This window comes from Rhinoderma darwinii, chromosome 4 (assembly GCF_050947455.1).
Source record: "Rhinoderma darwinii isolate aRhiDar2 chromosome 4, aRhiDar2.hap1, whole genome shotgun sequence".
NCBI lineage: Eukaryota > Metazoa > Chordata > Amphibia > Anura > Rhinodermatidae > Rhinoderma > Rhinoderma darwinii.
The window spans coordinates 359,973,871-360,218,545 of NC_134690.1; the positions used below are offsets into that span (position 1 = coordinate 359,973,871).

Below are 244,675 nucleotides of genomic sequence, written 5' to 3' on the forward strand. Positions count from 1 at the left end.
CTGAAAGGCTTCCTAGCTCCACCCTGCAAAATCAAACATATAAACCCATAGTCTTGTGTCCTAGTGAGTGAATGGATGCCATGACTAAGAGCACTTGCCGTGCTTGAAACGCGTAGGCGCTGAAATATCCACCTAATACTGCCTTGATGCCCATATGCACCTGACATCGAATTTTTAATCTTTTGATACAATAAAATTGGGAATACGTTCCTTTTTAACCACATACCTGCAGCGCTGGATCAACTTTCTTTACACTTCTATTGTTTGCCGTGGACCGTCGCGGAGATCCGAGCGAGGCCAAGGTGTCAGGCGTTGGACTGGTGAGCTGGAGGTTTCCTCCCCCCATTCTTGTTTATCACGGTCATATCTCTCGTGCTTACCAGTATATACACTAAGAGTAACTAAATGCAGCATATATTGTTCAGCTGAACAGCCGGCAATCACAGTTACCATACAAGGCAGTATTTCTTATGTTATATCAAGTAACCTGAAATAAGGAAAACTAAAGTCATTTGGCTACAATTCAAGTTACCTAAGTGGAAACAGTAACATCAACTATCATGTCACAAAATCAGCAGAGCTCGAGAGCGGAATTAGCAGCCTCGGTCTTCTCAGACAATGGTGATAATTATAGTATGGACATTTCACTACAAAACCAATTCAGAGAATTGGAAAAAGTGTCGACGCAAGAGACCAAAATTTGGTGGGATCTCACCACACTACGAAATTACGTTACTAAGGAAATGATCCCACGAGGACTGCGTTTAAAGAAAATACCAACGTTTGCATATTCCCCCAATTTCATAGTGGAGTGGAACAAAACACTATCGAAGTGCTCTCTGAGCTTGATGAATCTTATTATTGAACAAGAGGAACAAAAATTAGCAGAATTACAGGTGGATATCAAAACACTGAAGGAGGAAATACAGAAATCCTCCACTTTACCGGATTTTAAGAATTTGGAAACGAGAACATCAAAATATTTGGAACAATTAGGGCATGACCACACATGGCGGAATTCCTCCGCAACTGTCCGCATCAATGCCGCACCTAATCCGGGTTGCGGATTACGGCTGCGGATCTGCACAAAATGTGCAGAAAATTGATGCGGACTGGCCGCTGCGGACTGCAGGAAAAGTGCTTCCCTTCTCCCTATCAGTGCAGGATAGAGAGAAGGGACAGCACTTTCCCTAGTGAAAGTAAAAGAAATTCATACTTACCGCCCGTTGTCTTGATGACGCGTCCCTCCTTCGGCATCCAGCCCGACCTCCCTGGATGACGCGCCAGTCCATGTGACCGCTGCAGCCTGTGCTTGGCCTGTGATTGGCTGCAGCCGTCACTTCCACTGAAACGTCATCCTGGGAGGCCGGACTGGAGACAGAAACAGGGAGTTCTCGGTAAGTATGAACTTATATGTTTTTTTACAGATACATGTATATTGGGATCGGTAGTCACTGTCCCGGGTGCAGAAACAGTTACTGCCGATCGCTTAACTCTTTCAGCACCCTGGACAGTGACTATTTACTGACGTCTCCTAGCAACGCTCCCGTCATTACGGGAGCCCCATTGACTTCCTCAGTCTGGCTGTAGACCTAGAAATACATAGGTCCAGCCAGAATGAAGAAATGTCATGTTAAAAAACCAATACGCTCCGCACCACACATAACATGTGCATGACAGCTGCGGACTTCATTGCGGAACTTAGAATCTCCATTGAAGTCAATGGAGAAATTCCGCCATGAGTCCGCAACCAGTCCGCCACTGCTCCGCAACAGACAGAGCATGCTGCGGACACCACATTCCGCTCCGCAGCCTATGCTCCGCAGCGGAATTGTACGCATCGTGTAAACGAACACTGCGAAATTAAAGTGAAAGTCAATGGAGAAACGGCTCCGCTGCGGATTAACGCTGCGGAGTGTCCGCAGCGGAATTTAAGTGAAAATCCGCCATGTGTGAACCCGCCCTTAGACAAATCCATAGCCGAGATTTAAAAAAACAAATTCATGAGAGATATGAATGATTATGCCAAAAATGAAGTGTATAATTGGAATCAACGGGAGAACAACAGACAAGGAACAAAATCCATTCTCAAAAAACCAAGGAGGTTCAAAAGACGCAATTTCAGTCCCCACAGAGTGAGCTTCAGCTCAACGGAATTGGAAACCTCGGACGAAGCCACAGGAGGATCGGATATGGATTTTCCAGCAAGTTCCCTTACGCAAAGGTTCAATTATAGAGAAACACGAAATATGTCAAAAAACGGGGAAAAAGGGGGGGCAGGAAACATAAATCCAGCGGAAAACATAGTACCTCGAAAATTGAGGAATCAGAGGTACTGAACCCCACAAATATGGACGTTATCAACTTGTCCTCGACTATACTAACACAAGCCCAAACGGAGGTATTGAAGCTGGGGCTAAATTTCGTGCCAACCAAGGATTTTGACATTTTTACCACACTATTGGATATAAATAAATTCATCAGGAATCTGACAATAAAGAGACATTTCTTACCTCAGACAGAAATAGATACACTATCGGCAGTCACGGACATGTCTCAAACAGAGAAGAACCAGAATGAATATCGACAATTCATGTTCCAGGAACAGATGACGCTCATCAATTTGGAAGAACTTACAGAAAACAAAGAAGGAGAGTCAATCTCAAAGTTGAAGGACTTTACGACATCTAACCCAACATTTTATCCCATCAATTCGAGAACTGAGTCCATGGATAAATTCCAGGCCACTATGGAAAGAGAATTACAACATCTACAAGAATCTAATAGAAGGGGCCAACACAAACATAATTTATCCTTTGTACACAAAAAAGCCATCAAGTCATTACAAGATAATAGGGACATAGTCATACGTATGTCTGACAAAGGGGGCAGCGTGACAGTTTTAGATAGAGACATATACGTCAAACAAATTACGGAGTTGCTCATGGATGCGGAAACATACATAAAATTAGACCATAATCCAACCCAAACTTACCAGTTAAAATTAAAAGATCTATTAAACACTGGCTTAGATAATGGGGTTATTTCCCAAAAAGAATTTGACTACATACTAATCGAGCACCCTACTATATCAATTTTTCATGCACTGCCCAAAACCCATAAGGGCATAGTTCCACCCCCCATGCGCCCAATAGTGTCGGGTATTGGGTCTCTCACAGAGAGACTCTCCGAATGGCTTGATCTTTTATTACAACCCTTGGTGCAGAGGGTTCCAGGCCACCTCAGGGACACAAAAGACGTCCTCCGAATATTTTCCAATAAAATGTGGACAGATAGTTTTACCTGGCTTAGTTGTGATGTGATCGCATTATATACGAGCATACCACATATAATTGCGGTCAAAGCCTTAAACTTTCATATATCAAAATATGGCACATATGATAAGCACTTACAAAATTTCGCCAACAATGCCCTCATTTTTCTCACGTCTCACAACTACTTTAAATTCAATGGTCAATACTATCTTCAGAAACGAGGGGTTTCCATGGGGGCAAAATTTTCACCATCATTAGCTAACCTCGTAATGGCTTGGTGGGAGGAGATCACTATTTTTTCTAATTCCAATCCTTTCAACAAATATATACATTGGTATGGCAGATACATCGATGACCTCCTACTCATATGGGAGGGAGATGTATCTGCCATACAGGATTTCCTCACATATCTCAACAACAATGAATTCAATCTGAGATTTACACACAAAATAGAAAAGGATAGTATCAACTTTCTAGATTTAAATCTCGTTGCTATAACGAATGAAGTAATACACTCAGAAATTTACCAAAAACCAATTACAGGCAACACCATATTACACGCCAGTTCAAACCATCCGAAACATACAATTACATCAATACCTGTAGGCGAATTTACAAGAGCGAAAAGAAACTGTAGTACAGCACAAAGTTTTGAAAAAGAACAACAAAATATGAGCCAAAAATTGAGTAAAAGGGGGTACAAGAAATGGATGTTGAATAGGGCTAAAGAAATAGTGAAGACTAAAGACAGACAGAATTTACTGATGGACAAACAGAATGCAACTACAAATAAAATCAACACCAATAAAGCAAATAAAGAAATTCCCACACTAAGCTTGCAATATAGCAACCAATTCTCCACCATTAAAAACATGGTACAAAGATATATTCCATTACTGTACGAAGATACCAAATTGGAAGACATATTAAAACATGGATGCAGAATAGTAGCACGTAGAGGGTCAACTATAGGGAATACATTATCCCCCTCACTATTACCACCCAATATAACTAAAACAACATGGCTGGAGCAGCTGGGTTTTTATAAATGTGGATCCCACTCATGCAAAATATGTAACTACACTAAAATGGTAAAGAGATTTGACGATTCAAGTGGTCAGCAAAGTTATCCTATAAAGTCATACATTAACTGCAACAGTGACTTTGTAATATATATAATAGAATGTACCAGTTGCAACCTGAAATATGTAGGGAGCACTTCCAGAAAATTTAAAACAAGAATTTTAGAACATCTTGGTTACATTAGGAACCCGGCAATTACCAATATATCCAATGCCGCACGACATTTTATCACTTGCCACGATAGAAATACCACATATTTGAAGACATATGCTATCGAAAGAATCAAAAATACGGTACGGGGAGGAGATCTCAAGAAGCCACTCCTGACAAGAGAGGCTTTTTGGATATTCAATCTAAAAACAAGGTTTCCGCACGGACTCAATTTAAGAAGGGAATTAATGTTTTTGTATTGGAGAAACAAAGTGCTAAAATGTATCTTCTATAACACACAGAGAGATAAAATCTGTATACTCCAAACTCCAAATAAAATGTGAGTGTTTTATAGGGACATATACTAAATAATTCTCCCCCCAAATAATAAAAATTATTCCACTTAAAAGAAACACCAACAGATTCACCTATATTGCTTTGAACCAAATAGGATCAGTGCATGACATATATTGTTATACACGAGCCTATGATCAGCTATACAATATATAGAGGATATATTCCAACTAGGCTGTAACAATATACACGGGTGTATACTGATGCATGAAACAAGAGTCAATTTGAAGTACATCTATTCAATGGGGAATTGCCAATCCTTCTGGTTCCATCTCTATTATAAATGTAGTTCATACATCGGTTCCATATCTCTATCAAATGCGTTTAAGATATGAACATATTAACACATAAACTCTGCAGGAATAAGTGACAGTCAAAATTGGGTATATATGATAATCTACCAAATAACGTGCATGCATGAACATTTAGGTAGAAACATCAAATGCATGTTAGTAATTCAGCAGCTATATATATATTTGCACATATTATTATCCTTTCCTTTAACCATGAGGACAGGAACTAGTAATATCTCTTACCCAAAAAATAAAGTAAAATATATGCATGTATACTATTTTCCACCACTTTCTAGAGAGAACAATGTTGTCGCAATACAACATAAAGCCAATTGCTTATTTTACATTCTTAGTTGCAATATCCAAGATTCATTCTTTTTTATTATGTTAGATATGATTAGATCCCAACCTATTATGTGTTGGTTCTTGCAAGCTCGATTTTAAATGTCTCTCTTTTGTTCTTTTTGAATGTTTATTTTTTATATATGACTTTCTTATTTCGAAACAAGATGTAACATTGGTTTAAGCTCAGGAGCCATTCACACACAGGTACACAAGCCCAATAAGAGTTTAAAAGTACTCATACCCAATGTGGATTATTGGAATCGCGATTTTAACGCAGTTCTCTGGGAAGCCGCAGCTATATAACAGTCTGCCCATTTCATCTAAGGGGACCTTTAAACCGAAATTTAATGCAGCAAATAACTAATACAATCTTGATACAGGAAACAAATGAACACGGTTTTCATTATGGTTCCTGCATGTATTATTAAGAGTTTAATGAGTTATGAACATTTATTCTAAGCAGAGAACATTACACTCAGAGAACAAGAGGCAGGACAGCCCTGTTTTCTGTTGGTTCAGAAACACACAAGCTGCTAGCAATTATTTAATCTGAAAGGCTTCCTAGCTCCACCCTGCAAAATCAAACATATAAACCCATAGTCTTGTGTCCTAGTGAGTGAATGGATGCCATGACTAAGAGCACTTGCCGTGCTTGAAACGCGTAGGCGCTGAAATATCCACCTAATACTGCCTTGATGCCCATATGCACCTGACATCGAATTTTTAATCTTTTGATACAATAAAATTGGGAATACGTTCCTTTTTAACCACATACCTGCAGCGCTGGATCAACTTTCTTTACACTTCCAATGTAAAGTTGCTTCACTTCCGCATCGCCTCAAACCCTCCATTATTTTGAGGGATACAGTCCTAGCTTGGAAAGCAGTCCGTAAACTCTTTGGACTGCCTCACTTAATGTCCAAACACATGCCTTTATGGGGGCATCCGGAATTTTTACCGGGAGCAGAGAGAGGTGGTATTTTTACCTCTTGGGAAGCCAGGGGGGTCAGGGGGGTCAAATGTGCAGGTGACCTTATACATGCAGATGACAAGAGATGGCTTACCGCATCTGAAATCGTGGACAAACTAGGGTCCTCCGAGGGTAATTTTCTCCAAGTTCTCCAAGTGCGATCGTTTTGCACATCTGGGTTAAGGGATTTATCTAAAGACGCCACCATACATACACTAGATGAGGTCATAGGCCCAGCGACTCATAGGGTGACTATTTCAGTACTTTACAGAGCACTTAACGACTGCTTTCTACCAATCAGACCCAGATCTATGTTCAAAACATGGGGAAGATGGACTCAGGATCTGGACATAGGGGAGACCATACTAGAAGTTTTGGAAACGATATGGAAGGTCATAATCAATGAGAGATGGAGGGAAACCTACTTTAAATTAATGCATTCAGCTATATATGGCTTTGATATCTTACCTTCTCCATCATTCCCAGATCGTATAACTGCCTGCTCCAAATGTAATACCCCATTGACGAATCTTTGGCATGGGATATGGGGATGCACTCATACTAAACGGTATTGGTTGATGGTTTGCACATATATACTAGATCATTGGAAGACGAATCTTCCTATGTCTCCCCAATCACTGTTGTTTCATCAGGCTAGACCACCGGAAGAGGAGAAGAGGATGATGTTCGGGAAACTAGATCTCCTCCCTCCCTCCCTCCCTGATACACACAATTTTACTAGTGGCCCTACGGTGTCTTCTCTCTAAATGGCTGGAGACCGACACACCGGGTATTGATATGATCGTGTTACAGCTGAAAGGGCTATTAGGTTTGGAACGTGTAGACGTGGAGAGACGGAAAGAATCGGGTGCCGAGAAACTATTTACTAAATGGAGAATCTTTATTGAATCACATTTTACAGCTGTTGAGATAGCGGGGATTGTTACACTATTTAGACACACCACCTGGTACCATAGGGAACTTCTGAAAGGCACTCTTGGGGGGTTGCAACTTGTATCTTCATTGGAGACTGCTGGTGGGGATCAATCGTTCTGATTAATTTTATGTGCTGTATAGTTGTATTTGCCGGAGTCGTGATCTGGGGAAGGGGGAAGTATTGTTTTTCTTTTAGGATCTTATGATATGGAACAGGTTATATGCCTTGTATCTTTTCTGTTCTTTATGTTGTATTCTACGTGTTGCTCAACCATGAGCACATTCTATGTGATCTTTTTGTCTGATACAAAAATTAGAAAATTTGTCAATAAAAATGATGTTATAAAAACAAAAAAGCAACAAGGTGATAAAGATTAATCTGATATTTGATTTTAGCATAAAAATCTCAACATGACCATGTGTTAGACTGTCATCCGTTCATTTGAATGGGCGCTGTGTAATACTATATTTCCCCTGCAGCGTCCACTGAAGGAGAAAGGAGTGGCTGTATGGAGATTCCTCTGGCAATAACAATTGATCACTGGGGGTTAGAGAAGCCAGACTCACGATGATCATTTAATTGCCAGGACCGCTTTATTCTAAGAAGGTGTTGTCCAGATGGGACAATGCCCGTTAAGGTAAAAAAAAAATGGCTTTGTGCTTAAGGGATTAAACATTCCCTGACGCTTATAAATATTTTCCAAATGGACAAAATACAAAATGAATGACCAATATTGTTTATATTGAGCAAATTATGGTTGGTCAGCTTTAGATGAGATAACATCTTTACATGTGTAAGACTATTTTCTTTCAGGGCCTATGTAATACCCCAATGCTGTGATAACCATCATTCCCTGTCATGTTAATAATACTGTCTCTTCCTATAAATAGAAAGTGGCAACTCACTGCTTGAGCTGTCATATTAGCTCTTTGTCAATCATGTACAAACACTAAAGAAAGTGAAAAAAAAAACATTCGCATAGCAGCCATTTTTTTTCTGTGTGCAGGTTAGAAGAAAGACTAAGTATGCTATGTGACTGAAAGTATGCGGACACCTACAGTATGTGAGCTTGTTGGGCATCACTTTCCAAAACCAAGGGCATTATTATGGAGTTGGTTTCCCCTTTTGTAGATATAACAGCCTCCACTCTTCTGGTAAGACTTTCCACAAGATTTTGGAGTGTGTCTGTGAGAATTTGTGCCCATCTAGCCAGAAGTGCATCTGTGAGGTCAGACACTGATGTGGAACGAGAGGCCTGGCTCACAATCAACGTTTCAATTCATCCTGTGCAGGTTACTCTAGTTCCTACTCATGAAACTTATCAAATCATGTATTTTTGAGCCTCGTTTTATGGATCTCACTTTATGGATCTCGCTTTATGAATCTCGCTTTGTGCACAGTCATACTGGAAACAGAAACGGCCCTTCCCCAAACTGTTGCCACAAAGTTGAAAGAGATCCAATCTACCTCTGGAACCTCCTACCTCCAACCTACCTCCTTTCTACTACAAGAACTGTGCGTAGAAATTAAAATGGTCGAGTAGCTGCCTAAGATCACCATGTGAAATGCCAAGTGTCGGATGGAGTGGTGTAAAGCACGCCACCACTGGACTCTGGAGAAGGGTAAACTTGCTCTTTGGAGTAATCAACCAGATTTCACTATTTAGCAGTCTGAAGGACAAATCTGAGTTTGGCAGGTGCCAGTAGAATGCTACCTACCAGAATGCATAGTGCCTAATGTAAAACTTAGTGGAGGAGGGATAATGATCTGGGGCTGTCTATCAAGGTTTGACAAGAGAAAGAGGAACGCCCTCAGGCGACGAGCCAAATTTCCCAACTACCCAAATAAATTTTTCTTTTATATAAAATAATTAATCTTTATTCGCTACTTGTAGCAAGACAGACCACACAAATAGTTTTAAAATTTCCACTATCATAGATCCGGACGACAGTGATTTGCCTGTGTGTACAAGCAATAGATAGATGCCGATCAGGCATATATGAATAGGTTCAGCAATTTGATTTTAATGTATCAACTAGGTAGATAGTAAGTCCGGACACAGATAGGATTTAAAATACGATTAAGAGCCCCCCCGACATGTTTCGCTACAGAGTAGCGTCCTCAGGGGTACACGGGGCTAAGATCAAATTGCTGAACCTATTCATATATGCCTGATCGGCATCTATCTATTGCTTGTACACACAGGCAAATCACTGTCGTCCGGATCTATGATAGTGGAAATTTTAAAACTATTTGTGTGGTCTGTCTTGCTACAAGTAGCGAATAAAGATTAATTATTTTATATAAAAGAAAAATTTATTTGGGTAGTTGGGAAATTTGGCTCGTCGCCTGAGGGCGTTCCTCTTTCTCTTGTCAATTAATAGTGTGCCTGCCAACTACCTGGGGTCTCCCCTTCATTCTTTTTGTGTCTATCAAGGTTTGGGCTAAGTCCCTCATTTCCAGTGAAGGTAATGCTACGGTATACAAAGACATTATACACAATTGTATGCTGTAGTGAATCATACAACAGAGAATAGGTGATTTTTACAGCCCATGCACTCAGTGAGTTTACGTGGACAACTACTTAGTGGCTGAGCTGTTGTTACCCCTAGACTCTTCCACATTACAATAATAACACCTACAGGTGACCGGGGCAAATCTAGCAGATTAGAAGTTTCACGCACTGACATGTGGTAAATGTGGCATCCTATGACAGTGCCAGGTTTCAAATCACTGAGCTCTTCCGTACGAACCACACTACTAGCAATGTGTGCTTATGGAGATTGCATGGCTGTGTGCAACACCATGCAGCCATTAATACGCAATATGACAAACAGTGCGCCATCGTGGGTTTTGGCCGCATTGCTGCCACGTCAGTTCCACCATGAGGGGCCTTACCCTGCGTGTAGGTTTTGTGAGGGGGAGGGCAAGGTAAGTAGGTTTTCTGATGTCTGGTGGCAAATGAGGGTAGATAGTCTAGCATATGTGCTTATAAAACACAAGGAAAGTCATTGTTTTCATAAGGGTGCATTGACACATTTGTTTTTAGGAAAAACACCACATTTTTTGCAGCATTTTTCCTTGCGTTTTTAAAAAAAATGCTGCAGCCAGATGTTTTCTGAAAGTCAATAGACAAATATGAAATGCACTACATACATTGCATTTTTTGTGGTGTTTTTTTTGGACACTATACCACTAATGAACACAAACTACATCACTAAAACACAGGACACCAGACACTAGGAAACCAAACAAGTGGACATTAGGGACTGAAGCATAAAAATATTGCACACGAGGAATGAGCCACTAAACCAATAAATATTAAACATTAGGGCACAAAAGCGTTGAACATATGAGACAAATTATGGGCAAGTGCATTTTCTCAGCTTTACTTAAAGGGGTTGTCCACCTTCTGATAACTGATGACCCATCCACCCGGACCCCACCCCGATAAGCCGCTCCGGTGGCCTGCGGGCACCGAATGTTATGGCACATAATGCTATGTACGGAGCCTGGAAGCAGTTGGCTTCGTACATAGCATAGCGGCCATGCTGCAGAACTGCAGGTCTGCTCCTATTTACTTGAATAGGAGCAGAGTTGCAGTACTGCTGCTCGGCCGCTATTCCGTGGCCGGAGCTAACTGCTTCCGGCTTGTACGTCTGCTGCACGGAGGCACCGGACCAGCTGATCTGTGCGGGGCCCGGGTAGGTCATCAGTTGTCAAAAGCTGGAAAACCCCTTTAAACATCTTATCATCACTGATCAGTACGAGCATTTCATACAGTGTCTACAATGAAAAACTGTTAGATGGAGAACATGATAATTTGCCCACTTAGGTCTTGCTTATACAGTGCAGATTTGTACTTTTGGACTTGGATTTTTTTTAGCCAAAAGTAGGAATAAAACCTAAAAATGGCCTTATTGGTCTGCTCCTCTGGATCCAATTCTGGTCTGGGCTTTAAAAATAAGTGGAAAATCTAAATCTGCACTGTGTGAACAAGGCCTAATCGCATTAACCCCTTCAAGACCAGGCCATTTTTTTATTTTAAATTTTTGTGTTTCACTAACCCGCCTTCTAAGGGCCATAACTCTTTTCTTTTTTTCATCAATGGAGTGGTGTGAGGGCTTATCTTTTGCGGAAGGAGTTGTAGTTTCTATTAGCATCATTTAAAGTACCATATAATATACTGGGAAACTGCAAAAAATTATTTGCAGGCTGAAATTGGAAAAAAAACTGTGATTCCTCCATTGTTTTTTGGGTTTTACAAAGAAAAAACTTTTAATTAAAAAAAAATTGTTGTGTCACCACATTCTGAGAGCCATAACATTTTTATTTTTTCGTCGATTGAGCAGTGTGAGGGCTTATTTTTTTTGTGGGACGAGCTGTAGTTTTTATCGGTACCATTTTTTGGTTCATACGACTTTTTGATCAATTTTTAGTACATTTTTCTTATAACTAAGTTGACCAAAAAACTGCGATTTTGGCGTTTTAAATGTTTTATTTTTTACGGCAGTCACTGTACGCATAAAATAATGGTATATTGTAATAGTTCAGACTTTTACGGACGCAGCAATACCAATTTTGTTTACTTTATTTTTTCTATTACTTTAGAGGAAAAATGGGAAAAGGTTTTTTTTTTAACTTTTAATTTTTTCCATTTTTTTTTCACTACTGAAAACTTTATTTCACTTTTTTTTGGATCGCCGGTACAATACACTTAGTGTTGTTTTTACAGGCTTGTTAAGCCCTGCCGCAGGCCCTGTTCGCATTGCAGGGGGGCGATGAGCTGTCAGAGGGGGGTGCCCCCTCTTTCTAATGCCTCAGATGCTGCAGTCACGATTGACCACAGCATTTGAGGGGTTAAACAGCCAGGAACAGCGCAATCAATGTTCCTGGCCATCCGTCCCGGGTGTCAGCTGTAATACACAGCTGACACCCGCAGCATATGGAGCACGCTCCATACTTTTCCCCCTGCATCAGGACGTAATGGCATGTACTTTCGCGCTAAAGGGTTAAACTAGAATGTGGGTCATCTGGGAATATATGTTGCACATTTTATTCACCTGTTTACATCAGCGTTGGTTTCCGTTGTGGGGTTCTGTCGGACCAATACCTCAACGGAAAGGCAAACAGAAACCATAAGTTACGTTTGCATTACCATTGATTACCAATGATTTCTAGTTTAACCCTAACCCGAGCTGCTCGAGTAGAGTATAAGCAAAACACGGCTGAGATGAAACTAGACGGGAAACCAGACTTCATAAAGGTAGTATGCATCATTTCCCTATTGACACGGTTGAAAGCCTTTTCGGCATCCATACTGAGAAGAATCAATGGTACCCTACCTGGAATAAATCCCATTTGTTCTGGACCGATCAGCTCTTTTAAGAACTCTGACATCCTGTCTGCCAAAAGCTTAGACCACCATTTTAAACCAGTATCAAGAAGAGAAATCGGACAGTAACTAGGGCAAAGTTCTGGATCCCTCCCTTCTCTTGGGATAATGGAAATATAAGCCTCCAAAACCTGAGTAGGCCAAAAAGCACCCACCATGAGGGAGTTACAAACCTTATACAACTGACAAAATACCTCCAAACTCAAAACAAAAAAGGGGGCCTCTTCAATAGCAATTTATCACCGCCTGAAAGAATGATTAAAATTCACTTTATTAATTGGTTTCATTAAAACATGGCTCAAAAAGCCCACTTATCCAGAAACAGGCAAAAGGAAGTGGTCAGAACAAAGAGAAGCGTCAGTGGGTGATAGTGTGTATTTACACCCAGAGACCGCAGTCTCTCCTTATATCATAGACATTCACTGAACCCTTGCCATTAATTGTCCATGTAATCCTACGCGTTTCAGTAGCACCTATCTGTGATACGTCATCAGGGATTATTGAAACATTAATCAAACGATCGGATAGCACTGTTTTTGTGCTTATTAAGCCTCCTGGCGCGTGTACAACTTAGATGTAATGGCCGCACATGTGCCGGGGAAACACCGGACCTTTAAAGATTTGAGCCAACCTCTCTTTTGCCGTTATAGCGGCAAGCCGCCAATCCGCATTCAACACGTCATTCCTGACGTCCCGGAGGGTGGCGAGCCTCCATTCTGACAGCCAATCAGAGCACCCGGACGACGAAGCATCCCTAGTAACCCTGGTGAGCTAAAGGCGGCTTCATATACATAGTCCAATCACTCACAGATGATAGCCGATCCAGATCAACAGTATTCCATATAACTTCTCCCAAAATAGGCAGCAAATGCGGTCAGCCAAACGGGACCAGAGCCCCGCATTTATTGATGATGTAGTGACGTAGTCACATTGTCATAATAGGGCACATAGGAGTATGTTATGGTATAATACACGTTGCCTAGGTAACGGCAACCAAACCCAATAGGGACGAGATGGCATCCCTGTGTGTCCCTTCCCATATATCCATATCCCTTGTTCCGTGGGACATCACACTACACTGCATAACAGTGCAGATATAGGAAATCCCAAGCTGGAACGAAACTACACAGATGCAATTACATAATGTCACAGCATAGCAACAGAACTTGAAAGTATAGTCAGATGAAGCAGAAATAGGAAATTTGCTCATTCAACCCATGTGGACTAATCGTCTGCATTCTAAAGATCCATTCTGCCTCCTTTTGCAAAATCTTTTTGTCCAAGTTTCCACCTCTCAGTGACAGTCTGATATGTTCAATTCCCTGAAATTTAAGGACCATGGCGTCCCCTTTGTGGCATGCCCACACATGGTGTGACAGCAGGGTGTCATCTTTCATCCTAATATCTCCTACGTGATCACGAATTCTTCTCCTGAACTTGTTTTACCAACGTATTGCATTTGACATCCGCATGTAATAAGGTATACAATCCCCTTGGTTTTACAATTGATGTAGGACCTGTTCTCAAAAGTCTAACCAGTCTTTGAACTCTTAAAGTTCTTACTACACAGAATTGACACGCAAGCCCTGCACGATCCGCACCTGAAAGTACCTTTTAGACTGCTATTAAGCCAAGTAGTAGGTTTAACCTGTGGTTTGAGGTGTCACGTAGGGTTCGTGGACCCACTGGGCCGTACCGTCTTGGCGGTAAGGCAGCTGGCCAACAGGACGCAGGTAAAAGTCTATAGTTCGTATAGGGTACCTGTGGCAGCTCGGACAGTAGCAAGGCAGGCTTGGCAGGAACTTGGCAGCAGGTGGACGTCAGGCGTGGAGAAGCAGGACAGGCGGGGTATACAGCACAGCACGACTACAGCTCGGCACTAGATCAGGATACAAGTATAGGATACAGGAACAGGAACAGGAACAGGAACACTGGGAGCAGGAAGCACTAGGGGGCCATATGCAAGACAGACTAGGAATACACAACAAAGCTCAGGCGTGGGAAGGTGGGCTGGAACCTTCTTATAGCCCAGGGTACTCTGGAACAATTAGCTCAATCACAAACATGCTTGCGCTCTGGCTTCTCAAGTCTGGACTGAACTCATGACCGCACCCTGGTGGTCACTGTGGAGCGGGACGGCCGTATGTGCAAACATCTCTTGAGAGAAGGGCGTCGACTGGATGGAAAGAAGTTTGTGGTCAGAGACCACGGACGTTACATGAGATGGCTATGAACAAGCCGATCTCTCAGATTACGTCCCCTTCTGTATGTAATCATGGGAGAGTCCCCCACCAGGCTAACCACATCTGGGTCAGCTTTCAAAATACCCCAGAAGCGTTGTAAAATTTCCTTGATCTCTCTATTAGCCGAGTCAAAAGTTCCAATGACCCGGATAGATTCCTCTTCAAGTTTCTTGGGTTTTGGATTCAGTAGGTCATTCCTGTTGCAACCAAGGGCGCTTTTATATGCCACCTTCAAAACTCCCTTGGGGTAACCCCTACGCTTGAACCTCTCTTCCAAATCTCGTGCAGAGGTTTTGAAATCAGAGATAGTCGAACAGTTTAAATGCGCCCTCAGGTATTGACCCTTAGGTATCCCACGACCTAAGGCCCCATGCCCACTTCAGTTTTTTCCTTCAGGGTGCTAGCCGTTTGTCTGACGGCTAGCACACTGACCCATTCATTTCAATGGGGCCATGCACACTTCAGTTTTTTTGACGGTCCCGTTGCTCCGTTCCAATCCAAAGTAGAGCATGTCCTACTTTGGTCCGAGATTCCGTGACCGTGAGGCCCATGCAAGTCAATGGGGCCGTCAAAAAAACTGAAGGCACACGGAAGGCATCCGTGTGCCGTCCGTGTGTGATGGAGCCGTTGCCTAGCAACAGCCGGGCAGAGATACATTACAGAAATATTACACTAATCGGCAGCCACTTGTCTCTATCAATCACTGATAGAGAAAAGGGGCTGCTGATTAAAAATAAAATAAAAAGCAGTTCATACGTACCCGGTCGTTGTCTTGGTGACGAGTCCCTCTTCTTCCTCCAGTCCGACCTTCCTTTCTGACGCGGCAGCCTGTGATTGGCTGCAGAGGCCGCTGCAGCCTGTGATTGGCTGCAGAGGCGGTCACGTGGGATGAAGCATCATCCCTGGAGGCCTGACTTCTGACGTCAGCCTGACGTGCGTGACCGCCACTACAGCCTGTGATTGGCTGCAGCGGTGACACGGATGAAACGTCATCGCTGGAGGTCAGACAGCAGGAATGTAAGTATGAACTTATTATTATTATTTTTTTATTACATTTAAATTTTATTTTCCGAGCGCCGAGCATCGTACTGTCCAGGGTGCTGAAAGAGTTACCGCCGATCAGTGCAGCCCATTAACTCTTTCAGCACCCTGGACAGTACCATGCTCGGCGCTCGGAAACGGAAACACGGAGAACACACGGCCGCTAAAACGGGCACACGGATCCGTCACAAACGGCCGTGTCGGAAGTGTGCACAAGGCCTAAGGGTCATCGGCTGCCAGCTTTCCCAGCGCAGCAGACTATTAGTAGCAGTCTTTTTACGATACATATTGGTTTGCATAGTTCCCGAGTCCGTCTTTGAAATCATAACATCCGGAAACGTGATCTTCCTTTCATGGATTTCTGACGTGAAAAAACAATCCTAACTCATTAGCATTAAGGATGCTGACAAACTCATCAAAATCGCCCTTTGTTCCTGTCCAGAGGATCAAGACATCGTCAATATATCTAATCCACAGAAGGATAAACGATGTCCATTTCTCCATTAGGTCACTGAAGACAACCTCTTTTTCCCATCAGCCCAGGTACAAATTGGCATAAGTAGGGGCTGATGACCTGAGCTGGTGGTAAATCTTTTGATCAAATAAGAAGTTGTGCTCCAAGATGAATCTGAGTAGTTCAGTGACAAACTCGTTATGGGCCTGATATTGCATTCCTTTATCGTTCAGGAAGTATTCTACAGCTGTACATCCATAGTCATGAGGGATGGAGCTATATAAGGGTTCTACATCAAGAGAGGCCAATAAGACATCATGATCACATCGTATATCCTCTAATTTTCTCAGAGCGTCCATGGTGTCCCTCACATATGATGGGAGGGAGACCACAAACGGTCTAAGAATTTGGTCAAGATATAGGCTGGCATTCTGTGTTCCCGATACGATAGGGCGACCTTTAAGAGGGGTCACCCCCTTATGTATTTTGGGGAGACCATAAAATGTTGCACTTTGTGGATATTTAACAAGCATGAATGTAATTTCCTTTTCACTGATAAGGTTAAGAGATTTGGCAGGACCAAGAATATTTTTTAATCTATCTCTGAAAATCGCAGTGGGATGGCATTCAAGCACACTATAACAGCCTCTGTCGCCTAAAATTCCTTGACACATTTTACTGTATTGTGTGCGGTCCCTCACCACAATATTTTCGCCTTTCTCTGAAGGCTTAATAATAATTGTGTCGTCACTCTCTAGAGATCGTAAACCTGCCATTTCTCCCCTAGTAGTATTGGAGCTATAGTCTCCCGGGTCAACTAATAATTTTAATTGATCCTCAACCACTTTAACAAAGACGTCAATGGGGGTATTGTCACTGAGGGGTGCAAATTTGGTTGAGGGGACCCTCAATGGAATAAAGGGACCCTTCCCAGCCTCCCTATGACTTTCCTCCCACAAACCCTTTAACAGTTTGAGGTGTGGTAGGTCCTCTTCCAAAATACCCAGCTCAAGACACTGTCGTTTATCATGTGTTTTGAAAAATTTCCTCCACTTAAGCTTGCGTGCAAACAAATCCTTGACCCACGTAAACAGGTTGAATTTATTGGTGGGAACAAAAGACAAACCCTTCCTTAAAACATCAATTTCCTCCCTTGTTAATACCTGTGTGGAGAGGTTATGAGAACCATTGGGCCCCCTGAACCTGATTAAAGAGATCAGGAATCAAAGGAAGGGGATACTGGTTCCTTACAGTGACCTTATTCAAGTTACGGTAGTCAATGCATGACCTAAGACCACCATCCTTCTTCCCTACGAAGAAGAAGCCAGCACCTACCGGAGAAGTAGAGGGGCGAATGTAACCCTTGGCCAGGCGTTCCTGGATATACTCTCTCATGGCTTCACCTTCGGGACAAGAGAGATTAAATATCCTACCCTTAGGGAGCTTAGCTCCTGGTACCAAATCGATAGTGCAATCGTATTCTCTATGAGGAGGTAACACTTCGGAGGCCTCCTTAGAGAAAACATCAGCGAAGTCCTGAACAAACTCAGGTAGCGTGTTCACCTCCTCAGGGGGAGAAATAGAATTAACAGAAAAACATGACGTCAAGCATTCATTACCCCATTTGGTAAGATCCCCAGTATTCCAGTCAAACGTGGGATTATGCAACTGCAACCAGGGAAGGCCTAAAACCAAATCGGACGATAATCCCTGCATCAACAGTACAGAGCACTGCTCCAAATGCATGGAGCCAACAAGGAGTTCAAAAACAGGGGTATGCTGTGTAAAATAACCATTAGCAAGAGGAGTGGAGTCGATACCCACTACCGGGACAGGTTTAGGCAAATCAATCAAAGGCATAGCTAGAGACATAGCAAATTCCACAGACATGATATTAGCAGACGACCCTGAATCCACGAAGGCACTGCCGGTAGCAGACCTACCACCAAAAGAGACCTGAAAGGGAAGCAAGATTTTATTACGTTTCATATTTACAGGAAATACCTGTGCGCCCAAGTGACCTCCCCGATGATCACTTAGGCGCGGAAGTTTTCCGGCTGCTTATTCTTACGCCTAGGACAGGTGTTCACTTGATGCTTGTCATCCCCACAATAGAAGCAGAGACCATTCTTCCTGCGGAACTCTCTATGTTGCTGGGGGGACACGGAGGCCCCAAGTTGCATAGGTACCTCCGAGTCTTCCGTGGAAGAACGAAGCAACGGAACCTCGGGAGGCATCATGGGGGAGTCAGAGGAGAAAACACATAAACGTTCACGTTGTCGTTCCCTGAGACGTCGGTCAAGTCGTACCGCTAAAGCCATAACCTGGTCAAGGGAGTCAGAAGAGGGATAGCTAACTAGCAGGTCTTTCAGGGCGTTCGACAGACCCAACCTAAACTGGCACCTTAAGGCAGGGTCATTCCACCGAGAAGCTACGCACCACTTCCTAAAGTCAGAGCAATACTCCTCAACAGGTCTCTTACCCTGACGTAAGGTCACCAGCTGACTCTCGACAAAGGCAGTCCTGTCAGTCTCGTCATAAATGAGTCCGAGAGCAGAAAAGAAAAGATCAACGGAGGAAAGTTCAGGGGCGTCAGGAGCCAAGGAGAAGGCCCATTCTTGGGGCCCTTCCTGGAGCCGGGACATAATTATACCCACCCGCTGGCTCTCAGAACCTGAGGAGTGGGGCTTTAAACGAAAATAGAGCCTACAAATCTCCCGAAAGGAGAGAAAAGTCTTCCGGTCCCCTGAGAACCGGTCAGGCAACTTGAGGTGGGGTTCAATAGGTGAGGTGAGGGGCACTACCATGGTAGCATCAGGCTGGTTGACCCTCTGAGCCAGGGCCTGGACCTGTAGGGAGAGACCCTGCATTTGCTGAACCAGGGTCTCAAGGGGGTCCATAGTGGTGTGAGGGACCAGGGTAGAGTAGGTATATGAGCTTGTGATTATGTAATGACAGGGATAGGGAAACAGACAAGTGAGCCCTAATCTACCCGCCACTCAGTCCCTGCCTACTTGCAACGACCCGCCCTAGGTGACGGGGTACAACTGGGCGACGGTCCCTACACTCAGTAAGTGCACGACAGACAACCAGACAAGGAAACACAGAACAAAGGGAAACGGGGCAGTTGCCCACGGCAACACCGTGAGCAACAAGAGTAGTAAACGAGCCGAGTCAAACCAGGAGAGTACGAGGTGCCAAACGCAGAGCAGGAGAGTAGTGAACAAGCCGAGTCAAACCAGGAGTGTACGAGGTACCAAACGCAGAGCAGAAGAGTAGTCAGTAAGCCAGGATCAATACGAAGCAGGGACAAGTAGTTCAAGAAGCTGCAGCAGGGCCAGGAAACCAAAAAGAGAAGACTCACAAGCAAGGAGGAACAGGAAAGGCAGGTATAAAAAGACAGAGGGCGGGAGCTAGCTCCGTCTGGCCAGGCTGTGATAGGCTCTCCCACTCCTAAGCCTGCCATCCTGAGTGGTGGAAGATGGAGTCAGTCTCACAGACATAGAAGCAGGTGCAGACTGATTACCTATGGGCGTGGATACAGAAGCTGTGCATGACAGATCATTAACACCGGAGAACAATTTTGTTTTTAATATATGTCTCAAGAGTTTGTATTTCCCACCATGATCTGATATGGTCTTTGTATATTTTAGTAAGCTGACGAAAAGAAACAGTAATACTAAGGTTCTGAGATTGGGATGCAAACTAATTTTCAGAGAACACCTCCCTAGCATCATTAATCCATTTCTCTGTGTTGATGTCTCCTGTTAGAAATCCTGCCATCCCCACTTTAGTAAATTGAGAAATTATTTACTGTATAAACTGATATTGAATGTCGTTCAATATAAATATTTATCACTGCCTGAATGTGGATAAGTGGGCTTTTTTGAGCCATGTTTTAATGAAACCAATTAATAAAGTGAATTTTAATCGTTCTTTCAGGCGGTGATAAATATTTATATTGAACGACATTCAATATCAGTTTATACAGTGAATAAACTCCAATAGCAAGTAGACAACCTATACACAAACACAAAAGCCCAAGAGATAGCAAAAATAGTAACTCTTTATTATCTTATCTTATGATCAAAATGACAATATTAAAACAGGACCATATAGGGACCATATAGGGACAAGGATACAGCAAAGGCAAGATGAAAACATGCCATGTGGTATACAGTACAACCACCCATAAGCACCACACAGCCAATCTTTATGAAAGTAAAAACAGAGCATATATATAGAGCACCCACATATACTAATAAATAGATGTAAAGATTAAGTGGGCACAGATTTATACAAGGCAAACTATGTAGAACTACAAAACACAAGTCAGAAAATATTGATCAATGTGTATAGCGGACCCTAGAATAAACAAATAAGTGGCAAGTACATAGGATATATGATGCAAAGAAAAGCCCTTATAGGGCAAAACGATTAGCATACCCTAAGACCCAGTAGCAGGCGGTGGTGTGGGTATGCACAGAGACCACGACGCGCGTTTCGCCAAAGAAAGGATCGGGATAACGAGCGCTCGTCCCTATACATAAGCAATCATTGCAGAAAAAAGTGGGACATAGAATAAGATTAAAAACACAAAAAAAGGCCATACTCACAAATTGGGCAGGTATAATCCCAGCAGGACGCAGACAGGTCAAAAATGCTGCTGAAGGAAAGTACTCAGGTGTGTTAAATAATAATAGCCACTCCCACTAGCCTTGAGGGGAGTGGCGTGTGGTGCATGGGATGTGTAGTGAAAAATAAATGAATTGTGTATAATGTGCAAGTAGTAATAATATGTGGGACTTTTTTCTGTGCTGTAGCTTCAAGTTTAGAATGAAAAGTTCCAATTAGGGACTCGCAAGTATGGGGATCCGTGACGAGGATTGCGAGCTTGCGTTCTTTTGGCCAAAATTACTACCAATACCCCATGTATTTTCCATGGTTACTTGCATTATATTTACCACTTTTTGGACGCAGCCAGGTCTTCAATGCTGGGAGAGCATAGTGTGTTGCTGTTTGGCATAGCAAGCAGGGCAGCCCGCTCTATGTATTATCATGGTGTTACAAATAGGCTGCTACCTGGCTATATACACGCTACGCCTCATGATTTACGCATTATCCCTTTGCACTATACTCAGTACTGCCGCCTATATTTTACATATTTTACACATGTTATTCACCACTTGTACATTATTAACAATTCATTTCTTTTCATTTATGCACTATACTCAGTACTGCCCCCCATATTTCACACATATTATTACTACTTGCACATTATACACAATTCATTTATTTTTTACTACACATCCCATGCACCACACGCCACTCCCCTCAAGGCTAGTGGGAGTGGCTATTATTATTTAACACACCTGAGCACTTTCCTTCAGCAGCATTTTTGACCTGTCTGCATCCAGCTGGGACTATACCTGCCCAATTTGTGAGTATGGCCTTTTTTTGTGTTTATAAGCAATGATTGCTCCGTGTGAAATGAAATTACGGGCCCATAGACTTCTATTGGCCACGGGTACCTCCCCGTATGCTTACGGGAAGGTGCACGTGCCGTTGAAAAATATAGAACATGTCCTATTTCAGACCGTAATTACGACACGGGCAGGTCCATAGAAGTCTATGGAGCTCCCATAATTACGGGTGACTACGTGTGTGTGCACCCGTAATTACGGGAGCGTTGCTAGGCCAGAGGCGTAGTTAGGTTCTCCAGCACCCGGGGCAAAGATTCAGTTTGGTGCCCCCCCCCAACCTCTTTCCGGACATCGCCTTCCCCCTCGCCGTGTTTGTTTTCTCTACCAATTGACGTGTCATTTCTTTCCCACATTTCTTTTTATGTAACGCGAGCATAAAAACATTTGTACATTTTACAAGCAATATGGTTCTATACACAACACCAGAACCAAGCTCAGTACATATATACAGCACCAGCACGAATACAGCTCAATTTAGTGCAACCCCTGCCGTATAGGTATGTACGGCGTAAAACTACAGCTCCCAGCATGGCCCGAACAATGGTGAGGATATGCTGGGAGTTGTTGTTTCACAAAAATAAATCCTATCAATCATACCACCATCTCGCTGCAGATCATACAGTGACTACAGTGCTGATTAGAGGCAGAATGAACATTTACATTAGGTGACTCACCGGTGACGTCTCATATTCTGGTTCTTTTTCTCCATCCGGTCCAGACCTCTATGATGACTTCTCCCGGTCACAGCCCATTTCTGCAGTTTGCCGCTCACATGTCTTCAGCGTCTCACTTTTCCAACATTTCTGCACCTATAAATAAAGATAAAGTTATCATTATACCACATACTACGCCCCTAAATATAATAGCGCCATACACTACACCTCTAATTATAATAGCACCATACACCGTGTCCCACACACACACTGTGCCCCCTGTAGATAGTGCCTGCCATAGAGCCCCCTGTAGATAGTGCCCCTATATAGCCCACCCCTGTATATAGTGTCCCACAAATAACTCCCCCTATAGTGCTCTACAGATAGCCCACCCCTGTATATAGCCTCACTGTAGATATAGCCCACCCCTGTATATAGTGCTCCACATATAGCCCAACCCTGTATATAGCCCCCTGTAGATATAGCCCACCCCTCTATATAGTGCTCTACAGATAGCCCACCCCTGTATATAGCCCCCTGTAGATATAGCCCAGCCCTGTATATAGTGCTCCACGTATAGCCCAACCCTGTCTATAGCCCCCTGTAGATATAGCCCACCCCTGTATATAGTGCTCCACGTATAGCCCAACCCTGTATATAACCCCCTGTAGATATAGCCCACCCCTGTATATAGTGCTCCACAGATAGCCCACCCCTGTATATAGCCCCCATGTAGATATAGCCCATCCCTGTATATAGCCCCCATGTAGATAGCCCCCCTGTAGATATAGCCTACCCCTGTATATAGCCCCCCTGTAGATATAGCCTACCCCTGTATATAGTGCTCCACAGATAGCCCAACCCTGTATGTAGCCCCCCTGTAGATATAGCCCACCCCTGTATATAGTGCTCCACATATAGTCTACCCCTGTATATAGTGCTCCACATATAGTCCACCCCTGTATATAGTTTTTCACAGATAGCCCACCCCTGTATATAGCCCCCCTGTACATATAGTCCACCCCTGTATATAGTGCTCCACTAGATAGTCCACCCCTGTATATAGTGCTCCACAGATAGCCCACCCCTGTATATAGTATATACAGGGGTGGGCTATCTGTGGAGCACTATATACAGGGGTAGACTATATGTACAGGGGGGCTATATACAGGGGTGGGCTTTCTGTGGAGCACTATAGGGGGAGCTATTTGTGGGATACTATATACAGGGGTGGGCTATATCTACAGGGGTGGGCTATATCTACAGGGTGGGCTATATCTACCGGGGTGGGCTATATCTACAGGGGTGGACTATATCTACAGGGGTGCTATATACAGGGGTGCTATATACTATATAGCCACCCCCCTGTAGCTATAGCCCACCCCTGTATATGGTGCTCCATAGATAGCCCATCCCAGTATATAGCCCCCCTGTAGATAGACACCCTCCGTAGATAAAGTCCCCCCGTAGATAAAGCCCCCCCGTGTAGACAAAGTCCCCCCTCCATAGATAAAGCCCCCCCGTGTAGATAAAGTCCCCCTTGTAGATAAAGCCCCCCCCTCGTGTAGACAAAGTCCCCCCCATAGATAAGTCCCCCTTGTAGATAAAGCCCCCCCCGTGTAGACAAAGCCCCCGCCCGTGTAGACAAAGTCCCCCCGCCGTAGATAAAGTCCCCCCCGTAGATAAAGTCCCCCCGTAGATACAGCCACACACTTTTATTACAATTTAAAAAAAACAACAAAAAACTATTCAAACTCACCTTAATCCCGTTCCCACGCCGTCCGGCAGCCATGGAGACCTGCTCTCTTCTGCGCAGGTCTCCTGGGGGTTGAACGTAGGGTCTATGAAAGGCGCTGATTGGCTTGGCAGGATGACTTTCCCTGTCACTCAGCGCCTTTCATCGACGGAAGCTTCACTGGTACAAAATGTACCAGTCGCTTCACTCGTGGAAAGGCGCTGAATGGCCGGGCACGGATAAGTATGAATTTCTTTTACTTTTACTACGGAAAGAGCTGCCCCTTCTCTTTATCCTGCACTGATAGAGAGAAGGGGCTGCCGATTAGTGCTGTGCAATTTTGCAGCGAAAACGTGCCCGTAAATACTGGTGTAATACGGGTCGAATACGTGTGACCAAGGACCCGTATTTACGCCTGTATTTACGTGAGAAAAAAGTATGTTCGTGTGCATGGGGCCTCAGACTGCAATTAGCCAAGAAATATAATATTAGGGGAATATAAATTGACAAAAGTAGACTTTTGATTCGCTATATTCCCTTTAAGAAACAAATAACGCCCATTAGTGTCTTGGTGCATTGATAGTATTTTAACCCCTTGAGGACACAGCCTGTTTTGGCCTTATGGACCAGGCCAATTTTTTCAAATCTGACGTGTCACTTTATATGGTAATATCTTTGGAATGATTTTATTTTTTCAAGCGTTTCTGAGATTATTTTCTTGTGATACATTGTACTTTATCTTAGTGGTAAAATCTGACAAATACATTCAGTGTTCATTTCTGAAAAACACCAACATTTTTAGAAAATACGCAAGAATTTGCGTATTTCTAAATTTAAATGTATCTGCTTGTAAGACGGATAGTAATACCACACAAAATAGTTACTAGATCACATTTCCGATATGTCTACTTTATGTTGGTATCGTTTTTGAACGTCCTTTTATTTTTTTAGGATATTAAAAGGTTTATAACTTTAGTAGCAATTTCTTAAATTTTCAAGAAAATTCCAAAAACCAATTTTTTTAGGGACCGGTTTAGGTCTGAAGTGGCTTTGAGGGCCCTATATATTATAAATCCCCCATAAATCACCCCATGTTAAAAACTGTAGCCCTCAAAGTATTTAAAACAGCATTTAGAAAGTTTCTTTACCGTTTAGGCATTTCACAGGATTTAAAGCAATGTGGAGGTAAAATTTACAAATTTATTTTTTTGGGCAGAAAATCCATGTTAATCCATTTTTTTCTGTAAGAAGGATTTACCAGAGAAACCCAACTCTGGTGTGCTAATGGACTGAACAACAGGCCTCAGAAGCAAATGAGCACCAAGTTGATTTGTGGGCATCCTTTTTATTAGAATATATTTTAGGCACCATGAAAGGTCTTAAGAGATTTTGTGATGCCAAAGCAGTGGAAACACCCCCAAAAATACATGATTTGGCAAACTAAAGCCCTCAAAGAATTTATTGAGGGCTATAGTGAGCATTTTGATCTCACCATTTTTTTGCTGAATTTAGTGAAAATAGGCCATAAAAATTAAAACCTAAATTTTTTTCCAATGAAACATAGAAATGTTCACATTTTGCAAGAAATAAATTAGAAATAGCACATTTATCAAGGGGTATAATGAGCATTTGAACCCACAGTTTTCTTGCTGAATTTATTGGAATTAGGGCCTGAAAATGAATTTTTTTTCATTTTCTTAAGGGATAAAGGAGATAAAGCACCCCAACATTTGTAAAGCAATTTCTCCCAAGTCTGCCAATACCCCTCATGTGATCATAAACTGCTTTTTGGGCACACGGCACGCCTCAGAATGGCAGGAGAGTGCAGATTTTTCTGCATTGGTTTTTGGGCACCATTATGCATTTGCAGAGCCCCTGAGGTACCAGTATAGGGGACACCCCTTAAAAGTGACTCCATTTCGGAAACGACACCCCTCAGAGCATTCATCTAGGGCTGTAATGAGGATTTTGACCGCAACAGTTTCATAGTTTTTTTTAGAATTAAGCAGAGAAAAATAAAAATTTAATATTTTCCACGAATATGTTTTAGCTCCCAATATTTTTTTACATCGGGTAATAGGTGTCAAGGAATCAATACTTGAGCAATTCCCCTGAGTGCAAGTTTATGGGATTGCTATACGAGCAATTCCCCAAAGACAGCGGGAGACTGTCTAGTTTAAGCGTGCAGGTAAATCAGCTACCTCAAGTCCGTCACCACTCTGGTCAGCAGAGTCTAAGGCTACACTTTGGTCTTCACCAGAGCAAGGCAGGTTGGATTTGGCTGCATAGAACCCGGGTTGCTTTTACAGAATACGGTGTTGGACAGGAGGTGCAGCTGCAGGCAATACCAGAACGGATAACCACACAAGCCAGAGTGGTAATCAACAAGCAGAGTACAATACCAGGAGATACTAAAAGTCTAAATCAGTGAGCAGAGGGTACATTCAAAGACAAGCTGAAGTCCAGCCTGTGGCACTGCTGAGGTGTTATGGAAGCCCAGGTTGCTATGATAGCAGCCTTCAGCTCATCTGCATTGTTGGGTCTGGTGTCTCTCATCTTTCTCTTGACAATACCGCATAGATTCTCTATGGGGTTTAAGTCAGGCGAGTTTTCTGGCCAATCAAGCATAGTGATACTGTGGTTAATAAACCAGGTATTGGTATTTTGCCAGTGTGGGCAGGTGCCAAGTCCTGCTGGAAAATGAAATCAGCATCTCCATAAAGCTTGTCAGCAAAGTGGAGCATGAAATGCTCGAAAATTTCTTGGTAGACGGCTGCATTGACTCTGGACTTGATAAAACACAGTGGACCAACCCCAGCAGATGACATTGCTCCCCAAACCACCACTGACTGTGGAAACTTCACACTGGACCGCAAGCAACTTGGATTGAGTGCCTCTCCACTCTTCCTCCAGACTCTGGGACCTTGATTTCCAAATGAAATGCAAAATTTACTTTTATCTGAAAACAGGACTTTGGACTACTGAGCAACAGACCAGCCCCTTTTCTCCTTAGCCCAGGTAAGACTGTAGATAGAGCCCCCTGTAGCATCCTCTGTAGATAGTGTCCCCTGTAGATAGTGCCCCTTGTAGTGTTCTCTGTAGATAGTGCCCCCTGTGGCGTTCCCTGTATATAGTGCCCCCTGTAGCGTTCTCTTTAGATAGTTCCCCCTGTAGCGTTCCCTGTGCCTCGTCAGGACAGCGCTAGGCAAATCAATTGTAGTGCAGGGGACTGGTTTAGGTTTCCCGCTTCACCCCGGTTCTGCGAACTAGCTGTAATTTCAACAACTGGTTCGGGAGAAGCGGGGCGAACCGGCCAGATCCCACCCCTGCTTTGCCACCATACAGTATAATGCCCCCTTAGCCGCCCCATACAGTATAATGCCCCATAGCTGCCCCCATACAGTATAATGCCACCTTAGCTGCCCCCATACAGTATAATGCCCCCTTAGCTGCCCCTAGTGCCAAAGCACACATATAAAGTGCCAGTGCCCACATAGTCAGTGCCACAGTGCCTATGTAGATAGTGCCACACACAGTGTCCATGTGGATAGTAGTACTCCCCCCTTGAAGATAGCGCCACCCTCTTTTATATAGCGCTACCCCCTCGTAGATTGCACCATTGGGACTCCCTCTAGGAGTGGAATGCCCAGTCAGAGCATCGGTGAAATCAGGGGCTACTCTTGGACCGGAAATCATGGCCAGGGCATTGCCGACGCTCTTGGAACCCCTGACGTCACTGCCCATATATGGACAGTGACGTCAGGTGCTACTCCTGGAGCGGAATCCCCGACCAGAGCATTGCCGACGTTCTGGCCATGGATTCCGCTCCTAGAGGGAACCCCTGACATCACTGTCCATATATGAACAGTGACGTAAGGGGCTCTTCCTGGAGCGGAATCCCCAAACACAGCGTGGCCGATGCTATGGCTGGGCATTCTGCTCCTAGAGGGGTGTACCAATGGCGCTATCTACAAGAGGGTAGCGCTATATACAAGGGGGTGGTGCTATCTTCAAGGGGTAGTACCACTATCGACATGGGCACTGTGGCACTATCTATGTGGGCACTGGCACTTTATATGTAGGCACTTGGGGCAGCTAAGGGCGCATTATACTGTATGGGGCAGCTATGGGGCATTATATTGTATGGGGCAGCAAAGGAGGCATTATACTATATGGGTGCAGCTATGGGGGTATTATATTGTATGGGGGAAGCTATTGGGGCATTATTCTGTATGGGGCAGCTGTGGGGGCATTATACTATATGGTGGCAGCTAAGGGGGCATTATACTATATGGTAGCAGCTAAGGGGGCATTATACTGTATTGGGCAGCTATGGGGGCATTATACTGCATGGGGCAAGCTATTGGGGCATTATACAATGCTCTGGCATGGAATTCCGCTCCTGGAGGAGCCACTGACCATATATGGACCATGACGTCAAGGGCTTCCCCATGCTCAGTGCTTAAAGTAGGGCTGTGCGCGTGGAGTCCTTGACGAGCGGTGGAGCTCCCTCTGCTCCTCCGCACTTTACTAATGCTGAAGCAGAGAGCTGACGGTTCCCTGCTTCAGCATTGGGTTCAACTGTATCTGCGTCCTGAGGACGCAGATACAGTTAACACCAAGATGCCCCATCCCAGCACAGTAGCCAAAACCAGAAACAGAAGTCATTGGTCATCAAGAAGAGGAGGGGACACAGCAAAGGAGAGGAGGGGGACATTCGACTGCCTCTTGTGCTAACAATGGAAAAAAGGAGGGGGCGTAGTCAGTTTTCACAGCACCATAGAGAAGATTACAGTATGTTGTATGGAATAGGGGCTGCAGGGGCAGAAGAAGTAATGTGTACAGGGCAGCCTATTTGTACAGGAGGAGTGATGTGCCCTGTTAAGCCACACAGGTCGCACACCCCTAAGACCGGCCCTGACTCCTGCCCACTGCAAGGAGAAGAGATGACTGGTTAGCTATGGCCATGCATCATCGACAGGAAACAGGAAGAAGTCTGGAGGAGATTCAGTAACAACAGCAGAATTCACAGGGCTAAGAAGATTTGTGATTGTCACGCAGTGCATTCTTTGATTGTTGCTATTCAACCGCCAAGATAAATGTTGTCTGATATTATTATTCATAGACCTACAAGAAATAACAGTAGCATCCATCATCATGATTACCATTGAGCATTCACATTTGTTACTATCAGTACCAAATTTACATCTCAGGAGCCTGTAGGCACAGACTGTCTGGCAATTTAGACTCCACTCACCAAGTGAAGTCGTATACACCTTTAACCCTTTCCCGACATCCGCTGTATAAATAGGCGCTGTCGGGAAGGGGTTCCCGCAAAGCGCAGTACAGTTACGTTGCGGTGATAGTGCGGGCTCAGGATCTAAGCACACACCATCACCGCCGGGTGTCAGCTGTATGTTGCAGCTGACACGCTGCCGTAACAAGCAGGACCGGAGCTAGCCTCTGATCCGGCCAATTAACCCCTCAGATGCTGCGCTCAATAGAGATCGCAGCATCTGAAGGGTTTTTTAGCCACTGGCACCCCAGCGATTGGTGCCGGTGGCCGCAATGGCAACCGGAGGCCTACTACTGGCCTCCTGGTCTGTCGGCTATGGAAGCCTCCTAGGATACCCACGGAGGCGGGGCCTAAAAAGCTTCCATAGCCGACGGAAAGATGGTGGTGGCTCAGGAGCTGAGCCGGTGTCATTAGCGGTGGGTGTCAGCTGTATGTTACAGCTGACACCCTGCTGTAATGGCAGGGACCGGAGCCAGCTATCCCTGCCTTTAACCCCTTAAATGCAGCGATCAGAAGCGATTGCCCCTAACAATGGCCTCCTGCTCTGCCGATTACGGAAGCCAATTAGGCCCCGCCCAGAGGCAGAGCCTCATCGGCTTGCTGTCTGTGAATGACCAACCTCTCTAATACATTACACTACATAGCTAGTGCAATGTATTAGAACACCAATCAAACAGTTGGACCTTCAAGTCCCCTAGTGGGACTAAAAAAAAAGTGTAAAAAAGGGGAAAAAAAGTTGTAAAAAATAAAATACAAGTTGCAAGTAATAAAATAAAACGCAATCGCTCTTTTTCACTCTTTTCGCTCTTTTTTTTGGGAAAAAAAAATAAACCATACATATTTGGTATTGCCGTGTCCGCAACGGCCTGAAGTATAAAAATATTGCTATTTATCCCGCGTGGTAAACGCCGTAAAAAAAACCACCTAAAAAAACAATGTCAGAATGGCTGTTTTTTGATCACTATGGCTTCCAAAAATTGGAATAAAAAGTGATCAAAAATTTGCATGTATCCAAAAATGATACCTATAAAAACTATAGCTCGTCTCGCAAAAAACAAGCCCTAATACAGCTCCAGCGACAATTTTTTTTAAATTATGGCTTTCAGAACATGGCGACAGAGAAAATACATTCTTTTTACGTATAAGTAATTTTATTGTGAAAAAAGTTGTAAAACATAAAAAAGTTGTATAAATTTGGTATAGCCGTAATTGTACTGACCCGCAGAATAAAGTTAAAATGTAATTTATAATGCATGGTGAACGCTGTATAAAAAAAACCCTAAAAACTATGCCAGAATTGCTGTTTTTTGGTCACCTTGCCTCCTCAAAAAAAGGATAAAAAGTGCTCAAAAAGTCTCATGTACCCCAAAATGGTAACAACCCTCATACTACTACATCTAAGAAAAAATTTAAATAAGTTAAGGCTCCCATAAGTCAGGAAAGAAAAATATGCAGTTGTGCAGGCCCGAGGGGAAACATTTCTTCTGTTACAAGAGGTGATTTATCAAGGCCCTAAAATTAGAGAACCAGGAAGGGGAGGGCCCAAACATATCTGCTGGAAGCGAGGAGAACTTCGGGTGACTTTCGGTCCCCGTTCTCCTTATCGCTGTGGGTCCCAGTAATCACACATGTATCCCCTATCCTGTGGATAGGGGATACACGTGTTTTGTAGGAGCAACCCCTTTAATGGCAGAGCGGGGTCATACCTCCCTGCTCTGCCGTAGTGTTCAGTGGCATCGCGCTGTAGCAGCCATAGCAGCTGCTAGCAGAGCCTCCGGCCATGGGGGGCCCGTGACACACCTCATGCTGCAGGCTCCGTAGCAGCCGCTATGGCTGCTACAGCGGTAGTTACGCCCGTGCTTCTGACTTTCCCATACACATGCACGCTCGGTTTGTATAAATACCTAATAATGATAATAAATGGGGTGTTTTACTAATGAATTTACGCCACAATTTCTTCAACAGGCTGCACTACCGTCTCACCACTGGCTCACCACTTGGACGCTGCGCCAGTCTCTTTATGTTTATCTCTGTAAAACTATATACACAGCTTCTAGTTGACTGGCAATGCCTGAATATGTGAGTGTTCTGTGATGGTACTGTAACTATCACCCTCTCACGTGTAACCCAGAGCAATGCTCTTATATCAATATTTACTCAAATCTAAATATCTAGATTAGATTTAGCCCAAGAATAATTGCATAATAAAAAGGCATATGCAAAAAAGTAGTAATATTTATTTTAAACGATGCGTGATGTAACCTTTTTCTTGCCAAGAGAACACAAAAAAAAAGCTGAACAAAAATAGAACTTAAACTATAATGCCAACTTTCTGCCCACTGGCTGCATGCCATTATACAAATACCCAGCCCTGAGCATAAGCCAAATAAGTACTGCTTGGGCGGCAGAAGTGCTTAGGTGAGCACTGTTCCGCTTAGTTTCTGATCGGCTCTGCTCGGCTCCCGTCTGAAAGCCAAGCGAGCGGTGTACTGGTTCAATAGAAAGTCTGAGTCCATGCACCACTCACTGGGCTTTCCGAGAAAAGCTGAGCAGAGCCAATCAGAAACGAAGTTGCTTAAATAACCTCCTCTTTCTCTGATCACACGATACCTTTTACTCCGGCCTTCTTTCTGCTTCATCTCAGCGTCGTTCCTTTTCCAATATACAAATAGTCTATTCTTCGACACTTAGTTAACAGTGCTCGAGCTTGTATACCTGTCCTGTGGAAAAGTAAGGAGCCTCCTTCTCTCAGACTCTGGTTTCATAAAATAGAGGAAATTAAGCGCATGGAAGACCTTACATCTCAGTTGACTAACAGACCTGGCAGCTTCTCCTAGACTTGATCCCATTCGATAGTCTATCAGGACTCTCCAGAATGTCGGACCATCATGGCCAGCTGAAATTTCAGACGTTTTTTAACTGTATTCTGGATACTATACCTATGTGTTGTGTTCCCCTCCTCCTCCATACCCCCCCCATTTCCTTTTTCTTTCTCTCCCCTGTCCTTACGCCTCCTCTGTCCCTAATGTCGCATATATGATTTTGTAAATTGTTTGATGCAATATCTTGGGCCTATGTGCCCTTGTCCCTTCCCCCCGGTTTTCTTTTTTGTTCCCTTACTTGATATGTTCCTTGTTTGAAAAAGCAAATAAAGAAAGAATTTACAAAAAAAGAAACAAAGTTGCACTGCGCACACTTCAGTGCTTCATTTTAACGATCAGTGGTGGTCTCAGTTCTCGGACCCCAACTAATCAGAACTTCTGACATGTCAAAAAGGTTATGAAAGTATGGTTACACTTTAATTTATACAATTTGTCATGATACCAATTCAATACAATCTTGCACCATCCAGTAAAAAACTGTATATGTTAATGTATACTTTTTTTAAAATGGGAGACCAAGGCTTCATACACACGACCGTAGCCTTGTGCACGGCCGTGATTTTCGGGTCGGATGGCCGCGGATTGTCACACGCGGGCCGTCCACAAATTGCGGGCCGCGTGCATTAATTTCTATGAGCCTGGACCGCAAAACACGCCCGTAATAAGAAATGTCCGTTCTTTTTGCGGTCCAGGCTCCTGGGCCATGCACGGACCGTGGAGACCATGGTCCTGTGCATTGGCCCATTTGCGGGTGAATTGCGGCCGCAAAAATACGTTTGTGTGCATGGGGCCTAAGGGCGATGGGTGGCCAATGGATGGCATCCATCAGAGTCCTCCGTCTCAGCCCTCGAGTAAAAAACGTAAACGTTAAACATGTACGTTTTTTTAACATGGGAGTCCATGGGTGACAGATGGCATCCGACGGAGATATACGTTTTTTTTTTACATGTTTGTTTTAGCATCTCACACCATACATGTCGGGATATGTCGGGTTCAGGCTATAATTTTATTAGACAACAAGATTGTATAAACACACAAGTCAAAATGTTTTACTCCCACTAACTGTGTGGTAATAGTTTTATAAAAACAAAAAACTTTATTGACATCACTAGTACGAAGATATATTTAATTGATGTATTCACCACATACAAGACAGACAGTTGTGAGTTAAAAAGTATCCATGGACTGCCAATAATTGACAATATTTTTACAGTCTTAATAATAGGGTAACGGAGGATAAATATTTCGGACAAAACCCCTACTTCAAAATCTCTCCTGAAGAATTTGATGAATTACTAAATAATGAATGGAGGCATTCCTCCCAAAAGTACCATAAACTGATACACTAGTGCCATAAACTAATTGAATACTAAAACTATTACCACACAGTTAGTGAGAGTAAAATGTATTGGCTTGTGTATTTACACAATCCTGTTGTCTAATAAAATTATGAAATAGTTACTCCCCGTGTGTTGTAAAAGACCCATCCTGACTAAATAGGTTTTGGCTATGTTCATTGTACGTTTTTTGCCTTAGTTTGGCGTATAGGTTGGGAAAAAGCTCAGGACGTATATGTTAAGCGTAGGATATGACGGATGTCTAACAGTAGCATCCATCACCATAGACTTTAATGATATCCGTTAACTGGATACGTCATGAACCATTATAGTCTATGGGTGATGAATGCCACTATTAGGCTTCCATTTAACGTACCAGTCGCCAATAGACTATAATGGCTTCCGCTTAACATATACGTCATGAAAAGCTATTGAAAAACCCATGGCATATACCATAAACGAAGACCTGTGACTTTTGCCATACAATAGCACACACAGGGTCCCATATTTAAAAAAATGGAATAGTGTAGTCTATTATGCTATTCTATCCTTCAAAAATATACACTTATGGCCTTCACCGGGCTAATGGTGCCCTATGGACATACAAAATGTCACTTGCTCCTATATTATTTGCATGCAGACACTGGTTTCGAGAGCTCGTGGCCCTCTGCTAAGTTTTATATAAAGTGATTAATTTGCCGTACATCTATAGCCGGAATCTGTGTGTGTAATTACTGTCCTCTTCTTATCTTCACTACTAAAATCCTTTCTTCTCCCCTAGGCAGAACTGCTGGTGTGCACCACTACTGAGCTCGTCCCAGCACTATCAGTAAACTAATAGTGTCGGGATTTGAATAGACATCCCGTCCTGGTTGGACGCGATGTCTATTCACTGTCAAGACACTTCAGTAACGTTAATGTGTGTGTATGTGACTGCACATAGTGAACAACGCAGGATCACTATGTGCAGAGTAAATGAATGGAGAGAAGTGTATGACGCTGATTGGTCACTGATTGGTCAGCGTCATACACTTCTCTCCACAACGCCCACTTGGTCTAAAGTAAAAAAACACGCCCAGTTGTCTATTAAGAAACTCATTAGCATAAAGCTAAAATAGGTCATAACTTGGTGAAAATAGATCGTTTTTCTAAATAAAAACCACTGCTGTAATCTACATTACAGCACCGATCTCATGTACAAGATAGGGCACTTATAATGTGGTGACAGAGCCTCTTTAACGACAGAGGACAGTATGAGAGTGCCCGTATGAGGCTTTGTTCACACATAGCAGAATTACTTCAGATTTTTTCATCTAGATTTGCAGGCGGAACATCCACAGCGCATTTCGGTATTTCTGCAAGTTCCATTTAAGTGAATGATTCTGATTTTCAGTCGCCTAAATTTCTGCAACAAAATCTGCTGTGTGTGACGGCAAGGGTCAGTGACTGATGGCTTCAGCTGGACAGACTTCTGGCTTTGTCATGCTCTTATAACCTACTGGGGGTACAGGAGGGCTCATTACTTTCCGAAGACTCACAGTGAATCCGGATGGGTTGGTAAGTATGACTTTAGGGTGATGCCCCAAGTAAAGTTTTGCATGTAGACTCAAGAGCTTCAAGCCAGGTCTCTGCAGGTTTCCTAATATTATAAAAGTTCTCTTCCACTCCTATTTATGGCTTCTAATCTAAAAACATGAGCATCTTCATTTATAAATGGTGACAATACCTAAACTATTGACCTAACCTCACACTTATCCAAACACAAACATGGAAGCTAAACATGACTGGCAGCTGTTGCCTGACAACCAATAACAATAGAAATTCACTAGCATTTGTTTGCATTTGCAACGGCAAAAAATAAACCAAGAGAAGATTATGTCGCAAAGCACCATGGTAATGTTAGTTTCCACTCCCACACGCAGTGAGCAAAATACCGGTAAATTCCACAGTTGAACACTACATCACCCATAATGCTTTTCGAAGATATCGTTACTTCCAGATTTGCAATTGAGCAGCTGGTTCCCGCCCGCTTGGCGTCGCCGTTTCCATGCAATGTCTCCCCTGGTTACTACGCTCGGCCGTATTCTAGGACCTGACTACGTCTGAATTTCAGCGTAGTTAGTGATGGGATAAAAGCGCATACGCTACGGTGCCTCCGCCTACTGCCTGTGATTGAGGATAGTGTATTATTTCACCCCCAGTGGTTCATGCAAAGATTATTGGCCGTGCGGTGCCTGTCATGAGTCCTGATGCTGCGGCTCATTAGTTTAGCATTTTATTTACCCACATCTCATTTCCCCTGGGAGCAATTGGCTGCATGCAGATGATCCATAGAGCCATTTATCGCTCTATCTATAGTATATCCATCATATGTCCCTTTTATCGTAGACGCTTTTGCTGTATCTATTGCATTCTCCCTCCCTGATCTGTGCTGCTGAATGACAAGATTGATTCTGCACAAGTGGAGATGCTGCAATGAGGAATCACTGCTGCTGCAGGCTGGACCTCGCTTGTTAAACAGTCATTCCCCACCCATCAATCAGCCGGAAGCTTCCTCCTGCATCCCACCTGTTTGTGGAATAAACTTGTATGCAGCACTGGGCATAATCTGTGGGCAGTGCATGCATTGGCAGCAGAGATACATTTGGAGATATGTTGCCATGAAGGAATCCGCGGACGCACTGTCAGTCCTCCTCTCCCTGCAAGGGCTATCTGGCAGCTAGGGGATTATGGTGGCACTAGATAGCTGCTGTGCTGTCATTAGCTCTCCTCTGCCACTGAATAGGGACATCAGGTGCTGACAGCAGAGGTTTCCCTTGTGGAGGAGGAGCAGAGCCCGGGAGAGGACACCCTGCCAGGAGAAGACCTTGTGCCACCCTTTCTGTCTCCCCCTGTACACATACAACAGTGTCCTTGTTATATCATGGCGGATAGGACTGCTCCTGGATGCCAGCTGCGCCTGGAGTGGGTATATGGCTACAGGGGGCACCAGTGCCGCAACAACCTGTACTACACAGCCGGCAAGGAAGTGGTATACTTTGTAGCTGGGGTAGGGGTGGTCTACAACACCCGGGAGCACAGCCAGAAATTCTTCCTTGGGCACAACGATGATATTATCAGGTAAGCAGCAGCTGGCAACATATAATAATGATGGACACAACATGCATGTCCTTGTGATGGGCATCACTGGTGCCCCAGAGAATGTGCAGTGATTCTGCTCATTGATGAGAGGCACTCACAAGAGGATTTCTGAATGCAGAGTAAAAGGCACCAGGGTGCCCACAGGATGCCCATCATTTTACATACAAAATCATTCCCAGTCATCAGTGTGTTTTTCTTTTTGCAAGGTTTCTAGCCATTTCCAATACACAATGTTTTACCAGCATTGAATATGTTACTAAGTAGCACCTGTTTGTCATTGCCACTTCTACTGGTTCAGTGCCACAACTTATCTTTAGTTATCCACAGGCACTTTTGTTTCTTGATGTCTATCAACTTCCAGATAATGGATTTCCTTATTAAATCTGTTTTTACTAGGCTACAAAGAGCTGGAGCTGGGCTTATACATAATGATCCACCGTCACCAGAGACCAGGCATTGTCCAGTGATTTCTGCCACATTGTTAGATTGAACCACCATAGTACAACAACCAAGATGTCACCATTTTTCTAAATTCTGGAATACTCCAGTTAAAAATGTGATTTTCCGGTAGAATTGTCCTTTTTTTCCCCCTAAATTATGAACCCCAAATTTATACTCTCCAGAGCCCCCCCCCCCTTTCAGAATTCAGAGATAATTTATTTTTGACAATGTTTAACAACTGATGAATGACAGCCCATTCTGCCATAGGCTGGTCGTCAATCTTAATTTTCCCTATCTCTGCACAGGGATCTGGTCAGCAGAGTATTAGGCCCACTGCACATCCCAGTCCTCGATTACGGCTATGGATGGCCTTGTACAGTCGTCCGCATGTGCGGGCCGTGCTCCCATTTTAAAGTATGGAAGCACGGTCCGTAAAAAAAAAAAAATGGCCTATTTTTTACGGAAGCTTTTAATGGCCCGGACACTTTCCCCTAGATATACTGGAAGGTGTCCGTCGGCCATAGAAATGAATGGGTCCGTAATTACGGATAAAATCTACCTCGTGTGCATGGGGCTTTGGTGGGTGAGATATAGTTGCATTTCATTTTCCCAAATGTGGGGGTCATTAAATAGGTTACCCACCTAGGAAAACCCCTTTCTCTAGACCGCTCCTCCAAGTGTGCTCTGAAGTCAGTGAGTGAAATGAACTTTCCATTCAAAGAGAGTTTTATAAAACAGGGGTCCCCCTCTATGGCATCAATATGCCCTAATATAGGTTGAAGGCCTTGTTCACACTAGATGACAACATGTCGAAAAGAAGACAGCACGGCACTCACCATTTGCAAAAGGTTTCTCTTTATTCCAAGATTGAGGCAGGCAACACGGGATTCAATAGACAATAGAGCGGCTCTGTTGTCTTTTGAATCCCATGTTGCCTGCCTCAATCTTGGAATAAAGAGAAACCTTTTGCAAATGGTGAGTGCCGTGCTGTCTTATTTTCTACATGTTGTCATTTGCTGAAACTAACTTCAACACGCACTGAGCACCGCCAGACAAAGGCTGTCGAACCACAGGTCCCAGAGAGCTGAAGCACAGAGTCTGTGACATTGCAAGCTAAGGCAGTGCCAACCATTTTTCATTTCTACATGTTCACACTAGAGTTGCAATACCATACAGTATTTTTTTTGCTAGTAACTGACATAACTGCTGCACTTATTGCACTAGTTCTGATATCCATAGTCTATTGAGGATACATAAAAATACTTAAACTGCTAGCCAATGATTTCTGGAATTTTAGCGAATGGACAACCCCTTCCCACATGAAAGGTCCCCTGATAAGGAGCTGATAGCAATGGTCCCACCAGTCCATGACAGTACATGACAGTTCTGCTAAAAAGCAGTAAGGCCTCATTCACACGACCGTAGCCATGTGCATGGCCGTGATTTTCGGGTCGGCTGGCCGCGGTGTGTCACCCGCGAGCCGCCCGCAAATCGCGGGCCGTGCACATGGCCGCGTCCATTATTTTCTATGAGCCTGGACCGCAGAACACGGCCTTAATAAGATGTCCGTTCTTTCTGCGGTCCGGGCTCCTGGGCCATGCATGGACCATGGTAACCATGGTCGTGTGCATGGGCCCATAGAAATAAATGGGGCCACAATTCTCCCATCGATTTTCGGGGGAATTGCGGCTGCAAAAACATGTTCGTGTGCATGGGGCCTAAGGGTATGTGCACACTGTTTTTTGCCAAGCAGAAAAATATGCCTCAAAATTAATTCTGGATTTTTGAGGCATATTTTTAATTGCGAGCATTTTTATGAATCTTTTTGAGCCCTTTTTTTTTTAGACGATTTTTGGCGCGGTTTTTTTAGGCATCTTTTAAATTTAAGCAAATACTAAAACTGCTAAAAAAAAATGCTCCAAAGGAACAGCACATATTTTTTTCTGCCTCCCATTGATTTCAATGGAGGTTTAGAGGTGGAAATGGCTCTAAAAATAGGGCATAACACTTTTTTTTTCTGCAAGCGGTCAAAAAACGCCCAGGCAAAGAAAACCTCTACCTCCCATTTAGGGTGTTTTTTGGCGCTGAAAATGCTGTGTGAACTGGGCCTATGAGTAATTGTGCTGAAAGCAACTGCCTTTGATGTTTTGGTGTGTTGGTCTCCTTGGTGGAAATAGCAATCTAAATATGAGTAGACTGAAGCCATAAAGGTATGCACATGGTCGGCAGCAATACTCAGGTTGTGATATTTAATTGGCGCACAGTTTATGTTAAGGGGGTTAAAGAGGGTTTTCCAGGCTTCTAATTTCTTATTTAGTCCTCTTATTCTTAAAGCTCCTAGTCTGTGCAATCTATGGAACAGGGTGTCCCTACTGCAGCCATCACAAAGTGTCACAACTGCAGCATGGACACCCGTACATTGCATAGACTGGGAGGGAGGGGGAGGTTATGTATGCACTTGAGCGCCACTTTAATGTTTACTTGCAGTGACGCTTAGTTCAGTGGGCGCCTTAGGGAGGGAGGGCATTTTTTAATAATGTGATGAAAAAACCCTCTTATTCTTCCCGAGGGAAATGCATACGCAGAATGGCTGGACTTTCCAGTCATTTGCATGCGCTGCAGATCAGCATTGTCTGTAGCATTGTAAGTTGAATGTGGTTTTGAGTTACGATGGCCCATTGTAAGTTGAACATATTGTAATTTGAGGGTATTGTAACCCACTGTATATGGACACCAACCAACCAAGTGCACAATTTGAGCTATTTTAAATTCTTGCATCTTACAACGCTGTTGATAAATCTCCCTTATATATTAGAATATTCACACATCTGAAGAGGCCAGACCGACCAGCAATTTAAGCATTCGATTGCTGGCAGCTAATACCTGTAGTAGAGCACTCATTAGTCAAAGTTCACATTTGGCATGCCACTTCAGTTTTTCCTCTTTTGTTTTTCAAGCGGTCATATACAAAGCTTTAAATCCTATTCATAGGCATATTGTTAAATGAGGAACTCCTGACTGCTTGTCGCTGCCGCTAGACAGAGCCTAGGAGCCTACTGCATACATTTTATACATTGAACTCAATTATAACACAGTAAGCAGTGAGCTCTTAAGCTCCCTCTAGTGGCAGCTGCAGGAAGCCAGTTTATTATTTAAACTGGTTGACTCCTTTAAACAACCCCTGTCCATATGCCTTATTAGTGCATATGGATGTCATAGAGGGGGGCGGTATTTCGTACAGTACCGAATTTTGGTCCTAAAAAACAACCTAGATTTAAAAGGTGGACATTCACTTTACAGCATACATTCACTTTTGTTGAACCTATATTTTATCAATATATCACTGATCTACATTATGCAAAATATTACCCCAATCAATTCATATTCTGTGGGATTGTCCTGATGTCATCAGTACATTGCCACAGTCTCTTTCATTCACAGAATACAGGCCTGCATTCTGAGGATGATACCAATAGAGCAGCCCAGGAAATTTTAAATCCACATATTTGACTTACATTATTACTTCTTATTGCTTATGCTTCTAAAGGAAGCAATTGGAGTAACAGGAGTGTATTAGGAATAATATAATCTTGCTGCATAATGCAGTGCTGGTTTCTGATGCAATCTGGGGTCATTGTGATGCTATAAGGCCCCATGCACACGACCGTAAAATCAACCCGTAATTACGGTCCCATTAATTTCTATGGCCGACGGACACCTTTCCGTATGTCTACGGGAGGGTGTCCGTGCTGTAGAAACCTGCTGAAAAAAATAGGACATGTCCTATTTTTTTTATTTTACGGACCGTGCTGCTATACTTCATAATGGGAGCACAGCCCGTAAAAACGGTCGACCGTCCGCGCCCGTAATTATAAGAACAGAGCAGAATACTTTATATTGTGGAACATATAGGCCAGTCCCTCATTGCTGTTTGATGTAATGTTGATGAGTTGATTAATACAAGGGTTTACCCCTTTCCATACATATTAGATGTGTATTTTACAAACATGAGCATTGATATATTAGATTCCCTGGGTCGTACAAACTAAAAAAAAAGATGTCCAAACCTGACAACCTATTAATATAAATTCTGTGCATTGAACTAGCTATATAAAAATTATGCATTTCCCTATGATCCTATGGTAGTTTTCTTCTTCGCCTCCTCTTCAGATGCAGGTTACACCATTGGAAACAGCTGGTTTGGGAAAGAAAGTTTCCTTCGGACTTATATTGTAGTAAATTTAGTTTTAAATGGTGGCCATTTAAGTGATTGGCCTTCAATGTAATATATGCACAGTTCAAGTCCGCCAGAGTGAGAGCCGCTGTTTGTTTGCGGCTCTCCGCTCTGTCTCATTGAGGGAGGTCCTAAGCGGGGGGAAGGGGGACATTCTCATCAACGGCGTTCATATTCCCTTATAGGATATATGGGCTGGGGTTGTCTGTGTGAGGCAACCCGTTTAACACACATATACATGTAGAACATATTGTACTGGTAGGAAGTTAGGGTATAAAGCGAATCCACAAAAACAGAAATTACTATTGTGTTTGAGTCTGTAGGCAAATGGTTGCAATATTATTCGTATAATAATAATACCCAGAGTTTGTTGGAACCCAAATAGTCAATGTTAGGCCTTGGTACACATCTGTGTTGGAGACTTCCTTAGGTGCCTCCGTCACAGATCAAACCGAAAATACTAAAATGCTGAGCTATTGTTCCTGGTAAAATTATGGACACCCAACAGAAACCACTAAAGTCAATGGGTTCTGTTGGGGGCCAATGGTGTCGGTCGTACAACAAAACCAGTGATTCTTGTATTTTCGCTGTTCTGCCCCTTTGACAGAGCAGAACAATGGAAACACCAACGCAGGTGTGAATCTGCCCTAAGGCTCTGTTCACACCACTTTTTTCATCCTGCTTATCCAAAATTATAAAAATGGTACCATTAAAATAGAATGATGCCTATCCTGTTGTCGTTGACTATTGGAAAAATCAGATCAGTCTGGATCTTGTTCTTCAACAGGATAGAAATAAAGAGTCTGCATCATTTTTGTGTTGTGTTACATCCTATTTTAACTGTAAATTTGACAAAAAAATAAATCCCAGTACCTTCCAACAGGTTGCAAAAAGGTGTTGTGAACGTGAAGTGAAGCTAGCCGTAATTATTCTTGCAGTACATGACCTTTATGTAACATTTATTAGCACCCACCAGGGTATTAAAGTAATTGGTAGTGTAATAAAGCTTAATGGTGGCATGCCGTGCGGTCTAGTCTGGAGCCACTGTGTGAGTCCGGCATATACCTCTGTGCGCTTTTGTATCAAGCCAATTTAATGTCTGCCAAATGACCTTCTATCTGTGCGGCGTTCTTTCTTTCCCCTGCTGCAATGGCTGCACATGTATAGGCATCTATGCACCTCATTACACCATTAAACATTTTTTAACATTGAAAACACAGTCCATGTATCCAAATATACTATATCCTCAGCAGGAAGCATGACTTTTTTTTTAAAATTGAATTATTTATCCCCAACCTTTTACTATATGTTAACGCTTCCAAATTTAAAGGGGTTATCCGGTTTCAGAAAATGTATGTTACTTTTTGTATAATTAAAAGGTATACCATTTTCCAATATACTTTCTGTATTAATTCCTCACGGTTTTTAAGATCTTTGCTTGTTTTTTTTGTAGGGAACATTCATTGTTTACTTCTAGTGGATAAAATTCTGTCCATGGTCATGTGATGGACATACAGGTGCACAGCTCGTTAGTTACAGTATGTGTATCAGAGCTGTGTCTTCTAACGATCCCAGCACCTGTGTCCATCACATGACCATGTAACGATCCCAGCACCTGTGTCCATCACATGACCATGTAACGATCCCAGCACCTGTGTCCATCACATGACCATGTAACGATCCCAGCCCCTGTGTGTCCATCACATGACCATGGATGGACAGAATTTTATCCACTGGAAGTAAACAATGAAGGTTCCTACTGAATATCAACAAGCAGAGATCTTGAAAACAGTGAATAATTAATACAGAAAGTATATTTGAAAATTGTATAACTTTTAATTCTATAAATAATAACATTAATTGGCTGAAACCAGACAACCAATCTTCATTTCATTTAAAACTTAAAAACTCTGGTGTGACTGTGGTTAGCTCCATTATCCCTTTCCCTCTAATAAGGTTTTTTTCTAAAAAATAAAGTCATTTATGTGTTATTAGTTTGTTATCTAATAAATGGCGTTTTACGAGGACATAGGTACCAGTCCCTTCGGCCTCATGCACACGACCGTAAAAACACCCGTTATTGCGGGTCGTAATTACGACCCGCAATAACGGGCCCATAGACTTCTGTTAGTCACGGGTACCTTCCCGTTTTCTAACGGGAAGGTGCCCGTGCCGTTAAAAAAATAGAACATGTTCTATTTTTTTCATTTTACGGGCCGTGCTGCTATACTTTATAATGGGAGCACGGCTCGCAAAAGCGGCCGGCTGCCTGTGGCCGGCCGTGCTCGTAATTACGAGTCGTAATTACGAGCACGGTCGTGTGCATGAGGCCACAACATAGCTGTTTATGTATCGACCATTTACTACAATGGAGGAGCAACTTCTCTGCCTAGAATTGGGGATTGGTCCCCCCCCTTCATTGATCAGGGCGAACTTGTGGTTGTAACCCCGACGATTAGACATTTATGACATATCAAATCAACATGCCATAAATATCTTATGTGGTGAAACCACTTGGGCCAAATGTTCTTAAAACGTTCCTATTTGATTCCTAATGTTACATTGACATTCCTTTGACTGTGAAGGTGCACTTATACATGTGTGAATCAGAATGATGTACGTATAATTGCTAGTCATTTAGAAAACATCAGGGATAAAAAGATAAATAAAACTAAGGCCTCAGGCACAATTTAGGGCCTGTTCACATCACCGTTCATTTCCATTCCGCGGTTCCATCTGAGGTTTCCGTCGGGTGAACCCCGCAACGGAAAGTGAAACTGAAACCACAGCTTCCGTTTCAGTCACCATTGATCTCAATGGTGATGGAAACATCGCTAATGGTTTCCGTTCGTCACCATTCCGGCAGGTTTCTGGTTTTCCGACGGAATCAATAGCGCAGTCGACTCCGCTATTGATTCCGTCGGAAAACCGTAAACCTGCCGGAATGGTGATGAACGGAAACCATTAGCGATGTTTCCATCACCATTGAGATCAATGGTGACTGAAACGGAAGCTGTGGTTTCACTTTCACTGGTGATGTGAACAGGCCCTTAGTGATATTCTCCTGTGTGCTATCCATTTTTTAAACGGATAGCACACTGACCCATTCTTTTCTATGGGGCCATGTACACATCCGTTTTTTTTGCGGATCCGTGTGTCCGTTCCACAAATTATAGAACAGGTCCTATTTCTGGCTATTTTTGCGTATCAGTCTCGGCCATTCTATTCATTGGTCCGTTAAACCTTTAAACCGCACATGGAATCCATTCGTGTGCGGTCCGTGTTTTGCGGATCCGTGATCTGCGGCCGTATAAAGGGCCAAGGATGTGTGCTTGAGGCCTTAATGTAAACAATAAAATTGTATAGAAACAATCAAATTAATTAGCTAACATGCCGAAAGGAAACTTCATTGGTTGCCAAATGTCTTCCCTGTTTCCAATAAGTCATTAGGGTATGTTCAGACATGGCAGAAGTCTTCAGATTTTTGTGCACCTTGGTTGTGGATTCTGCGCATATATTAGGGCATGCTGCGGGTCTTCAAATTTGTTCTTTGTGTCCATACAGGGTATGGTCAGGTATCTTTATTCTTGGGGTCAGTCGGTCATGCTCACCTTCTCCCCTGCTGTTCAAGCATTTATAATTCTGCCCATATGCCAACTACTGAACGTATGGGGCTGATAATCCATGCCTGCATTAATAATGAAAAAATTTCAGTGGAAAATTGGTCTTTTTAATTTGACAATTTTTTTTGCACTGGTCAGTATCGAGTCAATTTTTTGTTTTCTGATCATATGTAAAAAAAAATACTCCAACAATCTTCCTATAGCAGAAAAATAAAATAAAATAAATGTATCTAAATGGAGAAAACATCTCTTGAAGGCTTAGCAAACCATTAAAATGAAAGCGAGGATGGCCTGCTGGGACTTGTGGTTATGTAACAGCTGGAGAGCCATGCACCATGTAAGCCTGCATTAGATGATATTTGTAAGCCTATCACTGGCTTAAAAGGGGAATTAATATGTTTGTATTTGTTCATATTCTTTGGAGCAAGTCTATTAGTTTTTGCTGATCTGGCACCAATATATCAGCGTTGTATCTGAGAGGTGTCTGACTTGAAAATGTGTTAAATATATTATTAAAAAAAAAGGTATAACCAGCTGTCTTCTCTGGCACATCTTCTCCATAGGCAGCTATTCTTCTTGCCCGTCCCAGTGGACTTGTGGGACCATATATTTACTTCCAAAAATAGGATCGGAGCATGTATGGGAATTTGGGAAAACCTTTACCAACTAAAATGAAGGAAGGTCTTTCTTAATTCTCTTGATGGGAGGCAATCGTGTGTTTGGAACAAACTATACGTCTTTCATAGAGCTGTTATACGGTCGAAAAACATGGCTGCTTTGTACCAAGAACAGCGCCACACCTCTCCATAGGCTACGTTTATTATTGCAGCTCATCTCCATTGAAGTGAAGAGGGTTGAGCTGCCTGTCCTACAGTTTGCCATTTTGCATTTTGAGACAGCGGGGTTGGGGTGGGGGTGATTGCACCAAAGTTTGCAAATAGTGCTCCATGTAGTAGTTTTCCCCTATCAAATATAATATAAAAATCTCATGACCGCTAATACCATTATTCTTGTAATAAATCAGGAAGCTGAGCTTCAAGAATACAGGCAGGCAGACGGGGTAAAGCATTTGTAGACATATTTTGAACACACATTTTGAGTGATGTTATGGAAGAATTTGCAAATGATAATTGTTTTTGGAAAAACTTCAAAATTGTGATGAAGTGTTTATCGTAAAAGAAGCTGCATCAAGATATTTTTGGGTGGCTAGTATTTTTTAACTGTGCCACAAATCTATATTTACATGTTTTACAGGAACCATTTTAAAGGTCGGAAGGTCGGTAAATATTTCTGTTATTTACATAAATTTGCATATGATAAAAACGACTATTTTCTTTTTTCTCTTTTTACGGACAGGAAACACAAGGGTAGGGTGTGCAGGACTAAAAGGAGCCTAAAAGCCCATTAAATGAAGCAATTTACAATTCAAGCGAGGCCTACAATTTGCATGTCTCCGCTAACTGTCCTAGAATCCGGAATCATTTCCTTGTTATGTGGATATGTGCTGGAAGAGAGCACGTTAAAGGGAATGTATTGTCAGAAAGTGACATATTATTGAAATCAGGTTTTTATTATATACATTTTTTATTTTTTAAATGTTCTTTTTTACGTGACTACTCACATACAAAAAAAATCATAAAATATTGCAGTTTTTTACACTAGAGGAGTCACTATAGGCTGATAGTGGGGCTGTACATCATTTCCTGAAGACTAAAACGTACACGGGCCGATGATCGGGGGAACGGAAAGCCTGCTCCTGATCATCGGCCTGTATAAAAGGGACCAGCGATTAGGCAACAAACGAGCAAATGCTCATTTGTCGGTTATTGCACCTTTCATGTTGTCCTAAAGTTCATCATTGTCGGAAGCACATCCACCCCATGTAAATAGGTCATGTTGGATATTACCATGCTTGATCATTTGTTCATCCGAGAGAAAAGCGGAGCCAGAGGTGCCTAGCAGCTGCTTATCTTCATTTTCCTATAGCAATTAAATTGCACCACTACATTTTTTTTTCTAGTAAGCAGTTCCGACAGATGTATTATGTTGGAAGCCCACTTTAAATCTTTGCAAACATCTATGTCTTGCTTCTGGGAGTGTTTTGGAAGAGCTAGAGGGACCTGGTTGTTCGGCACCTTCTAGGTCTCCAAGGTGGTGGAGGTTCCAGGACTTGTGCCCTCCCTATAATCCGGCTCTGACAGTGCTATCTTTACTATAGAAAAGAATTCCAAGTCCTGAAGGTCCCTAAGCTGTGGGTTGGAGGAAGTAACGGTGGGAGAGCTCCCGAAATCTAGGTCTATTCTGCCGGATCCAGGACACTTGGAAGCTCTGATAAGAGGGCTGCAATGTGAAAAAACGAGACCTGACACACTTAGGGTATGTTCACACGCAGTGGTTTCAGCCGTAATTTGGGCGTTTTACGCCTCGAATTACGCCTGAAAAAACTGCTCCATTGCGCCTGCTTGCAATGGGAATTACGATGTTCTGTTCCCACGTGCCTTTATTTTACGCGTCGCTGTCAAAATACGGCGCGTAAAATGACGGCTCGTCAAAAGAAGTGCAGGACACTTCTTGGGACGTTTTTGGAGGCGTTTTTCATTGACTCCATTGAAAAACAGCTCCAAAAAAGGCAGCGAAAATCGCGAGTTGTTAAAAAAACTTCTGAAAATCAGGAACTGTTTTTGCCTGAAAACAGCTCAGTATTTTCAGATTTATTTTGCTAAGCCGTGTGAACATACCTTTCGGGTATGTTCACACGCAGTAGCAAAATATGTCTGTTTTTCGCTGCGTTTTTTACGGACGTTATTGGAGTTGTTTTTCAATGGAGTCAATGAAAAACGGCTTCAAAAACGTCCCAAGAAGTGGGACAGCGACGCGTAAAATTACACCTCGTGGGAACAGAACATCGTAAAACCCATTAAAAGCAATGGGCAGATGTTTGAAAGCGTAATGGAGCCGTTTTTTCAGGCGTAATTCGAGGCGTAAAACGCGTGCGTGTGAACATATCCTTACCCTCAAGATTTACTTCAAGGGAAAACAGCTACTCATTTTCAAACGTTTTAAGCAACTCGCGTTTTTCGTGGCGTTTTTTACGGCCGTTTTTGGAGCTGTTTTTCTATAGAGTCAATGAAAAACGGCTCCAAACATTGCTCAAGAAGTGACATGCACTTCTTTTTCGCAGCCGTTTTTTTACGCAGCCGTTTTTCTAATTTTTCAACCGTTTACGGACCGAAAAACGCCTGAAAAAAAGCCGTGTGAACATACCCTAAGGGACAGTTCACACAGAGTTTTTTGGCACTGATTCCTGAAGATTTTTTTTGCCTGCAAAATACTCCGTGTGAACTAGGCCTGAGAGTTTGCATTTCTAGTGCTATGGGCTTGGTTGGGGGCATTCCTACCTCAGTTTAGGAATGCCTTTTCTTTACTAATTTATGTAGACACATAAAGCCAGTGGCGGATTAAGTAGACCATGGGCCCTGGGCTGTTACCCAAACTTGGGCCCCCCTTCCTCACCGCCGCCCTGCCACGCCGTAACTATTTTTAACACTACCTTTTTGGGCAAGCATTAACAGTGTAAGGCTGGGTTCACACAAGCACATTAACGTCCGTAATGGACGGACGTATTTCGGCCGGAAGTCCCGGACCGAACTCAGTGCAGGGAGCCGGGCTCCTAGCATCATAGTAATGTACGATCCTAGGAGTCCCTGCCTCTCCGTGGAACTACTGCCCCGTACTGAAAACATGATTACAGTACGGGGCAGTTGTCCTGCAGAGAGGCAGGGACTCCTAGCATCGTACATTACTATGATGCTAGGAGCCCGGCTCCCTGCACTGAGTTCGGTCCGGTACTTCCGGCCGAAATACGTCCGTCCATTACGGACGTTAATGTGCTCGTGTGAACCCAGCCTTACGATTTCCCTTGTCACAGGGCTGTGTCCATACATACTGAGAGTATCACACTGTGCAGGGACACAACCTCCTGACAAGGGGAATTGTCTATCAGTCCTGGACTGCAGAAAGACTTTTTGTGAAATACAAGGATTCCTATAATAAACATGTCAGGAGAGGTGACAGATTCTCTATAAATCTAGTGACTCACAGGTGACGACGTCTCAGATTCTAGTAGTTTTCTTCCTCTTTTCTTCTCCATCCGGTCCAGCGCTCATGACGACTTCTCCCGGCCATGACTCATTTCTGCAGAATTTGCCACTCAGACGTCTCCTCACTTTTCCAACATTTCCACACCTATAAACGAAAATAAAGTTATCATGGTGCCACATACTGTGCCCCTAAATATAATAGCACCAAATACTGCGTGCCTGAATATAATACCACACACTGTAAAACGCCACATACACACAGCCCCCTGTACATAGTGCCACACACAGCCCCTGTAGATATTACACACCCCCATATATATTGCCATACACAGCCCCCTCTATATATCACATCCCCCCCGTAGAGAGCGTTACACACAGCCCCATATAGATAGTGCCATACAGCCCCCTGTAGAGAGCGCCACACAGCCCTCCCCCTCTTGTAAATAGCACCAAAAAGCCCCCCCCCCTATAAAGAGCGCCACACACATACCACTGTGGATAGCACTACACAGCCCCCCCTTGTATATAGTGCCACACAGCGCTCCCCCTTGTATATAGTGCCACACAGCGCCCCCCTTGTATATAGTGCCACACAGCACTCCCCTTGTATATAGTGCCACACAGCGCTCCCCCTTGTATATAGTGCCACACAGCGCCCCCCTTGTATATAGTGCCACACAGCACTCCCCTTGTATATAGTGGCACACAGCACTCCCCCTTGTATATAGTGGCACACAGCGCTCCCCCTTGTATATAGTGGCACACAGCGCCCCCCTTGTATATAGTGGCACACAGCGCCCCCCCTTGTATATAGTGGCACAAGGTTATGTACACAGTTAAAAACTTTATATCATAATTTTATATATATATATATATATATATTAGCATGTGTGTGATTGATTGATTTTATGAAAAAATATTTTCACTTTTTGAGATACAGCTGCTTTGTATCCTGTATCCGTCAGGTCAGCAGGACTGACAGGATCAGTGACACGCAGGATCCACCTCAAATCTATCACATCTAAGATTATAATTTAGCGCAGGGCCCGTTTCACTGATCCCGTCAGTCCTGCTGACCTGACGGATACAGGATACAAAGCAGCTGTATCTCAAAAAGTGAAAATATTTTTTAATAAAACGTAATTACAAAGTTGCACCAAACACACATTTTTATAAAAAATAAATTAAAACGACGGGATTTTTGCGACGTTTTTTCCGTAGACAATGCAGGTTTCGTTTTTTATCGTTTTTATGCACACCTTTTTTGCTATTTTAGAATTTTTATTCATAAAGTTTGAAAATAATAGTAAAAAAATAAGCTTTTTTACGTTTCAGCTATTTTTTCTTGGTAATAATATAGTTTTACCCTAAAATAGACCTTTTATTTGTGATCGTCATTGTCTACCGGAAATTTTTATATATTACATGTCTATATTAGGGTAATTGGGTCAGCGCTAGCGTTACAACAATGATTGGCGGGGGGAACGTTTTTTTTTGGGGTGGGTATTTTATGTGTATTTATTATTTAATTTTTTTTTGCACTTTACTTTACTATTTTTTTATTACTGTGGTCTGATCCTCAAAGGTCAAAAAAGACCTTTGGGGAACTTTATATATACTTTTTCTTTCTTTTACACCATGTTTTTCCACTGTAACTGGAGCTGCACAGCAGCCCCAGTTACAGGGGAAATCAGCCCTCTCATAGTGACGATTGTCACTAATAGGGCTGTGCTGGGTCTAGTTAGACCCAGCAACAGTCTGCCACTAACGGCACCCGGCGATCATGTGACCAGTCACATGATCACCGGGAGGAATAGAGACAGCGCCGCTGTGTAAGACATCGGAGAAGACAGAAGCAGAATAGCTGCTTCTGTCTTCTCCTCAGGGTCCCCGGCAGTCACTGACAGCCGGAGACCCGACATTCAGCTGCCCGATCGCGTGGGCAGCAAGTTAAAACCCGAGCCGTAGAAAGTCTATGGCTCGGGTTTTAAGGACCCGTCCCTGACCGCTGGCCGTAAAAATACAGCCAGCGGTCGGGAACCAGTTGGGCAGGAGGATAAGCCAACTAACCTCAGCGCCGGTGACCGCCCGCCCGGCTCTTCTTGCAGCTTTGGAGTAACAGAACAGCCGTCCGTCGCTGTTCTGTTACTCAATGGCGGCGCCCGCACTTGTCAGGGAGGCGTGTCCTACCCCTGGATCCCGGCCAATTCTCTGCTCCTCCCCTCCTCATCTTTGGCTTGTAGCAGCGCTAGCGCGCTGAATAGGTTTGTAAAATGATGTGCGGTTCGGGCTGCCATGGGCCCCCTGGGAGCCTCGGGCCCCGGGCGGCCGCCCGAATCGCCCATATGATAATCCGCCACTGCATAAAGCACAGGGGTGTTACTGTGAGAGTAATATACATATGATTGGCAGAATAATTCAGATAAAGGAAGAGGAAAGAGATTGAGCAAGCGGAGTCTATGTATACATGTTTGCCAATAGATGACTGACTGACAGACCAAGGGACCATAGCCTCAAATATGGTTGACTAGTTGCAACTTCCGGTGTCAAGTACTGGTAGGAAGAGCAGCTCTAGAGTACAATATGCTGCACTAAAAAGTGAAATACTGAGAAGACTAAGGCCGGATTCACACGAGCGTGTGCGTTTTGACTTCAATGGGTGCGTGCAGCGCGAAACACGGCCGAATATAGGACATGTCATGCGTTTCACGCAGCGGACATACGCTGCGTGAAAATCACGGACAGTCTCAACGGCCCCATTGACTAACAGGTCCGTGCGACGCAAGTGAAAATCACGCGCGTAGCACGGACGTATTATACGTTCGTCTGAATAAGCCCTAAGAGGAATGTTCATTAGCAGATGTAAGTTTTGTTAATTGCAAGGGGACACTATTACTAATCATTTATCATATAATGATATTAGTGACTCTCTTTTTATGTATACTTTATGGATAAAACTTTAGTTTTGGGTGATGACAGAAAATTTTCATAACACTGCAATATCATTGAATACTAAGGGTATGTGCACACGATAGCAGGCATTTACGTCTGAAAAGACAGACTGTTTTCAGGAGAAAACAGCTGCCTCGTTTCAGCCGTAAATGCTCCTCCTCGCATTTTGCGAGGCTTCTCTGACAGCCGTAAATTTTGAGCTGTGCTTCATTGAGTTCAATGAAGAACGGCTCAAATTACGTCTGAAAGAAGTGTCCTGCACTTCTTTTGACGAGGCTGTATTTTTACGCGTCGTCGTTTGACAGCTGTCAAACGACGACGCGTAAATGACAGGTTGTCTGCACAGTACGTTGGCAAACCCATTCAAATGAATGGGCAGATGTTTGCCGACGTATTGTAGCCCTATTTTCAGACGTAAAACGAGGCATAATACGCCTCGTTTACGTCTGAAAATAGGTCGTGTGAACCCAGCCTTAGGCCTCATTCACACGGCAGGGTTTCCCGGCCGGGTGCCGGCCGTTCATAAATCGGTCGGCACCCGGCTGCATTAGGAATAATAGACCCCTAATGGGGCTATTCACACGACCGATTTTTTGACGGCCGGAAAAATCGGGCGTCAAAAAATAGGACATGCTCTATCTTCGCCCGGGTACCCGGCCGCCCGGCTCCCATAGAAGTCTATGGGGCCGGGTAATACACGGCCATCACCGGGATGTGTCCCGAGTGATGGCCGGGTTTTCCGGAGCCTGCGCTCTATCTCCTCCTCCTCACAGCGCAGAGTGAATGTGAGGAGGAGGAGTTGATGCCATTCTGACGAATGGCATCGCTGTACACGGTGTGGCAGGGTCGGGGTGTACAGCAGGTGGAAGGGAGCGCTGCGTTGGCTCCCTTCCCCTGCTTGAAAAGCACCCTGGCCCGGCGACACCTTCGATGGCGCCGCTAGCAGCTGCGGCTGCTACTACTGCAGCGACGCCACTATAGCAGAGCGGGGAGGTATCTCCCCGCTCTGCTATGTGCTAGCCGCACTTTAGCTCCTTGAAGGAGCGGAATCCCCGTGTTTTCGGGGATTCCGCTCCTGGACAGAGCGCTTGATGTCTCTGTCCATATCTGGGCAGTGACGTCAGGGGAAACTCCTGAAGCGGAATCCCCGAACACATGGGGATTCCCCTTCAGGAGTTGCCGCTGATGTCACTGTCCGGATCTGCCCGGCCCGGCACGGATGCAAAACTTTATGCAAACCGGCCGGGCAGAATGGCAGATTTTACCGGCCGGCACTCGGGCTCGGGAACGACCCGTTCGTGTGAATCCCGCCTTAGGGTATGTTCACAGGTCACAGATTTGCCATAGGCAAATCCAGCGAGAATTTTGTTGAAAATTTGCAGAAAACTGCAACAGATACTTGGATTTCTGCCGCTGATTGTCCAGCGTATCCGCAGGTGGGTTAGCCCAATTGTAATTCAATGGCGCTAATATGCCGTTTTTCAGTGTGGAATCTGTGGCAATAACGAATATGCTTCAGAATTTGAAATCCATCCGTAAACTATTCTGCGTGGATATTTTCCTGAGCATGTGAATGGGGTATGAAATACATAATTTAAATGCATCTTCGCTGGAATGTGAGCGGATTCTGTGAGGATTTCTGACACAATCCGGAACGGGTGAATAAGGGTATGTTCACACGGCCTATTTACGGACGTAATTCGGGCGTTTTTGCCCCGAATTACGTCCGAAAATAGCGCCTCAATAGCGCTGACAAACATCTGCCCATTGAAAGCAATGGGCAGACGTTTGTCTGTTCACACGAGGCGTAATTTACGCGCCTCTGTCAAATAACGGCGCGTAAATAGATGCCCGCGTCAAAGAAGTGACCTGTCACTTCTTTGGCCGTAATTGGAGCCGTTATTCATTAACTCCAATGAATAGCAGCGCCAATTACGTCCGTAATTGACGCGGCGTTCAAGCGCCTGCACATGCCGGTACGGCTGAAATTACGGGGATGTTTTCAGGCTGAAACATCCCCGTAATTTCAGCCGTTACGGACGCCCTCGTGTGAACATACCCTTAGGGTATGTGCACACACACTATTTACGTCCGTAATTGACGGACGTATTTCGGCCGCAAGTACCGGACTGAACACAGTGCAGGGAGCCGGGCTCCTAGCATCATACTTATGTACAATGCTAGGAGTCCCTGCCTCGCTGCAGGACAACTGTCCCGTACTGAAAACATGATTACAGTACGGGACAGTTGTCCTGCAGCAAGGCAGGGACTCCTAGCATCGTACATAAGTATGATGCTAGGAGCCCGGCTCCCTGCACTGTGTTCGGTCCGGTACTTGCGGCCGAAATACGTCCGTCAATTACGGACGTAAATAGTGTGTGCACATACCCTAAGGGTATGTTCACATGCTAGCTGTCATTTACGGCTGAAATGACAGCCTGTTTTCATAAGGGTATGTTCACACAATGAGAGGCATTTACGTGTGAAAAGACAGACTGTTTACAGCTGCCTCGTTTCACACGTAAATGCTCCTCCTCGTAATTTACGAGGCGTCTGAGACGCTCTGAGACGCTCGTAAATCTTGAGCTGTGCTTCATTGAGTTCAATGAAGAGCAGCTCAAATTACGTGGCAAAGAAGTGTCCTGCACTTCTTTGCCGAGGCAGTCCATTTACGCATCGTCGTTTGACAGCTGTCAAACGACGACGCGTAAATTACAGGTTGTCTGCACAGTACGTCGGCAAACCCATTCAAATTAATGGCCAGATGTTTGCCGACGTATTGCAGCCCTATTTTCAGACGTAAAACGAGGCATAATACTCCTCGTTTACGTCTGAAAATAGGTCTTGTGAACCCAGCCTAAGAAAACAGCTGCGTCGTTTCAGCCGTAAAAGCAGCTCCTCGTAATATACGAGGCGTCTGTGACGCTCGTATATCTTGAGCTGCTCTTCATTGAGTTCAATGAAGAACAGCTCAAATTACGTTGCAAAGAAGTGCCCTGCACTTCTTTGCCGAGGCAGACAATTTACGCGTCGTCGTTTGACAGCTGTCAAACGACGACGCGTAAATTACAGGTCGTCTGCACAATACGTCGGCAAACCCATTCAAATGAATGGGCAGATGTTTGCTGACGTATTGTACCCCTATTTTCAGACGTAAAACGAGGCATAATACGCCTCGTTTACGTCTGAAAATAGGTCGTGTGAACCCAGCCTAAGTATTTTGTACCCACTGTTTTTTGCCTTGTTTATTATCGAGGCAGATAATTGAAACTCATTACCCTCGATACTGCTGATTTATTTGAAATTTTTTCATCCATTTTTTTTATTTCATTTTAATGAATAATTTAGGATAAGAGGCAACTGGTTTTATTGGAGCAGCGTCTATAATGTAGAAAGAAACTACATGTCTATAAATAGCAGCTAGTTATTTTGTCTGACAGCGCTCATAAATTTAGTGTGGAAAAGTTCTTATAGCTAGACTCTTCCTCATCTAAGCTTGGAACATCCAGTTTGTCTGTCATTGTTTGCTTGTCTATTATGAAGGTGCCTCTCAATTGTATTTGTGACAGCGGGATCGTTGTGAGAGTCCATTAGCCTATTCCAATCTGTAACTGTTGTCATGATGCTACATAAACATGACTTATATCATCTGCATGGAGACAGACTCGCAACCACACAACTACAATCATAGGAAAGTGCAAGTGCTGATAGGGAGAAATGAGTAAAAATATCAAGTGAAAGTAATAAAACCTAAAATATTTTTTATTTCCCTATAGGGACTAAGCTTATTTGTCACTGTTTTGTGATTGTTGACACCAATTATTTTCCTGAGAATTGTTATGTTTTATATAAATATATACATACATATATATATATATATATATATATATATATATATATATATATATATATATATATATACATACATGTGCACATTTCTAATGTAGATCTCTAAACAAAGGGGCTACATCTCTCTTTGCCCCGGTGCAGCCATTGGGCTCTGCTGACGCCTCTTTATTTTAACTGTTTTACGGAGGCCCGGCGGTCTGTGCCTTACTTAACACACATTTAGGACATATTATTTGGGAAAATCCCTTTAAAACTAGTCTGGCAATGATCTTTTGATGACATATGTTTTTTGGTCAGTCGTCGCTCATGACCTGAAGTTTGTGGTGCAATCAGTTCTTATAATAGGGTTGCTTTTTATGGCGCTTATGGGGCACATTTTCAGTGGCACTTGTGTGGTTAATCTGGCTTCCAATTATGTGGACACTGGCTAGTACTTATCCTGTAGCTGTTACTAAGATGGGGACACTGGCTGTCTGTCATATGAAGCACCTACAGTACTGTGCAAATGTTTTAGGCAGTTGTGGAAAAATGCTGCAAAGTAAGAATGCTTTAAAAAATAGAAGTGTTAATAGTTATATTTTTATAAATTAACAAAATATAAAGTGAATGAACAAAAGAGAAATCTAAATCAAATCATTATTTTGTGTGAACACCCTTTGCTTTAAAAACAGACTTCAGAAAATTCTTCTAGGTACACTCGCACAAAGTCGTGGATTTTATACCAAATAGGTGATAATGACCATCATTTTCATATGTAGGTTAAAACACAGTAATTAAATGTAACAGAAACAGCTGTGTAGGAGGCTTACAACTTGGTGAGGAAAACTCTGCTACAAGGGTGAGGTTGTGGAAGACAGTTTCATCTCACTGGTCCACTATGGCACGACTGAGCACAGCAAGAAGACACAAGGCAGTTATACTGCTTTAGCAAAGTCTCTCCCAGGCAAAGATTTCAAAGCAGACTTGGGTTTCAAGATGTGGTGTTCAAGCTCTTTTGAAGAAGCACAAAGAAACGGGCAACGTTGAGGACGGTAGAAGCAGTGGTCGGCCAAGGAAACTTAGTGCAGCAGATCAAAGACGCATCATGCTTACTTCCCTTAGAAATCGGAAGATGTCCAGCAGTGCCATCAGCTCAGAACTGGCAGAAAACAGCGGGACCCAGGTACACACATCGAACTGTTCAGAGATGACTGGCCAGAAGTGGTCTTCATGGAAGAATTGCGGTGAAATGCACGAAAACAGGAACTGGGGTACAGAAAAATGGCAGCAGGTGGTCTGGATTGATGACTCAAAATTTCAAATATATTGGCTGTAACAGAAGGCAGTTTGTTTGCCGAAGAGCGGTACAATAATAAGTGTCTGCAGGCAACAGTGAAGCATGGTGGAAGTTCCTTGTAAGTTTTGGAATGCATTTCAGTAAATGGTGTTGGGGATTTGGTCAGGATTAATGGTTATTAATGCCGAGAAATACAGGCAGATAATTATCCATCATGCAATATTATCAGGGAGGCGTATGATTGGTTTCACATTTTTTCTGCAACAGGACAATGACTCCAAACATACAGCCAATGTGATTAAGAACTATCTTCAGCGTAAAGAACAAGGAGCCTTGGAAGTGATGTTATGGCCCTCACAGAGCTCTAATCTCAACATCATTGAGTCCGTCTGGGATTACATGAAGAGACAGAAGGATTTGACATCCACAGAAGATCTGTGGTTAGTTCTTCAAGATGTTTAGGACAATCTCCTTGCCGAGTTCTTTCAAAAACTGTGTTCAAGTGTACCTAGAAGAATTGATGCTGTTTTGAAGGCAAAGGGTGGTCACAACAAATATTGATATGATTTAGATGTCTGTTCATTCACTTTGTATTTTGTTCATTGATAAAAAAAATATATTAATACTTCTATTTTTGAAAGCATTCTTACTTTGCAGCATTTTTCCACAACTGTCTAAAACTTTTGCACAGTACTATACATTGTCACTGTCAGTGTGTACATAATAGAGAGGGGGTCTCATAGCAAAGATAAAATTGGGACCCCAATATGTTGCAGGTTTTGCCAACTAGGACAGAAGGGTCTGGTGTTTGTTTCCCCTTCACAATCTTTCCATCAACCTTAGGACGATTTCCAACCCCCTTGTTTGCTAACAATGCATTTCCTCCGGGGAGGAGAGCCCCGCACAGATTCTTGACACTCAGTATCTGAAGGGTTGGAATGAAAAAGGGCCCTTCTCTAACTTTGCCATAGCAGAGGCAGGGGTTGCCACTATGGTATGAATGTCCTTGGTTATGAGGACACTAGAGGGCACTGTTAATATGGCCTTAGCCTTCCGTCATATAACTGCAGTCATGAGAACTATAGCACTTAGTAGATACCAATTACACGGCTTTGTTGCTGGCAAGGGTGATGGCTGATGGACAGGAAATTCACTTTTTTAATTCAATGTACACTGTTTCCGAGCAGTAGCTTTCACTGTGTATGATTATGTGTAATGTCAAGCACTCTTTTCATGTATAATTCTTCTATTTTCTGAGAACTGCCCTAGATTCTTTGTTTGCCTTTACAACAAGCAAAATCCTGACATCCCAAATTAAGGGCTAGACACATGATATATTTGATTAATTAGAGAACTATAAAGCCAACTGCATTCTGCTATTTTAATTATGGAAGACTTAATAATAACAAGTTTGGGGAATTCCTCTGCAATTAATTACTGGTTTAGCTAGGGGAGAATACCGAAGACTGTGCGGCCACTCACATCATCTATTCCCAGAAATTGTGTTTCTACTTGACTGGTAAATGATGCCAGAGGCATCCTTGCCCTCGTTCCTGGCAGCACAGATGACCAGCCCATTCCTGCTTGATTTATAGTACGGTTGCGCCTTAGGATAGTGCCTGAAATAGAGTATAGCATGCATCTTTTCTTGATTAAAAGTATGAACACATTATTATGAAAGGAGATAATATATAAGAAATATATACGCTTGTTGCGTGTGTAAAACCCTAGTCTCCTTTCAAGTCATTTGAAACATTACATTGTGTAAGTCTATAATCTCTTCATAATTGAGATTGGCTGGAAGAACATTTTTTACCAAATAATGTAGTAAAAGGCTTTAAAAGCTATTTCCACTGTAGTAGCGGCATATACACGTGTTGTTCATATTACATACATCTGCAGATTCTGTTTTTCTCTTCTTATAGCTTTACATAGTGTATTTGACAGTTTCGGGCACTCCAGGTTGCCTAGCAACCACTTGACTTCCTGCCTAAGTGACCACCTTTTTCCTTTATGTCCTATTATTATATTGCTGAAGTCAAATCTCTGGGAGGTATAAGAAAGGGAATAAAGTTGAAATCATTGAGCAACTGCTTGAGTGTTTAGTTCAAGACAAGGATATGTTCGCACGGATTGAAAAATTCGAGGTTAATTTAAAAAGAAAACAGCCTCTGAATTGAGGCGTTTTTGGAGCTGATTTTCAAAACGTTTTTGTTTTTTGCAAATGTATTTTGAAGCATATTTTTTTGATGCATTATTTGTAGTGTCAATGGAAAATCAGCTCCAAAAACACCTCAAAAAGTGACATGCCACTTCTTTTTAGGAGGCATTTTTTGAATTCGGCAGTGTAAAAATATGCCTCATATGAACAGCACAGTGTAGTTCTCATTGAAATCAAGGGGAAACTGTTTGCAGGTGTATTTCAAGTGTATTTTTGTGCGTAATACGAGCATTTTAAGGTATGTTCACACGCCCTATTTACCGACGGAATTCGGGTGTTTTACGCCTCGAATTATGTCCGAAAATACGGCTCCAAAGCGCCGGCAAACATCTGCCCATTGAAATCAATGGGGTTACGATGTTTTGTGCACACCGGCTGTTTTTTTACACACCGCTGTCAAAAGACGGCGCGTAAAAAGACGCCCGCGTCAAAGAAGTGCATGTCACTTCTTGAGACGTAATAGGAGCCGTTTTTCATTGGCTCCATTGAAAAACAGCGCCAATTACGTCCGTAATTGCAGCCGCGAAAAACTCAGAGTACGAGCAATTACGTCTGAAATTCAGGAGCTGTTTTCTCCTGAAAACAGCTCCGTAATTTCAGCCTTAATGGACGTTGCCGTGTGAACATACCCTTACTCTCCAAAATGCACCTGAAAAGAATGCGTGTGAACATACCCTAATGGTGGAGGTTTATCAAATACAGTGAAGGGAGAGTGGAGGAGATGCCCATAGCAGCCTGTCAGATTTAAGCTCTCAACTTTTTGGGAATATAAGAGTAGTTATCTGGTTTCTATGGGCAACTGTTCCACTTTTCCTTTGCATCAGTTTTGATATATCTCCCCCATTATGTCTTGAACTAAACAGTCTGGTCGTAGTTGAATAATTTCACCTTTATTCACTTTCTTGTTCCCCCCAGTGATTTAACCTAAGCAATATCTGATTAGGACTTTGCACAAAATGTCCTACTAACCCCTAACTAGTACTACTATGTAACAACATATAATGGCCACCCAGACAAAACATGGTCTCACAAACCGAACGTGGGATGTTTGTGGGTGAAACCTGCACAATTCAGAGAATACAACACAAGACGAAAAACAGGGACTGAATGCAATGCCTGTGATCGTAAAGGATTGTCCAGCTGGGTGGAGGGTTGTTGGACTTGTACAGGCAGACAGATATGCAACAGTCACATAACAGGGGGCAGATTATTACAACATATGGTTATGGACAAAAGGTTTCCCAAAAAAGTATTAAATGGTTTAGATAAGATTAAAAAAAATAGGTATTAAATAGGTACTTCATTTTTTATAATTATTATTATTTGCATATTTGTTTTCGCTTCCGATTAAAGGATTAATGATGTTTTAACTTGATATTTATCCAATAATGTATTGCCAAATGTCTGCATGCCAGTATACACGGTGTCATTATAAGGGTATGTGCACACACACTAATTACGTCCGTAATTGACGGACGTATTTTGGCCGCAAGTACTGGACCGAACACAGTGCAGGGAGCCGGGCTCCTAGCATCATAGTTATGTACGATGCTAGGAGTCCCTGCCTCGCTGCAGGACAACTGTCCCGTACTGAAAACATGATTACAGTATGGGACAGTTGTCCTGCAGCGAGGCAGGGACTCCTAGCATCGTACATAAGTATGATGCTAGGAGCCCGGCTCCCTGCACTGTGTTCGGTCCAGTACTTGCGGCCGAAATACGTCCGTAAATTACGGACGTAATTAGTGTGTGTGCACATACCCTAACTGTTATAAGCAATATGGAAAGACAGACCTGGGGTTATTTCAAGGCCCACAAGGCAGAGTTGCCAACCGTCCGTAAATTCCTGGACACTCCGTAAAAATAAGGGTCTTTTTTCCAGTGTCCATTTTTTTAATGAGTTTGTGACAAATATTGGGATTGTAATTACAATTGGCTCAGAGGTCACAGTACATGCTGCTAAGGTGTTCATATCACTATTCTCTGCTACAGATATATATTATGTATAATTTTTATGATGCATTGTGCTTTTCCAAATTGTCTGCAAATTTTTTTTAATGTCTGTGATTTTTGGATAAGTTGTCCTGAAAAAAACCCAACATATCAGGTTGTCAACTTTACCCCAAGGCTGAATGTTCATATATGACAAGGTCCCAGATTGCATCACCATTATCGTTAGGACAGAGTTGACAACAGTGGTCAATGACAACCGCCCTCCCACTATTAATCATCTTGGTGAAAATACTGTACCACACGATCACATCGCTGTACATTTATGGACGATTGACAGTATATGGCCCGTGTTCAGCCCCCCACCGATCATGACATGTTACAAGTTAGTTGAAATTAATAAGGTGTGCACGTGCTAAACCCTTAGTAACATACTTTAAACATTAAAACACATCAGTCTTAAATTGGCAAGAAAAGTGTGGCATGCGCCACGATTTATTAACAAACATTAACCATAGGCAATACAGCGCAGGAGGAGCCTGACATCAATCGCGACACGGCACTCCCTGAGCTGGGGCCCGCCTGCCCCCAGCTCGCATCCTGTAAACCAGGACAGCCGTGCCCCCTGCCACGGCTGTCCCCCCAGGCAGCCGCCGGACCGCCGTCCGGCTTTCGTGACTGCCCAGGCCCAAAACATCCTGGGGACCTGCCGTATAACTAGTGTCCCCCCACGTGCGAGTTCACCCCGCCGTATAGCTAGTGGTAAACTTGCCGTGGTACATCACCGAAACCGCTCTTAGCAGGAGTGCAGTGCCACGATCCGCCACCATAAAAGGTAGGCTCCCCTTGCTGATGTAACCTTTTTTTACCCCATAAAAGCTCCTTTCCACCAGTCCTTCCTGCAGATTGTTGTTGAATATGTCCAGTCCCACATCTGATAAGTGTACGCCATCCTTCCTGTACATTCCTTTGCACCTAAAATCAATGTCCTTGTGCTGAATAAAAAAACTCCTTCCAGCTTGGGTGAACCCGACCAATTGCGGCACCTCACGTGATGGGCCGGGGCCCGCCTGCCCCGGCCCTCCCAAGGACTAAGAGTCAGCGGTGCACGCGCACCTCCACTTGCTCCCCCTGAGCAACCGCTGGCTACCCTGACCAACGTTCGTTGTTGCCCAAGTCCGTCCGAACCGGGGACCAGCCGTGTAGCTTGTGTCACGAACCGGGGACCAGCCGTGTAGCTTGTGTCCCGATCCGGGGACCAGCCGTGTAGCTTGTGTCCTGAACCGGGGACCAGCCATGTAGCTTGTGTCCCGAACCGGGGACCAGCCGTGTAGCTTGTGTCCCGAACCGGGGACCAGCCGTATAGCTTGTGTCCCCCCACCGACGAGAAACCCTGCCGTGTAGCTCTTGGTTATGTCGCCGTGGCCCATAGCTACTCCATGCCATTCTTTCATGTAGGTCTTCCATGTGTTTGGCGCCAATGATTTTTCCACCAGTTTTCCTAGAATCGGGTCAGTACCTGCCAAATATTGTTAGGGCACACATATCCTGTTCGCTCAGCATTTGGTACCAATTGGAAAAATACCTCCCACTTCCCCCTTGACAAAGCATCTGCAATCGAGTTATTGACTCCTGGGACATGTTCAGCTCTGAAGTTGATATTTCACTCCATGCACTTCCCTACCAAATGCCTTAAAGGGAATGTGTTGCCAGCAAAACATGTATTTTTTTTTTTTAGTTAAACATTTAGTGTGTAGGTGATTAAACATTGTTCAAATTTTTTTTATTTTTTTCACGAGTTAAATTAGATTCTAATTTATAATATTTCCCAGTGCTGGTCACTAGATGGAGCTATTCCCAAAATTGCAGCATTGCATGTGGTAAAGCAACCACATTGCTTTTTCTGCAAAATTGGGAAAAAAGCACTCGCTCTAGTGAGCTCTGAGAATCCCCCCCTCCTTTATCCTGGCTAGTGCCGGGATAAACGAGGGGATTGAACGGTCTAACCTCCTACACTGTGTGTCGCCATTTTTTGAGCTAACACACAGTGTAGTAGGTTTACATACAGTAGTAAACACACACAAACACGAACATACATAGAAATCTCTTACCTGCTCCTGCCGCCGCGGCTCCCTCCGGCCCGTCCGCTCCGTCTGCTGCCGCTGGTCCAAGTGCACAAGTCCGGAAGCCGCGACCGGAAGTAGTAATCTTACTGTCCGGCCGCAACTTCCGGTCCACAGGAAAATGGCGCCGGACGGCGCGCATTTCAAATTGGACTGTGTGGGAGCGGCGCATGCGCCGTTCCCACACAGACGGCGTACACAGAAGTGGATGGGACGGGCCCCGTTCGCAGTCCCTATGGGACTGTGGCTGCCGTATTCCATGTCTGTATGTGTCGTTAATCGACACATACAGAAATGGAAAAAAAAATGGCAGCCCCCATAGGGAAGAAAAAGTGAAAAAATAGAAAAAAGTAACACACAAACACACAAATAAATAAAAACGTTTTTAATAAAACACTAACATAAAACTGACATGAAAAAAATAATTTTGGTGACACTGTTCCTTTAACAGCGCCAACACAGGGGGGGAGCTACTGGATAGATTGTTCACAGCCGACACCACACTCATATTGTCTGTCCAAAAAATTACCCACCTGTTCCTCATCTGTTTCTTCCATAATTCCACTGCTACCACTATTGGGAATAGTTCCAGCAATGTCATATTCCTCAACCACCCCTTTTCTGCCCAACCGTCTGGCCACCCCCTGCACACCACTTTCCGTCAATAACGGGTCCGAAGCCAACTGACCCTGAAGCGTCTGAGAACAATCTCAACTTCTGATTGGAGCATGGTTCCCGTAGCCAAACCCGCACTCCATTAAAGTTCACCAGGAAACTCTCCCAAACCTGCAGGTCCTCTCTTAATGCCCTCGTTTTATGTTGTCCTGCCTTCACTCCTGCCGTACTCAACTGTAAACGCCCGGAAAATACTTTGCCCATTGGAATCACCCTACATGCAAAATTAAGGGAACCCAACAGCGACTGTATCTTTCTTAATGTCACCTTCCCGCTGGCGTTCACCTCCTCCAACAATGCCTTCACCTTCTTGACAGGTAACCTACATTGGCCTTCTAATGAGTCTATATCTATGCCTAGATATGACAACTTTGTTACTGGCTCCACTCTCTTTTCTTGTGCTATGGGGACCCCCAAATCTTGCAGTAGCGCTATAAACTTTTGCAACATTACCTGGCAAATTTCTGACCCTGCTGGTCCTGCTAACAAAAAATCATCCAGGTAGTGGGCAATTGGCTCCCTCCCGCACGCCCTCTGCAAACACCAATGCAAAAACGAACTGAAAGCTTCAAAATACGCGCATGAAATGGTGCAACCCATGGGTAAACATTTATCTACAGAAAACTTTCCGTTGAAACAACACCCTGTGTATTTAAAACTCTCCGGATACAATGGTAACAATCTAAAAGCAGATTCAATACCTACCTTGGACATCAATGCCCCCTTTCCACATTCTCTTACCCTTTCTACCGCTGACTCAAATGACTGATAATGTACCTCCCTCACTTCCTTCCCTATTGAATCATTGAGTGACCCCCCTCTTGGGTAAGACAGGTGCTGAATCATCCTGTACTTACCCCCCTCTTTCTTGGGAACCACCCCCAACTGTGATACCACCATGCCTTCAACTGGTGGAGCATCAAAAGGCCCCTCTATTCTCCCTAACCCCACCTTCTTCCAAAACTTCTCCTCCAACACTCCTGGTAATACATCAGCCGATCTCAAGTTTCTAAATTTTTTGGAACCTTGCACCTCCCCCTCAACAGGTAATTTAAAACCAAACTTAAACCCCTACTCCAAAAATCCAGCCTTTTCTTTATAGGGATAATGCCTTAGCCACTCACTTAGCCTGTTTATGTTCACTGGTGACCGCGCCTTTTGCAAACCCACGAAAGGAATTACTGAGCTTACCTTCAAATTTTTCCCCCCGAACTCTACCTGGGAGTGCCCTGCCCCACACTTGGAGCATGCGTGTCTAAATCTACATGCAAACACCTGATTACAGTTCCTTTCGTTATATGCCCAACAAATCATTCTGCCCTTGCTCACTTGGTTGGATCCCTTGGCCCCTGTTCCCACCTGCGCCCTCTCTCTCCCCATCAATCTGGACCATAAATCCAAATTCTTCTGGCCAAAACTCAAAATCTTACTTCCTACTATCTTTTTCCTAAAAGCCCTATCGTACTCCAACCAGCCCAGACCCCCGTAAAAAGCATGCGCATCAACCACCAAGTCCATGTACTTTAAGATGTTGGTGCATTGTTCCGGTCTGGATTCCACCCATACACTGGCGTAAACTAGGAACCCCTTAATCCACAATAGTCCTCCACTGTTTCCTATCTGACTGACCGCTTCTCTCCTCCTTTGCCGCTACCGCTTCCTTTGATAACTCAAAAATATCTATGTACTTCCCTTCCCTAATACGTTTCAAAACTTTCTGTGGCAAATGTGCATATGTCGGGGACAATGAGAATGCGTAAGTATCCTGACCGCCCGCCGCTAACACTTTTTCCACTAATGAGCTGTTCTTAGCCTGACCCCGCACCCTTTCTTCTCCTGTCTTACCTTTACTTTTTACCGCCTTCAAACATTTTCTTAAAACTTTAAGCATCCTGCCCTCGCTGCTGGTATCCTTCCCCTCTGACCACAAGTCCCCTTCAGATGAATCAGACTCACCAAGCTGCTGTACCTCAAAGACTCCCATCTCACCATGATCGCCTTCTGCGTTGCTGCTGCCCGGTATCTCTGTCCGACCTCCGTCAGCTGCTTGTTGTGGTCGACCGCTGCTCTGTTCCCTGCAATGACAAGCACTGTGCGAGTATATGCTGCCTGATACAGTTCTATCACCACATGCGCCCACATTAGCCCCGGTTTGCCCCTGTTGTTGGGAACTATGCCCAGGGTTGGAGTTTTGGCCCCACCAAGGGTTGGAAACGGTCCATGAGGGGGGGATGGGTGGGTTGTTAACTTGGTGGGGGTTTAGCATGCCCATAGGGGCACATTGAAAATTACCCTCCTTAAGAAACTATGCCCGATTAAACGAATATTAAGATATTTTCTTCTCCTGGTAAGTAATGCATTATCTCCCTCTGCTTTCTGGTCTTATAAACCCTTATCTTGCTCTCCCTCCCCTATCCTCATTACTTATGCGCTCATCTAGCTCTTCCCACTATCACTCTCCTTTCTTTCACTTATCTCACAGTGAACAAAGAGTTCACCCTCCTCCCCCAGCCATGCTGGTGCCATTGGCCATGCGGCCAGCACCATTTTATAACCCCTGCTTCCTCTAACCATCATTATCAGGGACGCCCTGGCCCCCCTTATGCTTCCTCGGGCCTAGTCGTCCCTCGTCCTAAAATCTGTCCATATGCCCTTTTAGAGCAGTTGGAGAAATGTCTGGCTGGCTGCGACTTCTGCCAGCTAAGGGCATGTTCAGACGTGGCAGACTTTTTTTTCTGTGGTTTCTATTACTTTTTATGTAACTTAGTGCAGATGTTGCGGAAAATAGCTTGTGGTGCAGAATTTACATTCTGCAGTATGCACAGTTTGTTGCGGAAAAGCAGCGAATTTTCACTGCGGATTTCAGCCTTTGCAATGCGAGGTCTGAAATATGTGGCAAGTCCGCTGCAAAATCCATCACATCTGAACAAACTGTCAAATATGCACATTTTGCAGCAGATTAGTTGCGTAATTGTAAATTTCCGTCCCGTATGAAGGTGCCCTAAATCAGCTGTTTGCTGGGGGTGCCAGGAGCAGGACCTCGGGCGATCACACGGGCTACATTCTGAAAGGGGTTGTTTCTGATGAGACAACCCCTTTTAAGTTTCAGGACAAAGTTGAGAATGAGAGTTCCTCCCACAGTGCGCTACTCAGCAGTGTAAACAATGGGGGCAAGAGAGCAGTGGCCAGTGTTTTTACTTTGAACACACAGTTGTCCTTTTATTATACTATGCTATAATAGAACATGCCATATTTAGTTTAGATAATTAAGCCAACTTCTGATTTATTGAAAAAGAAACAAAGCAACATAATATTAAGGTTCTAATCCTTTGCTGTGTTTTATGGCACTTATAAAACTTGTTAGGAACAATCTTTTCACAGGTTCTTCCTAGCGATGTGTGATATTACTGTATCTTGAAACAGTACTTTGCATTACTAAAATAATGTTTTGTCATCCCCGGAGCTGATTATTCATCCCACCTTATTCCCACATTCAGTGTTCTTCCGTGGAGCTGTGAGAATTCCCCATGCATAGATAGATCCCCATTTTACGTTGCTGTGACTGCACACATAGACCTAAATCAGTCAATTTCTATCTATGAATAATAATTATCGTATTTCTGGAGAAACAACTGGCAGTCATTTTATTTTTCACTTTTCTCAATTGTTTTTGCCAATGTAAACCTAACAATTAAAACTTTGCAACTGGTATAATATAGTCATTTATATTTTGATCTTTGTATTTACAAATATGTGTTAAATATTATAAATTAAAAAAATGAATTATTATACATGGGTACTTTAAATGCTACAGAAGGCCTTGTTCACACGGCATGTATTCAACGCATTTTCCCCGCATTTTTCGCTTGCATGTTTAAATAACACGTAGTGTAACAAAAGAAGCGTCAGGTGAATTCTTGGCGCATAAAAAACGCGTCGAAAACGCACCTAATTCCCATAGTCGATGGGAGTCCTAATTATGCACCCAAAAAACGCAACGAAAACTCGTCAAAGACGGCCGTACTTTAAAAAGCGCTTTACAAAATTGCTAGCATTTTTGATGCGTTTACACGGCAGCTTTTTTTTTTGCGCTGTGTGAACAAGGCCTAATAATATGGTTTTCTTAGTAGTAATACATGAAGCGTCAATATTAACACAAAAACACAAATTGAAAGACCCAGGTAGCTGGTGGGCTGCGATACGAACAAAACACATCAATATTGCCAAAGGCAAATAGATTAACCCTTGTTTCCCAGGTTTGAATGTTTATAGTATTAAACGTGTAACTTTATTTATGAATGACTATAAAGCATACAAGTGAAAATCAAAAGCGCAATGTTAACTGAAAGTCCCTGTGGCAATGCTGTTATTACTCAGTAGTCTGTTCTATCTGAGTGCAGGGTCAAACTAACACTTCTAATGACCACACTGCCTGTATGAGATACCTAAAATAGCGGCTGCAGTCTGCTTAGCAAAGGAGTTAGGTTTAACAGGATACATTGAATTTAAAACAAGAGAAGCCCCCCCCCCCCCCCCCCAACATGTTTCACCACCACAGTGGCGTCCTCAGGAGAAAATGGGGCTAAGGAGCATTCATTAGCCCCATTTTCCCATGAGGACGCCGCTGCGGTGGTGAAACATGTCAGCATTCTGTAATAAACCGCCATTCTATAATAAATCAGCATTCTATAATAAATACCTTGAAAAATATATTTATGAAGCCTCTGCTCCACTTTTTCCAACACATACAAATGTGTCAGAAAATGTGGGAGGAACCGCAATATTGAAGTAAGTGCTACTTATTTCCAAAGATTTTCAGTTTTGACCTGGTGTTGTTTTTAGGCTATGCCAGATCTATTTGAATCTATTGAATATATATATATATATATATATATATATATATATATATATATATATATATACTACCGTTCAAAAGTTTGGGGTCACCCAGACAATTTTGTGTTTTCCATGAAAACTCACACTTATATTTATCAAATGAGTTGCAAAATGACTAGAAAATATAGTCAAGACATTGACAAGGTTAGAAATAGTGATTTTTATTTGAAATAATGATTTTCTCCTTCAAACTTTGCTTTCGTCAAAGAATGCTCCATTTGCAGCAATTACAGCATTGCAGACCTTTGGCATTCTAGCTGTTAATTTGCTGAGGTAATCGGGAGAAATTTTACCCCATGCTTCTAGAAGCCCCTCCCACAAGTTGGATTGGCTTGATGGGCACTTCTTGCGTACCATACGGTCAAGCTGCGCCCACAACAGCTCTATGGGGTTGAGATCTGGTGACTGCGCTGGCCACTCCATTACAGATAGAATACCAGCTGCCTGCTTCTTCCCTAAATAGTTCTTGCATAATTTGGAGGTGTGCTTTGGGTCATTGTCCTGTTGTAGGATGAAATTGGCTCCAATCAAGCGCTGTCCACAGGGCATGGCATGGCGTTGCAAAATGGAGTGATAGCCTTCCTTATTCAAAATCCCTTTTACCTTGTACAAATCTCCCACTTTACCAGCACCAAAGCAACCCAAGACCATCACAATACCTCCACCATGCTTGACAGATGGCGTCAGGTACTCTTCCAGCATCTTTTCAGTTGTTCTGCGTCTCCCAAATGTTCTTCTGTGTGATCCAAACACCTCAAACTTCGATTCGTCTGTCCATAACACTTTTTTCCAATCTTCTTCTGTCCAATGTCTGTGTGCTTTTGCCCATATTAATCTTTTCCTTTTATTAGCCAGTCTCAGATATAGCTTTTTCTTTGCCACTCTGCCCTGAAGGCCAGCATCCCGGAGTCGCCTCTTCACTGTAGACGTTGACACTGGCGTTTTGCGGGTACTATTTAATGAAGCTTCCAGTTGAGGACCTGTGAGGCGCCTATTTCTCAAACTAGAGACTCTAATGTACTTGTCTTGTTGCTCAGTTGTGCAGCGGGGCCTCCCACTTCTCTTTCTACTCTGGTTAGAGCCTGTTTGTGCTGTCCTCTGAAGGGAATAGTACACACCGTTGTAGGAAATCTTCAGTTTCTTGGCAATTTCTCGCATGGAATAGCCTTCATTTCTAAGAACAAGAATAGACTGTCGAGTTTCACATTAAAGCTCTCTTTTTCTAGCCATTTTGAGTGTTTAATCGAACCCACAAATGTAATGCTCCAGATTCTCAACTAGCTCAAAGGAAGGTCAGTTTTATAGCTCCTCTAAACAGCAAAACTGTTTACAGCGGTGCTAACGTAATTGCACAAGGGTTTTCAAGTGTTTTCTAATCATCCATTAGCCTTCTAACACAGTTAGCAAACACAATGTACCATTAGAACACTGGAGTGATGGTTGCTGGAAATGGGCCTCTATACACCTATGTAGATATTGCATTAAAAACCAGACGTTTGCAGCTAGAATAGTCATTTAGCACATTAACAATGTATAGAGTGTATTTCTGATTAATTTAATGTTATCTTCATTGAAAAAAACAGTGCTTTTCTTTCAAAAATAAGGAAATTTCTAAGTGACCCTAAACTTTTGAACGGTAGTGTATATCTGTCTATAAAATTGCTAAACTGTTAAGGGTGTGTCTGTCAGCACAGTGTTGACAGATTTTAATTTATAATGGCAAAGCTGTGAATATAATATCCTGCGCTATAGAACATGCTGTTGCTCAGGTTTAGTAAAACATAGGTAAACAATTAATTTTCAAAGTTTCCTTAACCGCTTAGTGACCACTAATACGCCTTTTTACGTGATTCACTAATGGGCTTTAGGCTAGGCTGACGCCTTTTCACGTCTGCCTAGTCTAAGTCCTGCACGGGTCTCCCGTGCAGGCAGGAGCCGGGGCTCTGCTGTCTGATGACAGCTGAGCTCCTGCTCCAACGCCCGCGATCGAAGTTTACTTAGATCGCGGCCGTTTAACCCGTTAAATGCCGCCGTCAATAGCGACCGCGGCATTTAACTTTGATTACAGAGGGAGTGCGCTCCCTCTGTCACCCATCGGCGGCCCGCGAATGCAATCGCGGGTCTCCGATAGGGTGTCATGGCAGCCGGGGGACTGATAAAAGCCCCCAGGTCTGCCCTGGACATATGCCTGTTAGGACGCGCCGGAGGCACGTCCTAACAGATTGCCTGTCAGATTTACACTGACAGGCAATAATGCTCTGGTATACGAAGTATACCAGAGCATTATAGCAGCGATCGGAACATCGCACAGTAAAGTCCCCTAGTGGGACTAATAAAATCAGTCATCAAAGTGAAATAAAGATTATTAATAAAAAGTACAGTAAAAAAATAAATAAAACCATTTTTTTCCATAAAAATCGGTTTTATTTAGTAAAAGTGTAAAAAAAAAAAAAAGTACACATATGTGGTATCGCCGCGACCGTAATGACTCCATTAATAAAGTTAATATGTAATTTAAACCGCAAAGTGAACACCGTAAAAAAAAAACGCAAAAAACTATGGCGAAATTGCAATTTTTTTCCATTGCCCCCCAAAAAAGTCATAATAAAAATGAATCAATAAGTCCCATGTACCCCAAAACAGTACCATTCAAAACTACGTCTTGTCCCGCAGAAAACAAGCCCAAAAAATCACTACATTGATGGAAAAATAAAAAAATTACGGCTCTTGGAAAGCGACGATGCAAAAACAAATAATTTTAGTTCAAAAGTGTTTTTATTGTGCAAAAGTCGTAAAACATAAAAAAACCTCCACATATGTGGTATCGCCGTAATCGTACCAACCCATAGAATAAAGGTCACATGTTAATTACGTCGCACAGTGAACGGCGTCAATTTAAAAACGCATAGAACAATGGCGGAATTTCAGTTTTTTTTTATAATCCCCCCCAAAAAGGTTAATAAAAGTTAATATAAAAATTATATGTACCCAAAAATGGTGCCATTAAAAAGCACAACTAATCCCGCAAAAAACAAGTCCTCATACAGCTATGTAGACGAAAAAATAAAAACTTTATAGCTCTTTGAATAGCTTGGTCATTAAGGCCTAAAATGGGCTGGTCACTAAGGGGTTAAACTGTAAAATAATGTTGTGACTAACACTTAAAAAACAATAATTTATTCACTTGTAGAAAGGAGATTTATGATATGATTTATACAATCTATTTTTTAATTTAATAGTAAATCTAGTAGAAATATGATAACGTTTTTTTCTGTTGTGTTTTATTGCCTGCAGCCTTGCTTTACATCCAGACAGAACCCTTGTTGCTACAGGACAGGTTGGAAAAGAACCTTATATATGTATATGGGATTCATACACTGTACAGACCGTTTCCATCCTCAAAGATGTGCACACACATGGAGTAGCTGGTTTGGCGTTTGATTCAGAAGGACAGGTTTGTATGTAATAAATCTTCTTTATTCCACATTGCCGGAGAAGGAAGTCCATATAACTTAGATTATTACTGTGATAACAAAATATTATCTATAAAATGAACCGAGGACGCACAGGATAACTAGATGTCATTATAAATCATAATGGCTCAGGCATAGACAAAAAAATCTTCCATTAAGTATCAGAAATTGTGTGCAGTGGCGCCAGGAAGAACAGAATTCATCGATTGTGCAGCCATCTCAACATGTTAGACAAGATACGTTTGGAAAAGTGCATTTCCCCAAAAAATCTTGTTCATCTCAAAATCTCGCCCACACACAGTAGTGTCATACAGTATATTGCCACACTAATAATGTCACGTAGCAGATTGCCCACACCAGAGCTCAAAAAATGATATTCTCCCTACATCGATGAACCACCTTTTACATTGCCAAGACCAGTAGTTGCCAAACTTGTATTTGCAGCAGGATCTCAGGGTTTCCATGAGCCTTATCTCGGTAATGACAAACAAGGAACCGTAGTTTCAAACCTCAGACTGATCTTAAGAACCACTGAGCTACACAACAAAGCCACAAAGTACATTGCATAATATTTTGCCACAATAATGTAGTGCCACCAACATACTGCCCAATGACTTATACTATACTGTCCCAATACCATAGATAAAATATTTCAGAGACGAGTTAAGAGTGCTTGAGGAGGCAGACTTTTTAGTAGCTCAACATTGCCCACATTAGTGCCACTTCATCATGATGATATCCAGATGACATTCTCACCCCAATATATTGCCCACATTCAACATAGCAGCCATATACAAATTCACACAGAACATGGTAATTAATGGGGTATATATATTAGTTATTAGTATAAACTATGTATTCATATACAATATTGAAGTGCGATGAATATCGTGGATTATGTATGAGAATAGTATGTGGACTATTACTTTTACTATATATTGTTATTTATATATTTTTTTATATATACACTGATATGTTTTTGCTTCTCTCTCTCCATAGCGCCTCGCTTCTGTGGGACTGGATGCCAAAAACACTGTTTGCATTTGGGATTGGCAGAAAGGAAAAGTTTTGGCAACCGCTACTGGCCACTCAGACAGGGTATTACAAGTGTCCCATATTTTTGTGTTGCAGAATATATGTGTGATTCCCTGCTTGGGAGTTGTATTCCGTGCATGGGAGTTGTAATTTCCAGAATGCTTACAATGTGTGTTCGGATGTAAGATGAAAGAGCAATTCTACTTTTAAAACAATTTGGATTTGATATAAAACTTGCAGTCACTGTTTTTGTACTGAGATGAAAACATCATGTAGCTAAAAGTGAGTACAAGATACAGTATTTACACAGGTTCCATGACGGTGAGATATATACAAAGATCCCAATGGACATATTCAAAGCCTTCTGATAAATAAATAAAAAAAAAGCTAAAATACATCACTTTTTCCCAGGACATATGACATGGTGATGGATAAACATATATGTCTCTTTCTGTAGCCAGGACCCTTGGGATTGCATTGGAGGACTACGTTTTAACGACAACTATATTAGAAGGCTAGAACATGTCTACCCTCCTGGTTTGGTAGAAGAGAAATAAGATTGTCTGGCAATCACATCTGCCCGTGCCTATTATGGAAGAAGCGGTAGTTCCAATTATATTAGACATTCGGTGAGGGCGTGACTGCCTCATAGACATTAGATTGCAGACCAACAACAGGCAGCTCCACAAATGAATATCCAATGTTTATTTGTGGATTCCCACCCAAAGAACATTAACAATTTATCTTTGTTGGACTGATCATGTGCTTGTAGATACAAGTGCTCAGAGAGAACGTTCTCATGCTGTGCTCCAAATGGAAAGCAATGCAATTAGGCGTCTCTGAAAATAGAGTATTGCAGGCGCTCATTGATCACGGCGCACATCTGCTAAACACATGAGATGTAGTATAAACTGCATAGCAAAATGGAAAGTTTGAAATATAGAGAATAAATTATCCCAATACTCTTGTCTGAATGATTAGAAAAAGGATGTTAAAAGCAAAGCTGAAGTGATGATCACCCTTCATAAGGCTTCTATGACTTCCTTTAAAAACAGCAACAATATAATAGAGGAGAACATTCAGATACCAAATACCTACGCCCCCCCCCCCCATGTTCTCCGAAGTCTAGCATGATAACTCTCACATGGACTATCATTAATTTTTGTCCCCTGTCCCTATTTTTTATATTTTTAATACATACACCCCATTTTCACCACACATGTGCGTTTCTGAAAGCACAACTAGGGTTATAGGGTCTGCCAGATCCTGCAGCTCTTCTACCTGCTCCATTCATTACCTCTGCACTAAAAGGAAACACTGATCATACTTTAGCACCTACAGCATTATCATTAGCTCAGACACAGCCCCCAACTAGTTGTACAATGATATATAAAGGTAGGGTGGTGTTTTTTTTTTAAATCCATAAATTGTTCTTCCTAATGGCGCCCTGGGTGGTTGACTATGCTGCCTACCGAGTGTCGGACTGACCCACCTGAGAACCAGAGGATCCTCCTGTGGGCCCAAGAGCTAACATAATAATGGGCGTTAAAGGTACAGAAGAAGACAACCCCATTTAGAGCTCTTTGGAGCCAATCCCTTGCCACTAGGCTCTATTTCTTATAGGATGATTCACAATTACCTATTAGACCTTATTGATAATATATCCTATGTGTGCAATGATAATAACAAGGACTATGATGAAATGAAAAATGGACATGTACATGTTCTATATAGATGGAGGGTGGGCCCTCAGAATAATCTCCTCTGGTGGGCCCAGTCCGACGCTGCACCTACCTCTTATCCCAGTCCTGCTACTGACAGTACCAGGAGAGAGGGCACATGGACTGTATCATTGATTTTCTTGTGGTTGCTCTTACCCATTATGCAAATCCCTTGTGCTTGTAATGGTTAATAGAATATATACTATATACTATATAGTGAAGCTGGTAATGCATTTGACTTTTATACAAGTAATGGATGAATTATTTTCAAAGTGCTGCTGTAAAACAGAGAAGCATGTAAATAAATAATTCCGTGAATACTGGTATTTTGTAGTTAGTCCGATAATTATATATATTTTTTTCCTTACAGATCTTTGATATCTCATGGGATCCATATCAGCAAAACAGATTGGTCAGTTGTGGGGTCAAACATATAAAGGTTAGTTGTTAGACAGTTTTCTTAGAATTTTAGGGTTTCTTTGTGTTTTTATTACTTAAAGGGAACCTGCCACCAGCATTTCACCTATTAAACCAGCAATACCTGGTGGAAGTGGGTGAAAAATAATTTTGATGTAGCCTATAATTATCCTCTACGTAGGCTCTGCAACTTTAGTATTTCATTTTTTAGTGTTCCCGTGCTAATGAGCATAAAAGTCATATCCGTTCGAAAAGTTTCATATCTTCATTCCTCAAGCCTTTCCGAGTTAACCCCTCCTCCTTACTTTTGATTGACAGCTCCTCGCCTCCCCCCAGCACAAACGAAATCCCACGCTTGTGCAGCGATGTCCTGTTCTGGTGCGTGCACACAACGGGACACCGTAGCGGTGCATGCGCAGTAACTAGATTTGAGGTCCGGACGAAGCAGGGAAGGGCGTCGGACCATACATGACGGGGGCATGTGCGCTATCTCAGATGAGCGGTGGGCGGGCATAAGAAGAGGAATGAACGAGACTGCCGGATTATTAGCATAAAAGGCGCAAAACGTTTACAGACCGTTATTTACGGCCGGAGAAGGAGTTTAGGAGAGGGGATAACGGCAATGAACTTTTGACAGCAGCGGCCAGCGAGGGATGAGTAGAGTTCAATAGGTGAAATGCTGGAGACAGGTTCCCCTTAAGAATACATATGTATTTACTGCTTTGATTACACTTTGTGATACATTAGTCATGTGATACACTATATTTTCTAGATTCTATTATAATATCCTGGTGCAAAACATAAAACAAAAAGAAAGCACACTGGAAATAATATAGAAATAATACGATAAATACACTAATCTGGATTGAATATATGGTACAGAGGATAGTGGGCGAGGTAACGGAAAGATATCTTTATGGCTGTTAGAATATTTATGTTACTAACTATATAATTGATTATGGCGATTTTTGGAATGAATTTGTAAATTTATTAAAGTAAAAAAAATTTTAATTAAAAGAAAATATATATGGTAAAAATAACTCACATGTCTGTACTTAGGGGAGAACTGGCCATTTGGCATTAGGTCCTGCCCAAGAGCTCATAGTCGAGGGGGTCCATAGCCCCTTTTTTTTAGGTACAAGGCTCCTTAAAGTACAGGGCCTGCAAAAATAAAAAAAAGTACAGGTAATAAGTGCTCCCTAAATGCAATTTATTAAAGATGTTCTCTCATCATAAACATTGGTGGCATACTACTAGTATATGCCACCAATGTCTGATCACCGCAACGTCTGAATGCTGTGACCACCCGCTGTAGCAATAGGTCTACATAGATTTGGCAGTATTGCATTAGTAAATTGCCCCCACAAAGTAGATATATATGAAAAATGGATAGCGTTAAGGCCGGTCTTAGGGATATGTAACTTGAGCATCAATTGTCATTACTGAAGGGTACGCCACTGGCCCTGATGGCTTGGGCACTCTGAGTTTTCACTCTTGATAGCATACTTGGTGTCGGTAACCTAAGAAAATTCAGCAGCACTGGATTTAGCTACATTCCCCAGTTTATTAATTTGGCAGTGTTATTTAGGCAATTGTCTGGTCATGTTATTTGGGCACTGTCATGTATGGTTATTTGTACACTTTATTGTTATGTTATTTGGGCACTATAAGGTACACCAAAATGGGGGGCTGTCAATAGACGGTACTGCACAGGACACCATCCAACCTGGATATAGTATCATTTACTGCAGCATGAAAGTAATAAAATAAAACGTATAAAATAGTTACTCAAGTATATAGTACCTATGTTCTTCATTCAGTATGTTTAATCAAATTGGATCTATTGTATTGTTTTTATAGTTCTGGACTTTATGTGGAAATGCCCTGACAGCAAAGAGAGGGATTTTTGGGAAAACAGGAGATTTACAGACCATCTTGTGCTTATCATGTGCAAGAGATGATGTCACTTACTCAGGAGCATTAAATGGAGACATCTATGTTTGGAAAGGTCTGACGCTGATCCGTACCATTCAAGGAGCTCACAGCGTAAGTTTTAATGGGGTATGCTAGTAGGCACTCTGTGCTATGTTTCAGACAGAAATGTGAATGTACTTTGGAAGATTTTATGTATTCAACAAATCTTGTTCTTTTTCTTCTTTGTACATCAAAGGCTGGAATATTTAGTATGTATGCCTGCGAAGAAGGCTTTTCTACTGGTGGAAGAGATGGATGCATTCGTCTATGGGACAATGACTTTAAACCAATCACTAAAATTGATCTCCGTGAAAGTGAGCAAGGTTATAAGGGTAGGTTATATGTTTTTATCAGTCAGTTTATACAATATACAAATCAGTTCTCTTTGGTTCCTTCTGAACCCTCAGCTGTTCTACATTCCCTTACTTAAAGGGAACCTGTCACCAGAATTTCACCTATTAAAACAGCAATACTTGGTGGTAGTGGGTGAAAAATCATTTCTGCATAACCTATAATCGTCTTCTTAGTCGGCTCTGTAGCTTTAGTACTAAGCTTTTTAGTGTTCCCACACTGTATGCTAATGAGCATAAAAGAGTCAAATCTTGGTTTGAAAAGAGTCAAATCTTCATTCCTCAAGTTTTTCTGAGTTTACCCCGCCTCCTTAATTTTGATTGACAGCTCCAGGCCTTCCCCCCGCACACAAAATCCCACACTTGTGCATTGAGGTCCTCTTCTGGGGTGTGCGCACAAAGGGACACCGGATTATTACGATAAAAGGCGCAAAATGTTTGCAGACCGTTATTTACAGTGGGAGGAGGAGATTAGGCGAGGGGATAACGGCAATGAACTTTTGACAGCAGCGGCCAGCGAGGGGTGAGGAGAGTTCAATAGGTGAAATGCTGGTGGCAGGTTCCCTTTAAAGAGGACTTGTCACCTCTCCTGATATGTCTATTTTAGTAAATACTTGTATTCCCCATTAAATAAGTTTGGAACATATTTTCTTACAACTCTGCGTTATACAATGCCTCCCTTTTTTTATTTTTCCTAGAAACTTATGAATAAATTGACAACTAGATGTGACCATTACCCTAATCAAAGGGGTGTGCCCCTACACAGTGGCACTGTCAGCACCGATTGGACATTGTCAGTCTGTCTAGGGACACACCTCCAACTGGTAACACCCAGTTATTAATTTATTCACACATTTCTAGAAGGAATAACAAAGGAACGACACTACAGATCAACATAGATCAATAAGAAAGGATTCTCCATAATTGTTGTTTTATGGGGAATACAAGCATTTACTAAAAGAGACATGTCAGGAGTGGTGACAGGTCCTCTTTCAAGGGGTTGTACAGGATTAGAAACACATGGCTGCTTTCTTTAAAAAAAAATAGTGCCACACCTGCCCACAGGTTTTGTGTGGTATTGCAACTCAGCATTATTCATTTCAATGGAGCTAAGCTCCAATACCAGATGCAACCAATGGACAGGTGTGGCGCTGTTTCTGAAAGAAAGCAGCCATGTTATTCTAATCTTGTACAATCCCTTTAAGCATGTATCACTAGCTAATAATACCAATTACTAATATGCTCAACCACTTCAATGTGTCATCATTATGTATCCACATGTAAAACCTTAAAGGGGTTTTCCATCTAAAGACATTTATGACAGATCCACACGCCATAAATGTGTGGTAACTTGGGTCCCTGTTGCTAGAATAGGGGACCCGTGTTTCACCCACAAATATGAGAGCAGAGGAGAATAACTATCTGCACATATACATGGCTCTCTTTAATTAAGTCAATGGGTCTCAGGGAAACAGCTGAGCGTCATCCACATTGCAAATCAACTCCCTTCAAATGTGAGGGGCCTGTGGCGCTCCTAAGGACAGTCCATCAATGTTAAAATTTGGAAAACATAAAATAGAATTGTTAGCAATAAAAATTTAATTCACGACACACAATTGTATAGTTACTGAAAACATTCCTTGCCTGTATCTAATAGAAATAGGAGATTCAACTTTAAAATGTCCTCACACCTATGCTAGTAATGCGGCTACTGGTAAATGCTAGTGATTACCACCATTTTGAATAAATTAAGTGACTTTGATGGTGAAATAGATCTGTCCAGAGGATCTTGCTGACAGTTTCAGTACCATGTGAACACAATTCCATGAGACCATCTGCCTTTCTGAGAGTTTATAGCGTCGGCTGCGGTCTCAAGAGATTTCTGCATATCCCCATATCCATCACTGGAGAGTGTAGTTATTTATATAGAAAATATTACAACTTCTGAGTTAAGAATACTGTGGTTAGACCTTTTAATTTTGAATGCATAAATGATCCATAGCGCATTTTTTACCAAATAAGTACTTTTTAGGCCTCGTTCACATTTTCGTTTGGTATTTCCGACGCTCTGCTCCTTCACAGGAGCAAAGCAACGAAGATACTGGAAGCACCAGATCCGTCGCAGGACGGACACCATCGGCGCCAACGTTACCCATTAAAGTCAATAGGTTCTGTGATGGTGTCTGTCGTTTAACTGCTGCATTCTGCACTTTTTTCTCCGCCATTTTTGACTGAATCTGTGACGGAGGCCCCTACCCGAGCCTCCCACACAGATTGTGAATGAGGTTATGTAATCCAGGATAAAGTTGACATCCTATTTTATTATACAGTACATTATATATTTATATGTTATATTTTGTGCATTTGGCAGCCCCATCATAGAAAAACCCCATACTTCCTAATGATCAAAGAATCTGTCCTACAGTTTACAATTAACAAGCCCAGTCTTGCAATTATTATTCTTGTTACCATCTGTTAAGTGATAGAGCAGGTGGCTGGTTAAAAAATAACCCACTAAGAATGATGTATCTCTTTAGTGTTTGTGTAAATGTGTTCCATTGTTAATCTACAGTGCTGAAGATTACATCGGTTGTCATGCTTCAGGAAAATGACATAGCTCTGCCATGTGCATTATATTGTGTTTAATGGCCTATAGTATGACTTTTGACGGATTCTTTCATGCTACATACACACAATTTATATTATTCATTGCACCCAGTGGATAACCGCACATTGTATTAAAGCTTTTGAAGGAAATGCAATATTTTTTTGTATTTATGAGTCATGTGACCACCCCCCCCCCCATTCATCCCTCTAAGTTATAATCGGACAGGTGTATCCCTCAGCATAAATATCTAATAAATAAGCATTATTGCTCAAATCAATGAACTCTAAATACATGGCAGCAAAGATAAAACTTAGTTGTGCAAAATAAAATTGAAGGTCTTATTGTTAAACATGTTTGACATCGGCACTAGAATGGAATAGCGGGACCGTTGGGATAGTAGATCACAGGGAGTTATTACATAGTTGCACTTGATGGTTTGATGTATTTTCAGTCTCTTGATTATGCAGCAATGTACTTAAAAAAAAAGCAAAGAGCTTAAAAGGTTCTATATTTGTTTCCATTATTTATAAAATGCTGACGTCTTCCATTGAGGTTTACAAAAATTGTATTCACATCAGTCCATGGCCTGAGTAGGGCTCAAACTCTTATTTCATAGGAAGCCACGTGACCTACCAGTTAGGAGAGGAAACCTAGTAAATATAATTTAAATTGGTTATATAAGAGTAGAATTTTTTTTTTTTCATTTTTCTTTTCTAGAAACCGCACCATCTTATCCATGGGCTGTGTCTGGAATTACAGCTTGACCCTATTCACTCTCATACAACCCCTTTAATACAGCTCATACAACCAAATCTTGTAATGTTATAATTTGCACCTCAAACCCTCATGTTGGGGACCAGGACTGCAGAAGAGTGGTGAAGGAACACTATGTGATACCTTTGTGAACCATTTTAATATAATTTATAGCATGTTTTCAGTCCTTCTCTCTTTCACAACAAAGGTTTTCCAAGATACTAGAGGAACTTATAATTTGTTGGATATTTTGTTTCCTTATATCTATATCCTCACTTTTCCCCCTTGGTTGAACTTGATGAACATATTGTAAAGGATCTGCCAGACACAACTTCTGTGTCGACGCCCATAGGTAATCAGTCTGCACCTGCTTCTATGTCTGTGAGCTGACTCCATCTTCCACCACCCAGGATGGCAGGCTTAGGAGTGGGAGAGCCTATCACAGCCTGGCCAGACGGAGCTAGCTCCCGCCCTCTGTCTATTTATACCTGCCTTTCCTGTTCCTCCTTTGCTTGTGATTCTTCTCTGTTGGTTTCCTGGCCCTGCTGCAGCTTCTTGAACTACTGATCCTCTGCTTGTGTTTGACATTGGCTTTACTGACCACTCTTCTGCTCTGCGTTTTTGTACCTCGCTCATCTCCTGGTTTGACTCGACTCGTTCACTTCGCTTGTTGCTCACGGTGTCCCCGTGGGCAACTTCCCCATTTCCCTGGCTTCTTTGTACCCTTGTCTGTTTGTCTGTCGTGCACCTATTGAGTGTAGGGACCGTCACCCAGTTGTACCCCGTCGCCTAGGGCGGGTCGTTGCAAGTAGGCAGGGACTGAGTGCGGGTAGATTAGGGCTCACTTGTCTGTCTCCCTTCTCCGACATTACATAATCACAAGCCCATATACCTAGTCTACCCTGGTCCCTGACACTACTATGGACCCCCTTGAGACCCTGGCTCAGCAATTGCAGGGCCTCTCCCTACAGGTCCAGGCCCTGGCTCAGAGGGACAACCAGCCTGATGCTACCCTGGTAGTGCCCCTCACCTCACCTCTTGAACCCCACCTCAAGTTGCCTGACCGGTTCTCAGGGGACCGGAAGACTTTTTTCTCCTTTCGGGAGAGTTGTCGACTCTATTTTCGCTTAAAGCCCCACTCCTCTGGTTCTGAGAGCCAGCGGGTGGGTATAATTATGTCCCGGCTCCAGGACGGGCTCCAAGAATGGGCCTTCTCTTTGGCTCCTGACGCCCCTGAACTTTCATCCGTTGATTTTTTATTTTCTGCTCTCGGGCTCATTTATGACGAGACTGACAAGACTGCCTTTGCCGAGAGTCAGCTGGTGACCTTACGTCAGGGTAAGAGACCTGTTGAGGAGTATTGTTCTGACTTTAGGAAGTGGTGCGTAGCTTCTCGGTGGAATGACCCTGCCTTAAGGTGCCAGTTTAGATTGGGTCTGTCGAACGCCCTGAAAGACCTGCTAGTTAGCTATCCCTCTTCTGACTCCCTAGATCAGGTTATGGCTTTAGCGGTACGACTTGACCGACGTCTCAGGGAACGTCGACTTGAACGTGTTTGTGTTTTCTCCTCTGACTCCCCCATGATGCCTCCCGAGGTTCCGTTGCTTCGTTCTTCCATGGAAGACTCGGAGGTACCTATGCAACTCGGGGCCTCCGTGTCCCCCCAACAACGTAGAGAGTTCCGCAGGAAGAATGGTCTCTGCTTCTACTGTGAGGATGACAAGCATCAAGTGAACAACTGTCCTAGGCGTAAGAATAAGCAGCCGGAAGAACTTCCGCGTCTAAGTGACCATCGGGGAGGTCACTTGGGCGCACAGGTATTTCCCGTAAATATGAAATGTAATAAAATCTTGCTTCCCTTTCAGGTCTCTTTTGGTGGTAGGTCTGCTACCGGCAGTGCCTTCGTGGATTCAGGGTCTTCTGCTAATATCATGTCTGTGGAATTTGCTATGTCTCTAGCTATGCCATTGATTGATTTGCCTAAACCTGTCCCGGTAGTGGGTATCGACTCCACTCCTCTTGCTAATGGTTATTTTACACAGCATACCCGTGTTTTTGAACTCCTTGTTGGCTCCATGCATTTAGAACAGTGCTCTGTACTGGTGATGCAGGGATTATCGTCCGATTTGGTTTTAGGCCTTCCCTGGTTGCAGTTGCATAATCCCACTTTTGACTGGAATACTGGGGATCTTACCAAATGGGGTAATGAATGCATGACGTCATGTTTTTCTGTTAATTCTATTTCTCTCCCTGAGGAGTTGAACACTCTACCTGAGTTTGTTCAGGACTTTGCTGATGTTTTCCCTAAAGAGGCCTCCAAAGTGTTACCACCTCATAGAGAATACGATTGCGCAATTGATTTGGTACCAGGAGCTAAGCTCCCTAAGGGTAGGATATTTAATATCTCTTGTCCCGAACGTGAAGCCATGAGAGAGTATATCCAGGAATGCCTGGCCAAGGGTTACATTCGCCCCTCTACTTCTCCGGTAGGTGCTGGCTTCTTCTTCGTAGGGAAGAAGGATGGTGGTCTTAGGCCATGCATTGACTACCGAAACTTGAATAAGGTCACTATAAGGAACCAGTATCCCCTTCCTTTGAATCCTGATCTCTTCAATCAGGTTCAGGGGGCCCAATGGTTCTCTAAGTTTGATCTACGAGGGGCTTATAACCTTATCCGCATCAAAGAGGGGGATGAGTGGAAGACTGCGTTTAACACGCCCGAAGGTCATTTAGAATACCTCGTCATGCCCTTTGGGTTGTGTAATGCTCCCGCGGTCTTCCAGAATTTCATAAATGAGGTTTTAAGAGACTACCTGGGGGTATTTCTTGTAGTGTACCTTGATGACATACTTGTGTTTTCCAAGGACTGGTCCTCCCACATTGAGCATGTCAGGAAGGTACTCCAGGCCCTTCGGGAAAACAAACTGTTTGCTAAGACCGAAAAATGTGTGTTTGGGGTGCAGGAGATACCGTTTTTGGGTCAAATCCTCACTCCTTATGAGTTCCGCATGGACCCCGCCAAGGTCCAGGCTGTGGCGGAATGGGTCCAACCTGCCTCCCTGAAGGCGTTACAGTGCTTCCTGGGGTTCGCTAATTATTACAGGAGATTTATTGCTAACTTCTCGGTCATCGCCAAGCCTCTTACTGATCTCACTCGCAAAGGTGCTGATCTCCTCCACTGGCCTCCTGAGGCTGTCCAGGCTTTTGAGGCCCTTAAGAAGTGCTTTATCTCGGCCCCAGTGCTGGTTCAGCCCAACCAAATGGAGCCATTTATCGTGGAGGTTAACGCGTCCGAGGTGGGAGTGGGGGCTGTCTTGTCCCAGGGTACCAGGTCCCTCACCCATCTCCGCCCCTGTGCCTACTTCTCCAGGAAGTTTTCGCCCACTGAGCGTAACTATGATATTGGCAACCGCGAACTCTTAGCCATTAAATGGGCATTTGAAGAGTGGCGCCACTTCCTGGAGGGGGCTAGGCACCAGGTAACGGTCCTTACCGACCACAAGAATCTGGTTTTCCTAGAATCTGCCCGGAGGCTAAACCCGAAACAAGCTCGATGGGCGTTATTTTTTACCAGATTCAACTTTTTGGTCACCTATAGGGCTGGGTCTAAAAATATTAAGGCTGATGCACTGTCGCGTAGCTTCATGGCGAGCCCTCCTTCGGAGGAAGATCCTGCTTGTGTTTTGCCTCCAGGTATAATCATTTCCTCTATTGATTCTGATTTAGTCTCTGAAATTGCGGCTGATCAAGGTTCAGCTCCCGGGAACCTTTCTGAGAACAAGCTGTTTGTTCCCCTGCAATTCCAGCTAAGGGTACTTAGGGAAAATCATGACTCTGCACTATCTGGCCATCCAGGCATCCTGGGTACCAAGCACCTCATTGCCAGAAACTATTGGTGGCCTGGGTTGCTCAAAGACGTTAAGGCCTACGTCGCTGCTTGTGAAGTTTGTGCTAGGTCCAAGACTCCCAGGTCCCGACCAGCGGGCTTACTATGTTCTTTGCCCGTTCCCCAGAGACCTTGGACCCATATCTCCATGGATTTCATCACCGATTTGCCTCCATCTCAAGGCAAGTCGGTGGTGTAGGTTGTAGTAGACCGCTTCAGTAAGATGTGCCACTTTGTGCCCCTCAAGAAACTACCCTATGCTAAGACGTTAGCTACCTTCTTTGTCAAACACATCCTGCGTCTCCATGGGGTTCCTGTCAATTATGTTTCTGACAGAGGGGTACAATTTGTTTCATTGTTTTGGAGAGCCTTCTGTAAAAAGTTGGAGATTGATCTGTCCTTCTCCTCTGCCTTCCATCCTGAAACTAATGGCCAAACTGAGAGGACTAATCTGTCTCTAGAACAATATTTAAGGTGTTTTATCTCTGACTGTCAATATGATTGGGTCTCATTCATTCCCCTCGCCGAATTTTCCCTTAATAACCGGGTCAGTAACTCGTCAGGGGTCTCCCCCTTTTTCTGTAATTTTGGGTTTAATCCACGATTCTCCTCCGTTTCACCTGGTAGTTCCAACAATCCCGAGGTAGATGTCGTTCATCGGGAACTGTGCACAGTCTGGGCCCAGGTTCAGAAGAACCTTGAGGCGTCCCAGAGCATACAAAAGACTCAGGCAGATAGAAGACGTCATGCTAACCCCTTGTTTGTGGTCGGGGATCTGGTGTGGCTATCGTCAAAAAATTTGCGCCTTAAAGTTCCGTCCAAGAAGTTTGCTCCCCGCTTTATTGGGCCATACAAGGTCATTGAAGTCCTTAACCCTGTCTCTTTCCGACTGGAGTTGCCCCCGTCTTTTCGAGTACACGACGTGTTTCATGCCTCCCTCCTTAAACGCTTCTCCCCGTCCTTGGCTCACTCGAGGAAACCTCCGGTCCCTGTTCTCACCCCTGAGGGGGTAGAATTCGAGGTGGCCAAGATTGTGGACAGCAGGATGGTCCAAGGCTCCCTCCAGTACCTGGTCCATTGGAGGGGATACGGGTCTGAGGAGAGGACTTGGGTACCCGCCCGGGATGTTCACGCTGGGGTATTGCTCAGGAGGTTCCACCTTAATTTCCCCAATAAACCAGGTCCACCTAGAAAGGGTCCGGTGGCCCCTCATAAAAGGGGGGGTACTGTAAAGGATCTGCCAGACACAACTTCTGTGTCGACGCCCATAGGTAATCAGTCTGCACCTGCTTCTATGTCTGTGAGACTGACTCCATCTTCCACCACCCAGGATGGCAGGCTTAGGAGTGGGAGAGCCTATCACAGCCTGGCCAGACGGAGCTAGCTCCCGCCCTCTGTCTATTTATACCTGCCTTTCCTGTTCCTCCTTTGCTTGTGATTCTTCTCTGTTGGTTTCCTGGCCCTGCTGCAGCTTCTTGAACTACTGATCCTCTGCTTGTGTTTGACCTTGGCTTTACTGACCACTCTTCTGCTCTGCGTTTTTGTACCTCGCTCATCTCCTGGTTTGACTTGGCTCGTTCACTTCGCTTGTTGCTCACGGTGTCCCCGTGGGCAACTTCCCCATTTCCCTGGCTTCTTTGTACCCTTGTCTGTTTGTCTGTCGTGCACCTATTGAGTGTAGGGACTGTCGCCCAGTTGTACCCCGTCGCCTAGGGCGGGTCGTTGCAAGTAGGCAGGTACTGAGTGCGGGTAGATTAGGGCTCACTTGTCTGTCTCCCTACCCCGACATTACACATATGTCCTTTTTCAACCATGCTTACTATAGAGAGTGCATTCCATTCAACAATATTAAAGGGGTTGATTTTTACTTAGAAGGGTCCCCCAAATTTAAGCTGATCACACGATTTCCCACTACTGGGACCTCCAGTGATCAACTCTAATCTGTTTAGGAACTCGGCAGCAAGTATTCAATTCATCGTCACTGGAAGGGAAATTAAGTATTACATGATGTAGATTAAAATCTAGGAGCTGTCCATGTAATGCATGAGCCCGTCAGGTCCACCTAGAATGAGAGACGCTCTTTGTAGACACTCTCTGCTCTTGCTAAAAAATTAGGGAACCACTTTCAGGTGATTTTTGATAAAAATGTGAAACAAAAACACCAGGCTTAATGCATGCTGTTGTTGTTGTAGTAAGAAAAGGATAGTTGCTTAGGATTACATAATGTGCCATTACACTGTGCAGCATAGAAATTCATAATTCAGAAGAGCATTGCATTAAAACTATGACACCCCCTTTTTGTGCCTGCTTAACCTTATAACGTTGTCCTTAAGTGTAGGGCCACCTGGAGCATCAGCCAGATGGCCTAGACACAGCCGCTATGTAGCCGAAAACGCGCCAGAATACAATTTTACCACAAATTAGCATGATTTTCAAAGGGATTGGTAATGATTTTGAAGCTTTACAGCCGTTTTATTGTTAATGGCCACGTGGTTTTGTGGGTAAAACTGTAATTTAGCTGTGAAATTGTGTGACCCTTTACACTCAATGTAAATACGCACAAATTTGTGTAAAGGCTGCATGCTGGCGCAGTTTTGGCTGCATTGAGGAGTTGTCTTTGGCGCCCGGCGGCTGCTCCATGTGGCATTACCCTCAAAATCTGATCTTCCTTTCACTTGGTTAGTCCATCTGGCAAGTGGAGTAAGTTCATGACAAGTCAGCGTACCACGTATAATGATAGTATCAGCCTTGTCCTGAAAAGGTCATCAAGTAAAGGCAAAAAGCTTGGAATAAACAGTGGAATGAGCATATACGTGTTTACAGGAATGCAGAAGGTCTATACATTTATTGATTAAGTCATTAACATAAGAATTTGTTAAGCCTGGCCATGTTTTACTACTTGTTACAAATGATTATAAGGCCAGACGACGGTCTACTGACAGTGAAGGATTATTGCGCCAAAATTTCATTAGTTCCTAACTATTTTACTACCTTTTGTGTTTATACAGGACTCTCTATCAGGAGCGTGTGCTGGAAAGGAGACAGAATTCTAGCCGGGACTCAGGATAGTGAAATCTTTGAAGTGATGGTGCGGGAACGGGATAAGCCGATGTTGATAATGCAGGGACATTGTGAGGGAGAGCTCTGGGCACTTGCCATGCACCCGAAGAAGCCTTTAGCTGTTACCGGCAGTGATGATCGCTCTGTAAGGTATGCGAAAAAGTGATCAGATTAGGATATTTGGCTAACAGCTGTCCTATCACTACATAGAACTATGGCAGATCCATCTACTAATGTGATTTTCTTGGCATGTCTTCAGATGGCCATAGATGCGCTAATGTATCAATGAATAATTGATATGTGTATAGAGATTTATTGGACCTGCTCTGTTCACACATTGCCATTAAAAATCCAGCGTGTATTTCCGCAGCTAAAATCCGAGGCTTACCCTCGGATTTTTGCCACTAATGTTCTGCTAGTGTGGTTTTCAGTACAATATTAGTAGCATGCTTCTTATTTCTGCTACATGGTTGGTTGGTTTGTTTTTGCGCAAAAATTTTGCGCAGAACCGCATTCAAATGCACTGAATATGGATTCGACACATATTTTAACGTGGAAACCACGCCGAAATCTGTACTGAATCCAACACATTTAAAAGAGGTATTTTTGATTGCTAGATGTCATCTTAAATACTTTAAAGTCTACCATTCCAGAACATTCTTCCTGAGTGGGCCTAAACTGTTTTTAACTCACGAATTCTGTGAGAATCTGAGAAATAAATTGTGGCATGCTTCATTGCATTCCGTATAACGGAGATATTCTTCACTATTGCCTTTAGAGGAGAATTAGGTACCTTGTGGAGTTACCATACAGCAGCTCACGGTGTGTCTATAGGCTCCGTGTGCCGCCATACAAGGTCTGTGCCGTGTGCATAAGCCATGATTTGGAGCCAACTGATTTCCTTGTTTGATTGTTCACTTTTATGTTTTTATTTGTTTCAAGGGATAACATATCTAGCGTTTTAGATTTTATTTAAACTACAATTTACAGTTTTAATAGTAGGTCGATAAATTTATCTTTTTCGTTTCTGATCTATTTTATCTGCAAAACTAGTAAAACAAATGTCTCAACCATGATGGGACTTTTTGGCCCTAGGTTATGGAGTCTTGCAGATCACGCTTTGATAGCACGCTGTAATATGGAGGAAGCAGTGCGGAGCGTGGCCTTTAGTCCAGATGGATCTCAGCTTGCCCTTGGAATGAAGGATGGTTCATTCACTGTACTCAGGGTCAGGTAAGATATGTATATATGTAATTATTTATTTGCTTATAGGATGGCATATTTTGATTTTAGAAAAACTCTATACATATTATATATTATTGATTATCCTAGATGTGAGTAGCTAAAACTTCATTTTAAACGTCTTACCTTCAAAACTGTTAGGATTTATTAATACAGTAGGCATGTGATCAATGTAAGGGAATCTAGGCCTCAGAGTTAGACCCAAAAATTTAGATTGTAGTAAACAATTAGACCACACCATGAACCTTCTGGAATTTTTTTATCAGTCCAAAAATAAAAATTTTCATGGACAATAATATAGAACAACCCAAAAAGTGTTTGGCCCATAGAACATACCCTCATACATGTTTATATCATACACATAGGTCCCGAAACGGACGGTTATTCGTGGGCTAGGTGTCCTTAAATCCAGATTGCCACCTCCAAGTATTAAATAGAAACTCCGCACTTACATATATACACAAAAAAAGGAGTCATATACTATTACCGGTATTTAAAAAAGTAGAAAAAAAAAATCACAATTTTATTGAATAACAACACTAATTAAAATATTGCAATATTTTAATAAGTGTTATTCAATAAAATTGTGATTATTTTTTTCCACATTTTTAAATACTGGTAATAGTATATGACTTCTTTCTTTGTGTAAATACCTCATACATGTTTTTATGCATTTCAGCTGGGAAATATCTCACAAGTAAAGATTAAATAAAAGGAATACTGTACATTGGTTTTCTTGGGCGTGCGGTGGTTGGACCAGAAGTCAATGGAATATGGCCAAAATGTACAGACCTTACTTACATTGACTTCCTAGCCTGAGCCCTCTTAAGGTAGCCATAAAATAAATCTCAGCCGAACTCACCTATTTCCGCAAGAGCGGCGAATCATCTAATATGCATGGGAGCCTCCTGACTCTCCCCCGACAAGAGATGTATTTTAACATGCCCAATCCCTTTGTTCTCATGGGAAATAATCCGATGGCAGAAGGGTCTGGCAGCAGCCAGACTCCTCTCCCTGTTCAGAATACATGCACACTCGGTGAGCCAACTGCTATCTTATGGATATGGCCAGTCTTATACTTATTAGAGGGGTATTCCGGTTACAACAAGATACCCACTTTCCGTAGGGTAAGGGGTAACTTGCTGATCGGTGGGTGTCTGACAGCTCGGACCCCCACCGTTTACGAGAACGGGGAACCCAAAGTTGCCCGAACCTAAAGTTTGAACCGAGCGGCAGGTCGCTCATGTGCACTTCCACTCCATTGATTACCCTACGGATAGGGGCTAACTTGTTGTAACCGGAATACCCCTTTAAAGAGATTGTGCCATCAATAGAAATGGCAATATATTAACTCAATATACATTTTAGTGTAACTTTGTAAAGTATTATTATTTTTTAAAAAAATGGCAATTAACTGCTTGTACCCCCTGGTGTTCAAATGTATAGGTCTCTGCATGTCATTCTAGTAAAGCTCTGTTAAGGGGGTTTTAAACTGGGGGCGATTATCGGGCAGACAAGCGTTCATATAATTCTCGTTGCCGATAATTGCCCTGTGTAAACAGGGCAGCAATCAGCAGATGAACGAGCAAACGCTTGATCACCTGCTGTTCGCATTATTTAAAAAAAGGTAAATATTATCGTTGTCCACAGCACATCTCCCTGTAAATAGGGAGATGCGCTGCCAACATGTCAATAATGAATGGGGACGAGCAATCAGAGTAACGACTGCTGGTCCCCATCCATAGCTCGATGTCTCGCAGATCAACAAATATCGGCAGGTGTAAAAGGGCCTTTAGACGTGCAGCTTCTGCTCTTATCAGTGAAACAAACAGAAAGAAAGAAAGCCCAGCATGGGCAGTAAGGCTTCGTTCACATCTGCGCTAGGACTCCCGTTCCATCGGAGCTTTCCGTCGGAACGGAGCCCTGACAGACACAAACGGAAACCATAGGCTTCCGTTTCCATCACCATTGATTTCAATGGTGACGGATCCGGTGACAAAGGTTTCCGTTTGTCTCCGTTGTGTAAGGGTTCCGTCGTTTTGACGGAATCAATAGTGTAGTCGACGGAATAAAAATAAACTAGTGACAGATCCTCTTTAACCCTCACTGCTTGAAGTCTGTGTACACTGAGATGTAGAAGTAAGGGATATGTCTAGCCTTAAACATACGCCAGTTTCTTTAACTGTATTGTACTGTGCATGCACATCTGATATTCTGACAATCTTTAGAATGACGTGCAGAGACCTATACATTTTAACGCCAGGGGGTTCTATTACAAGCAGTCTACTTACTATTCTATTGACGTGGGACCCTGACACTATGTAATCATCTAGATCATCCATTGCTTCATTGTTCTGACTCCATTTAATACCTGCGAGGGTTTTTGTATCTCTTGTTTTTAATTTATGTCTATGTATTTTTATGGTACATCAATAAAGTATTTTTTTTATTTATTAATATAAAGGGAAGAGGGAAATGGGAGGAAACCTCCAGCTCACCAAACTGACACTCCTGTGTTCGTAATCGCCCGGGTCAGCCGCGACGGCACACGGCAGCAATTGTAGAAAAAAAATTAGAGACGATCCAGCGATTGTGATATCCAAAATAGGAAAAACTAGGTTTCCACTTTATTAAATGCAAGCTATCCAAGCTTGAAATAGAACACCAGGAGGAAAAGACAGGGTGGTGATATGCGGCAATAAATTAGCCTACGCGTTTCAGGCACTAGGCTGTGCCCTTAATCATGGCTATGTCGACATAGCCATGATTAAGGGCACAGCCTAGTGCCTGAAACGCATAGGCTAATAAAGTGGAAACCTAGTTTTTCCTATTTTGGATATCACAATCGCTGGATCGTCTCTAATTTTTTTTCTATTTTTTTTATTGTTTCAATACATGCTCGTGATCTCTTCTCGGTTGTTTTATTATACATATTCACTAGGACCATGTTACTGCATGGGGATGTCGCTTGGTTTTTCCATTTTTATTAATGGCACAACCCCATTAAATAGCTTGTTATTAGTATTATTTTCTACACTTCACCACAACGGATACCTGTATTCTGATCTGACAGCTACATGAAAATTAAGATTTCCTTTGTCTATACTGGACTATTATATGTCTTGGTCATAATGTTTTTTTTAGATTATTTTCTAACATTACTCCGTATATGTAACAATATAAAGAATAAATCCACCAAAACATTTCTTTAAATGTTTTTGCTGCAAAAGCAGTATTAAAATATAACCCATTAGAGTGGGTAAGTGAAGACAAAATTATTTGGTTATAAACCATTCTTCACTGTATTATATCACGTTGTGTAAACTATTAATTATGTATCATTGTTCTTATATTGTTATCTTGCTAATGGGGGAACATTACTGAAATGTCTTAATTGTCATTAAAAATGTATTTGATTGTTGCAGGGATATGACGGAAGTGGTTCACATTAAGGACAGGAAAGAAGTCATTCATGAAATGAAGTTTTCACCAGATGGTTCCTATCTTGCTGTGGGTTCTAATGATGGCCTTGTGGATGTGTATGCAGTTGCACAGCGATACAAAAAAATTGGGGAATGCAACAAGTCATCCAGTTTTATAACTCACCTTGATTGGTCTGTGGATAGCAAGTACCTGCAAACGAATGATGGAGCTGGAGAAAGATTGTTTTACAAGATGCCATGTGAGTATGAACGTTGTAGCCTCCATTTCATATACTTTTAGATGTTTTTACTATCTTTACTTACATGAAACCTAAGGCCCTGTTCACATGGCAGAATTTTTGCAGCGGATTCCGACGCAAAATTCCACCTCCCATCCGTTTCAATGGGAGTCTGACGGTTCTTTTTCCCGCTAGCTAATTTTTTTCAGCTGGCGGACTAAAGAAACGTCCTGCCTGAACAACCGATTGAAGTGAATGGGAGGAATCTTCCTACCTACAGCAGGAATAATTCGGTGGTGGATTTTGCGGCAGGACCTGCCAAGCAAAATCTACCGTATGAACAGACCTTAAGGCTATGTTCACACGGGGTATTTTGCCGAGTTTTTTGACGCGGAAACCGCGTCACAAAACTCGGCAGAAACGGCCCGAGAACGCCTCCCATTGATTTCAATGGGAGGCGTCGGCGTCTTTTTCCCGCGAGCAGTAAAACTGCCTCGCGGGAAAAAGAAGCGACATGCCCTATCTTCGGGCGCTTCCGCCTCCGACCTCCCATTGACTTCAATGGGAGGCAGGAGAAAGCGTATATCTCGCTGTTTTATGCCCGCGGCGCTCAATGGCCGCGGGCGAAAAACGGCGAGATAATTGCTGTTCACACTGAGTATTTTGGGGGAGGAATATCTGCCTCAAAATTCCGTTTGGAACTTTGAGGCAGATATTCCTCCCCCAAAATACTCTGTGTGAACATAGCCTTAAATGTCTATGTTTTATTTTCTTGAATGTCATGTAAAATATACTGGTCTAGTTACACAAACATAGTCAACAGGGTCACTGATGAAAACATAAGTTGTATCCACTTTCATGCTCGACAGTTTTATTGATTGTTACTGAAGACAGTCGTTTTGCGTTGGTTAAAATGATAGATAAGATGACTTAACAATAATGAATTATTCTGCTTATTTTAGCCTTAAAGAGGCTCTGTCACCAGATTTTGCAACCCCTATCTGCTATTGCAGCAGATAGGCGCTGCAATGTAGATTACAGTAACGTTTTTATTTTTTTTAAAACGAGCATTTTTGGCCAAGTTATGACCATTTTTGTATTTATGCAAATGAGGCTTGCAAAAGTACAACTGGGCGTGTTTACAGTAAAAGTACAACTGGGCGTGTATTATGTGCGTACATCGGGGCGTTTTTACTTCTTTTACTAGCTGGGCGTTAGGAATCGGAGTGTATGATGCTGACGAATCAGCATCATCCACTTCTGTTCGTTAACACCCAGCTTCTGGCAGTGCAGACACACAGCGTGTTCTCGAGAGATCACGCTGTGACGTCACTCACTTCCTGCCCCAGGTCCTGCATCGTGTCGGCCACATCGGCACCAGAGGCTACAGTTGATTCTGCAGCAGCATCAGCGTTTGCAGGTAAGAAGCTACATCGACTTACCTGCAAACGGCGATGCTGCTGCAGAATCAACTGTAGCCTCTGGTGCCGATGTGTCCTCGCTCGTCCGATACGATGCAGGACCTGGAGCAGGAAGTGAGTGACGACACAGCGTGATCTCTTGAGAACACGCTGTGTGTCTGCACTGCCAGAAGCTGGGCGTTCTGAAGAGAAGTGGATGATACTTCTCGTCAGAACGCCCAGCTAGTAAAAGAAGTAAAAACGCCCAGATGTACACACACATAATACACGCCCAGTTGGACTTTTACTTTAAACACGCCCAGTTGGACTTTAGCAAGCCTCATTTACATAAATACAAAAATGGTCATAACTTGGCCAAAAATGCTTGTTTTTTAAAAATAAAAACGTTACTGTAATCTACATTGCAGCGCCGATCTGCTGCAATAGCAGATAGGGGTTGCAAAATCTGGTGACAGAGCCTCTTTAAAGAGGCTCTGTCACCAGATTTTGCAGCCCCTATCTGCTATTGCAACAGATAGGCGCTGCAATGTAGATTACAGTAACGTTTTTATTTTTAAAAAACGAGCATTTTTGGCCAAGTTATGACCATTTTCGTATTTATGCAAATGAGGCTTGCAAAAGTACAACTGGGCGTGTTGAAAAGTAAAAGTACAACTGGGCGTGTATTATATGCGTACATCGGGGCGTGTTTACTACTTTTACTAGATGGGCGTTCTGATGAGAAGTATTATCCACTTCTCTTCAGAACGCCCAGCTTCTGGCAGTGCAGATCTGTGACGTCACTCACAGGTCCTGCATCGTGTCGGCACCAGAGGCTACAGTTGATTCTGCAGCAGCATCAGCATTTGCAGGTAAGTAGCTACATCGACTTACCTGCAAACGCCGATGCTGCTGCAGAATCATCTGTAGCCTCTGGTGCCGACACGATGCAGGACCTGTGAGTGACGTCACAGCGTGATCTCTGGAGAACACGGCTGTGTCTGAACTGCCAGAAGCTGGGCGTTGTGAAGAGAAGTGGATGACACTTCTATACACAACGCCCAGCTAGTAAAAGTAGTAAACACGCCCCGATGTACGCACATAATACACGCCCAGTTGTACTTTTACTTTTCAACACGCCCAGTTGTACTTTTGCAAGCCTCATTTGCATAAATACGAAAATGGTCATAACTTGGCCAAAAATGCTCGTTTTTTAAAAATAAAAACGTTACTGTAATCTACATTGCAGCGGCGATCTGCTGCAATAGCAGATAGGGGTTGCAAAATCTGGTGACAGAGCCTCTTTAAGTGCAAAAGTGTTTTTTTCTGTCTCACCGCATTCCTAAAGATATTTATCGCTGTGTGAGATCTTGTTTTTTGCATTTTGAGATGTATGTTTTATAGCATAATTTTGCATTACATTTAACTTAGTGTTTCAATTATATTGTTTTGTTTTAATTTCAGCAAAATGCACGAAAAAAATCCGGCTTTTAAATAGTTTTTTTTTACACTGTTGACCAAACACTAAAAATTATTTATATATATATATATATATTTACAAATATATATATATATATATATATATATATATATATATATATATACATGGTCGAGTCACATTATTATGGGCACCTCCTACTTTTGACGTTGGCAGCGCGTAGACTATGAAGGAAGTGATGTGTCGTGGGCTGGCTTGGTGGGTATATAAGGTGTGCGATAGGCTGTCTGAACACCTATCACTCGTTGTTGCCATGGGTAAAAGGGGCGACTTATCAGGGTTGAAAAAGGGATGATTATTGGCTTTTGGGCCAAGGGTGGCAGTATTTTTCAAACAGCGCAGTTTGTGAACTGTTCGTGTGCTGCTGTGATTAAAGTGTATCGTGAGTGGACAAATGGCACCATTGGGAATAACCAACATGGAAACTGCGGAGCACCACGTGCCATTGATGTGAGAGGTGAACGTCGGCTACGAAGGTACGCAAGCAGTGGCGGATTAAGTAGACCACAGGCCCTGGGCTGTTCCACAAACTTGGGCCCCACTGACGCTTTGCCATGTCTACAGTAAACACCACCTTTTTGTGCGAGCATTGACAAATGGGTGTTACGATTCCCCTTGTCAAAGGGCTGTATCTCTACATATTGACAGTCTCCAACAATCGCTGACGATATCACACAGTTTAAGGACACATCCTCTTGACAATGGGAATGGTAAAACGCATTTGTCTATTAGTCCTGGGTACACAAAGACGTTATGTGGAATACAAGGATTTCCTACAACAGACATGTCAGGAGAGGGGACTGATCCTCTATAGATCCAGTGACTCACAAGTGACGTCTTCTCTGATGGGAGTCGTTCCCTTTTCTTCTCCATCTGACACAGACCGTTATTGCGACTTCTCCTGATGAGACATCTTTGCTCCTCACTTCTGCAGCCATTTCCAGCCTCTATAGAAACACACAAATTCAGACACCAAGGCCCAGGTCCATACAATAAAGGGGTTGTCCGGACACGGACTGTTTTTTTTATACTGATGACCTATCCATGTGCCTGGACAAACCCTTTTACTCAGACTAATAAATTCGGACCCCAGACTAGATCATAGAATACATACAGGACCCCAGACCTTCTAAACTATTGCAGTCCCCAGACCACAACCCCCTTAACAAATAGAGACCTTCGACCAGACCCCTAAATACAGACCCCAGACCTGTCCCCCTACACTAATAATGACCCCAGACCTGACTCCCTTAAGTAATACAGACCCCAGACCAGACCCCATAAACTAATACAGACCCGAGACCATACCCCTAAATACAGATCCCTAAATAAAGACCCCTAAACTAATACAGACCCCAGACCAGACCCCCTAAATACAGATCCCATAAACTAATACAGACCCCAGACCAAACCCCTAAATACAGACACCAGACCCCCTAAATACAGACCCCTTAAAATAATACAGACCCCTGACCAGACCCCCTAAATATACAGAACCCAAACCCCTTAAACTGATACAGACCCCAGACCAGACCCCCTAAATACAGACCCCAGACCACTTAAACTAATACAGACCCCCTAAATACAGACCCCAGACCCCTTAAACTAATACAGACACCAGAACCCCTAAATACAGACACCAATCCAGACCCCCTAAATATACAGATCTCAGACCAGGTCCCCTAAATCCAGACCCCAGAAACTAATACAGACTCTCTAAATACAGACCCCAGACACCTTAAACTAATACAGACCCCAGATCTCTTAAATCCAGACAACCCTAAATCCATTCATCGAACGGAGGGACATTGGCATGTCAGGTGAGAAACATCAGAGAACAAGCACCCTGCAACCATTGATGGAAAAACAAGCTGGTGGTGGCAGTGTTATGCCTGGGTCAGATGGAATCTTCCAGCAAGACAATGCGACATGTCACACGGCTATAAATGTCCGACAGTGGTTGGAAGAGCACGACCAAGACTTCCAAATACTTACCTGGCCCCCTAATTTGCCAGACTTGAACCCAATTGAGCATTTGTGGGACCACCTCGATCATCTTGTTCGCGCTATGGATCCTCCCCACGCACACACCAGCAAATGTGGGATGCACTGCAGTCAGCATGGCTCCAGATACCCGAGACAACCTACCAGCACCTTATTGAGTCACTCACAGCCCGTCTAGCTGCTGTCCGTGCTGCACACGGCGGTTACTCTGGATATTAGCTGGTGGTCATAATAATATGACTCCACTGTGTGTGTGTGTGTGTGTGTATATATATATATATATGTATATATATATATATATATATATATATATATGTATATATATATATATATATATACAGTAAAGGAAATAAGTATTTGATCCCTTGCTGATTTTGTAAGTTTGCCCACTGTCAAAGACATGGACGGTCTAGGATTTTTAGGCTAGGTTAATTTTACCAGTGAGAGATAGATTATATATATATATAAAAAAAATAAAAAATGAAAATCACATAGTCAAAATTATATATATTTATTTGCATTGTCACAGAGAAATAAGTATTTGATCCCTTTGGCAAACAAGACTTAATACTTGGTGGAAAAACCCTTGTTGGCAAGCACAGCAGTCAGACGTTTTTTGGAGTTGATGATGAGGTTTGCACACATGTTAGATGGAATTTTGGCCCACTCCTCTTTGCAGATCATCTGTAAATCATTAAGATTTCGAGGCTGTCGCTTGGCAACTCGGATCTTCAGCTTCCTCCATAAGTTTTCGATGGGATTAAGGTCTGGAGACTGGCTAGGCCACTCCATGACCTTAATGTGCTTCTTTTTGAGCCACTCCTTTGTTGCCTTGGCTGTATGTTTCGGGTCATTGTCGTGCTGGAAGACCCAGCCACGAGCCATTTTTAATGTCCTGGTGGAGGGAAGGAGGTTGTCACTCAGGATTTGACGGTACATGGCTCCATCCATTCTCCCATTGATGCGGTGAATGTAAATAAATAGGCTCCAAGCGCATTACAATTATAGGCTGGGTGAAGTGTGAGACACCAACTTCCCCCCATAATTAGCATATAGACTGCTCCATAACAATTAGAACCATACCGAAAAATTAGAGCTCGTAGTCAGAATATATATGAAAATATAATAATTTTATTGCACAAATATAACATACATTTAAAAAACCAACTAGGTTTTAGGACTCTAGTAATAACACTGCGGTATTTTAGAGCACAACAAGGAAAGTACTGAGTAAACAGAAATAATGGATCGACTACAAACCACACAGACTGCCTATCAAGAATATGTTAGATTTCTCAGCCACACTGGGTTCAAAACTGAAAAACCCTAATGTCCTCCACTAACCCCTATATGTAAACATCTAATGAAGGTGGGGGGGGAGGCAGAGGGAGCCATCAGTATCAATCATAGGCTGTCAAGCATGTAGTCTTACCCATTGTATGTAAGGAAAGTGTTTGCAGATCCATGTTGGCTCAATCACAGGGACCCCAACGCGCGTTTCGCCGCTGAGGAAGCATCTAATATTTGTGCAATAAAATTATTATATTTTCATATATATTCATATTCATATATATTCTGACTACGAGCTCTAATTTTTCGGTATGGTTCTAATTGATGCGGTGAAGTAGTCCTGTGCCCTTAGCAGAGAAACACCCCCAAAACATAGTGTTTCCACCTCCATGCTTGACAGTGGGGACGGTGTTCTTTGGGTCATAGGCAGCATTTCTCTTCCTCCAAACACGGCGAGTTGAGTTAATGCCAAAGAGCTCAATTTTAGTCTCATCTGACCACAGCACCTTCTCCCAATCACTCTCAGAATCATCCAGATGTTCATTTGCAAACTTCAGACGGGCCTGTACATGTGCCTTCTTGAGCAGGGGGACCTTGCGGGCACTGCAGGATTTTAATCCATTACGGCGTAATGTGTTACCAATGGTTTTCTTGGTGACTGTGGTCCCAGCTGCCTTGAGATCATTAACAAGTTCCCCCCGTGTAGTTTTCGGCTGAGTTCTCACCTTCCTCAGGATCAAGGATACCCCACGAGGTGAGATTTTGCATGGAGCCCAAGATCGATGTCGATTGACAGTCATTTTGTATGTCTTCCATTTTCTTACTATTGCACCAACAGTTGTCTCCTTCTCACCCAGCGCCTTACTTATGGTTTTGTAGCCCATTCCAGCCTTGTGCAGGTCTATGATCTTGTCCCTGACATCCTTAGAAAGCACTTTGGTCTTGCCCATGTTGTAGAGGTTAGAGTCAGACTGATTAATTGAGTCTGTGGACAGGAGTCTTTTATACAGGTGACCATGTAAGAAAGCTGTCTTTTAATGCAGGCACCAAGATGATTTGGAGTGTGTAACTGGTCTGGAGGAGGCTGAACTCTTAATGTTTGGTAGGGGATCAAATACTTATTTCTCTGTGCACAATGCAAATAAATATATATAATTTTGACTATGTGATTTTCTGTTTTTTTTTAAATATAATCTATCTATCACTGGTAAAATTAACCTAGCCTAAAAATTCTGGACTGTTCATGTCTTTGACAGTGGGCAAACTTACAAAATCAGCAAAGGGATCAAATACTTATTTCCTTCACTGTATATATATATATATATACACACTTATATATAGAACCACTATAAATGTTTATTGTATCACAGTTTTTATGCGCTTTCTCCAGTATGTGTTGTTATAGTGGTATTATAGGGATTTTACCTGTTATGAATACCACTGGCAGCTGGTGCGTGGAATGTCCGGTATTTCCACAGGGGAGCTAGAAGGTATCAAGAAAAAACACCCGCGCCATAGTGTAGTATATCAGATAGTCAAGATACAGTGTAGATAAAATGGACTTGCATCAGGGCAGAGGAATGTTCACATATATAGGCACCAAAGACTGGATCTTTAAATCATCTCCACGTAAGATTCTCTGAGACAATCTCTTGATGTCCTCGATGTTGTTATTTTCCGGATGATAATTCTCTCTTGGTCACGTAACGAACAATGGTGATTTGTCCGTTAGGCTGCAAACATCCATTGTAGAAAGTATCCTGAGAACAATGAGGAATTCTAACATTAAGGCACACTTTATTAAGCAGTTTATGTCTCATTTTGGTGTAAACTGCGTTTATATACTGTCGCAAGTGATGACGTGCAGCATTTTATCAGTTTAATTTGCGACTTTTATTGTTGCTTGCCAAATTAGGAAAGTGAGGAGAAAAGTGGGTATGGTCTCCAAAACAGATGTTATTACACAGAATAGGCGGCAATGGTGCAAATTTTGGCCAACATCTACACCTGCTAATAGCGTTAAACTGGTGAAAATGTGCCAAATTTATTAAGAATTTTGTGCCTTTTAATAAATTTGGCGAAAATCCCTCCAACTTTCTCCTTTACTTAGACTGTCATAAATGTGGTAAAGTTAAAGTAAAGTAAGTTAAATAACTTTTAAATCATACTGTGACTAAGCGTTAAAACAACATGGCCTAAACTCTAGAAGATATTGCTAAATGTAACTTAGGACTACAGAGCATTGTATATGCACTTCTAATAAAAAATTTATGCATTTCAGCAGGGAAACATCTTACAAATAAAGATGAAATAAAAGGAATACACTGGTTTTCTTGGACGTGCGTGGTTGGACCAGAAGTCAATGGAATATGGCCAAAGTATACAGACCTTACTGATATAAATTCAGTGGATGCCAATTTTAATAGCACGTCGCTGGTGACTGGGGATGATTTTGGACTAGTAAAATTATTCAGGTTCCCCAGCCTAAAAAAAGGTATGTTGCTTCCTTTATGTTTTCATGTTTGTCCAATACTCAAATGCTGCATCTAAAATCTGGAGGCTTGGAATCATGCAGACAAATTAAGGTACTAAAGCGAACATGTCATTTCAAATATGGAGTCCAATCTGCAAGCTGCATGTTATAGAGCAAGAGGAGCTGAGTAGATTTATATATACTGTAGTTAGCATTTAATTTATTGATTAAAATCCCTGCTTGTTTCGGGCTTAGTAGTCTATTGGGCGGTCCTACTAAATAATAGTAGTAGTACCTGTATGAGTGTGTATACAGAGATAACTGTCACCGCCCACTGGACCCCTAAGGCCAGAAGAAGCAAGGATTTAAAATCAATAAATTACAATTTATTCTGAATCTTTCCCCACAGAACAATATATTCATCTGCTCAGCTCCTCCTTCTCTAGAACAGGTTGCCTGCAGATTGGACAGCAACCTGACAGGTTCCCTTTAAACTGGTCTCAGTCTGATATAGAGGGTCATATGTTATTATCATCTAGTTTGCCACATTAATGTTGATGTTTTGTGCTCAGTCCAGTAGGGTTGGATGATGGTCATACACGTATACACAATACCATCGACCCTAATGTTAATATATGTACTTAAAGAAATTATAATTAAATATTTACCAATATATTTGTATTCAAAATTGTATTCAAAATTCAATAGCTTTCCCATATGGCTGGTAAATACGGTTGTAGCGACATGTCATCCATGATGGTTGTTAAATGACTAGTCAGTCTGCCACATAGACAGATCAAGTACAGTATGAAGGTGTCACAGGAAAGTGGAGTCCTACCTTGCTGGCCATGTGCAGCTTTAAGGAAAAAAAACAGGTTAATAAACTTACTTGTCATGCAACTGGCAGTGTTCAGGAGACGAGTCCACTTCACTGTTGTTGTTTTTCTGACAAAAGAACCTGCAGACCCTCTGCTATCACTGTGACTCTCTGAAGTATTGTGCACAGTTTGTTCAAAGAAATAATGTTTCTTTTTTCCAAAACCTGGGGTGTAAATACCAATTGCCAAGAGATCGCAAGCTATACACTCAACTCTATTACATTGCTACATGGGATTTAGAACATTTCGGTTGTGAACTAACCATTTAAGTGACTACACAAAGTCTGGGTGGTAGTTTCAAAGTTCATTGAATTTTATGATTTGGGGACTTGAACAAACCTACAGTTAGGTCCAGTATTGGACAGTGACACAAGTTTTGGCATTTTAGCTGTTTACCAAAACATATTGAATATAAAGTTATATAATCACTATTGAGACTTAAAGTGCAGACTCTCGGCTTTAATTTGAGGGTATTTACATTCTAATTCAAGGAAGGGTTTAGGAATTCCAGCTCTTTAATATGTAGCTGCCTCTTTTTCAAGTTACCAAAGGTAATTGGACAATTATCTCAAAAGCTATTTAATGGGCTGCATGGGCTATTCCCTTATTAATCCATCATCAATTAAGCAGGTAAAAGTTGATTCCAGGTGTGGCATTTGCATTTGGAAGCTGTTACTGTGAACCCACAACATGAGGTCAGACGAGCTACCAATGCAAGTGAAACAGACCATCGTTAGGCTGAAAAAAATGAAGAAATCCATCAGAGAGATAATACAGATGTTAGGAGTGGCCAAATCAACAGTTTGATACATTCTTGAAAAAAAAAGAGCGCACTGGTGATCTCGTGAACTCCAAAAGGCCTGGACATCCACGGAAGACAACAGTGGTGGATGATTGCAGAATCCTTTCCATGGTGAATAAAAACCCCTTCACAACATCTACCCAAGTGAAGAACACTCTCCTGGAAGTAGGTGTATCAGTATCTAAGTCTACTATAAAGGGAAGACTTCATGAGGGCAAATACAGAGGGTTCACCACAAGGTGCAAACCATTAACCAGCCTCAAAAAAAAGAAAGGCCAGATTAGACTTTGCCAAACAACATCTAAAGAAGCCGCCCAGTTCTGGAACAGCATTCTTTGGACAGATGAAACTAAGATTAACCTGTACCAGAATGATGGGAGGAAGAAACTATGGAGAAGGCTTGGAACGGCTCATGATCCTAAGCACACCACATCCTCTGTCAAACATGGTGGAGGCAGTGTGATGGCATGGACATGCATGGCTGCCAAAGGCACTGGGTCACTAGTGTTTATTGATGATGTGACTCAAGACAGAAATTACCGGATGAATTCTGAAGTGTTCAGGGATATACTTTCTGCTCAGATTCAACCAAATGCAGCAAGGTTGATTGGACGTCGCTTCACAGTACAGACGGACAATGACCCAAAACATACTGCGAAAGCAACCCAGGAGTTTATAAGGCAAAGAAGAGGAATATTCTGCAATGGCCAAGTCAATCACCAGATCTCAACCCGATCGAACTGCATTTCACTTGCTTAAAACAAAACTTAGGGCAGAAAGACCCACAAACAAGCAACAACTGAAGACAGCTGCAAAGGATTCTCTACAAAGTATTAAAAAAAAAATACATTTTATTTATGGTAATGTTAATTTGTCCAATTACTTTTGAGCCCCTGAAATGAGGAGGCTGTGTAGAAAAATGGTTGCAATTCCTAAACGTTTCACAGGATATTTTTGTTCAACCCCTTGAATTAAACCTGAAAGTCTACACTTCAATTGCATCTCAGTTGTTTCATTTTAAATCCAATGTGGAGGCAGCAGAGCCCAAATAATGAAGATTGTGTCACTGTCCAAATAATTCTGGACCTAACTGTATATATTGTACTGCTTTACTACTAATGACTGTCTTGAGTTCTTCTAAAAAGTTAACCATTCTTTTTGTGTGTTTATTTGTAATAATTGGATTTAGCAATGATTGGCTTCAATCCTCTTAGATAATAGATGCTAATATTATATTTCAATTAGATATTTACCCTTTCCCTCTTTCTGAGATCCATTCCTACTTATCCTAAACTTACAAAAATGAACACTGTCCCACAAGGAGGGGAATTGTAGCCTGTATTGAGAATGGAGTTGAATATCTGGTTGTAGTCACCGCTTGAAAATGCCTTCAATTGGAAGGTGAAACGTTGCCTGTATGTTGGGTGAATAAATTTTGGATTTTTCTATACTACTAGAATGCTGCCTCTTTTTTGGGATTGTGATTTGATCTTTGCTTGAGGTCTTTTGCCAGGAATCCTCTGAGGATAACACCCACAACCTTATGCCACAGTCCTATATCTCGTTTGTTCCTGGTTGTACAGATGCTTGGGGGATGTGTGTTTTGCTGTTGTATTCAGGCTGGGAAATCCACCATACTTTCCTCCTTAAAGGTTATGTGCACTTTTGCAATAATTTTATATTATTCTAATACATTAAAAAAATTGAAAATAAAAATGCTACTTTGCATAGTCTTTATTAAAGTCTACCATTTTGTGTCTACAGCTCCTAGGCAGATCTTTGGAACTCCGTGGTTACAGACTAAGGTCTGACTCTGCAAATAGACATCGTTGATCGGCGCTCGCTTGCTTCTGTCACACGGAGCTATGGATGAGGACGAGCGTTCGTTACTCCGATCACTTGTCCTCATACATTATTATCATGTCAGCAGCGCGTCTCCTTGTTTACACAGGGAGATGTGCTGCCGACAACGATAATCTTCTAGTTTTTTTAAAACTATACGACCAGCAGATGATCGAGCGTTTGCTCTTTCATCTGCTGATCATTCCCCTGTTTACACAGGGCAATTCGCGTTATATTAACGCCCGTCTGCCCGATAATTGTCCTGTGTAAAACTCCCTTCACCCGCTTCCATCTGCTCTAATCTGCAGACAATGGGAGAGGGGCAAGATGGGAGGAAGAAGGATCAGATTACACAGGGTTTGTTTTTTGTCTGTAACCATGGACACACATAGGTCTGCACGGTAGCTATATACACAAAACTGTAAATTTTTTAGATTGTTTCATTTTCTTATTTGAAATGCTTTACAGTTATCCAAAATAGGTTGCAATAGTGTACATAGCCTTTAGCAAATTTCCAATTTTAAATGGGACAAATTACTTTTCCACATTATTCATAGCTCTAAAATCAGCTAACAGTGTTTTTGTATCTAGTTAGAGAATACTTTTAGCCCTTATAAATACTGTTTAAATGGAAATTGCACAGAAATTGTGGCAGCAAACGTTGTTGTTTTATTATTATATCATATTAATACATCACCTTCTTTAGTTCTTTCAATTCACCTATATTTTTCATCATGCATTTTTTTAATAAAGTAATTGTAAAATCCCCTTTAATTTCCCTCAGTCATATGAAAGAATTATGTTAGATCAATCGATTCTGTGTGCACTGATATGGATTAGACTGATTTAGAAAGCGTGGGCTGTATCCTCCTCCACCTTAAGGGTGATGTATAATAGAGGGTGTTCATGAAGTACTTACTACTTATTAGCTGACGCAGTCAGTGTATACTAGCATTAGATCTGTGAATTGACTATATGTAACATTTCTCACAATGAACTTGAAACGTGATCATTTTGCCACCTGGGTACAGATTTCTTGATCTCCATTTAGAATACAAGTTTAAAATATTTATAATATGGATGGAAGGGAAATGTGTGCCTTTCTAGAATGCAGTAAATTTTGTTTCTAAAGATGAAGCCGTCAATGAATAAAATAACAGTTGTGTTCTGGGTGTGTTAAATAATGCACTAGATCTTTCTCATCCAATTTATGAATGTTGACACGTTGCATTTCGGTCGCATGGCACGACTCCTGAACAACCAAACCCATGTACAAATTAAAAAAACACTCATGGGTTGCTAAGTGATACTAATATTTTACACACAGGGACTCATGTATAAAAACTAGGCTAAAAATGACGGTGTTCCTGACAGCAAACAATTAGATCCCAGTTTCCATTTTGCCAAGTTAGAAAATGAAATACGCAACCTGGATGGTTGATATGGACTCGTCCTCTACATATTGCCCTGATAATAAAAACCTCAGGAACATAAAAATAATAACGTTCATCCAACCAACTGGCTGAAATGCAGACATCTCATTGGCTACAGTTAGTAGATCGTTGTTTGCGTATTTGTATGGGTGCGTTAGCGGAGTATCTGTGTTATGTTGACTTTTTAAAATAATTTTGCTCTTTTTCTATTATTTAAGGAGCCAAGTTTAGGAAATATGTTGGCCATTCTGCACATGTCACTAATGTACGCTGGTCGCATGACTTTCAGTGGGTTTTAAGCACCGGTGGAGCTGACCACTCTGTTTTTCAGTGGAGATTCATTCCTGAAGGAATGGCAAATGGTATAATTGAAACTGCACCTCAAGGTAAGTGTGAAGGTTCCCGTAAGCAATGAACGGACATCTAAGTATTCTAAGTATGACATTGAGAGGGAATGTAAAGGAAATGTATCGCCTAAATGTTTACCGAAACACACACACACACACATTTATTTATTTATATTTATTTTTATCCATTTTTATTTTTTCTGTACATGATTATGGGGGTAGCCATCTTGCCTGAGATGCTGCTCTGCTCTCAGTTTTAAGGTTTGCTTTACAGCAGCCACATGGATATAGGAAACAGGTGTGTGGAGATTACTCATTGGACCAAATTTTTCATGATGTCGAAAATCGCAAACGTGTGACAAATTTGCGGTACAATTAGTAACTTGTCCCTCTCCGAATTTGAAAAGTGACAACAAAAGTGGGGTTTAGTCAAATCTAGTAAAAAATAATTGAAGTCAAGGGAAAAGCCTGAAAAAGGATAAAAATTTTGTTGCAAATCTACACCTGCTCAAAGGTCTATTTGTTTGGGGGGGGGGCACTATCTACAAGGGGGGATTCCCGGGACTATGTGGCACTATCTACAAAGGGGTTGTGTGTGGCACTATATACAAGGGAGGGTATGTGTCACTATCTACAAAGGGGGGTACGTAGCACTATCTACAAAGGGGTATGTGGCACTATGTACAATGGGAGGGGGTGTGTGGCACTATCTACAAAGGGATTGTGTGTGGCACTATACAAGAGGGGTTATGTGGCACTAGCTACATGGGAGGAGGTATATGGCACTATCTACAAGGGGTTGTGTGTGGCAATATCTACAAGGGGAATATGTGGCACTATCTACAAGGGGGTATGTGGCACTATCTACAAGGGGGGTATATGGCAATATCTAAGAGGGGAGTAAGCAGCACTATGTACAAGGACGGGTATATGGCACTATTTGCAAGGGGGGTATGTGCCACTTTCTACAAGGGGATATGTGGCACTATCTACAAGGGGGCAGTGTGGCACTATCTACAGGGGTATGTCCCGGTGCTTTAAGTTTCGGATCAGTTTTTTTTCATAAGAACTATTATGACTATGAAATAACATAACTAAGGGATAACAAATGTTATAATATCAGTGCTTAACTGCTTGTTACTATTTTTGTAACCGTGTAACTAAAGGTTATTAAGAGTACACTTGGCACATATCTGTATTTTTACATTTTTACATTGCACATAGAACTGATAAAGGATCATTGTCGGGAGGGCAGGGGTTGTGGGGATGGGTTTGTTGGTTGCAGGGGGGAGTCAAAAGTTAGCTATGGGGCCAGGGGCGTAACTAGGAAAGACTGGGTCCGATAGCAAACGCTTGACTGGGCCCCCCCCCCCAAGTGCCACACGCAGCCCCCTTATATATAGTGCCCCCTGTAGATTGTGCCATACAGCTCCCGTGTAGACAGTGCTATACAGCCCCGCCTGTAGACAGTGTCACACCCCACTTGTAGATAGCGCCCCCACCTCCCCCTTGTAGATAGCGCCATACAGCCCCCCTTAATAAATAGTGCCACACAGAGACCCCTGTAGATTGCGCCACACACAGCCCCCTGTAGATAGAGCCACAGCCCCCCCTTGTATATAATGCCACACAGCCCCCCTTAGTAGTGCCACACAGCCCCTTTGTATATAGTGCCACACAGCTCCCCATGTTTATAGTGTCACACATCTCCACCTTGTGTATAGTGCCACACAGCCCCCAAGTAGTACAAGGCAATGGCGCATCCAAGAAAGTTGTATCAGCCAGGGGGATGTCAATCAAACATGGAAAGGTGGGTTTGGAGGCAGGACTATGTGACTCTTCAGGATAGCAGCACCGACCCATGAGCCTTTAATGAGTAATTAGCATATAGTGTTCGCCGGTTTAAAAGTTGATTTTATAGATTTTGCTGCATCTGAAAAAAACATACATTTGGAAATATTGTCAGGTCATCTATTACCGCATGGTGGCGGTTCAAGGGGTTAAAACTACCAGACAGGTTCCCATTAAATATACAATGAATCGAAAACAATTCCATCTGCCCTGCAATTTTGTTATTTTAAATATATCCTATATAATTACAGCTCCAGAACCAAGCTCATACATATATACAGTACCAGAACCAAGCTCAGTACATAAAACAAGTATATATCAGCAGCACTGGACAGAGAGAGGTTGGGTGCAAGCCTCTTAGGTCACAGTCCAATGACCCTTCAATATACGTAAAAGGAAAGTGAGGCAGCACTACAAGATTTGTGAAAAAAATGATCCGTTTATTCCACTCGTGTGCGACGTTTCAGCTCAGTGTGAGCCTTTCTCAAGCATAACAGTGAAGTACAAAAAGCACATATATATGCAGATCACAATCAAAAATCTCATTGCAAACATTTTGTGAGATAATAAAAGAATAATAAAGCTGGTATATATAAAATCGTGTCAATACAATCCCTTGTAAGTATGCTAACATATACAGTGAAGGAAATAAGTATTTGATCCCTTGCTGATTTTGTAAGTTTGCCCACTGTCAAAGACATGAACAGTCTAGAATTTTTAGGCTAGGTTAATTTTACCAGTGAGAGATAGATTATATTTAAAAAAAAAAGAAAATCACATTGTCAAAATTATATATATTTATTTGCATTGTGCACAGAGAAATAAGTATTTGATCCCTTTGGCAAACAAGACTTAATACTTGGTGGCAAAACCCTTGTTGGCAAGCACAGCAGTCAGACGTTTATTGTAGTTGATGATGAGGTTTGCACACATGTTAGATGGAATTTTGGGCCACTCCTCTTTGCAGATCATCTGTAAATCATTAAGATTTCGAGGCTATCGCTTGGCAACTCGGATCTTCAGCTCCCTCCATAAGTTTTCGATGGGATTAAGGTCTGGAGACTGGCTAGGCCACTCCATGACCTTAATGTGCTTCTTTTTGAGCCACTCCTTTGTTGCCTTGGCTGTATGTTTTGGGTCATTGTCGTGCTAGAAGACCCAGCCACGAGCCATTTTTAATGTCCTGGTGGAGGGAAGGAGGTTGTCACTCAGGATTTGATGGTACATGGCTCCATCCATTCTCCCATTGATGCGGTGAAGTAGTCTTGTGCCCTTAGCAGAGAAACACCCCCAAAACATAATGTTTCTACCTCCATGCTTGACAGTGGGGACGGTGTTCTTTGGGTCATAGGCAGCATTTCTCTTCCTCCAAACACGGCGAGTTGAGTTAATGCCAAAGAGCTCAATTTTAGTTTCATCTGACCCCAGCACCTTCTCCCAATCACTCTCAGAATCATCCAGATGTTCAATTGCAAACTTCAGAAGGGCCTGTACATGTGCCTTCTTGAGCAGGCGGACCTTGCGGGCACTGCAGGATTTTAATCCATTACGGCGTAATGTGTTACCAATGGTTTTCTTGGTGACTGTGGTCCCAGCTGCCTTGAGATCATTAACAAGTTCCCCCGTGTAGTTTTCGGCTGAGCTCTCACCTTCCTCAGGATCAAGGATACCCCACGAGGTGAGATTTTGCATGGAGCCCCAGATCGATGTCGATTGACAGTCATTTTGTATGTCTTCCATTTTCTTACTATTGCACCAACAGTTGTCTCCTTCTCACCCAGCGTCTTACTTATGGTTTTGTAGCCCATTCCAGCCTTGTGCAGGTCTATGATCTTGTCCCTGACATCCTTAGAAAGCTCTTTGGTCTTGCCCATGTTGTAGAGGTTAGAGTCAGACTGATTAATTGAGTCTGTGGACAGGAGTCTTTTATACAGGTGACCATGTAAGACAGCTGTCTTTAATGCAGGCACCAAGTTGATTTGGAGCGTGTAACTGGTCTGGAGGAGGCTGAACTCTTAATGGTTGGTAGGGGATCAAATACTTATTTCTCTGTGCACAATGCAAATAAATATATATAATTTTGACTATGTGATTTTCTGTTGTTTTTTTTAATATAATCTATCTCTCACTGGTAAAATTAACCTAGCCTAAAAATTCTAGACTGTTCATGTCTTTGACAGTGAGCAAACTTACAAAATCAGCAAGGGATCAAATACTTATTTCCTTCACTGTACATAAATATAAATATATCAAGTAATACATATAATTTTGTGGAAACATCATATAACGTTAATAAGGCCAATCAGTGAGATTGGCAAATATCTGTGACAACATGTGAATAATATCACCACAGGAGTATTAAACAATTTTAAAAATATTCTAACCTCGTTGGATCGGCTGTTAGCGTCCAACACTCTCCACTGCGCATGCCCATAATTGACATCACATCCGGTGCAACATTGATATGCGTTATAACGTCGAACATCAACTCGCGCATGCGCTGTTCACACTCATGATGTGAGTCGCCATTTTGGAAAAGGGCACTGCTGTTATATCATGTCTCGTAAGTATCATAGATTATTCTTATTTCAGACGTAACTTAATATAATTGATTCACACCCTATAGTATATACACAATATCTAATATATATATATATATGAGGAGATCTGACATATATCTATGAACTCTAACAGTACAGCTCAGTACATATATTTAGCACCAGAACAAAGCTCTGACATATATACAGTACCAGAACCAAGCTCAGTACATATACTTAGCACCAGAACCAAGCTCATTACATAAATACAGCACCTGAACAAATCTCTGACATTTATACAGTACCACAACCAAGCTCACACATATGGCTAGACTCTTCTCATGACTAGGCTGTAAATCTACAGGGTTTTACACTGTTTCAGAAAGATAGGACAATTAGGAAAGGCGGTGGTGTATGTCTGTATGTGAGAAGTGATATTAAGGTGAAAGAGACAATAGTGGGTGAATATAGTGAGGAGGTTGAAACCTTGTGGGTGGAATTACAAAGAGAGGTAATCACTGAAAAAATTACTTTTTGGTGTAATCTATAGACCCCCCAATATAACTTAGGAGATGGAAGGTTAGCTATATAAACAGATGGAGCGGGCTGCACAGTCTGGTACAGTAGTGATAATGGGAGATTTTAATTACCGGGATATTAATTGGTGTCATGGTTCGGCTTCAACTGCAAAGGGGAGACATTTCCTTAACCTGTTGCAGGAAAATTTTATGGGCCAGTTTGTGGAAGACCCGACTAGAGGTGAAGCTCTGTTGGATCTGGTCATTTCTAATAATGCAGAGCTTGTTGGGAATGTCAATGTTCCTCAAAACCTCGGTAACAGTGATCACAATATAATTATATTTTACATATACTGTAAAAAACAAACACAGGCTGGGAGGGCAAAAACACTTAATTTTAAGAAGGCCAATTTCCCCAGGATGAGGGCTGCAATTCAGGATATAGACTGGGAAGAACTAATGTCAAATAATGGTACAAATGATAAATTGGAGATTTTCAAATCTACTTTGGGTAATTATAGTGCAAATTTTATTCCTATAAGTAACAAGTATAAATGACTAAAATTACACCCCACATGGCTTACACCTTCTGTAAAAAGGGCATTACATGACAAAAAAAGGGCATTAGAAAAATACAAATCTGAGGGTACAGCTGTAGCCTTTGTAAATTATAAAGAGCTTAATAACATTTGTAAAAAGGTATTAAAATCAGCAAAAATACAAAATGAAAGGCAGGTGGCCAAGGATAGTAAAACAAATCCCCAAAAATTCTTCAAGTATATAAATGTATTTATCCAAAAATTGTGCCTATAAAATCTATACCTCGTCTCGCAAAAAACAAGCCCTCATACAGCTCCATCGACGAAAAAATTAAAAAGTTATGCCTCTCACAACATTTTTTTAATTATTTTGCTCCGCTGAATATATAAATTTAAAGGTCAAAAAGACAAATTTATATGCGGAACAATTTCACACCCAAAATCCCACATCCTACTATTCCAAAGGCCAAATTTGGACCCCCACAAACTCAGAGGAGCTTTGCAAATTTTGGGGCCTGTTACTGAATATGGGCCTCATAAAGAAACCCAGCATTAGGGACTACTGGTCATCGGATATACTATATAATACCCCCCTTTATGGCACCATTATGACCAGAAAAAGATTTGAGGTCATCCTCAAATTTCTGCATTACACAGCTAATACCTGCTGCCCACCCCCTCGATGATCTATGGACAGTTTATATAAAATAAGGCCTGTCAGCAACCATTTTAATTTAAAATTTGCCCAAATTTACACCCCAGGTAAAAATATTGCGGTCGACGAGGGAAGGTTCCACTTCCGTCAATACCTCCCAAATAAAAGGGCCCGGTATGGAATAAAGCTATATAAAATCTGCGAAAGTTCCATCGGGTACACACATTGTTTCCATATTTATGAGGGAAGGGATTTCAAAATTGATCCCCCAGAGTGCCCACCTTCCCTTAGTGTCAGCGGAAAAATTGTGTGGAATCTTATACACCCGCTGCTTGGCCAGGGATATAATGTCTATATAGACAATTGCTATTATAGCAACCCTCTCCCAAAGTGCCTTTTGGTAAGAGCAACAGTGGCCTGTGGCACGATCAAAAAAAATTCTAAGGGCCTCCCCAAAACCCTCCTGGGCCAGACATTGCCAAAAGGAGAAAGCAAAGCAATGTGCAGCGAGAATATGTTGCTAGTGAAATATAGGGACAAGAAAAATGTCCACATTCTATCTAGCATCCATAAGGATAGCAGCATCCACAGTTCCAATTCGTGGCTCCAGCACCACAACTGCCAAGCCTGCCTGCGTACTGGATTATAACCACTTTATGGGTGGGGTGGATCTATCTGATCAGGTCATTAAGCCGTATAGTGCCATGTGGATAAAGTAAGACCTGGTACAAGAAGCTGGCAGTTCACCTCACCCAAATGGCAATGTATAACGCATTTGTGGTGTCCAGATACGCAGGCAATATAAACTGTTTGGTGATATGGGCATAGTTCTTTATATTTGGAGGTTACTCAATTTACGAGCTGTTCCTTAGCAATACATTATGGGCTTTTTTGTTGTTCAGGCTTTTGCACAACCTGTTAAACCCGAAAATACTTCCAGGAAAACTGACAATATCTTAGGGGATTAGTGATCCTTTACTGTCCATAAAGATGGTGTTGGACACTGCCCTTTTATATATTCTATAGGTGATTGGTTGTTTTGCGCACATTACGGTTCTTACTTTGCCGGGCAGGGGCCTGTAATGGTTTGCCAACGTCCCTTGGCACGTTCGTCTCTGATATAGAGATTGATGGGGCTAAAGAGAGGTTTTATGACCAGTCCCTTTGAAAAAAAGAAGTGACATTATAAAGCCATTTTCTTTCATCCTGTGAACATGCTCAAGTTCTAAAAAATTTCCTCCAGTTCTCAAATATATTGCCCTTCAGTCCAATACAGTTCTAATTTAAATTCTCCCTGTTTTAACTGTTCTTAACAGCTGTGGACTGACATATTTGTTGGTCATCTGCTTTGTTAGCATGACATAGTTACATACACTGGCAAATGCACTTCTACGGGTTAATATGCTGTGGAAGGCAACCATGCCCCAAAAATAATAGATTTGGTAAAAAAATTACCACCTAAATACCATGATTCCGGCTATGAAAACCTAACGGTACAAACACTCATTAAACCACTAGGTGAATACCTTAGGGGTGCAGTTTTCAAAATGGGGTCACTTCTAGGGGTGTCAGATCGTTCTGCCAGCTCAAATCCTTTACAGGCATGGAGTGGGGCCTATCAACTCATTCAAGCTAAAATTATGTTCTGAAAAGCCAAAGGGTGCTTCTTTGCTTTGGGGTCACACTGTGTGGGCATGCAGCAGATTACGGCCTAAGTGGGGGTATTTCTGGACACAGGACAAACTAGGTAATAAATGTTGGGGTGTGTTTCATCAGTTTTATGTTCTATTTTGGAAAAATATGTCCTAGAAATGACGCATTTGTGAAAAAAATTAAAATGTTATTCTTGAGGGGTGTAGTTTCCAAAATGGGGTCACTTTTGGGGGTTTCTATTGTTTTGGTCCCTCCAGGGCATTGAAAACACGACATGGCACCAAAAACTATTCCAGCAATATCTGCGCTCCAAATGGCACTCCTTCCGTTCTGAGCACTGCCGTGGGTCTAAACAGCTGTTTATTACCACATATGGGGTATTACCGTAATCAGGAGAAATTGCTTTACAAATGTTGGTGTGCTTTTTCTCCTTTATTCCTTGTAAAAATTTGAAAATTCTATGTTTTTTCAGAAACAAAGTAGATTTTCATCTTCACAGACTAATTCCAATAAATTCAGCAAAAAACCTGTGGGGTTAAAATGCTAATAATACCCCTAGAAAAATTCGTTGAGGGGTGTAGTTTCCAAAATGGGGTCACTTTGGGGGGGTTTCCACTGTTTTTGTACCACAATACCTCTTCAAACCTGACATGGTGCTGCTTTGCTTCTGAGGTCTGTGCTTCAGTCCAGTATCGCACTAGGGCCACATGTGGGATATTTCTAAAAACTGCAGAATCTGGGCAATAAAAATCTGCGCTCCAAATCCAAATGTCGCTACTTCCCTTCTGAGCTCTGGCGTGGGTCTAAACAGCCGTTTATTACCACATATGGGGTATTACCGTAATCAGGAGAAATTGCTTTACAAATGTTGGTGTGCTTTTTCTCCTTTATTCCTTGTAAAAATTTGAAAATTCTATGTTTTTTTCAGAAAAAAAGTATATTTTTATATTCACAGACTAATTCCATTAAATTTAGCAAAAAAAAACTGTTGGGTCAAAATGCTAACTATACCCCTAGATAAATTCCTTGAGGGGTGTAGTTTCCAAAATGGGGTCACTTTTGGGGGGTTTCCACTGTTTTTGTACCACAATACCTCTTCAAACCTGACATGGTGCTGCTTTGCTTCTGAGGTCTGTGCTTCAGTCCAGTATCGCACTAGGGCCACATGTGGGATATTTCTAAAAACTGCAGAATCTGGGCAATAAATATTGAGTTGCGTTTCTTGGGTAAAACTTTCTGTGTTCCAGAAAAAAATGTATTACAAATGAATTTTGGCAAAAAATATGAAATTTTTACATTTCACCTCTACTTTGTTTTAATTCATGTGAAATAGTTAAAACACTTTCTGAATGCTGTTTTGAATACTTTGAGGGGTGCAGTTTTCAAAATGGGGTGATTTATGGGGAATTTCTAATATTTAAGGCCCTCAAAGCCACTTTAGAACTGAACTGTTCCCTGAAAAAATAGCCTTTTGAAATTTTCTTGAAAATGGGGGAAATTGCTGCGAAAGTTCTATGTCTTGTAACGTCCTAGAAAAATAAAAGAACGTTCAAAACATTGACATTGGCCCCGATACCCCTGAAGACGCTACATCGTAGCGAAACATGTCGGGGGGGCTTCTACCTTTATTTTAATAATTGTCCTATTGACATCTTTGAATCTAACTAATAACCAACTGTATGTAGCGCTCTGTAGCTGTGGTACTTAACCCTTTCTAGACAGAGCTCTCAAGTCTGGCACTGTGCTAATTGCTGTCAGAAATGGACATTAACTTTTAAATTTCATGTAGTCTGTCCTTGTTGCAAATCTAATAAAGACTTTTTTATTTTTACTCTTTAACCCCTTCCCGCTCCTTGACGTACTATTACGTCATGGCAGCTGTATCGTTCGCGCTCCATGCCGTAATAGTACGTCACGGGAGTAACGGCCGTTTCGGCCGTCCTCCCGACACATACAGGAGCTGTGACGCTGCTGTCTTGTTCAGCAGCTGTCACAGCTCCTACAGCGGGGACCGATCGCTGTGTCCCCGCTGATTAACCCCTTAAAAGCCGCGTTCTATAGAGATCGCGGCTTTTTAGGGGTTAAGCTGCCATCGCCGGCCTGCTACGCGATAGCGGCCGGCGATGGTGACTATGGCAACCGGACACCAAACAATGGCGTCCGGCTATGCCATAGACGGAAGCCTAGTGGGTCCTGACAACGTCAGGACCCACTATGCTTGCTGTCAGTGAGTAGCTGACAGTTCTAATACACTGCACTACGCATGTAGTGCAGTGTATTAGAATAGCGATCAGGGCCTCCTGCCCTCAAGTCCCCTAGTGGGACAAAGTAATAAAGTAAAAAAAAAGTTAAAAAAAGTTGTGTAAAAATAAGAAAATAAAAGTTTTAAAAGTAATAAAAGTAAAAGTCCCACTTTTTCCCTTATCAGTCCTTTATTATTAATAAAAATATATAAACAAACAAATAAACTATACATAATTGGTATCGCCGCGTCCGTAACGGCCTGAACTACAAAATTATTTTGTTATTTATCCCGCACGGTGAACGCCGTAAAAAAAAATATTAATAAACCGTACCACAATCACAATTGTTTGGTCACTTCACCTCCCAAAAAATGGAATAAAAAGAGATCAAAAAGTCGCATGTACCTAAAAATGGTCCTGATCGAAACTACAGTTCGTTACGCAAAAAATAAGTCCTCGCACGGCTTTATTGATTGAAAAATAAAAAAGTTCTGGCTCTTAGAATAAGGTAACACAAAAAGTGAATGATTGTTTACAAAACGTATTTTATTGTGCAAACGCCATAAGACATAAAAAAAAACTATAAACATCTGGTATCGCCGTAATCGTATCGCCCCGCAGAATAAAGTTAATATATCATTTATAGCGCACGGTGAACGCTGTAAAAAAAAAAGTATACAAAAACAATAGTAGAATTGCTGTTTATTAGTCACCACGCCACCTAAAAATGGAATAAAAACTGATCAAAAAGCCGCATGCACCCCAAGAAAACTACAATGGATTCCTCAAGGGGTCTAGTTTCCAAATTGGGGTCACTTTTGGGGGGTTCCCAATGTTTTGGCACCACAAGACCTCTTCAAACCGGACATGGTGCCTAATAAAAAAGAGGGCTCAAAATCCGCTAGGTGCTCCTTTGCTTCGGAGGCCGGTGCTTCAGTCCATTACCGCACTAGGGCCACATGTGGGATATTTCTCTAAACTGCAGAATCTGGGCAATACGTATTAAGTTGCGTTTCTCTGATAAATCCTTTTGTGTTATAAAAAAAATGGTATAAAAAGAGTAAATTTCACCTCTACTTTGCTCTAAATTTCTGTGAAACACCTAAAGGGTTCATAAACTTTCTAAATGCTGTTGTGAATACTTTGAGGGGTCTAGTTTCTAAAATGGGGTGTTTGATAGGGGTTTCTAATATATGGGCCCCTCAAAGCAACTTCAGAAATGAACTGGAACCTAAAAAAATAAATAAATGAGGCAATACTTCGCTTCTTACATTATACTGATAATGAGCCGTGCCCACTCCGAGATGACCCCAGTTTTGACCGTTTGTATAAACGGAGACCCCTATTAGACCGTTCCAGTGCCCGGTTTTCCCAAGCATACACCCCCGAGAAGTGTTTTTCTATTGATGAGTCCCTGGTACATTTTAAAGGGAGGGTTCAATTCCGCCAGTACCTGCCAGGTAAGAGGGCAAGGTATGGCGTGAAGATGTATAAGCTGTGCGAGAGTGCATCAGGGTATACCTACAGGTTTAGGATATATGAAGGAAAGGCCACCCCCAAACCAGACTGCATCCTGGACTACAATAGGTACATGGGAGGGATGGACTTGTCAAATCAAGTCCTGAAGCCCTACAGCGCCATGCGGTGTGGTATAAGAAGCTGGCCGGGCACATCATACAGATGGCTTTGTACAATGCGTATGTGCTACGTCGATGTGCAGGCCAGAGGGGAACTTTCCTGGAATTTCAAGATCTAATCTTTAGGGACCAGGAAGGGGGGGCACCCAGTACTTCTGGAAGCGAGGCCACACGCATCGTACCAGGGCAACACTTTCCAGGAGAAGGTCCCCAAACCGGTGGAAAGGGAAAGAGTCAAAAGAGGTGCAGAGTCTGCTATAAGAGGGGGATAAGGAAGAACACAATATACCAATGTGACACGTGTCCCGAAAAACCAGGGCTCTGTATAAAAGATTGTTTTAAAATGTATCATACATCCCTTGATTTTTAATTTACCGTGATGCACTCCGCACAGCTTACCCCCCTCATCTTTCCCTTCTGAGCCCTGCCGTATGCCCAGGCAGCTGATAACAGCCACATGTAGGGTATTGTCGTACCCAGGAGAACCCACATTACAATTTAAGGGGTGTATATCTCCGGTGGCGCATGCTGGGCACACTATATTGGACACTGAAATGGCATATACATATATAAAATTGCAAATCTCACACTGCACCATCTGCTGCGCATTATCTTTTACACAGTACCTGTGGGGTCAAAATGCTCACTACACCTCTAGATGAATGTCTTAAGGGGCGTAGTTTTTAAAATGGGGTCACTTCTCGGGGGTTTCAACTGTACTGGTACCTCAGGGGCTTCTGCACACATGACTTAGCACCAGAAAAGCTCCAGTAGGCCAAATGGTGGTCCTTTCCTTCTGAGCCCTCCCATGGGCCCAAAGGGCAGTTTATCACCACAAGTGGGGTATTGCCGCACTAAGGACAAATTGGGCAACAAAATGGGGTATGTTGTTCCTTGTGAAAATAAGAAATTTTGATAAAAAATGACATCTTATTGGAAAAAATATCATTTTTTTCATTTCACAGCCCAATTCAAATAGGTGCTGTGAAAAAACTGTGCGGTCAAAATGATAACAAAAACCATAAATGAATTCCTTGAGGGGTGTAGTTTCCAAAATGGGGTCACTTCTGGTGGGTTTCCATTGCTTTGATACCTCTGGGGCTCTGCAAATGCAACATGGCACCCGAAAACCAATCCAGCAAAATCTGGACTCCAACAAACACATAGCGCTCCTTTCCGTCTGAGCCCTCCCATGGGCCCAAACGGCAGTTTATCACCACAAATGGGGTATTGCCGCACTAAGGACAAATTGGGCAACAAAATGGGGTATGTTGTTCCTTGTGAAAATAAGAAATTTTGATCAAAAATGACATCTTATTGGAAAAAATATAATTTTTTTCATTTCACAGCCCAATTCAAATAGGTGCTGTGAAAAACCTGTGCGGTCAAAATGATAACAAAAACCATAAATGAATTCCTTGAGGGGTGTAGTTTCCAAAATGGGGTCACTTCTGGTGGGTTTCCATTGCTTTGATACCTCTGGGGCTCTGCAAATGCGACATGGCACCCGAAAACCAATCCAGCAAAATCTGGACTCCAACAAACACATAGCGCTCCTTTCCTTCTGAGCCCTCCCATGGGCCCAAACGGCAGTTTATCACCACAAATGGGGTATTGCCGCACTAAGGACAAATTGGGCAACAAAATGGGGTATGTTGTTCCCTGTGAAAATAAGAAAATTTGATCAAAAATGACATTTTATTGGAAAAAATATCATTTTTTTCATTTCACAGCCCAATTCAAATAGGTGCTGTGAAAAAACTGTGCGGTCAAAATGATAACAAAAACCATAAATGAATTCCTTGAGGGGTGTAATTTCCAAAATGGGGTCACTTCTGGTGGGTTTCCATTGTTTTGATACCTCAACGCCTCTTCAAACCTGGCATGCTGCCTAAAATATATTCTAATAAAAAAGAGGCCTCAAAATGCACTAGGTGCTTCTTTGCTTCTAGGGCTTGTGTTTTAGTCCACGAGCGCACTAGAGACACATGTGGGACATTTCTAAAAACTGCAGAATCTGGACAATACATATTTAGTAGTGTTTCTCTGGTAAAACCTTCTCTGTTACTAAAAAAAATTGAATAAAATTGAAATTCAGCAGAAAAAATGAAATTTGCAAATTTCATTTCCACTTTGCTTTAATTCCTGTGAAATGCCTGAAGGGTTAAAAAACTTTCTATATGCTGTTTTGAATACTTTGAGGGGTCTAGTTTTTAAAATGGGGTGTTTTATGGGGGTTTCTAATACATAGGCCCCTCAAATCCACTTCAGAACTGAACTGGCACCTTCAAAAAAAGGCTTTTGAAATTTTCTTAAGAATATGAGAAATTGTTGTTTATGTTCTAAACCTTGTAACGTCCAAGAAAAATAAAATAATGTTCAAAAAACGATGCCAATCTAAAGTAGACATATGGGAAATGTGAACTAGTAACTATTTTGGGTGGTATAACCGTCTGTTTTACAAGCAGATGCATTTAAATTCTGAAAAATGCTATTTTTTGTAAATTTTCTCTAAATTTTGCAATTTTTCACAAATAAAGACTGAATATATCGACCAAATTTTACCACGAACATGAAGCCCAAAGTGTCACGAGAAAACAATCTCAGAATCGCTTGGATAGGTTTAAGCATTCCGACGTTATTACCACATAAAGTGAAATATGTCAGATTTGAAAAATGGGCTCTGAGCCTTAAGGCCCAAACTAGGCTGCGTCCTTAAGGGGTTAAATAATAGTGGGAAAACAGGGCTCATTTCTGCCGGCAGGCAGCCTTTTTTTGAAATTACCACATAAATTGACACATGTCAGATTAAAAAAAATGGGGCTGGTCCTGAAGGCCAAAATGAGCTTGGTGCTGAAGGGGTTAAACTTGTACAGAATTGTGCCCCTCAGAACCATGGACCATGTCTCAATCAGAGCACAATAAAGCATTCACACTCTTTATCTATGAACTGCCACAACTGTTTACTCACCTCACCTACTTATATTGAAGGTTCTGCTTTATATGACTTGTCTCCTTTACCACAGTAGTTATTGGTACTTTTGTGTATAAATATGTGACTTCAGATTTTGTGTTAGACCATGCCTACGTAATCTCGATAGCATGTTATTTGTCATCATCTTATTAGTTAGCCATTAAAAGGTATTAACTACTGAGGACTCTCAATTTTCATCTTTTCTATCTACTGGCTAAGGCCCCATGCACACGACCGTGCCTGTAATCACGGCCCACGTACAGCCACCCTCATTTACGGGCCGTGCCTCCATATAAAGTATGGACATATAAAGTCCGTAAAAAGCAAAAAATAAGACATGTCCTATATTTCGCGGAGCCTTTCTACGGCACGGACACCTTCCCGTAAATATACAGGTAGGTGTCCGTCGGCCATAGAAATGAATGGGTCCGTAATTACGGATAAATCTACGGTCGTGTGCATGGGGCTTAATTTAGTACAAAAATTACATAGAGTGCATATGTAATAGTATGTGTTTTTTGCTTTGTTAGAAGGGATTATTGATTCCTGCAGTGAAGAGTCGGATTCAGATTTATCAGATGTTCCTGAACTAGACTCTGATATCGAGCAGGAGACGCAAATCAATTATGATCGCCAGGTCAGTGCAACGAATGACAAATGTGTGGTTTATAAATTCTAATTATGCAGAAATACATGTAGAGATGGAGAATTTTCATACCATTATATAACAAAATGTGCATTGTATCACAGCAAAATGTTTTTTTGTTTTTTGTCTCTACAATTGTATTAGCATTGACTACCTGTAGTATACTGAAGATCAGTAGTATATCAGGTGTTTAGAAGACATACAATGTATGAAGGTAATGGTAGTCCTTTATGATGATATACATGTTTTGTTTGTTTGTATTAAATCTTTATACATTTTTATAAATTTGTTATACATCTTTATACATGTATTAAATCTTCAACATATTATCAATGTGGATACTTATGCCTCTTTACTTTATGCCTTTAAAAATAGTAATTATAAGTTCTCCGTGAGCATTGCAAGGTATATTGGTCCTTGTGTGCAAAAAAACGTCTTCTGGATCTAAGTTTTGTTTCATAGATTTGTCTCAGCCATGTGAAACTTGAAAATATGTTATACTCTAGGTTTGTTGCACAACAACAGATCTGCCTTAAACCTCTTCCCAACAACCACCGTATATATGCATCAGAGGCCGGGAGGGAAAGTATGGAGCGGGCCGACACTTCACTGCAATAAGCGGATCCCTTAGATGCTGTGGTCAATCTAAGAGAGGGTGTGGGCCCCTTCGACGTCCCATCCGACGATGGTTGTCGTTGCAGCCTGAGGGCGTGATGAAGGTCCCCATGTCTGGTTCAAGTCCCCTAGGGGGACTAATAAAAAAAGTTAAATAAAGTTTTTTATTTATAAAAAAAATATATTAAAAGGAAAAAAAACAAACATTTGCCATTTTCTCCGAAAAGCTATGCAAAAAATATAACAGAACTGGTTTCACCGTGTCCGTAATAATCCAAACTATTACAATATAACATTATTTAACCTACATGGTAAATGCAGTAAAAAAAATAAAAATATAAAAGTAACAACACACAAAAAAATAGACATTTTGTATCGCCGTAATCATATTAACTAGCAGAATACATTTATTTTTTATCGCAAGGTGAACGCCGTAAAAACGAAAACCAAAAACAATGGAGGAATTAGTTTTTTTCCCCATTTTTACCCCACAAAGAATTTTTTTTCAATTTCCAAGTACATTATAAGGTACAATAAATGGTGCCATGAAAAACTACAACTCATCCCGCAATAAACAAGCCCTCATATGGGTAAATTGACAAAAAAATAAATAAAGTTATGGCTTTAGAATGTGGGCAGGAAAAAGTGAGAATTAAAAACCCAAAAATTGCAGGGGACGGGTTAAAATATTTTTGTCAGAACAGCATAAAACCATGTCTTAAACTGCTGTCTTATATAGAAAATATGGACATCTATTTTTCTGAGTTTGACTCTGTTATAGTAATTGCTATATGTATACAGTATATGTTTTTAAAAAGATGTAGTCCCTGAATAAGTATTGAACACATTGTTCAGAGGGATACATGCTTTGTCTAAGCAATGCCATACAGCATGCATTAACTGCATACAGTGCACAGATAATATTTAGAGTACCCAGTTAGCACTATACACTGCCCAAATAGATACTGCATACTATCTTGCCTAGAGTACCACACTTTGCCGTGATTGTGTAATACAGTGTTCACAAAAATCCAAACAGTACCCACATAGTGTTATACTATGCCCATATAGAGTTAAATTATGCTTTATAGTGCCCACATAATGCTGAAGTTTGGCCAACATTGAGGCAATCTTGTGCCAAATAGTGAGAAGAAAGTGCCATACATTGCCCACATCGTGCAAACAATACCTCGTGCAAACAATGCACAGGTTAGTTGTGGATTAGAGTGCCCATTTAGTGCCTACATTGCACACATTTATCAAAAGTGACATCATTTATTTTAAGTTAAAGCTACACTTATTTATTGATATATTTTGTATTACATTTATGACTGCATATGTCCTCTTTGATAAATCTGTCACAGCATACACCGCTGGCATTAGCTTTCACACTGGCTAAAATTACAGTATTTTTCAATGCCAGGGTCTGTGTGGTGCAGAGACGCATTTTTTTTTCTTATAAACTCGCATTTCAGGAATGTCTAAATCCTGACCAAGCAGTAAGCCAGAACAACTTTTCACTCCACTTTTACAAATTGATGTGCAATAAAATAATTCATTACTGCAGCCTCGGCCTTTAGGCATGTAAGTTTATGTGCTCATTTCTCACTCTTAAAGTAAGGTATTGATAATCAGTATTCATATTTTTAATGTACACTAAAGGATCTTTTATAATTTTGTCTTGTTTATACCTTAAGGGTATGTTCACACGGCAGCGTCCGTAACGGCTGAAATTACGGGGCTGTTTTCAGGAGAAAACAGCAGCGTAATTTCAGCCGTAATGGCATGTTGAGGCGCTTTTTGCTGCGTCCATTACGGACGTTAAATGGAGCTGGTTGTCCATGGAGTCCATGGAAAACGGCTCCATTTACGTCTGAAGAAGTGACAGGCACTTCTTTGACACGGGCGTTTTTTTTACGCCCCGCCTTTTGACAGCGTAAAAAAAATGACCGTGTGCACAGAACATCGTAAGACCCATTCTAATGAATGGGCAAATATTTGCCAACGCTATCGAGGCGCATTTTCGGACGTAAATCGAGGCGTAAAACGCCCGAATTACGTCCGTAAATAAGCCGTGTGAACATACCCTAAAGGCTATGGAGACCTTTTCCATGAAAATAATTATGTTTACTTATGTTACCTGGAGATAAAAAAAAATATGTTGTACTAATCTTTAGGCTGCAATCTTTATGACTTCATTCATTTTCAGACCCCCTGATATTCAGTTTGCAACTTGCTCCTAGTCTCCGACTTGTCTTATGTGGCATGTCCCTTCCAGTTCCCCATCCTCATTGTAAGTTCTGTGACTCCTGGATGCTGCTGCCTTCACTAGTTCTCATGTATCAGCACAGCTTCATCCCTGTACTGCTTTCTCCTACTACCTATGAGAGGTCTCCTCTCATTTATTCTGAAAGACACTATCCTCCCCCTGCGGATTGTGCATGCTACACAGGCCTTTTTTTATCCCTCACCTTGCAGACTGCCATGTCTGCTCTCCACCTTATCTTCACTCTGATACTGACAGCCTGCGTGATTCCCCCATCGTCTCCGTGTGCTTTCCTCGCTATCTACACTCTGATACAGTAACGTTTTTGTGATCTGCCCTCCCTGAAGACTTGGATGCTTTTCCCCCTCTCCACACTCCTGAAAGGATTAGAGTGTTGTCCAACTTATATCAGAATCAACAGCACATAGCTTAGTACAGGAGTTGCATGGACTACAGCAGAAAAATTTAATGAAGATTATTTAAAGTTGCTGAAATTTGCATTTAGGAAACCAAAGAACAATAATAACATTTTACTACACCACCTTTAGTCAGCAATAATTGCATTACATTTATGATTGGGATTTTTTTTTTGTTACTGTGAATATATTTTAATTCAATAACAAAAATTGTACTGTGCTTCAAATAACCACTATCAAAATCTAAACAATTCATTTTCTCAATAATGCGAAGGACAAAAGAATAACCGTGACTTTTGATAATGACATTTATTGTCTCTCCCCTGCTGGCATATTTTTATATATTCTGAGTCTGTATTTCTGGCAATAACTAATGGAAGCATTCAGCATTTTAATTAGAGTGAAAGCTTAGGTTTTTTTTCTACACTGCAGAATGCAGCCATTCATAACAGCATTGTCAGCTCATTTAAGTATGCTTTGCCTTAAATTGACAGGAGTATTGTAGAGTGCGTACTAATAGTGTAATTGACTGCTTCCAAGCAGATGCTTACCTGGCCTAGAACTGACACATTCCACTTAATGTAATACGCCATTCACTTCATTAGTTTCTTCATAACAATAAAATGTTAATAGATTTCAAAGTGGTCTTCCAACATACAGGTCAGCAGATTCAAGATGGCTAAAAAAATTTAATACTGTTACCCTGGTGCTGTTCCCAGGCTGCCGGTAGCGATGTCCTACGCATGTCTTGTCATTGTGGGGAAGCGATGTTCAGTTTGTGCCCACATGATTGCTATAGTGATGTAACTATGGAATGAGATGTCATCACTCTGGCCAACTACCCCTAAGGGCATGTTCACACAGGGCGGACACGCTGCATAAAAGTACACAGAGTATGCTCCCTGGAACCCGCCGGGAATTCTGGCCGAAAAACTGCACCAAATTGTGGTGCATCGTCTCGGGTGGAATGTCCGCTGCAGATAACAGCGGCTGGAAAAAAAAAAAAAAAAGTTGTACTTACGCCGTTCTCCGTAGTCATGGCAACGCGTCCCTCTGTTGTCCTTGCAGTCCAGCTTCATGGTATGACGCTTCAGCCTGTGTGATTGCTGCAGCCTGTGATCGGCTGCAGCAGTCACATGGGATAAAACGTCATCCCGGGAGGCCGGCCTGGATGGACAACAGAAGAACCCGTTGCTTTGACAACGCCTGGGTGGTAAGTATAAACCTTTTTATTTATTTTAGATACAAAATTCAATGGGCAAAACCCACAACAGAAAAGCAGCGATTCTGAAGCATAAATTGACAGGCTGTGCCTGTGGTTAAAAAGAAACGCACCGCAGGTTAATTTATGAATAGTTTTTGGACTGATTTTTTTCCACAGTGTATGACTGAGATTTGTTTAAATCTCATCCACTCTGCTGCCACTGTAACACACTGCGGATTTTCCGCAATAAAATCTATTGCAGAAAATCCACAGTGTTTACGCAACACGTGAACATACTCTAATGCCCCTCTCCCGTCCGTGGTGTGGGACATAAGGACGGACAAATCAGGGCTCCAGCGAGTACTGACTTGTTCATTCATGCAGAACGAGACTTATGTTAAAAGCCAACATGCCTAATCCCTCAAGAGGCCCCTATAGACCGGAGATCGATGTCCAATCTTATGTGCATAGCCAGTTTAAGAAGCAATCCCATAAAATAATATGGTGTTTTGTGATGTGGGGACTTTCCTGGATTTTATTATATCAAGTAGAAGAAGTTTTTTGGTACATTGATAAACAAGCAGATAATGACAATGCTTTCAAGACCCCCACAATCTTCAAAAAAAAATAAAAAGTGGTGTAAAGAGGGCATAGTTCCTTACTTGGACAAAAAATGTATATACTTATTTTTTAATGAAGGATGCAAACCAATATTTAGACTTAATAATGTTATTGTCATAGTTCGGATTTGGGTTAATTCAATATCCATAGACATTATACACAACAATTTTTAGACACTTTGAATTTACATAAAACACGATTACGTAAATATTGAACTTGTAAACCGTATAATGTGGAGTGTGTATGATTTTACAAAGAGTATTTACATTACTCATATTACAGTATTATACAAATTTCTCTTTTTATTTCGATCAAACTCTGACATTTATTTCTGTAGTTCAGAGGAGCTCAGGCATTTACAATGGCTGTAACACGCCCATTGTAAGAGATTGGCTGTAATAATAATAATAATAATCTTTATTTATATAGCGCCAACATATTACGCAGCACTTTACAATTTAGAGGGGACATGAAACAAACAATATCAGATATCAGTAGTATTGCACTTAATAGGTATATTGTTTCACAGGAAATTTTGTATAATTTTTGTATATTCGGTCAGTAGTTGACTGATGTTGTCAGCCATATGTCAGTTAAATTGAAGCTTTTTACTCTTTTGCCTAGGTTTACAAAGAAGATCTACCTCAGCTCAAGCAGCAAAATACAGAAAAGCAAAATTCATTGCCCTCCCGTAAAAGAGAAAAAGCTCCAGAAGAAAGTCTAAAGTTAAAATTTGTACATGGGTAAGTTTGTGCACCAGTTGTCATTGTGTTGTTTATAACATAACATTATAATATAGAAATGACAAATCACAAGAAATTGTACCTTCAGTTATTATAGCACTGAAACATTTGAACGTTGTGAAGCTCTACTTGCCGTTTGTGCCCAGCATTATAATTTTATTTGATTTTAAATGTAACTTTTTTTATTTTCTTCACTATATCCTTTGCACTTTTCTGCACCCCTTATGCTCTACACTTAAGGCCGGATTCACGCGAGCGTGTTCGGTCCGTCATATACGCTCCATATGTCGGCCGCATTTCCCGGACCGAACACACTTCAGGGTGCCGTGCTCCTAACGTCATAGTTATCCAACTAGGTGACCTCCCAAACTCAGTACACCCAAGTATGTCTCTGCCGTAACACACATACACATGTATATACATTTTCTATACCTAACAGTGGCGTAGGGTTGTAGGTCTGAACCAACTTGAGCCTTATATTACACTGTGTCCCTAATATGCATTCCCAGTTCTCTGGGTGCTGGAACTTACCTCAATAGTTTTCAGTATTCAGCTACATTATTGATAATTTTTGTCTATGCAGAGCGCCGCTACTGCAAGGCCACTTAGGACGTTCCCATAGCAACCTGACGCTTAGCGCCGATTGGTCTACCTGCAGAGAGATGATCGAGACATGCCCACAACAGCGGGCTAGTGTCACTATTACGTGGCGCTGCCCGATTGGGTGAATTAGAGGGCTCGGTCGGCTTCTGATGGGCTGGGCTTAAACTACTAATAACCGGCGTTCAACTCGCGCGCCACACGGTCAGACCCCAGTGCTGTCACTGTGATATACACAACAGGGGGGCTTGTTATATACACCGAAGTGTGTACTAGCTGGCCCTGATGTGAATGAATATACACTGCTGAAGATACATTCTGACAAAGGGATGTTGAAACGCGTTAGTTGTCTTACAAATGCAATAGTAGAGAAATCACATTCTCAATAACTAGTCCAGGCAGGGTACAGCTGTATTTGCTCTGTTAATCTAGGCTAGGGATATCGTTACATTGTGGCAGGCTATTTTATAGTTACTTGATACCTGCTGAACTCTACCTAGATTGTTCCCTGCTTGGTCAGCCGGATATTTAGAATTTTTGGCTAGGTTAGCCCAGTTTTTAATTTAACAAAATTAAAGAGAATTTAGCGATCTTATTTCAGGCGGTATCTATCTTATTCTAGGGGGTATGCAGCACAGGTCTGGGGTTTACATGTTGAGCTCCCAGGCTATACTTCTGTCATACCTCTCAACTGTCCTGGATTCAGAGGGACAGTCCCGGATTCCGGGCGGTGTCCCGCTGTCCCGGGCGGCCGGGGGTATGTTCAGCTGCCATCTGTATCTGCGTCCGCATGCACAGATGCAGTTGAACCCAAAGCTGAAGCAGGGAACCATCAGCTCCCTGCTTCAGAATTTGTTCAGAGTGGTGGAGCAGAGGGAGCTCTTCCGCCCGCCGAGGACTCAACAGAGACACAGCGCTACTTTAAGCGCTGTGCTCGGGGAAGCCCTTCACGTCACTGTCCATATATGGAAAGTGATGTCAGTGACTACTGATTGAGCGGAATCCCCATTGCCGATGATCTGGCTGGGGATTCCGATCCTAGAGGAAACCCCTGAGGTCACTGTCCATATATGGACATCGACGTCAGGGGCTCCTCCTGGAGCGGAATCCCCGGCCAGATTCAGCAATGGGGATTCCGCTCAAGGAGTAGCCACTGACGTCACTGTCCATTTATGGACAGTGAAGTCAGGGCTTCCCTCTAGAAGTGGAATCCCCAGCCTATGCTCTGACTTGGGAGTCCACTCCTAGAGGGTGTCCCAATGGCACTATCTACAGGCGGTAGCACTATCTACAGGGGGGCGCTATCTTCAAGGGGGGTGTAGCACTAACAACATGGACACTGTGGCACTATATAGGGGCACTATCTACATGGGCACTGTGGCACTATCTACAAGGGCTCCGGCACTACTGGCAGCTTTGGGGGCATTATACTGTATAAGGGCAGCTAGGCGGTATTATATTGTAAGGGGCAAGCTATGGGGGCATTATGCTGCATGGGGGCAGCTATGGGGCATTATAGTGTACGCTGGAATTTGGGAATTATACTGCATGGGGGCATCTGTGTGAGGATTATACTGCATGGGGGCATCTGTGTGGGCATTATACTGAATGGGAGAATCTGTGGGCATTATACTGTATGGGGGCATCTGTGTTGGCTTTATACTGTATGGGTGCATCTATGGGGGCATTCTACTGTATGGTGGCAGCTAGACGGCATTCTACTGTGTGGGGGCAGCTATTTGGCATTATACTGTGTGGAAGGCACTGTGAGAGCATGATACTGTGTGGGCTGAACCTGGTGTGTATGGGCGGGGATTGGGTGGGATTAGAGGCGTGGCTTAAAAGAAAAAATTTGCTAATCGCACTGCATTGGTTGACCCTCTTTGTGCTACATGAAAGTTGGGAGGTATGCTTCTGTCACAGACTTATTCCGCTCTGCTTGTGGAATGCTTCTGTAATAAGGGAAGTATTGCAAGATGGCACAAGCGTTGCTGCGGACTGGGTCTCTTATAGAGGCATTGTTACAGGATGACTTTGTTATAGGTGCAATGTTTCAGGCTTGGTTCTATTTTGAGGGCACTGTTGCAGGATAACTCTATTACTTACGAATAGAAACAGCACCTCACCAGTAACCACAGCGCAGTGTAAAGTAAAGGCAGTTAAGCAATTTTGTTAAAAATTATGACTGAATTAATGTGAGACCTTCCCCAGATGTAGCTCTTCTTTCTATCATTCCTTGACCTATTTCCTGAATAAGGGTCTGTTCACATCAGCGTTGCCTTTACGTTGAGGGGTTCCGTCTGAGGTTTTCGTCGGGTTAACCTCTCAACGAAAAGGCAAATGGAAACCATAACTTCCGTTTGCATCACTATTGATCTCAATGGTGATGGAAACGTTGGTAAAGGTTTCCGTTTGTCACCGTTGTGACAGGGTTCCGTTGTTTTGATGCAATAAATAGCGCAGTCGACTGCGCTATTGATTGTCAAAAACAACCTCACTGCTAAGTGAGTGGTTGAAGTTAACTATCTCATGCTTATGGAAAACATAATGGCAGATGAGCGGATTGACGCTTTCACATGCACTTGATTTAGTTGGATAACTTTCAAAGATGGCCCTGATTTGGCCCAATGGCTTACATGAATGCTTGGTTAACATGTAAGTTACTTGCCTACAAGTAGACTTCATGTCTGTCTTTGATTTATTAGTCCCGTCCCCCATATTTTTTTTCTCTCTCTTATTTTTACTCCCACCACCGTATCTCCCTCTTTGTCTTATGGTTTGTGTTGCATTTTGTTCTTCTCTGTATTGTCTATATCTCGTTTTCTGCTGAAACCTAGTAGTGTACGTTTTGTGCTGCTTTTGTGGATTGTTGGGGCAATACAGACACCAGATTAGGGGAATACTTAAGGAGATCCCCTTTTCTATTTTATAGAATGTTGAAATAAGAGATTGATGTATTTTATTTCAACTATTGATGGATGTAATTTATTTACACTTCTGGATTTTGTCTTATGACTTTTATTCTGTGTGTTTGTAATTATCATTTATAAAACTTAATAAAAAGGTTTGATAATGAAAATGAAAATAAATTAACGACTGATTGTAGCTTTGGAGGTACTTGGAAAATTATTTGACTAGGGGGTACTTGGCTTAGAAAAGTTAAACAGCAATGTCTACATGACCAAGAATGCATGCAGCCATGCAGTCTCCATAGACAAATGTTAGCAGTAGAGTTTAACTAGAAGTGAAGTACTCAACGTCAGCTGGAGCAAAGTAAAGCACACCTTCATGGACTCTGAGGGAGTAAACAATCACTAGAGTGAAGAATTAGACTTCACAGTTCGACAGATGAATTTTGGTTTGACCGATACTAGGAAAACACCTGTTCAAATGAAATATGTAGCACCAACTGCAAGCTTTGGTGGAGGTGGAGTAATAATCCGGGGCTGTTATTTTTATTATTTTGGGCTAGGCTCCTTAGTTGAGGGTGCAGTCTAAGCTCATGGTATAATTTACTTAATCTAGTTAGATCTTTTTTTTCTAGCTATAATGCAATATATAGTGTATGAACGTATATCTCTTTTTTTGCTCTAGTTACAGAGGTTATGATTGTAGAAACAACCTGTTCTACACCCAGACTGGCGAGGTAGTGTACCATGTGGCAGCAGTGGCAGCGGTGTATAACAGGTTGCAGCATTCCCAAAGACTGTATCTGGGTCACGATGATGATATTCTCAGTCTGGCCATTCACCCAGTGAAAGATTATGTTGCAACTGGCCAGGTAAGAAAATTACTTTTACACTCTATCATAATGTACACATTTTGTCTCATATTGTTCAGTTTCTGTCTCTATAAATGTCTAAATAGTCTAAATGATATCTACCTGAATATATCTTAAGGTATATCCTTCTTCTATATATTGAAACTGACATGTTCTCATTGGTGCTCTATTAACCTGCACAATATTTCACTGGTTATAGAGGCAGTTTGCGCTGCAGAGCTGCTATTCCTACTGGACGTACTAAAAATATTGAATCTCCCAAAAGTCTAAAGTGGGAACAGCAGGAGGAACAGGTTGGATTTTAATCCTTCTTATCCTTTGCCTCTTAGAGGCATGTTATGTGTCTGATCAGTTTTCTGTCCACCAAGCAATAGTTTCGACAATAGCTTAACTCCTATAGTCATAGCACTCTGCGTAATTGGATTAATACGTGAGGGCAAGGCACTTCTACACTGCGGTAAGAATTCCAGACTGAGTCCCCATATGCACACTGTATTATTTCTTTGTATTTATAGATTGCCCGAGGGCAAAAAAATTACCAGATTTTCACTACACTATATATTTATTTCTATATATTTAAAGCTTAAACAGCTGATTGGTGGAGGTGCTGAGAGTCGGACTGCCACCAATCAAATATTTATGGCCTATCCCTAAAACATCACTTTTATTAAACCAAAATAAAACTCAAAAATTTAAAGGAAACCTTCACCAATAAACTGGTTAATATTTATTGATTATCCCTTTCTTATATGATTAGATACAAGTGTATGTATATCGTGAGTTGGAGCTAATTTCGCTCAGTGCAAAACACCATATTGATTGTGAGTAGCAGCAAGATATTGGTGTACCTGCAGTACACACTTAAATAGAGCTGCACAGCACTTCTGAATGAAGCTGTTAAATCTCATTAAACATTTTTTTTAGTTCCTACAATTGGTGTTCCCTCGCCGTAGGCCCAAATACCCCCTGAGGACCCCATTACACAGCGATACATGTCGAGAGCTTTGTTAGTTTCTTTTAATAAGATTGATCCACTCCATTCAAATGTACTGTACTGGTCTCCTGGCATACCAGTCCCGTTGTCACACAATTACAGAACTCCAAGTCTCAGTGCCACCCATGTCCTTTCCCTGCTTCCCAGCCCCTTTGAGGCAGCCAGTGTTGGCTGCCATGGTCTGTCCTCTTCCTCCTCCTCCAGGTGTCTAATGTAGACATGGAGGAGGAGGCTGAGGAGGAAGATGCAGGCACAGAGCTGGCTGTACTTACTCTGAAGGTTAGGACTATTCTGATGTTGCTGTTTTACCCCTAGCCTGCTTTTTGAGGACTGGGCTGTCCCAAATGCAAAGAGGAGAAGGAGAGGCCGCACAGGCTATTTAGAATGGCAGGGGGAGGCGCAGGTCATGGCAGCACGACACTTTACTTGATTACTGTGCAGCGCCACTTCCTGCTTATGCAGTGGCAGTACAGCTGGCACAGGGATCGTTCTAAAATATAAAAGAAGAGACAATTTTTTTTTATCAGGATAGGGATCTGCGCCTCACACTTTGAGAAGCGGTGCTATACAGTATTGTGATATATTCGGATACATGTATATATTCAGAGCATTCACTAAGTACATGACTGATGTGGAACTACAATCCCCAGCCTTGGATAGCCTTGGGTTACCTACATTTGCAATAATCCATTGTGTAAAGGAACTGTAGAGATAGGACACCTGGCCTAGTTATATAAATAATGCAGCATAACATGGGAGGCAATGACATGCAAACAAAGATGAAAAATCTCTTCCTTGTAGGTAAAAATGGAAAAGGGACATGTCCTTGAGTCTAAGCCCCTAGCACAGTTAACCAGTTATGTTACCAAACAATGAATGCGAGAGCAGATTGGCACTAACGTGTCGAATCATTTGGGATAAACTGTATGTTATTTGTGCAGTGTGAAAACTCCGCTGAAAAACAGGTTTCACGTTTTGTTTTTTTATCTTCACTCAAAGCATTAAAATGGCCTATTTTAAACAAATATGCTTAAAGGCAACCTCAATATGCTATACAAATTACACATTCCGTTTATAGTGTTATGTAAAATATTTCCTAACATGATAAAAATGTCTAATTACTATTTAATTACTTAAATCATCATGCTTTAGTCATCAGATTTAGTTGTCCAATGTAATTTATTATTGGCAATAGCAGTTATGACAAGAGGTCTCCTTGGGAGCATGGACCTCTAACATTGTCATCCATGTAGTACAGCGCCTGTTGCTAGGCAATTGTCTGCACATTTTGATTATGTTAATAAACACATACTGTGTAATATTAAAATAATTCACGTTTTCAAATAAAGTTAATTATGTGATTATATAATTATATGTATAGTAATTACAACCATAACCCCCAAATAAATAAAAATATAAAATATCTAATTAATATAAAAATATATAAAACAATAAAAAGTTCAACCACAATTCATACCCACAAAATGGTTTATATAAGTGCATGTTTTAGCGTTACTTATTATAAACTATTACTAATGAGCATCTAATACATTTTCATATTATTATGTATTCTGTACAACAAGAATGGCAATATACTTTACCAATTATTGAATTTGCCAAAAAGGCTGTGATCCAATGTATTAATGGTCTGGTTCAGGTCCGAACCGGCCTTTGGTTGGATAGTGCCCTGTACAGAACTTCTGTTGACTTATGATGTAACATATAGAGCTCAAATAATACAATGATATAACCATACCATATTATTTCTGTACAGTGCCCAAATAACACCACCAGACACTCTCGTAAATAACTAACACTGCCCAATGTAGGGAATTTAGCATCCTGTGCAGTTGCCTTTTTCATAGTTTTGTGTAGCAAGTTTGGAATCGGGATGCAAGCTCCGGCTACCCAGACCATCAGTCCCAGTGGTGCCACCTTAGCCTGAAGGCTGGCATTGGTTTAGGTTTACAAATGTAATTAAATTGAATACTTGGCCACAGTAACTTTCCAACTTATCCTGTGCATGGCCTACAGTCACAATAGTGAGATATTCTGTCTATGATGGGGCTCTTCCTAAATCCATTAGGGTATACTCACACTCAGCAATTTGTCTACAACTGAATGGGGTTTAAAGAAATTTATACACATGCTACAGGAACAACCACATTCAGATGTATGGAATGTAATTTCCATACACAGAATTTTCTGACACCAATTTGCGGTTTGTATATATATCCTTAGGCTCAACATAATGGCATGTGCATGAATATCGGCTGTTCCGCATTTTGGCCCCAGTCCGGCAAAGGCATTCAGGCTGCACTCTCCATGCAATATTGGGATCTGGTAAAGTGGGTTCTGGATTGATATGTTGTGCATTCGATCCCATTTTTTATTTCAGGTATTACTGTCATTCATCTGTACTGATTTTTAGAAAAAAAAATAATTTATCATATTTAATTGTGATTTAGATTGGACGAGATGCCGCAATTCATGTTTGGGATACACAGACATTGAAATGTTTATCACTGTTGAAAGGACAACACCAAAGAGGGGTCTGTGCGCTTGATTTTTCAGGTAGTGTGTATTTTATTTCTATCTTTTATTAGTCTTATATTGTACATATGGCATTCATTATTGGATCTCACTAGTGCAGGCTGGCATTTTATGAACATGACTGCGGATGACCATTTACATGTAGCGTCTCTCCTTACTGATAAATATGATACAGGCCTCTGGACAGTGGTGTGGACCAACTGTGTAACTTTTTTTGGGGTAGAACAAAACCGGACTGCGAAATCAAAGGGATTTTGCAATCTTTGCCTCAAAACGATCTTCAAAATGATATTGGTTTTGTGCAGGGAATCCCAAATTCACGTCCCTGGAGTGGTATCTAATAGCAACCTCTAATAGCTTGCAAATGATATTTCCAAAGCGCAGTACCAGTCAGGAGTCAGGAAACAGTACGGGTTAAATCTAATAATGGAAGGACAACAAACATTTTCACACATGGACAGGATGCAAAGAACCTTGTTACTCAGGCAGGATGTGGCAGTGGTGGGCAGGTCTAAATAATCAGAGGTGATCAGTTAAAGAGGCTCTGTCACCAGATTCTCAAATCCCTATCTCCTATTGCATGTGATCGGCGCTGCAATGTAGATAACTGTAACGTTGTTTTTTTTTAAAAACGTTCATTTTTGGCCAAGTCATGAGCTATTTTATATATATGCAAATGAGCTTTGAAATGGACAACTGGGCGTGTTTTTTTTCGTATGTCCAATTGGGCGTGTATTGTGTTTTTAACTGGGCGTGTTTACTTGTTTTACTAACTGGGCGTTGTGAATAGAAGTGTATGATGCTGACCAATCAATGACCAGTCAGCATCATGCACTCCTCTCCATTCATTTTGTAAAATAAGTAAACACGCCCAGTTAAAAACACAATACACGCCCAGTTGGACATACGAAAAAAAAACACGCCCAGTTGTCCATTTCAAAGCTCATTTGCATATATATAAAATATCTCATAACTTGGCCAAAAATTAACGTTTTTCAAAAAAAAAAACACGTTACTGTTATCTACATTGCAGCGCCGATCACATGCAATAGGAGATAGGGATTTGAGAATCTGGTGACAGAGCCTCTTTAAGGCTAAGCACTGACTAGCTGACATGGACCTGTCCCTTTAAAATGTAGCAGAATACACAACGCTATGGTGGGATTGGTGGCAGTAATGAGACAGGGACAGGAATGTCTGTTTAAACGGTAGGTTCAGTGATTGATTTCTGGGGCATTCTGTAAGTATGATTTTACTTGTATTAGTGTTCTTTTGTATGCGTTTCTCCATTGTGGTGTTGCTATTATAATACTCTGTAAGTACTGCTTACTTTATGAAGTCATTCTAGCATGTTGGTGCTTTATAAATCAATAATCAATAATACTATGCTGGAAAGATCTTAGCAGATTTTTATAAAGATGATTTAGCCACAAGGATTAAATTTTCAATATGTAAATTGCAAACATGCAGCCCTTTACATATGCCACATTTCTGGAAATCAGATAACTCATTTTAAAATACACAGTTAACATAGGTTTCAGTAACTTTCTACCTTTTCTCATAGTTGTTAAAGAGGTGTTCGCTTTGGACAATGCCTTTTTATTACAAAGGTCTCCCAAAAATAATGAGATCACATTCTGTCCCGCTGCAGCGATTATCTGTAATTTGCACGGGGGAACTGGGCAGTACGTGTTCAGTTCCCCTGCAGCTCCACCACAGGAGAAATGAAGCATTACATGGTGTGTCTGTTTAATGCAGAGACAGGCAGGGTTCTCCAGAGTGAGAGACAATCTTTGTAGCCGCTCTCCGATTCATCTAACTAATAGTGGTCCTAAGTGAGGAACACCACTCTATTAACTCCGTTTGGAAATGGGGTTTCTAAACCAGAATAACAATATATTTTTTAAAGCCCTTTCTTATGGACACTGTCAAAATTTTATATTGTAATTTTCAGATTTTTCTGTTATTGGTTTTTTATAATTAGGCTAGGTGTATTGATTACTTTCCCAATGTAAAGTGCAGCTTCAAGGGGAAAACTGGTGGATGGCCACATAACAACAAATTTTGTTGCCGTCATGTGGCATTGCCTGGCTGCCAGCAGCGGAATTCACTGTTTAGCCCCAGCCTTATATCATGTTTTTTCACCATTTTATATATTTTCTGAGGGGCCCAGATTTCTAAATGCAGGTTTAACCCCCTACAATTTCCCTAATGATAACTTTCATATCTTAAAGAAAGACAAAATACTATAATTAAGTGAATTATGCAGTCCCAGTGTATGTGATGGCTTACAGCTGTATGTTATGAGTCAGTGGTTGATTTAAGATCTAAATCTGGAGAAGTCGGAGCATTCTTTGTTGCTTGTTCATTATGTGGTACATAGATTTACAGTTATATATCAGATCTCATCATCTGTACTGTATATTGTGGTCACGTAGCTTTGGAGGGTGATTTATATATTGTACTTTTGTATTCTATTAACGCCATTAGGGATGTTTTATATCCCATAAATGCATTTGTATATTGCTAACCTATTGTGAGATCTCATTTTAGTCAACGCCTTAGATTTCCCTTGTCATGATTGTGAATCTTTGAGGAATCTATGAATATTACAAGCAATATGGCTCCCTTCATTTTTTGCCTGTCTTATCCCGACCACAAGAAACATGCTTCAGTTGTATGATGTAATGTATAGTATTACATAATCGATTACGTTCAGCAATATATTTCTTATGTAGTAATGTGAACATTTAGAATAGTAGCTAAGTTTAACAAAGAATGGAAAAAAAGCTATAAAATACATTAAATGGATTGTAGCAATCGCTCAGTCATATACTTGTCTTGAGTATTATGTTGTTATAGTACCATAGCCACAGGGATTTTAGTACTCTCTTATTTTTTAATGTCTTCAATTTTATTTTACAGTATGCAAACGTTAGTGCTCATGCACATGGCCGTATTATGGATCTGTCTTGTACAAATCTATAATACAGCTTCCTTAGCCTGCTATAGGCCCATACTGTATCTCTGTGAGCCTTAAATTTTATACCCAGGCACTCACAGTTTTTCTTCACCTATTCATAGGGAATTAAAGGAACACTAAACTTAGAAACGAGTGATAAAAGTAAACAGGAGATAAATTTGCCCCCCATTGTTTATCAGTCTGCTGTATTTACTACATGTTAGTGAAATAAACAGTCTTGTAAAAATCCTGCAGAGAATACAGGAGTTAGTATGCTTCTGATCTCTTCCATTTCTGGCTGGGGAATGGTTGAGAGGCTAGGCTTAGTCAAGGGACAGGATTTTTTTGGCATACTGCAGTCAGAACAGAGGGAGGAGGCTCCTGCTCCAGCCAGTTGTCTTACAGCAAGACACAGGACTGTGAAAAGAAGGAGAGGGACACGGCTGAGCTTGTGGGACACACAGAGAAATTTTTTTAAATATATTTCTTAAGTTTCATTGTGTTAATATGAGACGTATAGGATCAAAGGAGAGAAGGAGCTGAAGGGAGGAAGTGCTACGATATATATATTTTTTGCATTTTCTATGTTTAGTGTTCATTTAATGAGAACAAAAATTCTGGCATGCCCCAATCGCACATCAAATGACAGTGGTGTTCACACCTAGAAACATTTATTCGAGAGGAAAATACTATACCTACCCCCATACAGGTCTGTGGAAAGCAGTTCTATCCTTCGTTAAATATCAGCATACAGTTAGGTCCAGAATTATTTGGACAACGACACAAGTTTTGTCATTTTAGCTGTTTACCCAAACATATTGAATATACAGTTATATAATCAATGTGATCTTAAAGTGCTGATTCTCAGCTTTAATTTGAGGGTATTCACATCCTATTTGAGGAAGTGTTTAGGAATTCCAGCTCTTTAATACGTAGCTGCGTTTTTTTCAAGGGACCAAAGGTAATTGGACAATTATCTCAAAAGCTATTTAATGGGCTGCATGGATTAATCTTTCATCAATTATGCAGGTAAAAGGTCTGGAGTTGATTCCGGGTGTGGCATTTGCATTTGGAAGCTGTTGCTGTGAACCCACAACATGAGGTCAAAGGAGCTCTCAATGCAAGTGAAACAGACCATCGTTAGGCTGAAAAAAATGAAGAAATCCATCAGAGAGATAGCATAAATGTTAGGAGTGGCCAAATCAACAGTTTGGTACATTCTTGAAAAAAAAAAAAAAAGACCGCGCTGGTGGTCTCATGAACTCCAAAAGGACTGGACGTCTACGGAAGACGACAGTGGTGGATGATCACAGAATGCTTTCCATGGTGAAGAAAAACCCCTTCACAACATCTACCCAAGTGAAGAACACTCTCCTGGAAGTAGGTGTATCAGTATCTAAATCTGCCCTAAAGAGAAGACTTCATGAGAGCAAATACAGAGGGTTCACCACAAGGTGCAAACCATTAATCTTCCTCAAAAATAGAAAGGCCAGATTAGACTTTGCCAAACAATGTCTAAAGAAGCAAGTCCAGTTCTGGAACAGCATTCTATGGACAAATGGAACTAAGATCAACCTGTACCAGAATGATGGGAGGAAGAAAGCATGGAGAAGGCTTGGAACAGCACATGATCCAAAGCACACCACATCCTCTGTAAAACGTGGTGGAGGCAGTGTGATGGCATGGGCATTCATGGCTGCCAAAGGAACTGGGTCACTAGTGTTTTTATTGATGATGTGACTGAAGACAGAAGCATCCGGATGAATTCTGAAGTGTTCAGGGATATACTTTCTGCTCTGATTCAACCAAATGCAGCAAGGTTGATTAGATGTCGCTTCACAGTACAGATGGACAATGACCCAAATCATACTGTGAAAGCAACCCACGAGTTTTTTAAGGCAAAAAAGTGGAATAATCTGAAATGGCCATGTCAACCCGATCGAGCAAGCATTTCACTTGCTTAAGACAAAACTTAAGGCAGAAAGACCCACAAGCAAGCAACAACTGAAGATAGCTGCAGTAAAGGCCTGGCAATGCATCACAAAGGAGGAAACCCAGCGTTTGGTGATGTCCATGGGTTCCAGACTTCAGGCAGTCATTGCCTGCAAAGGATTCTCTACAAAGTATTAAAAAAAAAACATTTTACCTCCACTTACCACACATTGGTGAGCTGATGTTGTCTATGCGGCATCGAACGTTCTTGTGGGGAGTTATCTTCCCCTGGCCCTGTTCTCCCTTAAAGTATTCGGCCCCTGGCACCTATACTCTCCCCTTCCATTGGATACGCAGCTGCCAGATGACCATCTACCTTTTTCTCTATATTGTTGTCGGAAATCAGAGTCCAGGTTTGCCATACCGTTCCTCCTCCTATCCCATTGTCTCTTGTACGGATTTTCTTCTCCTTCAAACAATCAAAGTTAGTTTCCTCCACCAGCATCTACCTGCTCTAACATCTACCTGGCTGCCAAGCATTTACATTTCATTGGTAGCATTGGTAAGATTGTGTCACTGTCTAAATAATTCTGGACCTAACTGTATTCCCAAATTTCAGCTTTATAAAAAAGATGTTTATCTAAGTGTTGCCATTGGCACTGACACTAATGGTAGGGGAGCCAGCTGGCAAGGACCAATTCAGTGGTGATCCATAACTGTTCTAAACATTGCACACAGTAATTATCTTCCCCTTACATTGTTCTAATAATGATCAGGATGTTCAGTTGTGCTTTCTAGCTATCTAGTTATTTCAGTCAAAAAAATCTTTTTTGAGGAGTGTTACTGTTCTAATAGCCATATGTTTTATTTGGCAATCATGTATGATGTACTGATATTGTCTTGTAATGGGTTCTTGCCTTAAAGCTGATGGGAAATGCTTGGTGTCTGTTGGCTTGGACGATAGCCACACAATTGTGTTCTGGGACTGGAGAAAAGGAGAGAAAATTGCAACAACGCGGTAAGTTAGTCACCCTATTGTAACCTGCTGTCTTGTAGTATGCTGCAAACACTACATTTTTCTTTCAATGTGTCATCATTCTATAATTCAAATGCAAAATGTTATTCAGCAGTGATAATGGATTATGTAAGACTTGCGGCTTTATGCAATGGTGTTTTATTCACTGCAGGGGCCATAAAGATAAAATATTTGTTGTGAAATGTAACCCACATCATACTGATAAGCTGGTCACCGTTGGCATAAAGCACATCAAGTTCTGGCAACAAACAGGTAATGGTTATTACTCAAATAACACAGTATTAAACATGAAAGAAAATGCCCACATAGTTATACGTCTGCAAATGTAACCCTAACCTATGCTGCCTGTAGAGTGCACTGTACACATTCTTTTCTGGTGGGTAGCTAGTGTGTATCGTACTGAAGCTGCTGCTTTTTCAGCTTTGTGGGAAGGGGGCAGCCTTATTGATACCTATTGCTAAGACATCATATTTTTATACTTGTCTATTCAAAGCTAATGATGCTTGTTTGATAATGATTGTGTGATGATCAAACATAGGTCATAGAATAGACCATCAGCTTCACTGGACTTGGGTTACACAGCTATGCTTTGTACTGTACCCAGATATCGGAATTTCATAAAGCGACTTCTATAAAATGCGAGTTAGGCAACTTTCTTTTGCTAACCAATACAATAGCATTGACTGTGTTAGATCAATATCTATAGAGAGTGTCTCTTACCCAACAGTGTCAGATTGCACGTAAGTTGCATTAAAGGGAACCTATCACATTGAACGTGATGTCCTATCTTTAGGCAGCATGTTGTAAAGCAGGAGGAGCTGAGCAGATTGATATGTCATTTTGTGCAAAAAGATTCAGGATAATCGGTATAGTTATTAATTTAAATCACTGCTCGCTGTGGTCTAAAGAGTCTCAGTCATTGATTGACCACCTTCTCTGTATGAGTATGAATACAGAAGTAGCCAATCACTGAGTAGTACCGCCCATTGGACTCTTAAGCCCAGAGTTAGCAGGGATTTAAATCAATAAATTACATGTTATCCTGTATTGTTTCGCACTCAACTGTATATATATTAATCTACTCAGCTCTTCCTCTTCTATAACATGCTGTCCACAGATCAGACTGCACGAGACCCTCAGAGCACTGATCGCTAAAACAAAGCGGCAGAAGTGCTCGTGTGAGCGCCGTGCTCGTTCGTTTCTGATTGGCTTTCCTCGGAAAGCAGGGCCAGCAGTGTACAGGCTCGTATACTTTTTGTTGAGCTCGTATACCACTCGCTCGGCTTTCTGAGAAAAGCTGTTCAGAAACGAAACTACACAGTGCTCACCCAAATGCTTCTGCCGCTTCGTTTTAGCGATCGTTGGTGGCCTCAGTGTTCGGACCCCCACCGATCAAAACTTCTGACATGTCAAAAGTTTTTTGAAAGTATAGTTACCCTTTAATGTAACAGATTTCCTTTAAAGTAACATTGTTATAACACATTGCTTACATGACCCAAGGTATGGACATAGAAAACACACCAGCTAATTTTTGATTGTCACCTTAGAGACCTTCTCCTATGTCTTTTTAGGAAGTACCTTAGGGTCCTTTTTGCACGGCTGATATGGGTCGAGAAAACGAGCGGCAATCAACGAGACAGTTCGTTGATCGGTGCTCGTTTGCTCCTTTTACAAGCAATAATCGGTCAAGTATGGGGGACGAGCGATCATTACTGCGATCGTTCGTCCCCATACAATTCCGTCATGTCAGGGAGATGTGTGCTGCTGACTAGCAACCATTTTATTAGCCACGTAAACTAGCAGATCAGCCGTTGATCAAGCGTTTCTCGTTTATCAACGCATCATTGCCCTGTTTACACAGTGCAATGATGGCGAAGGAGCGTACATAGGATCGCACGGTTGCCCGATCTTTGGCCCATGTAAAAGGGCCTTTATGTGTTATTATCATTTTGTCTCGTACAAATATATTATCACATAGCATCTAACACAACTATTAATGTCTGAGTAAGAAAAGAAGATTCTGTTCTATATTTTCTTCGGCAGGGGGAGGATTTACCTCAAAACGAGGAACTTTTGGAAATGTTGGAAAACTTGAGACAATGATGTGTGTTTCATATGGACGGACAGAAGACCTAGTGTACACTGGAGCAGCAACAGGAGATATTTATGTCTGGAAAGACATACTTCTGCTTAAAACTATTAAAGCCCATGATGGACCTGTATTTGCCATGTACGCATTGGATAAGGTGATAACATCTTTATACACATAGTGTCATCTGGATGTGGTTTTATGCAAGCACAGGTCATGTAAAATAAGTTAAGTGAGGTTCCTACCTGAAACAAATGCACAAGAATTATTATTTCAGATGACTATTTTTTTTCTATAGGTATGTGACTTATGTGCATGTTACTTCTAATGTCCTCTTATATAATGTGTCAAATGCAAATGAGTAATAAAGGAATTTATAGATCAGTTTTGCATGGCGTTTTACAGCTGTATTGACTCCCTGTCGGCGCATGCACATGCAAAGCTGCGTGCACTGACCCTGGCACAAAGAGTCCCTACGTGTCTGTGTTACGGACCCATAGTCTTTCCTTGTGCCTCAGTGAGGCAAATTATTCTCTCAAGAAGCAAAACTTCTAAGGGAGAATACCTTCATAATACGACTTGTGATGGAACATGCAACTATAGTTTTTGCTTTTTTCTGAATTCCATATGAATCTGTGAGGAAAAAACCCTGTGTGTTATAGGGAGGTACACAGCGGTACAGTATATACCAATATTGGACTACGTGCACTGTATTACGGATCCTTACAACACAGATCCATAATACGGTTGTGTGCATGAGACCTAATTTTGTCTAGTACAAAGTTCCTTGATGACCCTAAAGAGCATATTTCTTTAGATATTAATTCTAAAACCTTCTAATGTTTACTTTGTGTGGATCGGAATTAGCCAGTCTATTATTCTGTACAATTTACTTAGTAGGATTTACAAATATGGACATAAGAAATGTTAATTTAAGTAACTCGCCATTCAAGTATAATCTGTAGCACTTTGTGTGATAGGGTTTTGTGACTGGAGGAAAGGATGGAGTGGTAGAGCTCTGGGATGATATATTTGAAAGGTGCCTAAAGACATACGCCATTAAAAGATCAGCAATTTCTTCGAATTCAAAAGGTAAAGTCACTTATCAATGTAGAACTAACATATATATATGGTTCTCTTGAAATTCCTTGACTTGTCTTGTTAAGAAGTTATTCCATTGTTCACGATATATACTGCGCAGTAGATATACAGAATGAATATCTTTATTATTTACTCTCTTTACATTTGTACATGCTAAGGATTCTGAATGAGTTTACAATGTAATAGATGAACATGGCAGTGAGTACTAAGTGAATAGTACTAGAGGTTTTGTTTAGACAGGCAACCATATATGTATACAGTGAAGGAAATAAGTATTTGATCCCTTGCTGATTTTGTAAGTTTGCCCACTGTCAAAGACATGAACAGTCTAGAATTTTTAGGCTAGGTTAATTTTACCAGTGAGAGATAGATGATATAAAAAAATTAAAAAAACCAGAAAATCACATAGTCAAAATTATATATATTTATTTGCATTGTGCACAGAGAAATAAGTATTTGATCCCTTTGGCAAACAAGACTTAATACTTGGTGGCAAAACCCTTGTTGGCAAGCACAGCAGTCAGACGTTTTTTGTAGTTGATGATGAGGTTTGCACACATGTTAGATGGAATTTTGGCCCACTCCTCTTTGCAGATCATCTGTAAATCATTAAGATTTCGAGGCTGTCGCTTGGCAACTCGGATCTTCAGCTCCCTCCATAAGTTTTCGATGGGATTAAGGTCTGGAGACTGGCTAGGCCACTCCATGACCTTAATGTGCTTCTTTTTGAGCCACTCCTTTGTTGCTTTGGCTGTATGTTTCGGGTCATTGTCGTGCTGGAAGACCCAGCCACAAGCCATTTTTAATGTCCTGGTGGAGGGAAGGAGGTTGTCACTCAGGATTTGACGGTACATGGCTCCATCCATTCTCCCATTGATGCAGTGAAGTAGTCCTGTGCCCTTAGCAGAGAAACACCCACAAAACATAATGTTTCCACCTCCATGCTTGACAGTGGGGACGGTGTTTTTTGGGTCATAGGCAGCATTTATCTTCCTCCAAACATGGCGAGTTGAGTTAATGCCAAAGAGCTCAATTTTAGTCTCATCTGACCACAGCACCTTCTCCCAATCACTCTCAGAATCATCCAGATTTTCATTTGCAAACTTCAGACGGGCTTGTACATGTGCCTTCTTGAGCAGGGGGACCTTGCGTGGCACTGCAGGATTTTAATCCATTACGGCGTAATGTGTTACCAATGTTTTTTTTGGTGACTGTGGTCCCAGCTGCCTTGAGATCATTAACATGTTCCCCCCGTGTAGTTTTCGGCTGAGCTCTCACCTTCCTCAGGATCAAGGATACCCCACGAGGTGAGATTTTGCATGGAGCCCCAGATCGATGTCGATTGACAGTCATTTTGTGTGTCTTCCATTTTCTTACTATTGCACCAACAGTTGTCTCCTTCTCACCCAGCGTCTTACTTATGGTTTTGTAGCCCATTCCAGCCTTGTGCAGGTCTATGATCTTGTCCTTGACATCCTTAGAAAGCTCTTTGGTCTTGCCCATGTTGTAGAGGTTAGAGTCAGACTGATTAATTGAGTCTGTGGACAGGAGTCTTTTATACAGGTGACCATTTAAGACAGATGTCTTTAATGCAGGCACCAAGTTGATTTGGAGCGTGTAACTGGTCTGGAGGAGCCTGAACTCTTAATGGTTGGTAGGGGATCAAATACTTATTTCTCTGTGCACAATGCAAATAAATATATATATAATTTTGACTATGTGATTTACTGGTTTTTTTTAAATATAATCTATCTCTCACTGGTAAAATTACCCTAGCCTAAAAATTCTAGACTGTTCATGACTTTGACAGTGGGCAAACTTACAAAATCAGCAAGGGATCAAATACTTATTTCCTTCACTGTATATATATATATATATATATATATATATATAGACTAATGTGCAAATGTTTTTCGGCAGTTGTGAAAAAATGCTGCAAAGTAGGAATGCTTTCAAAAATTGTATAGTTTTAATAGTTTTTTTATCAATGAACAAAATGCAAAGTAAATGAGCAGAAAAGAACTCTAAGTCAAAATTTGGTGTGACCACCCTTTGCCTTCAAAACAGCATCAATTCTTCTAGGTATACTTGCACACAGATTTTGAAGGAACTTGGCAGGGAGGTTATTATAAACATTTTGGAGAACTAACCATATATCCTTCTGTCTCTTCATGTAATCCCAGACAGACTCGATGATGTTGAGATCAGGGCTCATATGGTGGACATGCCTAGTGCAGGGCCTGAGGGGGCAGTACATATTATAGGGATTAAAAAAAATACCAAAGAGAAAATCCCTTTGTCATGCGCCGCCCCCTCAGGCCCTACGGGCCTAACAAAGTTTAGCAGAGCTCCTTTTAAAGAGAACCTTTCACCTCCCCATACATGTGCAGCTGAGTGCAGCATGTAATGGGCAGGGCTGCACAAACCCTGGGGCACTTTAAAAAAAAATCTACCCTCCTCCGTTATTTAGATATCGGTGCAGTTATATTTGGCGCCCGATATTTAAATATCCCCCTGAACTGTCAATGGGGCGTGTACTATGGCTGTGACACTGTCCAATCAGATGAGGACAGTGTTACAGCAAGAGCGAGGATAGAGCAGAGAGTGTGCGCACGCTCGCGCTCTCAATCTTTAGCTTTCAAGATCCGTCTTCTGCCGAACTAGCAAGAGGACGTGTCACTGCTACGGACAGTGTAAGAGCTGGGGAGAGGAGAGCGCGCATGTGTGCTCTCCTATCTTCAGCTCTTGCGAGAGATCAGTCTTGTACTTTGTCTGCCGAACTGGCAAGGGGGCGTGTCTCTGCTGTGCTCTCCTCTCTCTAGCTCTTACACTGTCCGTAGCAGTGACATGCCCCCTTTCCAGTACAGCCCCTTGCCAGACACGTGCCCTTGCCAGACTGATCTTTCGCAAGAGCTGAAGAGATGAGAGCACGCATGCGTGCTCTCCAGTTCACAGCTCTTACACTGTCCGTAACAGTGACATGCCCCCTTGCCAGTTCGGCAGAAGACTGATCTTGAAAGCTGAAGAGTGAGAGCGTGCGCGTGTGTGATCGCACGCACACTCTCACTCTCTTCTCTATTCTCGCTCTTGCTGTAACACTGTCGGTATCTGATTGGACAGTGTCACACCCCCTTGCAAGTACACGCCCCATTGACATTTCAGGGGGTTATTTTAATATCGGGCGCCAAATATAACTGCACCGATATCTAAATAACGGAGGAGGGTAGAATTTTTTTTTAAATTGCCCCAGGGTTTGTACAGCCCTCCCCATTACGTGCTGCACTGAGCTGCACATGTATGGGGAGGTGAAAGGTTCTCTTTAAGTTTGATTGCACATCCTCCATATTATACATATGATTGTACATTCATATGTGCTCCTTATTACTGCTAAACTTTGTTAAAACAAAGAATAAAAAATTGCATTAAAATGTGACATGACATGAAAAAGAACCGTGGCTAAACCTCATTAGAAACTTCTATTTACTCCATATGTGTAGAAGTTTCTGTCTTGTCTGTTGATATTGTATTTATGATGGAGCAATGGTCGTGTTACTCAGCGTCTTCTACTTTCTCTCATTGCTCCGACATGCTGCTGTTTACAGGCTTACTTTTAGAAGATAATCCTTCAATTCGTGCCATCACTTTGGGACATGGACACATATTGGTTGGAACCAAGAATGGAGAAGTTCTAGAAATTGATAAAAGTGGTCCAATAACATTGCTTGTTCAGGTGAAATATTTTCCTAATGACGTGTCATTGCTCATGAAGCATAGTTATACTGTATTGTATGTTTTAACTAAAGGGTATGACTACTTTTGAACAACCATTACCAATTTATATAAGGATATAATCGACATAAACAGTCGGCTAATAAAATACAGTACTGTGCATTACTTATTTTGTACTGATCATGAGTTACAGTCCGTATTATAGTCCAGAGCTGCAATCCAGTCACTGACATGTCTGGGGATTCTTTCAACGTGGATTATTCCTTTAAAGAGATTATCCATGTCCAGGTCAAACTAAAGAAAGCTGTCCAGGACTCGTACAAAATATGGGCACTTGCCACACTGCCTAGGTAACTTGATACGATGCTCCATCTCTCACTCTGCACTAGACAGATGAGTGAAGTGCAAAAGAAAAACATCTAAATGTACTCATCTTTTTGATAGACCCTTGCTGATAGCCTATAAGGCCTCATGCACACTTCCGTCAGCCGTTGAACGGCCGCTAGGCAGTTCTTAATAGCTGCCTGTCAGAATCGCCATATACTGCAATACATTAGTATTGCAACATATCGTGCAAGCGATCTAACGATCGCTGGTTGAAGTCCCCTAGGAGGACTAATAACAAAAGTAAAAATGAGTTAAATATAGTTTTTTTTTGTGTAAAAAAAAATACAAATATTAAAATTAAAAATTAAACTCTTTTCCCATTTTCCCCCTAGAGCATAGTAAAAAAATAAATAAATAAACATAATTGGTATCGCCGCGTCCGTAAAAGTCTGAACTATTACAATACATCATTATTTAACCCGCACGGTAAACGCCGTAAAAAAAAATGTAAACGCCAGAATCTCTATTTTTTGGTCAAAAAATTAAATAAAAAGTGATCAAACCGTCGCATTTACACCAAAATTGTATTATTAAAAACTACAGGTTATCCCGCAAAAAATAAGCCCTCATACCACTTAATCGACGGAAAAATAAAAAAGTTGAGGCTCTCGGAATTTGGCGACACAAAATAAATTTTCTTTTTTAAACTTAGGTTTTTACCTGTAAAAGTAGTAAAATATAGAAAAAACTATATATATTTGGTATCATGTTAACATGTTAACATGTTGTTTTAATTGCACAGTGAATTCCGTAAAAATAGTGCGCAAAAAACCATGGAGGAATCGCTGTTCTTTTCATTTTCTACCCCACAAATAATTTTTTTCCCGTACATTATTTGGCAAAATAAATGGCACTACGAAAAACTACAACTCGTCCCGCAAAAATCAAGCCCTCATAGTACTATATCGACAGAAAAATAAAGACGTTATGACTTTTGGAATGTGGGGAGGAAAAAACGAAAATGAAAATCTGAAAAAGGGCTGCGGTGGGAAGGGATTAAAAATCATCTAGTGAGAGTAAATACACAAAGTGAAGCATTAAATATACCAAAAAAACACAGCGTATATAGCCATATGTATATAAAAGATAACAAATTTATTGTACATATAAGACAGACAATACTAAAAACATATAATCCATCGAGGTCAACAAGACTCTAGTATTGATACATGGTATAACAAAGTGGGACCATAGATGCTGGGTCAGAATAAGTATTGCTCTATTATAACCACGTGTAATATATGGGAGACTGTATATAATTCTATAAAGTTCAAAAATAACCTCAAAAAGGTTCTATAATTAATATTTCTATTCCTTTAAAAAAGTTATTCTCATTACAAACAGGGAAATAGAAAGCGCCAGTGCATACAACCATTAGGAGTATATTTTAGAAAACAGTCTTACACATCTCAGCAATAGAGTGGTCCCACACAATCAATGTATACCCCAATGCGCATTTTGCGGTGATGTGCTTCCTCAGGGGGCGCTTCTTCCAGTCTCCTCTGTCTGTTGTGTTTTGTTTTTATTAAAAATTAAAAATCATCTAGAGAGAGTAAACACGCGCAAAGTGAAGCAGTTGTTTGAGTACTGTAGGGGTTAATTCATAGCAATCAGTCTGTCTTAAATTACTCTACTGACAACAGAAAGGGGGGAATGAAGCCTGGCTATGACGTAGCGTGCTACAAGCCGGTATTCTGTCATCTGGTCATAGTAAGCAGATTTTTCCATTAATACAAAAAAAAATAAGGTAAAAGATGTGTATATATGCAATGTGTGTATATATATATATATATATATATATATATATATATATCCCAGACCCCAGCTCTTCACTGATTTGTATTAGCAAGTATCCTGCAGAGATCAGTTTGGATTCATGATTTCATGTTACATAAAGACACCAAGGAGTTTGATGTGAGCAGAGACACTCTCATGAGACAGAGTTCCCCGAAGATATGACACTGAAGAGACCTAGCGTGACAACGTGTTATGCTGTACTGCATGAATCTGCCAGAATGAGGCCAATACATGATAAATCAGTGTCTCCGAGACAATCAGGACAACAAAATACACAAAACACATCTTTTCCATGAAGACATTTACGTTCGGCTCTTGAATTCATTGTTTTATTACGGGAATTACTTGTATGTCTTTAAGACCAGATGCTGAAGATGCTTTTGTTAGAAGTTCATAATATAATTGCAAATCTGTGTTTTGTGAGCAAAAACAAACCAAATGTAGATGAGGCAGCTAAAATAATACAATTAGTTCAAGGCAAACAGCATTATTTTGAGGATTGATTAGATCAATGGAAAATGTATTGACTGGTGCATGAAAAGAAGAAGCTATTAGATGTAATTAGGGTGTTCTGGAAAGCCATGTAAATGGTTATAATGATAGAATACACTCCACGGAGGATTTCACCATTACACTGCCGGTTAAATACTGTAGAAACTCATTGTACCACCTTAATTATTAAGAGTTCTAAGTGGATCCTCTTGGTTACGTAAAACAGCACAATGATATCGTTTACCTAGCCCATATAATCAGCATGTTGTTCGGATGGCTGTTACATTGCTGTATTTGCAATTGGTGTTTCCTACATTTATTTTTGTCCAAAAAATTGAATGAATCTCAGAAGATAAAACTAGGAACCCATCAGCAAAATCCAATCTCGTTTTTGACGACACTGACTGCAAATACAACCATGCAAATGAGTCCTAAGGCTACTCATGTGGGTTTTTTTTAGGTCCAGAATCCTGTGCTGATTTCTTAATGTATCTTTATATTTAATAAATGTGGAAACTGTGGTTGGATTCCCTAAATGAGAAAAATAAGTATTGTTTTTTTTACATTTCTTCTCTCACCCACCCCCTATAGATGTGTAGGGATGACAGTGTGAGTAGAAGTGGTTGGGGATTAAGTAATGATTATAATTTTTATAAGGAAAAAAAATACAGTATAAAATCATATCTCAGATTTATGGTACAGAACATGAAATAGATGTAAAGTTAAAGGCTATGTGCACCTGATTTATATTTTAGGGTATGTTCACACTAATGTTTTTTTGCACGCCGTTTGCCGATTTTTCACTGCGTTTTTCGCAGGCCAAAAACACAGCATAGCACGCTTTCTCTGCCTCCCATTGATGTCAATGGAAGGTCAGAGACGTAAACACCCGAAGATAGGATAAATCAATGGGAGGCATTTTCGGATGTTTCTTGACGCGTCAAAAAAAACTCAGTGTAAACTGGCCCTTATTGTCACAATGCATCTTAAATGAAGCAACTTTTCAATAGGTCTTAATTTAACAGTTACTTGACTTTATTAGGTTAGTAAACTCTAGCACTGCATTATAGCTCAATGTTTAGCACAGTTTCCCAATAGCTCTGGTGTCCTGAGTTCAAATTGATAAATCAATGGGAGGCATTTTCGGATGTTTCTTGACGCGTCAAAAAAAACTCAGTGTAAACTGGCCCTTATTGTCACAATGCATCTTAAATGAAGCAACTTTTCAATAGGTCTTAATTTAACAGTTACTTGACTTTATTAGGTTAGTAAACTCTAGCACTGCATTATAGCTCAATGTTTAGCACAGTTTCCCAATAGCTCTGGTGTCCTGAGTTCAAATCCGACCAGGAGCAACATCTGCATGTGGATTATTGTACTCTGGTTCCACATTACAAAGTCCTAATTATACATTAACTGATGACTTCATATGAAATTAGTACTAGTAAATGTTAGATTGTGAGAGGAACTGATGTGATTATGATTTGTTCAGCGATATGTGGCGCTATATGTGAAATACCTATTAAAACAAGCCCACCTGCTGCAGGGAATGATTCCAAAGTTTTACTATAGTTGCAAAATTGTGCGGAGAAGCATGACTACCAAATGCTTACTTAAGGCTGTTCGTTTTAGTCTAGACAGCCTCTTTCCATACACCTTATCAGAGCATGCTGACCTAATAGACGGGGTCCCTGCAATTATGACCAGTGTGTATTTGCGGGTGCCAAGTCAAGTGTGGTGGACACCCATTGATTTTAGTTGGCTTCCTGCAATTCTCACTGTTCCAAGAAGAATGATTGCTGTCAAATCGGTTCCTCTACAGAATCTACTGACCTCTGTGACTAGCTGCAAGACCACCCACAAATCTAACTTTCCTGATCAGAATTCATAATTGTTTTTTCCTTAATTGTTATCTATGACAGGGTCATATGGAAGGAGAAGTCTGGGGTCTGGCAAGCCATCCACAGCTACCTATAAGTGCCACAGTGAGTGATGACAAAACACTCCGGATCTGGGAACTCTCCTCCCAACACCGCATGCTGGCTGTGCGGAAGCTGAAAAAGGGTGAGTATCAGGGGTGTGAAAAAATCTTAATGACTGATGACATAGTTTGTTAATGCAGCCTATGTAGATAGAGATTTCAGAATTTTACATCAGATGCTTGGTATCTATGGTACTATGGTCGACTAGTAAACAAAACAAATATACCCTAACTCTCAATTCCCCTAAATGCAGCAGCAGAAGTCAACCTGTGGTTGATCCAGACTCCTTTTTGTGGATGTTAGTAAACCTTGAAAAGGTGCAAAAACATAAATAGTCATTCGACCGCTGTGAACTTTTAACAAGGTATATCTTTCCATACATATGACACTGTTGTTAGAGACAGCTATTTCTCCCCCATGAAGATGCATGCCTTGAGAAAGTTGAATAAGTGCTTATAAGAGGCGTAGCTAGGGGTTTAGCACAGGGGGAAAAACATATCTGAGTGGGCCCCAACCCAGTGAGCCCCCCCTAATGCATGTTTACAACTGAAGAGGCGCATTCTCATTATATACCAACTGTATATAACCCCCATCATCTCTGTATATAACCCCCATCATCCCAGAATATACCAGCCATCATCCCTGTTTTTAACCCCCATCATCCCTGTATATACCAGTCATCATCCTTGTATATAACCACTATCATCACCGTATATACCAGCGTGACTAGTATATACAGGTTAGATAGGGGTTATAAACAGTGATGATGGCTGGTATATAAGGGGATGATGGGGGTTATATAAGGGGATGATGGCTGGTATACACAGGGATGATGGGGATTAATGCAGGGATGATGGCTGAACTACCCATCATCCCTCTATATAACAACCATCATCCCTGTATATAACAACCATCATCCCTGTATTTAACAACCATCATCCCTGTATATAACAACCATAATCCCTGTATATTAACCCCATCATCCCTGTATATACTAGTCAGGCTGGTACCCCTGCCGTATAGGTTTATACGAGGCAAAACTACTGCTTTCAGCATGACCTCAACAATAGTAAGGATATGCTGTGAGTTTCTGTTTCGCAAAAAAAAAATCATGCCATCCATCATCTCGCTGCAGATCATGAAGTGACTACAGTACTGATTAGAGGCAGAATAAATATTTACGTTAAGTGACTCACCGGTGACGTCTTTTCAGATTCTAGTTGTTCTTTTTCTCTTTTCTTCTCCATCCGGTCCAGACCTCTATGATGACTTCTCCCGCCCACGGCCCACTCAGATGTCTTCAGTTTCTCACTTTTCAAACATTTCTGCACCTATAAATGCAGATAAATTCTCATGGTGCCACACACTACGCCCTTAAATATAATAGTATCATTTCACTGCACTTTTAACTATAATTGCACAATACACCGTGTCCCTGATTATAATAGCACCATACACTGTGTCCCACACACACAGCGTCCCCCATAGATCCCCCTGTAGATAGTACCCACATACAGCCTCCTGTATAGTGCCCCACATATAGCCCCCCTGTAGATAGTGCCTAACGTATAGCCCCCCTGTAGATAGTGCCCCACATATAGCCCCCCTGTAAATAGTGCCCCACATATAGCCTCCCCTGTAGATTGTGCCCCACATATAGCCCCCCTGTAGATAGTGACACCCTACATTTAGCCCCCCTGTAGATAGTGCCCCTCATATAGCCCCCCCTGTAGATAGTTCCCCACATACAGTCCCCCTGTAGACAGTGCCCCACATATAGCCCCCCTGTAGATAGTGCCCCACATATAGCCCCCTGTAGTTAGCGCTCTACATATAGCCCCCCTGTAGATAGCGCTCTACATATAGCCCCCCTGTAGATAGTGCCCCACATATAACACCCACTGTATATAGTGCCCGACATATAGCCCCCCTGTAGATAGTGTCCCACATATAGCCTCCCCTGTAGACTGCCCCACATATAGCCCCCCATAGATAATGTCACTCACACTTTTAAGTGAAAAAAAACAACTTTACATACTCACCTTGATCCCGTTCCCGCTCCGTCCTGTGTCAATGCAGGCTTGCTCTCTTCTGAGCAGGTCTGCTGGGGCTGAACGACGCTAGCGTCGTTGAAAGGTGCTGATTAGTGGGGCAAGTCATTCTGACCTGCCAATCAGCGTCATTGTTAGGCGCTGAATGGTCGGGCACGGAACGTGCCCGGCCATTCAGAGCTTATGCATGTCATTGTATCTGTGTATAGACGCAGGTACAATTAGTTCAGGAGGGGGTGGCGGTTGCTGGTTTCAGTTGTGCCGCCACCCCTCCGTCAGACAGGCGGTGCACGCCACCATCTCAGTGGGCCTGGGGCCACGGCCCCCCTCCGCTAGCAACACTACTGTTATCTCCGATGGCAACAAAAGATTGGGCAAGTTGAAATCCAACATGTCCCCTTCTTCTTCCCCCCACGTCTGTCCTCACATTCATTAGATCACCGACAATTCACGCTTAAGTCAGTGGGTCCGTTGACTGATTTAATGTGTATGACCATTTCGTTTAAATTAATAAGGGCGTTAGGTCTGAAAGAGCAACTTTGCCTACACTGGGTAGACATGGTTATGATAGAAGCAGCAAATAATGTCTGACTTTATGTAAAATACAATTTTATTGTGTCGTTTTTTTGCAATAGTCTGTTCATCACAAATCAAAGTACAGAAGTTACATGTTTGTGTTTCAGGTGGACGATGCTGTGCCTTCTCTCCAGATGGGAAAGCCTTAGCTGTAGGCCTGAATGATGGCAGCTTCATAGTGGTAAATGCTGATACACTTGAAGACATGGTGTCTTTTCACCATAGAAAGGAAATTATATCTGATATAAAATTTTCACCAGGTATGAATCATTTTAGCACTAGAGGTTTGTGTTGTATTTATTATTGAATATTTTGTTTTATTTACTGTACAATTTTTCTACTATATACTTTTCAATATAAAGATTGTCCCTCCACATACTGATTCACTATTGGCTCTGCTTTATGTTGTTTAGATAGGGTAATTTAGATCTTTTCCGATTTTTTGGGCTTTGTTGGGAGTAAAAAATGATTGGAATAAGGCCGGATTCACACGAGCATGTGCGTTTTGCGCGTCACTTGACTGTCCGTGTGTCATCACGATATGATGCGCGGCTGCATAATTTTCGCGCAGCCGCCATCATTATGACACTCTGTCTGGATGTTTGTAAACAGAAAAGCACGTGGTGCTTTTCTGTTTTCATTCATACCTTTCACTGCTGTTGTGCGAATCACGCACGTCCCACCGAAGTGCTTCCGTGTGGTGCGCGTGATTTTCACGCACCCATTGACTTCAATGGGTGGGTGATGCGCGAAATACGCACAAAGAACGGACATGTCGTGAGTTTTACGCAGCGGACTCACGCTGCGTAAAAATCACGGAACTGTCTGCACGGCCCCATAGACTAATATAGGTCCGTGCGACGCGCGTGAAAATCACGCGCGTTGCAAGGACATATATCACGTTATTCTGAATAAGCCCTAAGTCTACAGTCTTATATGCCAGTTGCATCAGCATCAGTGTTTTTTGTCTCTCAAGTGATTACAACTGATGCAAAAACAGATGCAAAAATGTTGCCATCAGGCTTTTTCACAATTTTTACTACAAAACCATCAGTTGTCGTTAGTTGTCATCGGTATTTACCATCCGTTTTTACATCAGTTTTTACCACAATGGTCCACCAAAAAGGTAGTCTAGGATCTGAAAATTTGCCAATTTTATCAGAGTGGTGCATAGCTTGTGATAGATCGGATACATGATAGATTACATACTTGTTGTGTACCATGTCAGGGCTCTCCTTCTCTGCTACGGCCTCAGCGCTACACTGAAGTCTGACACACACATTGTAATGTCACAGGTGTCATATTCAGTGCAGCGCCACGGCCGGCGCCAACAGAGACAGCCCAGAAGGCAGCTGCTGTCCACAGACCTCAGATCAGATCTTCGAAGCAGCCTTGTGAGCCTACAAAGACACCAAACACTAGCCCTAACTTCAGGGAGTAGCTAGTTTTTGGCACCTTTAGAGCTAACCATCCCACCCCGCATCTCCTACCCACCCCACACCACGCAGGGAAAGCTGTTGTTTCTATTCACACAACAGGGTTTGGGTCTCTGCCGTTAAAAATGTCCATCTAGGGTCCGTTTTTGATGGCCGTTTTGCATCTGTTTTGTATCCGTTCCTTGTTTTCCGTTTTTGATAAATTTTTAAAAACAGATGAATTTCACGTGCAGATAATGAAACAGTGCCCTCTGTAGATAATGCCGCAGTGCCCTCTATATATAGTGCCACACACCCCCTTTAGATAATGCCGCACTGCCCTCTTTATATAGTACCACACACCCCCTGTAGATAATGCCGCAGTGCCCTCTTTAGATAGTGCCACACCCCCCCTGTAGATAATGAAACAGTGCCCTCTGTATATAGTGCCACACCCCCTGTAGATAATGCCGCAGTGCCCTCTTTAAATAGTGCCAACCTTCTTTAGATAATGCCGCAGTATCCACTGTAGATAATGTCACACAGCCCCCCTGTAGATAGCGCCTCACATCCCCCACTGTAGATGGCGCCATACAGCGCCCCCTGTAGATAGCTCCACCCCCACTGTATATAGCGCTAGACCCCTTCCCCTGTATATAGTGCCACACCCCCCTGGTAGATAATGCCGCAGTGCCCTCTGTATATAATGCCACAGTACCCCCTGTACATAGCGCCACACAGCCCCCCGCAGATTGTGCCACACAGTGCCCCCCGTAGATAGCGCCACCCCCACTGTTTGTAGCGCTACCCGCCCTTCCCTCATAGATAGCGCCACTGAAGCTCCCTCTAGCAGAGGAATCCCCGACCAGAGCATTGCAGACGCCGTGGCCGGGGATTCCCTCCAGGAGGAGCCCCTGACGCCACTGTCCATATATGGACAGTGACGTACGGGCTTAATCCTTGAACGGAATCCCCGGCCACAGCATTGCCGACGCTGTGGCCGGGGATTCCCTCCTGGAGGAACCCCTAACGCCACTGTCCAATAAGGACAGTGACGTCAGTGGCTACTCCTTGAGCGGAATCTCCGTTGCCGACTCTGGCCAGAGATTCCGCTCCAGGAGGAGCCCCTGACATCAATGTCCATATATGGACAGTAACCTCAGGGCTTTCCTCTAGGAACGGAATCCCCGGCCAGATCATCGGCAACGGGGATTCAGCTCAATCAGTAGCCACTGACGTTACTGTCCATATATGGACAGTGACATCAAGGGCTTCCCCGAGCACAGTGCTTAAAGTAGCGCTCTGCCTGGGGAGTCCTCGGCGAGTGGAAGAGCTCCCTCTGCTCCTCCTCTCTGAACTAATTCTGAATCATGGAGCTGCTGGTGGCAGCACCCGGCGTTTATCCGGCCACAGTTAAAATAGATAAGATATGGCGCCGGACCTCCCTGGAAGCCGGACCCAAAAACGCTGCAGGTAACGTTTTTGGATCCGGCTCCTGCACAGGTCCAGCGCCATATGGAGCCAAAACTGATGTCCCCTGTGCCAGGACAGATCCCATAGAAAGCTATGGGATCCGTTCTAGCATCAGTTTCCCTCCGGCTGTTCTGCAACACACCGGAGGGAAACTGACAGGAGCAATGGACATATGAAAACAGCCCCTTAGATCCTACAATTCTCAATCCTTAGGGTGTTGGTGGTTGGGAAAAAGTTTTAAATATTTAGGAATCCAAATATCTGGGAACCCTTTAAAGTATGAGAAATTGAACTGAGTCCATCTAGTTCATAAAATGAGAGATAAAATTAGGGTATGTAAATGTCTTCCCATCCCATTCTCAGCTAGGGTAACATTTGTTAAAATGGTCCTTCTACATGAATTTCTTTATTTTCTGTTGAATTCACCACTTTGGATAAGTTAAACATTTTATAGGGTGGTGGGTAGAACCATTATTGATCTGGAAAGGAAAGTGCCCAGGATAAAACAGATGTTTTTGGAGTCGGGCTAGTTAAACATCACTAGGTATAAATCATATTAATTCGCTAATCTTCTTTACAAAATTTAGGATAAGGTAAAGGGGATCAAAGGTGAAAGGAATATGTAATCTAAAACCCTATTTTGGAATAATAGATATATTGAAGCAGCTTATGAATTTCAATACTGATTATTAGTAAGAGAGCCAGACTGGTCCAACACTTTTTTTGAAAAGGGGAAACTAAAAACCTCTCAATCTATGAAGGAGGAGTTCAATATTCAGTAAAATTCTTTTAACTTTTTCTATCACCGGATCAAACATCTTGTGATATCACTTTACAGGGTTTCCCTCATACACCACTTATCACCTAACCACATAAAATTAAGACCATTAATTCTAATAGTTTTGCTTGACAGGAAAATTACAAAATTATCAGATGAGGTTGCATTGTACAGTATTGTTATACTGATATAAAGAATACATGAACGACATCTGCCATATTGTTATTTAGGAACAGCACAATTAGCTAAATTGGAATTTTCATTAAATGTGGTTCTACTCCCAAGTGAAAATCATTATTTTCAGCATAATTTTCTATTAGGTAGTAAATGTGGCGAACATTTAACTGTCCGGCAATGGCTGAGTTATAGTTTTTCAGTTGCTGTGGTTTGATTTTCTGAGAGCAGTGCAGTTATGCTTCACTTAGATGAATGGTTTCTTTTTTATCATGGGTATTTTTTTATTGGGAACCAACCATCATTTCAGGAATATGATGTCTATGCAGTGAAGAGATATTGTATTATAATTTAATATTTTTATCTTTTGCAGATGCTGGAAAATATCTTGCTGTGGCCTCTCATGATAATTTTGTTGATATCTATAATGTACTTTCAAGCAAGAGAGTTGGTATATGCAAAGGAGCTTCCAGCTACATAACCCACATTGACTGGGACTCTAGAGGTAAAATGTCATTGCAATATTTGATACATTGTTAAAAAAAATGCACTGAAAGTGTTTAAATTAAATTTTTATTATTATTATCATTATTATTATTATTATTTTCTCTCATATCTTAGTAATCTAAAGGGCACTGTTTGCAATTAGTTTTAAAGAGTATTTAGTTTCAAGAGACTTTTCAGTATAAGCTGTCATGTGTGTGTACATGAGGAATAACGCTATTTCTGGCCATTACATGACTTGTATTCTGCATTTATAAGCAGTTCTCCACCTCTGTAGACTCTATTTCTAATTGTCATTTGTCCCTGCACTTAGCACCAGGGGAGGAATAGACTGGCTGCTATGATGTCTCCCATACACCGCACACAGAGAAAAGATTAGATTCCGCTCCCCGCCAGAGTCCCCACATCGGTATTCAGAAAGCTTCCCCTCTCTGACTCCTGATGCTCTGACCGCAGGCAGCATAGCTAAACTACGTAAGCACATGAGCTTGGTATGTGCAGGTGCCGCATACCCCTCTTGTCTGACCAGCAGCCTTCTTCGCGCCAGCAGCCAGAGTCCTCACATATGAATTTAGAGAGGGAAAGCTCTCTGCATCCCGATGTGGGGACACCGGCTTCTAGCGTGACAAAGACTGCCGGTGATATAGGAGGGAAGCCGCGGCACCTCCACATACCTAGCTTCTATTTCGGGTAGTTCAGCTATGCTGTAGCTCAGTAGAAAGAGGAGGAGAGGAAGTGGGGGAACCAACAAAGGGGAAGTCACAGCAGCCTTCCACTCCGGGGAATGGGACAACTGACCATATATAGGCAGTGATGTCACTGGAGCCTCTAGACGCATACGTTTAACGGAGGCCTTTGATGGATGCGAAACAGTGGCATCGGTCACCCATAATAAGCTATTATGGCATCTGTTAAACATAGTTTTTTACTGGATGCCTCTGGATAGAATAACGTAGTTGACTACGCTATTATATCTAGCAAAAAACGGTATGCCGCTTGATAGAGGCCAAAAAATCACTCTTTTGGCCTCTGTCGGTATAATGAAACACTAAGGTCACGTTTAACATGTATGTCGGGAGCTTTCCCGACATACACATTAAACTTAGAGCTAAAATGCATTGTGAAAGGTGCCTCACTAGAAACTCAGTGAGCTGATAACTCCTCTTCATCTCTGCCTTAAGGCTCTATTACATGGGCCAATGACTGAGCAAACGAATGTTCATATAAACGCTTGTTCCCGATCATTGCCCTGTGTAAACGGGGCAACGATCAGCCGATGAATGAGAAAACGCTCGTTCATCAGCTGATCTGCTCTTTTTTGCAGCATTAAAAATCATCGTCGGCAGCACATGTACGGGGACGAGCGATCAAAGTAACGAGCGCTCATCCCTACACATAAGCAATCATTGCTACGTGTCAAAGGAGCAAATGATTGCCGATTAACGAGCTGTCTCAATAGCGGTCTCTAATAGGACCCTTACTGAAGAAAATTTTACCAGTTAATTCAGAGTGAATGATCAGTGCAGGAGTCGGGGAAAGGGGGGGCTGATAAGTAAAGAGGCATTTTTTTGGAATAAGATATATTACAAAGTTTCTTAGCACAGCTTGTACTATTGATTTATGGGCAAAAAATTTAAGTGACGGTTACTCTTTAAGTATGTGGTATTGTCATGGTTTTAAAGGAGTTGTCCAGTTTTAGCAAGTGGCGGCATATTGCTAGGATATGCTGTCATTTGCTGATCAGTGATTATAAGAACAAATAAATGTGGCTAAATTACAGGACCTGTACCTGTACTAGTACCTATTATAACAATAAGACAGGAAAAGGAGATCATCAATATTTTTTGATATGAGTAAAGGCCAATGATCTGGCAAACAAACTCGTAGGAACGCTTGTGGCTAATCATTGCCCTGTGTAAACAGGGCAGCGATAAACGGGTAAAAACACTTGTTCATCGGCCGATCACCTCTTTTATGTAGCGAAGAAAGTGGTCGCTTGTTGGCAGCACATTTCCATGTGTAAACAGTGGATGTGCTGCTGACAAGATGCAAAATGTATGAGGACAAACTATTGTAGTAACGATCGTTCATCCCCATACTTGAGATCATGTGTTCCATGTAAATGGAGAAACGAGTACCGATCAACAAGCTAAGGCTTTGTTCACATCTGCGTCAGGGCTCCGTTCTGGCGTTCCGTCTGAGCTTTCCGTCAGAACGGAAACCATTTGCACCGGATCCGTCACCATTGAAATCAATGGTGATGCAAACGGAAACATATAGTTTCCATTTGTTTCAGTCAGGGTTCCGTTCTGACGGAAAGCTCCGACGGAACGCCATGACGGAGCCCTGACGCACATGTGAACGAAGCCTAAACTTGATGATCAGTGCTTGTTACTAACGTCCAGGAAACCTGGCTGTGTAAAAGATTCACACGAATGTGTCCGTTTTGCGCGCGTAAAACACACAGCGTTTTTCTTGGATTGCAGTTCCGTGTGGCATCTGTGTATGGTGCACGTCTGCGTTTTTTACGCCCGTATGTCATGCGTTTTTTACGTCAGCAAAAAAAACTGATGGAGGTGTTTTTTTCCCCTCTTCATTTCTTTAGCAATTGGAGCGTGAAAAACATGGACAGCACATAGATGTCGTCTGTGTGCTGTCACTTTTTTTCACGCACCCATTGATTCCAATGGGCTGCGTGGTGCGCACAAACGCACCAAGATAGGACATGCAGTGAGTTTCACGCAACAGACACACACTGAGTGAAAACCAACGCATGTCCGAATAGCCCTATTGAATTGCATAGGTCCGTGTGGTCCGGACAGCACACGGACGTGAAATACGCTTGTCTGAATAAGTACTAAGATATTACAATTATTATAGCAGATACATTTATATTTTTCTGTGTCATATAACTAATAAAAAGCTGAACATTTACTTATCGTGGAAACGAGATATGCAGCAAAGCACATAACTGATGTTTGCAACAATCTGAATTATTTCCTGCCGGATTGTGCATTCCTGTCATTGCAGGTATCTTGTAATGTATACCCGTCTATAAGCCATCATTCTGATATTGAAAAATATCAGAATACTGGTCAGATGGGGCAAAAATGTAGATGTGTATAACCATAACCATGTCCCGCATCACCAATAAAGTGGGTTTTATACTGGAAGATTATGGGGCAGACGAGCGTTCATAAAACGCTCGTTGAAAATAATTGCCCTGTGTAAGTAGGGGAACGATCAGCAGATGAAAGAGCAAACGCTCGATCATCTGCTGGTCGTATCGTTTTAAAAAAGTTAAATATTATCGTTGTCGTTGTAAACAGGGAGACGTGCTGCCGACATGATCTTAATGTGTGGGGACGAGTGATTGGAATAACGACCGCTCGTCCCCATCCATAACTCTGTGTGACAGGAGCAAACGAGCGTCGATCAACGATGTCTCGTTGATCAGTGCTCGCTGCACCGGCCGCTTTATCGGCCACTTCAAAAGGGCCTTTCCTCTCCCCACTCCAAATCACCGCACTAACCCCTATCCACACAACATTTCTGTCTTACCACAAACCCTTGTCTATTTTCTGATCTTCCTAATATTTCTTTATTCAAAAGCAAACAAGTTGACAAGTATAAACAGCTTAAATCAAATACAAAAAGTAAACAGTAAAATTAGACTAGTTGTAGGAAACATCTATTAAATCAGCAGGAAAAAAAAACACAAACGAAAATTCCAAAAGATCAAGAGTACAAACCTAGTCAATCAAAGGCAAAGACAACGATACTGATAAGGAACTTAGATTGTGAGCCCCAATGGGGACAGTAAATTTGGACCTTTGTACAGCATTGCGGAATATGTTGGCGCTATATAAGTAACAGAAATAAAAAAATAACGATGTGGACCTCAGCAGCGACAGATATACCACCTACCAAGCAGAGTACATAAAAGAGGTACAATAGTCCAGTCCCCAGGGCACCGCTCAATTAAGTATACCCAGGGGCAGATATGCAGATTGACCAACCACACATGGTTTTCCTAATATTTAAATTTTTTAATTATAATTAACCCCATGACCAAGATGGATTTCATCTACAGGGCTGTACCAAATGAAACAGACCCCATCATACAACACATGGTGGATCCCTAACTTTTAGCTGGTGCAATGAGCGCCGATCAAGGAGACAGCTTGTTGATCGGCACTCGTTTGCTCCTGTCACACGGAGCTATGGATGGGGACGAGCGGTCATTACTCCGATCGCCTGTCCCCATAAATTATTATCATGTCGGCAGCGCTTCTCCGTTTACACAGGGAGATGCGCTGCTGACAACGATAATATTTCATTTTTCTAAAACGATACGACCAGCAGATGAGTGTTTGCTCGTTCATCAGCTGATCGCAGCCCTGGCAACGAGCATTCTATGAACGCTGGTCTGCCCGATAATTGCCCAGTGTAAGAGCATGGCCACACGTAGCGGAATAGCGGAAATCCGCAGCGGACCCGTTTCTCCATTGCCTTCCACAGCTTTGTGGTTGGGTTCGTTTGCACGTTGCGGACAATTCCGCTGCAGAGCATAGGCCGCGGTGCGGAATTTGGTGTCCGCAGCATACAATGGTTGTTGCGGAGGTGTGGCGGACTGTTTGCGGACTCATTGCGGAATTTCTCCATTGACTTCCATGGAGATTCTAAGTTCCGCAATGAAGTCCGCAGATGTAATGTAGATGTTATGTGTGCTGCGGAGCGTATTGGTTTTTTAACTTGACATTTCTTCATTCTGGCTGGACCTATGTATTTCTAGGTCTACAGCCAGACTGAGGCAGTCAATGGGGCTCCCGTAATTACGGGTGACTACGTGTGTGCACCCATAATTACGGGTGACTACGTGTGTGCACCCGTAATTACGGGAGCGTTGCTAGGCGACCTCAGTAAATAGTCACTGTCCAGGGTGCTGAAAGAGTTAAGCGATCGGCAGTAACTGTTTCAGCACCCTGGACAGTGACTACCGATCACAATATACATCAACCTGTAAAAAAAATAGAAGTTCATACTTACCGAGAACTCCCTGCTTCTTCCTCCAGTCCGGTTTCCCAGGATGACGTATCAGTCTAAGTGACGGCTGCAGCCAATCACAGGCTGCAGCGGTCACATGGACTGCCGCGTCATCCAGAGAGGTCGGGCTGGATGCCGAAAGAGGGACGCGTCACCAAGACAACGGCCGGTAAGTATGAAATTCGTTTACTTTCACTAGGGAAAGTGCTGTCCCTTCTCTCTATCCTGCACTGATAGAGAGAAGGGAAGTACTTTCACCTCAATACGCAGCGGCTAGTCCGCATCAATTTATTGCCCATTTTGGGCAGATCCGCAACAGAATCTGCAACGCAGATTCTGTGCGGCATTGATGCGGACAGTTGCGGAAGAATTCCGCCACATGTGGCCATTCCCTAAAACCCTGTTTAGGCTCAGGATTTTCGATAATTAGAATTTTCATTAAAGCTGTTATACTGTATTAGGGTTTCAAAGGTCAACCTCAATCAGAGTCTAATATTCCCCAAGATTTAGAAACCAAATCTAGATAATTTATAATTTTATATTTTTAATGACAATTATTTTTTTCTCTTTTAAAAAAAAGGTAAACTGCTGCAAGTTAATACAGGTGCCAAAGAACAATTATTTTTCGAAGCTCCAAGGGGAAAAAGATATGTCATTAAATCCTCAGAGGTAATAGCTGAACCCATTTTATTGAATATTTTAGTATAGATATTAGAAATGCAATGATATTTCTTCAAAGTTGTGGTGCAAGATTTGTCTATAAGGCTTCTTTCACACATCCACTTTTTTTCTGCGTTATAAAAACATGTAAAAAAATTAACTCCAAGAGGCTAATCTATCAACCCTTCTACGCCAGACGTAGAAAAGTCACCCAAGGGCCGAAAAATTGCAATTTGCAGTGCATATTGCGACTTTTATTCTTTTTGTGCCACCCTCGCCACTTTTGTGAAAAGAGGGCGTTGCTTCGGGAAAAGAGGATAGGCATTGATGGCGCATGGCCGCGGTTGTTGGGCCGGAAGAGGCTTTCGCCTCTTAATAAATGCATTGCAGTTTACTACAACTTTTATTTACTATTAAGGCTGGATTCATACGAGCATGTTCGGTCTGTAAAGGACGGAACGTATTTTGGCCGCAAGTCCCACTGCAGGGACAGTAGTTCCACGGAGAGGCAGGGACTCCTAGCGTCGTACATAACTATGATGCTAGGAGCCCGGCTCGCTGCAGTATGTTCGGTCCAGGACTTGCGGCCGAAATACGTTCCGTCCTTTATGGACCGAACATGATCGTGTAAATTCCAGCCTAAGACTGGTGTATGAAACATCGGTCTTAATAAATTGCCCTTTAAGTGTTTCAAGTGTCTTTAAATGCGTTTTTAGAGGCATTTTTTTTTACTTAGTGTCATTTTGTACATGCGTGTTTTTGAAGTTCCTTAGAGAAGCCTTTAGAGAAAAATGCTAGAAAAAAAACGCGATACCTAGAGACTGCTGCTTTTTTGTAAAAAAAAAAAAATCCACATAAACTGCAAAAAATCAATTGTATGTCGGCACTGGCCACAGTGTTTATTACCCTGAAAAAAAACCACTAAGGCCCTGCTCACACAAAGGAGGCAGAGGCGTATTTTCCCTATCTTCCTGCGTTTATGTCTCTGACCTTCCATTGACATCAATGGGAGGCAGAGAAAGCATTTTTCGCAGCGTTCAATGGCCGCGGGCGAAAAACGCGGCAAACGGAGCACAGGCAGATCAAAATCTGCCTCAAAATTCCATTTAAAAACTCTGTGTGAACAGGGCCTAAATGAAAGCTGTGAAAAACATCTGTGTGAAACCGGGCCATTTTTTAGTCTATTGTTTTCGTTACCTAAACAATGAATTGTTGCAGATGGAACGGATAGAATGGCACTCCTGGACCTGCGTCCTTGGCACAACATGTGAAGGAATCTGGCCTGCGCATAGTGATGTGACTGACGTAAATGCTGCCTCTCTTACCAAAGACAGAAAATCTTTAGCTACAGGAGATGATTTTGGCTTTGTGAAACTCTTTTCCTATCCAGTAAAGGTAAATATACATAAATATACATAAATAATAAAATCAATGGTCAGATAAGTTGGTCCTGGTCCTGGTATCATTATTAAAAGGGTTGTACGAGATCAGAAAAATGTCTGTTTTTTTTTCTTCTGAAACAGCACCACTCTTGCAGAGGGGCTGTGTCTGGTATTGCTTCTTAGGCCTTGTCCACACGGTGTTTATTTGACGCGATTTTGACACGTTTTACGCGTCAAAAACACATAAAAACCGCATGCTTTAAGCTTCCCATTGACATCAATGGAAAAACGTATTGCAGTGCATGCGATGGGTTTGTTTTATGCGCACGTGTTTAAAAAACGCGTCTTGTAAAAAAAGAAGCATCAGGTCAATTCTTGTATTGTAAAAAACACGCCTTTAACGAGCCTAATTACCTTAGTCAATGGGAGTCCCAATTACGCGCCCAAAAACGTGTCCAAAAACGTGTTAAAACGCATCAAAACACCTGTACTTTAAACCGCTATTTGCAAAAAATGTTAACGTTTTTGATGCGTTTACACGTCGTTTTTTTTGTGTGAAAAGGGCCTTATTGTCTTTTAAGTGAATAATGCTGAGCTGCAATACCAAGGTTAGCCAAAGGACAAGTGTGGCGCTGTTGTTTTTTTTGCTCCTCTCATACAATCACTTTAAAAGATCTTGGGGATCCAGCTGGCCAGGATGTGTTATATGAACATATTTACACATTCAGTATGTATTTATCTAATGTATGCATACCTTTTTCATGGATGCATGAATGTAGAACTTTCCTCGTTTAACATTTATCACTTAAAATGAGCACAACAACTCGTTTCAGTAAAATCTTTTATCTTTCACATTACAAGGTCATAACAAAACACAGGAAAAAAGTGTCCTTAAAACAATCGACGAGTGGGGTAACTCCTATAGTTATGATATGCAAGGCACCACCTGTAGGAGAGAAAAAAAATCAAAAGAAAAGGGGGGTAGGGTAAGGCTACATTCACACAACAGTGAAAATCTCATGGCCGTTTTCAGAACAATATAGTTCTATAGGTGTATTCACATTACCGTTTTTTTAACGGCCCATATATATTGGGGGCGTCAAAAAATAGGACATGTCCTATTTTTGGCCGTTTTCACAGCCAGACGGTTCCATAGAAGTCAATGGATCAGTTTTTACCGCCCGTTTTCAGGAAACAATCCTTGTAATGGCCGGTAAAAAACTGATCCTGGCCTAGGACTCCCAAAAAACATTGCGCTACTTTGAGCGCTGAGCCCGGGGAAGCCCTTGACATTACTGTCCATATAAGGACAGTTAAGTCAGGGCTTTCAACAATAGAAGCCCCAGCCAGAGCATCGCAAGATCTCTGGCCGTGGACTCCAGTCTTGTAGATAGCACCCCTCCATGTAGATAGCACCCCCCTGCCTGAATATAGCAACCCCCCCCCCATCCCCTGTAGATAGCACCGCTGTTGCTCCCTGTAAGAGCGGAATCACTGGCGGCCAGACCCCGCTCTGCCCATATATGGACAGAGACGTCAGGGGCTCCGTCTATGAGCGGAGTCCCCGGCCAGAGGGATTCCGGTCCTACAGTGAGCTACAGTGGCACTATCTACAGGGGAAGGGGTGATATCTACATGGGGGGGTGCTATCTACAAGGGGGGGCTATCTACAAGGGGGGGCTATCTATAAGGGGGTGCTATCTACAGGGTCGCGCTATCTACAGAGGGGTGCTATATGGGGGTGTGGCGCTATCTACAGGGGATACTGTGGCGCTATCTACATGGGAACTGTGGCATTATCTACAGGGGACACAGGCAGGTGCTGTCTACATGGGCACTGTGGCACTAAGTGGGCTCTGTGGCACTATCTACAATGGGCACTGTTGCACTATGTGGGCACTGTCACTTTATATGTGGGCACTATCTCACTTTATTTGTGGGCACTGTTGTACTATGTGGGCACTGGCACTTTATATGTGGGCACTGTGGCACTATCTACAATGGGTACAGTGGCACTATGTGGGCACTGTGGTACTATGTGGGCATTATTTACAGTGGGCACTGTGGCAATATCAACAGGGACATTGTAGCACAATCTACATGGGCACTGTGGTGTTTTTAGGGTTTGGGACAAAAAAAAACCCCTGACAAATTAAATCCATCCTTTTTTTTTTAACGCCCATGAAAAACGGATGGCAAACGGATGACAAACGGCCATTAAAAACGGACAGACGGACTGGAAATGGATGAAAATTTAGTGACACACTGATGAAAAATGGCCATAAAAAACAGTTGATCCGTTTTTAATGGCCATTGTTCTTCACTGTCGTGTGAATGTAGCCTTGAGGGTATGTTCACACATAGTGACCAAAAACGTCTGAAAATACGGAGCTGTTTTCAGGCGAAAACAGCTCCTGATTTTCAGACGTTTTTGTAGCAACTCGCGTATTTCGCTGTATTTTTTACGACCGTTTTTATAGCTATTTTTCAATGGAGTCAATGACAAATGCCTCCAAAAACATCCCAAGAAGTGTCCTGCACTTCTTTTGACGAGCCGTCATTTTACGCGCCGTATTTTGACAGCGACGCGTAAAATAAAGGTTCGTGGGAACAGAACATCGTAAATTCCATTGCAAGCAATGGCCAGATGTTTGTAGGCGCAATGGAGCCGTTTTTTCAGGCGTAATTCGAGGCATAAAACGCCCGAATTACGCCTGAAAACACTGCGTGTGAACATACCCTGAAAGATGAGTGGGGAACTGTGGAGGAATCCAAGTAGGGCTAATAAAAGCCCAAATGCAATGAGAAGAGCTTCTCAGGAAACAAGCACAGATCAAAGAAAAAGGTGCAAGATATCCTTAGCACATAAGGGTATGGTAGATGGAGAACGATTGAAAGGAGTTCCCCAAAAAAACATTTTAAAGGGAATGTGTCACCTAGATTTAATTTTTTTACTAATTAGAACAAGATACTGAAACATATATTTTTTTTCTTATATTTTTTTTTTACTTTCTGATTGTATATTTTTTCATTTTATTTTCTGTACATGATTATATGGGCAGCCATCTTGCCTAAGCTGTACCTCTGTACTGTTAACACACTTCAGATATATGCTTTACAGCAACCACATGGGCCATAGGAAACATTAGTCTGTAGATGACCCATTGTCTTCTGTGGGAGAGTGTTTTAAGCATGATCTGTGACCTCTGCAGAGGTCACTGTGCAGACAGGGGGTAAGAGATGAGCTGTGACCATCACTTACCATCAATGGTGGATACTGTGCTGTCTGCCTACAACTTTATAATAGAGGTGTTACCTTTCGTTGTAATCTTGACTGTGATGATAATGAGATGACTGCTGAAAAGAGATCTCTACAGAACAGGAAGTGTCAGTCTATTGTGAGGTTCAGTGGTCAGTGTGAAAATTGCAATATAGAAAATACATCACATATTTAAAGAAAAAAAATATGTTTAACATACAACTTGATTTAAAGGGGTTTTCCCATCATGGACATTTATGGCATATCCACAGGATATGCCATAAATGTCAGATCAATGCAGGTCCCATCTCTAGCACCTATCTCTAGAACGGGCCCCCGAAAGGTAGAAGGGAGCACCGTTCTAGAGAGGTGGGACCCGCATCTTTCAGACATTTATGGCATGTCGTGTGGATATGCCATAAATGTCGGGTTAATCTCTCACGAGATATTCCCTTTAATAAAATCTCTAGTCACATGATGGTTGTTTTGAGTATTTTTACGTAACAATTACAGTTTAAGGCAACGTTTGTGGTCCTTTGGGTCATTTTTTTAATGCAGTTCACCGTTCCTCTATTTAGTATGGTGCATTATACCAACTTTATTTATCAGTTGATACTGGAGAAATCAGCATGAAGGTGTATTTGTCTCCTACTACAGGGTCGTGATGCCAAATTTAAAAAATATATTGGCCATAGCGCTCATGTAACCAATGTCAGATGGTTATATGATGATTCAACACTGCTGACTGTAGGTGGGGCAGATACAGCACTGATGATCTGGACACGAGAGGCATTTGGCAACTTAGAGAGCAAACCCGTGGACAGCGAAGAGTCGGATACTGAAGCAGAGGAGGATGGAGGTGGGAAAGTAAATAGTTGAAACACTGATTTAGAGAAGATGTCTGGTTTTGAAAACTAATTTTCAATATTATTAGAGAATTCTGAGTTAATAGATGGGGTCCCTCATACAGGACACTCATCTATTAGTCAGCGAGGAGAGCAACTACAAAGAACCTCTCCCTCTCTTGGAGGACCTGTCATATCAGTGCATTGCATGGACAGCACATTGATTTCAATAGACACTAATACTTAAAGGGGTTTTCCAGCCACTAAAAATTGATGGCTTTATCCTCAGGATAGGCCATCAATAGCTGATGGGTCGGGCTCAGACTCCTGGGACCCCAGCCAATATACTGTTTTGAAGGGGCCGCAGCGCTGCTTCCTCTTCATTTCCCTTACTTGCTCACACTTTTAATCACTGACGCGGCCGTAGCGGCGGTTCACAGTATTACAGCCTTCTCCCATTTACTTCAATGGGAGAAGGTTGTAATACTGTGAACCGTCGCTACTGCTGTTCCGGCAATTCACAGTGTGAGCAAATGACCGGAATGAAGGGGAAGCAGCGCTCGTATGAGCGCTGGGGCCCTTCAAAACAGATCGGCGGGGCTAACGGGAGTCGGACCCCGACCCATCAGCTATTGATGGCCTATCCTTAGGACAGGCCATCAATTTTTAGTGGCTGGAAAACCCCTTGAACTGCTCCTGTGGTGGCAGTCCGGCGAAATTTAACACTTGCTGCCGGGTTCCACCACAGATTACAGCTGATTGCTGGGGATCAGCTTATTTTCGAAGGACCCTTCTATTTAAGTGGACAACCCCTTTAATTTACATTTTTTGTAGACCACACTTTAATTCTTTACTTTTTTTTTACAATTACTCTTTCTATTTAAAGTATTAGTTGAGAATGTTTTCATTTTGATTTAGGTTATGACAGTGATGTTGCAAGAGAGAAATCAATCGATTACACCACTAAAATCTATGCTGTGAGCATACGAGAAATGGAAGGAACAAAACCACATCAACAGATAAAGGAAGCTACTGTGGAGGAAAGGTACATTCAAGTGCAGACACCAGGTGTGGGTGACCTCTGTTTCACATATGTAAAGCTCACCCTTAAATATTGAGCCCACTGGAAGTAAAATTATTTTAGTTATTTAGTTAGCTGCGTTTGCTGAAGTCACTTACCAATGTTGCCTTTGACTATGCATCAATGTCAGTTGTTACCATGACCATTATATTTTGAATTTTCATTTCCAGTTCATGTTGTAATCCCAGACAGAGCAATTAAAATATATTACCACTTCATTAATTTAATTATTTAATTAACTCCTATCAATTTGGCATAAGTTCAAAACATGTGTGGCTATCATTGTGTATAGAAATGAGGATCCAAGCCTTCCAAAATAATAGGGTTCCTGTAATACCATATAGACTTTTCTTTAGAGCCATAATAATTCTCAATAGATCAGACATGAACACATCAGCTTCAGGAATCTCCAGTGAATATTTTCATACTCACTGAGTGCAATAACTTTCTTTATAATGTCTCCCATTATCATTCTGATAGCACACATGAATCATTTCATGCTCGCTTCATATTGATTAAATAGCAGATGTCTTACATAAAGATTGAAAATTCCCTGCCATTGTAGTGAATGTCAACCTTGCCATATTTAGCGCAAAGTTCCCTGCGTTCTTTGACAAATTTAGCAAAATTTTTGGTCAATGGAAAGTACTTTTGCCTACAAAGTTGTCCAAGGATATGTTTCACTTTTCATATACACCATATGCCTTGAAAACCACAAGGGAAGGTCCAACCCACGGTGGCCAAGTGCCAAGTAACTGGCGCTAAATATTGTGAAGCAACTGTAGGTTCACTGTCCCTTAATCGTTTCATCCTGCATTAGTACTAAAATCTAATTTTTGTCCAAATTTCATCTTTTTGTTAATTAAATGAATTAAAAAGAACAGAAGAAAAGTTGTGTACTCCTTTCTTCTGTCTCCCTCTATATCTTGTCTTCTTTTCTCTTTTTCTGTCTTCTTCCCCTCTATTTTTCTGTCCTTTCTATGGGCATTAGGTTCAGATACCAATGTAACCTGCCAAAATCAGGTGATAATTTTGGTGTTTGCGAGTATTTTGACCCCTGCTCATCTCTAATCTCTATGATCATGCAATTTCTGAGAAGGTAAGTATCCTGCATGGATTCACTCTTGTGAATCATGTGCCTCCTTGCACGTGGCATCCAACAAGATGCGGAGCTTTGAATTCTAGAATGCAATATGACTGCAAGATGTTGCATTTCACCAATACATGCATATCCACCACCCCCTGAGCTAACCACCAACTCTTCCTTTTTTCATGTTGTTTTACCTGTGGCTTTCCTATGCAACACGCGGGAATATGTGCATTGGGTCATTATACTGTATACCAAGACATCTTCAGCATAACTAAAAGAAAATGTTAGATTAATAGATTTATAGTGAATGATATTTAAAGTATGCTTCACATTCAGACTTTACCTGGATTGATTTGTTATTGATTAATAATGGGTTTCTATAGTTTAATGAGACATATAATTTATGAGCATTATAGTTATAGTGTTCTGCTTTTGTAATATGCCCTGCATATCGGCGTAGTCTCAAAGAGAAGATCTCAGGGACTGCTACTTGAAGTGTCTGTATATCTTAGGGCCCTTTTACATGGTCCAATGATCTGGCAAACGAGTGTTCATATGATCACTTGCTCCCGATTATTTCCCTGTGTAAACAGGGCAGCGATCACTCAATCAAACACGATCACTCAATCAGCGAGCAAACGCTCGTTCATCGCCTGATTGTATAGTTTATGCTGCAAGAAATGTTATTGTTGTAATAGAAATGTATGGGGACGAGCAATCGTAGTAACAATCACTCGTCCCCATACACTACTGATTGTTTTGAAATGAGAAAACGAGCGCTGATCAATGAGCTGCCACGTTGATCGACGCTCGTTTTCACGGCCTATATCTGGTTGTGTAAAAGGATCTTTAGTCTTCTTGCAGCTTATGTAAACAGACACACACATCGCAAGTATCAGTCTTTGGGATCTACTCTGGGGGACCTCTATAAAGCCTATGGCATATTATGAAAGCAATGTAAGTGCTCTATTCATTAATTTTATAGTTTAATTAAACTATAGAGCCCCTTAAATATTCTGTATACATCACAATACACAATAACCTTTTAAGTACCCCATTCAGTATTATTTTTTGATATGTGAGATAGAATTTTATTTTATGTACTTAATAATATTGCATACTATATTAGTTGGAAGGATGTGGGTTATGATGTATGCGTGTGTTTTTATTTGTGTAATACAGTGGTCTCCAACCAGCGACTCTTCAGCTGTTGCAAAAAATACAACTACCAGCATGCCCAGGCAGCTACAGACTGGAAGAGTATGCTAGAAATTGTAATTTTGCAACAACTGGAGAGCCACAGGTTGGAGATCACTGGTGTAATGCATAAGGGTGGAAGGTGGTGGAAGGTGGGGCATGATGGCGGATACCCTGCAGGGATGTTACGGGAAAAACAATGAAACGAAGCAGGCGTTAGAGTGCCGAACTTAAAAAAATGTACTTGCACTTTATTAATATATAAAATTTAGACCGGCACTGATGGCGCACACTGTGATAGACAACATATACAGTTCTTCCTACTCTGGGAGGCACAAATTAGTTTTTGTATTTACAATTCTTTTCCCTGCTGAGAGACACGATGGCTGGCTTGTTCTGATGTCCTTGACACAAGGGCTATCTGGTTGTCCCAGTAGGCCTTAACATGGTGGTTACTATTGCTTACTTCCGGCCTAGTGTCCCCTGAGCTTTGAAAACAGGCTCTCTAGACCTCTACATGGACCGACTCTCCCCATAGTCTTACACCACTACTGGCCACTGCCTGTACACCTCTCTCTGACTGTCTTGGGTCATGTCTTTTCTGCGTATTCTTCACCACCCAGTCCACCTATCCGTACAGTGGGGCCTCACCACCCCTGCTTGGTCTTCAGGACCTGTCCCACATCAGGCCCAACGATGGATATCGACTAGGTCGGTCCCCACCAGTTCACTCAGGCTCCTAAGTTCCAGCTCCAAAGCAGTCGATCTCTCCTACTCGTTCCACTTCCACAGCAGCTTTAACAACTTTCCCTCTTGCAACAACACCTCTTCTTGACAACAGTACGTAGAGCTCAGTTCACTCCAACTTCCTCCCAAAACTGAACATTGCTTAGCAGGCTATCCGCTATTATAGTACAAGCACCGACCGCAGGCGTGTTGACTCACACACGCTCATGCGTTTATTGTCACCCTGTTACAGAGAAACATATGTAGCCCAAAATGGCATCCGGGTTGTACATCCCAGCATCCGAAACTTAGAATGAGAACAAGCCAAGCACCTTGCCTTACCTTTGCAAAAATTGTCAATAAACTCAACAAGATTCAATATATACACAGCATCTTTGGTGACGGTATCAACCACTATTTTCTCCAATGTAGAATATCGGAACATATCTTCTCCCATCTTTGTCAGACAATAGCTGGTTTCACCACTGTACAAGAGCCGACTAGTGGAGGAAATAAAAATACAGCCGCAACAACAACAACAACACATAACAGCGGGACAACAGCGCTTTGAGTACCCAGCTCATTTTGGCCTTGAGGACCAGACCCATTTTTTCAAATCTGACATGTATCACTTTATGTGGTAATAACTCCGGAATGCTTTTACCTATCCAATTGATTCTGAGATTGTTTTCTCGTGACACATTGGACTTTAGTTTAGTGCAAAAATTTGGTCGATAAATTCATTCCTTATTTGTGAAAAACACCAACATTTAGCGAAAATATGAAGAAATTATGATTTTTCCCATTTTAAATGTATCTGCTTGTAAAACAGATGGTAATACCACACAAAATAGTTACCAATTAACATATCCCATATGTCTACTTTATGTTTGCATCGTTTTTTGAACATTCTTTTATTTTTCTATGACCTCACAAGGCTTAGAACTTTAGCAGCAATTTCTCATATTTTTAAGAAAATTTCAAAAAGCGATTTTTTCAGGGACGAGTTCAGTTCTGAAGTGGTTTTGAGTGCCCTATATATTAGAAACCCCCATAAAACACCCCATTTTGAAAACTGCACCCCTCAAAGTATCTAAAACAGCATTCAGAAAGTGTTTCAACTCTTTAGGCGTTTTACAGGAATTGAAGGAAAGTAGAGCTGAAATTTTCAAATTTCATTTTTTTTTACAAAATTCATATGTAATACATTTTCTTCTGTACCACAGAAGGTTTTACCTGAGAAACGCAACTCAATATTTATTGCCCAGATTCTGCAGTTTTTAGAAATATCCCACATGTGGCCCTAGTGCGCTAATGGACTGAAACACAGGCCTCAGAAGCAAAGGAGCACCTCTTGGATTTTGGGGCCTCCTTTTTTCAGAATATATTTTAGGCACCATGTCAGGTTTGAAGAGGTCTTGTGGTGCCAAAACAGTGGAAACCCCCGAAAGTGACCCCCATTTTTTAAACTACACACCTCAGGGAATTTATCTAGGGGTATAGTTAGCATTTTGACCCCACAGGTATTTTGCTATATTTTCTGGAGTTAGTCTGTGAAAATGAAAATCTACTTTTTTTCTGGAAAAACGTAAAAATTTCTAATTTTTGCAAGAAATAAAGGAGAGAAAGCACCCCAACATTTGTAAAGCAATTTCTCGCGATTACGGAAATACCCCATATGTGGTAATAAACTGCTGTTTGGACCCACAGCAGGGCTCAGAAGGGAGGGAGCGCCATTTGGATTTTGGAGCTCTGATTTTACTGGAATGGTTTTCAGTGCCGTGTCACGTTTGCAACGCCCTGGAGGGACCTAAACAGTGGAATCCCCCCAAAAGTGACCCCATTTTGGAAACTATACCCCTCAAGGAATTTTTCTAGTGGTATAGTTATCATTTTGACCCCACAGGTTTTTTGCTGAATTTATTGGAATTAGTCTGTGAAGATGAAAAGAGACTTTTTTTTGGAAAAAACACAGAATTTTCTAATTTTTATAAGGAATAAAGGAGAAAAAGCACCTCAACATTTGTAAAGCAATTTCTCCTGATTACGGAAATACCCCATATGTGGTAATAAACTGCTGTTTGGACCCATGGCAGGGCTCAGAAGGGACGGAGCACCATTTGGATTTTGCAGCTCAGATTTTGCTGAATTGGTTTCTGGGGGCCATGTCGCATTTGCAGAGTCCCTGAAGTACCAGTACAGTAGAAATTCCCCAGATGTGATCCCAATTTGGAGACTATACCCCTGAAAGAATTAAATTAGAGGTGTAGTGAGCATTTTGAGCCCTCAGGTGTTTTATAGATTTTATTAGAATTGGTCCGTGAAATATAACCTGTAGCTTTAGCTCAGAATTTTTCATTTCCACAAGGAATACAGGAGAAAAGACACCCCAAAATTTGTTACACAATTTCTCCTGATTACGGAAATACCCCATATGTGGTTGTAAACGGCTATTTGGACATACGGCAAGAGTCTAAACGGAAAAAGTGAAATTTCGTTTTTGGAGTGGAGATTTTACAAAATTCGTTTTTGACGCCATGTTGCATTGCGCTGAGGTACCAGTACAGTGAAAACTCCCGAGAAGTGACCCCATTTAGGAAACTACACCCCTCAAGGAATTCATCTAGAAGTGTAGTGAGCATTTTGACCCCCAAAGGTTTTGCAGAAATTAGTGCACAGTGGATGTTGCAGATTGAAAATTGACATTTTCCACATATATGCTATTTCAGTGCCCAATGCGTTGGGCCCAGCTTGTACCACTGGAGACATACGCCCCATAAATTGTTAAGCGTTTCTCCAGAGTACGGTAATACCCCATATGTGGTCATAAACCGCTGTTTGGGCACACTGCCAGGCCCAGAAGGAGCGCCATTTGGCTTTTGGAGCGCAGATTTTGCTTGGTAGTAGTTTTGTTTAGTGTTTTACTGGTGTTTCAGTTTATAATGTGGGGGCATATGTAATCTGTGCGGAGTACATACATTTTTTGCGTGACACACTGTCGTTTTTATTGGTACCATGTTTGGCTACGCGCGACTTTTTGATCACTTTTTATTCCATTTTTTTGGAAACAACGTGACCAAAAAAGGAAATTCTGCCATTGTTTTTTATGGTATTTTTTTTACGGTGTTCACCGTGCGGGATAAATAATATGATATTTTTTTAGGTCAGGCCGATACGAACGCGGCGATACCTATTATGTCTAGTTTTTGTCTTTTTTTTTCATTTTTTTTCTAATTATAAAGGGCTTGATCAGGGAAACAAGGCGATTATTGTTTTTATTACGTAAAACTTGTATTTATTTATTTATCGAAAACTTTTTTTTTACTTTTTTTTCACTTTTTATTTTACACATACTAGGGGACTGGAAGATCTGATCTTCTGATCCCCTGCACAATACACTGCACTACTTCTGTATGTACTGATGTAGTGCAGTGTATTGTAACTGTCACTTTACAACTGACAGTTGAGCCTATTACGTCCTGCCTTGGGCAGGACCTAATAGGGTCCCGTACCTGGCAACCAGGAAGCCGTTGCTAGGCTTCCTGGTTGCCATTGCAACCATCAGAACCCCGCGATTTTTCGCGGGGGGGGCAATGGGGTGCAGAGGGAGCCCCCTCCCTCTGTATCAATCACTTAAATGCCGCTGTCGCTATTGACAGCGGCATTTAAGGGGTTAAACTACAGCGATCGGAGAGGACAGTGATCGCTGTAGTTGCAGTGGGATGTCGGCTGTATATTACAGCCGACATCCGATGAAGATGGAGCGAGCACAGCTCCTGTGCCCGCTTCATTCTCAGGGCGTTACTATACGCCCATTTTCGGGAAGGGGTTAATAAAAAGTGTTTGTTTTTTTTTTACACTGCTTTCTCTGATCTCCTCACGGATCTCACAGAAATGAGGAGATCAGAGAAAGTGACAGGAGCTTTCTCCTGCAGACGACGTCACAGACGGCTGTGATTGGTCAGTCTTCAGAGACTGACCAATCACAGCAATCGCCGGCATTGGGGACTGCTAATTGGTCCCCAGGCCGGTAGCAGAGACGGTTAGCTGTCAATGACAGCTGCCGCCGCTGTTCTGTCACTATGTGATTTCACATAGTGACAGTTTATTCCTGCGCCGTAATAGTACGTCGAAGGTACGCTGGCATAAGTGGCCAGCGACGTACTATTACGTCAAAGGTACGCAAGGGGTTAAAGGCACAGTACACCAAATATATAGCAAATATAGGTATAAGAACATGGTATTCATGAAGGCATTTCCAGGCCATTATTACTTCCCCTTTTTACTTGGGGATTCAGTCCCCAGTTCTTACAACTGCATTTACTAAGTATTAAAATTTTACTAATAAAACAAGAGAATAAGTAACACAATTAGTAGATGGTTAAAGAAGCACGATGTGGGAGCGAAATCTTTGTGCCATGCCTTTTCTTCACCGTTTACCTGAAACACACAACACATCGCTGCAATATTAATCACTACCTATCCCATTTAATTTAGATAGTGGTTTTACATAGTGAGTCATGCATGTTAAATCATAAAACACTTTTTCATAAAAGAAGATTAGCTTAAAGTGGTATTTCCATCTGATAATGTTACGGCATATCGCTAGGAAGTCCAAGGTCCTTTTGGCTTTTCTTCTAAACCATGGCACTCCAGGCAACATAGTCCCATTATAGTGAATGGGGCCGTGTTGCGGTTCTCTGCACAGCAGGTGGCATGAAGCATTAATGCGAAGGAGCTGCAGTGCTGAGCTATAGATTCTTAATGACATGGGATGGGTGGTATCAATTTTAGCAACTATATTGCGCTCCAGATCTGCCTGTCAGAGAATTTCTTAACAAATTTCTTACCAAATTCTTGTTTTTTTTACAATAATTTCTGTGAATTGAATACCCTATAGATTTATGAGACATTGCGTGAACTGCTTAAGCGGTCCAAGATATTTCACAAGTTTTAAGAGTGTGTTAGATATCTGGCCATCTATAGCCATTTAAAGCTCTGGACAGTTATCAATAACGGCTCACCAGCAATTGCCTGACAAGCAGCAATTTTTTGGGTTTAAAGCCCTGCCCCGAGAGGCCATATACATACTATAGATATATTCTTATGAGGTAATCTTCTGGATTACTCTATTTAGTTTTTTTGGCTGTGGAAAATCTTTTAAAGTGACTGTTTTACCAAGACAACCTATTTCCATATGCCTTATTACGGCATCTGAACGTCATAGAGATGGACCCCCTCATAGAGATCTCCTGCTCTGGTGGACCCAGCCTGTCCTTCCTTGTATTGCATGGCGGGCCTTAACTAACCTTCGTAATAACCGCTGATCGCCAGGGATTTCACATGCCTGACCTGCGGCAATCTGCTGATCACCGGCCCGGCTACATTATCAAAAGGGGTTTTCATGATGAGGCAACACCTTTAAATAAACACTAAATTTAAAGTGAGTCAGTCATAAAAGAGCATCTTATAGAAATGGCTTCCAATATCACATTGTATGTAAATATTTCTGAAGAATCTCAGAACTGGTGATATGTGCTATAATATGGTGATCATGGGGGCAGACATTTTCCTGCACTTTTTATCAGTTATCCTATTGGGGAACACTATAGTCAACATCTCTTCAGCACCAAATGGCCTCTCCCAGACAACAAAGCTACATTTCAGATGCCTACCTAGCATAGAAAAATAAGGGAGACTGGGGTGTCCCTTTAAATAAGTCCTTATGTGACTAAAATAGAAATGTATAAAACAATAAGATCTCTGAATCATTATTGTCCCATGAGTTGGGGTGTATGGGATTAAGTGCATCTCTTTACAAATATCCATGCACGTGGACTGAAATATATTTAGCATAACTATTATTTTTGTTAATATTAGGGGTGGACTCTTTGTATTCAAGAATATGGAAACAAGTAATGCTTCAGCTTATTGTGTAGTTGAGTACCAAGTAACAAATGCTACACAGGAGATATGAATAAGTTATTTTAAGCATACTGATGTATAGGCACGATACAAATAACAGTGTTTAATTCTCATACAGCTAGGAAATTATGTAAACCCTTTAGGCCTTATTCACACGAGCGTTGAATATGTCTGTGTGACGGCCGTTGAAACAAAGGCTGTCACACTGACCTATGTAATTCAATGGGGACGTTCACACGGCCGTTGTTTCAATGCAGCGTGTGAAGGGTACGTAAAAAAATAGGACATGCCCTATTTTTTGGCGCTTCACGCATCCCTCCATAGACTCTAGTATATGGGGGATGCGTGATAACGTGTCCTGCAGGGGTACAGCACGGATGCACATCGGACGTGAAAAACTGCAGTTTTTCACGTCCGAGATTTCATACGCTCGTGTGAATCTAGCCTATGATGTGTTTTATTTCTGTAAATAAGTTATGATTTCATCCTCTCCTGTCTGGCTTGCTTCTGTATGAATGGAAATGTGCGTCCCTATTTTGTTGTGCTGACGAGAAAGAAAACGGTTAATATTTGTATTGTGTTTTAATCTGCTTTCCTTTGGAGGCAGGGCATTGTCAAGTAAGTATTCACAGAAAATGTTATTTTACATACATATAAATTACAGATCTGCCGATACAACCATACATCACACTGCAGAGATTGATTGTCATGTTATTGTCATTGATTATTTACCAATATTAAAACCATCAACTGTGTGTAGTCCACCAGCACCTCAAATAGTGTTAGCGTTAAGAATGAATCCATACAGCCATACAAACATATATTCATTGTATCATCATCACTAGACATGACTGTAATATTTTAACTTGTCTGTAATAGAAAAAACATTACACATTAACGAAGTCTAGGCTTGGATGATTCTTTCAGATGTATTTATCTTGTATTTATCTGATTGTAAGACTTCATCTTTTGCAAAAAAAAATTGTTAGAAAGTTTTAGTATGCCTGGTAGCCCAAATGATAGGATTATCTTTTTGGTGAAACCCTTTTGCGGAGTAGGAAACATCTCTTCTTTCATTACCCACCTCTGCATGTAAACATCTGTATTGAGCTTTCTATGCTGTACACCTGTTTGCCATGATGATGTCGGATTTCAGACCTATTAGGAGGAATACAATGCCTCGCTATATATGGCACCACACAGAGTGCCAAATGGTCTGCAGTACGGACCCATAGGGAGTTTGCGTGCCACTGTACAGAGTACGTGCAAAGGGCATCATTGCCTTGTCTATGAGGCCTAAGTTTAAAAATAATCTGTAAAGGCGTGTTAATAATAGTAATTTATGGATAATGGAAGCACGTGAACAGGATACCACTGAGCGTTAGCAAGACAGAAACATAGACTGCCGTTAAGATAAATGAACGTTCGTGATAAGTGAGAACTGGTGGTTCTCCAGTATTAGGGTATGTTCACATGGCTTAGCAAAATACATCTGAAAATACGGAGCTGTTTTCAGACGAAAACAGCTCCTGCTTTTTAGACGTTTTTGTAACTACTCGCGTTTTTCTCGCCGTATTTTACGGACGTTATTGGAGCTGTTTTTCAATGGAGTCAATGAAAAACAGCTCCAAAAACGTCCCAAGAAGTGACATGCACTTCTTTGACGCGGGCATCGTTTTACGCACCGTCTTTTGACAGCGACGCGTAAAATTACACCTCGTGGGAACAGAACATTGAAAATCCCAGATGTTTGTAGGCGTAATGGAGCCGTTTTTTCAGGCGTAATTCGAGGCGTAAAACGCCCGAATTACATCTGAAAACAGTCTGTGTGAACATACCCTAAGAGCTATGTTAGACGTAGGGGGCAAATTATTAAGGGTGGCCTTTTATACGTAAGTTTTTATAGTAAGCAAAATTAGAGTCATGCACCATAATTGTGGCGCAACGACCGCAGCCATGCGCCATACATTCCCCCCGTCGGCCATAAAATAAAAAACACACATACTCACCGCACCGCTCCTCATTTCCCCCTCCGGGTTCCTTCATGATTCCAGCGATGCTCGTACAAGGTCCTGACACCGAGCACCGTCGAGGGCCTTATATGCAGAGGCATAGCTAGGTTCTCCAGCACCCGGGGCAAAGATTCAGTTTGGCGCCCCCCCCCCCCTAACCTCTTTCCCGACATCTCCTTCCCCCTCGGCGTGTTTGTTTTCTCTACCAATCAATGACGTGTCATTTCTTTTTATGTAACGCGAGCATAAAATTATTTGTACATTTCACAAGCAATATGGTTCTATACACAACACCAGAACCAAGCTAGGTACATATATACAGCCCCAGAACAAATACAGCTCAATTTAGTGCAACCCCTGCCGTATAGGTTTGTACGGCGTAAAACTACAGCTCCCAGCATGGCCCGAACAATGATAAGGATATGCTGGGAGATGCCGTTTCACAAAAAATAAATCCTATCATAATCCTACCACCCATCATCTCGCTGCAGATCCTACAGTGACTACAGTGCTGATTAGAGGCAGAATAAACATTTACCTTAAATGACCCACCGGTGACGTCTCAGATTCTAGTTCTTTTTCTCCATTTGGTCCAGACCTCTATGATGACTTCTCCCGGTCCATTTCTGCAGTTTGGCCGCTCACACGTCTTCAGCTTCTCACTTTACCAACATTTCTGCACCTATAAATAAATATAAAGTTATCATTATACCACACACTACACCCCTAAATATAATAGCGCTATACACTGCACCTCTAATTATAATAGCACCATACACCGTGTCACACACACACACTGTGCCCCCTGTAGATAGTGGCTGCCATAGAGCCCCCTGTAGATAGTGCCCCCATATAGACCACTCCTGTATATAGTGTCCCACAAATAACTCCCCCTATAGTGCTCTACAGATAGCCCACCCCTGTATATAGCCCCCTGTAGATATAGCCCACCCCTGTATATAGAGCTCTACAGATAGCCCAACCATGTATGTAGCCCCCCTGTAGATATAGCCCACCCCTGTATATAGTGTTCCACATATAGTCCACCCCTGTATATAGTGTTTCACAGATAGCCCACCCCTGTATATAGACCCCCCTTGTACATATAGTCCACCCCTGTATATAGTGCTCCACTAGATAGTCCACCCCTGTATATAGTGCTCCACAGATAGCCCACCCCTGTATATACTATATACAAAGGTGGGCTATCTGTGGAGCACTATATACAGGGGTGGACTATATGTACAAGGGGGCTATATACAGGGGTGGGCTTTATGTGGAGCACTATAGGGGGAGCTATTTGTGGGATACTATATACAGGGGTGGGCTATATCTACAGGGGGACTATATACAGGGGTGGGCTATATCTACAGGGGGACTATATCTACAGGGGGACTATATCTACAGGGGGACTATATCTACAGGGGGACTATATATACAGGGGTGGGCTATCTACAGGGGGACCATATCTACAGGGGGACCATATCTACAGGGGGACCATATCTACAGGGGGACCATATCTACAGGGCTGGGCTATACACAGGGGGGCTATATCTACAGGGGTGGGCGATATCTACAGAGGGGGGCTATATACAGGGGTGGGCTATACACAGGGGGGCTATATCTACAGGGGTGGGCTATACACAGGGGGGCTATATACAGGGGTGGGCTATATACAGGGGGAATATATCTACAGGGGGCTATATCTACAGGGCTGGGCTATATCTACAGGGCTAGGCTATATACAGGGCGACTATATCTACAGGGGGGGCTATATACTGGGGTGGGCTATCTATGGAGCACCATATACAGGGGTGGGCTATATCTACAGGGGGCTATATACTGTATAGCCCACCCCTGTATATGGTGCTCTATAGACAGCCCACTGCAGTATATATCCCCCCTGTAGATATAGTCCCCCTGTATATAGCCCCCCTGTAGATATAGTCCCCCTGTATATAGCCCCCCTGTATATAGCCCAGCAGATATAGTCCCCCTGTATATAGCCCAGCCCTGTAGATATAGTCCCCCTGTATATAGCCCAGCCCTGTAGATATAGTCCCCCTGTATATAGCCCCCTGTAGATATAGTCCCCCTGTATATAGCCCCCCTGTAGATATAGTCCCCCTGTATATAGCCCCCCTGTAGATATAGCCCCCCTGTACATATAGTCCCCCTGTATATAGCCCAGCAGATATAGTCCCCCTGTATATAGCCCAGCCCTGTAGCTATAGTCCCCCTGTATATAGCCCAGCCCTGTAGATATAGTCCCCCTGTGTATAGCCCAGCCCTGTAGATATAGTCCCCCTGTAGATAGACACCCCCCGTAGATAAAGTCCCCCATGTAGAAAAAGTCCCCGTCCCCCCCCCCCGCAGATACGGCCACACACTTCTATTACAATTCAAAATAAAAAAACAATTCAAACTCACCTTATTCCCGTTCCCACGCCGTCCGGCAGCCATGGAGACCTGCTCTCTTCTGCGCAGGTCTCCAGGGGGTTGAACGCAGCGTCTATGAAAGGCGCTGATTGGCTGGGCAGGATGACTTTCCCTGCCAGTCAGTCAGCGCCTTTCATCGACGGAAGCGTCACTGGTACAAAAGGTACCAGTCGCTTCATTCGTGGAGAAGCGCTGAATGGCCGGGCACGGAACGTGCCCGGTCATTCATTGCTTCTAATTGTACCTGTGTCCTTGCGACACAGGTACAATTATAGTGCAGGAGGAGGTGGCGCTGGCGCCCCCCTCTGAACTGTGCCCGGGGCACGTGCCCCGCTTGCCACCCCCCTAGCTACGCCCCTGTTATATGCGACACAGCACTTCAACGTCATCAGTGCTTCATAGACTCCTATGAAGCCCAGCATCTTTCAAAGGAGTGCAAAGATGGCAGACCTTCATCAGGCCCCCAGGCTGCCATGCCAACCAACGGCACTCCCCGATCGCGTTGAGGGGGGGATAGGGTTGGAACATTTCAGGGGGCCGACCCCCTATTTTTAGTCATTTAAATGCTGCGGTCGCTATTGACCGCGGCATTTAACGGGTTAAACAAGCTGGATCACACTCCTGCTCATTACCCTGAAGTGTTGATTGTAACACACAGCCAACACGCTGTTCTTTGGTGCGGGCTCTGCCCGTGAGCCCGCTCCATATTTCCCCACCCGACGTGCGCCGTACATATACTGCTTATATATACATATATATATATACATATATATATATATATATATATATATATATATATATATATGTGTATATAATATTATATATATATATATATATATATATATATATAAAAATGCTTGACAAAGGCTGCATGGAGCAGCTGAAACGTTGTAACCTTTTTTCACTGATGGGTAAATAAATTTATTCCATTTGATACGATTTTTTGGAGTGCTGCCTCTTTTTCCAATTTTGTATATATACTGCGGATGTCGGGAAGGGGTTAAAATTGTATGAAATTGTAATTGTATATTAGAAAACTGCATACATTTCTATTATACCATTAAAGGGAGCCTGTCATGACTTTTTAGCCCCCTAAACCGCAACCTTGCCATAATACCTGACCTGCATAGGTTTAAAAAAAAAAAGATTCCCACGTATACACTGGCTGATGCAGCATAACCAGAAAACCAACTGAAAAAAACATGTGATGTATGCAAATTACCTGTGAAGAGTCATCTGGGCATAGCTGCGATTCTGAAGAGTCAGGCAGTTATGTCAAAGACACGCTGACCCTGAACCCGTCAGTGCCGCTGACCTGACGGATACAGGTTTCAGCGCTAGATACTGCTGCTCTGTATACTTACAGGATACAAAGCAGCAATTGATTTTAACTATTGAGCTACAGCTGCATTGCAAATGAATACATTGATATGCGTGCCATCTTATGGACTGCAGCAGTCACTCGTTGACGCGGTTTTGTTGCGTTTGAAAACCGCATGCGGTCAACTGCATGAGTTTTTTTTCTCTGTAAGGGCATTCCCAGACCTGGCGGAGTACTTCCGCCACTGTCCGCATCAATGCCGCACAGAATCTGCGTTGCAGATTCTGTTGCGGCTCTGCCTAAAATGGGCGGACTAGCCGTTGCGTATTGAGGGGAAGAGGGCTTCCCTTCTCTCTATCAGTGCTGGATAGAGAGAAGGGACAGCCCTTTCCCTAGTAAAAGTAAAAAGAAATTCATACTTACCCGGCCGTTGTCTTGGTGACACGTCCCTCTCTTGACATCCAGCCCGACCTCCTTGTATGACACGGCAGTCCATGTGACCGCTGCAGCCTGTGATTGGCCTGTGATTGACCTCAGCCGTCACTTGGACTGAAACGTCATCCTGGGAGGCCGAACTGGAGGAAGAAGTAGGGAGTTGTCGGTAAGTATGAACTTCTATTTTTTTTACAGGTTGATGTATATTGTGATCGGTAGTCACTGTCCAGGGTGCTGAAACAGTTACTGCTGATCGTTTAACTCTTTCAGCACCCTGGACAGTGACTATTTACTGACGTCGCCTAGCAACGCTCCCGTAATTATGGGTGCACACACGTAGTCACCCGTAATTACGGGTGCCCCATTGACTTCCTCAGTCTGGCTGTGGACCTAGAAATACATAGGTCCAGGCAGAATGAAGAAATGTCATGTTAGTAAAACCAATACGCTCCGCAGCACACATAACATCTGTGGACTTCATTGCGGAATTTTGAATCTCCATTGAAGTCAATGGAGAAATTCCGCAATGAGTCCGCGACACGTCCGCAACAACCATTGTATGCTGCGGACACCAAATTCCGCACCGCAGCCTATGCTACGCAGCGGAATTGTCCGCAACGTGTAAACGAACCCAACCACAAAGCTGTGGAAGGCAATGGAGAAACGTGTACACTGCAGATTTCTGCTGCGGACTGTCCGAAGCGGAATTCCAGAGCAATTCTGCCACGTCTGGTCATGACCTAATGCTGCAGTTCAGTTTTTAAAGGAAATAATTGATGGACATAGTTTTCACCCATGTTGAAGTTTGTTAGGTGCTGCCTGTATATAGTTCATTACAATGCATTGCAGAACTGTTAGCAAAAACGCAAGCAGTTCAGCAAGAACTTTGGCAGCGTGGTCATTAACTGCATGCAGTCGGACATTATGAAGATGCGGTCAACCGCACAAAAAACACATTGTAATATAATAGCAGCAGTCTGTCCATAACAAACATTTCACCATTGACTTCTATGGAAAAATGACTTGCTGCAGTTTAAAAACGCAATATAAACGCAGCATGACCGCACCGTGTGGCCTTACCCTAAGACAAAAGACTCCCAGTCAAGTGCTAGTCTGAGGGTAAGTTCGCACGGCGCTGCATCAGAATAAATAAACAGAGCAGGGAGCCATTATATCTCCCTGCTCTCAGCTGACAGAGGTAGCTGAGGGCTGGGGGCGTCCCTGCTCGAACGAGCGAGATCGATGTAAGTATCGATCTCAGCCGTTTAACTCCTCAGACGCGGCGCTCAATAGCGAACGCCACATCTGAGTTGTTTTGGAGAGAGGGAGGGAGCTCTCTCCCACCGACACCCGGCGATAAGATCACCGAGTGTCTGTGTCTCCAATAGCAGCCGGGGGCCTAATAAAGGCCCCCAGGTCTGCCTGTAGTGAATGCCTGCTAGGTCATACCAAAAATCTGTTGGTGCAGATTTGGGGCAATTACGCAACGAATCTGCACCAACATTTGCATATTTGACAGGTAATTCAGACGTTGCAGATATCACATCGGACTTGCCACAGGTTTCAGTTTTTGCATTGCAAAGGCTGAAATCTGCAGTGAAATTCCGCTTCTTCTCCGCAATGGAAAGAGCATGCTTAGGAGGGAAAAATCTGCAATGTCTGAACTAAGTTTGCTAAAAATGTATAGAAAGAAATGAAAAAACGGCTGCTGCAGAATTCCACTGCTGACTGTCCGCAGCGGAATTCAACAGCAATTCCGCCACGTCTTAATGTGCCCTTAAACGGACAGGCAGTAATACACTTCAAAACAAAAGTGTAGCAGTGTATTATAAAAGTGATCGGGTGATCACATATTAAAGTCCCCTAGTGGGACTAGTAAAAAAGTAAAAAAAAAGTTTAGTAAAGTTAATGAAAAAAAATGAAAACCCCACTTTTTCCCCTTACAAAATGCTTTACTATTAAAAAAACAAAATAAAGTAAAAAAAGTGACACATATTTGTTATCACCACATCCGTAACGACCCCAACTATAAAGTTATTAAAAAAATTTAACCCGCACGGTGAACGCCATAAAAAATAAAATAAAAAACTATGGAAAAATTGCTGTTTTCTGTGAATCCTGCCTTAAAAAAAATGTGACAAAAAGTGATCAAAAAGTTGCATCTACTCCAAAATGGTACCAATAAAAACTACAAGTCGTCCCACAAAAAAAAAAGCCGTCATACATCTGCATCAGCGGAACAATAAAAAAGTTACGGCTCTTCAAATATGGAGACACAAAAACAAATAATTTTGAAAAAAAAGTGTTTTTACTGTGTAAAAGTAGTAAAACATACAAAAAACTATACAAATTTGCTATCGTTGCAATCGTAACAACCCGCTGAATAAAGTTATTGTGTTATTTATACCACACGGTAAACGGCGTAGATTTAGGATGCAAAAAAGGGTGGCAGAATTTCAGGTTTTTTTCTATTCCCCCCCCAAAAAAGTTAATAAAAGTTAATCAATAAATATGTACCCCAAAATGGTGGTATTAAAAAATACAACTTGTCCCGCAAAAAACAAGACCTTATACAGCTATGTCGACGCAAACGTAAAAAAGTTATAGCTCTTGGAATGAGACGATGGAAAAACGCAAAAAATAACTTGTCATTAAGGTTTAAAATAGGCTGGTCATTAAAGGGTTAACCACATGCAGTCAGACATTATGAAGATGCGTTCACCCGCACACAAAACACATTGTAATATAATAGCAGCAGTCTGTCTATAACAAACATTTCACCATTGACTTCTATTGAAAAATGACTTGCTGAGGTTTAAAAACGCAAACTAAACGCAACGTGGCCGCACCGTGTGGCCGCACCCTTACAGTTCTGCAATGCATTGTAATGAACTATATACAGGAAGCACCTAACAAACGTCAACACCAGTGAAAACTGTGTCCATAAACTATGTGCGTAAAAAAACTTAACAGAACTGCAGCATTACAGAGACAAAAACCGCATGCAGTTGACCGCATGCGGTTTTCAAACGCAACAAAACTGCGTCAACGACGCACCGTGTGGCCTCACTCTGACTATAAATATGTTTGATCCCTGAATGTTTCTGCTGTGGGACTTGTCTGCCAGCCCAGGATAGAACTGGCCACTTTTTGTCTTGTATACAATTAATAGTTCCTTTATACATAGTTAATAAAATACAGCAGGATACCAAGAAACCTGTAGTAGAACTAAAACAGGAGTAATGGGCTTATTACATAAATCTGTACAATTTTTTATGTATTGTATTGCAGCTGATGTAACAATTATACACTCAGTGACCCCTTTATTAGATACATTCTTTAAATACTGAATAGGGCCGCTTTAGGGTATGTTCAGACATAGCTGAAATTTTTTGCTGTAATTACGCAATGAATCTGCGGCAAAATACGCATATGTGAGTGTGCATCCAGACGTGGCAGATTTCACAGCGGACGTGTCGCAGGTTTTAGCTTTTGCATTGCAAAGGTTAAAAAACGCAGTTAAAAAAAAAAGTGCTTCTATGCAACAGACTGAATGTAAATTCTGCACCGCAAGCTATTTTCTGCACCGTTTTCTGCGAATCTAGTAACTGTGTAGACAATGGGCACAACATAGGAATGACAATAATTTGTTGTCACAATATAAGGAACGACTCATGGATTAATGTGATTTGCACCAGTGTCATTCTACTATCTGAATAATGCAGCAAAAAATAGGGATTTATCAGACCAGGCAACTATTTCCAATCATCCGTTGTTCAGTTATGGTGAACCTGTGCCCACTGTAGCCAGAATTTCTTGTTTTTAGCTGGCAGTCTGCTGCCATCGCCCCTCTACTTCAAGGTTTACACTCTTCTGCATAACACTATTGTAATGCATGGCTGTTTAAACAAAATATGGCCACCCTGTCAGTGCTAGAATTGGGCTCACTGGATGTTTTTTGTTTTGCACACCATTTTCTGTAATCCATAGACTGTTGTTCTTGAAAATCCTAGGAGATCAGCAATTTCTGGGACACTTAGCCTAGGGTCACACACACAGTTTTTGCTGCAGTTTTTGACTTTTCTTTATACCTTTTGGATCCACTTTTGGCCAAAAACTGCATCAAAACTGTGATCCTGGGCTAAAACCACCACATCTGGCCGACAGTCATTCCGTGATCAGAGCCACATGGATCACATTTAGGGTATGTTCACACACTTGTGTTCAAGCGAAAACAGCTCCTGATTTTCAGACGTTTTGTAACAACTCGCGTTTTTCGCGGCGTATTTTACGGCCGTTATTGGAGCTGTTTTTCAATGGAGTCAATGAAAAACGGCTCCAAAAACGGCCCAAGAAGTGTACTGCACTTCTTTTTCGCGGGTGTCTTTTTACGCGCCGTATTTTGACAGCGACGCGTAAAATTAAAACTCCCAAAAATATACCTGATACAAAAATTACATCAGTTCACAATTGAGTAAAAAAATGAAAATCTTTATTATCCTTTTAGGGAAAAATTACCCACAAAATACATACATTTAAAATGACAAATAATCAAAAACACCCCGGATTGGAGTGTTCACCATAATCCATAGTAATGACCATGTAATTACATGCAGAATATTGCGGAGTATCACATAGAGATCAGGAGTCTAGAATATGATCTACTTGATATGGTATGTCACGAAGCGGGTTAGTGGAGCCACTAGGCCGTACCGCCGCAGCGGGGAGGCAGCTGGCCAAACAACAGGACACCCCAGAAATACAATGTCCCGCACAAGGGTACCTGAATAGTCCAGATGGTGGCCGCAGCTCTGGCACAGATGAGATGGGTAGAGCAGATGGCGCCAAACGTGGCGGATGACACAGGAGCCGCAAGTTGCGCCAGACGTGGTGGATTCCTCCGGATGTGGCAGATAACACAGGACGTGGTGGATTCCTCTGGACGTGGCAGATGACACAGGACGTGGCAGATGACACAGGACGTGGCACGACTAGATACTAGGGCAAAGCACGGGAAACAGGAACGGGGAACAAGGTACGGGTAACAACAGGAACGGGAAACACTAAGGGACCATTTGCAAGACAGACTGGGAAAACTAACAACGCTCAGGCATCGAACTAGGGGGCTGGACCCCTCTTATAGCCCAGGGTACTCACGGGTCAAAGGTCGTTCAAGATGTCCGGTGCGCGTGCTGCCCCTTTAAGAGCGGGGACGAGCATGCGCACGCACCCTGCGGGCTCCGGCGGAGGTGAGTGGATGCAAGCGCTGGCGTCTCCTGAGGAGGAGGCTGGGGCCAGCGCTTGCCGACTCGTGGCTGCGGCTGTCAGCGGGAGGCTGGAGCTGACAGCCTGCAGCCACGGACATTACAGTATCCCCCCTCTTACGCCCCCTCTTCTTGGGACCGGAGCGAGAGAGAAACTTCTTTAGAAGAGTAGGGGCATTGAGGTTCTCCTCTGGCTCCCAGGACCTCTCTTCGGGACCAAACACCCTCCAATCCACCAAATACAAGGTCTTTCCTCTCACTCTCTTGGTGTCCAAGATCTCCTTTACCTCAAAGATGTCCGAGGAGCCGCTGGGAGCAACCGCAGGGCTGGGAGTCTTGGAATAGCGGTTTAGGATCACAGGCTTCAGGAGGGAGACGTGGAAGGAGTTGGGAATCCTGAGGGTAGGAGGCAGCCGAAGCTTGTAGGCGACAGGGTTGATCTGCTGCAGGACCTCGAATGGTCCAAGGAACCTGGGAGCGAACTTGTATGAGGGCATCTTCAAGCGAATGTTCCGAGAGGACAGCCAGACTTTAGTCCCCGGAAGATACTGAGGCGGCTCTCTTCTCTTAGTATCTGCCTTTCGCTTCATGCGATCTACTGCCAGCAAAATAGAGGTCCGGGTCTGTTGCCAGATTTGCAGGAAGTCCCCATATGCAGAGTCAGCAGCGGGAACCTGGGATGAAGTCGACACAGGAAGAGGGACTCTGGGATGTTGACTGTAGACGATGTGAAACGGAGAGGAAGTGGTGGACTCACTTGTGTGGTTGTTGTAAGAAAATTCGGCCCATGGTAGAAGCTGTACCCAGTTTTCGTGCTGTGAAGAGATGAAATGGCGGAGATAATTTTCCATGATCTGGTTGATCCTCTCAACTTGCCCATTGGACTGGGGATGACAGGCAGAGGAAAAGTCCAATCTCACATCCAGGAGTTTACAGAGGGCTCTCCAGAACTTAGAGGTAAACTGAACCCCCCCGGTCGGACACAATGTGAAGAGGCAAGCCATGCAAGCGGAAGATGTGCTGGATGAAGAGACTTGCCAGACGAGGAGCAGAAGGTAGGCCGGTCAGCGGGATAAAATGAGCCATCTTAGAGAACCAGTCCACCACCACCCAGACAGTGTTACATCCTGCTGAGGGGGGAAGGTCTGTAACGAAGTCCATCGCAATGTGCTGCCAGGGGGCATTGGGTACAGGCAGAGGTTGAAGCAGGCCGGCAGGCTTGCTGTGAGTCACTTTGTTAGAGGCACACACCGTGCAAGAAGAGACAAAGTCCAGAACATCCTTATGCAGCGTGGACCACCAAAAGTGACGAGCGATCAGGTCTCGGGTTTTACGGACACCGGCGTGCCCAGCAAGTTTAGAACTATGTCCCCAGCGGAGAATTCTTCTCCTGTCCGCCAACCGAACAAAAGTCCTCCCAGGAGGGATGTCTCTAACCTGCAGAGGATTAGCAGTGACGATGCAGGACGGGTCTATGATGGTGTCTTCCGTCTCAAACGATCTGGACAGGGCATCTGCCCTCACATTCTTGTCCGCGGGATGGTAGTGGAGCGCAAACAGAAAACGGGTGAAGAACAGCGACCACCTGGCTTGACGAGGATTAAGTCTTTGAGCGGACTGAAGGTAAGTGAGGTTCTTGTGGTCGGTGAAGATCAGGATGGGGTGAGCAGCGCCCTCCAGAAGATGTCTCCACTCCTCCAGGGCCAATTTGATGGCCAGCAGCTCCCGATCTCCAATGAAATAATTGCGCTCAGCAGAAGAAAACAGTCTAGAGTAGTAGCCACATACTACAGCCTTTCCTTTGGAGCTCCTCTGGAACAGAAGTGCACCTGCACTGACAGAGGAAGCGTCCACTTCCAGTGAGAACTGCCGAGATACGTCAGGATGATGGAGGATCGAGGCTGAAGTGAAGGCACTCTTCAGGCTATTAAATGCAGACTCTGCCTCTGGAGTCCACACTTTGGCGTTCACACCCTTCTTGGTAAGGGTCGAGATGGGAGACGTCAGAGAAGAGAAGTTAGGAATAAACTGCCGGTAGAAATTGGCGAATCCCAGGAACCGCTGTATGGCCCTTAAGCCTTGGGGACGTGGCCACTCCAGGACAGCCTTCACTTTCTCAGGATCCATCTTGAGGCCTTGATCCGAGATGATGTAGCCCAGGAAGGGCAGAGAACTCTTCTCAAAGACACACTTCTCCAGCTTGGCGTATAAATGATTCTCCCTCAATCGTAGTAGAACCTGACGAACATGCCTCCGATGAGTCGTCTGATCTGGGGAGAAAATCAAAATATCATCGAGATAAACAACAACACAGACATAGAGTAGATCTCGGAAGATGTCGTTAACGAACTCCTGAATCACTGCTGGAGCGTTACACAGTCCGAAGCGCATCACCAGGTATTCGTAGTGCCCGTCCCGGGTGTTAAATGCCGTCTTCCATTTGTCACCCCGGCGAATCCGGACTAGATTGTAAGCCCCATGCAGGTCTAGCTTAGAAAAAATTTTGGCCCCTCGTATGCGATCAAATAGCTCAGAGATGAGTGGCAACGGGTATTTGTTCTTGACTGTGATCAGGTTGAGGCCCCTGTAGTCAATGCAGGGACGAAGGGATCCATCCTTCTTTTTAACGAAGAAGAATCCAGCCCCGGCCGGGGAGGAAGATTTTCGTATAAAACCCCTCTCCAGATTCTCCTTTATATAGGCCGACATGGATAGAGACTCAGGCAAGGAGAGAGGATATACCCGTCCACGGGGAAGAGAGGCATTAGGAACCAGTTCAATGGGGCAGTCATAGGTGCGATGTGGAGGCAGCGTCTCAGCCTCCTTTTTGCTGAAAACATCTGCATACTGAGCAAAATGGGGAGGCAGTTCCGACAGCGACTGAGGCAGAGAAGGCTTGACAGGATGGATCTGCAACAGACAACGACCATGGCACTTGGAGCCCCATTGGAGAACCTCTCCAGAATTCCAGTCCAGGACTGGGGCATGAAGTCGAAGCCAAGGCAGGCCCAGCAGAACAGGATTGATGGCCTTGGGCAAAACAAGGAACAAAATAAATTCAGAGTGAAGTACTCCAACCTGGAGCTTCAACGGCTTGGTTTTAGAGATAATGGGATCAGGCAGAGGCAGTCCATTAACTGAGGCCACAGCCAAAGATGTCTCCAGGGGAACTGTGGGCAGCTGAAGATGACCCACAAGCTCTTTCTGGATGAAATTTGCAGCAGAGCCAGAGTCAAGATAGGCAGAGACTTGATGCGTCCTGTCGCCGGATACCAGGGTCACAGGAATAGTCAGTTTGGAAGCGAATCCTCTGTTAGATTCTGTTCCACCTAGTGTTGTCTCTCCAACCAATCCTAGGCAATGGGGTCTCTCCGGCCTCTGGGGGCACAGACGCACAATATGGCCTCCATGGCCGCAATACAAACAAAGTCCAGAAGTGCGTCTGTGTTGTTTCTCCTGGGTAGACAATTTAACATAATTACTCTGCATCGGGTACTCTGGTGGGACGACTGAGGAGGATTGCGGGACAGCAGAATCCAGCCTAGGAAGTTCTCTCCCCCGGAGAACCTCTTGGGAACGTTCCCGGATCCTCATGTCGACGCGGGAGGCGAGTAGGATAAGACCGTCCAGGGTAGATGGCAGATCACGAGCAGCCAGCTCGTCCTTGATCCCTGAAGACAGTCCCTGCCAGAATGTAGCCACCAAAGCCTCGTTGTTCCAGGTCAATTCAGCAGCCAGGATACGGAACTGAATGGCATACTCGCCCACGGAGAGGTCTCCCTGGTGTAGGGTCAGCAAGGATGCAGCAGCCGAAGAAACTCTCCCAGGTTCCTCAAATATCGAGCGGAAGGTCCGTAAGAAGCACTGCAAGTCCTGGGTCTCAGGTCCCTGATGTTCCCACAGAGGATTGGCCCATGCCAGGGCTTTGCCGGTAAGGAGAGAGATGATAAAGGTGATCCGGACGTCATCCGAGCAGAAGGACCTGGCATGTAGTCTGAAATGGATCAGGCACTGATTCAAAAATCCCCTGCAGGACCTCGGATCTCCGTCATAGCCTGGAGGTAGCGGCAAGAAACACAGGGGGTTGGTACCAGTACAGACAGGAGGTGTAGCAGGCAGAACTGCAGGAACGGGTGCGGTGATGACTGTGGATGGAGCAAGCAGCCGATGGGCTATGGCGTTCACCGACAGGAGGAGCTGGTCTTGTCGTGACTGGAGATCCTCCATCTCAGCCAGCATGGCTTGTGTAGTCAACGTCTCAGGTTGACCAGCGGGGTCCATGGCCTGAGCGTACTGTCACGAAGCGGGTTAGTGGACCCACTAGGCCGTACCGCCGCAGCGGGGAGGCAGCTGGCCAAACAACAGGACACCCCAGAAATACAATGTCCCGCACAAGGGTACCTGAATAGTCCAGATGGTGGCCGCAGCTCTGGCACAGATGAGATGGGTGCAGCAGATGGCGCCAAACGTGGCGGATGACACAGGAGCCGCAAGTTGCGCCAGACGTGGTGGATTCCTCCGGATGTGGCAGATAACACAGGACGTGGTGGATTCCTCCGGACGTGGTGGATTCCTCCGGACGTGGCGGATTCCTCCGGACGTGGCAGATGACACAGTACGTGGCGGATTCCACAGGACGTGGCAGATGACACAGGACGTGGCAGATTCCTCTGGACGTGGCAGATGACACAGGACGTGGCAGATGACACAGGACGTGGCACGACTAGATACTAGGGCAAAGCACGGGAAACAGGAACGGGGAACAAGGTACGGGTAACAACAGGAACGGGAAACACTAAGGGACCATTTGCAAGACAGCCTGGGAAAACTAACAACGCTCAGGCATCGAACTAGGGGGCTGGACCCCTCTTATAGCCCAGGGTACTCACGGGTCAAAGGTCGTTCAAGATGTCCAGTGCGCGCGCTGCCCCTTTAAGAGCGGGGACGAGCGTGCGCGCGCACCCTGCGGGCTCCGGCGGAGGACTCGTGGCTGTCAGCGGGAGGCTGGAGCTGACAGCCCGCAGCCACGGACATTACATGGTATAAGTATATTGCATGACACATGTATATAAATACTAAATTTGTAAATAGCATAAATATCTATGATAGTTTTATTTACCTGTGGTGGACATGATGACAAGTGTCCGATCCGAGGAGCACCTCGACGCGCGTATCGCTTCCTTCGTCAGGCGTAAAATTAAGCCTCGTGGAAACAGAACACCGTAAATCCCATTGCAAGCAATGGGCAGAAGTTTGGAGGCGTAATGGTGCCATTTTTTCAGGCGTAATTCGAGGCGTAAACGGACCAAATTACGTCTGAAACCACTGCGTGTGAACATACCCTTATTCCTGTTCCGTTTGGTCTGAGCAACAACTGGACCTCTTGCATATCTCTGCATGCTTGTTTTTTATAGCTAAACATAGGAGTGGGCACAAAACCAAAACTGTGTGTAATCCTGGCCTAAAGAAATCGATGCACAGGAGTTAACTAATAAAGTGGCCACTGAGAATATATGAGGGTGTATTCTGTGTGCTCTCTGAGCTGACTGAAAATTCTAAGGGCTTGTCCACATGTAACGAAATTGCTGCAAAAAATGTCTTCAGCACTTCCGCAGAAACTTGCTGGATTTCCGCTGCGGAAAAACTGCACCATTTCCTAGAAAATGGTGCGGATTTTGGGGCGTTTTTCTCAATATTGGGAGATGATGACATCTCCTCTGAAAAACACAGCAATTCAGTCCATTTTCCGCAGCAGGAGTTGACGTGCTGCGGTACGAAGAAAGGCAGCGCAGGTCAATTTCTGCTCGGAAATTTTATGCAGCGTGTGGATGAGATTTGTTAAATCAATTCCGGACGGAAAATATGCAGCAATTCCGCCACGTGTGGACAAGCCCTTAGGCAGCTGCTGATTTCAAATTGTATTACCAATGTGTAGTAAATGGTAGAAATTCGGAAATTAGCAGCTTATAATAGACACTTATGCTGGGAAAAAAATATTTTGATAATAATCATCATATATTTGATTTTTATATATCTTGTGATGGATAGGTTTTTAGGGTGGCTGACCAATCAATGGAAATATCTGAATACAACAGTGGGAAAATTACACTAGGGTTCATGTATAAAAAGTCGCAATAATGGGAAAAGTCAGAATTTAATATAGTGCATATACAGTTTCGGCACCACATGCAATATGTAATCAGTTTGAGAATATTTTGATAACCTGTTCCAACTAAAATATATTATGACAGTGATCAGTCACTGTGCAACATATGCATAAAATATTCTGTGACATTCTCAGTTACATTTAAGTACATTATCAAAAAATGGTCTTATATTCATTTATCTATTTTTTGCATACACTCATTGCTGAGAAAATATTTCAGACAAATAAAAATGGCAACCTACATGACCTACTTAGGCCTGGTTCACTGCAGATCTTGCATGTATTTTTTAAGCCCAAACCAGGAGCGGAACCTAAACAGAATATATAAAGGAAGGCCTTATATGTCTGCTCTCCTGGGTCCACTTCTGGTTTTGGCTTAAAGAATGCATGCAAAATCTGCATCAAATGTGCAGTATGTGAATAAGGCCTTAGGGCTAGTCCACACGTAACGGAGTTTTTTTCAGCATTTCCGCTAAAACTAGCAGACATTCCGCTGTGGATAAACCGCAGGAAAGTTTTTTTTACTGCAGAAAATGGTGCGGATTTTGTTCAGTCCACTTTCCGCAGCAGGAATTGACATGCTGCGGATTGAAAAAAACGCACCGCATGTGAATCTCACCCACTATGCAGCTACTGTATTCCGCTGTGTATTTTCCATCCGCAATTCCGGACGGTAAATACGCAGCAATTCTGTTACCTATGGACAAGCCCTTATATATCTAATTCCATGCCTGTTTCATTTTGTGACACTAAATTATAAATAAGGAGCTTCTATTAGATCTGAAGCTTAGTAAATAGGCCCCATTGTCTGAATGCTCTCCTGTTCCTCTGGGCTTTTATCACATAGTTTGACTTATATTATACGTTTTCTCAGCTAGTATGAGCCTCCTTACCCTCCCAGATCAGTGCACTCTATGATATGTATCCTTACAGTTGCTGGCATGCGTTCATTTGATTTGTTCGGCAAATCAAAGCTCATCTGACCCTCGCTTGTGCATGTAACGCATGCTCGGGTAGTCTCAGCAAAGTTTTACTAAGTTTTTCACTTGGTTTTATTTGCTGCTTGCAAGGGGATCAAGGTAAAGTTTAACATTGTCCTAATTATTACTTCAGACATTACATGGATAACATTGTACAATGACTACTTTACAAATGGAATTTGGTTTATTTTCAGCATTGTATTAGGAGTGGAATTTCTAATAAGTATAAAACGGTGTATGCAGAAGAGTTTTTTACCTGTACCAAGCCAGTAAACCTAAAATACAGGCTGGCCTTTGTATGTTATCTAGTAGAAACCATAATACATGATAACCTTATATGAGCTTCTCCGAGCTGGGGACATTTGTTTGAATAATTGTCTATAGGCCCATTTACACGGGCCAATGATCGGGTGAACGAGTGTTCTTATGAACGTACGTTCCTGCTCATTTCCTTGTGTAAACAGGGCAGACATCAGCCGACAAACGAGCATACACTTCTTCGTCGGCTGATCTTTGATGTTGCCCTGAAAATAATTGTTGTCAGTAGCAGATCTCCTCATGTAAATAGAGAATATGCTATCGTCTTCATGTAAACTGTATGGGGACCGAACAATCATATTATGAACGTTCATACCCATACAGCTTGCATTGGCCCGTGTAAAGGGCATTTAAACGAGTGCTGATCGACCTGGAATTATTGGCAATCGGTGCTTGTTATGGGCACATACCTTCCCATGTCAACTAGTGGGCAAGGGCAGACATAGACAGCAGAAAGACCCACAGAGGTCGGTTATTCTGGTAGGTGGTGTACAATTCTGCAGATTTCCGTTTGAAGGGCTATATAGTAATCCCCACTAGTTTAGTACTATACACATAGTAAACACAAAAGACATTCACTGACCATCCTAATAAAGGTTATTGCTACTTTTCTGGCCCATGTAAAATGGGGAAGGTACATTTTTCTTTTCTAATGTCCAGTTTTATTTTTATATACAGTATACATATTGCCTGATTTACAATGTAATGTCATGTAAAGGTTCGGGGCTTTCTCTGCTGCGTTTACTTCAATCTTAAAGGGGTTCTCTGGGACTATAACATATTTAGGATAGGCCACCCATGTTTGATTGGTTGGCTTCGACCTCCGGGACCACCACCAATCAGCACAATGAAGAGGCGCCTCCATTGTGCTGATTGGTAGGGGTCCTAGAGTTGTCCCACCTACCAATTAAACATTAATGCTCATGGCCTATCCTAAGGATAGGTAATCAGTGTTATAATCCCAGAGGACCCCTGTAATGTAGTTGAGAATGAAGCAGACTCTCGTGTGATTTTGGGTTGCTATAGTTGCTTCCCTCCTAGAAACTGACAGGTGGGATTATCCCACGCCCACAATCAGCTGTTTGCAGAGCAGAAGCATAATGTCCATAGGCTCCATTGCTTAGTTTGGGTGACTTTGTAGTCAACAGCACCAAAAGCTGCGCTGATAGCAATTTTCTGAATTAGCCAATTGAAGGATCCCACCAATAGCTAATCACAAATGGACAGTTGGAAAATTGCAAACAAGTTTTCCAACACAATAAACCTTTAAATAGAAAAAAAATCCCTCCTGTAACTATGATATATAATTTAGAAATCTTTTTCTCCATCCTCTTCTAAGCAGATCTAGGATTGTTCCAAACAAAGAAATGAAAGGTCTTACAACATGAATTAAATGAACGTCCATTAATGTTTATTAGGTCATGCTAAAGTCACTCTAGAACCACTTTCAATTAGCCGGGGGATCCACCAGATCAGAGCAGGTCATGCATTACTTTCTGCTCAGAAGCACCACTGACTTCCATTGACATTAGTGGACACTAATTCATTTCATGGAGCACTGTCATTTTCCTGTGTTGGGCATAACTGGACACAAGGAAACCCAAACATCCGTTTTTAGATATTTTAATATTTATTCCAATGTTTGTAGTCACATGTTTATTTTAACTTATATCAGCCTGTATTCTAGGTTTACTGCCTGCGTAAAACGTAAAAAATCTGCTCTTTCACAAACACCATAATTTTTCTTCGTACTACCGATAGTCATCGGTTTATGTTCATGAAATTTTTAAGATTTGCTGTCGGAAGAGGGCTGGCAACTCGGCCTAATGGTAACCCGAGGCCATTGGTATGTCAGGACGTTTTTTAATTTTCTATTAATGAGAAAGTACCAGCACGTAGCCGTAGATTAGCTGTGTCTTTCTGCAGGATGCACATAACTCAGTTACTTCATCTTCCAAAGGTTTATAATAAAATCCTCTATGTAAGGTTCGTATAGACGAGTGAAATGGTTGTCTTATGCAGTTACTATGTACAATATCATTGACTTCTTAAGAGTGCTGAATGAAGGTGCTGAAAAATGGTTTGATATAAGGGCTATTATGAATTGAAGAGTTCTAAAACGCAAACCGATTTTTCAAAAATTCCTTTTTCCATGGAAGAGGGAATGGCACAACCCTTATTGTCATCGGGAGTAGATGTCCCATGGGTATAGATGACAGGGACACATCTTACCAAGTACAGCCATCTTTAATAGTGATCTATAAAAAGTAAGAGTAGATTGAGAATAGATAACCTGCTGCTAGACTTGCCAACCCTCTCCTGATAAAAGTTTTCTGGTACTTGGGTTAAATAATCCAATGGAGGTGATATATCCAATGTGATACTTAAGGGGCTACTCCATTAGTAATGGTGTTCTTAGATGTTCTACTAAAATGGTAGTTTCCATCTACTAAGACATGTCCATATTTAAAGGGGTTATGTGGGGACCAAAAATTATTAGCAGTGTACTCACTGAAGTATATTTTATTAATGTATAAAATATTATTTTATACATTAATAGTATATATTATTATTAGTATAGATAATTAACAAATTATACTATATTCTCAAAAGGAATATATAAATTTGTGAATATTATCCACTTATGGAATTTTACAATTACTATTTAATATTCTACTTTACTAAGTACAAATATTTAGTACAAATTTAATTCCAGATGACAACTACTGGATGTGTAATCATTAAAGTGGATCTGTCATCAAAGATAAACCACGACAATATTCTGTAGCGATTCCATTAATCAAGAGAGCACTGAGCAGGAAACCACCAAGCCTGGTACGGACTTGAGTTCATAGGTACTTTACTTCAGGTGCAGTTTTTCCAAATCTTAATTTTGCAATGGAAAAGCATGTAGTAAAACACATTACAAAAAACAAGGGCAGTCTCTGTCTTTCTCAACCATATAGAATTCAAAGAGAATTTCCACCCAAAATCAAAACATGGCCAGTAAATAGAAGTTTTTGACTAGTCCTCGCCGATCAAGTGACTACAAATTATGTTCAGTTATTTCTTAGTTATATCTGTTTTTTTGTCCTCTTTGTTTCCCAGAAGTGTAAACAGGAAATGGTTGTCATTGCAACTCCCACGAGGGTTGTCACCTAGCTTATCATTTTCAGTTGTCACTTTTGGAGGTTGAGATATCGCTGACATGTTTTCGTTTTTTTACAACTTGACAGGAAAGGTGATAGAGATGGTGTACTTCATGTATCTCAGGGAACAAGTAGTCTGGTTGGCCATACCAAGCACACTTCAGCTTGTGTTCTACGCTGCTCTTTTTTTTAAATGCATGTTTTTATTGAAGTTTTCAAAGTACAAAAGCATACCCCAACCCCCAGAAAAAAAAGCCCCCTACATCATAAACATAGACTATGTGCACCTCTTTTTAAAGGTCCATAGGCATAAAGGAGTCCAAGCTTTGTATATACTCCCAATGGGGAGATCAATCATGAAAATCTTTCACATAGTTTTAGATATACCAAAAGCATAAAACTGCAAAAGAAACCACGTATCATCGCATGTAATAGACTTTAAAGAGAACCTGTAGTTTTGAGGCCTTAAAACTACAGACAGGGTTATACAGGGGAGGGCATTTTAAACTTATATTTGGTTCCCCCGGTGTGGTGGTCCCAAGTGCCACTCTCTGCTCTGAGTAAAGGCTCTAGTGGGCAATCAGGAGACCATTGGAGCCGTCACTTAGAGCAGAGGGCCGTCACTTAGAGCAGCGTGCAGTGCAGAAGTACTTTCACTTCAAGTCCCGCCTAAGTGGCGCTAGTGATCAGTGCGTAGGGGCAATTAAACATAATTTTCTCAGTCATGCAGCTTGCATGACTGAGAAAAAAAAGATACGTTTTAAATGCCTTCCCCTTTATCACTTTGTCAGCAGTTTTGAGACCTTAAAACTGCTGACCGGTTGCCATTAAGGCTAGACAGATATGACTATTTTAAAAGTAGACCAACTCAAAATCTCAACGGTTCCCTGGATGCCAAACCTGAAGTGTAGTTCCATGGTGCCCATAGTTTCTCTGCTTTTAGAAATTGATGATGAAACATACACTCTGGTTATTACTGTAGTTTATTTTTGAAATGATTAAACAAGACACATTTAGCATTTGACATACGCACGTGGTTTAATGTAGGGATGACCGATCCACTTTAATTCAAAGAAAAAAACGAAATCATAGGGTATTAATAGTAGGAAAAAATGAAGTTGAGCTCTCGTTGGCTCTAATTCTTCTGATGAGCTTCCTGTTTACCTGTTTTCAGACCGTCAGTTAGCCGAGCGGCTCCTCAGCCAGAAAAGCTGCAGAAGAATAACATCAATAAGAAAAAGAAAATCATTGAGGTAAATATAAATTTGTGTTCTTGTTTTAACTGAGAGTTAGAGCTGAGACGTGGATACAACTGTTGTGATGGCATCTGTTTGAGAGTCTGTAGAATTATTTTTGTAGAAGCATTTTTTTTTTAATATGATACAAGAATGTAGCAAGTAAATGTTTAAATAGGTTTGCCCACTATGTCAGGTTATGCTATATTGTTAGGATATGTCATAACCTGCTGAACGGTGGGGTTGGTTGGGTCTGACATATAGGACCTTCATTGAACTCTTGAAAGAGGGCCTGTAGTAGCAGAATAGCTCATTGAGATTTTTTTTACTTGCACACTGTGCAGGAACTCCCACACAGCCGTGTTTACTTGAACCTGTGATTGATGGGGGCCCCAGCATTTCAACTCCATCAATCGTCAAATTATGGCATTACTTAGCAATTTGTATGTAACTTACTGTGCTGGGAAAACCCCTTTAAAGATCCAAAATATTAAGTTAAGACCCAGCTAAATACAGCATTTCAAATGAAATTCAACAATACCAGTATTGTCTACCTGTCCTGAGATACAACCTTTGATGCAGTTGTACCGATACATGAAAAATCCTCTTCTGCTCAGGGTTCAAATGGGCGGTCACCTCCTTGCTGTGACGTGTACTAAGAGAACTGTGCCCAGTGTAGTTCCCTTAGTTCCCTTGCGGCCGAGCGTGTCTGCTCGTGAACGTGCTCGGCAGCTCCACCAATCAGATTTCTCTCCTCAGAATTGCTGTACCGACGACTTCTGCTGAGCAACGCTGAGGAGAGACAGTGCAGAGAAATTGTAGAAGCTGGTATCATATACTTAGGGATACATACATTTCAAGTATGATATATATATATATATATATATATATATATATATATATATATACACACTACCGTTCAAAAGTTTGGGGTCACCCAGACAATTTTGTGTTTTCCATGAAAACTCACACTTATATTTATCAAATGAGTTGCAAAATGACTAGAAAATATAGTCACGACATTGACAAGGTTGGAAATAATGATTTTTATTTGAAATAATAGTTTTCTCCTTCAAACTTTGCTTTCGTCAAAGAATGCTCCATTTGCAGCAATTACAGCATTGCAGACCTTTGGCATTCTAGCTGTTAATTTGCTGAGGTAATCGGGAGAAATTTCACCCCATGCTTCCAGAAGCCCCTCCCACAAGTTGGATTGGCTTGATGGGCACTTCTTGCGTACCATACGGTCAAGCTGCTCCCACAACAGCTCTATGGGGTTGAGATCTGGTGACTGCGCTGGCCACTCCATTACAGATAGAATACCAGCTGCCTGCTTCTTCCCTAAATAGTTCTTGCATAATTTGGAGATGTGCTTTGGGTCATTGTCCTGTTGTAGGATGAAATTAGCTCCAATCAAGCGCTGTCCACAGGGTATGGCATGGCGTTGCAAAATGGAGTGATAGCCTTCCTTATTCAAATTCCCTTTTACCTTGTACAAATCTCCCACTTTACCAGCACCAAAGCAACCCCAGACCATCACATTACCTCCACCATGCTTGACAGATGGCGTCAGGCACTCTTCCAGCATCTTTTCAGTTGTTCTGCGTCTCACAAATGTTCTTCTGTCTGATCCAAACACCTCAAACTTCGATTCGTCTGTCCATAACACTTTTTTCCAATCTTCCTCTGTCCAATGTCTGTGTGCTTTTTCCCATATTAATCTTTTCCTTTTATTAGCCAGTCTCAGATATGGCTTTTTCTTTGCCACTCTGCCCTGAAGGCCAGCATACCGGAGTCGCCTCTTCACTGTAGATGTTGACACTGGCGTTTTGCGGGTACTATTTAATGAAGCTGCCAGTTGAGGACCTGTGAGGCGTCTATTTCTCAAACTAGAGACTCTAATGTACTTGTCTTGTTGCTCAGTTGTGCAGCGGGGCCTCCCACTTCTCTTTCTACTCTGGTTAGAGCCTATGTGTGCTGTCCTCTGAAGGGAGTAGTACACACCGTTGTAGGAAATCTTCAGTTTCTTGGCAATTTCTCGCATGGAATAGCCTTAATTTCTAAGAACAAGAATAGACTGTCGATTTTCAGATGAAAGCTCTCTTTTTCTAGCCATATTGAGAGTTTAATCGAACCCACAAATGTAATGCTCCAGATTCCCAACTAGCTCAAAGGAAGGTCAGTTTTATAGCTCCTCTAAACAGCAAACAGCAAGGGTTTTCAAGTGTTTTCTAATCATCCATTAGCCTTCTAACACAGTTAGCAAACACAAGGTACCATTAGAACATTGGAGTGATGGTTGCTGGAAATGGGCCTCTATACACCTATGTAGATATTGCATTAAAAAACAGACGTTTGCAGCTAGAATAGTCATTTAGCACATTAACAATGTATGGAGTGTATTTCTGATTAATTTAATGTTATCTTCATTGAAAAAAACTGTGCTTTTCTTTCAAAAATAAGGAAATTTCTAAGTGACCCTAAACTTTTGAACGGTAGTGTATATATATAGTTCCATGTCACAAGGCCTGTGGAAAGTGAGTCATGCTGTGGATGGTGTGAACCCACTGTGTTACCAAGAGATTTGACATAGGGCTAGACCAGGGAGCGAAGTCTAAGGGAACCCCATGTATTCACCCTTTAATCCCTATAAAGGGATCTGGACTTCACTGCTAGGGAACCCCAGGTTGGTCGAGCAAAAGGTCAAGGCACATAACAGGTCACTAGCAAGAGGTCAGGGCAGGCAAAAATAGTCAAAGGTACAGGTAGAGTCAAACACAGGAATTCCAAACACATGATCAGCAGAGTATCACTGGCAAGCTAGGCCGAACCCAATTGATCGAGCAATGAATTAAACTAGGGAGAATCCCTTTATACACTGGGCAAGCTGAATAGATAATTATGCGTGCACTGGCCCTTTAAGAGTGGGAAGGTCAGCGTGTGCACTAGAGAGTGCAGGAGGAGAGCAGCAGCAATGGAGAGCGCTACCAGCCCGGAGTGATGGAGGGATGCGACAGCGGCCAGAGAACGCCGTAGAGAGGTCAGTATAAGGAGGCCACGGGGAGCGGTGGTTGTTACATGCAAAGACTGCTACTAATGGAAAATTCAATTTTAGATGACTATACTTCAACAATATGACGTGGAAGAGATATAGATTAGCAGTGTGGGCATGTACAAATAATGCAGAATTGCTCAACAGGGACCCTGCACCTAGGTACAGCAAAGGCTTGCCCGCAACCATCACTCTCTGTTCCAAGCGGATAGTGAGATTGTAAGCACGCATGGAGAAGGGGCTCCTCGCCTCTCAGTGTAAAGACCCTGGAATATCTCCAGCGTCACACAGCGAGGGGTACGGATTCCACTAGACAATAAGCTCGGAGAGCGATGCTATTTGCATGAAGACTTCAGGCACTTGCACTTGGGAGGAAGCATTTGAGGTCAAGCAAATAATAGCCTAAGTTGGTAAACCTCACATACATGAGTGAATTAGGGAAAGTGATTTATTTCACTTTAATTCTTCTTATCAAACATCTTATAAAGAGATTCCACAACACAGTTGTAAACAGAGCATAGCTGAAGGCACAACACTCTGCCATCATGTGATGTATACCAAAGACGCCCAACAAACCTCATTGACTATAACCTAGAGCATGCTACATGATTATAAAAATGCCACTGACCCCAAAACTGCTAAAAACCAAAATGCGTAGACATTTTCATACTTTACTATAGTTTTTCAACTTACATCTGTCCACCACATTGTAGCCCCATAAATCCGCTATAAAAAATATCACAAAAAAATGCTGCAAAATGCTGTGTGTGAAAGCGGCCTACTGTGTTTTTTATTGTTAGAGTTTGAGGGCAATCCTTATGTAATTTCAACAGTGAAATACTGGTGTTTTTTTGTTTTTTTATCTTTATCTGCCCCTCCAATGCATCTTTTATTAGTAGACTATTTTCCGAGTCTGGATTTCAGGCCACCACTATGTTGTGCTATGTTGCAGGAGCTTTCTTTGGAGCATGTATTTGGATACCGAGGCTTTGATTGTCGTGACAACCTCCATTACCTCAATGATGGTACTGATATCATATATCACACAGCTGCCGCTGCCATCGTCCAAAGCCTTTCTGCAGGTATGGTTATTATTCTCTGCTGCCATAATATCACTATCAAGTGTGTCTGTTTTATTGTACAACTCATTATTTAAGGCTTCGTTCCCACCTGCGTCGGCGTGTTCCGTTGTTCTCCGTCAGAGGAGCAGAACAAGGGAATAACGGAAGCAACGGTTCCGTCAGCTTTCCCTCGGGGTGTCCAGGATTTTACCAGAGACAATAGCGCAGCATGCTTCGCTATTGTCTCCAGTAGTCTCGGCTGGATCTGTGACGGAGGCTCCTAATGGAGCCTCCAACGCAGATGTGAACGAGGTCTTACTGGGAAGCTTCACAAAACGCTATAAAAAATTAAGAGTAGATCTAAGACTTGTTTCAAAGTGAGTTCTGAGCAGAAATCAGCATTTCATTTTGGGATTATGTTGCTTTTCAGACAGTGCTTAGTTTTTTCCTGGCCTGGGAGTGCTTCCATTCTGGGTAGGAGAACTTTGTGCCACCAGTGCAATGCAGAGATCAACATGAGTGCTTACCATATAAAAAATACACCTCCACAAAGACCGGAGGGCCCTATACTAGTTTAACCTTCCTCTTTCCTATTCCTTGTATCCGTCTTATCTTGGCTAATGATGCACCACATATGTAGAGGAGCATTCAGTTTAGACTCTCACAGCCCGTGGAGACATAAATGGGGTTAACCGTACATGGGTCTTTCTCCATTACCCTATTGGCAGTTGTCAGTGCTGTATCTATATATGTACATCCTTAATTCAATGACAAGAACATAGGCTAATAAAATACATACACATAATGATTTGCATTGTCTTTTAATTCTTTCTGTCATACTAACATTTTACTTTGGATTCATAACAGGAAGTCAGAGCTTTTATCTGGAGCACACGGATGATATACTTTGCCTGACTGTCAATCAACACCCAAAATACAAGAATGTTGTAGCAACTGGACAAATCGGTAAGAAATACGAACATGCAGGTCGGATATGTCACCCATCCAAGACACAAACATATTTATATTACAGAAAAAAACCTCTGTATCAAAGAGTCAGTCATATAGTGAACAATAACTTCTGCAATCACATATGTAGCAAACTCTAAATTGTCATTTAAAAAACCACAGGCCATTAATTTCAATTGTCTGTGATGTGTTAAATGTTAATTTAAAGTTTGTTACATCTTACAGCTCTTGCACAAGACCAAGTTCGGGCCGTGAAAAACGGTCCAAGTGTCGGCTGAATTTCCCGGCACGACCACGGTACAGGTGAACGGGAATCCCTGCATCATAGACATTTTATGATGCTAGGACTGCCGGCCTTCCCGCGGGAACTGCTGTTCTGTACTGTATCATTTTGTTCAGTATGGAACAGCAGTCCTGTGGGGAGGCAGGGACTCCTAGCATCATAAAATGTCTATGATGCCAGGAGTCCTGTTCACCTGTACCGCAGTTGGGCCAGGAAATGCGGCCGACACACGGACAGTTCTTCACAGCCCGAATTTTTTTTCCACCATACGTTACTTTTGCTGTTTTTTGAAATGCAAGCTTTTCTTTAAAATTAAACAAAAAGCCATGGGTGGCTTCTCGTAAGAAACACGTCAGAAAAAGCGCTTTTTTTGCCTACCACTGCTTTTAATGGAGGTTTAGAGGCGGAAACCGCTCGAAGATAGGGCATGACGTTTTATTTTTCTGCGAGCGGTCAAAAACCACCTGGGGAAAAAAATGCCTCTACCCTCGATTGAAATCAATGGAGGGAGATTTGGGGCATTTTTTTTGGCTTGATTCTGCGGTTTCCACTTCACAATCAGCTCAAAACAATGCCGTGTGAACTGGGCCTAAAGCCTTGTTTTCTGGTTTTAGAGAATGTACATTGAATATTAGATAAATACAGGAACTTGTCAACCTTAAAGGGGAAATCTAGCTAATGGAGATATGTGGACAAGTCATAGATACTTGATATCCATGACTCTGACACAAAAGTCTAAGCAGTCATTGATCTGAAGGGCCCTTCCTTAGAATCTTGTGTCCGAGATTTCCAGTAATGTTGCTGATTGTAATCATACATCCACATACCCTACCAATATCTTCTGATTGACATGTCTTTATGCCTGGTCGATCTCTCCTTTAAGAATTTGAGGTCTCATTGGGTAAAAATGTTGTATGTTTTAAAACATACAATTGATGTCATACATTAATCTTATTATTTGAGATGAGTACATACATAGCACATAGCATTAACTTTGTCACAGCCTCTCGCATCATCCTCCCATTACCTACTTTTCTACTTTACATCTATACAAGATGCAAAAGCAGCAAAGTTGGGATCCACTCTCATCCACAGTATGAAAGTTTCGTTTATACTTTTCGACACCTCTTCTCTCTGTTCACAGAATACAGATACCTTAAAAAAAAAAGCCTGTATTCTGTTGATTGCGCTCCAACTTATAAAGGAAACAATTCAGCTTATCAATATCCTGGGAAATTTCTGTAAATACAATTTCTTATTATATAAATATTTAAAGGTGAACATTCTTCCTAATGTGGACCTGTCAGCTCTCCTAAACGTCTGTTTTAGTAAAAACCTGTATTCCTTATAATGTAACAAGGCTGGAGAATCTTTTCTTAGAATTCTATTCCCCCTAGAAATGTATGAATAAATTAACATCTCGGCGTTACTCTACTTCTTTTCAAGGAGGTGTGTCCCTACTATTGTCAGCACTGATTGGACTTTGTCAGTCTGTGTAGGGACACACCCCCAACTGATAATACCCAGTTGTCAATTCATACCTTTCTAGGAGGAATAACCGAGGAATGGCACAACGTAGAGTTCCAATAAAAGATGCTGCAGAATTGTTATATTACTTTTTACAAAAACAGACATGTCAGGAGTGGTAACAGGTCCTCTTTAAAATTAATAATAATAATGTGTCAATGTTGCTGTAACTGTTCATGATGAAGTTTGTACCAGTCTTTGATTCAGTACAGCTGATAGCGGGAAAACATTTAACTCATTTAATAAAAATATCACCCTCTTTTTTTTTTTTTTTTTTACTAATAAAGTATACTATACTTGTGTGGCCATAATATATTTGAAATCCCATATTGAGCATTATGTCTATGACAGTGTCAATGACAAGCTGTGATCCTCATAATGCTTACTACTTGATGTAGTGCTGACATCTCTGTTAAGCTCAATGCCGTTATATACTAAACTATAGTTCTATATTTATTTCTTTTCCAATCATTTCCATACTTTGAACATTTTGTTTTTGCATGCCCCTAATGCTGACTTACCTTGCCTCAGCATTAGCACAATATTACTCCTTTAAGTTGTTGGTAGCCCTGACGCTTCCCCATTTGCCATTGCTCTCACAACGCAGGCGAAATAGCTGAATACTCAGGTAAGGCTTACCCACAACTTTCATGTCTGTAGCTTCAGGTCCTATCTGATCCAATCATTATGTCTATTCCTTTACTGGGCTTAGATACATATCAGCAATGATCCAGTTTTTGCATGGCTTCCTCCATCCCGCTCATAACTTTTAGTCATGCTCCATAAATCACAGTACTCCTGTTATCACTAGCTTCTAGTACGTAAAACTTAGCTTTGCATAGTTCATTTTTGAATTGTAGATGTTGTTTTAGTATGCGTTTAGATGTTGTACACAAATTGTACATGTCTGTGTAGGTCTACATTCACGCTATAAGCCGGGAAATTTCACTATAACACTATTTATCTAGATTCCTTAAAGTGCATTTCTTCTTAAAATGGAAACATAATCCTAGTAAATATAAATCCCTATGTTGACCATTTCTGTCAAGATGTTAAAAATTCTATTCAACCTATCCTTAGTTATATCTGTTTCTGAGTGTGCTGAATGATAGCCCATATTGGAACCATCACAGCAGTCACAGAGGCTTTCACTCAACCCTTACATTTACATTGACATTTTAATTGGGGTATATTATTGCAGATTGATCATTAAGGAATCTGGAAAAAGATAGGAATTTCAATGGTGTTCAGCTTTCCCAGAAACAGATAAAACTAAGGCATTTCTGTATATAATTGACAAAAGAAGACAACTGAAGGAATCACATTTACTGATGTTTTGCTTACTTAAGTGGACACTAACTTTTCAAACAACTTATGCTAATCTAATGGTGTGTGTGTATATATATATATATATATATATATATATATATAGATAGATATCATCTTTACAATTTACTTACTGTTAAAATGTATTTGTTTTATACATGCAAATTCTGTGTGAAGTTACTGCCACTAGGTTTCTCCCTTCCTGTAATCTGCTGTCCACCCCATGTTGTCAAGCAAAATCCATCTCTAGTTATAGAGCAGAGGAGACAGACTGCAGGACGTTGGGTTGTTTCTTTTCGCAGCCTGCCTATACAAGTCTAGGGAGCAGGAGGAGGGAGTAGGAGCAGAGAGAGAGACACAGACATTGTGCCTATAGAAGTCTATGGAAGGGGAGCAGGAGGGAGCAGGAGCAGAGGGAGAGACACATACACATTGCCCATAGAAGTCTATGGAGAGGAGGAAGCAGTAGGAGGGAGCAGAGTGAGAGACACAGAAATTCTGACAATAGAAGTCTATGGAGAGGGGACGAGGAGGAGATCAGGGAGAGAAAGAGACCCAGACACGCTGCCTATAGAAGTGTATGGGGAGAAGGGAGTAGAAAGAGAGAGAGAGAGACACACAGACATTGCCATAGAAGTCTATTTAAAATGGAGGGGGAGAAGGAGGAGGGAGCACAGTGAGAAAGAGACACAGACACGCTGCCCATAGAAGTTTATGGAGAGGGAAGGGGGGAGCAGAGTGAGAGACACTGACATGCTGCCAATAGAAGTCTATGGGGAGGGGAAGCAGGAGGAAGTACAAAGTCAGAGAGAGCGAGACACACAGACATGCTGCCTATAGAAGTCTATGGAAAAGGAAGGGGGAGAAAGAGGAGGAAGGAGAGTGAGAGAGACACAGATATGCTGCCCATAGAAGTCTGTGGAGTATGTAGGGGTGAGCAGGAGTAGAGAGAGAGACACAGACACGCACAGACATCCTGCAACTTCTGGTAAGAGATATGTTTTACCCAAGTGCTGGATTCTCAGGTACACTGCTCATTACTGCTGTATAACAGTTAGGCTCTGCCTACTAGCTCAAGAAAACTGAGAATTAGAGATAGAGCCTGCAGAGGGGAAAACTGCTAAAAAAAAATGCAGAGTACAAGACATATAATGGCAGAAGTAGTGTTATTCCTCATGTACACACATATGACAGATTATTCTGAAAAGTCACCTAAAAAGTAAGACATGCTTTAAGGGAGATATGCTCTTCAACATTCGGTGCCTGCAGAATGGACTTACTGCAGGAGTGTGGATCTATCTCTGTGACCAAGCAGATAGTCAATCACGTTTGGTCTTAGACAATTTATTATGGATTCTTTCTTTTCAATGCAGGCGCTACTCCCTCCATTCATATCTGGGATGCCATGAGCAAACAAACTCTGTCCATACTGCGGTGCTTTCATGCAAAGGGAGTTGGATACATTAATTTTAGTGCAACAGGGAAGTTATTGGTGTCTGTAGGTGTCGATCCAGAATATACTATAACCGTTTGGCGATGGCAGGAAGGTAAGTATATCCTGTGGCAGTGTATTCTGTCATTTGTACAACTAATTTAGCAGGCCACATGCATACAAGGTGCAGAGCCACATGGACTGCAGTGTGTGTCCTCAATACGAACAGTATTGCAGCTCATGTGGCTCCCTGAGGTGCATACATGTAACTCCATGTGTGTCAGTATGCTCCCCTAAAGGCAAAGCTTCTAGGGGGGAATAAGGTCCTTAAGGCAGTTTTCAATTGATCGTCCTGCAACTTTTTTTCTCACATACTTCATATAAAAAAATCCCTCCATGTGGTAGAACATTAGCTAATACCCATTCTATAGGCTGCATATTCAGCATTCTTACAGCACCGATTATTGTGCAGACGAGCGTTCATATAACGCTCGTTGCCGATAATTGCTATCCTGGACCGAGACACCTGTGGCCTACGCTTTCGACTGTATTAACGCTCGATCATCTACTGATCGTATAGTTTTAAAAAAGTAAAATATTATCGTTGTCGGCAGCACATCTCCCTGTGTAAACAGGAAGACGCGCTGCCAACATGCTAATAATGTATGGGGACGAGTGATCAAAGTAACAACCGCTCGTCCCCATCCATATCTCCGTGTTACAGGAGCAAACGATCACCGATCGACGATGTCTCGTTGATCGGCGCTCGCTTCATCGGCCGATTACTCTTAATTGTCTTAACAGGTAAGATAGATAACATATTTCCCCAGAATCAGATTTACATCTCAGGGACACAATGATTGGCAGTAAAGGCCCCATTAGTAAATATGGGGACACATCCAAACTTCTACTCTTTATGCAAAAAAAACACATAGGGGAAAAAAAATCCCCAAGAGCTAAAGCAACAGAAAGACATATTGTACTTGTCCTGTCTCTTGTATTTTATTCTGTAATCAATAGAAGCCTTTAGGCCCCATGCAGTAGTAGTAGCGCTTTTAGGCCCTACACAATAATAGTGCCCTCTTTAGGCCCCACAAAGTAATAGTTCCCCCTTTTTGCTGACGACCCGTGCTATCAGCTGCTCGGGGCAGGCGGCATGATGACATCACTGCATTGTGCCACCTACTCTGGACCTAGACACCTGTGGCCAACTGTATTAACTTTATCCATGTACTGAAGAAGAGGATAAAGTTGAAAGTTGTTGTGCTTCCTTATGGTTACAGCGGCCCTGCCACCTATAGGTTTGGCCCTTCTGTGTCCATTTCAAAATCCAATCTTGATTTCACTTAATAACAGTGCCACACAACATATTGTCACTACTCAGCAGTGCCACATGAAGACATAGAAGATTACCATGATTTAGCATATTTGTACCCATATAGCAGTGTCACACAGTTTTTCCCCACAGTGAGCTTATTATTGATAGAGAAAAAGCCTCTTCTGCATCTTTCCAACATCTTTCTTGGGGGTTAGGTGTGTATTGCCCCTTTACTACCTGTAGACACTACAAGTTATTGATGGTGTCATATGCACCTAACCCACCATATAGGGCTGGGCGATTATGACATAAATCAAAATCACGATTAATTAAACATGTAACCTTGATTACTATTTACGAATGATTATTTAGGCCACACCCCTTTTTCATGCCACACACCCTATTTGCATGCTACTTCATTGAATTAATGAAGCCCCCACATAGTATAATGCCCCCCATAACTGTCCTCCACAAAGTATACCACCCATAACTGCCCTCCACACAGTATAATACCACCCATAACTGCCCTCCACACAGTATAATACCCCCATAACTGTCCTGCCCACAGTATAATGCCCCCATAACTGACTTCCACGTAGTATAATGCCCTTATAGCTGCCCTCACATAGTATAATGCCACCCATAGCAGCCCCCTCACAGTATAATGCCTCCATAACTGCCCTATATCTGCCCTCCACACAGTATAAAGTCCCTCATAGCTGCCCCCACGCAGCCCCAATAGTGCCTGATAAAAGGCATTAATTGACAAGCCCTACCACCATATTTAACTTGTTGACTGTAGCTGCTTATACAACACTAGCTGTAGCTGTCAAACGGAATGATGTCTAATCCGACACTTGTAGGATTATGTAGGTGCATTACCAAATGCATAAGCGTTTTATGACACATCTTATATTACCCTTTGCAGGTGCTAAAGTTGCCAGTAAAGGAAGTCACGTGGAGCGAATATTTGTTGCAGAGTTTCGTCCAGACTCAGACACGCAGTTTGTATCTGTTGGAGTAAAACACATTAAATTCTGGACTCTGGCTGGGAGCGCTTTACTCTATAAGAAAGGGATTGTCGGATCTGTAGACAATGCCAAAATGCAAACAATGCTTTCCGTTGCCTTTGGTGCTGTAAGTTTCACACTGTTGTGAGTTTTTTTTATAGTAGAATCTGATATTACAGAGTATTTTCTACCTTAGATACATTAACTTTTTTTTTTTTTTAACTTTGTTCTCCATTTAGGCTGTGAAATGGGGAAAAAAAGCAATTAAAGTGTTACATAAAAGTTTTGCTATAGTTGTCTGTATTTGTACAGACCTAATCATTTTCACTGCTAAAGAGATGGCTACAATTATATCTAGTCTAAAGGCTTATTCATACGGGCCAATGATTGCAGGAACGAGCGTTGGCAAGAACGCTAGTTCCAGATCATTGGCCTGTGTAAACATGTCAGCGATCAGCCGAAAAAATGAGCAAACTGTTGTTTGTCGGCTGAGCGCAGCTTTTATGCAGCCTAAGGGTATGTTCACACGCACTGTTTTCAGGCGTAATTCGGGCGTTTTACGCCTCGAATTACGCCTGAAAAAACGGCTCCATTACGCCTACAAACTGCAATCTGCCCATTGCAATCTGCCCATTGCTTTCAATGGCTTTTACGATGTTCTGTTCACACGAGGTGTAATTTTATGTGTCGCTGTCAAAAGACGGCGCGTAAAAAGACGCCCGCATCAAAGAAGTGCATGTCACTTCTTGGGACGTTTTTGGAGCCGTTTTTCATTCACTCCATTGAAAAACAGCTCCAATAACGTCCGTAAAATACGCCACGAAACACGTGAGTAGTTACAAAAACGTCTGAAAATCAGGAGCTGTTTTCGCCTGAAAACAGCTTCGTATTTTCAGACGTATTTTGCTAAGCGATGTGAACATACCCTAAAAATTGTTGGCAGCCTATCTCCCTGTGTAAGCAGGAGATATGCTGCGGACAATATGCAAACTGTATGGGGACCAAACTATCGTATTTATGATCATTCATCCCCATACAGTTTGCATTGGACCATATGAAAGAGCCTTTAAATGAGTACATATCGCCTATTTATATCGGTACTTGGCACTCGTTATGGGCAGAAATTTTCCCATGTAAACCAGCTTTAAGCAAACCTCTGTTAGCCAAATCAGTGTTTCTCACCATTTCTAAGACGGAAGCATTGCCTGGGGTCACAACACATTTTCCATAGACCAATGACAAATACCCCTTGGGTTCATGTAGCACAGTTAAGAAACACAGATAAGGCTATGTTCACATCTGCTTTGTATTATTACGTTGTTCTGCTTCGTCAGAGCAGCAGAACAAGGGAATAACGAAAGCAACCGCTCGGTTGCACAACGGACACCTGCGGCAACCGACAGAACCCATTGACTTTAATGGGTTTTGTCGGCTTTCCTTCAGATGTACGTGATTTTACCAGACACAATAGCGCAGCATCCTGCACTATTTTCTCTGTTAGGGTATGTCCACACGCCCTATTGACGTAATTCAGGCGTTTTACACCTCGAATTATGCCCGAAAAAATGGCTCCAAACTTGTTTTTACGCGCCGCTGTCAAAAAACGCCGCGTAAAAAGACGCCCACCTCAAAGAAGTGCATGTCACTACTTGGGACGTAATTGGAGCCATTTTTCATTGACTCCAATGAAAACCAACTCCAATTACGTCCGTAAAAGACGCCGCGAAAAACGCGTGCACTTGTCAAAACGTCTGAAATTCAGGAGCTGTTTTCACCTGAAAACAGCTCCGTAAATTCAGACGTAATTGGCATTGCCGTGTGAACATACCCTTAATCTCCTGTAAACTTGGCCGGATCTGCAACAGATGCCCTAACGAAGCCTCCAACGCAGGTGTGAACGAGGCCTAAAACATCAGCAGCACAAACCTCCCTCCTGTCTTGGTAGTTTTTTTTTTACAATGTTTCAGCCTGCAGTCCAAACTGATTGTGCATGCTGGAAACAATTGTAACAAATTGTCAGCTATGAGACATACTTGTTTTCAGACTGTGGTGTGCACAAAAATGGGAAATAAAATGTTCCCATAAAAAAAAGACAGCAAACATAGATCTTGAAAATGGCAAAGAATTGAACTGAATTGACACAAAGTATATTAGGAATTTGCATAACTTTACATCATACAGTGAATAAAGGGGTTGTTCCATCAGAAACGTCCTATTAGGACATATGGACATCACAGAGGGGAATCTCTTACTCGGGATCCTCCACACTGAGCCTGGGTAGAGAGCTGATCCATTTCAATGGTTGCCATGTACGACTTCCCCTTGTGATCAGCTTTTGTTTCTGTTGCTGGACCTGTGTCGATAAGCTCATCACAGTCAACCCTACATATAGGAAAGGGCTCGTTTTAAACAATGCCAGAAATATAAATGTTTGGCTGGGTTTGTGCGTGTATTGTTAGGTGTCACCAAAATTTAAAAAACAGACCCTAGTTTGTGGCGGGCATGAATATATCTAATATTATTTACATATTTTCCGATATGGCAGAAAAATGTCCTATTCCCACATTACATAGTGATAATAAAACATGACTTTTATTGGGAATAATTAAAAGGCCATAAAAAATAGGTTAAAAACCCAATGTGAGTCCTGCAGGTATTAGAGTCCATGAATACCATAGTATATGATTTTGCTAAACAGTGTAGTATTGACAGTATAAGGGTATGTTCACACGGCTTATTTTCAGCCGTTTTTCAGGCCATAAACGCTGAACGCCTCCAAACATCTGCCTATTGATTTCAATGGGAAAAACAGCGTTTCGTCCCGACCGGGCGTTTTTTTTTACGCGGCCGTTTGAAATAAGAAGTGCATGTCACTTCGAGCCATTTTGGAAGTCGTTTTTCATTAGAAAAACAGCTCCAAAAACGTCTGTAAAAACGAATCAAAAAACGCATGATGCTGTAAAAACAGCTGAAAATCATCAGTTTTTAGTTTAGCGTGTGAACATACCCTGACACACGGTATGTATACATACGAAATACGTCCGCAAGACAACTAGATTAACATTGCTACAAAGGACATCACATTGTTGTTAAAACAAGCGATCACTGCTCTCTCCCCCCCCCCCCCCCAACATGTTTTTGCCGCGAACCGGCATAGTCAGGGGTTACGCGTCTAACTGCATAGTTAGGTGCTAAAGAGATTGTGCACTATAGTTTAGATCTGTAACAAAGTACAGAAAATTGTTACTGTCAGTTCTCAGAAATCAGAAAACATCATTTAAGTTTCTGGAAGATTTTGTTTTTATATAAACTTGCTACTTTATACATTGCTGTAAGTGGCCTAGCAGCATTTGTAAAGTCTTCTATACATTATATAACATATATATTATATGTAATCGTTGCAGAATAGCCTCACTTTCACTGGTGCCATAAATGGAGATGTCTATGTCTGGAAAGATCACTTTCTAATCCGATTGGTGGCTAAAGCACACACAGGCCCAGTCTTCACAATGTATACAACTCTACGTGATGGACTCATTGTAACTGGTGGAAAGGAACGTCCGTAAGTATATCTTAGACTATGTAAACACTAATATGAATTTGAAGGCCTGGGATGGATGTATTAAATTTATTAGAGTTAAAGTCATATGTAAGGCAAATGGACCAGTGGTCTACCGTACATAGAGGTAGGGCACACGTCTGAAGTAGGGCTCATTGTGGGAGAGGGACCGACATTGGACTGCTTTTCTTGCTTGCCATGACACTGTCGTAGCGGATACCTGCAGTCGCCACTTGTGGGAGCTCAATGCATATAGATCTATACAGCTCCCATTGTGTTCAATACTGGCTGTATAAATTCATAGCGTAGTGATAATTGCATACAGCCAGTATTATATAATTTATCAAATCAGAAAAACAGCTCTACAATACAGATATATTATAAAATGAATCAGACAGGGTTTTGGACCCAAAAAAACAGAATCAGGACTTTAACTTTAATAGGCGTAGTACATTTAGCGGAGTTATCAGTAGAGAGTAGGTCCTATTCTGAGTTTTGATATGAGGTCCAATGATTTCTGCGTACTCGCCTGCAATGGACTATTGGCAAAGCCCGACCTAAACATCATCTAGCTCGGGGGTTTCAAACACGCGGCCCGCAGGCCACATGCGGCCCCTAAGGCTGTCATCTGCGGCCCGCAGGACACAGAGCCGCTAGTATAGTATAGTAATATATGGACAGTGATGTCAGAGGCTTACCCAGAGCCGGAGTCCCGGGCAGAGTGCTAGTATAGGCTCTGCTCTGGGACTCGCAGAAAGCCCCCGACATCACTGTCCATGCATGGAAAGGGATGTCAGGGGCTTCACCAGAGCTGGAGTCCCAGAGCAGAGCGCTAGCAGCGCTCTATCCAGTACTCTGGCTGTGGGGTTGCCCCTGACATCACTGTGCATATATGGACAGTGATGTCAGGAGCAGAGTTGTAATCACAGGCAGAGTGCTAGAAGCGGCCCTGCTCCGGGACTCCAGCTCTGAGCAAGCCCCTGACATCACTGTCCATATATGGACACTGATGTCAGTGGCTTCCCTAGAGTTTCGGAGCAGAGTCTATACTAGTGTTCTGCTCTGGGACACCGCTTTGTGGTTGCCCCGGACATCACATTCCGGCCCAGGAGGATCCCCTGACGTCACTGTCTATGGACAGTGACGTCAGGGGCTCCTCCAGCAGAGGAATCCCCGGCCAAAGCGTCGGCAACACACTGGCTGGGTATTCCACTCCTAGGGGAAGCCCCAATGGAGCTATCTACTGGGGGTGTGTGTGTGTGTGTGTGTGTGTGTGTGTGGGTATGGCACTATCTACAAGGGTTGTGTGTGTGTGTAGCAGTATCTACAGAGGGCACTGTGGCAGTATCTACAGAGGGCACTGTGGCATTATCTAAAGAGGACACTGTGGCATTATCTACAGAGGCCAATGTGGCATTATCTACTGAGGGCACTGTGGCATTATCTAGGGGGTGGAATCTACAGAGGGCACTGTGGCATTATCTACAGAGGGCACTGTGGCATTATCTACGTCTGGGTGTGTGGCAGTATCTACAGAGGGCACTGTGGCACTATCTAAAAGGGGCTGCCCAATCTTGACATTCGTGTGTCTGCCAAACGCTGCCAACTGAGTGACACTTAGTTCCACACACTAGACTAAAAACGTCTGCAAATACGGAGCTGTTTTCAAGAGAAAACAATTCCTGATTTTCAGACGTTTTTTAAGCCACTCATGATTTTCGCAGAGTTTTTTACGGACGTTTTTGGAGCTGTTTTCAATAGAGTCAATGAAAAACAGCTCCAAAAACGTCCCAAGAAGTGACCTGCACAAAACGGCCACGTAAAAAAATGGCCCATCGGAACAGAACGCCGTTTTTTCCATTGCAATCAATGGGCAGATGTTTGGAGGCGTTCTGCTTCCGATTTTTTGGTCGTTTTTCAGCCGTTTACTGCCCGAAAAATGGCCGAAAATAGGCCGTGTGAACATACCCTCAAACTGGAAAACTGGATTGTTAAAATAAGCACGTGGAGAAAGTATTAGGGCGGATTTACACAAACGTGTAATACGTCCGTGCAACGCGCGTACTTTTCACGCGCATCGCACGGACCTATGTTAGCCTATGGGGCCGTGCAGACAGTCCGTGATTTTCACTCAGCGTATGTCCGCTGCGTGAAATGCACGACATGTCCTATATTTCTGCGCTGTTCGCGCATCACGCACCCATTGAAGTCGATGGGAGCGTGAAAATCACGCGCACCACACGGAAGCACTTCAGTGGGACGCGCGTGATTCGCGCAACAGCAGTAAGAAGTATGATTGAAAACAGAAAAGAACCACGTGCTTTTCTGTTTACAAACATACAAACAGAGTGTCATAATGATGGCGGTTGCGTGAAAATCACGCAGCCGCGCATCATATGGTGATGACACAAAGAGCTGTTAAGTGCCGTTTGCGCGCGCAAAATGCACACGCTCGTGTAAATCCGCCCTTATAGTAATGTAGTATTATTATAGTAATATAGTGTTATAGTAGTTCAAATAACATTGATTAACAATAATTTTGTCATGTATCAAATTTTAACGTCAACTTCACATTTTTTCTATATGTGGCCCACTTACCCGGCCGAGTTTGAGACCCCTGATATAGCTGAAGAGTACATAACAAACCTAAACACTGACTTGATTTTTTTGGGTGATTTTCAGTTTTAACCCCTTAATGACCGCCGATACGTCTTTTTACGGCGGTCATTAGTGGGCTTTATTCTAGAGCGCCGCCAAACTACGTCGCTGCTGTAGAATAAAGTAAACAGAGCAGGGAGCCGTGAAATCTCCCTGCTCTCAGCTGCCAGAAGCAGCTGAGGGCTGGGGGCGTCCCTGCTCTGCCGGGTGAGATCGATATTAGTATCGATCTCACCTGTTTAACCCTTCAGATGCGGTGCACAATAGCGAGCACCGCATCTGAATGGTTTTGGAGAGAGGGAGGGAGCTCCCTCTCATCTCACTGACACCCGGCGATAAAATCGCCGAGTGTCTGTGTCTTCTATGGCAGCCGGGGGTCTAATAAAGACCCCCAGGTCTGCCTGCAGCGAATGCCTGCTAGATCATGCCGCAGGCATGACCTAGCAGATGCCTGTCCGTTTTAAACGGACAGGCAGTAATACACTGCAATACAAAAGTATTGCAGTGTATTATAATAGCGATCGGAGGATAGGGAAGTCCCCTAGTGGGACTAGTAAAAAAGTAAAAAAAGTTTAATAAAGTTAAGAAAAAAAAAAAGTGAAAAAAAAAAAGGAAAAACCCAGCTTTTCCCCTTACAAAATGCTTTACTATTAAAAAAAACTACAATAAAGCAAAAAAGTCACACATATTTGGTATCGCCGCGTCCGTAACGACCCCGACTATAAAGCTGTTACATTATTTAACCCGCACTGTGAACGCCGTAAAAAATAAAATAAAAAACAATGGAAAAATTGCTGTTTTCTGTTAATCCTGACTTTAAAAAAATGTGATAAAAAGTGATCAAAAAGTCGCATCTACTCTCAAATGGTACCAATAAAAACTGCAAGTCGTCCCGCAAAAAACAAGACCTTATACAGCTATGCCGACGCAAAAATAAAAAAGTTACAGCTCTTCGAATGTGACAATGGAAAAATCTAAAAAATGGCTTGGACATTAGGGCCCAGAATGCCAGCAGGGGGAAGGGGTTAAAGTATATACAGAATATATTGCTCCTTATGTAATGTGGAGAGGAATAGTCAAACAAATCTACCTGCAAATGCAAGTGCTGCATTTGCAAATGCTGCCTTTTGATGCAGCATTTTAAATGCTGCATCAAAATGCAGCATTTTAAAGGGGGACATCAGGTGCATTGGTGCTTCCAGCAGAGATCGTAAAATTTCCCCAATGATATTCACTTTGACAACTTTCTACATAAAGTACATCAAACATTTTTACATATTTTTTGTTTTAGTGATTGTATTCCTGATACTCGTGGTGGTCTAAACTTGTTTAGCTGTCAATACCTTAAATCTCTGGTAGTCTAAGGTGATGAAGGGGTTAAATTTATATCCACCATACATATTGGTCCAAGGCGGTTATGGGCTAAATCTAATATCCCTAAGGTTACATTTACACGAACGTGGTCAACCTCGGACATGAAAAACTGCAGTTTTTCACGTCCGAGGTGCACCCATTCTGCACCTGTGCGGGATGCATTATCACGAATCACTCCTACACTAGAGTCTATGGAGAGATGCGTGAAGTGCAAAAAAATTGGACATATCCTATTTTTCACAGACCCTTCACACACTCCGATGAATCAACAGTCGTGTGAACGGCCGTATTGAAATACATGAGTCCGTGTGACAGCCGTTGTTTTAACGACCGCCACATGGACGTGATACATGCTCGTCTGAGTGAGCCCTAAAGGTTCTTGGTGGTTTATAATTACAGTATATGGTTGTTATTATTATATTGTTTCAGATGATGAAGGGGTTAATGGAGGTGTTTTATTTAATCTAAATAGTTCTATAATTCTTTGAGAGGGTTGGAGCTCTGGTTTCCTGATACATAGCACCACATACCTTTGTTCCCTTTGCATAGCTATAGATTTATATGATACAATTCTGTCTCCCTGCAGCTGCCACTAGAGGGAGCTCTCTGCAAAGGGATTTATAAGATTCCTATTAAACTCAATAATAATGTTCATATGCTGTGACCTTTGCAATGCTTTCTCCTGAACTGCTTGTAGTAAGCGCACCTCAGGGGGGCAAAAGTTTTTGGGTAGTATAAGCGTTTTTCCTCTGGGCTTGTTAGAAACCTTTCTGGCTCTTATGTTTATCTATCTAGACACTGAATTCTATACTATTTGGTGTGCCACAAACATCATTCCACTCTCAAAATATTTTCAGGACAAAAGAAGGAGGCGCTGTTAAGCTGTGGGATCAAGAAATGAAACGTTGCCGGGCATTTCAGTTGGAGACCGGCCAATCCCTGGACTGTGTGCGATCTGTATGCAGAGGCAAGGTATGAGCACTGGGTTTCTTCAAGCCTTGTTCTTCTCAGCAGTTCTGCATTTATATGATTTGAAATCCAGTAACGTGTTTTTCTACAGGGCAAAATTTTGGTGGGGACCAAAGATGGAGAAATTATTGAAGTTGGAGAAAAAAATGCTGCTTCCAATATCCTAAATAATGGTCACGTGGAGGGGGAGATTTGGGGCCTCGCAGCACATCCCTCCAAAGACATGTTCCTCACTGCAAGTAATGATGGCACAGCGAGAATATGGGACCTGGCTGATAAAGTAAGTACAGGGTCTAAGTCATGTTGAAATAAATATGAAGTCTTTTAGTTATTTAATTTAGCCTAAAATCATATTTCCCACAGAAGCTTTTGAACAAAGTAAGTTTGGGTTATGCCGCCTGCTGCGCAGCTTACAGCCCTAATGGAGAAATGGTGACAATTGGCATGAGGAATGGAGAGTTTGTTATTCTACTTGTAAACTCTCTGAAAGTATGGGGCAAAAAGAGAGACCGCAAAGGAACCATTCAGGACATCAGGTATAAACTTATGTGTCTTTTTAGATTTTCACTTCTCCTTGTTGTCTGTGTTTACAAAAGTCTGAAGAACCAAGTAACCATGCACATTAAAAAAAAGTCATTCGAAACTGCAGATGTTTGCAGGACTTGCTGATTATATAATGTGTATGGGGGAGCCTCCAATTGTCCCCTGATGGGATTTCAACATGTCGATTGCCTTAGAGGTGTCTAAGTGCAGATTATTCATTTCTACCTATTGAAATAAACATGCACATACAGCCAAGCCAAGCATGGATGTCTATGGTGGGGGTGGGAGAGATCATATCTCATGTGTATTGATGGCTCATGATCTAGTCCTTGAGACTGCTTTGTAGTTAGTCATATCATTTTATGCTGCTTGTAAGACATATGTAAATTTATGTTCACACTTTTTATAGGTACATTTGTTTATTACATACGGTGCAAAACTGATGCAAACTTTATATAATTTGATGTCAATTGTTTTTAAATCTGTCACCCATTGGCCGTAGTATTTAAAAAAAATAATGGAACCGATGACGTCTCATTTGGGGTCCATGCACATGGCATTGCCACGTGTGCGGTCCCTGTATAACAGCACACAAAATCCCTATGGGCCCATATTACGGATACATAAGCACCCCATGTGCCACTGTATGAATCCTCTATGAGTCATCGCATACTATGCTTCCAGGGGAGAATACTTCTATATAATATCAGAGGTACAATATGAGCTCATAGCAGGCTATAGGCACCACATACTGTATGTGTAGAACACGGCCATGTGCATGAGGTCTTAAACTAATGCAGTTTAGTAAAAAATTAAAAACTTTTATTCCCATAAAAACAAAAAGAATCCAGCAACAAATTCAAAAAATACTTAGAAGAGCAACTAAACTAATAAGGGACATGGAGAATCTAAGTTACGAAGAAAGATTAAAAGAATTAAACCTATTTAGCCTATTTAGACGACTAAGGGGGGGACATGATTAATTGATATAAATATATTAATGGCACATACAAAAAATATGGTGAAATCCTGTTCCATGTAAAACCCCCTCAAAAAACAAGGGGGCACTCCCTCCGTCTGGAGAAAAAAAGGTTCAAGCTGCAGAGGCGACAAGCCTTCTTTACTGTGAGAACGGTGAATCTATGGACTAGACTACCGCACGAGCTGTCACAGCAGGGACAGTAGATCGCTTTAAAAAAGGCTTAGATAATTTCCTAGAACGAAAAAATATTAGCTCCTATGTCAATGTGTAGAATTTTTGTTTCATCCTTTCCCTTTTTCCCATCCCTTGGTTGTACTTGATGGACGTGTCTTTTTTTCAACCGTACTAACTATGGAACTATAAATTCACCATAATTCATTTATTAACAAAAATGCATGGAAAAAAGTGTGAATTTATATTGGCCTTTATGGATGAAATACAACTTGGTATAGTTAAATATTGACCTTACAACAATGTACTTGGTAAATGGACCAAGAAACTCAGTGGCCCACATTTATTATGCAGTTTATTAAGAAAAATTTGTGAAAATGGAGCGAATTTGGGCATAAGTCTATCCCTGCTCATCACAGGTGTAGATTTAATTTTCGGAATGTCAGAGTTCAAAATGCAGCAAATTTACTAAGCATGAACTTTTTAATAAATTTAGTGCAAATCACTCCAACTATCTCTTTTACTTAGACTGGCATAAGAAGCTCCAGTCTTGGTAAATGTGAACCATTGATCTTTATTATTTGGTCACTCTCAACTTGGGGTATTGATGCCCTCTTCATTATTTAGAGACTGGTTGCATGGGTGTATACGGTTTATATAATGTATATATATATTTTTATATATATATATATATATATATATATATATATATATATATATATATATATATACATGTTCTGAATAAGGGACTTCTTATACACTCCTTAATTCAATACTTTGCTTCATTATTTTCTTAGGATCAGTCCTGATAACAAGTACCTGGCTGTCGGCTCAGCAGAAAACACAGTTGATTTTTATGATATTACTCAAGGTTCTTCATTGAACAGAATTGGATACTGCAAAGACATCCCCAGTTTCGTTATACAGATGGACTTTTCTGCGGATAGTAAATATATTCAGGTACAAGTACATAGACCTTACTTTGGGACACAACAATATTCAGCAGTATGAGATTTGTAGGTCCAGAAAGTTTGTGATTGTGCTGTTAACAATCCTTTATATAGAGCGGTGTTCAGTGGTTCAGTGTAATAACCTAGTCCTAACCGTATTCATAACCCAAACCATTTTTTAATCTCCAGATCCATAAAAGCTTGATTGGGGACATTAAAGTGGTTTTCAAACCACATACATTTAAGGCATATTAATAGGATATGCCTTAATCTATGATTTAGACTGTAACTCTGTCTTCCCTTAGTTACGTCAGCAGCACAACAGATAGGGAATTTCTCTAATAGGACAGGTGGAAAAATGTTATGGTGCCTGAGTCTATATAATGACCCCAAATGTAATGATGGGGGTAGGGAAACGGACAAGTGAGCCCTAATCTACCCGCCACTCTGTCCATGCCTACTTGCAACGACCCGCCCTAGGCGACGGGGTACAACTGGGCGGCGGTCCCTACGCTCAGTAAGTGCAGGAGACAAACAGACAAGGGTACACAAAGCTAAGGGAATTGGGGCAGTTGCCCACGGCAACACCGTGAGCAACAAGAGAGGTAAACGAGCCGAGTCAAACCAGGAGTGTACGAGGTACCAAACGCAGAGCAGGAGAGTAGTCAGTAAGCCAGTGTCAGTATGGAGCAGGATCAAAGTGTTAGAAGCTGTAGCTGGGCCAGGAAACCACACGAGAAGAATCACAAGCAAAGGAGGAACAGGAAAGGCAGGTATAAATAGACAGAGGGCGGGAGCTAGCTCCGTCTGGCCAGGCTGCGATAGGCTCTCCCACTCCTAAGCCTGCCATCCTGAGTGGTGGAAGATGGAGTCAGTCTCAGAGACATAGACTCAGGTGCAGACTGATTACCTATGGGCGTATCCACAGAAGTTGTGCCTGGCAGATCCTTTACACCAAACCTCCATCCTCATTGTGTATATCTTTATTATAATTTACTACTCCTATTAAGGGAGGGAGTATTGTGCTGCTGACGGGACTAAGGGAAAACAGATTTACATTCTAAATCAAAGCTTCCTTACGTCCTTACAGCAACACAACAGATGGGGATATAGGTAGGGACACTTACAGCAGATCTCACAATTGACCGCCCAAAGGTAGTCTCTGCTGAGGATGTTCCCTGTTGCCTGTAAACTCTAATAAAAGTATTGGGTGTTGACCAAGACGCTGCACTATATATTCAATCAATCGTCACACGGGAACGCTCAGCGACACTTGTAGCTACTGCTCTGGTAGAAAGGGCCCTAATGCCCATGGGTACATAAAGACCTGAGTTGATGTAAGCATTAGATATAGTTTGTTTAATTCAGCGTGTAATAGAAGTCTTTGATGCTTAGTTGGGCTCCACAAAAGAAATTAGGAGATTCTATTCCTTCCTATACTTAGATGTTCTTGCGATGTAAATTTTTAGGCAACGTGATAGATCCAGAAGGTGCCAACTGAAAGGTTTCTCCGAAGAGGTAACAGGGTGGAAATTAGGCAAACAAATTAGCTGGTTGATAATTGAGACCGAAGGGACCTTGGGTCTAAAGGAAGATAGAAACCTGAGACAAATTTTATCTGGAAAAAAAGACAAGTATGGTTCATCTGAATCCAAGTCTTGTAGTTCACCTACTGTTTTGACCAAGCTTGTTGCCAAAAGAAAAGAGACCTTATAAGACAAGATTTCTAGAGAACAAAGCTCCTCATCCACAGTAGGAGTGCACAAAATGTTGCTGGATTCACTGAAGTTTCCCCTTATTACTGTCCTTCAAGTTGGCATACCAGTTAATGGTGCCACCCTGACAAGAGCACCCCAAGTATTGTCAGAGTATTCTTGCATAAATCCTAGGTTCAATTTATTTTTAGAAAAGATGAGTCCCACCCACGTGTTTTCCTACGGCAGTACCTCATCATGGAGTCATGAAGATGGCACTGCTTCAGGTCAGCACCCGTTACTGGTATATCAATTTGAGGGACAGTAATAGGGAAATACTTCAGCAACACTTTGCACACTTCTGCTGTGGGTTGTTACTTCCAGTTTTTGGTTGACTATAAGATCGGAGGAGACCTTTATATCCTCCATAGCTTAGCAACAAATACCCGGTTGAACATACCAAATCCAATACATTCCCCTATCTGCTGATCAAATCAGCATCCTTCTATTTTTGGTTTTGTTGTGTGGACATTGATCCACATAGTCCTATATGTAGACACTGTTTGGACACCATGTGCATATGTTTTGAACAATTTTTATAAAAGCTATATTTTATGATTAGATACAATATACCTGGTGATCAGTTTGCATCCCCAGTTCATTATTCAGGAGCTATCCTAGTGAAATATGGTTCTTATACTGCACAAAAATGACTAGTGTGTTAATGTATTTTCCATTGTACCTATCGTTCTGCAGGTCGCAACCGGTGCTTATAGGCGGCAAGTACACGAAGTGCCATCTGGAAAACAATTAATAGATGGAGCATTCATAGAGAGGATTACCTGGGCCACTTGGACAAGGTAATAATGGACATGATTTGTATTTACAATTATATTTTCAATTGAAAAGTTAAGAGAAATCTTAGTATGTGCTACAGATAAAATGGAAGGAAATGTGTAATCGGTATTGTGCGATATCCTAGAGCTGGGGGCAGGAGTTGTAAGATATCTTATCTTGTAGAATATTAGAAAATATTAACCAGTCATTGTACGTGTATTTATCAGCATCCTGGGAGATGAAGTGATCGGTATCTGGCCACGTAATGCGGATAAAGCTGATGTGAACTGTGCATGTGTGTCACACGCTGGACTCAACATTGTTACAGGAGATGACTTTGGCCTGGTTAAACTCTTCGACTTTCCTTGCACTGAGAAATTTGTAAGTTTAAATATAGCAAGTGTGACTGTACTTACTGCTGTGAAATACTAATTTTCTAATCTATAAAGTAATCTAATAGATGCACACCTCACTAAAAGCAAAATTTGAGTAGGATACAAATCCAGGGTGTGATCAACAATGCTTCCAATTGAACTCCTCCTCGGTCTTCTCCCCATTGTCCTTACGGGGAGTCACATCAGATGAGCCCTGATTCCATAATAAGCTGAGCACCTTCCTAGGTCCGAGCTCTTTACAATTAATTGAATTAATATTTAAAGGAGTTTTCCGGTTTTATGTAACTAAAGCTTAATCTCTGTATGAATGAAAAGTTCTACAACTTTCCAATATACATTGTGTTTAAATTCCTCACCAATATTTGATTGTTGTCAGTGAATGATAACACTATTGTTTACATCAGCAGCAACTATACAAATCTCTCTGGTGGTTTGCTACAATGTATCAGTTTGGAGTTCAGGCTATTTAGTTCACAGAGCATTTCCTAGACTGGATACCTGTGTATCTATTTCTCAGCTGAGAGCAGGACTAGGTATGTAGGGCTTGCGGCTTCTGAATGTAAACAATAGTGTTATTATTCACTGTCCGCAAACAGATATCTAAAAAATGGTAAGGGATGGAAACACAAAGTATATTAGAAAGTTTTAGAAATTTTTATTCAATTAATCTTTATTTATAAAAAAAAATAAATGAAAACCACATCAATGTTATAGTCTCATAAAAGTTGTCCACTGGCCACACAAATATAGTAATAAGACCTTGTATGCAGTGTAATGAATGTAAATGATTTATTAATTGGACTATGACTAAGGCCTTATTCAGACAAATGTAGAATACGTCCGTGTGATGGACGTTAAAACAATGGCCATCACACGGACGCATGTATTTGAATGGGACCGTTCACACGGCCGTTGTTTCAAAGGACCATGCGAAAGGTCCGTTAAAAAATAGAACATGTCCTATTTCCTTCCGTTTTCACGGATCCCTCTAGACTCAAGTCCATGGGGATCTGTGAAAACGGGACACGCACGGAGGCAATGCGAACGTGAAAAACTGCAGTTTCTCACATCCGAGTTTCCCACGTTCGTCTGAATAAGCCCTAAGGACGCTTGCTGTCCAGTCATGTCAGTTATGTTACCTTTTTAACAATTTTTGAGCGGAGTGCCGGATTTGCTGCATTTTGTTTCTCATTCATTTGACTTCAATCTATTTCTTTCAGGCCAAACACAAACGTTACTTTGGTCATTCAGCACATGTGACTAATGTACGTTTTTCACATGATGACAAGTATGTCGTAAGCACTGGAGGGGATGACAGCAGGTATAAAAAAGAATCCATTAAATATACTGTACTATAATATACAATATTATCATCCACTAAATATGGAGGAAAATATAAAGAAATGTAGACATAGAACTGGCAGAGATGTTGGTGTTAAACCTTGACTGTTGTGTGCGCTGTATTTTCTGACTGAACACTTTTAGGTGTCTACGAAATTGAGCTGGATTTTTTTTTGTATATTATTGGTGTTGGTGGTAATCAAGTTTGGGTTATCTCCCTTTCCATATACTGTAATACTGTGATAGGACTGAAACGTAGCATTGACATGGATAAATGAACCACTTTCTTCAATTTGAATCACGGCTGGATTGCTGAGAATTCTTTGTTTCTATTACTTGGTGGACCCTTGATCAGGGTCTAGTTCGCAGAGCACCCTATTTACATATTTTTATTTTATTTTATTCTATTTATTTTTATTTGTTATTTTTTGCTATCTCTCTATAGTTGTTAGACCTTATCAAAGCTAATGAAATCTCTACTCTTTTTGTTGCAGCGTGTTTGTTTGGAGATGCCTTTAAGAACAGATGAAAATTTGCATCAGAGTGACATAAAACGCGTGGTCAGCTGCTGCACACGTCCTTGTAAAATGCTGCATAGGTTTCTTGCGTCACCTAGACTGTAAAAACACCAATTTAGAGACGGGGACGTTTTACTTCAAAGCAATTTTTTTTACAATGCAGCATTTAACTTCCAAGAAGACTGAGCTTACAAAGAAACGTCTCCATCCAAACATGATTACTTTAGCCTTTTATTATATTTTAGATTTTCTAGAAGTGTAATTGAATCAAAAACTGTTCGCTTTGCAGGCCATTGATATTCGAAATGTGAATTTATTTTGTTGACGGAATTAATAGAGCTGCATCCATAGTGATTATGATAATTGCACATTTTGTAAAGAAATCTGAAGAATAATCATGCTATTTTTACATTTTATATTTTACATAAGCCATGTTTAAAGCACTTGGACTTTTTATTTCCTTATGGTTATTTATTGTTTTTTAACTCATTAAGTGCCTTGAACTATTTGTTGGCGGCCAGGCTCAGTGGCGTTGGTGCTATGACATCCTCAGTGATGGTGGCTTTATATAGAGTGACCTTCTGTCACTTATTCTTAATTCATGTGACTTTCTATATATACCTGTCCATTACTATAAAACAATTCGATCACTGTGTAAAAGTAGGATATGTTTATCTGTTGAGTGTAGCCTAAGTCTTCCACTGGTATCTTAATCTGTGCCACTTAATGTTGAAAAGCTGTAATAGATCATTTCTAGTGTAATGTCAATCAGACTCAGTGCTATGATGTCTGTCCATTATATATATATAAATATTAATATTATCTCTAGCCCCATGATACCTATAAATTACCACAATTTGTTATATAATGCCATAGTATACAAATATATTCTCACTTACATTCCACCAAGGAACTCATTTTAATAGGTAAATATTAAATAATGATCATTGTGGGACTCATATAATCACGTAATAGAAAGAACCCACCACATTATCTTCTGCCGAGGCTATAACTTTACCATTAAGGCCCAGTGAGCTAGGTGTGGGATTCTTATTACACTGACTTGTGACTACTGGGTCCCATTTTAGGCTGCCAGCATTCGGGTACAAATTACAACACCGGTGCCCTACATCAACTATATTGAGAAAATAATATCTAATTGGTTGAATGTTTTTGTGTGTAATATAGCATATGAACATCATAGTGAACCTGATCTGAAGAGCAACTAGACATGAGATGCCTTACATAAAAGCGGCTAGTGACTAATACCTGTACATGAATGACTTCTGGGATCTCCTCACATGACACATGATGTTGGGATTGTGCGTCTGATCCCAAGACTTTACGTCTGTTAAAAAAGTTGGCGGACCGGGCAGGCTGTTTACCAAAAGAGGACTTTGAATTAAGTTGGCAATAGAAACACAGCTTTTCTTCAAGAAATTAACAGGATAGGACAGGCAGAATCCAACTTGTCCCAACAGGAGATATCTCCATAAATATTGTATCGCCAGCAGATGAATTAGTCGGGATCAGCCATAAAAAATTGTGCTAATCAATGTAGGGTTGTGAACATATCCTGCACACTTCATCATCTACTGAAAATTCTGAAATATTTTCAATGTGCCTACCAGTGAGTTATTGTTCACGAATTGTCAGATTGCCAAATATGTCATAATTCCTATTAATATTTAATATAAATGTTAAAATATTTCCAATAAATTTTCTTTGAGTGTACTGTATCCAGTCGTTTGGTGCCAGTATATACAATCATTGATACATAGGCTCATTATTGGTATTGTCTGGCAAAATATTCAAATATCTAAAGATCTTATTTATTCACTCTAATTTGCAATTTGCGCTTAAACAGTCAGTTCAGCAGCCAGTTTTTAGGAAATTCGATCAACACTATGCGGCACAGAGCTCCGTGGTATCTTGGCCATACCGCTTTTCTTTTACACCTCATTGTGCCCTATCCCTGCCATTTTATTGGGGTCTTTTCCTCTTGATTTGACAATTGAAATAAAAAGAACCAGAGTAAACTGCTCGTAGAAAAACTATACACGGTGCCGATTTCTTTGAACATATTAACATTTTCTTGGCCGCAGTTCTTTAGTGGCGGTTATTCTCTAAGCAGCGCTAGTATTGATACATCTGGATGAGGCCTTAGAAGTACATTAATACTCATGGTAAAAATTTTATGGAATTACTGGACAAATCCAAATCTATCATTTGTACAGTATACAAGTCTTATACTGTGTATTATACAGAACGGGTAACAAGAAAAAGTGCTATTTGCTGTGAAATCTGCCATGTTAAACCCCCACCCCCCTCCCTATAGATGGACATGCTTTTTTGGACTAAGAATTAAACCAACTCTAAAAACAGTGCTAAGGTGGTTGGACTGGATGACAAACTTGGTTACTTAATAAAGTTAGACTTATTTTTGCAAACTTGAGCCAAGTTCCTAGGTTTAGTTTATGTTTATGATTGAGAAAAGTTATAAGATGGGGGTCATTCTTCTTCAAAATATTACTGTTGTAAGTAGTCAAATAATCTAATATTGGGGAGTAAATGTTCCCTCTTTTATACTTAGGGTCTCCTCTCCCACCATATTGTCCGATTTTACACTAACTTTTGACGGTTTATTCGTGACCATCTGGTTCATATCAGTGGGTTCCTTCATCTCAGTTTGACATTTTAGTTTTGTCCTATTGGTTAAATTTTTATAAGTTACCTGTGTGGAGGAAGCACCTCATCTCATGAGAGGCTTTCACTTCCCCGCAGTGTACTCGACAGACAGGTTCAGCTGTATACATTCTTGTATATGAAGATGTGTGTACGATTTGTTATACCTGAATTTTTCTGTGTTTATTGATCTATTGCCTACCCTCCCCAACTTTTTTTTTTCCCCTACCCCTTTTTGTCTATAGGTTCCATTAAGATCTATTCATATAATTTGAAGGGATTTGTTCTCAAACTCTCTTTTAGAAATCTGGTTGTGGCCAATGTTTACTTCCCTAATTGAAGACAGGTTGATTTCGCCTTTACCATGATCGAAGCCTTGTAGAAGTTTGCTGCGGGCATTTCAATCAATCTCAAAGAAGACCTCAACTTCTCTATGGAGGCGTCTTTGGATGCTTCAACTGCTAGGTCCTCTTTTTCCTATGGGGGATCTATAGACTTAGGAGACACCTCACCTCTCTGCACCCTCATTGTTCTGTGGCAGGTCCTAAACCCTACCTTTGAGGATTTTACCTTCTCCCTGGCCCACAACTCATCACTGCATTGGCTACTGTACATTTTTGCTTCCCATTTACAACTGGCCCTATTTCACAAAATGGGGATTGAACCTATACTTGTCTGACCATGCCATGATTTGGGCTTCGCTTCAATCAGGGGTGCATAAGGGATCTTGAAAGTTAAATGACAATGTATTTAAAGATCCTGTGTGTATGGCGGAAGATAGGGAAAGCTGACTTCCCCTCCATACACTCTTCTCATGCCATTAGTGAACCCATCCAATGGGAAGCCCAAAAAAATGTGCTACGAGAGTTACTTATTTCCCATTATTCTCACCTAAAGAAAATTAGAGCAGAAAACCCTTTTTGATAAGCTCGCCACTCTAGAGCTTTGTCATGACCTCCTCTCAGGATTTTATGGACCTGTGCTTCACTAAGGAAGCTTTACAACGGTTGTTAAACCAAAAGATTTTACACACTAGGGATAAACTCAAATGCCTTTTTTACAAACACGGCAATAAAAGTGGTAGCTACTACATACATCACAGCGTTTCATTCACGTCAGAGTAGGGTAGATTCCACCAATGAAATCTTACGAGAATTTTGTTAATAATACGAGGAGCTATACACTATGAGAGGCAAATATGCTGACCTGCCCACTGAGGCTAATACCCAAACGGTTAGGCATTACCTTAGTAAGTTCCCGGAACCTATTTTATTCTAGGAGGCTAGGGACTTTCTTAAGGAGAATATGATAGGGGTTGCCTTAAGGGACCTGGAGATTGGGTAGTGTCCGGGTGAAGACGGTTTTACAGCTTGATTTTATAAACAATTTTTGTAACCACTTGTGACTACCCTGACTCACATGTGTAATTCATTAATGCAGGGTGTTTCCCTCCACAAGCCCTGACGGCTTACATCTGCATCCTCCCTTAGCCGAGCAAGGACCCCCTGGTCAGCAGCAACTATAGGTCAAAACCTTTAATAAATATTTTTATTAAATTTTTTCCCAAGATCTTGGCTAACATGCTGAGGCAATAAATCACATCTCTCATACATCCTGACCAGGTGGGCTTTGTTCCAGGGAGGCCAGAACTAGTACCATCAAAACTCTGGCCTGTATCTCACGCCAAAGCCACGAGTGGACTGGTTTATCCTAGGGATGGCCCTAGCACATGCCATGGTCTCTCGTATAATGGCATTATACTACTCCCCAGGGGTCCAGGTCAAGGTAAATGGATCCCTTCTCACTGCTTTCTATTCAGAATGGGACTTTTCAGGGTTGCCTGCTTTTACCACTTTACATCTTCTTAATGGAGTCTGGCTCGGGCCTTAAAGCATAATGACTCCATTAAGGGGATGTCGGTGGAAAACGCAGTAACTAAGAACGCAAATTATGTTGACAACTTCCTCATTTACTGGAACTCCCAGATCTGCTATCGTATCACAGAACGGTCCTGCTTTCCTATTTATTGATCTGATTCCATCACGGGGAAACAAAACAATGGGTCAAGTTGGAGGGGAAAATGTTTGGTGCATATTTGCCAGACTTGCCTTGGCTAGGCAAAATGTATCGATCTTGCAGGGTTGCATCTCTCCCCCTATCCTCAGGGTTCTTACAATTCTAGGATAAGTATTTCAATATATTCTCACTACATTTCCAGGTCCACTGGCTCCGATTTTCAACTATCCACATTTCTCCATGGACGTACGGAGAGCAAATATTTTAGGCTTTAGCAAATCAAAAGCTCCCCAGATACAGTATTACATTCAGGGTGACTCAGTCCGCTTTTGGAAGGGTTGGGTCCAGTAGTGCCTGGTTGCAATATGCCAACTTCTTAGTCTCCTTTCTTCCCTGTGACCTTTGACCCAGAAGACGAGATCTCACCACATTTGGGTCCCTTTGCTCTCATTCCATGTCCCCTTTGCACCCAGTTTTCCATTCTCTATGGACTGCTCACGGGTGGGAGTGGCTCTTTACTGCCCTTGCTATTTGTGACTATATGGGAAGAGCTAGAGCGTTCTTTCTCCTTCTGCCCTTACTCACAAGTCTTCTATATCTTGCAGGCTTCAGGAAAAAAAAATACAAGATACTGTCCCGTTGGTAGAGGATACCTGCAGCCTGGCATGATATATATCCAGAATTTAAGAACACTTGGTGTAAATGTGGGGAGGAGGTGGGCACTATGTCATACACTTAGAGGGATTGCAGTTAGGTGAAACCCTTTTGGGCTTCCATTCATGACTTCTCTCCGTGCTACAAGAATCTCTCTTATCCCAGAAGTGCCTTTTGCGCTTCTTTCATAATGCCACTGTCCGTTAGGGAATGGTACTACACATTTGAGGCAATATTCCATATAATGGCTCAGGATTGTGGGTTTGAGGATAAATATTGTACGTTATAGCAACCTTGGCTTATGTTCAAAGAGTCTCATGACACGCACTAGTTTATCCCCCCGTTAGTATTTTTTTATTTTTTATTTATATCTCTTTCTTCCGCTCCCTTATGTGTGTCGTCTTGTCATGTTCATACCTTTTTGTTGCTATTTGTAGCTGTAGATCATTTTACTTTTTATTATTATTTAATTGTTACCATATCTTATAATGGAAATTGGTACTTCAATTGATAATCTGGATTACTTTGATTTGTTTCTCTTGTTCAATATCCTGTGGTTATTGTTATAAATGTTATCGAACATTAAAAATTAAACCAAAATATACTAATAACATATAACCACTTATAGCTCGGACATACAAAAAGTGAAGTTATATTTCATTATTTTATGTCATTCTCATTCCAGCCACCCCTGCAGTATGTGATATGTTTTGATTAAGCAATTTATAACGATATTTAAATGCTTTTTACTATATTTTCCATTGAATTGCAGGTTGTTGACTAAACAGGACGTATCTGGTATTTGATGGTGTATACCAATAAGGCAGTATTTATTTTTTGTACTGTATATATAGGTTTACAGTTTACATCCTTTTATAATGTGCGCACATGAGGTAGAGTTTTAATACATGTATCAAGTGCCCCAAATACTATTGAGAATGTTGTATAATCATATTTATATACTGTGTCTGAATATCTGCCCACAGGCCAGGACATGATTCAAAACTGATACATAGTGCTGTGCCTAGTGCAGGGCCTGAGGGGGTGATGCATGACAAACGGATTCAATAGGCACTGCACTAGCCACAACACAGTGTATTCGTTTTGCCTGAAGTGTTGCTTTAAGGTCCCATGGAGTAGCATTGACCCGGCCATGATGCGGACGAAAACCACGCTGTTTGGCACAGTTGTCAAATTGCTTATTAATAGTTGCAAGGTGTTGCGGGTAAAACTGCTAGGTACCTGCTAAATCTTGTGGCTATTCGTGAATAGTCCGTTGTGGCCGCATGATTTTGCAGGTAACCAGCAGTTGAACCTGGCCACAAACAAGCAATTTGACAACTGCGACGGACAGTGTGGCGTGGTTCACAGCGAACTGGTCAATGCTGTCCCATGGAGCCTTACCCATAAAGAAAACACCTGTTTTACTGACTGTACTGCATTATATAAGGGTATTTGCAAACTCGCTCCTCTTTCATGACTGAGTTATTGTTCTGTAATAAGAAAAACTGATTATAAAAAAATAGGCTACTCCCTCAGTTTCATCTCTTTTCCCACACACTGCCCTCTGTGCCAATATTAAAAAAAACTTGTGTCCCTTGCCCAAGACAAGCGAGCAAAGAAATACAATCAAGGGAGTCAATTTTACAGAGTGCTTGCAAGGCAGTGACAACAGGTATTTTGGAGTGTCAGGGTATGTTCACACGCCCTATTTACGGACGTAATTCAGGCGTTTTACGCCTCAAATTACGCCCGAAAAAACGGCTCCAAACCGTCTGCAAACATCTGCCCATTGAATTCAATGGGTCTTACGGTGTTCTGTACAGACAGGCTTTTTTTTTTACGTAAAAAGACGCCCGCCTCAAAGAAGTGCATGTCACTTCTTGGGATGTAATTGGAGCCGTTTTTCATTGACTTCATTGAAAAACAGCTCCAATCGCATCCGTAATGGACGCCGCGAAAAACGCGAGTACGAGCAATTACGTATGAAATTCAGGAGCTGTTTTCGCCTGAAAATAGCTCCGGAATTTCAGACGTATGTTGCGCTGTCGTGTGAACATACCCTAAGGGTTTGTGCACACGCTTAGTAAAAAACAGCTGAAAATACGGAGCTGTTTTAAGGGAAAACAGGATTTTCAGAAGTTTTTTTAGCAACTCGCGTTTTTTGCAGCATTTTTTACGGCCGTTTTTGGAGCTGTTTTCGATAGAGTCAATGAAAAATGGCTCAAGAAGCGACATGCACTTCTTTTTCGGAGGCATCTTTTCACGTGCCGTTTTTGGAAAATGAGGCGTAAAAAAACGCCCCGTCGGAATAGAACCCCATATTTCCCATTGAAATCAACGGGCAGATGTTTGTAGGTGTTCCGCTTCCAATTTTTCAGCCATTTTTCGGGACATTTACGGCCCGAGAAACGGCTGAAAATAGCACGTGTGCACATACCCTAAAATGCCCATATTACGCTCTGAAATACACTTATAATACGCCTGAAAACGGCTTACCATTGATTTTAATGGGAAATATGCTTTGTAGTTCACACGAGGTATATTTTTAAGCTGCTGAATTAAACTAACACCATGTAAAAATACAATTTGAAAAAAGGAGTGACCTGTCACGTCTTGCACCATGCTGATTTCTACTATTTTCCATTGACACTTCAATGGTTGCGTCTAAAATACGCCTCAAAATACATTTCAAAACCGCATGCAAAAATCAGCTCCAAAAACATCTGGATTTCTTGAAATCAGCCTTGTATTTTTCAGCTTGAACATATGCCGTGTGAACATAAACCGTGACTCTCGGAGACCATCAGCAGCATATATGCAGTGACGAGGACCATGCAGCTGCTTTCTACACTTCTACAGTGCGCTGTGCATTATTTAAACTGGTGATAAACCCAGTGTGACAGGTTCTTTTTATAGAGGGGTTAGGTAATCTTCATGAAAATACAACCTTTCAATTTACTAGATGCCAGTAACACAACTGAGGCTGGACAGCAGGACTGAATAACTTACGGCATGTCAGTGGATTACAGAGAATTTTTTGGATGCACTCTCATGTAGCCCACAAGATAATTCTCCACCATCAAGGCAGTTTTACAAGGCCGAAATACAGCCGCATTTTAGGACCCATATTAAGGAGTTCAGGGTGTTACGGGCCCTGAAATACAGCTATAATATTGCGGCTTGAAATCAGCCTAAGGCCGAATTCAGACAAACGTCGGGCAACTTACTTGATGGACATGTGTCTTTTTTCAACCGTACTATGTAACGTGGACGTGAAAAACTGTCATTTTTCACATCCGAGTTACGAGTACGGGTCCCGTTTTCATGGATTCCCATAGACTTGAGTCTATCGAGGGATCCGTGAAAACGGAACAAAATAGTACATGTTCTATTATTCAACGGACCCTTTTCACGGTCCGTTGAAACAACTGCCGTGTGAACGGCCCCATTGAAATACATGCTTCTGTGTGACGGCCATTGTTTTAACGGCCATCACACGGACGTATACTACGGTCGTCTGAATTCGGCCTAAAGCTAACCATAGAAATACAGATCTTCTTCTTTTTTTCTGATTGGGACACTTATTAGAAAAGGGGCACACAGATCAATTTTCCCTACTAAATTTTCATATTGTGCAAAGTATCTTTCCAGTTCTTGTTCCATGTGTAGTTTCTTGAATGATACTAAAGTAAACAATTGTAGCATTAACCTCAAACCGCCAAGAAAAATGTAAAGAATGAACAATAAATGATTGTGCTTTTCTTTATGTCTATGGAAAGCTTTAACCAACACCTTGTGCCAGATAGGCAAGCCAGCTCATTGTACAATGGAGATCAATACCTATGAGGGTCACTATGTTTGCCTGTGTCTTAATGTAAACCATACTGATTGTATCTATGGATTCATAAAATACACAGAAGAGAGTGAGATCTATATGGATAGAAATATATATACACGTGTGTGGCAATTGATTCGAATTATAGCATTAGCAGCCATTGCTGGTATAGGATACATTCCCTGGATCTCACCCATGGTGCGGTTCAGTGAATTCTCCCTACAATATATAAAGAGGCTTTATTCCTAAGATATGTACAATAGTGTAAATTGATATCAATGTACAAAATTATTTTTTGAATCATTCTTTGTGCAAGTTTTAAAAATCCAATTTTGTGGTGAATAAACCTGTGTTGCATTTTTCATTGTGTAACGTTTATTCCTATAATTTCTCTGCTCTCAATACAGTAATTCTAGTAAGAGCCTGAAATATATGCTGGATAAACTAAAAATACAGAAAACAATATACTCTGGAATGGTCTCAAAATTTTGCAAATACATTACTTTTATGACAAGAAAAAAACAACACATCTGATGTCAGGTTTCCATGAGTGAGCCAAACTGTAGGTCTCTAAAACCACTAATGATTTCTAATGTAGAGTAGGCCACACAAGGGAGGTCACGTTGGAACATGTATGTGTGGATTTTAGGGTGCGACTTTGTAAAGCGCTGAAGACAATATTCTTTTTAAACAAATCAATGTTTTATTTTATTTTCGAAGCTGTATCTGAAAAAGTAACTTTTTTTAATAAAACCCAATTCACAAAATAAAACAAAATAAAACATCACGATATCGCGATAAAGAGATATTGCGATAGAGAGATATCTCTATCGCGATATTGTGATAGAGAGATATTGCGATAGAGAGATCGCGTAGAGAGATATCGCGATAGAGTGATATTGCGATAGAGATATTGCGATAAAGATATTGCGATAGAGATATTGCGATAGAGATATTGCGATAGAGAGATTGAGAGATATTGCAATAGAGAGATATTGCGATAGAAATATTGCGATAGAGAGATTGAGAGATATCGCAATAGAGAGGTATTGCGATAGAGCGATGTCGCGATAGATAGCGCGATAGAGAGATATCGAGATAGAGATGTCGCGATATAGCGAAAGAGATATCGCAATAGAGAGATATTGCGATAGAGATATTGCAATAGAGAGATTGAGAGATATCGCAATAGAGAGATATTGCGATAGAGCGATGTCGCGATAGAGAGATATAGATAGAGAGATATCGCAATATAGCGAAAGAGATATCGCAATAGAGAGATATCGCGTTAGAGAGAGATCGCGATAGAGCGATGTCACGATGGAGAGATGTCGCAATAGATATCGCGAAATAGAGATGTCACGATAGACAGATGTCGCGATAGAGATATCGCAATAGACAGATATCGTGATAGAGATATCGCGATAGAGAGATATTGCAATAAAGAGATGTCACGATAGATAGATGTCGCAACAGAGAGATGTCGAGATATTGTGATCGAGAGATATCGCGATATCACGATAGAGAGATGTCACGATCGAGAGATGTCACGGTAGAGAGATGCCATGATAGAGAGATATCACGATAGAAATATCGTGATAGAGAGACATCGCGATAGATGGATATCGCGATAGAGACATCGTGATAGAGATATATCGTGATTGAGAGATATCGCGATAGAGATATAGCATTAGAGATATCGCGATTGAGTGATATTGCGATAGAGATATTGCGATAGAGAGATTGAGAGATATCGCGAAAGAGAGACATCGCGATAGAACTATGTCGCGATAGTGTGATAGATATCGCGATAGAAAGAAATCGCAATAGAGAGATATCATGATATCGCGATAGACAGATATTGCGATAGAGAGATATCGTGATTGAGAGATATCGCGATTGAGA

The 244,675-nt window shown here is 42.0% G+C and overlaps 1 protein-coding gene and 1 long non-coding RNA gene across 4 annotated transcripts; one reads left to right on the top strand and one right to left on the bottom strand.

Moving 5' to 3' along the window:
• Positions 1-35,981: 35,981 nt before the first annotated feature.
• On the top strand, positions 35,982-235,090 carry EML6 (EMAP like 6). Of its 3 annotated transcripts, XM_075863018.1 has the most exons (42): positions 35,982-37,046; positions 72,702-72,861; positions 73,880-73,978; positions 76,007-76,075; positions 77,914-78,099; positions 78,224-78,359; positions 88,633-88,834; positions 89,780-89,917; positions 93,352-93,608; positions 102,061-102,273; positions 107,426-107,593; positions 122,692-122,798; positions 128,554-128,672; positions 132,867-133,053; positions 136,516-136,621; positions 142,419-142,512; positions 142,682-142,782; positions 144,574-144,776; positions 145,600-145,711; positions 149,323-149,450; positions 154,048-154,189; positions 156,842-156,994; positions 160,948-161,079; positions 166,705-166,793; positions 168,003-168,179; positions 172,083-172,284; positions 173,189-173,315; positions 182,893-182,907; positions 205,548-205,626; positions 209,613-209,742; positions 210,589-210,687; positions 215,200-215,373; positions 217,505-217,713; positions 220,991-221,148; positions 226,035-226,149; positions 226,238-226,426; positions 226,510-226,682; positions 228,640-228,802; positions 231,243-231,346; positions 231,551-231,704; positions 232,939-233,039; positions 233,554-235,090. In XM_075863018.1, the coding sequence occupies exons 1-42, from the start codon at positions 36,850-36,852 to the stop codon at positions 233,576-233,578; spliced, it is 5,892 nt and encodes a 1,963-aa protein (XP_075719133.1). In that variant the 5' UTR covers positions 35,982-36,849; the 3' UTR covers positions 233,579-235,090. The 3 variants fall into 3 exon arrangements, with proteins under 3 accessions (XP_075719133.1, XP_075719134.1, XP_075719135.1); XM_075863019.1 differs by lacking the exon at positions 182,893-182,907; XM_075863020.1 differs by lacking the exons at positions 217,505-217,713; positions 220,991-221,148; positions 226,035-226,149; ... (5 more) ...; positions 232,939-233,039; positions 233,554-235,090 and adding an exon at positions 213,032-213,128 and having other exon boundaries at positions 215,200-215,286.
• Positions 101,111-126,837, bottom strand: LOC142760096 (uncharacterized). Its single transcript, XR_012883244.1, has 2 exons — positions 126,656-126,837; positions 101,111-101,539 (listed from the first exon to the last, which is right to left on the bottom strand). It is a non-coding gene; the product is annotated as an uncharacterized LOC142760096 (long non-coding RNA).
• Positions 235,091-244,675: the final 9,585 nt, after the last annotated feature.

Excerpts from the sequence above, each read along its gene's own strand:
- EML6 (XM_075863018.1), top strand. The coding sequence starts at position 36,850 with ATGGCGGATAGGACTGCTCCTGGATGCCAGCTGCGCCTGGAGTGGGTA. Across the intron at positions 226,683-228,639 it reads GGAACCATTCAGGACATCAG|GATCAGTCCTGATAACAAGT; the intron begins GTATAAACTTAT and ends TTATTTTCTTAG. Across the intron at positions 228,803-231,242 it reads CGGATAGTAAATATATTCAG|GTCGCAACCGGTGCTTATAG; the intron begins GTACAAGTACAT and ends ATCGTTCTGCAG.